The 228,005-nt window shown below is 40.6% G+C and overlaps 5 protein-coding genes, 1 long non-coding RNA gene and 1 pseudogene across 13 annotated transcripts; 4 read left to right on the forward strand and 3 right to left on the reverse strand.

Moving 5' to 3' along the window:
- Positions 1-6,320: 6,320 nt before the first annotated feature.
- On the reverse strand, positions 6,321-25,282 carry HENMT1 (HEN methyltransferase 1). Of its 4 annotated transcripts, none has more exons than XM_063624398.1 (8): positions 24,076-25,282; positions 23,013-23,111; positions 20,365-20,493; positions 18,505-18,617; positions 17,632-17,766; positions 9,046-9,225; positions 8,227-8,404; positions 6,321-7,022 (listed from the first exon to the last, which is right to left on the reverse strand). In XM_063624398.1, exons 2-8 carry the CDS (start codon positions 23,031-23,033, stop codon positions 6,597-6,599), a joined length of 1,182 nt encoding a protein of 393 aa, XP_063480468.1. In that variant the 5' UTR covers positions 23,034-23,111; positions 24,076-25,282; the 3' UTR covers positions 6,321-6,596. The 4 variants fall into 4 exon arrangements, with proteins under 4 accessions (XP_063480468.1, XP_063480467.1, XP_063480470.1 ...); XM_063624397.1 differs by having other exon boundaries at positions 23,900-25,282; XM_063624400.1 differs by lacking the exon at positions 20,365-20,493 and having other exon boundaries at positions 24,076-24,134.
- A 1,394-nt stretch (positions 25,283-26,676) lies between these two features.
- On the forward strand, positions 26,677-30,299 carry LOC134733766 (uncharacterized). Its single transcript, XR_010117367.1, has 3 exons — positions 26,677-26,869; positions 28,355-28,430; positions 29,210-30,299. It is a non-coding gene; the product is annotated as an uncharacterized lncRNA (long non-coding RNA).
- Positions 30,300-48,658: 18,359 nt separating this feature from the next.
- Positions 48,659-60,133, forward strand: PRPF38B (pre-mRNA processing factor 38B). Its single transcript, XM_063624402.1, has 6 exons — positions 48,659-51,214; positions 54,038-54,106; positions 54,383-54,534; positions 54,617-54,677; positions 56,932-57,155; positions 57,488-60,133. Exons 1-6 carry the CDS (start codon positions 50,936-50,938, stop codon positions 58,344-58,346), a joined length of 1,644 nt encoding a protein of 547 aa, XP_063480472.1. The 5' UTR covers positions 48,659-50,935; the 3' UTR covers positions 58,347-60,133.
- Positions 60,134-71,563: 11,430 nt separating this feature from the next.
- Positions 71,564-101,143, forward strand: FNDC7 (fibronectin type III domain containing 7). The gene is made up of 13 exons (XM_063624412.1): positions 71,564-71,652; positions 72,165-72,183; positions 76,372-76,626; positions 77,380-77,640; positions 80,908-81,165; positions 84,306-84,560; positions 86,332-86,589; positions 87,155-87,409; positions 89,237-89,491; positions 91,666-91,926; positions 95,896-95,925; positions 100,166-100,234; positions 100,318-101,143. Exons 1-12 carry the CDS (start codon positions 71,578-71,580, stop codon positions 100,195-100,197), a joined length of 2,214 nt encoding a protein of 737 aa, XP_063480482.1. The 5' UTR covers positions 71,564-71,577; the 3' UTR covers positions 100,198-100,234; positions 100,318-101,143.
- Positions 101,144-104,989: 3,846 nt separating this feature from the next.
- STXBP3 (syntaxin binding protein 3) lies at positions 104,990-172,761 on the forward strand. Its single transcript, XM_063624431.1, has 19 exons — positions 104,990-105,186; positions 114,145-114,194; positions 114,951-115,032; positions 118,585-118,661; positions 120,398-120,476; positions 121,874-121,974; positions 133,748-133,902; positions 137,611-137,701; positions 140,555-140,679; positions 143,840-143,935; positions 144,067-144,124; positions 155,516-155,581; positions 156,751-156,831; positions 158,174-158,312; positions 158,559-158,665; positions 160,404-160,496; positions 162,489-162,574; positions 169,640-169,788; positions 171,036-172,761. Exons 1-19 carry the CDS (start codon positions 105,138-105,140, stop codon positions 171,128-171,130), a joined length of 1,779 nt encoding a protein of 592 aa, XP_063480501.1. The 5' UTR covers positions 104,990-105,137; the 3' UTR covers positions 171,131-172,761.
- Positions 128,745-129,522, reverse strand: LOC134734029 (N-acylneuraminate-9-phosphatase-like; annotated as a pseudogene).
- Positions 172,762-177,987: 5,226 nt separating the features above from the next.
- Positions 177,988-220,431, reverse strand: AKNAD1 (AKNA domain containing 1). Of its 5 annotated transcripts, XM_063624407.1 has the most exons (18): positions 220,268-220,431; positions 219,140-219,271; positions 216,048-216,165; positions 213,893-214,988; positions 211,705-211,744; positions 211,073-211,221; positions 210,913-210,975; positions 205,285-205,418; positions 199,688-199,844; positions 197,103-197,230; positions 196,621-196,702; positions 192,741-192,832; positions 189,428-189,525; positions 185,786-185,908; positions 185,590-185,697; positions 182,790-182,871; positions 179,275-179,404; positions 177,988-178,530 (listed from the first exon to the last, which is right to left on the reverse strand). In XM_063624407.1, exons 4-18 carry the CDS (start codon positions 214,883-214,885, stop codon positions 178,399-178,401), a joined length of 2,511 nt encoding a protein of 836 aa, XP_063480477.1. In that variant the 5' UTR covers positions 214,886-214,988; positions 216,048-216,165; positions 219,140-219,271; positions 220,268-220,431; the 3' UTR covers positions 177,988-178,398. The 5 variants fall into 5 exon arrangements, with proteins under 5 accessions (XP_063480477.1, XP_063480478.1, XP_063480480.1 ...); XM_063624408.1 differs by lacking the exons at positions 196,621-196,702; positions 197,103-197,230; positions 216,048-216,165 and having other exon boundaries at positions 177,990-178,530; positions 220,268-220,424; XM_063624409.1 differs by lacking the exons at positions 196,621-196,702; positions 197,103-197,230; positions 216,048-216,165 and having other exon boundaries at positions 177,992-178,530; positions 185,641-185,697; positions 220,268-220,363.
- Positions 220,432-228,005: the final 7,574 nt, after the last annotated feature.

Below are 228,005 nucleotides of genomic sequence, written 5' to 3' on the forward strand. Positions count from 1 at the left end.
ATTACATGCCTATATCAGCCTATATCAAAATACCTCATATACCCCCCATAAATATATACACCTACTATGTACCCACAAAAATTTTTTCACCATTACAGTTTAAGATCGTGACTTAACAAATGGTATTTAGTGTCACCTATATCTTCATACAGACTGTTCTATTCCCTTAGACCAGAATGTCCTCAGAGAGCAAAAACAATGCCAAGTGTCCCTCTGCTGATATTCAAATTATAATGGCAATTTAATATTAATAAAGAACTATGGTTTAATGTCAGTTTGAACCCAGATTCTTCTCTGCAGATTGTCAGGGCCTCCCTGGACAGTGCAGATTTAAAAAGGTTATGTGACTAAAGAGAAAGCACCCTGTCTCTTGTCAGGACAGAGTAGGGTATGGACACTCTTAGGGGAAACCCTCCACCCTCCTCCCCAGTACAGAGGGTCACCCAGAATAATTTTGTACCAGATCACAGCAGAACCTGGCAGGACTCTGATCTGCTCCCTCAGACGCTGTCCACATCTCCAACATGGAATTCTCAGACCCAGCCTTCTTGTTTCAACTTGGCCCACCTTTCTTCAACACCTGGTGGTTTTCTTCCTCTTTCTCTGTCCTTCTCTTTCTCTTTCACCTGTTTTCACTTCTTTGCTTCCTGTACCTATGCATCACTTACCTGGTAGCAGCACATAATGAAATCTTTCCTTCCATTTGTATGATAGGTAGGAAATCACTGGTGGAATTAATCCATTCCACGTTATACAAAGTGTAACAAAAAATTAAGAAACCTAGGCCGGGCGCAGTGGCTCAGCCTGTAATCCCAGCACTTTGGGAAGCCGAGGTGGGTGGATCATCTGAGCTCAGGAGTTTGTGGCCAGTCTGACCAACATGGTGAAACCCTGTCTCTACTAAAAATACAAAAAAATTAGCTGTGGCCGGGCGCGGTGGCTCACGCTTGTAATCCCAGCACTTTGGGAGGCCAAGGCGGGCGGATCACGAGTTCAGGAGATCCAGACCACGGTGAAACCCCGTCTCTACTAAAAATACAAAAAATTAGCCAGGCGTGGTGGCGGGCACCTGTAGTCCCAGCTACTCGGAGAGGCTGAGGCAGGAGAATGGCGTGAACCCGGGAGGCGGAGCTGCAGTGAGCCGAGATTGCGCCACTGCACTCCAGCCTGGGCGACAGAGCGAGACTCCGTCTCAAAAAAAAAAAAAAATTAGCTGGGTGTGGTGGTGGGTGCCTGTAATCCCAGCTACTTGGGAGGCTGAGGCAGGAGAATCACTTGAACCTGGGAGGCAGAAGTTGCAGTGAGCTGAGATCGTGCCATTGCACTCCGGCCTGGGCGACAGAGTGAGACTCTTGTCTAAAAAAAAAAAAAACAGATTAAGAAACCTAAACAGGCATAAATTTAGACATTCCCTGGGTCACTGATCTCTATTCCATGTGAACCTATTTAATAGGAAATGTCAGAAAATTTCCCAAATGAATGTTTAGACCTCCTTCCCATGCATTTATAACCCAGCTAGGTTGAGGTATCACCTCAACTATTTCTTAAGAAATTGACTTCACTGCAGATCTTCAAACCACTTCAACACTGTTTTTCCTTAGTTTATACATTGCAGAAAACCTCAAACCTCTGCAGAAAGTTGGCATGCCTGAGATTTTTTGGCATCTTGTTTTTTGAATCTTTATTGGGGAATCCTGAAAGCGAGTATGTGCAGCTACTTAAAATAGGAAAAGTGTGCCACCTTCTGGCCTTGAACGTCTGTTGATTCAGTTCAAGTCTACCTGTCTCAAGTGATGCTATCTGCTATTTCACATATAGTTCATGAAATTTAGACCGAAGGAAAAACACATTTTGTATCTTGTCAGTAATTTTTAAAATTTGAAATAATTTCAACAGACTTTGAAGTATTGTACATTTTGCTTAAAGTAAAATTGTTTCCTTTGGTGTGGGATTAATGAAAAATTCTGTAGGTACAGTTCCATGAAGATTTCTACCCAAAAGCACTGCTTGGGCAGCATGGTAAAGAACATATGTACAAGGCCAGGTGGGAAACAGCAGTGAGAACACACAGAGCCTGTTCAGTGAAAGCAGAGGCTCTGATGGGTCAAGGGTGATGTGTGGGAGCAGGGAGTCATGTTGCTGGGTAAGACAATAAAATCAGATCACAGATTAATCTAATTCTAGCTTGAGTCTAGCATGCAGGATGAAGTGGAGCAGGTAGAAAGAAATGAGATTGTTGCAGCAATGGAGGCAAAAGTGTGCAGGCAGAGTACACACAATTCAGCAGGAACATTAAGAACCCAACAGAGAAATAGGGGACATGAATTGTTAACTTTCAAGATAAAAGGTATTAACACATGCTACTGGCTTCAAAAGCTTGTATTTAACATTTACTATACACATTTCCGACTTCCAGCTCCTAGCAGCTTGTTTACTAGACCTCAGCAATATTCCCAGCTGTCCCCTTTTTCTAGATACCTCCAAAGATGTGCATCATATATGTGAAAGGAAAATATCTGGGACCCCTAAAATCACTAAGCTGAAAGGAAAATTCAAACTGGAAACTGCTCAGGGCAAACCTACCTCCCATTCTATTCAAAGTCATCCCTCTGCTCACTGAGACAGATGCATATCTGACTGCCTCCTTTGGAAAAGCTTATCAGAAACTCAAAAAAATGCAACCATTTATCTCTCCTCTATCAGTGCCCTGGAAGCCCCCTCCTTGCTTTGAGTTGTCCCCGCCTTTCTGGATGGAACCAATGTACTTCTTACATATATTGATTAACATCTCGTGTCTCCCTAAAATGTATAAAACCAAGCTGTGCCCCGACCACCTTGGGCACATGTCATCAGGACCTCCTGAGACTGTGTCATGGGAGAGTGTCCTCAACCTTGGCAAAATAAACTTTCTAAATTAGCTGAGACCTGTCTCAAATTTTCGAGGTTCACAAATATAATGACAAGCCATGTTTGCTGTAGTTAGCACCTAGCATCCTCCATGAAGGCAGAAACCCATGGTTCTCAGTCTTCAAAAGACCACATTGCCACTGCTGACGCTGCTCAGTCCCTGACTTCCTGTCAACTGCTCGACACACAGCCTCCAAGAGACCAGGCATAACGAGATAAAGACTTAATGTTCTTGGCACCCAAACTCTAGTTGAGGAGATTGCCTTTATTTGGAGTTCTCCCTTGATAACCACTGGCAGAACTGAGGGCTGAGAACACTTGAAGGGAGCTGAACTGCTGGGCGTGCCGTGGGGCGGCAGGTTGGCAGTCACAGGAGAGGGGAGAGACAGTGGGCCAAGCAAGGGCAGCTGGGGATGGTGAGCTGGGAGCTGCTGCTGGGTGAGGAGGAGGGTAAGGTGGGATGTGTCTGAGGAGCCTTGGAGCAGCATAGAAGGGGCTGAGATTCACATCTCAGTTGTATGGAACTGAACTTGAAGGCAGGCAGTGCTGTGATAACTTAAACTTTTAGGAAATCATAGAAGTCTCAGAGTTTTGGAGTTACCCAGACTATGGAAATAGGAGTTGGAGGTAAATTATATTCAGATCTCAAGGGCCAGGGAGGTTTCAATACCTGGTAGTGCAGATTTCATATCTAGTCTGGGAGGTGGGCAGTGGCAGTGAGAACCTTCTCTCAAAGAAGACTGCAGATTAAACTCTGTCTCCTGCTTTGCCCACTTGTTTCCATATTGTCTGTGGTGGCTTTGACTCAAGCAGAGTTGAATAGTTGTGATAGAGACTGGATCACCTGCAAAGATTTACTATCTAACCCCAAAAGCACCTCTGGCAACCCCTGACCTCGAGTATTAATGAGCCTTTCAGTGTGCAAAGAAAGGCCTGTATCCAGGTTGGGGGAAAGACAAACTTCTCAAGAAGAACATAGGTACAGAAGTCGCAGAAAGAGCGGGAAGGCCATGGGAAAGAGCGGCTCCAGCCCCCATGGCAGTCATGAGCACTTAAAATGTTTCCATGCGGGGCATCCAGTGATTAGGCTCGAACAAAGTTAACTGATTAACTTTTAAGAAAGATCAGAGAAAGGGCTGGTCTTGGCTAGAAACCTTGGCTCTACCACAGAGGAGCAATGATGGGAAGGAACTCTAGAGTGAAAACTGCAGAGGCCTAGAAAGGTGAGGACAGACAGAGGGCCTTTGAGAGCAGGAATAGGGTGGGGCTACAAATCTCTTGTTCATGTGCACCTTTGAGCATTCATGGGGGAAGTCTGATAGCAGTATTAGACATTCAAGAAAAAAACAGCTGGTTTACCAATGTAATGTGGTTAAAAGACGGTTCTCATCAGAATCCCTTCATTCTCTCCCCCCTCACCAAATCCCCTTGCCATCTGCTTAATTATTAACCCTTGGAAACTCAGCTTGAGAATTACTCCCCCCAGGCCTCTCCCAGGCACCAACTCTGCATCAGCATAGCCCCCATTCCAGACCGGTCAGGATGTCCTAGCTGTGGCACAGATGGTTATTTGCCACAGTGTTCCTTCTCCCCTTGTTCCTTGGCAGACCAAGTGGACACATGACCTCCCAGAATAAAAACTACATTTCCCAGCTGATACGGTTTGGATCTGTGTCCCCATTCAAATCTCATGTCAAACTACAATCCCTGATGTTGAAGGTAGGGCCTGGTGGGAAGTGATCATGGGAGTGGATCCTTTGTGAATGGTTTAGCACCATCCCCTTGGTGCTGTTCTCGTGATAGAGTCCTCCCAAGACCTGTTTAAAAGTGTTTAGCACCACCCCTTGCTCTATCTTGCTCCCGCTCCCACCATGTGAGATGCCTCGCCCCGCCCCAACCCTTTGCCTTCTGCCATTACTGGAAGTTTCCTGAGGCCTCCCCAGAAGCAGAAGCTGCTATGCTTCCTGTACAGTCTGTGGAACCATGAGCCAATAAACCTCTATTACCCAGTCTCTGCTATTTCTTTACAGCAATGCAAGAACAGACTAATACATCAGCTTCCCTTTGTGTGGCCTGAAGACTTCATTCTGATCAACAGGAAGTAAGCAGTCGTGTTGCGTAACAACCCACAGCAAGCCTTACCAGACAGCTTGTGTGTGCCCTTTGTCCCTTCTCTTCTTCTGCTGTTTCAGAATATGAAAGTAGTAGCCAGAGCTCAAATCTCTATCTCTGTCCCTGGGTGGCATGCCAAGTAGCCACAACATGCAAGATGGATGTCTGGGTCCCTAAAGTGGCAGAGCTCCCATGCCTGGGGCTTACCTCTGGACTCCTGTGCCTAAGAAATGCCTCTCATTTAAACTACTGTTTTCCCCCATGAGGTGAAGCTATGTTTCTTTCTCTCGTTAGTACTACCACCCCAATTCCAACCAGAGAAGTACTACCACCCCAATTCCATCCTGAGAAGAGGGTGCTCAAAAAACAATCCCAGCACTTTGGGAAGCTGAGGCAGGAGGATCACTTGAGCCCAGAAGTTCAAGACCAGTCTGGGCAATATAGTGAGACCCTATCTCTACAAATTTTTAATTAGCTGGGCATGGTGGTACATGCCGGTAATTCAAGCTACTGGTGGGGAGGAGGTGAGGTGGGAGGATTATTTTAGCCCAGAGGCTGAGGCTACAGTGAGCCATGATTGTGCCACTGCACTCCAGCCTGGGTAACAGAACAAGACCCTGTCTCAAAAAAAGAACAACAACAACAACAACAAAAAAAAAAAAAAAAAAAAAACATGGACAGCAATTAAATCATGAAGCGGCTTCTATGCCCTCCAGCCACCTGCATTCCTGTTTTATTGATGTTCTAGGCTAAATATTACACAGGTTAGAATTTGGCATTAAGGAGATAGAGAATCCCAGAAAAACTTTAAAGCTACTCTTACCCCAAGGAAAAGGTTTTGAACACTGTATTTGATAACTTTCTCTTAAATTTTTAACATCACAATTGATATGGTTTGTATTTCTGTCCTTGCCCAAATCTCATGTCAAATTGTAATCCCCAATGTTGGAGGAGGGGGCTGGTGGGAGGTGATTGGGTCATGAGGGCGGATTTCCCCCTTGCTATTCTTGTTATAAACCTGGTTGTTTAAAAGTGTGTAGACCTCCCCAAGCTCTCTTCCTCCGGCTCTAGCTATATAAGACATGCCTGCTTCCCCATCGCCTTCCACCAAGACTGTAAGTTTCCTGAGGCCTCCCCAGCTTCCTGCATGCTTCCTGTGCAGCCTGCAGAACTGTTAAGTCAATTAAACCTCTTTTCTTTATAAATTACCCAGTCTCAGGTAGTTCTTCACAGCAATGTGAGAACAGACTAACAACAATCAACTCATGGCTCTAACACAAAAAATATAGGTAAGTTCAAAATTAACATATTACCACATCCAACTTCTTTATTCTCGAGAAAACAAGAAAGTCCAAGATCAAAGGAAAGCACCCGTTTTTAGTCAAACCCTAATATCTTTCTCAGGGCTCACTGCAGTTTGGCCATATCTCAAGCAGTTCTGTCCAATGGCTTGGAACATAGACTTTTGCAGTGAAACTTTAAAAACATTACTTGAATTAAGATTACACAAAAAAACCTAAATTCTAAGTGAGCACAACTATCGCTGAGACCCTGAAATTTCAGGAAATAAACATGGTTCAAAACTCAAACTGTTCATCAAAATAATTACGCAGGTCAGCCACCACTGCAGAACCATCTCTGCTCAGAGGAATTGAGTCAGCAATGACCGATCTCATCATCTCTTCATTAGCACATAAGCGGTTCAACTTGGGATACGCAAGGAGTCTCTGCAGAGGTACAAAAAATTTATCTCCAACCCAGAAGGGTGTGGGAGAGTTCTCTATCTTGGCCTTCTCAACCTCTGTGAAGACTGGTCCAAAGCATGGGACAGGGGCCTTTGAGCCACCAATGTCTTTGGGCTTATCACCCTGTTCCCCAGCCTGTTCTTTCCGCCTTGGCAGGTGGCTCACTCTTAAGCTTTCCACTTGTTGGGACACCTCATTAACCAACACAAGTTTAAAGAACCTTTCCTGCTGTAAGCTCGGGTATGAGGTGGTAAAAACCTGAAGGGAAAAAACAAAACACTTATAAGTGTATAATAATATATATAAATTTTCAAAGCCATCAATAACTTTTTTGCCATGTAAGAATAAATATACATATTGAATATATGCCAGATCCTACTAATCGTAAACGCCTCAATTATAATGGGAATCAAATCATTGACACATAGAAATTAACTATCTGATTTGCTTTCTAATGCTAATGCCCAATGTCTCCCAGCCAGGTTTCTACCAAGTCACTTGTACCCAGTATTTCTACTTGATATTATAGGGGCAAGGGCAAAAAAAATGAAACATGGTTCGGTTAAAAGGGAAAATGTGGGTAAGTGCAGTGGCTCACACCTGTAATCTCAGCATTTTAAGAAGGTGGGGCAGGAGGATTGCTTGAGGATGGAAGTTCAAGACCAGCCTGGGCAACATAGCGAGACCCTGCCTCTATGGAAAAAAAAAAAAAAAAAGCTGAGCATGGTGATGCATGCCTGTAGTCCTAGCTACTTAGGAGGCTCAAGTGGGAGGATCGTTTATGCCCAGGAATTCAAGGTTACAGTGAGCCATGATTGTGCCAGTGCACTACAGCTTGGGTGACAGAACAAGACCCTGTCCCTAATTAAATAAGTTTTTTAAAGAGGGGGAGGATGTGTTTCTTCTTCTTCTCTCTTTAAACCAAAAGGGTCTGAGAAGTTTATAGGCTCAAAGAGTAATGTCCTAAGCCAAGCTGGGGAGAAACTGCTGCTGGCTTTCCTTTTTACAACTGATAATCCTGACAGATTACAAAAAGAGGTTGCTCAACTACTGCTTTGAAGTATTCTGGGTGTTTTTTTGTAGAGATGGAGATCTCACCATGTTGTCCAGGCTGCACTAGAACTCCTGGGTTCAAGCAATCTTTCTACCTTGGCCTCCCAATGTGCTAGGTAGGATCACAGGTGTGAGCCACTGTACCCAGCTACTTTGAAGTATTCTAAGACTACCCCAGCAGATCATTCCCTTTAATATGCCTTGAAACACACCAAAAGGCCAGGCAGTCTCAAAGGACACCGTAGGCTAACTTGGACCGTAGTCGTGGGGCCTGAAGAATTCTCCTAGAGTGAACCACAAAGCAAGGTCATTTACACTCATCTCTACTTTGGGGAGTCTTACTCCCCAAAAAAGTTCACCATCCTAATGTACCTCTAGCCCTGATAGATATCTCACAAAGAATACTCACAGCTTTATAAACATGCTGATCATGCTGCTCTGAAAGACATGATTCTGTTGCCTTTCCTCCATTTTTCCGGAAGATTCCTATCTGGGTACAGTATCCAACATTCTCAGCTCCAGCTGGTGGTTCCCCAACACCAGTAAACTCCACAGAGTAATCATAGCGATTTGCCACATATAAAGCCCTGAAACCAAAACGAGGACAGCAATCATTTTTCTAAATGTAGAGCTACTGTTAAATAAGGAACCATTTCTGGTCAGCAGTAAAATAGAATGTGAAAAATACAATGAACATAAATACTTCTAAGTTACAAATTCCTAACCACCAGTGTATTTATTTCTAAGAGAAGTCAAGGCAAGGATATAGTGTCAGTTTCCAATTTACCCTAAGAATATGGAAGAGGAAAGGAACATTATGGGCAGAGTGTAGGGGTAGACAAGGAGGCCACAGGGGCTCAACCCAACTACCCATTTGGGTTTGCCATTACACCAGAAAACATGACTAAGCCTCAGGAGATACCCCAGGGAGGGGCATGAGGCTCATTCTCACTGTCCCAAACCTTCCCTCTGTTTTGTTCTTCATCTCCATGCCAGTACTACAGATGCCTTCACATAAAAGGTGCCCAGTGACCACACCCCCTTTCCACACTTGCCCAAATGCAATGGTTCCTTTGTGATCTTATTACATACTAAGTCACACATTGGAATCAATTTTATTGGAAGAAAGTACAAAACAATTTAGGTAATGTATGTATATCAGTATTTATTTCCTAAGATTTTAAACTCCAACAGGATCCCAAATAAACAAAAACCCTTCTGAACTTACCAAGTCTGAAACTCCATTCTGGTCCACTCAAATTTATGATCTGAATCTCTTAAGGTCACTGATGGAAACAGGGGATTGAATTCAGAGTTTGGTGTGCTGATGACAATCATGGATGGAGACAGGTACCCAAATACCACTTCAGGAAATCTGGCCAGATCACCTGAATCCAAATGTTCTATTCTAAAATGGTTAACGACAAAGACATAATAAAATCTAGCTTCACTTGCACCTATTTTTCCAACTGATTTATCAAAAACAATTTCCATCTGTATATCGATTTCTCCCTTCTTTGAATATGTAATAATGCTTATATGACCTAAGAACAATTATTCGGGCCAGGCACAGTGGCTCACGCCTGTAATCCCAACACTTTGGGAGGCCAAGGTGGATGGATCACCCAAGGTCAAGAGTTAAAGACTAGCCCAGCCAACATGATGAAACCTTGTCTCTACTAAAAATACAATTTTGCTGGGTGTGGTGGTGCATGCCTGTAATCCCAGCTATTCAGGAGGCTGAGGCGGGAGAATCACTTGAACCCAGCGGGCAGAGGTTGCAGCAAGCCAAGATTGCACCATTGCTCTCCAGCCTGGTGACAAGCAAAATTCAGTCAAGAAAGATAGAAAAAGAAAGAAAGAAGAAAGGAAGGAAAGAAAGAAAGAAAAGAAAAGAAAGAAAGAAAAGAAAGGAAAGAAAAAGAGAGAAAGAGAGACAGACAGAAACAAAGAGAGAGAGAGAGAAGAGAAGGGAAGGGAGGGGAGGGGGGAAAAGAACAATTATTCATATATTCTCATCCTTTCCTACCCCCCAACTCCATCTATGATGCTCCCTTATCCAACTAAGGTCCTCTGTTGTGCTCTATGGCCTCATTATCAATACCTCTAAAAAAAAAAAAGTCTCTGAGGTTATACCTCCCTGATATAATGCATCAAGGAGGACAAAATCACTTCTATGATATTCTTGTCAAAAATGCATGCCCTGAATCTGATAATGAGGAGACACTCAGATAGAGGGACATTCTAGAAAATAGCACATATTCTTCAGAAATATCAAGGGCAAATAGGACCAGGCAGAAAGGCTGCACAGACCTGCTTCAGACTAAAGGAGCCCAGGCAAACATGACAAATGCCTTGTGTGATCTTGGGCCATTTTAAATTATAGCTAAATTTTAAAATAGCTATAGAAAGACATTACTGAAACAAATGATGAATGCTGAATGTGGACTTAGATTAGGTAATCGTACTGTATCAATGTTCAATTTCCTGACAGAGTTACATGGTTATGGTAACAAGTCTTTGTTCTTAGAATATATATACCAAGGTATCTAGGGGTAACAGGACACAGTGTATCCAACCTACTCTGAGATGGTTCAGATAAAAAATACACGTAGAAAATTATATTTAGGGAAAAAGACAAAGTAAATAGGATCAAATATAAACAAGCGGTAAATCTAGGTAAAGAACAGAGGCGAATTCCTTCGACCATTCCTACAACTTCTGTAAATTTGCAATTATATAACAATTAAATGTTACCAAAACAGGGTCTGACAAAGTCTTGCTGCCATCCCATCTAAGTCAGTGTGTCCTAAGGAAACTAGACGTTGACAAAAATGCTTCACACAGGCCTGAACTTCTATGCAATTCACAAGAAAATTGTGAGCCAGCCAGGCACAGTGGCTCACGCCTGTAATCCCAGCACTTTGGGAGGCCGAGGTGGGCAGATCACGAGGTCAGGGGTTCAAGACCAGCCTGGCCAACAGGGTGAAACCCTATCTCTACTAAAAATACAAAAAAATTAGCCAGGTGTGGTGGCAGGTGCTTGTAATCCCAGCTGCTCGGGAGGCTGAGGCAAAAGAATCGCTTGAACCCAGGAGGCAGAGGTTGCAGTGAGCCGAGATCACGCCATTGCACTCCAGCCCAGGCGACAGTGCAAGAATCCGTCTCAAAAAAAAAAAAAAAAGAAAATTAGGAGCCATATTGAGTAAGCTGTAGAGAGACAATCTCCTTCCCCAGGCTGCAAGGACATCCCCGTATCACCACTGGGCCTCTACTTCTCAGCAGGATGGTGATAGGCAGAAGCATCATGACCTTCCATCCAGTTACAGGGAGAAGCACTGAAGGTGAACTGATGACCTGTTTCACTAGTCAGTAACGGTCTCCAAGCTGTCAAATCTAGCCATTTCTTGAGTCTTCTTATTCTACTTGGCTTCTTTGCATCACCAGTGCAAATACTACCTATCATAACCACAACTTGTGGTTACAAGATAATTAGAGGGAAAGTTATTGCTTTACCACACGCTAGAAAATAAGAAAAGCTGAAAATAAATGAGCTAAGTATTTATTTCAAGAAGTTAGGAAAACACAGCAAATGAAACTCAAAATGAGCAGATGCAAGGAAATACAGAGGACATTTTTTTTTTCTTTTTTGAGATAGAGTCTTGCTCTTGTCGCCCAGGCTGGAGTGCAATAGCATGATTTCGGCTCACTGCAACCTCCACCTCCTGGGTTCAAGTGATTCTCCTGCCTCAGCCTCCTGAGTCCCTGGGATTACAGGCACTCACCACCACCCCTAGCTAATTTTTGTATTTTTAGTAGAGACGGGGTTTCGTCATGTTGGCCAGGCTAGTCTTCAACTCCTGACCTCAGGTGATCTGCCCACCTCAGCCTCCCAAAGTTCTGGGATTAGAGGCGTGAGCCACCATGCCCAGCTCAGAGGGAAATTTGTAAAAGCAAAACATACACACACTCTTAAACCTATGACCTACTCAGTAATCCCACTCACAAATGAAGTGAAATTTATCTTTGCACAAAACCTGTATGTGAATTTTTATAATCATTCTATTCATAATCACCCCAAGCTGGAAACAATCCAAATATCTTTAAATGGATAAAGAATGAAAGGTGGCACTTCCATACAATGGACTACTACTCAGAAATTATGAGGGACCAACTACTGACACACAGAAGAACTTAAATAACTCTCAAAGCCATCACAAAGTGAATGAAGATTGTCTCAAAGGTTACAAACTGTGGCCAGGCGCGGTGGCTCACGCCTATAATCCCAGCACTTTGGGAAGCCGAGGTGGGTGGATCATGAGGTCAGGAGTTCAAGATCAGCCTGGCCAACATGGTGAAACCCTGTCTCTACTCAAAATACAAAAGTTAGCCAGGTGTGGTGGCACACTTCTGTAATCCCAGCTACTCAGGAGGCTGAGGTTGGAGAATGGCTTGAACCTGGGAGGCGGAGGTTGTAGTGAGCCGAGGTTGCGCCACTGCACTCCATGCACTCCAGCCTGGGCGATAGAAAGAGACTGCATCTCAAAAAAAAAAAAAAAAAAAAAAAAAAAGTTACAAACTGTATGATTCTATTGTCATATATTCTCAAAAGGACAAAACTATAGTGATGGAAAATAGAGGAAGATGACCGCAAAGGAGTAGTACAAAATAGGTGTTTGGGGTGATGGGCTGTTCTGTACCCTGACCATAGTAATGGGTACATTAAACTATGTGTGTTCAAATTTACACAACTATACCCCCTAAAAATCATCAACTTTACATGTTATTTTTTTAAGTCATTAAAAATAAAGTCAAAAAACAAAGTGGGGGTAAGTATCTGCTATGTGTATCATAGTTACCGGGCTAATTCCCCTAACGTAAAAAGAAAGCATATGAATTACTAAGAAAAATACTAACAATCCAATAAGAAAAATTAATAAAAAACACATAGTTCAGAGAAGTGCTCTGAACTCTGGAACAGGTGAAAATGTAATACAGGAAAAATATAAGTTGAAACTACACTGAGATTACTTTACTCCTGTCAGACTGTCAAAGATCAAGTAGGATAAGACAATACTGGAAAAGTCACATGGTGAAGGGGTAGGAAAATAAACCCTCCTACATGAGCAACAGGCATGTGAATCAGTACAACTCCTAAGGAGGGCAGTTTGGCAAGGACTTCTGTGGTGGATGCTGCTAACTGTCCACCAAACTCTACTCTATTCTTCCTCCATAGTAAGAGTTGTCACAAGCATATGGCTGCCCAGTTACAGGATCCATTTCCAGCCTCCTTTGCAGCCAGGTGTGACCACAAGCCTAAGTTCTCACAGAGGGTGAATGGAAGAGATGTTTTCCCCTTCTGGGTCTTAAAATATTTAGCATACATGCCTCTGTGATTTTCCCCTCTCCTGTTAACTGGGAGAATATGTCTGTGACCCAGCTATGACCACAGATAGGTTTAACACTCCAGGGGACCGTAGAACAAGACACAGGAATTTGGTTCCTAGTGACTTCAAGGAGCCAAGCCACTGCCATTCATGGACCAGTCAGTGGTTGGTCCATAATGTGAATGTGAAATGGTGCAGCTGTTACAGAAATATAAAACAGTATGGTAGTTCCTCAAAAAATTAAAAATAGAATTACCATATGATCCAGCATCTCCATTTCTGGATATACACCCAAAATAATTTAAATTATTTTATATATATATATATATATATACCCAAATGGGTATTTGTATACCATGTTCAGAACAGCATTTTTTACAACAGCCAAAAAGTGGAAGCAACCCAAGTGTCTATCAACAGATAAATGCATAAACAGCCTACAGTATATACATATACCATGGATGATTCAGCCTTAAAAAGAAGGAATTTCTGACACATGCTACAGCATATGGGTGAACCTTGAAGATATTATGAGGTGGCATAAGCCAGTCACAAAAGGACAAATAATGCCTGATTCCACTGATAGAGACAGAAAATAGAATGGTGGCTACTGGGAGGCAGGAACTGGGAGTTGTTAGGTTGGTAATTGTTTTGGTTTTGCAAGACAAAAAGTTCTGTGGATGGATGGTAGTGTGGCAGCACGACAATGTTAATCTATTTAATGCCACTGAACTGTACACTTAAAATGGCTGACATGGAAAATTCTGTTATGTGTATTTTACCACAATAAAAATAAAAATAATAGAAGAGGTACACGGGAAACCGAAACACTAACTTTAAGGAGGACAAACTGGATATATTTAAGTATGAATGATGAGACCAAAATACCTACGAATAGATTTTCTCATTGCCAGTTGCTGTTCTAAACTTGATATATGGCTCTTTTGTTCTTCATTCAATTTTGTTTCTTGTAACTAATATGTTCCAGGCAATAGAAAATACAAAAAAAATACAAAGTAAACTCTGCTTTGGAAGAGCAGTACATATTACTAAAAATTAGAAATCAGGCCAGGCACAGTGGCTCACGCCTGTAATCCCGGCACTTGGGGAGGCCGAGGCAGGCAGATCACGAGGCCAGGAGTTCGAGACCAGTCTGGCCAACATAGCGAAACCTCATCTCTACTAAAAATACAAAAATTAGCTGGGCATGGTGGCATGTGCCTGTAATCCCAGCTACTCAGGTGACTGAGGCAAGAGAATCACTTGAACCTGGGAGGTGGAGGGTGCAGTGAGCCAAGATCGTGCCACTACACTCCAGCCTGGGTGACAGAGCGAGACCCTGTCTCAAAATACATAAATGCATACATACGAGCATAAATATATACATAAATAAAAACGAGAAATCAACCTGAACACACAACCAGGCAAACTGACCACAGAGCAAGCCCCTTAACTATTAAAAGTCATTAAGAAGCACCTATCTTGAGTTCCTAAATATCAATCCCCATTTAAAGGAAACAGAGCTCCTTTGAGAAGTAAGGTATTCCAGGACCAGAGAAGGAAAATTAGGAGAGAGGCCTGGCACATCTGGGATGTCAGAGAGTACTCACAAAAATAAGAACTATCTCAAGACTCAGGAGCCAGCTCAATGGGGCCCCCGGTAGCCAACCCTGGGACAATTTGAAGAAGAAAATAAGTGCAGTAATAAATCACAAACTGTCAAAAAGTAAGAATTCATTAGTTCACTTACTGATAAATAAATAAGTGGGGAGAGGGAGGGCTCTTACTCCTGGTAAAATGCCAAGGGGTGACTGGTAAATGTCCAGAGGTAGTACTGGAATCACAGTAAACATCATTTGCCACCACTGTCATAAAGACTGAGTCAGACAAGAATCACTGATGACGCTAAATCTAGGGGGAAATACGAATGTGTGACAAAGTATCTGCATGGTCTCAGTATGTATCCCTATTAGTCCTGAGAGAAAAAGGCAAAATCAAAACAGTAATTACACAGTGGAGCAAACACCTTGACCGGGGGGGCAGGAGAGGGGGAATCAAAATTAATATTATCAAGGAGGGACAGATGGACATTATGTGCTTCCAGATGGGAGGCCATGAGAAGGACCCAAATAACTTCTGTGGCATTCTGCAGTATTCCAAAGATGCAGAAGCTGAATCTAATCAATGGGAGCCCAAAATGAAAAAATATTCTTATTAAAAAACGGGGGACAGGGAACTGGTTACATAATACCCCTTGCCTTGGAAATAAGCTGAACTGTACATATTTATAGGATGCAGAGTGATAGTTTGATACATGTAGACAATGTGTAATGATCAAGTCACAGTAATGAGGATCTCCATCACCTCAAACATTTATCATTTCTTCATTGTTACGAACATTCAAAATCCTCTTCTAGCTCTTTGAAAATACACAACTGTTAACTATATTCACCCTACAGTGCTATAGAACAATAAAACGGTATCTAGCTGTAATTTTGTATCCATTAACCAATCACTCCCTATCCTCTCCTCCTTGCTACCCTTCCCAGCCAATAATAATTCTACTCTCTACTTAAATTTAAGCTAATTTTTTAGGCTCCCAGATATGAGAACATGTGGTATTTATCTTTCTATGCCTGACTTATTTCACTTAATGCCCTCCAGGTTCATCCATGACAATTTCATTCCTTTTTAGGGCTGAACAGTATTCCATTGTACATATGTATGACTTTTTTTTTTTTTTTTTTTGAGACGGAGTTTTGCTCGTTGCCCAGGCTGGAGTGCAATGGTGCGATCTTGGCTCACTGCAACCTCCGCCTCCCAGGTTCAAGTCATTCTCCTGCCTCAGCCTCCCAAGTAGCTGGGATTACAGGGGCCCACCATGACGCCCATCTAATTTTTTTGTATTTTTACTAGAGATGGGGTTTCACCATGTTGGCCAGGCTGGTCTTGAACTCCTGACCTCAGGCAATCCACCTGCCTCGGCCTCCCAAAGTGCTAGGATTACAGGCGTGAGCCACCATGCCCTGCCTAAATACCACATTTTCTTTATCCATTCATCTACTGATGGACATTTAGGTAGATTCCATATCCTGGCTACTATGCTGTAATAAACATTGGGGTGCAGATCTCTCTTCAATATAATTGATTTCTTTCCTTTGGATAAATACCCAGTAGTGGGATTGCTAGATCACATGGCAGTTCTATTTTCAGTTTTTTGAAAAACCTCCACACTGTTTTCCATAGCGGCTGTACTAATTTACATTCACACCAATTTATATGAGTTCCCTTTCTCTGCATCCTTGCCAGCATGTATTTTCTTTTTAATAACAGCCATTCTAAATGGGGTGAGATATCTCACTGCGCTTGAGTCGCACTTCCCTGATGACTAGTGATGTTGAGCATTTTTTCACCTACTTGTTAACCATCTGCATGTCTTTTGAGAAATATCTATCCAGGTCCTCTACCCACTTTTTAATTATTTGGGGTTTTTTTGCTGTTGACATTCTTATATATTCTAGATATTAATCCCTTGATGAATACTTTGCAAATATTTTCTCCCATTCTATAGGTTCTGTTCACTCTATTCTTTGCTGCGCAGAAACCTTTCAGTTTCATATATTCCCATTTGTGTATTTGTTTGTAGCCTGTGCTTTTGTAGTCTGACTCAAAATCTTTGCCTAGACCAATGTCCTGAAGCATTTCCTGTTTTCTTCCAGTACTTTCATAGTTTTAGGTCTGCAATTAACTCTTTAATCCATCTTGAGTTGATGCTTGTATACAGTGAGAGATAGGAGTCTAATTTCATTCTGCATATGGATATGCAGTTTTCCCAGTACCATTTATTGAAGAGGTTGTCCTTTTGCCAGTGTATGTTCTTGGTGTCTTTGTTGAAATCAGTTGGATGTAAATGCATGAATTTATTTCTGGGTTCTCTCTATTCTGTTCCATTGGTCTATGTCTCTGTTTTTATACCAGAACCACGATGTTTTTATTACTACTGCTTTGTAGTACATTTTCAAGTAGTGTGAGGCCTCCAACTTTTAAACTGAATTTTTTAGTAGAGGCAACGGGCCATGTGTATACCCTTAATTGATTCAGAAAAAAAAAATAACTCTAAAGGGAGATGGAAGAGGGGTGAACAGGAGAGCGAGGGTGCAATGTACAAATGATTTAAAAAGTGAGATATTAACATCTGGATAAAGGGGGGTATAGGTATTCTTGGTACTATGTATTTATGGCAATTTATCTGTATACTTGAAATTTCTAAGTAAAATGTTGGAAAAGCAGAGTAAAAAGATATTCCCAACCAATGAGCAGTTTTCCTTACAATAATCAAGACCTAAATATTTAGGACACTAAGATCACTGAGACTTACTCAGGTTTTTCAAATGAACAGTTATACAGTGTATCAGTTTAAAACTTACAATTCAATACACGTTATCAAGTCAAATCCAAGCAAACGAGAGTCTCTCTCCACAACGGAGCCATGATACAATGTGATGGTCAAATTCAGATCCCGAGGTTTCAGAAAATCCCCCAAGAAAGGAGCTAACGAATCCCTGCAAAATAATTATTGAAGAAACTTTCTGAACACGATCTATTTGAAAATTCTCACCAGCTACAGAACTCAGATCCTCTGATAATTATCTTCTACCTCTATTGATATAAGTCTGACATGGTCTGTTTTCCTTGTCTTGATATATTAAACACCAGGTCATGGGGAAACTTCCTCTCACAGTGGGAAGTTACTGGCCAATGAAAAAAAGACTTTGAATATTTAATATTGTTATATTGTTTTCATTTGTAATACTTTTGGTTTTCCAGCTTACTTTGATTCAGTGATTTTGAGATTTTTGTTCTTTAGAAAAAGAATATTCTTGAAGCAATCTGTGGAAATCTAATGTATACATACTTATACACAAGAGATAGGAGAAATGCTATGGTTCAAAATGCAGGCGGTGACCTGGAGCCTGGGCCTCAGTGTTCTGGGGCATTTTAAATCATCTGCTATAAATTATCATAGTGTCCCCAGCATTAAAGTGATGAGATTTTGCTATCTGAATTTTAATTTGCAATGCTTTGACTATTATAATCATTTAATTGAGGCTATTCTTTAAGTTGGTAGCAATAAAATGCAGGTATTTTTAGTGTTATGGCAAAGCCTGATTATTCAGTGAGTTGAAGATCCCTAATAGCCCCAATCTTTTAAAACAAAAATAAAATCAACACTTTCTCTAAACTCAATAATGCCATTAGTTTTAGATTAATGCATAATTCTTTCAGAAACTAAGTATTACCCTCTCCATCGTAGTTTATCCTCATTAATATCTACTCCAACAAGCAATTCAATGCATGGATTGACTTTTAGCAGCCTTAAGAGTGAAGTATCACCACATCCCAGGTCTGCAACCTGTAGATGAAACAGAATGTTATTTCAAAGACATTTATAGCCAGAGAAGTATGATCAAAAACTTTTTTTTTGAGGAGGAGAGAGTAGAGTATATATCAGTAATAAAATAATAAAAGTCTTATATGGAAGGATCTTTTTGGTAGAAGATTCTACACACACACACACACAAATTAACCTAAGACTTTATAAGCCCATAGGCAAATTTCTATTTGATCATAGTAAAATGGAAAGGTCCATTCCTATTCCAGAACAACTGTTATTGTCTATATTGAACTAATGAGAAACAATTACATACACACAGTTTTCCCATTCAGGATCAGAATCTGGAGTCAAATATTCTCAGCATATTTCAGCAAATAAAGCTTTCTAAAACTTAGCTTTCACCCCTCACACATTTATTTGATTAAACAATTACCTCAAACCATCTGAAATTCCATACTGAACTCTGAGCTGCCAAAAAGCCAATTTTAGATGCTTTACCTGAATACACATGCCTAGATGGCTACAAAGATATAAACTGATACCTGCACCTTTGTGTGCAAGTGTAGAAACAGGAGTGGTGCAGTTAAGGGAAACCTGCACACACAGGAATCTTCACTGTCTTCAACATCAAGCAGAAAAGAAAGCTTTCATCTAGAAATTCACCTTACCCACATCTAATCCACATCCAATCCATTAGTATAGTAACCAGGTATGGATGGATAGATGTAGATTATTTGCAATTATGACTTTACTCTGAAGTTAACCGAGTAGGCTCATTATGATCTAATTTTCTTTTTGAGATGCAATCTTGCTCTGTTGCCCAGGCTGGAGTGCAGGTGATAAAAGCTCACTGCAGCCTCAACCTCCTGGGCTCAAGGGATCCTCCCACCTCAGCCTCCTGAGTAGCTGAGACTATAGGCACGCACCACCATGCCCAGCTAATTTTATTTTTTGTAGACACAGGGTCTCACTCTGGTGCCAGGCTGGTCTCAAGCTATCCACCTGCCTCAGCCTTCCAAAGTGCCGGAATTAGAGGTGTAAACCATCGCACCCGGCCCATTATCATTTAATTTTAAAAGAACCACAATACCTGTGGCTACAATACCAGTTTGCCCAATATTCTAACTAAATGCTCTAGAAATATGGTACCTACAAGATCACATCCAACTACAAAATCTTAAGATTTTCTTCAAATTTGAACCTGACAATGCTGAATTCTATCTGAGCCCTGTGTTTCTGGCATCTGCTAAAGGAATCCACCTGTGCTTTGTATTCCAGGAAAGGGCTCACTGCAAAAAACCACCCTCCTCCATAAAACTTAGATAAGATTCCTTGTGTTTCCATTTTTTGCCTCAAATGATTATCATGAATACTTGTCCCCACTGATCAATGGGAAGAAAATTCCTTTTTTAACCACACTTTATTCAAACTTTCCTTCTTCCCCCAGGGCCCTGAACTTCTTCCCCCAGGCCCTGAACAGGGGCCTGAGGAAACAGACCCTTCCTTAAGGCTCCCCATTCTACTGTCCTTTCAAATCACCCTTTCATCCCACCTCCCTAGTTTCTAGCTTTGTTCACTTCTCCAGTAAAAGAAAAACCCCTTTTGCTTAACTCTTGAGACACTTGCAGATCTTGTGGTTACGGCATTCTCCCTATTGCAATAACCCCTGTGAAAAGTCTCTCCATACTAATCCATTTGACAAAACACCTCATAAGACTAGTCTATTAGTCTTAATAATTAAATGTTTGGAAAGAGAAATACCTACCTTCTTAGGCTCATGTTGATCCACTAAATTTTTAACGAACTGGTACCGCTGTCTGTATAGTGGAGGTTTAAACTGAATTGCCGTCTCCCTAGGAACTTCTTCAAAATTACCGTCAACCACACTACTGCACTGAAGTTCACAAACAAAAAAAGGTTCTAAATCATGCATGACTTCAGAAATTAAATAAGGGGCAAAAAAAAAAAAACTTTATTTCCCCCAATCACTTTGAAAAACACACTGGCCTTCACAAACCCTTTGTCCTAAAATCATTAGGTAGCACTGCATTTCCTCCACAGTTCATTTAAGCATCCTCTCATGCCTTTTAACAAGTGAGAATCTAGCTGTATGCTCCCTATAGCTTAGTTTCAGCTGAAGGGAACATTACTAATGAATGTATTCAATGAAAACAATTAGAAGACTCCTAACCATAAGGGACCTTTTGTGGAGTGAGTCGCCAAAGCCTGTGGTCCAAGTAGGCAGGAGGCTGGAAAATATTTATAATGACTGACGAGATATATATATATATATATATTTTTTTTTTTTCCCCAAGACGGAGTCTTGCTCTGTCACCCAGGCTGGAGTGCAGTGGCGCAATCTCAGCTCACTGCAACCTCCGCCTCCCTCAATTCAAGCAATTCTCCTGTCTCAGCCTCCCGAGTAGCTGGGATTACATTACAGGCATGCACCACCATGCCTGGCTAATTTTTGTATTTAGTAGTGACGGGTTTTACCATGTTGGCCAGGCTCTTCTTGAACTCCTGACCTCGTGATCCACCCGCCTCGGCCTCCCAAAGTGCTGGGATTACAGGCATGAGCCACCACACCCGGCCAACACTCTCTTTTTTTTTTTTTTTTTTTTTTTTTTTGAGACGGAGTCTCGCTCTGTCGCCCAGGCTGGAGTGCAGTGGCGCAATCTCGGCTCACTGCAAGCTCCGCCTCCCGGGTTCACGCCATTCTCCTGCCTCAGCCTCTCCGAGTAGCTGGGACTACAGGCGCCCGCCACCACGCCCGGCTAATTTTTTGTATTTTTAGTAGAGACGGGGTTTCACCGTGGTCTCGATCTCCTGACCTCGTGATCCGCCCGCCTCGGCCTCCCAAAGTGCTGGGATTACAAGCGTGAGCCACCGCGCCCGGCCCAACACTCTCTTTTTAAGAGATAGGATCTCACTAGTTGCCCAGGCTGGTTTAAAATTTCTAGGCTCAAGCAATCCTCCTGCCTCTGCCTCCTGAGTAGCCGGGCATCTGTAGGAACATTCCACCATGCCAGAAAAGACTCTCTCCCTGACCAAACTGTAGTCAGGTTCCTCTGAGTCATCTTCTTGAATACACCTCAACTCTGGCCCCAATCCTATCTTTGGGCTGCCTAGCTCAGTTTTAATAAGAATACTTCTAAGTCAGTTTAGACAGAATCTTCTACCCCAATCCTATCTTTGGGCTGCCTAGCTCAGTTTTAATAAGAATACTTCTAAGTCAGTTTAGACAGAATCTTCTACCCCTGATATCTGATCACCCTATCTGGTCAAATTCTTCATCTATGCAATGTTCTTATTGCAACAGTCCTCAATAAAGTCAAACTAATTTTTTCTTTAACATGACCCCAAGAAAAAACAGAATTTATATGATTAATCTGTAATAGCTGTTACTATTCCTATACAGCAGTATTATAAAAGTAGTCCAAAGGGTATTTGACATCTGGTGTAGCACTGTCCAATAGATAAAATACAAGTAGGCAACTTTCTTGTAGCCCAAGAATTGGAATTATAATTGGAATTAGAATATTTAACCCAATATATCGAAAATTAATTTCTACATAAAATCAATATAAGAGATTTTAGATTCTTGTTTTTCACATTAAGTCTTCAAAATCCAGTGTGCTACATATTTTGTACTTCTGCATCTCAGTTCCAAAACTTTCATCAGAAATACTTGTCTGTATTGGATTTAAAAACTTTACATTTAAAATATACACTCACATACCCAAGTTATTCCAAACATACTTTTTTCCAATAATGTAGTCAAATATCCATTTTTAAACTTAAAATTAAAAATGAAGTTATGATCCCAGGTGGTCAGCACTGCAGTTAGCCGTGACTGGGCCAGTGCATTCCAGCCTGAGCAACAGAGCAAGACCCTGTCTTAAAAAAAAAAAAAAAAAAAAAAAGTTAAATTTCAGTTCCTCAGTTCCACTAGCCACATTTCAAGTGCCCACTTGCCATGTGTAGCTACTGGACAGTAGGGAGCTACACCTTAGATACTCCCAATGTGGTTTCCAAACCAGTGGCATCTTCACCTAGAAACTTTAGAAACACAAAAGCTTGGGCCTCACCCTAGACTTCCTTAAACAGAATCTGCAGCTTAACAAAATCCCCAGGTGATCCATATGCACGACCACATTGGGGAACACTACTTAGAGTGTTTTTAAAATAGATTTTGCTACTTTAACATCTAGTGATAAAAGCAAAAACATTTACTTTACTTACATACACAAAATGTGACTCTTTCATCTATGTATACCCTTGTTTACCTCAACCAACACCCCAGGAAATGCTAGGACCTAAATGTGATCAATTTTGCTTGCAATTATCTCACAATACATCCAGGTGATAATTCTTAAGAGTCAAATACGCAGCTAAGAAGGGTGGCATTACCTGTAGATTATTTTCTTCCATTTTGTTTCGAAGTTTTGTTGAAACAAAAATGAAGATTTATCCTTCGGGTTCTATTTGAGAGAATCAGCACTAACTCAGCTGTAATAAATACAAAACCGTTTTTGTAAAGCGATGCCTGAAGGAAATAGCTGCCTAGCTCAGTAGGGAAGAACGAAAGCCTTTTTTTTTTTTTTTTTTTTTTTTGAGACGGAGTCTCGCTCTGTCGCCCAGGCTGGAGTGCCTCTTCTTACTCCTTACTACAGTATATAATTTAAATAGAACGCTTAAAAGTAAATAATGAATTCACCTCTGGATACTCAAAAAAAAAAAAAAAAAAAAACACGAAAGCAGGACTCGAATAGATATTCACACACTGAAGTTCATAGCATTATTCACAGTAGCCCATCTGCGGATTAAATGTGGACTACCATTTAATCCACAGAATGTATCCAGTATTTTTTCAGACATTCGCAAACAGGCTCAGAAAGTGTAACTTTTCACTACGTCAAACCCTACTAAGAGTGAAAACAGCCATCCTTTCCCTTTACTATCATGAATAGTTCAATTAGATACAAACGGAGCAATCTTAGGAGTTCTGCCCATTTCATTGCTAAGACCCTCAACTTCAAATATTTTCAAAAATTTTTCCACACATCGTCAAAATGAAATTTCGAGGGGGAAAAAAGTGTCCTTGATAAACTAGAGATGCTCCAACATCTATCCAATTCACTCACGAACTTGAATTTAAATTTTGGTTCTCTATTGCACATGTGTCTCCAACAACTAGACTTTAGTCTGGAACCTAGGCAACATGTTAGTCACCAACTTGTATTACGAAACCCTGCTCACAACGCTTCTGTCTTTGCACGGGCCGTCGCTTCCATCACCTTGCGGTAAGACGCATGCCCAACCGAAAAAGCAAAGCTCGGCGCGGAGCCGCCGGCGTCCTCAACTCAGCACCGCCCTGACGCCCGCGCACGCACGGCCTCGCTGCGTGACGCTACCGCCGCGGCTACGCTGGCGCCCGCACCCGCTCTTGGGCCTCCCCGCGGGGCTCGCCAACCTCGTGCGCTCTCACAGTCGGCCCTGGGCCCCGGGAGCCTCATGGTGCGCCGAGCTCCGTCCCTCTAGGCTCTCGGCTACAAGGCGTCGGTTTTGCGTCTCGTAACGGCTGCTGTGGCGCATGCCCGGAAGCCATTTTCAAGGTCCTCGTCCAAACCTTGGCGAGGACCCCTGCGCCCGCCGCGCCGTTCACCCCGCTAGCGTGCGGCTGCGACCCGACACGGTACGGCAGTTGTTGGCGGAGGCCCCCAACTCCGAGCGCGTCCGCAGACCGCGAGCCGGAAGGCGGCTGTTGGGTTCGTGGCGCTCCCGAGGCGTGGCAAAGGCCTAAAAACGGTCCCGGCCAGCGGAAGGCGGCAAGAGGAGCAGCAAGGCTCCACGCGAGGAGGCCGGCGGCTGGAGTCCCAGTCAGCCTCCGCTTTCATCCCAGAGCAGTCCACGGGGACCTTAAAGGAATGTAGGCTGGGTGAAGTTGGCCCAGTGACACCTGCGCTCAGAAAAACGTTCTTTCCGCTCCCAACGCCCCCCTCCCCCGCCACCCGACCCCCGAAATAGTTTTCCCCGAGTGTTGTGGATAGAACTGTCAGATCTCTTGGAAAAGTTATTGTATCCTGCCATCCTTCCCTCTGGAGACCCTACTTAATATATATAAGTATTTTCTTTCTTGTGTGTGATGGAAGAGTATTGGGGGGTGAGGGGAGGGACGAAGCTGCCTTCTTTAGGGAAAAAAGATTGACTTATATTTTAAAAGATGCAAAAGCTGGTGTTTTTGCTACTGAATTAATAGCCTATTAATATTCCATAAACGATGTATCGGAACTGTATTTTCGAACATTTAACACCTACTATATGCAAAGCACTATGCTAACAGCTTGAGGGTAACACAATGATAAATGACACCAATCTTGTTTTTGGTATTTTGGGGAGTCTAGTGTCATAGGTAAAGAAGTACATAACTAACAATAAGGTTCGAAAATTCAATTATAAGGCCCAGCGCCGTGGCTCCCGCCCGTAATCCCAGCACTTTGGGGAATCACTTGAGCCCAGGAGTGTGAGACCCCATCTCTACCAAAAAAAAAGAAATTAGCTGGGCATGGTGGCGCCTGCCTGTGGTCCCAACTGTTTGGGAGGCTGAGGCCAGAGGATCACTTGAGCCCAGGAGTCTGAGCCTGCAGTGAGCTATGATTGCACCACTGCACTCCAGTCTGGGCGACAAAACCAGACCATGTCTCAAAAAAAACTTGATAATTTCACATTACAGTTTGAGAGGTTCCTGTTGACTTGGCGAAACTAGTTTTAGCAGACTTCATTAAAGGAGTGTACACCTTACTACAGGATGTAATTTAAAATAGAATGTTTAAGAGTAAATAATAAATTCACTTCTGGGTATATACTCAAAGCAGAAATTCAAACAGGTATTTGTACACCAAAGTTCGTAACAGCATTATTCACAGTAGCCAAAATGTGGAAACAACCTGAATGTCCATTAAAGGATGAATAAACAAAATGTGATATACATACAATGGAATATTCAGCCTTTATTTTTCCAATCAGAGTTTCAGGAAAATCAACCTTTAAAAGGAGTGAAACTCTAACATTTGCTGCCACATGGATGAATCTTGATGACATTATGCTGAGTGATATATAATCAGTCACAGAAGGACAAATACTGCATGATTCAATTTATATCAGGTACCTAGAGTAGCCAAATTCATAGAGACAAAGTAGAATGGTGGTTGCTATGGGCTGAGAGGAGGAGGGAATTGAGAGTTGTTTAATGGGTGATGGAGAAGTTTTGTAGATAGGATGGTTGCACTGAATGCCACTGAACTTAAAAATTGTTAAAGTGGTTTTATGTATATTTAGCACAGTTTAAAAATTTTTAAGGAAAATGTAAAAGCTATTATCTATACAGCATTCCTGGATCTAGGGTTTTTGCCTCCCCTGCTGGTTAGCCCATTTATCAACTTGAACTCCTCATGTCCAGTTCCCTGTCCAGATTTGCCTATTTCATCATTCTCCTGGCCTCCTACTCTTATTTTTTTTATTTTATTTTATTTTTTTTAAATTATACTTTAGGGTACATGTGCACAATGTGCAGGTTTGTTACATATGTATCCATGTGCCATGTTGATTTCCTGCACCCATCAACTCGTCATTTAGCATTAGGTGTATCTCCTAATGCTGTCCCTCCCCCCTCCCCCCACCCCACAACAGTCCCCGGAGTGTGATGTTCCCCTTCCTGTGTCCATGAGTTCTCATTGTTCAATTCCCACCTATGAGTGAGAACATGTGGTGTTTGGTTTTTTGCCCTTGCGATAGTTTACTGAGAATGATGTTTTCCAGTTTCATCCATGTCCCTACAAAGGACACGAACTCATCATTTTTTATGGCTGCATAGTATTCCATGGTGTATATGTGCCACATTTTCTTAATCCAGTCTATTGTTGTTGGACATTTGGGTTGGTTCCAACTCTTTGCTATTGTGAATAGTGCCGCAATAAACATACGTGTGCATGTGTTGTGCATGTGTCTTTATAGCAGCATGATTTATAGTCCTTTGGGTATATACCCAGTAATGGGATGGCTGGCTCATCCTGGCCTCCTACTCTTATTAGAGTCTGAAAAATCATCCTTGGCTCTGTCCACTTCTGTCCTTCCCACACTTGGACAATCACCAAATTTTGACCTCTTCAAGCTGTCATCTACCATCTGTTCCTTCCCACAGCTAATAGCTTAGCCTCTGTCATCTCATTTTGTCATTATAACTCATCTTTCCTTCGTACACAAGGTAAGTCCTACTGAGTTATAGACCATGTAACGTCTTTTAAGAGTGGATTTTAAGTCAAATAGGCCTTAAATCCTGATTTTACTATTACTGCATAACCTTTGGAAGTTGACATCCTCTCTGAGTGTTAGGGGTTTTTTTTAAGTTAAAAAATGAGAAATGATTACTTATTTGGTAAATGTGTATAGAGTATTTATTATGGATCAAGTACTGGTTTGAATTAAAAAGACAGATAAAGATCCTTTCATAGCTTTTACAGTCCAGCAGGTGTAGGTGTCTGGCACACAATAGGTAATCAAGAGTTATCCTGGGCTGAGTGAGGTGGCTCATGACTGTAATCCCAGCAGTTTGGGAGGCTGAGGCAGGAGGATGGCTTGAGGCTAGGAGTTCAAAACCAGCCTGGGCAACATAGCGAGACCTGTCTCTACAAAGAAAAAAAACATTGTCTGGCCATGCTGGCAGGCGCCTGTACTCCTAGGTACTCAGGAGGCTGAGGCAGGAGGATCGCTTGAGCCTGGGAGTTTGAGGCTGCAGTGAGCTGTGATCACGTCACTGCACTCCCTGCGCAACAGAGTGAGACCCTGCCTTAAAAAAAAATTAATTTCAAAATTTAAAATTTTTTTTATATTTTAAAATGGAGTCTGGTTCTGTCACCCAGGCTGGAGTGCAGTGGTGTGATCTCGGCTCACTGCAACCTCCACTTCCCAGGTTCAAGCGATTCTCCTGCCTCAGCCTCATGAGCAGCTGGGATTACAGTCACGCACCACCATGCCCAGCTAATTTTTGTATTTTTAGTAGAGACAGGGTTTCACTATGTTGGCCAGGCTGGTCTCGAACTCCTGACCTTAAGTGATCTGCCCGCCTTGGCCTCCCAAAGTGGTGGGATTGCAGGCGTGAGCCATCGCGCCTGACTAAAAATTTTTTAAGTTATTCTGGATGCCAGCTTGAGCCTGATGCTTAACAGGATGGAATATTTGGAGGTCTTGAGAAGAGGGTGATTGTATATTCCATGTAAGAGGAATGTAAATAGTTTGTGTCTGGAAGGAAGATTGTTAACAGATTAAGATGCACGAATTCCTTCTCACCTATTGAGAGAAACGGGGTCTATTTCTTTTCCTTTTGAATCTGTGTGGGTTTTGTGATTTCACCAATGAATAGAATACCTCTGCCAGTTTCTGGGCCTAGGACTTAAGAAACTGGCAGCTTCTACTTCCTATTTTTTAACGCATCCACTCTTGGAACCCAAATGACAATCTGTGAAGAAGACTAAGGGGCCCCACAGAGAGGCCCACATGGAGAAAACTCAATCCCCCCTCACCCCCTATCCCAGGCTGTCAGCCAGCACCACCTTGTCTTGCCAGCCATGTGAGTGAGCCATGTTGGAAGTGAATCCTCCAGGCCTGGTGAGCCATTTAAACTGACTGAAGACAGCAGCTCTGTCAATGTGCACAGAGAGTGGGAAGTGCCTGAAAATTTACGTTTTCCTTGGTAGTGCTTTGCTAATGACTGACCGGTGTGGATGTGTAAAAGTCCAGTTCCGTGATCTCAGACTTCTGGCCTCCAGAACTGTAAGAAAATAATTTTTTGTTGTTTAAGCCATGTAGGCTGTGGCATTTTGTTACGGCCACCCAAGCTGACTGATAACACTGAATTATGTACATAACTGAATAACCACCTATGGAGCAATAAGAGCATATTTGGAGCATCTTCTCTACCAAGCAAGAAACAAAAACGTTCTCACCTTATCAATATTCTACAAGTTAACCTCTAACTTCTCAGGGTTGTTAACTGTTTGGACTCTCTTGTTTGTAGGGAGTGACTCAGAGAAGTTACAATCCCCAAGAGAGCCATATGCCTGTGAGACAGGCTTGATTCTCTGGCATGTTACTAAAATGTCAGCCATGTGCAGTGGCTCATGCCTGTAATCCCAGCTCTTTGGGAAGCTGAGGCGGGAGGATCGCTTGAGGCCAGGATTTTGAGACTAGCCTGGGCATGACCCTTGTTTCCAAAATTAAAAATAAATTTTTTTTAGAAAATGTTAAATACTGTGAAATAATCTATTTCCAAGTGTTAGATATTTTTTCTGCACAGTAGTGAAATTATTGCTGGCTGTCTTGGTGTAAGAATGGCCATTGAGCTGCCTCACATCCTGATGGGAAAGTGCAGGGCCAGAAGTTGAATCACACTATGAGTGTGTTTTATGGGCCAGCTCTGAACCTATGAGGGTAGCAAAGAAGAAATAAGATTTGAAATGCATGATTCCAAAAGAGTCTGGAAAATTCTTCCAGTTGTCAGACATGCAAAGTTGTAATTTCATATCCATAATTCTTTATGCTTTATCTTATAGCAAGCCCTGACATTGTATAAGCTTCAGGCCCCACAAAACCTGGATCTGCCCTGCCAAGATCAGCATCTAGAGGAAAACTACTTCCACAATAGCACAACCAATCTGATCATCCCTGCATCAGTCAACATTCTCCAGAGAAACAGAGCCAACAGGATATGTGTATATATGTTAAGAAAGACTTATTTTAAGGAGTTGGCTCATGCAATTATGGAGGTGCAAGTCCAAAATCTGTAGGGCAGGCAGATGGGCAGACTGGAGACCCAGAGAAGAGTTGCAGTTCAAGTCCAAAGTCGGTTGGAAGAATTCCCTCTTGCTGGGTGGTGGTGAGACTGGGGAAGCAGGAGTAGATGGAAAGGGGAGGTGTCAGGCTTTGCTCTACCAAGGACTTCAACTGATTGGATGAGGCCCATTAACATTATGGAGGGAAACCTGCTTTGCTCAAAGTTTACTGATTTAAATATTAATCTCATCCACAAAAAAATAACCTTCACAGAAACATTTAGAATATTTGACCAAATATCTAAGTCCCATGGCTCAGACAACTTAACACATAAAATTATCCATCACAATTCCTTTCTCCCAATATAGGTCGTCAGGGCCTTGGGCAGGCGGTAACCTCAGTCCTGGAGTCTACAGCAATACTCTCACACTTACCAGATGTAGTTTTGTGGGTCCAGGTCCCACTTCTCAAGACAGAATCTGATGGGCTAATTTCAACCAAGTCTCCTTTCGTAGTTCAGTCACATGTAAGGGTTAGAGAAAGGGTTGGGCTCACAAGGGACTTAGGGCTGCCTCTCTGGACTTGGGAGAGCAGGACTTCTCGGAGATAAATGGTTAGAGAGTAATATAATTTGGATATTTTTCCCCTATAAATCTCATGTTGAAATTTGATATTCAATGTTGAGGGCAGGTCTGAGACCTCCCTCCCTGCTTTTGCTCCCCCTCTCGCCATATGGCACAACTGCTCCCTTCACCTTCTGCTATGAATGGAAGCTTCCTGAGGCCTTCACCAAAAGCAGAGGCTGGTACCATGCTTCACGCATAGCCCGCAGAATCATGAGCCAAATAAACTACTTTTCTTTATAAATCATCCAGTTTCAGGTATTCGTTTATAGCAACACAAAATGGACTAATACAGAGAGGAAATATGTTGAGCACATTGAAGGCCCCAAAATATTGAGCTTTCTTTTTTAACCTATATAGTACTTTTCTTGCATCTCAGTTTTTTTTATCTATAGAATGAGGATTAATAAGACCTACCAACTTCAGGGGGTCATTCTGGTGAGATAAATGAAAAAATTTGTAAAGAAGTGTATAAATTTAACATTTTTTTTAAAACTAAAATGATCTCTAACACTAAATTGATAATCTGATCACAAAGAGGGGGTAGATGAAATGAAGAGAAAAGGTTTCTGACATTTGTATACTTAGAAATGTATCCAGGCTGGGCATGGTGGCCCATACCTGTAATCCCAGCACTTTGAGAGGCCAACGCAGGAGGGTCACTTGAGGCCAGGAGTTTGAAACCAGCCTGGCCACATGACGAGACCCCATCTCTACAAAACATTTAAAAATTCACCAGTGTGGTCGTCCATGCCTATGGTCCCAGCTACATGGGAGGCTGAGGTGAGAGAATCAATCACTTGAGCTCAGGATTTCAAGGCTGCAGTGAACTATGATCACACCACTGCACTCCAGCCTGGATAACTTGTGTCAGAAAAAAATAAAAATGAGAGAGAGGGAGGAAAAGAGACAGAGAAAAAGAAGGGAGGGAAGAAGGAAGGAAGAAAGGAAGGGAAAGGAGGGAGGGAAGAAGGAAGAAAAAGGAGGGGAAGGGAAGAAGGAAGAAAGGGAGGGAGGGGAGAAGAAATATGTATTCAGTCAGGGTTCTTAATTGCAAACAATGGAATTCACTCAGGCTGGTTTAAGAGTTTCACTCTTGTTGCCCAGGCTGGAGTGCAATGGTGAAATCTTGGCTCACTGAAGCCTCTGCCTCCCAGGTTCAAGCAGTTCTTCTCCCTCAGCCTCCCAATAGCTGGGATTACAGGCGCTTGCCACCACACCCAGCTAATTGTTGTATTTTTAGTAGAGATGGGGTTTAGCCATGTTGACCAGGCTGTTCTCGAACTCCTGACCTCAGGTGATCCACCCGCCTCAGCCTTCCAAAGTGCTGGGATTACAGGCATGAGCCACCGTGCCCAGCCGAAAAGTAATTTATTATTGAACTCTCACCCAATCTCTTAGACAACTAAAGAACCCTACTCATTATTTTATTTTTTAAATTGAGATAATGTTTTGCTATGTTGCCCAGCCTGGTCTCAAACTCCTGAGATCAAGCAATCCTCCTGCCTCAGCCTCTCAAGTAGCTGGGATTACATTACAGATGCATACCACCATGACTGGCTTCTGAATCTAATTCTCAAATCCACGTATCTAATGGATTGAGCCTAGGTTATTTCCAGCTTCAAGAGTCTTGGATTGTAAAATGTTTTAGGTGGTGGGGATGGGGCTTCCATTTGGGTAAGATGAGTATCATTATGTGGGAAACTACTGAAATGTAGGGAGAGTGTTCAAGTCTACAAATAACAAATTTCTACCTCAGAAAAGTACACATTGAGCATCCCTAATTTGAAAAATACAAAATCTGAAACTTCTGAGCACCTGAAATGATGCCACAAGTGGAAAATTCCACACCTGACCTCATGTGATGGGTCACAGCCAAAATGCAGTTAAAACTTTGTTTCAAGGACAACATTATTTAAAATGTTGTATAAGAAAGGGGAGTAAGATGGTGGAACAGAAGCTTACACTGTTTGCCCCCTGTCCGTTGGCAGGAACACCAAATTTTAACAACTATCTATACACAGAAAAGCACCATCACAAGAACCAAAACTCAGATGAGCTATCACAGTACCTGATTTTAACTTCCTATCACTGAAAAAGGCATTGAAGAGGGTCAGAGAGACAGTCCTGAACCGCCAACACCATGCCTCCCTCATCCCCTGACGCAGAGTCTATGCACTTGGGGGAGGGAGAGCACAGTGACTGGGGGACTTTACATTGAACTCAGTGCTGCCCTGTCACAGTGGAGAGGACAGCAAGGCTGTGCTGGAATCAGGCAGTGCCTGCGCATGGAAGGAACATTTGGACCACACCTAGCCAGCGGGGAATCACCCATCCCAGTGGTCAGAACTTGAGTTCTTTTGGCAAGCCTCCCCGCTGTAAGTCAAAGTGCTCTGGGGTCCTAGTAAAGTCGAAAGGCAGTCTAGGACAGAAAGACTGCAATTCCTAGGCAATTCCTAATTGCTGGGCTGGGCTCTGAGCCAGTGGACTAGGATGGTATGTGACCTAGAGAGACACCAGGCAGGGTGGCTGAAGGAGTGCTTCCACAACCCCAGGCAGTGCAGTTCAGTTCACAGTGGCAAAAGTGACTCTTTCCTTCTGCTTAAGGAGAAGAGAGTGAAGAGTAAGGAGGACTTTGTCTTGCATACCAGGTCGGCTGCAATAGGATAGGGCACTGAACAGAGTCACAAGGCCCCCATTAAAGGCCCTTGCTCAAGGATAACATTTCTAGACATACCTTGGGCCAAAAGGGAACCCACTGCCTTGAAGGGAAGGGCCCAGTCCTGGCAGGGTTCATCACCTGCTCACTAAAGAGCCCTTGGGCCCTGTATAACCAGCAATGATACCCAGGCAGTATGCCATGGGCCTTGGGCTCTGAGATGTGCTGACTTCAGGTGAGACACAGCACATTCCCAGCTGTGGTGGCTATGGTGACAGACTCCATCTGATTAAGAAAAGCAGAGGGAAAGGTAAAGGGGACTTTGTCTTGCCCCTTAGATACAAGCTTGGCCACAGTTGGGTAGAGCAACAAATAGGCTCTTGCAGTTCCCAAGTCTAGACCTAGGCTCTTGGACAGCATTTCTGGACCTGCATTGGGCCAGAGGGGAGCCCACTGCCCTGAAAGGTGAGTCCCAGGCCTTTCAGCATTCACTACAGGCTGACTGAAGAGCCCTTGGGCTTTAAGTGAAAATCAAGAGTGGCCGGGCAGAACCCCGCTCTGGGCTGGTGGTGGCCACAGGCAGAGGCTCTTCTGCCTAAGTAAAGCGGACAGGGGAACAGGAAGGACTTTTTATTGTGGTTTCAGTGCCAGCTTAGCCATAGTAGACTAGAATATCAGATAAACGTATCAGATTTTTGACTCCAATCCCTGGCTCATCTCTGGACCTGCCTAGGGGAACTTGCTGCTCTGAAGGGAAGGATACAAACCTGCCTGGCTTTGCCACCTGCTGATTGTACAGCCCTAGGGCCTTAAGTGAACATAGGTAGTAGCCAGGTAGTGGTTACAGTAGGCCTTGGGCAAGACCCAGAGCTGTGCTGGCTTCAGGTCTGACCCAGTGCAGTCCCAGTGGTGGTGACCACAGGAGTGCTTGCATCACTACACCCCCAGTTTCAGGTGGCTCAGGACAGGGAGAGACTCTGGGAGAAAGTAAGGGAAGAGAACAAAAGTCTCTGCCTGGTAATCCAGAAAATTCTTCCAGATCTTATCAAAGACCACCAAGGCAGTACCTCTGTAAGTATGCAAGAAATACGGCTTTACTGGGCTTGGGGCCCAAGTCCCTTCAAATACCTGGAAAGTCTTCTCAAGAAGGATGAGCACAAACAAGCCCAGACTGCAAATATTGCAATAGATACCTAACTCTTTAATGCCAGACACTGACAAACATCTACAAGCATCAAGATCATTCAGGAAAACATGACTTCACCAAACAAACTAAGGCACTAGGGACCAATTCTAGAGAGACAGGGATGTGTTAACCTTCAGACAGAAAATTCAAAATAGCTGTTCTGAGGAAACTCAAAGAAATTCAAGATGACACCAAGAAGGAATTATGAATTCTATCAAATAAACATAAGAGATTAAAATAATTTTTAAAAATCAAGGAGAAATTCTAGAGTTGAAAAGTGCAATTCACATACTGAAGAGTGCATCAGTCTTTTAATAGCAGAATTGATCAAGTAGAAGAAAAAATTAGTGAGCTTGAAGACGGGATATTTGAAAATACACAAAGAAGACAAAATTTAAAAAATGAAGCATGTCTACAAGATCTAGAAAATAGCCTCAAAAGGGGAAATCTAAGGGTTAATGGCCTTAAAGAAGAGGTAGAGAAAGAGATAGGGATAGAAAGTTTATTCAAAGCAATAGTATCAGAGAGCATCCCAAACCTAGAGAAAGTTATCAACATTCAAGTACAAGATTATAGAATACCAAGCAGATTTAACCCAAAGAAGCCTACCTCAAGGCCTTTAATAATCAAATCCCAAAATTAAGGATAAAGAAAGGATTCTAAAAGCAGCAAGAGAAAAAAACCAACAAACATTGGAGCTCCAATACATCTGGCAGCAAGCAGACTTTTCAGTGGGAACCTCACAGGCCAAAAGAGAGTGGCATGACATATTTAAAATGCTGAAGGAAAAAACCTTTTACCCTAGAATAATATATTCAGCAAAAATATTCTTCAAGCATGAAGGAGAAAAAAAGACCTTGCCAGACAAACAAAAGCTGAGAGATTTCATCAATACCAGACCTGTCCTATGAGAAATGCTAAAGTGAATTCTTCAGTCTGAAAGAAAAGGATGTTAATGAGCAAGAGGAAACCACCTGAAGATACAAAACTCACTGGCAAGGGTAAGAACACAGAATAGTATAACACTAATTGTGTGTGTAAACTTCTCTTGACTTAAGTAGAAAGACTAAATAATGAACAAATAAAAAATAATAACTACAACAACTTTTCAAGACGTAGACAATACAATAAGACATAAAAAGGACCAAAGCTAAAAAGCAGGGGGATGAAGTAAAGTGTAGAGTTTTTGTTAGTTTTTTGTGTGTGTTTGTTATGCAATCAGTGTTAACTTGTCATCAGTTTAAAATAATGGGTTATAAGAGTGTTTGCAAGCCTCACGGTAACCTCAAATCAAAAATCACACAACACATACACAAGAAATTAAATCATACCACCAGAGAAAATCACCTTCACTAAAAGAAAGACAGGAATAAAGGAAAAAAAAGAGAAGACTGCAAAACAACCAGAAAACAAACAACAAAATAGCAGGAGTGAGTCCCTCCTCACCAATAATAACATTGAATGTAACTGGACTAAACTCTCCAATAAAAAGGCTGAATGGATGAAAAAAACAAGACCCACTGATCTGCTGCCTACGAGAAAGACACTTCATCTATAAAGATACACACAGACTGAAAATAAAAGGATCGAAAAGGATATTCCATGCCAATGGAAACCAAAACACAGCAGGAGTTGCTGTACTTATATCAGACAAAATATATTTCAAGATAAAAACTGTAAAGTGAGACAAAGAAGGTCAATATATAATGATAAAAGGGTCAATTCAGCAAGAGGATATAACCATTGTAAGCATACATGCACCCAACACTGGAGCACCCAGATATATAAAGCAAATATTATTAGAACTAAAGAGAAAGATAGACCTCAATAGGATAACAGCTGGAGACTCTAACACCCCACTTTCAGCATTGGACAAGTCTCCCTTACAGAAATTCAACAAAGAAACATTGGACTTAATCTGCCCTATAGAATGAATAGACATAATAGATATTTACAGAACATTTCATCCACTAGCTGCAGAATACACATTCTTCTCTTTAGCATATGGACCATTCTCAAGGATAGACCATATGTTAGGTCACAAAACAAATATTAAAACATTCAAAAAAATTGAAATAATTTCAAGCATTTTCTCTGACCACAAAGAAACGAAACTAGAAATCAATAACAAGAGGAATTTTGGAAACAATACAAACACATAGAAATTTAAACAATATGCTCCTGAATGACTAGTGGGTCAATGAAGAAATTAAGAAGGAAACTGAAAAACTTCTTGAAACATAATAGAAACACAATGGGCCGAGCATAGTGGCTCATGCCTATAATCCCAGCACTTTGGGAGGCCGAGGAGGGCAGATCACAAGATTAGGTGATTGAGACCATCCTGGCTAACACGGTGAAACCCCGTCTCTACTAAAAATATAAAAAACAAATTAGCCGGGCTTGGTGGTGGGTGCCTATAGTCCCAGCTACTCAGGAGGCTGAGGCAGGAGAGTGGCATGAACCTGGGAGGCAGAGCTTGCAGTGAGCCAAGATCGTGCCACTGCACTCCAGCCTGGGCAACAAAGCGAGACTCCGTCTCAAAAAAAGAAATAAATAAATAAAAATAGAAACACAACATACCCAAACCTATGGGATACAGTGAAAGCAGTACTAAGAAAAATGTATAGGTATAAAAGCCTACATCAAAAAAAAGGAAAAACTTCAAATAATAACCTAACAGTACATGCATCTAAAAGAACTAGGAAAGCAAGAGCAAACCAAATTGACAATTAGTAGAAGGAAAGAAATAGCAAAGATCAGAGCAGAAATAAGTGAATCTGAAATGAAGAAAACAAAAGATAAACTAAACCGAAAGTTGGGTTTTTTTTTTTTTTTTTGAAAAGATAAACAAAATTGGCAAACCTTTAGCCAGACTAACAGGAAAAAAGGGAGAAGACCCAAATAAATAAAATCGCAGACAAAAAAGGAGACATTACCACTGAAACCACAGAAATTCAAAGGATCATTAGTGGCTACTATTAGCAACTATATGCCAATAAATTAGAGAGTCTAGAGGTATGGATAATTCCTAGACACAACTCACCAAGATTGAACCATGAAGAAATCCAAATCCTGAATAGATCAATAACAAGTAATGAGATCGAAGATGTAATAAAAAGTTTCCCAATAAAAGCCCAGGACCTGCTGGCTTCACTGCTGAATTCCACCAAATATTTGAAGAACTAATACTATGTACATTTTAAAATAACTAAGAGTATAAATGGATGGCTGGGCATGGTGGCTCATGCCTGTAATCCTAGCACTTTGAGAGGCCAAGGCGGGCAGATCACTTGAGTTCAGGAGTTCGAGATCAGCCTGGCCAATATGGCAACGCCCCATCTCTACTAAAAATACAAAAATTAGCCAGATGTGGTGGCGCACACCTGTAATTCCCGCTACTCGGGAGGCTGAGGCACAAGAATCACTTGAGCCCAGGAGGCAGAGGTTGCAATGAGCTGAGATCATGTCACTGCACTCCAGCCTGGGTGACGGAGTGAGACTCTGTCTCAATGAATAGATAAATAAATAAATAGTTTGTAATATAAAGGATAAATGCTTGAAGGGATAGATACCCTATTTTCCATAATGTGATTATTATGCATTACATGCCTGTGTCAAAATATCTCATGTACTCCATAAATATATATACCTTCTAGGTACTAATAAAAATTAAAAATTAAAAAATTTTTAAATAAAATATTGTATAAAATTGCCTTCAGGTTATGTGCACAAGGTGTATATGAAATACAAATGAATTTCATGTTTAGGTTTGGGTCCTAGCCCCAAGATATCTCATTATGTATATGCAAATATTTCAAAATCTGAAATCTAAAACACTTCTGGCACCAAAAATTTTAGATAAGGGATGCTTAACCTGTGTGCCTTCATGTCTCAAGCCACAAAATCCACAGGAAGAGTCCAGAAGAGCTGGATTACAGTCAATAATGACATAATTTTTAAAAATTAGTACTTTATTGTAACTTTTTAAATTTTAGAGATGGGGTCTGTATGTTGCTCAGGCTGGATTTGAACTCTTGGGCTAAATAATCCTCCTGCCTCAGCCTCCTGCGTAGCTGGGACTACAGGTGCATACTACCACACCCAGCTTTACGATAACTGACCTTTTGTAACCAACTACTCTGTGTACATTGTGGTACTAGATATTTTACGTACATTAATCATTTAATCTTCATAAAAACTTGCAAGCTGAGTATCATTAATTCCTTTTTTCATTTAGAAATGGGATCTCACTATGTTGTCCAGGCTGGGGTGCAGTGGCTATTTGCAGTGTTTGTTTGCTTGTTTGTTTGTTGAGACAAGGTCTCACTCTGTCACCCAGGCTGGAGTGCAGTGGCACAATCTCGGCTTGCTGCAGCCTCAACCTCCCAGGCTCAAGCAATCCTCCCACCTCACCCTCCCAAGTAGCTGGAACTATAGGCGCACACCACTGTGCCCAGATAATTTTGTTTATTTTTTGTAGAGATGAAGTCTCACTAGGTTGCCCAGGTTGGTCTCAAACTCCTGGACTCAATCAATCTTACCACCTTGGCCTCCCAAAGTGTTGGGACTATAGGCGTTAGCTACCATGCCTGGCCCTATTCACAGTCTTGATCATATCTGTTGACCTTAAGAAAGAAACAGAGTCAAAATTAATATGGAGAGTTTATTTGGGCCAAGGTTCAGGACAACTACCAAGGAAATACCTCCAAAAGGCTCAAGTTTTTTTTAAAGAAAAAAGGACAAATCAGGAGAGGGACAATTACAAAAGTTGTTTGCCAGGAATTTTCATTGGTATACAGAAATAACATTGACTGGTGATTGGCTATGCATTTTTTAACCATAGGGTATGAGTTATGGTGTCCAGAGTATGACTTCATTAGATTAATTTATGGCTATTGGTGTTGACACTCAGTCTGAGGTCCATATAGCAGGCAGATTACTTAGCTCAAAGTGGGGTGTGGGACATGACTTTCGATGGCTTTCTGGGTCTTATAATTTAAAGGGGTTTGCATTCCTCAGGTAAGTTTATTTTCTTTTTCCTAGAGTTTTTTCTACAGCTCAAACTCCTGGGCTCAAGTGATCCTCCCACTTCAGCCTCCCTAGTAGCTGGGACTACAGGCACGTGCCACTGCAGCCGGCTCCACTGATTCCATCTTACAAATGAGGAACTGAGATTTATAGTTACTCAAGATTATAAACTCCACAAGCACCAGAGCTAGACTGAGAGGTCAGGTCAGTTTGACTCTCACCATGCTCTGGTTGGAGCTGGGAACTGATATTTTCTCCCTTGGTAAGGAAATACCCTCCAAGTGCTATGCACAATTTATATACAGGAGTGCAAAAAGGCTGGGGTTTTCAGGTTAGCTGATCTGACCCTCCCAACCTACACCTCTGCTACTTTTTACCTCTACTTTCTCTTTCATAAAACTTTTTTAGAATAAGGAAGAGTGAAGAACAATTACCTACAGTTGGTCCTCCATATCTGCAGGTTCTGCATCCACAGATTCAAATAACAGTGAATTGAAAATATTTGGGAAAGAAACAAGAAATAAGATACAACAGTCAAAATAATATATTTAAAAATACAGTATAATTATTTACAAAGTATTTATATTGCATTAAGTATTATAAGTAATCTAGAGATAAGGCTGGGATGGTGGCTCATGCCTGTAATCCCACACTTTGGGAGGCTGAGCTGGCAGATTGCTTGAGCCTAGGAGTTTAAGACCAGCCTGGGCAAGATGGTGAAACCCCACCTTTACAAAAAATAAATAAGTAATCTAGAGATGATTTAAAGTATATGGGAGGTTATATGCAAATACTACATCATTTTATACAAGGGACTTGAGCATCTGAGGATTTTGGTATCCCTGGGTGGGGGGGGGAACCTGGAACCAGTCCCCCAAGGATATCAAGGGATGACTGTACATAAGTGTTCCTTGCCTCTCAAAAACCTGCTCTTTCCTTTTTGTATTGCTGTAATAGGTTTTAACAATGATGCTTCAGGTCTGATATTGCCAGACATTGCCAGCAGGCTTTGGCTGTTGTTGCCATGGGTCACATGTCTTTCTGACCTAAGGAAAGGAAGTGCCCCCTTCCCAAAACAACAGATCCTTTAATCCTATTTTGGGTATATTAGATGTTAGGTGTTTGACGGGGCTTGAATTCAGAATCAACAAGACAGCTAACTCAGACAAATGGAGATTAAAATGTCATCTTTGTTACTGACAAAAGCTGGACTGGACGTGTTAACCCATTTCCTGTTTAGGAAAAAAAAAAGTGCAACTCTGCTGCCAGTGCTCATTTCTCAGGGCAAACAGGAAATGGGTTAGGAAAAATTATCAGGCTGGGTACCGTGGCTCACACCTGTAATCCCAGCATTTTGGGAGGACAAGGTAGGAGGATTGCTTGAGTGCAGGAGTTTGAGACCAGTTTGGGCGACATAATGATACCCTGTCTTTACAAAAAATAAAAATAAAAAATTAGCCACGTATGGTGGTGCCAGCCTGTAGTCCCAGCTTCTTGGGAGGCTGAGGTGGGAGGATTGCTTGATCTTGGGAGGTCATGGCTACAGCAAGCTGTGATCACGCCACTGCACTTCAGCCTGGGCAACAGAGTGAGACCCTGTCTCAAAAAAAGAAAGAAAAAAATAATATCAAGCCTTAAAGATAAAGTAGGGGCCGGGCATGGTGGCTCACGCCTGTAATCCCAGCACTTTGGGAGGCCGAGGCGGGCGGATCACGAGGTCAGGAGATCGAGACCATCCTGGCTAACACGGTGAAACCCCGTCTCTACTAAAAATACAAAAAATTAGCTGGGCGTGGTGGTGTGTGCCTGTAGTCCCAGCTACTCTGGAGGCTGAGGCAGGAGAATGGTGTGAACCCGGGAGGCAGACCTTGCAGTGAGCTGAGATGGTGCCACTGCACTCCAGCCTGGGCAACAGAGCGAGACTCTGTCTCAAAAATAAATAAATAAATAAATAAATAAATAAATAAAATAAAGTAGGATGACTGCATGTCCTTTCATTGTCAAACAATTTGAAAACCAATAGATAAATGTTTTTATCAGTCAATTCCTTTATCTCCACCTGAATAAGGTGCTTCAACTTTGTCAATGGTTAAGAAAAAAATTGTAAAATTATATGCCAGTTCTTCTCCAAGATTTCTTCAACAAGCTTATTTCAAGTTTCATTGCCTTTCTTGCTATGTTGACCTGCTTATATAAAGGCTCGGCAGCTAAATCACCAGCAAATTGCTTTCCCTTAGCCTCCCCAGTAGCTGGGACTACAGGCATGTGCCATCATGCCCAGCTTTTGAATATCTTTTCATATGCCTATTTGCCACCTGTGTATCTTCTTTGGTGAGGTGTTGTTTAGGTCTTTTCCCCAATTTTTAATTGAGTTCTTTTCTTATTGTTGAGTGTTAAGAGTTCTTTGTGGCCAGGCGCGGTGGCTCACGCCTGTCATCCCAGCACTCTGGGAGGCCGAGGTGGGTGTATCACAAGGTCAAGAGATCGAGACCATCCTGGGAAGGTGAAACCCCATCTCTCCTAAAAATACAAAAATTAGCGGGGCGTGGTGGCGGGCATCTGTAGTCCCAGCTACTTGGGTGGCTGAGGCAGGAGAATCACTTGAACCTGGGAGGCAGAGGTTGCAGTGAGCCAAGATTGCACCACTGCACTCCAGCCTGGAGACAGAGCAAGACTCCATCTCAAAAAAAAAAAAAAAAAGAGTTATTTGTATATTTTGAATAAAAGTCCTTTATTACATGTCTTTATGAAATATCTCTCAGCCATCTTTAAATTAATATCTGAATTTTTTCATCAAAAGTTTAAGTAGAAGACACAGAGATTGTTGAGGGAGTTCATTCCACCTTTGAGTCTTTACCCAGAGGAGCCCCGGTCCACGCACGTGTGTGATATGATGAGGTTTCTCTTCAAATAATCTGATCAATCCTTTATTCATAATATACCCCCCACTTTTTCCTTTTTCTCCTCTTTTCCTTTTTGCCTTTGTTAAATGCCCAGGCACGCCACAGTACTAGGCGTTATCAGTACCAGCTCACATTCCTTTCCTTATTTGGAAAGAGGACTAACTTCACAGCTCATTACAGACACCCCTTCCCTTCCTCTCTACTTTCTTTTACAGGCCCATCTTATCTTAAAAAATCCAATGTTTAGCCAACTGGCATTAGTTTAGATTGTACGACCCGACCCTGGCCAATGGGGAAAGGGTACAGGGGCAGGACTTGCATCAGGAATAAAGGCTCTCATGCCCCTTTGTTCAGGTGTGCTCTCATGGCGACTGGCCAAGGAGGCACCCCTCTGCACAGAAGTAAAATTGTTTTGCCAAGAATCCTTTGTTCGAGTGTTCAATTTCCTTAGGATTTTAAGCGTTATTCCTAACACGTGGTTTAGATCCTGATCCCCCAGATTATGCTGTGTTTTAGGGAGGAATAATAACTGACTCTTGAGGGCCATGTGTGGAGGGTGCTTGGGGAGGTGTAGGAAGCTCTGAGAGATCCCTCAACATGGGGCACTGAGGTTCCATACTGGGATTAATGAGACGTTTAGAAGGTGGTGACCTGCTTTGTGTTCGCCTAGGGACTTTTCTCAAGAAAAGAGATCTATTTGATCCTAGACTTGGAAATGTTAAGTGTTACTAGTCCAGGCTCCTTTTTTTAGATGGTAGGAATAGCTGGTCCAGAGAGGGGATTTCCTGAAAGTTACATGCTAGTTTGGACAGATTTGGGGATGAGGACTCAGTGTTCTTTTCCCTGTATCCCTTAGTTGTAACCTGGAATAGCTAGGTCCAGACACAGGAACCTTCAAGTTTCAGATGGGAAATGGCCCTTACATGGCCACTCCACTGCTCTATTCCCCTCAAATAAATAAGAGAAAGCCCGCAGTTAGACTCACTACCTGTGAGTTTACTAACCCAGAGTCAGGCTGGCTGAGGCAAAAGGAAAGACCCCCATCTTTACAAAAAAACAAAAATAATTAGCTGGGCATAATAGCACATGCCTGTAGTCCCAGCTACTTGGGAGGCTGAGGTGGGAGGATAGTTCGAGCCCAGAAAGCGGAATCTGCTGCACTCCAGCCTGGGCAAGACCCTGTCTCAAAAAATATATATATGTTTAATGATCTCTCAGTGGACAATTTGGTTAGGTCCTTCACCTATTTTATTGAAAGCAGCACATTGGAAACCACCAGACTTGCAAAAGGAAATTTTACCTGGTCTTTCCAACACCATTTTTTTAAAATGGCACTTTGGTACCTTGGGGTTTTTATACCTCAGGACAATGCACTAGATTTGGAAGAGTGAGATGTGTACCTTTCTTTTGCAGCATGGAAGAGGAGGAGGCAGGAAAAGAGAACCCATATTACATCATCACTTTTAGATACAAATATAGCATAGAAGTTGAGGACCTGGAAAGTGAAAAAGTGAATCCCTTAAAACAATCCGAATGTACATGTATACAGGAGAACCTCACAAAACTATGTTATTGTACTACTTGTAAGTTATTTAAGAAATTTCTAAAGGGTAATATTGATTATGCTACATTTTCTTAGTATACTGACTTGAGAAGTTAATCTTTTCTCCACTTCATAGCGCCTGCTTATTTTGCTTGCTCAGAACCTGGGTATGAACCTGAATGTTTCCTTCCCTATCTCATTCCATTCTTTCTGTTTTAGTGCCTACTGCTAACTGCTTGATTCTGTTCCCCATTCAAATTCCTACAAGGATCTGGAAACCCTAGAGGAATTCACAAAGGAGCTATATAACAGGTGACTGGCTAGCATATAGATTAGTGTCACAGGTGGTCCAACTGGCTGTGGTGAGAGAGCCAGGGTCGCTTGGTATAAATCATGGCCACATAAGTTTGCCCTGTCAATAGCACTGTGAATGAGACAATTTCACTTACAAGGAGCAATGGGCTTACAAAGGCCAAATAAAGAAGGCACCAGTCAGAACTCTTCAATCCTGACTTCATTTTGCAGCAAAAGCAATTAACAAAAGGATAAACAAAGGTTTGGAATTCATTACCTAATCTCATCTGGGCCCGGGTGTGACAATCACCCATTCAGCCCAGTACTCTTTCTCTGATTAGACATACAAAGAATTGTCTTGTAAAAGATAGGCTGGGCCAGGTGCAGTGGCTCACACCTGTAATCCCAGCACTTTGGGAGGCCGAGGTGGATAGATCACCTGAGGTCAGGAGTTCGAGACCAGCCTGGCCAACATGGTGAAATCCCATCTCTACTAAAAATACAAAAAAATTAGCCAGGCTTGGTGGTGGGCGCCTGTAATCCCAGCTACTCGGGGGGCTGAGGCAAAAGAATCGCTTGAACCTGGGAGGCAGAGGTTGCAGTGAGCTGAGATCGCACCACTGCACTCCAGCCTGGGTGACGACAGCGAGACTCCGTCTCAAAAAAAAAGGGCGGGGGGCTAGGTGCGGTAGCTCACACCTCTAATCCCAGCACTTTGGGAGGCTGAGGCAGGAGGGTCACTTGAGGCCAGAAGTTCGAGACCAGCATGGCCAACATACCAAAACCCCATCTCTACTATAAATACAAAAACTAGCTGGGCCTGGTGACAGGGACCTGTAGTCCCAGCTACTCGGGAGGCTGAGGCAGGAGAATCACTTGAACCCAGGAAGTGGAGGTTGCGGTGAGCCAAGATCCCACCACTGCTCTCCAGCCTGGGTAACAGAGAGTAAGACTCCATCTCAAAAAAAAGATAGTGACAGTTATTCCCCCTTGTGTAATTTTTCCAAAGGTTTGAGATATAACCTCTGAATATTTCTTATTTCTTATCAGCAGCTTAAAATGAATCCAGTATCAACAAATTTATGACCCATCTGCTGAGCAGATCACTTCCATCTGTAACCCTGGCCATGCTACACAGTTGGCAGCCACACAAAAATGTCCCTGGCAAACACTGTATCAGAATTTAGATTCCTCATGGGAATTAAAGTTAACTGTTAGATTTTTAAAAATAAGACTACTATAACATTTTCAAGGTGAATTTAAATAACTTCAATAATTTTCATGTAAAGTTTTCTAAAATATATAACCCCATTCCATAATCAAATGACCATAATTTAAATAATTCAGGTTCATTCTTATCTTACATTGTAATATTCCTCCCTTGAATAAAACTGCTGCACCTTTGAGACATATATCTTCTTTCCCCTGACATGGCTTTAACTGACTTCCTGGACTGTTCTCACATTCATTAAAGGCTTTGGATCAGTCTTACTTTCCAGCCACGTAGAACCAATAATTCTTTCATTTATTTGTTATCTCAATAAATAAATATTTACTTAGTACCTACTATATGTCAATCACTGTGTGCCTGGGGCCTGGAATGATTAGATGAAAGGCATAGACCCTTCCTCTGGTGGCCAGAGATGACAAGCAGATATTCAGCCCCATTCTTCAGCAAGTATGCATTTGTATGAACCACTAGTTTTTATTTTTATTTTTTTTTTGAGACAGAGTCTCACTCTGTTGCCCAGGCTGGAGTGTAGTGGCACGACTTCAGCTCACTGCGACCTATGCCTTCCAGGTTCAAGAAATTCTCATGACTCAGCCTCCCAAGAAGCTGGGATTACAGGCATGAGCCACCACACCCGGCTAATTTTGGGGTTTTTTTTTGTTTTTTTTGTTTTTTTGTTTTTTGTAGAAGAGGGGTTTCGCCATGTTGGCCAGGCTGGTCTCGAACTCCTGACCTCAAGTGATCCACCAGCCTTGGCCTCCCAAAGTGCTGGGATTACAGGCATGAGCCACCATGCCAGGCCACCACTGGTTTTTAATTTGTCCCTGAAAAAATAGCCAAGTGCCTTAATAGTGACAACCCATTCCAAACACATCATCTGTTCTTTCGTGCCTCAGAGCCTTTGCACAGGTTTGCCCTACCTAGAATATCTGTTCCCCTTTATTCACCTAGTTAACTCCAAGTAATTCTTAACTCTCAATTCATAACTCATCTGATTCAGTGTTTTGAAGTAATAACCAAGGAGATGGGTAGTTTTGTCCAACACCCTTGATTCTTCAACACAAACCACCAATTGCTTCAGATTTTTAATTCTTGCGTAGTCAATGGCTTCTTATGTTACTCTAGATTTGTGGTTGTTCTGAACAATCAAATGTTCAGTTTCTGTTATTTTAGTTACACATGGTCATCATTTTAATCATTTATTCAAGAATGATACATGTTCACTGAGCACCAATACATATCAATATGCCAGGCTTTTTTTTTTTAATTGATGGAAATAGAAAGGACCTAGAGTAACCAAAGAGACTTTTAAAAGGAAGAATCAAGTTGGAATACTTACTCTACCTGATTCCAGAACTTACTGTAAGCGATAGTAGTTAAGATGGTTTTGTATCAGTGAAAAGATAAACACAAAGATCGATGGAACACAGCCAGAAGTAGACCCACACATGGTAGGGTTGATTGATATTTGAGAAAGCGTTAAAGCAATTCCAAAGGGAAAGGAAAGTCTTTTCAACAAATTGTGCTGGATCAACTCAGGACCTGTGGGAGGAAAAAATGAACATCAACCCTACCTCACACCATAGGCAAAAATTAATTCAAACTGGATCTGAGACCTAGATGTAAAAATCCAAACTATGCCTTTTTAGAAAACATAGGAGAATATTACACTCTCCTGTGTGGTTGAGATTGATAGTTCTCAGAACACAAAAAGCAGGAATCACATAAACAAAACAAAAAATGGATAAATTGAACTTGATTTAAAAAAAAAACTGCTCTTTGAAAGACATCATCAAGAAAATGAAAACGCAACCCAGCACAGGGGCTCACACTTGTAATCCCAGCATTTGGGGAAGCTGAGAAGGGAGGATTGCTTGAGACCAGGAGTTTGGGACCAGCCTGGGCAACATAGTGAGATCCTGTCTCTACCAAAAAATATATAATTAGATGCATATGGTGGCACATGCCTGTACTCCTAGTTACTCGGGAGGCTGAGGCAAGAGGACTGTGTGAGCCCAGGAGTTTGAGGTTACAGTGAGTTATGATCACACCACTGCTCTCCAGCCAGGGTGACAGAAAGAGACTCTGTCTCCAAAGAAAGAAAAAGAAGATAATTCAATAGCAAGACAAAGACTGTGCAAAAATACTTGAAACACATATATACACAAAAGACTTACATACAGATCACGTAACCAGCCCTTGCCACTCAACAATAAGACAAACAAAATAACAAAATGGGCAAATTATTTGAAGTTACTTCACAGCAGAAAATATATAAATGACAATAAGCACTTGAAAAAATGTTCAACATTAGTGGTAAGGGAAGTGTAAATTAAAGTCACAATGAGATACCACCTTATGCCCATTACAATGGCTAAAAAAAAAGTTCTGTTTTCCTTTTTAGAGACAAGATTTCTCTGTCACCCAGACTGGAGTGCAGTGTTGGGATCACGGCTAATGCAGTCTCAAACTCCTGGGCCCTAGTGATCCTCCCTCCTGTGCCCCTGAGTAGCTGGATCTACAGGCAAGCACCACTACACCTGGCTAGTTTTTTAATTTTTTTGTAGAGATGGGTATTACTACGCTGGTCCGGGTGGTCTCAAATTCCTGGCTTCAAGGGATCCTCCCTCCTCAGCCTCCCAAAGCACTGGGATTACAGGTGTGAGCCACTGCTCCCAGCCAGAATAGCTAAAATTAAAAAAAAAAAATATATATATATATATATATGTATATAATGTGAAGTGTTGGTGAGGTTATGGAGCAACTGGAACTGTCATACACTGCTGGTGGGAATGAAAAATGTACAACCATCTCAGCAAACAGTTTGGCTATTTCGTAAGTGCTGGGTGAGGTGTCAGAGCCACAGCATTAGAAAGTAGTCAACTCACGAGTTGGTAAGAATTTAGAGACAACAGTATAGGTTTAAAAAGGAAACTTCTATTAAATAGAATGCTGCAGAAGAGTGCAGTGGGGCGCCTCAGCAAGAGAGGACTGAGCGTGCAGGTGAATTTTTCCTTAGGGATATTTATGGACCTTTAAGAGGGAGCTTACGGGCAATTTGGACCATATTAGCCATGTAGGTCATGATGAGTGATTACATTTGTAGACATTCTGGTGCCTTAATGTCAGCAAGGGTCACACAATGAGTTTTGATATGCATGCATTCGAGAGATGAATAGAAATTCTAGTTACTTATAAATTTTGGGGAAAAAAAACTGGAACCAGATGCCTGTGTTAGATAACAGGGAAGTCTAATTACTTCTGAATTCCTCAGATAAGAAGTTTTTGTCTCCAGGGCCTGCTGGATGGTCATCAGGTAATTTTGCTCTGGTCATTTTTCCCTGACAAATATCTTGGTCAAATCTTGGACCCATTATATTCCCCCATGCTCAAGTCAGCCTGCTGCATATCACGGTCTCAAGAAAGAGAAAATAGCATAGTGAAGAGGGGTGTCAAGTCTATCTGGCTACTTCCTACTGAAAGAGGGCACTCCAGCCTGGGCGGTAGAGTGGGACTCTGTCTCAAAAAAAAAAAAAAAAAAAAAGTCCAGACAGTCTAGTCACAAATGTTCACAGCATTTTCAACAATTTGTGTTGTTTCTAATTTGGGGCTATTACAAATAAAAATGCTGTTCCCATCAATGATTAGATAAACAAAATAGTGATAAATCCATACTAATCAGTAATTAAAAACAAACACAACCTGCTGATACATGCAATCAGGAGGCAAAAAAAAAAAAAAAGAACACTGTGTGGGGATAATGATTTCATTTATTTAAGATTCAAGAAAATGCAAACTAGTCTCTACTGACAGAAAGTGGTTGCTTCGGTATGAAGTTGGAAAGAGAGATGGATTACAAAGGCACAAGAAAACTTTTGGGAATGACAGAAGATTATGTTTATTGTAGTAGTGGTTTAATGGGTACACATATATGTCAAAACTGATCAAACCAAACTTACGGCTTTATACATGTGCAGTGTAGAGGTCTTCAACTTTAACTGAATAAAGTTTTTTTAAAAAATGGGTATAAAAATAACATCTTCAGCCTGTTGTAGGGATTCATTGAATATGTTAAACCACTTTCTCATAATACCTGGCTCTGAGTTTGATGCCACTGACACTTAGATATCAAACTCAACCTCTCTAACAAGCTCTTCATCCAAAGAGACTAGGGGTAAAGACTGTCTAAGACTATACAGAAAGATCATGTATCTGAGGAATTAAAAATAGGGCATAAGATTTGGCAATGTGTCACTTGGTAAACTCAACAAACTAGTATTATCAAGGCAAAAAATATATATACGAAAAGTAAGAACTGGGTTAAAAATTTTTTTTCTATGGACTTTTAACGTAATAACTCATGACACAGGGGTTAGGATCTTCAGTTTTCCTTTGGAAGTTAATAAAAACCACTATAGAGAAAAACAAGATTTGCTAGTAAGAAGGTGAAAACTGCTTCTCCTCTCAGGGTTCTAGTTCTCTTGCAACCTAAAACAAAGGAACCAGGCCGGGCGCAGTGGCTCACGCCTGTAATCCCAGCACTTTGGGAGGCCGAGGCGGGTGGATCACGAGGTCAGGAGATCGAGACCATCCTGGCTAACACAGTGAAACCCCGTCTCTACTAAAAATACAAAAAATTAGCCGGGCGAGGTGGCGGGCACCTGTAGTCCCAGCTACTCGGGAGGCTGAGGCAGGAGAATGGCGTGAATCCCCGGGGGGCGGAGCCTGCAGTGAGCCGAGATCGCGCCACTGCACTCCAGCCTGGGCGACAGCGAGACTCTGTCTCAAAAAAAAAAAAACAAACAAACAAAAAAAAAAACAAAGGAACCAGACAGGATAACCACTTTTGTACCGTACAGTTCCAAACATTAATCACTCCATTCACTTATCTTTTCTATTTCCTTGTATTGTCATACAACTGTCTCTTGGTTTAAATACTTTTCTGCTTGTCTTCTCTCTCTCTCTCCTCCTGGTTTATTTTCATCCAGATGTGGATTTTCCCCAAAGTTTCCATCTTATTCTTTTCTCCTCCTCTGTGTATGCGCCACTGAAGTTAAGATTGCCACATTCAAACTCCCCACATATTCACACCCCCATTCCCAATATACAGTATCTCACCCAATGTTTATCACTCCGAATACATTCCTAGAATCCAAAGATCTGGAGCAGGGAGAAAAAGAAAAGGCGCCTACCAGATGCCTGTAACAGTCTACTAGGCGCTACAAGTACATTAGCTCTTTCGATGCTCACAACAGCCCAGTCAGATGTTATCTCAATCTTACGGTTGAATAAATTTAAGACCTCTGGCTGGACACTAGAGGCTGGCGAAGTACGTGACCTTTGATCAGAATCTCCTGGAGGAGTGGGGTCCCTGACCATTGTCTCTTCCAGAGAACCTTAAAACTGAGATCCCAGGAGACCCCTCTCGGATACTCTGAAGTCAGAGTCACGATATTAGCAAGCACACCGCAGCCATGCGAACCCTTCCTGGCTCAGCTCTCGACAAAAGAAATCAAGCCCCCGGTCAAAATACAATAACACCGGATTAGGCCTACCACCCTCTCCCCCGGCCCCCAAATTCTCAGGGGAAATCTCCTAAGAGTCAGGTAGGGAGGTCACTGCAGCGACTTCAGGGTGCAGAGAACGCGGGGAACTAGGAAAAGGACGCTCCAGCCCACCTGGGCGTCTCTGATTGGCCGCCAGCTCAGCTTGGAACGCTGGGGTGCGTGGCGTCATATCCGCCGGGCCCGCCATCTTGTTCCCAGGGGCAGTTGGCGGAAGAGATCGAGCTCCCTGGCCGCCGGCTCGCCTTCTGCGTGGAGTTCTCGCGGTCTGGGTTTCGCTGTCTGCTCTCGGCCCGGGGTCCTTTTGTCGGCGTCCTGGGTGCCCTCCCTTGCTCAGCCGGGGGACAGCGAGGCGGCCCCTTTTCCCGACGACGTTCCATGGAGTAGGGTCCCAGACCGTTGTCCCGAAGAGCGAGATCGAGCTTGGCCCCCTCCCCCCCCTCCTTCCCTCCCTCCTTCCTTCCGCCGCAACATGGCTAACAACAGCCCCGCGCTGACAGGCAACTCGCAGCCGCAGCACCAGACGGCCGCTGCTGCGGCTCAGCAACAGCAGCAGTGCGGCGGCGGCGGCGGCGCTACCAAGCCGGCGGTCTCCGGCAAGCAGGGCAATGTGCTCCCTCTCTGGGGCAACGAGAAGACCATGAACCTCAACCCCATGATCCTGACCAACATCCTGTCGTCGCCTTACTTCAAAGTACAGCTCTACGAGCTCAAGACCTACCACGAGGTGGTGGACGAGATCTACTTTAAGGTACGAAGCGTGTAGGCCTTGGCTTTGGGGGTAAGTTCGGAAGAGGGGGTATGGAGGAAACGGGCGAAGGCGGCCCCCGAAATGTGAAGATTTGTGGGTGGGGGAACGTGGTTCGGCGGAGGGGGAGCTGCGGCCTATAGTCTTGTCTGGGAGGGGTCGGACTGGGGCCGCCCTCTCGTTTCCATTTTAGATTTTTAGGGCCCGGAGAGCCCGCCACTATTGATCTCTCTCCTCCCCCAACCTCCTGCCCACCCCTGGGGGGAGTTGGGCAAGAGGGGTGGGGGAGAGGAGGAAAGAGTAACAGAAGCCTTTCCAGTTTACAGCTTTAAAATTATTCCTTTTGACGTGGATCTACTGAGCGCCAACTTGTTGGTGCTTCTCCCGCTCACCCCTGGCCAGGGCGTGTAATGACTTCAGTATTGGCCTCGTGTTGTTGGTACTCACTATCCGATCCAGACAGGGAAATGGTCAGTGCGTGTGTGTCGGGTGGGGTGGGGGGATGAGGGTGGAGAGGTGCCATTTCAAGAGGTGTACAGAAGGCCTGGAAATTTTCCCAGCAGGAAGTCAGGAGTAAGAGGTCTCAGCCACCTGTGCGTTGGGCTAATTTAGAATTATCTGGGCCCTGGGCTTCTGCGGCAGGGTCGGTGCTGGCTTGGCTGTGCTGGGGAGCTCACCTGGCGCCTCCTCACTGCACTCTTGTCTCAGTTCTTGTTTCGTTAGCAGGATTGACTCAGTCTTGCAGCGAGGCTCGGAGCAGCCCAGGGTCGCAGGTAGAGGTATGCACTATTAATCATGCTCAATCGCCATAAATGCATTTCCCTGGTTAAATGAACGACTAATTAGATTTTTTTTTTTTTTTGGCCATTGCTTTTGGTCCTTCACCAATTAGGTAGGCTTTTTCCACTTCCCTGCAAATTATGTAGTATAAAAAATACCTTCCAGGCCTCCGAAGGTTAATTTCTATTTTAAAGAATATTAATAATAGCCTTAGTGGTCTTTAAAAATTTTATCCGGAGCATCTAATACAGAATCCATTTTTGTCTATGTTGACTCTTAAAAAGTTGACAGGCCACACAAAGTGTTTTCTGTCGTTTGAACGTATGTATAGAGATGGTAACAAAAGGACATTCTCTTTTGTTTTGCCCACCTTTTCCCCCAGTTGAGTAATTAGGTTATCGAAGGATTTTGAGAGATTAGTTGCTTTTTATAGAAAACATATCTTGAGGAATACAGTTCAACTTTGGGTTGATAAAGTACACAAATAAATTTGGAATCCTCTTACGAGAGTAGGTCTGATTGTAATTCTATGAATTAGTTTTTTTAGCTTTTAAAAGGTAAGACCTTTTTAGCATGGATACAGTATGGTCAATAGCATTTAATCCTTAGCTTTATTTATGCAGTAAACTTTAACAGTTGAAAATTGGGTTCCTGCTCTTTTTGCGGCAGGTTCTGTTTTCTAACATAGGCAAAATGTTAATGTAATAGAGGAAAGTCTCGTTTTTAAGTTTCAAATGTTTTTGAAACAAGATTCTACCAGGAATTGTTTTTAAATTCCGTTAAAAAGCTAAAGACCCAGCTTTTTACTAATATTATGAAGACTTAAGATATTCAGATCAAATACTCACTGAAATATGTAAGTTTCCAACTTTGTAATTTTATTTTGTATGCATCCAGCCCTGACTTTGGCTAGCTTTTAAGGAATTGAAACATCTTTTACTTAGCAATCTGTGGGGAGGAAAGGAAACGTTAAAGCACTGCAAAATAGTGTAGTGCTTAAACTTACATGCATGCTTTTCTATCTAAAGCCATTGTTCAGGACTACAAAATTTACCATGTGTGGGTGGAAGTAGAATTTTAGAAATACGCAGTGAAAAAACGGGATTTTTTTGTATGTTTTTAAAAAAAAGATGGGTCTTCTCAAAAGACCTTTTTGGATTCTATTTTAGAGCTAATATTCTTTTGTTGTTGTTGTTGCTATTTTTAAATAAGGAATAGTTTCTGTAAGATGTTCCTCTTAGCAAATATGATACTGTATCATCTTTGATGATACTTAGTATATGCCAGTGACTATTCGCACTCAGTTTTTGACACAATTTATATTCTGGGGAATAATTGGATTGGTTCACACATAATTAGGCTGAAGCTTAATTACAGCAATGATCTCTGTAAGTGTGGCCTTTGTAATTTTGTCTTTAATCAGGAATAAACCTGACCCTGGTGGAAAAAATATACAAATAAAAAGTTCCATAATTTTGCATCCCAAGTAACTTTTTACTGTTTTAGAAAATTTTCTTCAAGTAATTTTCCTTAATTTTATAATGTAGATTTTAAATTACAATAAACTATTGAAGGTATTTTGAAGTTTTTAAATTAATGCTTAAACTTCATTAATACTTTTTGCTTTAAATTGGAGACTTAAATCCATTTTTAAAGGAAAATGTTTTAAAAGCAACTCATAAGTTAAATTATCAAATATTATCAAAGTTAAAATATTACCAAATAGTTTTTGCAACCAAGTGAGACTATAGAAATTTTCTGACTCCCAGATACAGATATCAGCTCTTTATAAAGCTAGTTTAGTGGGATTTCTCCTCTGCAAAGCGATTAAGGTTTTGTTAAACCCTAGTAGCTTTATGGGTGCTGTTTAAATATCTAAGCAGTTTTTCCAAAAACGATTTACACACTTAATATCAGTAAACATATACTTAATGCCAAAATAATTTTGGAAGAGCTGCTCTATTATGGACTTGGGTTTACTTTTATTAGGCTTTTAAACAAATTCGAAGTATGAATGTTTGTTGTGTTCCTCTTTTCTATTTTCAGGTCACGCACGTTGAACCATGGGAGAAAGGAAGCAGGAAAACAGCCGGCCAGACAGGGATGTGCGGAGGGGTAAGTAGAAGTACGTGCATTTTTCAGTTTTTCTGTGTCTAATAACTAAATTTATATTTAGAGAACTAGAGGCCTGTCAATTATCCACTTGAGTGACAATTTTTTTAATCCAGATTCAAGTGTTCAGTGAAATAGGGTTAGAAAAGTGTTACTTTTTAATGCTCCTTTCTTAGTTCTGAATTATGGCTTGTTACTGATACCTAACAGGATTAGTCAGTTGGTGTTAAGAGTCCATTAATTATTTTACTACTTTTTCTTAACTTGTTTCCCCTAAAGGTTCGAGGTGTTGGAACAGGAGGAATTGTTTCTACAGCGTTTTGCCTGTTATACAAATTATTTACCCTAAAGTTAACTCGAAAGCAAGTGATGGGTCTTATAACACACACAGACTCTCCATATATTAGAGCGCTTGGATTTATGTATATAAGGTGAGTGTGCATTTATGTATATTTCCAGTAAATATCTCATTTTAATTCACATATGTTTAATAATAGTCTTTTGTAATTCTAGATATACACAGCCCCCTACAGATCTATGGGACTGGTTTGAATCCTTCCTTGATGATGAAGAGGTATGTCAACAAGGGTAATAATTTGTTTTCTTCTGATTACTCTCATATTTTTATTATCTTTTATTTATTGGTGGTTTAATGTCTTCAAGAACTTCCTGTAGTTAAATTTATTTCAGTCAGATAATTTTGGAATTAATGTCCTTTTACTGAGACCTGATGGCTTTTATATATTTTAGGGTAAATTTCTAAAGTTTATTTTCTTGTTTTAAAATTGTTTAAATGTGTTTGGTAACTATTGGAAATTTTCTCTTCTTAATTATGTTCTGTGTTATTGTATTGATCCTGAATTGTATACTTAATAGTGACTTTTCAAGATGGGGCATGCTCAAGATCGAGGTGATAATAAAAGACATGCACATAGAATACTAATTGTAGCTTTTTTTTCTCCTGGCACATTTCAGTTCTTCACCCTCTAACTTCTTCCAAGTATCAGTATTCCCACTTGCATAGAAGTGCAGAATTGAAGAGCTGGGTGTTACATAAATAAGCTAAGTGTTTGGATGACTTGTTCAAGGTGACAAAATTTTAATTCCAGCTTTCTGACTCCTAGTACACCACACATACCTTTAAAAAAGAATTTTTTTTTAATTGTAATTTGAGTCTCCCTAATTTGAAATCTGAAATACTAAGTTAGATTTAAATCGTGTATGCATTGGCTGGGCATGGTGGCTCACACTTGTAATCCCAACACTTCGAGAGTTCAAGACCAGCCTGAGCAATATAGTGAGACCTCATCTCTGCAAAAAAAAAAGTTTAAAAATTAGCTGAGCATAGAGGTATGCATCTTAGTCCCACCTACTTGGGAGGCTAGGGTGGGAGGATCACTTGAGCCCAGGAGATAGAATTTGCTGTGAGCCAAGATCATTGCCACTGCATTCCAGCCTGAGTAACAGAGTAAGACCCTTTCTCAAAACAAAACAAAATATCATATATGCATTAATTTACTTACATGGTGAAGTCCAACTTCTCAAAAATGAAATGATGAGCTGTATTGTCCATTTGTCTACCCACTCTGCTACTTTGTGTTTTAAGGTTCATAAAGAAGACTTTGAGTGCTATGTGTCAGTAGTCTATTTACAGAGTTCATCCAAAGAATTTATTGAATTAAAGGATGGTTCTAATGGAAATCTATTTTGTTACTACATGCACACCTAAAAAAAAATCTCATTTAGACATGGAGAATTTTTATTTTTCTCTACTTTTTTTTTTGGCCTGTTAACTGAGTTACTTAACTCAGAAGAAGCAAAACGTGTTTTAAATCACAATCTTTAAGGTCTTTTTATCTTTAGATGAGTTTTTCAGACTGAAGCGCTTCTTCCTTCTGTCTTTAAAAAAGCATGTTCCTCTTGATAATTGGTGTTGTATTGGTTTTGTTTCTGGATGCCTCTATTTTATGTTTTTTATTGTGTTTACAAATCTGAGGTCCTCTATTTAAGCTAACTTATTGTTTTCTTCCTTAGATATCTGCAGCGATTATATTTGGAAATACTGTATATCTGAACACTTAAATGTGTGTGAGTGCAAGCAGTTTTACCTTTAGCTCTTGTTTTCCTGTTTAGATAACAAATCTCACTTTCCTTGTGTGCTTGCACTATAGGTTTGGGACTGACAATAGCTGACTAACATGTCCTGAGCTGTGAGAGGGCATAGCAAGAAGGCCTTCATGCGGTAATGACCCTTTTCAGAGACAATGGTCATCATGGATTATGCGTTTCCAATTATTTGTTCATTTATTTATTTTCTACATAACTAAATTAGAAACCTCACTGCTTCATGGCAGTTGGTTTGCTATTGCTTCCAGTTTTATTAGGGCTTCATTTTATATTAGAGCTGTTAAAAGATAACCTTTAGACAGGAATTATCTAAAGTAGATCATATGTAGCTAGGTTATGGTGCAAGGTATATGATGTGTGCAAATATGTCCACAGAACTAAATACATAGTAGGTATGTGGAATGTAAATTTAAGTCAGTCGTTCCGCATAGTTTAGAAATGTAAGGGGCTTTTTCATATTGTTAACTGAGTGAGATCAGTTCCCTTTATGCCTGTGAGGCTGCAGGGTTTGTTCTCACCTGCATGCACACACTAAGCCCAAATATTTCTGTTCATTCATTGTCAGATTAGGATATAAAAATAAAATTTTTCTGTTAGTTTTTTTTGTATTGAGATTCCAAAGATGGTAATATTTTTATAGTATTCATGTATATATGGAAATACTTTTTTTGACGGCTAGGGTATCTTTTGTGTTTCTGTAGGACCTAGATGTGAAGGCTGGTGGAGGCTGTGTAATGACCATTGGAGAAATGCTACGATCTTTTCTCACAAAACTGGAGTGGTTTTCTACCTTGTTTCCAAGAATTCCAGTTCCAGTTCAAAAGAATATTGATCAACAGATTAAAACCCGACCTAGAAAAATCAAGAAAGATGGGAAGGAAGGTGCTGAGGAAATAGACAGACATGTTGAACGCAGACGTTCAAGGTAATGTCACTCTTGAATTATGCTTATTTTTTATATATGCTTTATACAAAGTTAATGGTTCTGGGAAATAGCAAGTTCTTAGAAATTTGTTTTTACTGTTCATTTTATTAGTTTATCACTTTTACCCCCCAAAGATTATTTACTTCCTTTCAGGGCTTTTTCTATAAAATTATGCATCTGTAAATGAGAACAATAAAATTTTTTGCTTTAATGATTCTTGACATGGACTTAAGCTTGAGGACATGAATAAATAATGCTGTTGAAAGTTTTACTGTGAAAAGAATTTCATGTTTTATTCATTGAAATTTTCTTTCTCCCTCCACCTTCCTTAGGTCTCCAAGGAGATCTCTGAGTCCACGGAGGTCCCCAAGAAGATCAAGAAGTAGAAGTCATCATCGGGAGGGCCATGGGTCTTCTAGTTTTGACAGAGAATTAGAAAGAGAGAAAGAACGCCAGCGACTAGAGCGTGAAGCCAAAGAAAGGGAGAAAGAACGGCGAAGATCCCGAAGTATTGACCGGGGGTTAGAACGCAGGCGCAGCAGAAGTAGGGAAAGGCATAGAAGTCGCAGTCGAAGTCGTGATAGGAAAGGGGATAGAAGGGACAGGGATCGAGAAAGAGAGAAGGAAAATGAGAGAGGTAGAAGACGAGATCGTGACTATGATAAGGAAAGAGGAAATGAACGAGAAAAAGAGAGAGAGCGATCAAGAGAAAGGTCCAAGGAACAGAGAAGTAGGGGAGAGGTAGAAGAGAAGAAACATAAAGAAGACAAAGATGATAGGCGGCACAGAGATGACAAAAGAGATTCCAAGAAAGAGAAAAAACACAGTAGAAGCAGAAGCAGAGAAAGGAAACACAGAAGTAGGAGTCGAAGTAGAAATGCAGGGAAACGAAGTAGAAGTAGAAGCAAAGAGAAATCAAGTAAACATAAAAATGAAAGTAAAGAAAAATCAAATAAACGAAGTCGAAGTGGCAGTCAAGGAAGAACTGACGGTGTTGAAAAATCAAAAAAACGGGAACATAGTCCCAGCAAAGAAAAATCTAGAAAGCGTAGTGGAAGCAAAGAACGTTCTCACAAACGAGATCACAGTGATAGTAAGGACCAGTCAGACAGACATGATCATCGAAGGAGCCAAAGTATAGAACAAGAGAGCCAAGAAAAACAGCATAAAAACAAAGATGAGACTGTGTGAAAATATTTTGTAAAAGTGGATCACATTGAATCCTATAAATGATTAAATCTGCTTTTTTTCCCCCAAGTTGAGATTGTGCAGTAGTTCGCACTCCTCAAGCTCTCCCTGTAGGCTGCATTTTCATTTCCTCCTTTGTGTAGGGAAGTGCCTTTGTAATTCCATTTATTGCATTGGTGTTTTCACCCAATTGTTAAGTTTGATACATGATGCACAGATTGTTCTTGCATTTTTATTGTTTGTTTTTGAAATGTACAGTCTGTACATATGTCCTGAAAATGTTTTAATTCCTTTGGCATGGTTGCCATGTTGGTTAAATTTGTATAAGGCAATAAACTGCCACTAATCTATTTTTGTTTTGTAGGTGTGGGATTATGGTTTGTGTACTGAAGTTAGCATGGCTGTGCTTTTCGTAATAGAATGCTAAAGACTTTGAGAATGGATCTTGGGTGTCTATTATAGGAGAAATACGTGCTGCCAATGTACATGAAGGCAGCATTGTAGGATTAACATTCTTGTCCACTGTATATTATCTTGGAAGGCTCTTGTTAATATGTTACACTTAATATTCTCCACAGTTACCTTTAGAGAGAATTTATGAGAAGTTAGTTTCTGATGCAGAGGTTTTTAGGCTGTGATTTCATCAAGTCCTTTTAGCATTCTACCTCAAAGGGACACTTAGTATGCCTAAAATTTATTCACTTAGTTTTCCTTTTTTATTTGAAAAAATACATGACATGTAATCTTTTTTCTTGAATTCTTTCTCAGATTTTAAAGTACTATATTAAAGAAAAAAATTAATGTCTAAAGCCTAGCATTCTTGCAGAACCCTATACTAACATGTAATTGGGAGAGGGTGGGGCAGATGAGTAGAAAAACAGATTCAAGCCTCAAGCTTCCAAAGCATTTTTATAAATGGAAAATCCTTAAATTATGAAACAGCTTGATATAGTGTCCTTTTTTAAAATTCAGAACTTTTTTTATTGATAATGGAGATTGCTGTTTGAGTTTTTAAACTTGATCTAGAACAGAGGAGTATTAAAAGTAATGCTGTGCTGCATTATTTAAGACTATCAGCAAATTATTTGATAGATTGTTCTTATGACTTGTATTCTGATTACAGAGAACCATCATGAGTGTGGAATAAATACTGGATTAAATCCTTTATCCTGGGTCTTGGCTTTTCCCCCATTTGTTAACTTTTTTAAACATACTTATATTGTGGAAATTGATGAAACGTCAGTAGAGTCACACTTTGTGTACAGGGATGTCTTAGTGCCCAGATGACAAGTGAATTTTAAAGAAACGCATAGACTGGGATTGGGCATGTGGTAATCAATAATCTTTATTAGAATTCTTGATAATGGCAGTTCCCTTTGTCAGTGGTTGTTACATGTGTCACTTGATTAATTTGTTCCATGTCAAAGATGTTTATTGGGATACCTTTTACTTGGACAATGTGTTAGCATTTTTTAAAATTTTTGGACTTGAAGGAAATTCTTTAAGATAATTCACCCAATTCTTTTTAGAAAAGAAAATAGAGGCCCAAAGTAATGATGTCAGTGCTAGGGCTAAAACTGAGTATTCTGACAGCGAGTGAACCTGGCACGCACATTGATGTTTGTTTTATCTCACTGGTTATACTGGCCAACTAATGCGCATTCAGAAGCCACCTTGCAAAAGTGTTAAATGGAGCAAACGAGTACACTTGCAAGAGTCCTCCATATGTGAGCTTAACATTTGTACCACTCCATTTTAGAAAAATCTCATTAAATGAATTCTAAAAATGATACGCTTTTTTCTTTTTTAAGAAAATTCCTTTGTCTTTTAAATTGAACATCAAGTGAATTAGTACTATCGACACCCAGAAGTTAGCAAAATCTGTTGTATAATATGAAAGCCACTAAATTTGTCTTGTGTTGAAAATCTATTTTTAGCATACCTAAATTATGGAGCTACTACTTTAGATATGGTTCCATGTGAAATGTTTATCTGACTGCATTTTAGGTAAAGTGTGGAAAGAAATTATTTCAAATGGAGGTGAAAGAACTATCACCTTAATTGATAGATTGATGATAGTTAATACATTTGATTTTTTGTTTGTTTTTGTTTTGAGACGGGCCTGGCTCTGTCACCCAGACTGGAGTACAGTGGTGCAATCTCTGCTCACTGCAACCTCCACTTCCCTGGCTCAAGTGATCCTCCAAACTTGGCCTCCTAAGTAGCTGGGACCACAGGTGCATGCCACCACACCCAGCTAATTTGTATTTTTGGTAGGGCTGGGGTTTCACAATGTTGCCAGGCTGGTCTTGAACTCCTGGCCTCAAGTGATCCACCCACCTCAGCCTCCCAAAGCGCTGCGATTACAGGTGTGAGCCACCACGCCCATCCCTTCCTATGATTTTTAAATATGTTTGCTTTTGAGGAAAATTATGGTAGGTGTGAGAACATGTAAATTGTGCTAGTTATTGCTATATATATGCATGATTTATTTGGAGAGTGGCTTCCTAAGAAACTGAAAACAAGTGGCTATCAAAGACATCTCACATTTCTTGAAACGAGAACATTTGGACACGAGGAACATCACACACCGGGGCCTGTCATGGAGTGGGGGCTAGGGGAGGGATAATATTAGGAGAACTACCTAATGTAGGTGACGGGTTTATGGGTGCAGCTCACCACCAAGGTACGTGTGTATCTAGGTAACAAGCCGGCACATTCTGCACATATATCTGAACTTAAAGTATAATTTAAAAAAAATTTTAATACAGCTTAATATAATTAGCATCCTCCATCCAGTTTTTGTACTCACTGAAATGATTTCACCTTTCCATGTATTAATATCTTTTGCCTGCTTTTAATGTTCAATTTGCAATTCTATACATGGGCTAGTATATCATCAATCTTAATATAAAGTGTTCATTTTAATGTTGCCCTGTTTTTATCTCTTACTCTGATTTAGTTCCTCAGTTCCTCTAAGGCAATGGTTCTTTTGAGTTCTGGGCCCACTTTTTAGTAATCTAATGAAAGGTACCATCCTGTCTAAAAAAAAGTACCCCGCTAGGTGCAGTGGCTCACACCTGTAATCCCAGCACTTTGGGAGTCCGAGGCCAGTAGGTCACCTGAGGTCAGGAGTTTGAGACCAGCCTGGCCAACATGCTGAAACCCCATGTCTACTAAAAAATGGAAAATACAGGCCGGGTGTGGTGGCTCATGCCTGTAATCCCAGCACTTCGGGAGGCCAAGGCAGGCAGATCACAAGGTCAGGAGTTCGAGACCAGCCTGGCTAACACAGTGAAACCCCGTTTCTACTAAAAATACAAAAATTAGCCGGGTGTGGTGGCGTATGCCTGTAGTCTCAGCTACTTGGGAAGCTGAGGTAGGAGAATCCCTTGAACCCAGGAGGCAGAGGTTGCAGTGAGCTGAGATCACGCCACACTGCACTCCAGCCTGGGTGACAGAGCAAGACTCCGTCTCAAAAAGTCAAAATACAAAATACGCCAGGTGTGGTCGTGCGCGCCTGTAATCCTAGCTACTCCGGAGGCTGAGGCAGCAGAATCACTTAGAACCTGGGAGGCGGAAGTTGCGGTGAGCCGAGATCTCACCACTGCACTCCAGCCTGGGCGAGAGAAGGAGACTGTGTCTCAAAAATAAAAAGTACCCTAAAATTTGTGTGTAATTTCAAAGGAACTCACAAACTGCCCTAGGACTTTGGTTTTGTTCACTGATTTTTTTTAAGCTATGCTTAGATGTACAGTGCTTGGGAATTAACCAGAAACTTAAGTTCCTAAGAGTAGTTAGTTCCAAAGGCAGTATCTATTTTATTTTACTTAAAGGTGCAGAGGAAGAAAAAATGACAATGGTATTCACTGAATTCTCTTCCCTAAAAGTTGTCCTTTATGAATATAAAGTTTTTGGTTAGTGGAGATGAGGTCCCACCATTGGCAGTTTATACATCTTTCAACTGATGCCAACGTGCAACCTCAAACACTGACTAGTTGACCAATTCTTAGGTGATATTGGCCAGCTGATGGGCGTTAGTTTGATTCTATTCTGGCCCTAGTTTGATTCTATTACGTAAATGCTATTCTGGCCCTAGTTTGATTCTATTACGTAAATGCTGAAATCAGCCTTGAATGACTAAATTGTAGGACCTCTAAGTAGAGATGACTTTATGTGGCAGGAAACGCTTGTTGGTAGTGTCACTCTGAAATTCCGCCTTCGTCATTCCATCCTATAAAGGCCAAGCACTTTGCGAGTACCTCTGAAATGGCATTTATTGGGACCATTGTCACAACTGGAAAATGTTAGCATCATGGCTGACTTAAAATCCATTATTTGATTTCTCAGAGTATTGATATTCAAAGCATTTCTATTTACATAATCATGATCCACAATGTGTAGCACAGATATGTATCCAGAAGTGTGTGTTAGGGGGTGGGGGGTGCCTTTTCAGCCTATTGTATAAACAGAGAACTGACCTTACAGCATTTCATGTAAGCCCTCAGGTTTTGCCACAAGGATTGGAAAAAGAACTACTTATTGTAAAGAAATCCTCACATAAGCTTCCCTGATCTGCAGGTACTTAAAGTCCACCAATCTTCAGTTGGTTTTCCTTGGCTGATTCTTGTTCTGACCATTCTGAAGCTGAATTATTTCTCTGTTTCTTGAGTCAGTGCAATTAGTCACACACATCCCTGCCCCCGCCCTCCAACAAATTCCATCAGCTGTGAACCCCTGACATCCAAAATAAACATATAATCTAAGTGAAAACAAGCAGCGCTTGCTGAGCAAATGCAAGGGAAGACCTCTTGTCTTCTCCTTCCCTCTTATTTAGAAATTTTGAAGTCAGCGTCCTGGATATTTGACTATACCAATAGAGGGAAAGTCTTAAATGAAACACTCATCCAGCCAATCCAGGTACTGGTTCAGTGAACATTTCCTGAATGAAGTGTTCCATGGGTTATGCGGAAACTTGTGCAGGGACAGCCAGTGATTTGTGGATGTGCCAGTTATCTATACATTTTCTAGCTCCACATCCACCTTTTATTTCCCTGCTTCGTGATTCTGGAACTGGGCCTTGTAAACATTTTCCCATTGCCGGCTGGCATAATGTTAAGCTTGTCAGTGGAGCATGCTGGAGGGAGCTGCAGCAGAGAGGTGTGTTTTCTTTTTTCTTTTTGCTTCTCCATTGTGTAGGGGCCAGTGGCATGTAGAGCACCCAGCAATATATATCCCCCAGCAAATTTCAGTACCATCTCATTGAGAGAAGTGGGAGTTCCCAGCAAGTCCACGAGCCCCCCTGCCAGCTTCCCAGCAAGTTTGCTAGTGCTCCAGCAGGCAGCTGCCCAGGAGTTTCAGCAGTACCTCACAGGTTTCCCAGTAAGTCTCAGTGGCACCCCAGTGGGTGGCCTCCTAGCTACTTTTGTTGACACCTCTGCTCTCCAGCTCCAACCTTCAGCTTCTCAGCATTTGCTGAGAAGCCACAACTGCACCCTTACCAACAAGGTCTGAATCTCAGTCTTGCAAGGGAACGTCTCCTAATGTTTTCTTTTTTTGTTTTGTTTTGTTTGTTTGTTTGTTTGTTTTGTTTTGTTTTGGTTGTTATTGTTGTTTTAGACAGAGCCTTGCTCTGTCACCCAGGCTGGAGTGCAGTGGCACAATCATAGCTCACTGCAGACTCAACCAGGGCTCAAGCAATCCTCCAGCCTCAGCCTCCTGAGTGGTTAGGAAGGATTATGGGCAGGTGCCCCTACAACTGGCTGATTTTTATTTTTCTTCATAGGGACTGGGTCTTACTGTGTTTCCCAAGCTGGTCTCAAACTCCTGGCCTCAAGCAATCCTCCCTCCTTGGCCTCCCAAAGTGCTGAGATTACAGGTGTGAGCTACTGTGCCCGGCCATTTCCCCCACATTTGTTCTTTTCTTGGGTCCTCTGCCTCAGCACTAGAGGTAATGGCTGCTCCCTACATCCACTATTACTGTATTTTTTTAGAGTTCTCTTTACCTTCAGTAGTTAACCCCATTACTAGTTAATAATTCTTTGTATCAGACTTTCCCTCTTGGAATTACTGTGTGTTTTCTGTCTCTGGACTGGACCCTGAATGGTACAATGTATTAAAATGATGCCAGTCATGTGGATGCTTCCTTCTTTGGCTGGCCGATGAAGTAGTCTAGTATAAAGGGCTCAGCCCAAGAAGTTTGTTGAGAATTATGTAAGTGAATCAAACAGGCTTCTTTCAGAATTTTGACAGAAAACTAAGAATTGGCCAGTCCTTAGAAGAGTGGTCAAGATGCATAGTTGTCTTACAACAGTGACTGTGTAAAAGAGTCACCGAACCCTGAAGCTGCCTCACTTCCTGCTGGCTTTCTAGTTTTTTCCCAGTCTGGTCAGTGGATATCCTTGCGATTTCTCTGTTTTCCTTAAGGTGGCCTGAGTTTCTCTTCCCTGGAATCCAGGAGCCTAACTCTGGTTTCTTTTACTGTAATAATAAGGAATCCCTGATCAGAAAGGGTCTTCCTGATATTTCCTAACATTGGGTTTTTAATCTGTTTATCCTTGGTTAGTACCAGCAAGAAAATATCATCTACTTAATTTGAGCAAAGAAGAAAAAAAAGCGCGCTTTGTTTGTGATGAAAAGTGGGGTTTGTTTGTTTGTTTGAGACATGATCTTGCTCTGTTGCCCAAGCTGGAGTACAGCAGCGCAATCACAGCTCACTGTAGTCTCAACCTCCCAAGCTCAAATGATCCTCCTACCTCAGCCTCCCAAATAGCTGAGACTATAGGCACACACCACCATGCCTGGCTAATTTTTTGTAGAGATGGGGTCTCACTGCATTGCCCAGGCTGGTCTGGAACTCTTGGGCTCAAGTAACCCTACCACCTTGGCCTCCCAACATGCTGGGATTACACACATGAGATACCATGCCTGGCCCAAAAAGGAAGTTTTATGCAATTCTGGTTTTTTTTGGTGGAAATCGTCCATCCTTCACAGAACTGGGGGGGTGTAAGGGCATGGTGGAAGACTACATTATGGATTAGGGCCACTAAAAATCTTGCAGTTTCCAATGTTTTCCTGGAGTTAATCCTACTCTATATTCCTTCTATATCCCTAAATATTTCTTTTTTATATCCCCTACAATGGCCACTTCAAATCTTTACTAGTTTCTGAAGTTCCTACTCAATCTCCATATTCATTTCATATCCATATTTACTGCAGCCTTGACCTCCCTGGGCTCAAGCACTCCTCCCACCTCAGCCTCCCAAGTAGCTGGGGCTACAGGCACATGCCACCACACCTGGATACTTTTTTATATTTTTGGTAGAGATGGGGTCTCTCCATGTTGCCCAGGCTGCTCTCAAACTCCTAGGCTCAAGTGATCCACCCGCCTTGGCCTCCCAAAGTGTTGGGATTATGGGCGTGAACCAACGCACCTGGCCACCTCTCTCTGTATCTTTCTGTTACATGTCTTAAATTCTGCCCTTGGCTAATCTACCTATGCACCAGATCACATTTATTTATTCATTCATTTGTGTGGTAGACTGCCAATTGTTTCCCCAATAGAAATTGCTGGAATGTATCGTTAGTCTCTTCTATCTCCTCTCACTGAATTCTCCTGCTTAGAACTTTAATGTGATAGCTGGAACTTTATCTTGGACCAAGAAGGAGGGCCTCATCCTAGGGATGGCAGACTAAAGAGGAAAAAGGTGCCTGGGTCTCTCAAGACTCCATGGAATAGAATTGCCATGCCACTCCTGGAGGCTTTGCCTCTACTATTTTATATCAGGAAGAAACTTCTGGTTAAGCCACTGTTATAGGTTTTCTGTCCACTCTCAGCAAAACCTAATCCTGACTAATCACAGTTTTGATATCTGGAATTGCACACCAAATAACAGAAGCTAAAATAGTGGGCATGAGCTTAGTGAAGGAGGTTGGGTGTCAAGAAGCATCGACACAGGCATGTGTGGGCTGGAAAGTGGATGATTCTTGTGTGGAACATCCTTACATTTTCTCCCTCTTCCATTCCAGACTGTTGTCTTTATCTTTTATTTTCAGTCCCTTTCCTGGCCTTTGCATTATTTACTAATCTTAAATTTCCTGGTATTACCTTATTAATACACTAATAATGTTTAAATAGACTTACTCTTGTAGCTGTTTCCCCTCTTGGTTGTCTTAGCTCCATTCCCTTCAGTATCAAAATTCATGCATTCACTGCTTTGCAGAATCTCATTCCTGAAGGGAGAATTTCAGACAGCTGGTAAATTTAGTCATTCAAAGCTTTAAAGTAAATTCATATTACAAAAGCAACCGCTTTATTTGCATTGTTTCCCAATGGAACAGTTCAGTGATAACACTCATTACCTATTTTGACAACCAAGAAGTTGACATTAGCCAGAGATGGTTGCTAACACAATAATTATCCTTCCTAACTCATTTCTTTAAAATCATTGTACTTCCAGACCATTGTTTCTCTCTCTTTCCTGAATCTCCTAGGACCTATAAAAGACATCATCAGATTACACTATCTACTGTCCCTCAGTTGTCTATATCATCCATACCCAAAAGATACTCCCCTAATATTTTGATACTTATAGAGTTTAATAGATGGCTCAATGCCTCTTTCACCACTCTTGCCATAATTCTTAGTGATTCCAATATCCATTGAACAATCTTTCCAATACTCAGACCTCTCAATTTTTTGACCTCGTGACCTCCAATGATTTTTTTCCTCCATCTGACCTCAGCTGCAAGTTCCCATGGTTACATCAGAGACCTGGCCATCATCAATAACTGGCACTTCTCCACAGTTTCCATTTCAAGCATCCCATTCTCTAATCACCAACTCCTGTATTTCCTGCTTACTTTCTCTAAGATACTCTCCAACAATTCTTTAACTCCCTTGGGTCCTCCATTCTATTGCTCCTGCCAACTTTTCATTCCATTGCAGCCCCTTTAGCCTCAATTGCAGTGAGGTATTACAAGCCACAGTTCCTTGCTTACCCAGCTTAGTTTCCACTGTACAATATTATAAATCACATCCTTGAAAACACTCTTAACGCCCTTGATGCGGTCTCCATCACACTTGTCCAGTAATACCCCAATCCAAGTTAGATACAACTCTCTGTCTGTTCTGTGCCTGCACACAAGTGACTGAACATGACTGGCCCTGTTTGCCATCACTCCCAATGACCCACTTGAGGGGTTTGTGCTGCCCACCTCTGGAACTCTGGGCTTCAGCGAACTGGAGAGTGGATGTTCTTTAAATGTTGCACCCTAGGTGCCTCCGTTGCCCTGGTGGACACCATGGTGTACCATCCAGATCCTCCCTCCAGAGTTGTCCTGAATCCAGGCCAGGAGCACTAACATTCCTTTATCCACCAATCATTGGATGTAGGTGGCCCAGGGAGCAGGTATGACTTTGAGCCAGGCAGCTCTCGTGAGCCAAGGGCAAGTCTGCGAGAGGCTGAGTGGGAGCTGTCAACCACCAACACTCCCTGCTGCTGGGGGCATAAGTGCACGGGCTGTTCTAACCAAGCTGCTCCCTCCTCAGGGCCTTTGCACTTCCTCTTCCTTCTGCCTGGATGTTCTTTTCCTAAGTTTCCAAAGGATGTGCTCCTTCACTTCCCTTAGGCCTGTGCTCAAGCATCTGGCTGCCAGAGAGGTCTTCCCTAACAGCTGTATTCTCTTGTATTACTCCGCTTTTTCTTCATAAAATTTAGCAGCACCAGACGTATTTTATTACTTAAGCTGCTTGGTTTGGCGTTCCTTTGCTAGAGTGCATGCTCCAAGAGGACAGGGTTCTGGTTTGTTTGTATCTCCCATGTCCTGAATAGTTTCTGGTCTTCATTAGGTCCTCAATATGTCAACATATATTTGATGGGTGCACAAATTGAAATGCCTTAAATTCATAGTCGTCAGCTCATAAGGCAGAGTGGTTTAGTGGAAGGAGTTTAGGGTTTTGGAGTTAGACTGATTTTTGAAAACACCTTTATTTAGATATAAGCAGCATGTAATAAGTTGCACATATTTAAGACATAAACTCAATACATTTTGACATATGTATACACTCATAAAGTCACCACCACAGTTCACATAATGAACATGTTCTTCATCCCCAAGAGTTTCCTCTTGCATTTTTGTAATCCCTGCTTCCTGCCATTCTCCATCCCCAGGCAGCCACTGATTTGCTTTCTGTTTTTAAGAGTAGTTTGCATTTTCTAGAAATTTATATGATTGGATGAAACCATCTGTATCCTTTTTTTGTATCTGACTTTTTTTGAGATTCATCCATGTTTTTGTGTGTTCCTTTTTTGCTGGGAAATATTTCATTTGTTTATTACTTACTTTGGCTGACAGACATTTGGGTTTTTTTTGTTTTGTTTTGTTTTTGAGACGGAGTGTCGCTCTGTCACCCAGGCTGGAGTGCAGTGGCGCGATCTCGGCTCACCGCTAGCTCCGCCTCCTGGGTTCACGCCATTCTCCTGCCTCAGCCTCTCTGGGACTACAGGCACCCATCACCATGCCCGGCTAATTTTTTATGTTTTTAGTAGAGACAGGGTTTCACCGTGGTCTCCATCTCCTGACCTCGTGATCCGCCCGCCTCGGCCTCCCAAAGTGCTGGGATTACAAGCGTGAGCCACTGCGCCCGGCCCAGACATTTGGTTTGCTTATAGTTTGGGGATTATTAAATATAATGCTACTGTGAATATTCCTATATGTTTTTGTATGGACATATGCTTTCATTTTTTTTTTTGAGTCAATACCTAGGAGCGAAATGGTGAGGTACGTGTTTAACTTTTTAAAAAACAGCCAAATTATTTTCCAAAATGATTGTACCATTTTTCATTCTTACCAGGTATGAGATTTCTGATTGTTCCACATCCTTGCTGACATTTAGCATACGCAATCTTTCTAATTTTATTATTTATTTATTTATTTATTTATTTATTTATTTATTTATTTATTATTTGAGACAGGGTCTCATTCTATTGCCAGGCTGGGGTGCAGTGGTGCGATCACGGCTCACTGCAGGCTTGACCTCCTGAGTTCAAGTGATCCTCCCACCTCAGCCTCCCAAGTAGCTGGCACTACAGGTGGGTGTCACCACATCCAGCTAATTTTTAAAAATTTTTTGTACAGACAGGGTCCCACGATGTTGCCTAGGCTGTTCTCAAAACACCTGACCTCAAGTGATCCTCTTGCTTTTGTCTCTCAAAGTGCTGGGATTACAGGCATAGCCACAATGACCAGCTTCTAATTTTAGACATCCAATAAGTATGTAGTGGTATCTCACTGTGGTTTTAATTTGCATTCTGTGGGCCCAGCGCAATGGCTCATGCTTATAATCCCAGCACTTTGGGAAGCCAAGGTGGGCAGATGGCTTGAGCCCAAGAGTTTGAGACCAGCCTGGGCAACATGGTGAAACCCCATCTCTACAAATAATACAAAAATTAGCCAGGTGTGGTGGTGCACACCTGTGGTCCCAGCTACTCAGGAGGCTGAAGTGGGAGGATCATTAGAGTCTGGGAGGTCAAGACTGCAGTGAGCTGTGATTGCACCACTACATTCCAGGTTGGGTGACAGAATGAGACCCTGTCTCCAAAAAAAATACCTGTTTTGCATTCTGCTAATGACTAGTGATGTTGAGGATTTTTTCCATGCCCTTATTTTCCATGAGTATGTCTTCTTTTGTGAAGTGTTTGTTCATATCTTTTGCCCATTTTATATTGAGTTGTTTTCCTATTACTGGGTTTTGAGAATACAAGTCCTTTATAAGATATATATTTTCCCCCAGTCTGTGGCTTATCTTTTCATTCCCTTAATAGTGCAGAAATTCTTCATTTTAATGAAGTCCAATTTATCAAATTTTAAAAATGGATTATGCTTTTAATGTTGTATATAAGAAATCTTTGCCTAGCCCAACGTCACAAAGATTTTCTTTTGTGTTTTTTTTCTGGACATTTTATAGTTTCAGGTGCTACATTTAGATTTATGATCCATTTTGAGTTCATTTTTTAATATGGTGTGAGGTATGAAACAAAGTTTATGTTTTCTGCATATGGTTATCCAGTTGTTCCAGCACCATCTGTTGAAAAGTCTATTGTTTCTCCTTTGGATTGCCTTGTATCTTTGTTGAAAACCAATTATCTATATATGTGTGGGTTTATTTTTGGACTCTCTGTCCCATTGATCTATTTATCTATCTTCATGCCAATACCACCTGGTCTCTATTTTGTTTTAGCTTTATGGTAAATCTTAAAGTCAGGGACGGTAAATGCAGTTCTTGTCCCTTTTTTGTAATCCTATTTTGGTTGAAAGTAGAAATCAGACTGATGCGTTTTAATTCCAGTTCGATCATTTAATTCTTCTGTGATTTCAGATAAGCCAATTAATTATGTTTATTATTCATTTATGTATCTGTTCATTGTTAAAATTATACACTGTAATTATTAAATTAAATGCTAATTATTATTAAGAGTGTGAACTAGGAAGACAGCTCTGGAAATAAAAGGAACTAGCCAGGCACAGTGGTGCATGCCTGTAGTCTCAGCTACGCAGGAGGCAGAGGTGGGAGGACTGCTTGAGCCCAGGAGTTGGAGGCTGCTTGGCAAAATAGCAAGACCCTGTCTCTAAAAAAAAAGAAGAAAAAAAGAGGTACTGGAACTGCGGGGTGGTATAGAGGATGGGTAAATTTAATGTGCTCACCAGGGACCTCTCACTATCTTTTTCAGTACAGGGACATGCTCCTGCCCTTTCATATTCCATGTTGAAGTTTTGCAACAAATTCTTCCTGACAGTAGGACCGATCACTTACTTTGAACTAAAAGAACAACAACAAATAAAGGTGAAAAAGAAAAATAAAACTGGTCAGCATCCCCAAGTTTAAAATAATTATTCTACCACATCAACAACTTTCTGTGCAGCTTTCTAAAATTTTTATTTAGACAGAAATTGTTTTAAAAAGAAGGTTACTTTGAAACCAAGGTTACAGTAGCTTTTTGGCCCACTTACCGTGGCTTTCACCAACTCTCTTCTTCTTTTCAGTCTTTGCAATACCTGTCCCTGCCAGTCTCCAAGTGCCCCTGGTTACAGGTCAGCTCCACACTGAAGGGAAGGAGCTACTTCCTAGGGTCCCTTCCCAGCATCACAGCCCCACATCCCAGCGACCAACGGTGTTATACTTCTGGGAGCCAAAGAGGACCCCGATTGCTTTGTTTTGTGCCATGTGAGTACTATGTCCAACAGGATGGCTGGTGGACTAGAGACATGTTTGACTTTGATTGGATTCATTCTTATCTGTCTTAAAATGGTGAGTTCATCATTCCAACTACCCACAACTATTTAGGGGAAAAAAGAAAGACACATTATTTTTCTCTCTTTTTTTTGAGGAGTTGGGGAACAGGGAGATAGAAATCAGAATATTTTTGGTTTGTACCCAGGTTGTATGTGTTTGCGTGTTTGAAATTTAATGCCATATACTAGAGAAAGAAAACAAGATTATCATTATATTTTAAGAACAAAGATTTCTGAAAAATCTGTCAGCAGCTACTGACTTAGTTCAATAGGCAGATTCAAAGGGAAAAAAAATCAAATAGTAATGGGATCTGCCTCCAGCCTCTAAATTCTATTTAGAGTTGCTTTGTGGTAGATTTGGGTGCTGGGAAATGATTTGTGTGGAGAAATACTTGTATGGATTGAAAGACTGCTCACATTAGGTATAAAAATGTTGTGATTAATTTATTACCGCTTTTATTCATGTTTTACGTTTGTTCAAGTTGTGTTTTTCTGTATGGTTCTAATTTTCTAAACTTTCCTTTTCAGGTTGCTCCAGCAAAATCAGGTACAATTTTCTGACCTGCAAGTGTTTCCTCCTCGTATTTGATTTTAATTTCCATTGTTAATTCACAGGCTACCCTGAAATATAAACGCTATATGAGAAAAAAAATTCAATATTTTCTGAGCACTCACACTGGGTGCTAAGCACTATATTGGGTTCTGGGGAGATGATAACTGGTAAGACAAATAAATAGATTGAACTTGAAAGACAAATCTTCATAAAGTGTTCTTGCTGAGGACTATAATGTACAGAGTCATGTAGGCATGCATTTTCTCATTACAGTTAGCCATGTGTGAAATATTGCAAAGATCATCATTCTAGTTAAGATATTTTACAGAGTCTAATTTATACAAACGTTCTTGTTTATCTTCTGGGGAATTAGAGGGAAAATGAGAAATGTTATATTTGATTAAATTGTCCATATTCCCTACTTTAAAAAGGACTTTGTACTTCTAATATTGCATATTTGAAACATAGACAATAGTCACTCAGGGCTGAAAGGGGGCCCTCCTTTAAAAATAGTTGATCTCCATCTTTCTTGATTAGATAACTGAAGGCAAAAATAATTTATCTAGCGGCCCCTCCTAGCTCATTTGTGCTAGAAATCTAAGTACCTGGAATGGACATTTATTTTTAGGAGGGTTTAGCTTACCTGTAGGAACGACATAATATCAACCATATCACCGATAAATTCTCATAGTGATTCGACATAAATTAGAAAAATTTTTATTTATTATTTTGTCTAGACCATAGAAAAGGAAGTGAAATTAAGACAGTTAAAAAATTTGATATAGATATATGTCTGAGCCATGAAATTTCATAAAATTCATGCATATACAGTAAGTTTTTAAAAATTTCTATTTCCTGGCCAGGTACTATGGCTCACGCCTATAATCTCAGCACTTTGGGAAGCCAAGATGGGAGGATTGCTTGAGCCCAGGATTTCAAGATCAGCCTGGACAACATAGCAACACCCCATCTCTTGCTTTATTCTTATTTACTTGTCTTATTCTTGAGAGATCTTTAGGATTAGCCAGGAAACTATAGGAAGGACTGCTTGGCCATATACAAAGTGGCTTTTTTGTTTTTTTTTTTTTTGAGACAGGGTCTCTGTCGCCCAGGCTGGAGTGCGGTGGCGCGATCTTGGCTCACTGCAAGCTCCGCCTCCAGAGTTCACGCCATTCTCCTGCCTCAGCCTCTCCGAGTAGCTGGGACTACAGGCGCCCATCACCACGCCCGGCTAATTCTTTATATTTTTAGTAGAGACAGGGTTTCACCGTGGTCTCGATCTCCTGACCTCGTGATCCGCCCGCCTCGGCCTCCCAAAGTGCTGGGATTACAAGCGTGAGCCACTGCGCCCAGCCAGCTTTTTAAATACGTGGCCTTTGGGTGGGCAGAATCTAACTCTGCCGTCTCATACAAGGTCCTAGCACACCCAGGACAGACCGAGCCCTCAGAACAGGCCCCTTTTTGGTGTTTATAGCATCTGCAGTATTCTAGAGAAATGGTAGGTCGGGCTAAGCTACTGATGCTGCTGCTAATTGACTCAATTGCTAATTGAGTCCTGGCTTTTCAATAGATGGAATGTGTATTAGCTACACTGTATAGAAGGTTTCATTTTGGTTGTGTGTATTTTGATTCTTTTTGGGCTCTGGTATTGCTGTGTATCTGTATCTGGTCACTGGGGCCTCGTGGGCTAATTTAGATCTCTTTGAGCTGGTGGAATGCACAGTTGCTGAGAATCAAAGGGTTCATTTTTGACTGATCAGAGTAGTTGGTTGCACATCTAGGGAATAAAGTTTTCTCTTTCATCAGTCCGGTCAGTGGGCTAAACATAGAAGTACGAAAGAGTAAGGAACTGCTGCTACTTTATGGACTTTACACTCAAGTTTCTCATCTATTACAGGGCAACATACTACATAGGTGTTGATCTCCTTTCATTGTTGATGCTTGTCAGAGCCTGCCCTAAAATCAGGTGTAAAACAGACAATCCGTCTCTCCAGCCTGTGTTTGCCGCAGACTCCTCAGAATCCCACTTTCACAGGACCCCTCCATGACAGCGCCATATGGTCTGGCTTTTCCGAACCCATCAAAATTTACTTGTCTTGGCTCATACACAAATGTGCGTGCACACACACACATGCACACACACACTTTCCAAGAGCCCTAACATACATTATTTCACTTATTCTTTACAACAATCCTAAAATGCAGGTATTTTAAATTTCAAAGTAAATCCTAATATGTAGTTATTAATAATCCATATTTGTCAAGGAAGGTAACAAGTCTAGAAGAGGTACAATGACTTGCATGCCTTCACACACAAAAGTAAATAGCAGGGCCAGGGCTCAAACCCAGAGCTCCTGAATCCAAACCCTTTGCTATTTTCCCACCACACAACCCCGAGTTTCATTCTGCGACACTGGCTTCCTCCATTATGACTTCCAAGCAAATGTGCCTCTCCTAGATCAATTCCATGAGGCCAGTTTTGTGGAGCCCTCGGGCCCCGTGACAGGCCTGTGGGGAGAGGGTCTGTGTCATGCTAGCCTTTTAGATGCCTTTCAAACCGCTCCGTGAATGCATGATCCGGCCTTCTGTGTCTGTGGCTAGTTTGGTTGTCATTTTCCCAGGAAGTTAGTTCATTCCAATGAACAGAACTGGTAACAGGAGATAAGATTAACTCTGGGGACAGAGGAAACAGAAGGAGTTGAGAGACACCAGAAAATTAGAGGAAAGAAGGCATATAGCACAGGATCATTAGCTGGGGGAGCAGAAGAGGGGTGTGTGTGTGTGTGTGTGTGTGTGTTGGAAGAGGGAGCCCCTGCTGGGGCTTTCTCTTCTGTAGGGGAGAGAGGGAGCGAAGCCCTTTCCTACAGAATCGGCTTCCACTGGCAAGTGGCTATGACGAGCAAGCCTGAGACTTTCCCCCAGCATATATAACTGTCATAATTTTCTTTCAGTGGCAAAAGAGACTATCCTGGGTGATGTTCAAGGAATGTCTGGCCAGGGCACAGAGGAGACTTTGTTCATTTTTGCAGCATGGTTATTTCTGAGATGCTGCCAAAGCTAACTCTCTGGGCTATTGGTACAGAAAGAGAAAGTTGTCTGTATTGTGCACATAGGGACTTGGCTCTGGGAGAAGGGGAGCTGATACTGGAGAATCACCTGTCTGTCTTTACTCCTTCTCCCTCTTTGCCCTATAGTTCTGCTTGTTTGTCTTCCCTTTAGTTTTGAATTTGACATATAGTGATTTTACCCAGCAAGTAGAGTACATTAAATCTGAAAGGCCAAGTGCCAGTTTAAAATAAAACCCAGCTTTTCTTCCACTTAGATCTCCTATATCCAAGACATTTTTGCATCTATGGAATTTTGTAAAGCAGTCAAGCTGATTACTATGCTATATCTCCTACTCCACACTCTCGAGTGTAGGAATGCCTTGTGTAAGCCCACGACATAAGCATTCATATCTCCCTGGCAAACCATAGCCTGGCCCGTCTCATGCTTATGCTGAGGCAGATATTGTGATAGAGAAAGGGAGAATAAAGTTTACTTTTATTTTGTATGGAAGAATTTGAGAATTATTCCACTCTGATAATATGAAAGAAAGTGCTATGGAGTAATTATAACAAAGAACTCAATCCTCCCTCCTTCCTCTATTAGATTAAATGTTACCTGGAAAACATGTAAAGTGCATGAGAGAGTGACCACAGCCACGGGGCGGAGGCAGGAGGAATGCAGATGGGTCCAGCTGGAGGCAGTGGAATGGCTGTGGGACCAGGAGGGCAGATCAATGGCAAAGCAGCCTGCAAAATTCACAGAATGCCCAACTGGAGTGGAATCCTCTGGAAGAAAGCCTCTCAATTATTCTCTCTCTCTTCCCAGAGTTCTTTCCCGTAATTACTTCTCATTCTTATTTAGCTCTTTTAAAGGTACAAAAAGTGCAAATTACCCCACAGGCAACTGGGGAAAACTTTGAAATCCCATCCCTGAATGAGAGGTTTGAGCTTTCTGGATCTCTTCTGGAGAGTAGCTTTGTCTTTCTTTTTCTCTGTTTTTCCTTGATCTGAATAATAAGGGCAAAACTTATGTCTGAAGGAAGGCATGAGAATGATTTAGCTTGAAGGTAAAATGATGAAAGAAGTCATCCTTGTAGGTATCTTGGCTAATGTACAACTCTAAAACCTCTTTCAGCTCCTGAAATACCCACTATTGATCAGGCATATTCAAAACTCAGCAACAGTATCACTGTAGAATGGGCTACAGTGCCAGGTGCCACCAGTTACCTCCTCACGGCTGAAGATGGGGACACAGTCATTGAAACCATGGTGGCCAATTCCCCAGGCACTGTGACAGGACTAAAGGCTGCAACCTTGTACGAAATCACCATCAGATCCGTCAGCGCTGCTGGGAGAAGCCAAGCATCACCTCCAAAGCAGGCAAAGACAGGTGGCTGGATGGATGCTCTTCCTCCGTTGAGTGTTTGCTTGTGACTTGGATCAGTTATTCTGGTGCTGCAAATGCAGAATGTGATTTGGTGTCACATGAGTGCCTACAATTCAAGGCCCAGAAGTGAAAGCTACCAAATGATGCTGTCTGAGAATTCAGCTATCTGTGGAGGAGGTGGCATTTAAATGCCAGATGCTTTGCTTTGGAAAATAAAGCCCATTTCTGGGCATCTTTAAAAGCATCCCAGCTTTTAAATCTCTGAAATAGGGATTTCTGGTTTTAACATGCCAAATGAAGAACACAGAGAAGGGATTTTGCTGCACTCTGACCAGATGGCATATATGTTAACAAAACAAATAAAAGCATTTGGAGTTTGTCATCAGCATTACTGAAATTGATTTGATACAGTTGTACCTAGGCATATTTCTGAAAAGTTATGTGCACATTAAAATAGTGTAACCCCTCATTTTCCCATTGATTTATATTATGATTATAGGAATGTTTTATTTAATTTCTAACTTCAGTTAAAAGTAGTGCCTGATATTTAGCATTTCTCTGTTTCCCATTCCTCTGCCAAGTCATTTATGATTAGTATACACTTAAATAGCAATTATTTAATGAAACTTTGTTGTGAATGCTCTTATAAAGCAAATAATTATTGTATATTATGGATATCAGTTTACTTGCTTCTAAATTTGAATCATCCTCTATTGGACTTTGGTAACACAAATGCATGTGTTTTTATTTTTTTAGTGTTGGCTGCACCAATTCTAGAAGTAAGCTCTCCAAGTTCAGACTCCATTCTTGTGCAGTGGGAAGCTGTATATATGGCAATTGGATTCTCTGTGTCCATTATGCGAGCCAATGGCTTGGGGAGTATATGGAAAGAGAATACTACAAACACCTCCTTGACATTCACCAGTTTAGAAGCCGGGACTCTCTACACCATAAAGGCCTATGCATGGAATGCCAACGGAATCCCTGGGGATGACTCCACCTGCAATCAGAGAACAAGTAAGAACTTCTCAGCTCAGCCTCGAACAATTCTACTTTTGGTTAATGAGGGGGGCTGTGTGTTGCAGCCATTAAGGGCAGTGTTACATGACAAGTACAGAGCAGCTGGCAGCAACTATTTAAATTTATTATGAAGTTATTTATAGTGCCTTGTCTATTCCTCCTCGGTAGTTTAAACGCTTCCTGCATGGATAAAGAAATGCTACTCAGAATGCACACAGCATGGCTCCGCCCTCTAATATCCAACTCAATTTCAGCATTCAACATTCGACATCACACAGAAGAAGATGATTCTTGTTAGGTTTACCCATCACTCCTTGTCCCTTTCTGGGTTCAGGCCAATTAGCATAAGAATTGGGCCAAATAGGAATTCATTTGTTCAGCAGATACTGAGTGAGTGTGTGCCAACTTTGAGCTGGCATTGTTCTAGAGATACAGCAGCAAGCAAAGCAAGGTTTCTGCAGGCACAGTGCTTGATGCTGCAGTGGAATTAGTGTTTCAGATCTGTTTCCCAAAGGCCTCAGCTTGGGTCTGAAGTCAGCATGGGGCTTCCCACTATTGCTCCTCCAGCTGTGGGGAGAAGCTGAAGCTTGGTGTGCGTTTTCTCACCATCCCACCTGGAGGTCCCCCGAGCAGAGGACTCTGCAGCATTACAACTGGAGGTCCAAATTGAGCTGCTGGAGTGAGCCAAGCGAATGAGAGAGAGAGAGGGAGAGAGAGAACGAGAGGGGGTGTTTTTTCTTTCCTTGAGGCAGAATAAGCCATCCACTGGCAATGTAACCTAAATAGATACGAGAATCTCACCAACTAGATTAGCTGTTTCTCCACTTGGGGAGGACACAGGAAAGGATGGAAAGAAACCAGAAATGTTCTCTCCAACTTTCCCTAAGTTTGGAGGGAATGGAAGCCCCATAGTGTATGGGCCAAGGCAGAATGTAGGGAGAAGAGAGAGGTTTGCCTTTTATACTATTTTCCTAGGGAGGTAGTATAATCATAGCCCTGAGGTGATTCGTGACAGGCTTGGTGAGTCAGGATGTCTGTGACAAGTCAGTCTCCCTGGGCCTTTTCCTAGGCTGGCTGGCTTGCTTTCTTCCCTCCTTCCCTTATCTTCCCCTCCCGTCCTTCCCTTTCCTTTCCCTTTCACACTGCTTTTTCTTTCCACATTTGTTGAGGGCCCACTGTGTGCTGGGCATAGCTTAGCTGATGGAAATACGAAAGCAAATAAAGCATGATCCCTCCATTCAAAGGATTATGTCAAAGGAGAGATCAATGGGGAGTCAGCGTTTCCAGTTTCACCTGACCAGTGCTTTGGCAGAAGGCTGCAGACACAGCGAGGCACAGGAGGGAGCATCTTCATCAGGCTGGGGCACTGAGACAGCATCTCCTAGAATAACTTGTTTCTTAAAGACTTCCCCTTCATAGGTTTCCCCATGCTTTACAAAGCTTTACAGAGTTTAGATTTCGCCTCTGGATTAGTTTCCTAGGGCTGCTGGAACCACAAACTGGGTGACTTGAACAATAGAAATGTGTGGTTTCATGGTTCTGGAGGCTACGAAGTCTGAAATTAAGGTGTTGGCTAGGTTTGTTCCTTCTGAGGGATGTGAGGAACAATCTGTTCCAGGCCTCTCTCCTTGGCTTGTAGATGGTTATCTTCACATTCACATGGAATTTTCCCTATATATGTTTATCTGTGTCCAAATTTATTCTTTTTATAAGGAAATCAGCCATATTGGATGAAGGCCCACCCTAATGACCTCATCTTACCTGATTACATCTGCTATGACCTTATTTCCAAATAAGGCTACATTCTGAGTGTACCAGGGGTAAGAACTTCAACATATGAACTTGGATGGAACCCAAGTCAACCCATAAAAGGCTCTCACTACGCTACCTATTTTTCCTAGTTCTCCCATGCTCCCTGTGGGAAAAGCAAGTTGCCCTAAAACACTGCAGGCTGCCCCTACCAGCCCTGGGCCCAGCAATTCCCTAAAGCAGAACTGCCTCTGCAGACAAGCTGACCATGCAGTGGGAAGGAGCCTGTCGAGATGGCCCACGGGAAAAACATGGCAGATGCCTACCTCACAGAGAATGAGTTAGGTCCTCATGTCCTCAAAGAGGCCTTCCCGGCCGGGCGCGGTGGCTCACGCCTGTAATCCCAGCACTTTGGGAGGCCAAGGCAGGTGAATCACGAGGTCAGGAGATCAAGACCACCCTGGCTAACATGGTAAAACCCCCTCTCTACTAAAAATACAAAAAATTAGCAGGGCATGGTGCCGGGCGCCTGTAGTCCCAGCTACTCAGGAGGCTGAGGCAGGAGAATGGCATGGACCCTGGAGGTGGAGTTTGCAGTGAGCCAAGATTGTGCCACTGCACTCCAGCCTGGGTGACAGAGCAAGGCTCCATCTCAAAAAAAAAAAAAAAAGAGGCCTTCCCTGTTTGCCCCAGACATGTCCAGAGGATGCTGGTCTCTGCTCACAGACTGTTTAAGCAGTTTCCTAAGGCCTGCTGCGTGGGCGTTATTACAGTACAGATTCCAAAGAACTGAGGCCAATTTCTCCCCTCCCCAGGCCAGCACACCTTCTTATGCTTTTTTAATGTGGTAACTCTTAAGAAAGGAAGGTATATTTACAAGAATGTAGGGTTAAGTGTTTTGGAGACACTAAAAGACTGCCTTAATATGTATGCATCACACTTGATACCTTCCTTCCTTTTGATAATGAATGGAAAGAAAATCTGCTCCTCTAGAAACAATTATGGCTGAAAAGCTATTGCAGTAAAAGTTGTAGCAGATGTCAAAAGTAACAAAGGGATATGTTTAGTTTCATTGATCAATAACAGAAAATATTTGACCTATCACTTAATAATAACATACCCACATGGCCCTTTTGGTTCTCTCCATTTATAATTTCATTTAACTATTTTAACTACTTATTAAATAATGCGTTAATTCATTCAAAATATGTCTTTTGGCACCTATAGGTGTTAGGCATGGATCTTATTAGATCTATTTACATATGAGAAAAAATTAAATAACAAAAAGGGTAAATAATATGGGGTCAAGGTCACACAGTTTATTATGAATTTGCACAGTAGCAGATGAATTACCAGTTCCCAGGCATCATCCTAAATCCCAATTTTATGCTTTAAACACTTGTAATTATCCAACTATTGGGTACCTTATCCTCCAGGCTCTGCAACATTGTTATGCCAACTCTTAATTAGTTTGTAAGGCTACTACAAAATCTTAATTGTTTCTCAAAAATATAGGTCCTCGGGCCCCTGCCAACATTCAAGTCTCTTTTGATAGTGGAGATCTGAAGGCATCTTTTTCATGGGCACTGGCAGAAGGAGCTTTCAATTATACTGTGATGGCTTTGAGTGACTCTTCAGAGCTGACCTGCAGTACAACTTTCAGTTCCTGCACCATCTCTTCCCTCCAGTGTGGAACTGAATACTTGATTTCAGTTTTAGCAAGTAATGATGCTGGATCTAGCAAATCATCGTCAGCAGTGACCCTGAAAACTGGTATGTAAACAAGAGTGAGACTGCTGTAGGGCTTGCAGCAGTGACTGCTGTAAGGGAGACATTCACTGACAATGTTTCTGAATACTCTGGAAAAAATGAAAATGAAAGCCTGGTCTAAATGAAAGCATTGAGTTGGACATTCTCATGAGTTTGAATAATATTGATAGTGAAGCGAGATATTGTGTATTGCAAAAAGCACTTTTTGGAAAATTAGGAGGCCTGGTTTCTATTCCAGATCTTTCATTAATTAGTTTTTTCTTTTTCCTTTGTAAAGCTGTGAAAATTCTAAGATGTGGTTTGAGTTGTACACAGCTCTAACTGTGCATACAGATAACTGCGTCTTCTTTACGTCATGTCTCATGTCCTAGGCGTGGTGGGAGCTGCCATTTTTTAAGAAAAAGATAGGATATTTCTAGTTCTGAACATGTGTTTAGATATTTTTCCATTTGCATTCTTATCAGAGAGATAACCATATGTACATGTGGAAGTTGACTCCTCTATTTAGAAATATCTATGTGTCTTGGGGATGGAAACTAACACTTAATGAAACTAACACTTAATGAAGACCTACTATGTCTCTGGCACTATAAGTATATTATTTCATTTAAATCTCATGACAACTCAGTGAGGTGGGTTCCATTATCTCTTTTTTTAGATAAGAAAATTGAAGCTCAGAGAAGTTAAATAATTTTCCCAAGGGCACACTGATAACAAGCAGTAGAGCTGAGATTCAAGCTGCTCAAGTTTGCCTAATTCCAATACTTAAAGCCAAAGAAAATGTTGACAATTACAATAATATCTACTTTATCTAACAGTCAGTTATGTCATTCTAAGTTTAAAAAGCTTCTGAACAGAAAGAAAAGGAGCTGTCACCAAGTTGATGCACTCCATTCCACAGGAAAACAATTAAAGCTATTCTTTCAGGCCCGCACTCTCTTACAGTTATGTCAAATTAAGGTCAGTGATAACAAACTTGATGATTTGGCTTCTCTTTTGACAACTGTGATTTAATGTGAATGGTACATTAGAAGTGATTATGAGGACAAGATAGCTGAGAGTGGGAGAAGAGAGAAAAAACACTTTCAAAAGCATAGCAGTTCTGAGTTAGGCAGTTAGGCATTTAATGCAGGGGAGAACCATGCAGAGTTTTTAAATCTTGGACACACATTAAGAGCATCTGGGGAGCTTTTACAAAATCCCAATACACAGGTCCCACTTAAGACCAATTGGAGTTGCTGGGAATAGAATTTGGATATGAATAGTTTGTAAAAGCTCGCCAGTTGATTCTACTATTCAGTCAGGGTTAAGTGCCATTGAAATAGTCCTTCACACTTACAGGTCCAGGATGTTCTAAGGCAGTTCGTGTATAACACAGTCATGATCATGGGGATGACCTTGATTTATTAATAAAAGAACTATGTTTACAAAGTACTATGTGTCTCCTGGCGCCCAGAAGTGTGTAATATATTTTGGGAAGATTTCCACTAGAGAAAACTAAAATTTTTAAAGCTTAGCACTTGAATGAACAAACTTTACTTGAATTCATTCTTTCAGAAGACTTTGTTCCATCAATAAATGAGGCATTATGTGGATAAATGAGGTATTGCCTTAACACAGGGAAACAGTCAATATTAACCAAATCAATACATGCCTGCTTTTGACATAGTCTAGCATTTATCTTGTGAGATAAATTTTAGAACATCTGAGAATGTCTCCTGGGTTTGTACTGAGTTATACATACTATTTGATTTGTTCCTTATTCGTAGCATCTAGTATCTTAACTCTGTGCTCAAGATGCTCCCTGGATGACACAATGGGCATGAGAATGTATTCTGTCATTCAGTGCATGAGAGACTGCAGTTAGAAGAACTTTCCAGGTTGCACACGGAGGCTTATGCCTGTAATCTCAACACTTTAGGAGGCCAAGATAGGTGGATTGCTTGAGTCCAGGAGTTCAAGACCAGCCTGGGCAACATGGCTAGACCCGGTCTCTACAAAAAATACAAAATTAGCTGCTCATGGTGGCATGCACCTGTAGTTCCAGCCACTCACGAGGCTGAGGTGAGAGGATCACCTTAGCCTGGGAGGCAGAGGTTGCAGTGAGCTGAGATCACACCACTGCACTCCAGCCTGGGTGACAGGGCGAGACCTTGTCTCCAAAAACAATTAATTAATTAATTAATTAAAAAATAAATTTAGGCTGGGCGCATTGGCTCATGCCTGTAATCCCAGCACTTTGGGAGGCTGAGGGGGGAGGATCACTTGAAGTCAGGAGTTCAAGACCAGCCTGGCCAACATGGTGAAACTTCGTCTCTACTAAAAGTAGAAAAATTAGTTGGGCATGGTGGTGCACACCTGTAGTCCCAGATACTCGGGAAGCTGAGGCAGGAGAATCACTTCAGCCCAGGAGGTGGAGGTTGCGGTGAGCCGAGATCACATCACTGCGTTCCAGCCTGGGCAACCGAGTGAGACTCTGTCTCAAAAAAATAAATAAATAAAATAAAAAATAAATTTAAAAAAATAGTTTTTTTTAAAACAGAACTTTCCATGCTATAGAGGCTTTACAGATAAACCCCCAGAAAGACCCAGCTCCATTCCTTCCTACTTATGTGATCTTAAACAACTTACCAACCTCTATAAGCCTCAGTTTCCTCAATTGTAAAATGATGGTAGTTGCTGGAAGAATTAGAGAATATATTAATATAAAACACAATGAATGATGTCTGTATTTTAATCTCTAAAACAGGTAACTTCTGGGATATTCATTATTCCACTCAGGCTAGACTAGCTTCATCTCTGGATGAAGTCAAATATTTCAACAAATAATCTAACAATGAAAATTTTTATGTCTTAAGATGACTAGGAATCTCTGATGGCTCATTATTTCAAACAACATTTCATAAACAAGAGAATGTGAGAGGTCATTAAAATTTGTTGTAGTGGTTTGGGGCCTATAACATAGCCTTTGGTCCTATAAAGAAAATCTTCTAATGCTTCCAGTGCACAGTTTTGCATTTTGCGCACCAAATTCACAAAGCTCAGAGTTGCTGATTTGGGTTGTATTGAAAACTTGGATAATTGCAAAGATGTGAAGAAAATCTCCTGCAGTAGTCTCATGTTTATTATTGATCATTTCCTAGTTGCTTGTGCACCTGGAAGAGTGACGATCCAAGAAGATCCCCCTGGCCACCTGTCTGTGGCTTGGTCCAATGTAGATCTGGGTGACTACTATGTGGTCTTTGTGAAGAGTGATGACGGCTTGGAAGTACACTGCAACACATCTCTCACTCAGTGCAATTTCTTATCTGAGTGTGGCTTCACTTATTTTATTAGTGTTTTTGCCTATAACAAGGCAGGGCAAAGTCCTTTGGGTGACATATTCAATTATACCACAGGTAAGTCCCATTTGATGCTCGTCAAGGGAGTTCTGAGATTGCTAACCTCAGCAGCAGAATGGATCACCTATTCCACTTATTGACTTACCACCTGAGAGTCATTCTAGAGCCAATAACAGAAAGTAATCTCTTATCTCACATTCTTTCCAGACTAGGGAATTTTGACTTTGTGGACCTAAGCATAACTAGACTGCAAGGTTTGGGAGTGAAAAGAGGAGAAAGAATGTAGTTGTTCAACCTTGCTCTGAAAGATTGAACTCTCCACAAAGATGTACTCAGTGAGTGTTCTAGTATGTGCTGCTGCCAAAGAGAAGGCAGTGCCTCCGTTTCAGGAGGTCACTCTTTCCCTGAGACCAAGACAGACATACAATGGCCAAGATGCTACATGGTGTGGAGGGCTTTGGAGTAGGACACTTGGGTTTACACCCTAACTTGACCACTAATTCATTCCTTCAGTGAGGATAATGATGCCCACCTTGCTAGTTCCTTAGTATCCTCTACTGCAAAATGGGACAAATCATGAGAACATGAATGTAGAAAGGTCTTGTGCGTGACAAAGCATGATTCAAATATTTTTATTATTAGCATCACCATTGCTGTTGCTATTATTCTCCTCCACTAGGCTTGCATCTTGTACAAGGTAGGAATTATGTCTTATTTATCTCTTCATCCTCAGTGCTTATAATAGTGTGATCAGCATATGGGAGATGCTCAAGTTTTGAAGAATGAGCGGAGTGATTTGAAATTAAATAACTACATTACAAATAAGAATACTCAAACATAATTAAGTAAAAGTCTAGCTGAATTACAGTAAATTTTGACAGGATGAGGGATCTAAATCATTGGTGCCTTTGGAATGTGGAATAAGAGGCTATCGATAAGGTCCTAACACGAGAGGGCCCTCCAGAGTGGCCTTGAACTGGATCTTGAAGGATGAATGGGAATGTAGGTGGGGCAAGAGCATCCCAGGGAAACTCCAAGCTGAGTCAGACATTTGCCAGTGGGGTTCTTTAGGGTCTCTTAGGACCTACCTATATACGGCCGGGCACAGTGGTTCACGCCTGTAATCCCAACACTTTGGGAAGCTGAGGCAGGCGGATCACTTGAGGTCAGGAGTTGAGACCAGCCTGGGCAACATGGAGAAACTCTGTCTCTGCTAAAAATACAAAAATTAGCTGGACGTGGTGGCATATGCCTGTAATTCCAGCTACTCCAGAGGCTAAGGCCTGAAAATCACTTGAACCCAGGAAGCAGAGGTTGCTGTGAGCTGAGATCACACCACTGCACTCCAGCCTGGGTGGCAGAGCAAGACCCTGTCTCTTTAAAAAAAAAAAAAATCTACTTATATAACTATGACCCCTATCCCCCAGTTTTATTTGGTTTAGTGTCTGGAAAGGCTGACAGGATCTGAGAAGTCAGACTGCATATTATTTTACCAGGCTTTCCAGTGGAGGGGTCAGCAATCTTCTCTGCATAGAGAACAAGGGCGCACATGGCGTGGGGGAATTGAGGAGTCTGGTGTGGCAGGGAGTGGGGGGAGTACAGCTGAACCTTATAGCTTGTAATGACCTTCAATGTCATGCTGAGGATTTACCCTCTATGCAGTGGCAATTAGGCCAAGATTGGACCTTGACAGACCCATAGGGAGTCACTGTAGTCATTAGGGAGGGCAGTGGCAGAGGCTCTGGGCATGGGAGGTCAGGACTCAGTGTCCCCCCTGGCTGCATTGCTCTTGATGGGACCGCCATTTTCCCTCTGCTTCTGCTTTCAGCTCCCTGTTGCCCTAGTGACATTAACCCCCTGTTGGTGTCCAGTGACACAGTTGAGATTGTCTGGTCTCCTGTCCGTGGTGCCGAACTGTATGAAACCAAAGCTGTAGATGGGTACAACATGGTTGAGTGCAATGACACTGCTCCTGCATGCACCCTTTCGGCTCTAGAGTGTGACACCAAGTACAACATCACGGTGTATTCATTCAGTGAAGTCCGAGGCAGCAATATGTCATGTACTCCCCAGTTCATAACCACAGGTAAGGCACAGCTATCATTCCACTCACTGGTGTCCGAATGATTCACCCCAGCTGTGAGCCTCAGGATGGGCATTCAGTGAGACCAATAAAAGGGTTAAATCCCATTAATCAATCTTTGTGAAGACCAAGAGAGCCCCTGTTGTACAAAGGAGAGGCAGAGGAGAAGGCAGAAGAGGAAAGTGGAAAAAATGAAAACAAAAGGGGAGACCGTGGGGAGAGTAGAAGGTATTGCCCATGATTACTTCAGCCATTCAGTTCCTCCTATCTTTGAGGGGCCTGCCTGTACTCACACCATGAAGGTGTATAAATATGTTTCTTACTTACTTTTGCTTTTGGAGTTCACAATGCTCTTAAACATTTTCCAGCTAGTCCAGTACTCTATGAACCCAATGCCCTGTGTTAATGTCAACAGTTTTCCACGTATAGGCACTATGAATTTGGCCTGCATGCATGACGTGGTTGAAAACTATGATGATCTCACTGGGGGCAAATCAATTTTAGTCCAAATGGCACAAGTGATATTTTTGACTCATGCTGTTTCAATTAATAGTCTAAAATCTCTTAGCTCCTTGCAGTCCTGAAATAAAAAATGTTTCAAGGGATGCATTCTCCATGATTAACGTGCACTGGCGATCCACTAATGATGACGCTACTTACACGGTGACTGCCCAGGGGGAGAAAGGACTGTATCAGTGCAGCAGCATGGGAGAGTCCTGTACCATGCGGGGCTTGCCCTGTGGCTCAGTGTTCTCTATCACTGCTGTGGCCGAAACACAGGCAGGACGGAGCCTGCCCAGCTACAGTGTGCCCCTGGAAACAGGTATGTAGCAACCACCAGCCTAAGCTGACTTCAGTGGGGTCCTTAGGAAGTGTTTCAAGGCATGAACTTCCTTATTTAATCTACCCTCAGTGCAACAGAAATACATTAAACTCAGAGCAGAGACATTTCAAAGAGTCCCGGTCATAGAAAATAAAATTTTCAATATTTTACAAGTTCTGTAAAAATATCCTCAAGACTAGTATATCCACTCACTAGCATCAGAGAAGGAATACTTACTCATTCTGCAAAACATTTTTTTGAATTCATATTCCCCTATGATATAATCTATTGAAACAGCTAACAAATGAGTAGCCAAATGAGCTGGGTTGTTACTTATTTCTTTGGCTCAGCCCTTTCAAATTTTTCTCTTTAAAAAATGCTTTCTGGCCAGCACGGTGGCTCACGCCTGTAATCCCAGCACTTTGGGAGGCCGAGGTGGGCAGATCACGAGGTCAGGAGGTCGAGACCATCCTGGCTAACACGGTGAAACCCCATCTCTACTAAAAACACAAAAAATTAGCCAGGCAGGGTGATAGGCACCTGTAGTCCTGGCTACTCAGGAGGCTGAGGCAGGAGAATGGCGTGAACCCAGGAAGCGGAGCTTGCAGTGAGCCGAGATCATGCCACTGCACTCCAGCCTGGGCAATAGAGCGAGATTCCGTCACAAAAAAAAAAAAAAAAAGGAAGAAAAAAAAATGCTTTCTGACTTTCAGTTTCCTGATAGGTAAAAGGGAGATAATGGCCTCATAGGGTGGCTGTGAGTATTAAGTTGACTAATGCTGCAAAGCACTTAGCATAGTGCCTGATGCACAGCAAGAGCTCCATAAAAGAAAACTATTATTACAGCGTAGCATCGTGTATGAATGAAACGTGGCAAATCACTGTGGACATTAGTTTGTCTTATATACAGTGATAGATGGCACTTTGGACTATAAAAGTTGAAATACCTAAAAAAAGAAGCCAGCAGTAAGATAGAGACCATACAAAATACTGCATACATGAAGATGTTAGGTATTCTATATTTGGGTAATGGGTCCCTGAAAAATCAAGATGGCCGTGGTATTTTAGACAGCTAAGAAATCAAGCTTTTATATCAGTGATGTACTATGAAATTTTCAAGAAAGGCAAATTATACTTAATTGCTAATGCTATGAAATGTTCTATTGGGAGAAGTGAATGCAACCGTTACTTTGAAATTTGCAGTTAGAATTGTTGAAGATGGGCCGGGCGTGGTGGCTCATGCCTGTAATCCCAGCACTTTGGGAGGCCGAGGCAGGCGGATCACGAGGTCAAGATATTGAGACCATCCTGGCCAACATGGTGAAACCCCGTCTCTACTGAAAATACAAAAATTAGCTGGGCATGGTGGCATACACCTGTAGTCTCAGCTACTTGGGAGGCTGAGGCAGGAGAATCGCTTGAACCCGGGAGGCGGAGGTTGCAGTGAGCTGAGATTGCATCACTGCACTCCAGCCTGGCAACAGAGTGAGACTCCATCTCCGTCTCAAAAAAAAAAAAAAAAAAAAAAAATTGTTGAAGATGGGGGCAACAAAGGATTTCTTTCTTATTCTGAAAAAAAAAAATGGTGGAAACCTTCAACAGCCAGTTGGTGCAGTGCATTCTTGGGGAAAACACCCACTGTATACAGTGAATGTTACATGACGTATCAGAGGGAATGAACAAAAGGAAATTTTTTATTAACAATGGAAAGTTGGGGAATGCAGGATATTGAATGAAACACAGGCAAAATACCATTCTTTATCATTTTTCACAAATAATCTTCAGTGGAAATAAATCTCCAATTATTTTTCTTTTATCCCATTTAAGTGCCATGCTGTCCAACTGGTCTGACAGTAACTCAAATCACCCAGTCAGTAATCAACGTGAGCTGGACTATTGGGAGAGTGGCTCAAACCCATGTTGCAGTTCTGGAGTCCCACACTGGACAGTCTAAGTGTCACACTCATCAAAACCACTGCCTCCTGGGATGCATCACATGTGGCATCAATTACACAGTGACATTAAAAGCAATTAGTGCCACCGGGTTGACTGCGGATTGCTCCTACCAAAGTTATTTCTCTGGTAAGTGAACTGTAGCTCTAGAGTAGCAGTAAGGACTTGACTATTGTAAATCCAGGCACAAGCCTTTCCTCCTCATTTAAAAAGATGCTGCATCTCCATCTAGTTTGCATTATAAACTCAGATTACTTTCTAAAATGGTTATAGTTTCCCTTTGACTTAGAACCTCAAAGCTTCAGAGGCTTCTGTTGGTAGTTGGTGAATTAACTCCCCTAGTAACAATGTTCGTCTATGCTTTTTCTGAAAGGACCATGTATCTTTATGTGACACAGCTACTTGCAACACAGAGTAACGCAGCCTGGCAGAGTTTTCTGAAAGCTAGATCACACATTCTGTTTGGTTTGCATTTTTTTCTTCTCATTGTTATTGTGCTACTACCTCTCTTTTCTAAGCTTCTTCAGCTGCTTCAATGGTTTCTTATTTCAACAGGCTAAGAGAGCAAAGGCATCTGTCTACTGACAGTATTGTACCTTGTTCTTCACAAAGACCAAACCATTAGGGAATAGCAGGGGAAGGTAAAAGCAGTGCAAGGTTACCAAATCTCTTGCATGATTCTAATCCACTGAAGTGGCTGCTTGTAGCATGGTTTTGATAAAACTCATGAGGATGCTTCCTAGGCTTAAGGAGAAAGAGTACAATGATAAGTTACCTCTGCCTGGCGCATGGAATGGAAGAGTTGGAATATAATTTTGGCATCCTAGAGGTAGTAGAAAGAGTCTTAACTGGGAGTCAAAATTAGACATGGCTTCTCATAAGCTGTGTTGCCTAATCTTCCCTGATTCTGTCTCCTCATTGAAAAAGACAGGAATAGTAATATTTTCCTTCAAAGTTGTTTTGAGAATCAAAATAAATCATAATGTGAGAACATTCAGAACATGCTGCACGTATGTCAGCTGGTATGTACTTTCTTTTGACCCATTGTCTTGTATTAGATTTACTGCCTAAGTTCTCACCTTGATATCCAGTTCTCAGAATATGACCCATTGCTTATTCTTTTAAGAATAAATCAAGTAAGCCTGACTATAATAACTTTTAAAAATTATACAGTAGGATCTTTAACTTAGTTACTAAGGAATCCATTTGATGCCCTTATTGGCACCTAATGTGTGGCTTGCTAAAGGTACTTAGAAAAGGAAAAAAATGCTAATCAGCTACCATGGATGAAGCGTGGACCAGCAAACTTGGTCACTGGCATGTTGTATAAATGGCTGCACCTAAAGTGTCATGCTACTCATCTCGGCAAAACTGGTTATTCAATTAAGGCTGAATGCAGTTAATTATACTTAAGTTTAATGCCACCAAAATCAAATAAAGCCAGGGCATTATGAGGGATCTTGACAAGGATTCTGTGCCTTTGACTCACAGTTTGAATCACGTACAATATGTATCTGCCAATTTTTGGACCTTTCTGACTCACCATTGTTCTATATTAAAAATTCATACTGCACGCCACCTTCACACATGGATTTCTCTCTCTCTCTCTTTCTTTCCCTCCCTCCCTCCCTCTCTTTTTCTCTTTCTTTCTTTCTCTCTCTCTCTTTCTTTCCCTCCCTCCCTCTTTTCTCTTTCTTTCTTTCTTTTTCTTTCTTTTTTTCTTTCTTTCTTTTTCTTTCCCTCCCTCCCTCCCTCTCTTTTCTCTCTTTCTTTCTTTCTTTCTTTCTTTCTTTCTTTCTTTCTTCTTTCTTTCTTTTTCTTTTGACAGGATCTCGCTCTGTCACCTAGGCTGGAGTGAGTGCTGCGGCACAATCATAGCTCACTGCAGCCTTGAACTCCTGGCCTTAAGCCATCCTCCCGCCTCATCCTCCCAAGGGGACCACAGGTGTGCACCACCACAACTGGCTAATTTTTTCTCTTTCTTTGTAGAGTCAGGGTCTCCCTGTGTTGCCTAGGCTGGTGTCAAACTCCTGGGCTTAAGCAATCCTCCTGCCTTGGCCTCCCAAATTGCTCGGATTATAGGCATGAGCCATCATGCCCAGCCACCCATGGATTTCTGATTATGTGGCCCACCATGAAAATAACTTGAGTACCCCTTCAAATCTTGCTCTGATCTAACCAGCAATTAATCCTGTTACTTAGACTAGATTGCTTATATTTTTTCCCTGCAGTAATCAAGGCCATTTTTGGATGGTGATGGAATAAAACAAGTGATTTTGTGTTTCTTTATTTTTATTGCCTAGGTGCCTGCTGCCCTTTGGGGGTGAAATTATATAGGCTGGGCCCTAATGGCATCCGGATCTACTGGCAAGCCTCCAGGGGCTCTGCCAATTACAGCACTGACCTCTATGGCTCCAAAGGCATTTTCACATGCACCCCGAGTGCTGGCCTCAGTTTCTGTGATGTCACTAACATACCCTGTGGGGATGTATACACTGTGATGGTCTCACCAGTTGCTGAAACAGGATTGAAGCTTACTTTCTGTCCAAAAAAAATATATTCAGGTAAAGCAAGTTATGATAGTTTATCTAAAACTAACCCTGAACTCAGATCTGTGAATTAAGATGCAATCAAACTTATTTGCTATGTATGAAGGGCACAGAGGGCATAAAATTTCTTTTTTTTTTTTTTTTTTTGAGACATGGTCTCACTCTATCACCCAGGCTGGAGTGCAATGGCACGATCTTGGCTCACTGCAACCTCCACCTCCCAGGGTCAAGCGATTCTCCTGCCTCAACCTCCCGAGTAGCTGCAATTACAGGCACCTGCCAACATGCCTGAGTAATTTTTGTATTTCTGTAGAGATGGGGCTTCAGCATATTGGCCAGGCTGGTCTTGAACCCCTGACCTCAGGTGATCCACCTGCCTCAGCCTCCCAAAGTGCTGGGATTACAGGCATGAACCACTGCACCCAGTCGAGGGTATAAAATTTCTACACAGCGCAGGCAGATTCTGGCTGTGGAAGACCCCAACATTCTTTGGAATTGTGATGCTTTATTTTTATTTAATTTAGAGATTATCTTCTCTGTCCCACTCTTCCCCTTCCTAAAAAGGACTAGATGCTTGCTGCTTAACTAGCAAATTTAAGATAATTTTCTGCTTTGAGATTTAGGGATAGATTTTTTAACATATTCTTATTAATAATGATAGACATCCTGGGATTTTGGAAACTAGGAAACTTGAACTTTTATTTGCACAGACTGAGAATTATGACTGAGGAAAAGTTAGAGGATCAGAAAAAATGAATTTATAAATCACAAGCTAGGCTTGGCAATATGAGTGGGCAGACAGTCTGTGATCACAAAACATGGCTGTCAGCAACTACCATCTCACCAGAGCTGGCAGGAAAACATTAGCAATTCTCTGCTCTCTGTTCCAGCACCTTCTGCTACCTTGCCCAGGGCACAGTCATATATTTTTCATATATTCCTAGAAGAAAAAAGATGATGGAGCCCTAGAATTTTGCAGGTGAACACAGAAAAAAGAATAAATATTGGCTCACAAGCCCTTACTGATAGCCAGAATCTAAAATTTCGAATGATATGTAGGTGACAGGAGGTTCAGGATGGCCCTTGGTGATGGAAGGAGGACAGTTCCTCCCAAGGGGCTGTTCTCATTGTCCCTGACTGTCATGCTCTGATTCCTTGTTTTTCCATTATTCGGTCCACAGGACAAGCTGGCCCAAAGCATAGTCCTATGGGAAGAGACAGGAATAGGTTCCTGGAGTAAGGCTGAGCTCTTAGGAAGATGAGTCTATAGCTCAATAACAATACTGCATCATAACTGCATAATATTTGATAATTTATCCAGTGGTTTCATATTACAAATCTCATCGAATGCTCAAAATATGCTATGCTGTAGGCTCAACATATTTCATTATCTCCACTTTATAAATGAGAAAACTGAAGCTCAGAGGCTCCCAAATCTCTATCTACAACTCTTCTCTTCTCCTGACCCCTAAATCCATATTCAAATTTGATACCTCCACCTGGAGGTGCCCAGGCATTTCAAACCCCTCAGGGGCAAAAGGAACTCCTGATCCTCTGCTGTTTCTGATCTTCCTCCCATCGTCCTTGTTTCAGGCACATTAGCTAAAAACCCTGGAGTCAGCTTCTGTCTCCCTCACCCTCCATATCTAAGTAATCTTGAATTCTTGTCCTGGTCACCTGCATGATGGTTCCTGAATCCAGAGTCTTCTCTTCATTCCCACAGCTACTGCTATGCCTCAGGGCCCTCACCACCTCTCCCCTAGACTACTGCACCAGTCCCATCTCCCTGTCCTCACTCCAGCCTCTGTACAGTTACCAGAGTTATCATTCCAGGACACTGGTCCAATTGTGTTACTTTTATGCTGCCACATCTTCAAAACTTTTCCATTTCCCCATAAGATAACATTCAATCCTCTGGGCATGGCACTCACAGTCCCTTAGAATCTGTCCCCTGTCTACTTATACCTGCACTGTTCAATGGAAATTTAATATGCGCCATGTATGAAAAGTTAAATTTTCTAGTAGTCATATTAAAAAAGTAAAAAGAAAGAGGTGAAATTAATTTCATAATATATTTTAGTTAACCCAATATATCCAAAATATTATCATTTTAACATCTAATCAATGTAAAAATTATTAATAGATATTTTGTGTATTTTTCATACTGTCTTTGAATCTGGTGTGTCTTTTGTACTTATAGTACATTTAGTTCAAACTAGCCACATGTTCAGTAGCTACCTGAGTGTCCACTGTACTGGACAGAGAAATTGTTTTTTTTGTGGGGTTTTTTTGTTTGTTTTTTATTGAGAAAGGGTCTTGCTTTGTCGTCCAGGCTAGAGTTCAGTGGTGCAATCACAGCTCACTGCAGCCTTGACCTCCTGGGCTCAAGCAATCCTCCTGCCTCAGCCTCACAAGTAGCTGGGACTATAGGCATGCCCCACCATGCTTGGCTAATTTTTAAAATTTGTTTGTAGAGACAAGGTCTTGCTTTGTTGCCCAGGCTGGTCTCGAACTCCTGGGCTCAAGCAATCCTCTCGCCGCAGCCTCCCAAAGAGCTGAGATTACAGGCATAAGCCATTGTGCCTGGCCTGAACAGAGAAACTCTAGGCTCATTCCACAACATCTGTCCTGAGAGGACTCTATTCTCTAGTCTAGGCATCTGGATCATTCACGTGTGCCTGCTCCTGCCACACACACCTCCTATTCTATGTCATGTTCTGGAGCTACTGCAGTGCTCTTCTCTTTGCCCGGAATTCCACCCCACTTCCACCAAGAGAAATCTACAGACCCCAATTTTTCTTGTCTGTGAAGCCTTCTCCAATTATCATAAGCGGAGTTAGCCCTCTCTCTCCCTCCTTTATGACCCCATAGCACCCTTATCTGTACTGCAACATATTACTGTGAATTGAATGTGTGTTATTTCTCCTAATAAATGATTATCTGTTTGACTCCCAGTACGTAGCACGTAACTGTTGCCTGATATATTTTAAATTTAAAAAAGAATGAATCAATGAATTTATGCACCTATGATCATACAGCTAAGTGAGTGATGGAAGTCTTTTGTTCTTTCTCCTGCTCCATGCCCACAATTTCACCCTTAGAGAGTCATTCCTCTGAAGGCTGGTTAGCCACCAGAAGTCCTTGTGAGTTAGAACTCAAGTTCTTTGATGGGATGCCATCTCAAGCCTGTAGCCATTTCAGCTTAGTAACATTAGGTATCTAGACTCAAGTTAGGAAATCCTCCTTTGCTCAGTGTCCCTGGTAAAAGCCATACATTTGGGAGATGTTTTTTGGTTTTGTTTGTTTGCAGTATCAGTGATGTCTTATTCTGATAATCAGGACAATATTGTAAATGACAATAACAACTAATATTTATTGAATGCCATGTGCCAGGCACTGTTCTAAGGGGTTTACATGTATTAACTCAGTCCTATAACAAACCTATCAGCTTGGCATTCTTTTTTTTTTTTTTTTTTTGAGATGGAGCCTCGCTCTATCACCCAGGCTGGAGTGCAATGGCGCGATCTCGGCTCACTGCAACCTCCGCCTCCCGGGTTCAAGCGATTCTCCTGCCTCAGCCTCCTGAGTAGCTGGGATTACAGGTGTGCACAACCATGCCCGGCTAATTTTTGTATTTTTTGGTAGAGATGGGGTTTCACCATGTTGGCCAGGCTGGTCTCGAACTCCTGACCTCAGGTGATCTGCCCGCCTGGGCCTCCCAAAGTGCTGGGGTTACAGGTGTGAGCCACTGCGCCCAGCTGAGCTTGGTATGCTTATTCTTACTGCTTTTCAGATAAATTGAGGCACAGTGAAGTGACTTGCCCAGGTCATACTGCTAGTAGTATCTCCTTCTCTTATCACCCAAGTTCGTTCTTGTTCATTTTTTGGTTTACTTTCCTTTTATTCTTTCTTAAGTTAAATCTTCACTATCTTAAATACATAAATGAATATATTTTATTTTAAATGCTTGTGTTTCTATTACAGTAACTTGCTCTGGAAGTACACTTGGAATGGGTAAGTCATTTTTCTCATGAATAAAATAGAACAGGATTTGTGTTGCTCCATTTTGGGGTTACTTAATGAAGTCAGCTGACTTTGCAATGAGAAAGCAAATGCTTTCTTTCTTTGATACAAGGGGCTCCTGCTCTCTTATCCCATAACTTTTTCTCCCCATTGTAGTGCCTCCTCTCAGATTCCACCAGTTGAGATGAATTTCTTTGAATTCTGAAGTCTTTTTAGTATTCTAGGATCCTACAGGAAAATGTAAATAGTTTTGGGAGGGGCAGTGGCTTCATCCCTCACACTTCAGAAAGTGATTCCCAGCTCAGCTGTAAACTGGAGTCACCTGGAGAGCTTAAAATTAACTGATGTCTGGTTCTGTCCCCAGAAAGTTTGATTTAATGGGTCTGGAATGAGAGCTGGGCATCAGGAGTTGTAAAAGCTCTTCAGGTGATTCTGAAGTGTAGCCAAGGCTAAGAACTGCTACTTTAGAGCCGTGCTTCTCAAACTTTATTGTGCACACACATCACCTGGATCCTCGTTAAAGCCAGATTCTGATTTGGTCGGTGCAGGAAGCGTCTGAGACTCCGTATTTCCATAAGGTCCAGATGATACTGGCAATGCCGAAGCTGCTGGTCTGACCACACATGGAGTAGCCAGGAGTTAGAGAGACTCTGTTAATGGCCTGCAGAGAGCTACAATGTTTGCTCCTGGTTTGCATGGGTGGGTATACCCCGTGGAGAGAGAGGGTGCTGAAAGGGCAGCTGGAATAGAGAGAACCCTCACTGCCTCCTCGGTTTTGCTCAGGGATGGTCTTGTCTAGGCTATTTTGGTTGCCCCCACAGAGATGACTCTTGGCAGGGCAGTGGAGATGAGCAAATGGAGCCATGAGTGCTGACCCAGTGAGCAGTGTATGCTGCCTCATGAGGAGTCCTTGCAACAGCCTTTTAGAGGACAGCTTGGTCTGGCGCCTTAGGAAAAAATCCCCTGGGAATATTATCAACCCCAAACTACAGAACTTCTCTCCTGCCCACCCCCACCCCACCCCTCCCCATTCCATTCAAACATGGCTGATTTCGAATGGTGTGAGTGTAAATGAAGCCTTCCTGCCCATAAACCCCACTGGACAGCCTTCCAGTTGGGGCCGGCTCCCCACCCACACCCCCTTCCACTGGCAGGAACTGGGTCTAGAGTCTCCACTCCCTGTCCTCTGCCTGGGCTCCCTTCCTCTCCCAGTTTATTGCTTCTCTGAGCACAGCAGGATACACACTTTTCAATTCCTGTCCCACCTGCAGGTCTGAAATAAGCACAATCCTTATTAATTTTTCAAGAGTTTTTGTTTTCTATGACTACAAAAAGGAACAGACTTGGCTTACTGAAAACAAACTGTGAGGACACTTCTAATTATAAAAAAGTCTCCCAAAGTACTAGAGACCATAAGCCCTGGTCTTCAGTGAAAGGTACATGGACCTAGGTCTGCATTCTTTAATCAGTATCCCCCTGAGACATAGAGGTGTGGTAGAAGTGTCCTAGGTCCCCAGGGGAGAGGAGTGGTGTATGATATATTGGCCTTGCCTATGATTTTGTTAAAGGAAGAGTTTCAAATAAAAACAAAAAAATAAAAATTTAAAAATGTAAAAAAAAAATTTTTTTAAATGTTTGAAAACAAAGAATGTCTATGTTTTAACAAAAAACACAAAAGGTGGGGTGGCAAGGAGAGCAGGCATGGTGGCTCACGCCTGTAATCTCACCACTTTGGGAGGCCAAAGCGGGATTGCTTGAGCCCAGGAGTTGGAGACCAGCCTGGCCAACAAAATGAGACCTTGTCTCTACAAAGTGTAAATAAAGTAGCCAGGCATGGTGGCATGTGCCTGTAGTTCCCCTGTAGTCCCAGCTACTTGGGAGGGTAGGGTGAGGGGATTGCTTGAGCCTGGGAGTTCAAGGCTGCAGTGAGCTATGATAGCACCACTGCACTCCAGCCCGGGTGACAGAGTGAGACACCAGCATCACCAGAAAGCTTTTTAGAAATGTACAGTCTTGGGCCCCATCCTGACCTACCAAATCCCCAGGTGATTCGCGAGTGTATTCAAGTTTGAGTAGCACTGCTTAGGTACTGCTCTCAAACTCTGCTGTGTATTAGAATCTCCTGGACAGTCAATAATGAATGCAGAGGCCCAGGCCCTGGCCCAGTGACGTGCCTCTATATTTCCATCAGGTTCCCAGGTGATTTTGATACATGTGAAGTTTGAGGAGCACTGCTTTAGGTCACCAATGTCCTCTTTTCTGTCCTTCTAGGCTTCAGCTTATCCTCACTGTTCCCTTCCTTAGGCAGGGCTCAGTCTTTAGCCTGAAATCTGCCACTCTCTTGAAGTAGATACTTGTAGAAATCCTGTAGGAGCCAGGCACAGTGTCACACACCTGTAGTCCCAGCTATTCAGGAGGCTGAGGTAGAGAATCACTTGAGCCCAGGGGTTTGAGGCCAACCTTGGCAACAAAGTGAGAGCCCCCCTGCTCTCAACGCCATCTCTCTAAAAAAAAAAAAAAAATCCTGCAAGGCCCTCAAAAAACAAGAGTAAGCCAGATTATTTGAGGGTTTCTAAGGTCATATGGAAGTCATTATATCTAGGAGGAAATTCTAAATTGCTGTCTTCAATTTCAGCATTTCCCCTCCCCAAACACAGGGCAAGTCCAATCAGGTCCCTGGGCTGACATTGGAGCCTCTGGATATGCTAAGGGGAGCCATGGGAATCTTGCTGGTCTAAGACTTTGGGTTTTCTTTGACTCTTGGAGTATCCTAAAGCTTTTCGAACTTTTTTTTTTTTTTTTTGAGATGGAGTTTTGCTCTGTCATCCAGGCTGGAGTGCAGTGGTGCAATCTCAGCTCACTGCAACCTCCACCTCTGGGATTCAAGTGATTCTCACGCCTCAGCCACTTTGGTAGCTGGGACTACAGATGTGCGCCACCACATCTGGCTAATTTTTGTATTTTTAGCAGAGATGGGGGTTTCACCATGTTGGCCAGGCTGGTCTCGAACTCCTAGACTGATGTGATCCACCTGCCTTGGCCTTCCAAAGTGCTAGGATTACAGGGGTGAGCCACCGAACCGGCCATAAACAGACTTTTTAAGAGAGATCTGGATTCAAATCCTGCCACCATCACTTGCTCTTAGTCAAGTTGTGTAAATTCTCTCTAAGCCTAGGTTTCCTCATCTGAAAACTGAAGTAAATAATAATCCCTCATAAAAGAAAATAAGAATTAAATGAGAATGTAAATTATTGGACACAATAATAGGCTCATAACAACTACTTAATAAATGGTAGTTGTTAATTCATATTCAGTCTAAGCTCGTATCACATTCTATTATGTAACAATTATTAACATTTTAATGTGCTACTTCTAACTAAGACATTTGAATTTTAACCTTGGTCCTCATAATACACTCCCTCATTGATTCTCTAAGTGTGGTCCTGGGGCCAAAAGCATCAGCATCAGCTGGGAACCTCTTAGAAATGCAATTTTTCAGACTCTTCCACAGACCTATTGAATCAGAAATTCTGGGGCTAGGGCCCAGCCTTCTTTGTTTTAACAAGACCTCAAAGTGCTTCTGATGCATGCTAAAGTACAAAAAGCATGGCTTTAATTCAAGAAATCTATTTCAATGCTCGAAATTTGATGCAAGTTGGAAGGGAAAGGAAAAAAACAACCTATTTGAGGTGATAGGGGCTCTAAGAAGAGGTAGATAGATGGGAGGGGTTTGTGCCTGACATCACACCATGAGCAGGGGCTGGGGGTGTTCCTTCATCTTTAGGACCCAACATGTTTCAGTGTCACCTGCACATCCTGGGCAACTTTGAGGAAGTTTCCTCTCTGTGACATACTTAGCAGCTAAACAGGTTTATGTTCTCCGTATAAAACTCCCTGAGTCATTAAAATTTTGGAGTTCCCTGAGGAGCACAGCAAGTTGGCCTGGGGGTGGAAAGGAAAGTTCTTTTGTTTTGAACCAGCAGTCTGGGATTAAAGAGACTCTGGGAGGATTCATTTGGTGAAGCAGGAGAGAGATTTCTCTGGTTAGAAACTGCTTATCAGTTTGAACACTTTGTCAGTTGTCATAGTATCATGTTTACTTGCCGTGAAGTGCTGCAAAAATAGCATTTCAAATCAACATACACATAAAATCTCAGACACTGGTGCTTTTTAAGAAAATGTCTGCATATTGAATGCATCTTTTACTGCTTCCCTTCCTTACCCTTTTCAGTGATTTATAGAGGGAAGAGAAACGAAGAATGACAAAGTGAGCCCCAGATAAAAACAAAAACTTGACCAAGTGAGTAATGTAAATTGATTTTGTGTGATTTTATGGCAAAGTTTTAGGTCTTTGTTTAAAATGTTTTCCCATTTGTCTTGCAGAGTTGTCTCATTTGTTAGTGATTAGAGATGGAAAAGATCTACTAGAATGTAGAATAAAAATGCCTCTAAGATAGGAAAAGCTCCTTTGGCCTTTAGAAGAACAACTCTGACTCTGCTTCCTGAGGGCAAGGTCAGGTGTGTCCTCACCTGCATAGCAGTTGGAGATCTGCTATGTGAGGACTCTGGAGAGAAATGAATCCAGAAAGTCCCCTGGATGGCTGCTAGCCTGATTCGGCACACTGTGAGAACCCTGGAAACAAGAAAGGTCTGCTTAGCAGAAATTCTGAGATTTCACATCCAGACACACCACAGACTTCAACACATCCACTTCATGAGTGTTTTATTGACAACAGCACTCGCCTGCAGCCCCCTCAGGGACTGGAAATGTTCACTCCCAGAAAGTCAAGCCACCCACATGCAGACAGCACTTATCCCAAGACAAACCTCCAGCAGGACTTCAGTATAGGTTGGAAAGCAGTAGCTGCCAGGGCAACCTGAGATAACAAACGCCCTCACTGCAAGTTAGGAGCAAAGCTGAGCTGCTTGCAGGCTTCGCTGAGCCAAAGCATCAGGTGGCGTGACATCTATGGGAGCATCTGGGAAAGCAGAGCTGCCAGCCTGTTGCTAGAAGGATTGCAGTTATGCTTTCTGCATGAGAGATGTCAAATGGAGAGCCTCAAATTGTGGCCAACTGATATACATGCATCTTTTGGGAGGGGGACCATCAGTCTTATTGGCCATATCCCCCACTCATACTGTAATTACTTTTTTCATCTTTGGAGGGGGAAGGCAATGAAATATAATATAAATCTCTCATACCTAAAAAAAGTTTGTCCTTCAAATATCAGTAACCTAATTTAAAAAATGTGAGTAGACTTGTATAACACACACACTCACATGCACACACACAGTTACAGTGCTTGCTCCCCAAACACATGGCTACGGAGCCAAGAATGTCTGTAGTTAGGAACAACCATCAAACTCTGCCCAGGGGGAATTGGACCATGGAATTAGGCTTGAACTAAGCATGGAAGAAAGAACAAACTTCCCTTTCTGTTCTCTCAACTTCCTATCAATGCGCGCTGCAAGAGAGAAGTGATATGCTTTCTCTATGAGACTGATCAGAGATACGTAATGGGTCACTAATAAGAGATCTTCCCCAGAACATCTGTACGTGAACGGAGACAAGCCAAAAGTATATATCTCTAAAACTGGAGTTGAAAGCATCAGAGAGCACACCTAATACCCTACAAATACCAAGGCACAGAAAGTGAAATAGCCATCTGCCTAGCTAGGCACCTAAGGCTGAATTGTTTTGGTCAGAATGCCATAGAAGAAAATGTGATCCACAGTGGGTAAAGATAAAATCAGGTTATTTAACGTGTATATAGCACAAACTACTGGCTTGTAAGTGCTCTCCATATGCTCGTTTTATTCTCATAACAACCCTACAAGCTAAGTAATAACACTATCTCCTTTATACAGGTAGGGAAAAACAGGCCCAGAAAGGTCAAGTAGCCCACCCATGTTCACATGGCTAATCAGTTCAAACACAAAGTTTCAGGGAGAGAAGTAAGTAGCATTGATTAGACCTGCTAATTAATGCTATCTTTTAGTTAAAATTTTAATTTTAATTCTTATGGGTACATAATAGTTGTATATATTTATGGGGTACATGTGACATTTTGATACAGGTATACAATGTGTAATGATCAAATCAGGGTAATTGGGGCATCCATTACCTCAAGCATTTATCATATCTTTATGTTAGGTACCCATGATATCTTTTGTGTGTGTTTTTTTTTTTGTTTGTTTGTTTTTTTTTTTTGAGAAGGCGTCTTGCTCTGTCACCCAGGCTGGAGTGCAATGGCGTGATCTCAGCTCACTGCAACCTCCGCCTCCCAGGTTCAAGCGATTCTCCAGCCTCAGCCTCCCGAGTAGCTGGAACTACAGGCACCCGCCACCACGCCCAGCTAATTTTTATACTTTTAATAGAGACGGGGTTTCACCATGTTGGCCAGGATGGTCTCGATCTCTTGACCTTGTGATCCACCCACCTTGGCCTCCCAAAGTGCTGGGATTACAGGCGTGAGACACCGTGCCCGGCCTCCCATGATATCTTTATGGAAAATATTTCTCTAGATTATTATGAATAAGTGATCGCTTATTAGAGGAGATCTGGGAATAGGATAGTGAGTGAGTGATCTGCCCTAACTCAAGTGCGTGTACATTCAACCCTCAGTTATTTTGGCCATTTTCCTGCTCTGAATTATACAAAGCAGCTTTTCATCCCTGGCCAGTGTTAGCAGATTTTACCTTCTACTTTGCTGTGTCACGTTTAGGGAATCCAAGTTCATTTTTCAATTTGTTTAGGCAAGCAAACTAGAGGAGACGTAGAGAAACAGCTTAGGGAGCTTATGCAAAACTAGGGGAGCCTGGGAGGATACGCAATTTGGTACACTAGAAAGAGCAGTGGCCTTGGAGCCAGATGGATCCAGATCCTAGCTCATTTTGAGATTTTTCATGATTTATTTAATCTCCCTGAGATTCAGTTTTCTCATGTGTAAAATGGCAATAGTCATCTTGCTGGGCTGTTGCGAGGTTTGAGATAATATATTCATATTCAGCACACAGGTGCAATGAAACTGAGGTGTTTGAGGTCACACTGCTAGTAAGAGGCAGAGGCAGATTTTGTGGGATGTAAACCTAGGCCTACGTGCAGTTAAAGACCATGCTTGCTCCACTATTCCGCAGTGCCACCAAGGACTGTGGCTTTCAGGAGCATGAGCCAGAACTGCACCCCATGTGACCAGAGTCAAACTTCCAACCCAGAGGGACCTTGTGTTATTCCCTGGCACCTGGTCATTCTCCTGAAGGGTAAGAGATGGAGGCACCTCACCCATCTCACTCTTCCCTCTTGTTCTGGCTCTTCAGAGCAAGGGGCTTCACCTCAGAAGGGTGAATCTTCCCTGGCACATATTTTTCTTATGGATTGGGGCTTCACCCTGCTAAACTAAGCAGAACCTAACTTAAAATGAAAAGGGAGAGGGAAATCATTATGTGCACTTGTTTAAAATATTGAGCAACTGAATCAATTTACAGTAGGTTTAAAGGAGGTCAGGGCTCCAGCTTCTATTCTCATATAAGCCTTGAACAGAAAAACCACTCATGCCATAGGTTGTGCCAGAACCCATTTTATGGCCGTTTTTATTGTTAGAGACAGGGTCTCATTCTGTTGCCCAAACTGGAGTACAGTTGCATGATCATAGCTCACTTGAGCCTGGAACTCCCGGGCTTAAGCAGTCGTCCTACCTCAGCCTCGCAAGTAGCTATAACTCCTCAGCTTGCAGGTAGCATGTGCCATCATGCCCAGCTAAGTTTTTTATTAATTTTTTTTTTTTTTTTGGTGGAGACAGCAGTCTTGCTATGTTGCCCAGGCTGGTCTTAAAACTCCTGGCCTCTATCAGTCCTCCTGCCTAGGTCTCCCAAAATGCTGGGATTACAGGTGTGAGCCACCATGCCCAGCCTGTTCTTAATTCTTAATTCTCCTTTTCTCCCCTAAAAATTGCAGGTTACCCCACAGACTACTCTATTGCTTTCCATGTAGCCCAAGCCTGATCTTTGTTCCCACTCCACCACTAAGTGCATCCTTGGCAAGTTACCTAACTTCATTAAGAGTCAGTTTCCTTGTTGTGAGTGTTGCTTTGAGGATCAGTGAGGTAATCTACTTAGCATGGTGCCTGGCATATGGTAAGCAAGCACTCAGTAAATATTAGACATTAGTAGTAGTAGTGGTAGTATCTAACTACTTCTACTTCCCTGTGTGACCAGTTTGAATCGTTACAGCCACTGGTTCTTTGCAACTCCTTCTAGGAAAGCCTACTTTCTGCTAATGTCATATGGTTATCTCACAGTTAGGGCTCTTAGCAACTAAACTGATCTAACTTACGTTTGATGACTTTGATTCAAAGTCCCAAAAGAACCATCTCAGTAAACAGATCTCTGCCTAAACTTTCTGAGCTCAGATCTCCTCCTCTGTGAATCAACTTTCAACGATAATTTTAGATTCTGAAGCATTAACAGGCCCTCCCTACATTTGTTGCATAAATTTGTTAATAAATGCTTATTGTTTTGTTGGTTCATTTATGTATATCTTATCATTAAGGCATTCAATTTTTAAACTAAGTTTTAACTACCTGCAGCATTCCAGGAATTGTGCTCTTTAATTAATTACAAATTCTTCAGGGGAAAGAGTCGATCTCTCATTTCTCTGAGCTTCCTAAAAGTCCAGCACAGTTCTTGGCACACTGGAGGGTACCTCAGTTCTACGCAATTACTGTGTCCTTGAAAAAACTAATGAAATAAACATTCGGGGACAGTACATTTTCCACTGGGTAGTTGGGCTGGCTACTGAGTGAAGTCTATTATGAATCGCCTTGCGAAGTGAAGGGTTCTGAAAAGGGGAGGATCCTCCAGTCTTCGTGTCTGTGTGAACTCGGAATTTCATAGACGGCCTTGGCTCACCATCGGTTTGGCACTTCGCGTTCCTAGGCCACAGGACGTCGAACCTCGGCGACAGCAGCCTCCCGCGAGGGGGCGCCCGACTTCCCACGGAGGTTCCACCTGTACTGCGCAGCCTCCATCCGGGAGTGGGCGGAAATTCCCTTGCGGACGCGCGTGACGTCGCCGGAGGGCGAGGTCTGCTAGAGGGGGTGAGGCATGCCCCTGCAGCAAGGGGCGGGGCCACCCCAACGCCACTTCTGCGGCCAAAGTAGGTTGGGAGTGGAAGGTGGTGGCTGCTGCTCCGCAGTGTCGGGAAGATGGCGCCGCCGGTGGCAGAGAGGGGGCTAAAGAGCGTCGTGTGGCAGAGTGAGTGCGGTGGGGTAGGGGTTGAGAGAGGGAAGGCCGGGAGGCTGCCGTGCCGGGCCTCGTTTTGCAGCCTCAACCCAGCGGTCTGTTGAGGAGCCGCCGCGAGCACTTGTTGCTTTGGGACCTGTATGAGGACTTCTTCCTGCTTTCCTGCCCTGCCTTGTTCCTTGCCAGCACCAGGGATGGGCGGGGTGCGACGGGACGCGGCCTTCTCGTTGGCGTCGGGCACCCCCTCGCCTTGGCCGCGCTCTGGCCGCGAAGCTCCGCCCCGGGTGAGCCGCCCGGCCCGGCTTTCCCTCCCGCGGAGCCCGTGCGTGTCCTCGGCCGCGCTCCCCACTCTTCTCCGCTCCCGGCTGCTCTGCACCAGTTGGGGATGTCTCTCCATCCGAGACAATCCGGGCGCTGTTTATTCTGCCCCCATCTCCACCCCACACTGGAGTTTGCAAGGACTGTTTATTCTGCTTATTCGTGTTAGTATCAACCGTGCTTTTCAAAAAACCTCACTGTTTACAGACTCCTCTTCCCCTATTCCGAGAGGAGCCTACTTTCTGAAAAGTTCTTGAGAAGGAACCGTTGGAATGACCGGTGTCCAGCCGTGACATCTTCCTGCATAGCCTGGGCAAGAGCCGCTCCTTCCCTTTTCCCTACACTCTCGGGGGCCCCTCCCTGCTGTTAGGACCGGACTTCTTATTGGTTATTGATGTTCTGCGGTATCATCCACAACTTTCGTAAACATGGCTCCAAACCTAGGTCTGGCAGGTTAGAGAAAGAATGAAACCACCCAACAGGAATAACCATCATTGTTTGGCACCTCTGAGTTCAAAATAATTATGGCCTAGTAGTGGAAAGGGAGTAGCATCTAATTAGTATTTCGTAGTCCAACTTGTTGAACAAAAAAACAAATGATTTAGTCAGCAGAATTCTGGGAGTTAGAGTTCCTTGTCTAAAATTAAAAATCCAAGTCAGTAACTGAGATAGTGCTTAACATATAGCAGGCACTAAGCAAATGTATAAGTAGGTGAAAAATATGAAATTATCTTTTAAAAAATTAGATAATTTTAAGGTTGGCATTTGCTTTTTCAGGATTTACATGGCTGACTTAAGATTTGAGGATGTTTTAAAACAATGGTATTTAAATACATTTATGTGAAAATGGGTAACAAATTGTGTTGTATAAATAATTTCCAAGATATATATGTGATTAACATCCGCATGCATGTGTTTAAGCCAGTTTTTTACATATTGAATCATAAGCTTTTTCCCTTTTTCACATTTTCCTTCTGATCCTCATACAGCTAAAGACATTGTTTTTATTATCTGTCATTCTGTGACTTCCTTTTTTTTAAACAACTGACATTGACTCAACATTTTTCATGTTGCTTCACAATCTCGTAATTAACATTTTAAATTGCTTTTTAAATACCTTGGGGTGGCAAAAAATTTTGATAGCAGAAAAGAAAAGAAAAAATTATGGCCAGGTGCAGTGGTTCACGCCTGTAATCCCAGCACTTCGGGAGGCCGGGGAAAGATGATCACCTGAGCCTAGGAGTTCAAGACCAGCCTGGGCAACATAGTGAGATCCTGTCTTAAAAAAAAAATGTAAAATTAGATTTAAAAAATTTTAAATAAAAATAAAATTAATCTTCCTCCCAACCTTCCTCTCCAGAGACAGTCACTCAGGTTTCTTATAAATCCTTCCACAAGTTTTTTTATGCAAATACAAGCATGCATAGAATCATATGTTTTTGTTTTATTCCATTATCTTTGTTTTATGTATTTTTTCATTCTAGTTGCTTTCTCTTTTATTTTGTTGGGCAAAATTTTCTTTTTTTAATTTTTGGATATTTACACAGTCATTTATTTAAATCAGTGTTTATTGAGTATGTACTCTGTTCTTTGATTTCCTAGAATTGACAATTGAGTGGGAGAAGACAGGTGCACAAGTACTTAATGACTGCTGTATTAGCAGTATGAAATTTTGGAAGAAGAGAGGAAAAAGGAATTATTTCCTCTATGGGAGGAGGTCAGGGAAGGCTCAAGAGGAAGTGGCATATAAGATGTTTCTTGAAAGGTAGTAGGATTTTGATAGGCAGAGGGAAATCTATGTCAAACCCTAAAGGTGACAAAGTAAGTGGTTGATTATGGAAGAGGGAACAATTCCTTTTGATCAAGTACAGGGTATTCATTGCAAGGGATAGGCGGACATAGACCAAAAAGTAGTTTGGAGCCAGATTATGAAGGACCTGGTTGCTGTATTATTTAGACATTCTGTAGGCAGTGGGGAACCATTAAAAATGATTTTTTCTCCTCCTTTTTCAAAGAGCAGTCACTAGCATTTTTGGCATTCATTAAACAGTGCTGAGAGGAAGCAATTTTCTTGTTCCTATTTTGAAGAGAAATTACTCTTAAGATTTAGTTAACTGTGCTGGGCACGGTGGCTCACACCTGTAATTCCAGCACTTTGGGAGGCCGAGGTGGGCGGATCACGAGGTCATGAGATCGAGACCATCCTGGCCAACATGGTGAAACCCCATCTCTACTAAAAATACAAAAATTAGCTGGGCATGGTGGCGTGTGCCTGTAGTCCCATCTATTCGGGAGGCCGAGGCAGGAGAATCGCTTGAACCTGGGAGGCGGAGGTTGCAGTAAGCCAAGATCGTGCCACTGCACTCCAGCCTGGGCAACAGAGTGAGACTCCGTCTCAAAAAAAAAAAAAAAAAAAAAAAAGATTTAATTAAATGTAATGTTAGTGTGAAGTGTACTAGTGATAAGTGCACAGCTGGATGAGTTTTTTACGCATGTAACTACCATCCAGATCAAGATAAAAGAATGTTTCCAAGCACCCTATGACTGACCTTTCCCAGTTCAAGCTCTACCCTCTCTCCTAGAGTAACCAGTATTCTGACTTTTATCACCACCAAATAATTTTATAATGGTGCCTTTTTACCCTTACACTGTTATGTTTACAAGAAATCCTCCATGCCTTTTATTGTAGTGTTTTCTTTAATAATGAATTGTGTGTGCCTATAGTCCCAACTCCTTGGGAGGCCGAGGTAGGAGGATCGCTTGAACCCGGGAGGTGGAGGTTGCAGTGAGCCGAGATTGCGCCACTGCACGCCAGCCTGGGCAACAGAGCGAGATCCTGTCTCAAAAAAAAAAAAAGAAGAAATCTTCAATTTACTATATTTCTACCTAGAAATAATTGCTTTAGTATTTACTTTTGTTTATATTTAGTTGGTCATACAGTAGTCTTTGGTTTTGTGTGTGTGTGTGTGTTTTGTTTTGTTTTGTTTTGTTTTGTTTTGTTTTTGAGTAGCTGGGATTACAGGCATGCGCCACCACGCCCAGCAAATTTTTGTATTTTTAGTAGAGATGAGGTTTCACCATGTTGGCCAGGATGGTCTCAATCTCTTGACCTCACCCACTTCAGCCTCCCAAAGTGCTGGGATTACAGGCGTGAATCACCGCGCCTGGCCAGTCCTTAGTTTGTATATATTCTGCTTTCATACAATTTTTGATCATTATATCTTGAAAGCCCCTGAGTGGCCATTCCCATTCACAGTTAGTCTGTTTTTGTTCAGCTGACTCGTGATGATTATTGCTTTGGTTTCCTGCCCCAGGCCCCTGGGTTTGCTTTTATAAAGATTCTTACCTGTTCACTGAATCATCTGGGCCAGAGGCAGAATCTGTTGGAATCATAATTAGGAATTTAATAACATGTTTTACTTTTCTTTTTTTTTTTTTTTTTTTTTTTTTTTTTTTTTTTTTTTGAGACAGAGTCTCGCTCTGTTGCCAGGCTGGAGTGCAGTGGCGTGATCTAGGCTCACTGCAACTTCTGCTTCCCTGGTTCAAGCAATTCTCCTGCCTCAGCCTCCCAAGTAGCTGGGATTACAGGCATGCGCCACCACGCCCAGCTAATTTTTGTATTTTTGGTAGAGACAGGGTTTTACCATGTTGGCCAGGATGGTCTCGATCTCCTGACCTCATGATCTGCCCGTCTCGGCCTCCCAAAGTGCTGGGATTACAGGCGTGAGCCACCGCACCCGGCCTTTTTCTTTTTTTTTTTTTTTTTTTTGAGATGGAGTCTCACTCTGTTGCCCAGGCTGGAGTGCAATGGCATGATCTCTGCTCACTACAACCTCTGCCTCCTGGGTTCAAATGATTCTCCTGCCTCAGCTTCCTGAGTAGCTGGGACTACAGACGAGTGCCCCCATGCCCAGCTAATTTTTGTATTATTAGTAGAGACGGGGTTTCACCATGTTGGCCAGGCTGGTCTCGAACTCCCGACCTCATGATCTGCCCACCTCTGCCTCCCAAAGTGCTGGGATTACAGGTGTGAGCCACCACGCCCGGCCATGTTTTAGTTTTCTGAGTATATAAATTCCCTTATGGCCTACAAGTCTGATTTTTTTACTTTTGCTATTTGATTTTCAAAAACATTGTCATTATGCACTATTTATAAAAGCTTGGTTTATTATTTCTCCATACTGAACTAGTCATCGCAAGACTTGGTTTCTAGTCCAGGTTACACTTCTGTTTCCTAACTTAAACCATGTGGGATTTGGACTACATTTTCCTCAACATGTTTTCTTCAGCTTGAATTCTCCATGATTCCATTTTTTAGATCTTCACTTTGTTATATTTTCTTTATTTCTGCTTGCATTCCTGATAGTTTTCTCTTATGTCATAGTTTTATGTTGTTTTGTTTGGGACATAAATATTTACTATTAGGTTTTCGTTTAAGGCTTTTTGCCTGACATCTTTTTTTTTTTTAATTGTGCTTTCTTGCTCCTCTTTTATATACTTAGGCATGATCTTAGTCCATCTCCAGCAAATTTTAAAAATTCATATATATCAAAGATCTAAAATATAAAAAGTAAGGCAATAAAATGTGGAGCAAATATAAGATAGTATGCGTTAGACTTTAAAAAAATTCACTGGTAACTCAGATGCCATAAAAACGATTATATAAAAATTGTAAGCCAGATACCATGGCTCATGCCTGTAATCCTAGTACTTTGAGAGTCTGAGGTGGGATGATCCCTTGAGACCAGGAGCTCGAGACCAACCTGGGCAACAAAGTGAGACCCCATCTCTACAAAAAAATTTTAAAATTAACCTGTGTTCCCAGCTACATGGGAGGCTAAGGCAGGAGGATCCCTTCAGCCCAGGAGGCTGAGGCTGCAGTGGACATTGTGTCACCGCACTCCAGCCTGGGTGACAGAGCAAGACCCTGAGTCTAAATAAATAAATAGCTAGCATAAGCCCGGGCACAGTGCTCACGCCTGTAATTGCAGCACTTTGGGAGGCCAAAGCAGGTGGATCACTTGAGCTCAGGAGTTCGAGACCAGCCTGAGCAACATGGTGAAACTCTATCTCTATCAAAAATACAAAAATTAGCCAGGTGTGGTAACGCACACCTGTGGTCCCAGCCACTCGGGAGGCTGAAGTAGGAGGATTGCTGGAGCCTGGGAAGTTGAGGCTACAGTGAGCAGTGATCATGCCACTCAATTCAGCCTGGGTGACAGAGCATAACTCAGTCTCAAAAAACAAAAACAAAAATTATTTGGGTAACTTTTGGACTAGTGGAAGATTAATTTAGAGATTAGGTAGAAGCCAGTCAGTGGAGGATGTTAAATAGTAGAGTTTAGATTTTATTCTGTAAGCAAGAGTGAGCATTTGAGGGAATTTGGAGGTGTGTATTAATATAAACAAAGGGTTGTATTTCAGGAAGGTGACTCTGACAGCAGTGTGAAAAATGGATTGAAATAGCAAAGGTGTTGGAGGTGGAAAGCAGGAAATCCAGATAGGATTCTATTTCAGTACTTCAGTGAGAGAGAAGAATCAAGTCGATGTTGGGTGACAGTGGCAATGAAAAATAATAGCTACCAGGGAGAACAATCAATATGCCTAACAGGTGGGTGTGGGGAAAGGAGGAAATAGACAAAGCCAATGACTAAGAAAATGACAATAATACTTAGAGAAATAAGTCTAGAGTAGTTTTCAGGGTGCTGTAATCTCAACTTGAGACATGTAGCTGCTTGTATCTGTATTGCATAATCGAATGAAGTTCAAAGAGAGAAGGGCTGTAAGATTGTTGAAAATCAAAAGATTAATATGATAGATGAAACTTTGATGATGAATATGGTCTCTGAGGATACCAGCCACAGGAGCAAATTCTCTTACCTTTACTCTGAGAACAAGCAGAGCAAAAGTAAGAGAATTGAGTCTTGAGGTATATCCATATTTAGGATGCTAGAGAAACGGATATAAGGTCAAATGATTTTCATTAGTATTTAGAGGAAATGCCTCCTTAGTTCTATAGTATTTGTTGATATGATTTCCTTTGACTCCTCTCTAAACATACCTACCTGTGACTGTGTCACTTTTCATGGGTGCCCTTACTATCTCCATAAAACTAGTTCTTTCTTTTAGACAGTAACACTGACTCTCTAGATATCTTCAGATTCTTTTTTTCTTCCCTCTCTGGCAGACACAGATCCAAGTTCTTCAGATTCCCAGACAGTTCTATCATTAGAAATTTAAAGCAGGCTACATATGTAATTTTAAATTTTCTAGTAGTCACATAAAAAGGTAAAAAGAAAAAGGTAAAATTAATATATTTGACCTAATAAGTTTTTTACATTCCTTTTTTTGTACTAAGGTTTTTGAAGTCTCATGTGTATTCTATACTTACAGGATATCTCAGTTCAGACTAGCCACATTTCAGGTGCTCAGTAGCCAAATGTGGCTGGTTTCCACCATCTAGGACAATGCAGTTCTAAGGTTTCAAAGACTGTAATGAGATGACTTCTGCTTGAGGAGCTTTTCTCCAATCTGCTCCATCATAAATTCCATGAGCATTCATTTCTTAAGAGAAAGACACAAATAAATCTGATAAAAACAAGCAAATGTCTTCAATTTTCAGCTTGTTTGAGGTATAAGGAATGAAGCTAGCTTTGAAAGGAAAAGCAGCATAATATTTCTGTATCTGAGCTCTACCTGAGAAAATCCTTAATTTTTACCTGTAGGGTTCTAGAAGCCAGTGCTTTTGGCTTAAATTATGGTTAAATATTTCAGACTTTCACCATAATTCTCATATAACACTATAATCCTCCTAGCAAACAATATATAATTATCTCAATTGATATTTCATAACACTTCCAAATCTTCTCAATCACAATACAACCTTCCAGATCACAATTCTGAAAATGACTATAAATAACTGAATTGCTTTTACTAACAACATTTCTGACACCAAATATGTGTTTTATTCCCCCCTCACACCAACCAGTTCTCCAACTCTGGACACCAACTGTATTAGTGTCAGAATTGAAATGAATTGTAGGATATCCAGTTAGGAACTAGTTAGCTAGGAACACTAGTTAGTGTCAGACTCCACAGGTTTAAGGGCTCAGTCTCAAAATACTGCCTTCACTTCAAATGCCAGTACCAACTCCCTAGGTTACCCACACTTCTGTCTGTCTTGGCTACAAAGTCAGGAATTCCCACAACCCCCCTTCCCTTTCAGGTTCATGAATTTGCTGGAATGGCTCACAGAACTTCAGAAAACACTTAACTTACTATTACCAGTTTATTACAAAAGATATAAATGAACAGCCAGTTGGAGAGGTAAAAAGGGTAAGGTCAAAAAAGGTCCTAAGCATAGGTGCTTCTATCCACATGGAGTTGGGTGTCTCACCCTCCTGGCACATGGTTTGTTCACCACCTTGGAAGCTCTCCAAACTCTCTTAAGGGGTTTTTATGGAGGCTTCATTATATAAGCATGAATGATTACATCACTGGTGATTGCACTCAATCTCTAGTCCCTCTTCTTTCCCAGAGGTCCTGGGGTGGGGCTGAAAGTTCCAACCCTCTAAACATGGCTTGGTCTGGTGACCAACCCTCAATCTAAAGCTATATAGGGGCCCCTTACCCAAGAGTCATTTCATTTGCAGACGGAAGAGACGCTATCACTCAGGAGATTCCAAGGGCTTTAGGGGCTCTGTGCCAGGAACAGGGGGTAAAAACCAAATATTTTTTATTGTACCACAGTAACTGTTATTATGTATACCCTCTGATAGAAGAGCCATCATTTTTTAACATGACTTGTTATCAAAAACTTGTTGATAAATTTCCCAGAAGCATTAACTTAAATATAAATTAGGAAATGGAAAAGTTTAAGTTAATGAAATAACCATCTCATTAACAAGAATTAATGAAAAACAGGTTACTATAATTTATATCTTAATTATATTTTATGTATTACTATGTATTACTACCGATTTTAAAATCAATTGAACATTAATAAAACTGTGGGAAATTGTTTTATTAAGTAGAACAGATATTTGTATAAATTGTCCACATGAATTATTTAATACATAATGGAAAATGTTTTTAAATCAGTGAACTAATTTTTAAAACATATTTAGATAATTTTGAAAATCATTGTAAGGAACATATTTATTGATTATAAATCAAGACTGAATATTGGTATCCAAATGCTGTGATATGTATTGTTGAAAAGCATAATGTAGTAAATCAGAATGAAAAATGTTTATGCAGATTTGATCATCAGATTATAATTTAGCAATGGACAACTTAAGGATGTTCCCGTGGGTTTTTTGTTTTCGTCTTGCTTTACTTGGGATTTAAGTAGAATAGGAGAAACCAAATCAGGTAATAATTTTAGAAATATTTTCTTGGTATGTTCATGTACTTAAATATATTAACCCTTTTTATAGTACTTTTTAAAGTTAAAAAATTGATTACAGTTTAAATGTACTGTATAGGCTAGGTATTAGAATTGGATTTTTCCGTAAAGTTTAACAAATATGTATGCTTTTTATGTAGTTTAACAAATTTCAAATTGGATTTTTCCTTAGCCATTTTGGACCCTTTGAATTACTATGCTTCTGTTTATTTAATTCCTAAGTAATTCCTTTCTTCTTTAAACAGAGATAAAAGCAACAGTGTTTGATGACTGCAAGAAAGAAGGCGAATGGAAGGTAGAGTTTGCATACCTTGCTCTTATAAAAAATAATACAAACTTTAAAAACAATACAGTATAAAAGCTACATAGTATTTACATGGTATTAGGTATTCTAGTATAAGTAATCTAAAGATGATTTGACATATGTGGGAGGGTGTGTGTAGGTTATATGCAAATACTACACTATTTTATATAAGAGATTTGAGCATCCATGGATTTTTGGTATACACAGGGGTCCTCAAACCCCCATGGATACCGAGGGATGACTATATAGGGTCTGGAATCACACTGCTTGGCTCGAAATACTAACTTCACCACTTAATAGCTGTGGCTCCTGGCACAAGTTACTTGACCTCTCTCTGCCCCGTTTCCTTGTTTATAAAAATGGTAATGGTAATAACTCATATGGTAATTGTAAATATGAGGTGAATTAATCCATGGAAATTACTTAAAACAGTGCTTCGTGCAATAATTGTTCTACAAGTGGCAATTGTAATTTTAAGAAAATTTGATGTTAAACATAATGTCATTTAAAATGAATAAGCTCTATGCTTCAAATTAGAAATATTTGTTTGCTTACTTATGTACAATACTATATGCATGTATACTGAGAAAATCTCTAGCTCATGCAAGATAAAAGATGAGATCATTTTGCCTACTGTCCTGATATTTTATGTTATAAAAGGCTTATAAAGTTTAATGGATAAAATTGTTTTTTTCATTCTTGGTAATAGGATGCTTACAGTATTTTTAAATTTGTGTTTGTTTTAAGATAATGCTTTTAGATGAATTTACCACTAAGCTTTTGGCATCGTGTTGCAAAATGACAGATCTTCTAGAAGAAGGTATTACTGGTAAGTGTTATTCTTGGCATGAACACTTTTTAATTGTAATTGGGGGAGATCTGAGGTATTAAATTTTAGTTAGTAATTGTGTTTCTAAGGAGCTTATTTTTTAAAATTACTGTAGCCATAACAATTAGATTTAACATTCTTTTCTCTGAATCTTGTCAGTTTTCTTTTTCCCTCAGCTGAGACATACAATTAAGACCTCTAACCAAGCCTAACTCAATTGCTTTGTTGAGGTTGTTCTTTAAATGTTTTACTCATATCTATATATAAACAATTTTGTATATTGATACACAAGCTTTACTTCAGTATTTTGATTTAGTTTATGGTTTCACATATTGCTTTAAAATGGATATCAAGATTTATGTCATAAAATCAGCTGTTATACATGTTTACAAATGCATAATGCTGACTTTGTAAATTTATCTTTATTACCAGAAATGAGACAAATAAGTTTAAATCAGTTTTAGTATGAAAATTTGAAATACTTAAACAGATTCTGAAAAAAAATCATAATGTCATAATAAGTTATCTTCCTCTAGGCAGGATTATGTTATTGAGATACTAATCTGTATTACCTATTGAGGAAAATACCAATATCTTGTAACATTCATAATCATGTTATCCTTAATTCATCATCCTTTAACTCACTTATTAAAATTTGAGCTTCATAATAACCCTATGAAGACAGATAAATACTCTCATTTGTAATGAGGAATCTGAGGCTCCAAGTGAAATATAATTCATTTATATTTTGGATCCTAATGTAGTTTATGTACCGTCTGTTACTCCTAACTTAATGAAGTTCAAAAGTATACCCAGTATTCTCAAGAATGTCTGACCATATAATATTTATGTTTTAATGTTTATACATAAAATAATCTTTTTTTTTTTTTTTTTTGAGATAGGATCTCACTCTGTCACCCAGGCTGGAGTGCAGTGGTGCAATTTTGGCTCACTGCAGCCTCCTCCTCCTGGGTTCAAACAATCTTCCCATCTCAGTCTCCCAAGTAGCTGGGACTACAGGCACACACTACCACACCCAGCTAATTTGTATATTTTCTTGGATAGAAACAGGGTTTCACCATGTTGCCCAGGATGGTCTCAAACTCCTGGGTTCAAGTAATCCACTTGCCTCGGCCTCCCAAAGTGCTGGGATTACAGGTGTAGGCCACCATGCCCAGCCATAAAGTAACCTTTATTGTTGATTACATGTTCAATTGTGGTCTTTCTGACCCTCAATGTAAAAAGCTCTAAACTAGAAATTAGAAAATTGAAGCCTTGATTTTTCTACTACTGGATAGATAAAATATTGATTAAGCCACTTAAGTTTTTTAAGTTCCGAGAGGTCATTCTGATGTGAAACTAGGGTGAGAACCATTTGATAATATATAAAAGTTCTGTGGAACTGCAGAGCCATTATGCACTGTAGGGAGGTTTTATTGCATTTTGTAGACCATTGTTTCTTACTGTATGCTCATTATTAATAGATATTCTTTAAGGAAGGGATTCCGTGGCCAGTACATTTCAGAAACAGTATTAAACAGAGCTCAACAGCTTTCTTTAGGACTTCAGAGTCTTTATATGCCAAGGTATAAGTGGATCCCCTGGGTAAAATGATAGTATTCAGTTTTCTAAACTTATTTGGCCACAGAAAGCTATTTTTGAGAAGCATTCCATAGGACTGTATATCATAGAGCTCGCTGCTGTGGGATACCTTTGATATCCTCCAGAACCACCTAAGTTTGCTATGGTTTAATTGTAGTCATATCTTCTAACTTAAACTCAAAACAGTCCTTTTGAGTTCCACATTAGCTGTCCTGAAAATCCCTTTATGAAACTGGTCATTGGCAGGTTCAGCAGTCAAACTTTCTGTTGTCATTCAGGTCATTCATGAAAATATTTAGTAGTGTCTTGGGATTAAAACAAAATCGGGAAAAAAAATGCTCTGTCAGGATTTGCTACTTGAGTGGAGAATAAAGTCAAGTGTAAAACCTTAAAAAAAATAAACTGAAGCTGGGTACAATGACTCATGCCCTGTAATCCCAGCACTTCGGGAGGCTGAGGCAGGAAGATCACTTGAGCTCAGGAGTTCAAGACCAGCCTGGGCAATATAGTAAGACTTTCTCTCTACTAAAATCCAAAAAAATTAACCAAGCATGGTGGCACATACCTGTTATCCCAGCTACTTGGAGAACTGAGGCAGGAGGATTGCTTGAGCCAGGGAAGTCAAGGCTGCAGTAAGCCCTGATTGTGCCCCTACACTCCAGCCTGGGTGAGATAATGAGACCTTATTTCAAAAAAATAAATAAAAAGTAAAAAAAAAAAAAAAAAAAGTAAAAAACAGACTGGGAATTAGATTATTCTTTTTCACTATTAAAGACCTTTCTCTTTGTTTTTTTAGTTGTTTGATAGATGTGTATTTTTTGGTGAATGAAGAAGTGACACTTTCTGTTATTAATAAAGAGATTTCAGAATATTTTCAGAGCCTGAGCCCTAAATCATATCTATCACAGTATTTTCAGTGTTTTAACATGTGCATTATTCACCAAACAAAATAATATGTATAGCATGACTGTAAGACACTCCATTTTGAGCATTAAACAATTGAAATAAATGAAAACAGATTAAACCTTAATTTTTTTCAAGTGAAACTATAATAGTTGAGAATGAAGATAAAAAGATTAAATTTTTCCTTGGAAATATTATTTGATTGTCTAGTAGTAGTTATGATAAACCTATACATTACTAATATACATTTAAGAATGAGAAAAGGAAATCACCATATTTAAAAGAGAAGTCCAGCGGTAACCTCTCTTGCCAGTCACATTAATGTTAATTCTTTCTAGGCCCTTTGTCAACATGAATCTTGAAAGATGGTTCTCTGGATTTGTTGAAGGATACTTTAAATTAGTTTTAAGAAATATATATGTAGCTTTAAATAGTTAATTTGACAAAGTTTATTAACTTTATATTCACTTTGCTTTAGCTAATCTTATAAACTGCATAATTTCCATAATAAAAAATATAATTGACTAAATTCTAGTGACGTTCTGTTGTTGGAAAAATACTTTATAAATATGTGTGGTTTTGAAAGAATAGGAGTTAATCGGCAATTTATTTAAACAGCATTGTGGCAGGTAAAAACTTGGGCTCCAGAGTCACATCTGGGTTAGAAGCCTGCCTGTTCCACTTCCTAACTGTGTGATTGGATAAGTTACTTCTTTAAGCCTCAGTTTCCTCATTTGTAAAATACTTGCAAGGTTATTATGAATTTTAATGAATAATTCATGTAAGAAAATGAATTATTCATTTAAGAAATGAATAATTTCTTACATTATTCGTGTAAGAAAATGAAGAATTTTCATTTTTCATTTTTCAGGATTTTAAAATGTATCCAGTGAAGACAAAGAAAATGTTAAACCCAGTAAATGTTTTTGTTTTCATATTATTTGTAAATGTATTTTCATATTTTATAAATGGAAAGTACAGTAAAATTTATTTAAAAATTAAGTATATAAATATTTGGTTATATAAAATGACCTTTTTTCTTGTTAGTTGTAGAGAATATTTATAAGAATCGTGAACCTGTCAGACAAATGAAAGCTCTTTATTTCATCACTCCAACATCAAAGGTGAGTATTTTGAGGCCTTAAAAAGTAGGTTCATCAATATTTCACCATTGTTATGGTTTACTAACAGAAAGTTCAAAGTAATAAAGTGCCCTTTAGTAGAAAAATACTGCCATAAACTAGTTTGCTTAGGAAGGTTTTTTTCTGTGTTAGAAGATTATTTGCATCTTTCCCAATGAGAATGTATAAGTAAAAGGATTCCTTTTTTCCCCATATATGAGAGCAGAATTAAATTGTATAAAATAACATTTCTTTGCATGTTTTTTCATGCAGTTCCTATTGAACTATACCTTTTGGGGGGGTGGTAATGTAGGTAAAAGAAATAATCTATAGTCTTGGATTACTTCATCTCAGTGACTTTCCTGTAGCTTATTTGTATGTCTATATGAAGATGGGTATATATGTGTGTATATATATATTTTATTTGAAAGGAAATTCTTTAGTTTATAATCTGACTCTATGACCTAACTCATACTTGATGCCAACCTTTTAGAGCCAAATTATCAGATTTCTTTATTCTGTACAATATCTGAGAATGCATTTTTGAAAACCTGATCTCTCACTTATTCCCATGTAGAACGTTAATTTGGCAATCTCTGTTTCATTTCACTTCTAAAAAACTAGCAGACATTTTTAAAAAAAACAAAAAGATACACACTTTTTAGTCTCTACATGTTGGCTGCTAGTGGGTTTTAATGACATTTTATATCTTATCTGTAATATAATTCCATAAGAGAAAAATTCATGATTGGAAAAAAAAATGCAACTTAAAAGCACCATTTTTCACCTAGCAAATTGGCAGAGGGATTTAAAATATATATATGGGTGTGTATGTGTGTGTGCATTCTGGCTATTCTGGTTGTCAGTGGATAATGGAGCAGAAACTACCATATACTGCTAGTGGGAGTATAGATTGATACAGCCTTTTTGGAAAATAGTTTGTAATTTTTTATCAAGAACCTTAAAAAATGTTTTATATTTTAGAGTTTATTGTTAAGAAATAAATAAATGGTCTAGCTAAGTTTCTAGTAGTAAACAAATCTAATTAAATTTTAGCATTAATAAATAGTAGACCATATGATGATATCTGAATGAAATATATGAATAAAATGATAAATAAATGAAAACGCATGTGGCAATTAAAAATAATTTTTCTAGGGTTTGTCAGTGACCTAGATAAATGTACATTTTGAATGTTAAGTGACAAAAGCAAGATACAAAACTGTATATTCCTCATTCTTGCAGTCACCTACCAAGCTTTGGGTCTTTCTAATCACTTGATAGTTTAAGCTTCTCACTCACTGTGTCTCACTTCAGCACTTCTCCAGTAATAAGTCTTGGTGGTTCGTTATCCATGTAGATGATACTTACAGTATGTTGGTTTCTAGTTCCTCAATCTGTTATCTTCCAATAGTCTTGTCTTCTATGTTGTTTCAGTTTTCCTAGACCTCTTCATTGCCAATAAGAGCATCCTGTTCATACATATTACCTTACTCTTTTTTTTTTTTTTTTCAAAACCAAAACTGGTTAATATTACCTTACTCTTTTTACCTTACTACCTTATTAGCTATCACTGGCTGGAGAACATAGCATCTTAAAAAAATCAGTTTATAAATTAAACTTTTAGCCAGTAAGGTTTTATTTTATCACTGAAATAAAATCATCTTAGTCGTTTCAAAAGGTAACATATTTAAATTAATATTTAATAAAATGTGTATTAACATCTAACCTTTTTTAAGTCTGTAGATTGTTTCTTACATGATTTTGCAAGTAAATCGGAGAACAAGTATAAAGCAGCATATATTTACTTCACTGACTGTAAGTCTTTTAAAAAATTATTGCTTCATTGTTCAAAATCCCATTGGTTTTAAACTGTCAACTTTTTAAAAATCAGCCCAAAATGTCATTAAAGTATCTACTTTTTATAATATTATTTCAGTCGTGGTGATTTTCTCTTTATCATTTATTCTAATTAGGCTAGAAAGAATCTAAAAATGTAAGATTATATCTATCCTAATTCATATTAAGGTGATAGAAAATTAAAAGAAACTATTCCCAACTGCTTTCAAAAGACAATGATTTTGCTGGGATGCTGGGATGTGAGGGATGGGTGGAGAGGGCTAGCCCTCAAATCCTGTGCTAGTGACAGGAAGAAATATTTTTAATCAGCGTTTCAGTTAGGGATTTGATTCTCTTGTGAAAAACAAAGACCTTTTGAGAGGGCACTGAAGAAAACAGCCATCTGTTTGGCAAATACAAAGGGAGAAAATCTGTCACATTTATCTTACTCTGCCATATGATCACTTAGAAAACTGGTAACTAAAGAATCACAGAGAAGTCCAAAGACACAATTCTGTCTTATGTTACATGTTATATAATATACTTCAAAATAAAAATATCATTTATCTAAGTTAAGTCTTGGTCTCTGCTATTAGAGGTTCCTCACTTTAAGTAAGTAGTATATCATTTTCCTGTAAATTTTTATCTCATGCCTAATAGTTTGCATTTTTAAAAATGTCACACCATAAGTATTTGTAATGTAACCTTATTATACAGAGCATCATGTTTATGGAATTGATGAAATTTAATGAATGTGAACCCTCTTTTAACTTAAGGAATCTTAAGGCTAAAGAATATCACGTTAAAAGATACTAGGAGCCAATGGTTGATATTCCAACCTAGATCTAATGGAATGATAAGCTCTTTGATGAAAGGGGAAGAACACTGGCTCTGAGTTCCAGAACTTAGTATTATAGAGTCTTAGAATTTTCTAATGTTAGAAAGCTGCCTTTAATTGAAGGAAAAATTAACCATTTGTGTTGTATGATTGTAGTATGGATCACTTAGTGGCAATTTGGAAAAGCAGTATAAATTTCTAAGATATCCTAAAAGTGCTGCTGTTTGTTATGTCATAAGTTTGGACGTGATTTTTCTTCCTAACAATTTCAGTTTGCTCTGTTAGCAGATCTTTAAGGAAATACATCTGAGGTTATGGTGGATGTGAATGGGAAAGATGGAATTTCTGTTACAGTCCTTTTCACTAGAATATATCTTTTGTAAAGCAAATAACAATATTTATATATTATTTATGTCCTCATAATAACTCTGTGAAAGCCAGTAATTATGTATAACTATTCTTGGATGTTGGAATGATTTATTTAAAAGGAATAAAGATCTAGATGTAACTATATGCTTTGTTTTTTTTTTCCCCTCAGTTTGCCCTGATAATCTCTTTAACAAAATTAAGGCTTCTTGCTCCAAGTCAATAAGAAGATGTAAAGAAATAAATATTTCCTTCATTCCACATGAATCTCAGGTACTTTCTATTTTTATTTTTTAGTTCATGACAGGTTTCAAATTTGGTTTTATGGCTTATTGTTAATAAAGTATATTCTGAAGATATTTTTTATATGTATTTGGTGAATTTTGAACCTAATCCACAAATAGACATTTCCCATGATGAAGTCAGAAGCATGAGCAATAAATTGGAATTAAAAATGAATAGCAGGGCTTAAATTTCGTATCTGCCACCAAGTCCTGGGTTTGTCAAATGACAGAACTACCAGATTATGAAATCAAGAGAGTTCTGAGCACAGTCTTTGTTAGATGACTCCAAAAAAAATGTTTCATTTAGCTTGTGTAACCTTTCGTGATATTAAAACAAATGCTCTTTAATAAACTTTTTATATAATATTATGTAAATTATTTTAATTTATAAAATGAAGGGATTTTTTGACTTGTTTTGCCTTTGGAACATTGAGCCTTCAATTAATAATAGCAATGATTATAATGATACAAGCAAACACTCATATAATACTCCCTATGTGTCATATACTTTCCTGAGTGCTTTACATAAATTTATTCACTTAATCCTCACAATAGCCATAGGAATAGATTGTACTTCTCCATTTTGAAGATCAAGAAATCAAAGAGGTTAAGTAGCTTGCCTCAAATCACACAGCTAATGAATTGTTAAGGTTTGTTTTGCTCTGCTCTCTGTGTTTGGATTCTAGCATTTTATAGAATTGAAATAGTTGACTCTTGTTTGGAACTATGATCAATATTTTAAGGGATAGACAAGTCCTAGATAAGGGATTTCTATGATATTGCTTTTAAGATACTGCTGGGTTTTTTGTTTTTGTTTTTGTTTTTTTCTTTTTTTGAGACCGAGTTTCGCTTTTGTCACCCAGGCTGGAGTGCAATGGTGCAATCTCGGCTCACTGCAACCTCCACCTCCCAAGTTCAAGCGATTCTCCTGCCTCAGACTCCCAAGTAGTTGAGATTACAGGCATGCATCACCACACCTGGTTAATTTTTAGAAGAGATGGGGTTTCGCCATGTTGGTCAGGCTGGTCTCGAACTCCTGAACTCAGGTGATCCACTAGCCTCGGCCTTCCCAAGTGCTGGGATTACAGGTGTGAGCCACCACGCCCAGCTGATACTGCTGTTTTTGACAAAGAAAGATAATAATCCAAATTATAAGATTTTAACATATCTGCTTAACATTAAACTTTTTTCCAAAAGTTTCCTTTAAACTTATTATTTTAATATGTAAATTTAGTATAGGGTGAAAATGAGCTTCTGAAAATGATGTAGGATTTAAGTGGTAGTATGACAAATATTACAAACATTTCTAGAACATCTCGCTTCACAGAAGATAAATATCATTTTAGCCCCAGAATTTATTAAAATTCTGCAGTTGCTGTATTTGAAGGAATGATTTGTGTAGATATCTGAATAATTTGATGGTGAATAGAAATAACCTGTCTTTGCATGTCTAGAGAATGCTCTTGAGAATTTTCTACTTACCAGTCTTTACAAAATATTGTGATTATGTAAGGTCCCAGCTGTGAATGGTTTTCCTATAAGAATTTTTTTCTTTTAATTTACTTACTTGAGTCTTAGGAGGGTATACTTGACTGGGCACAGTGGCTTATGCCTATAATCCCAACACTTTGGGAGGCCGAGTTGGGCGGATTTTGAGGTCAGGAGTTCAAGACTAGCCTGGCCAACATAGTAAAACCCCGTCTCTACTAAAAATACAAAAAAAATTCGCTGGGCATGGTGGTTAGCACCTGTAGTCCCAGCTACTTGGGAGCCTGAGGCAAGAGAATCATTTGAAGTGGGGAAGCGAATGTTGCAGTGAGCCGAGATGGCACCACTGCACTCCAGCCCGGGCAACAGAGTGAGACTCCATCTCCAAAAAAAAAGAGGGTCTACTTAATAAATCTAACTGTTTTGGAGAAATTGCATTGAAAATATTTTGGATTTTTGATTGTTTGCAAGTGAAAATAGAAATGAAATCTACTAGGTGCTTTGAGCTATGAGCAAAGGCCTACTGAGCATTTATCAAGATTATGTTCAGCGGACGTTGTTTGTTAAATGCAAAGCAGTCTGCTGTAAAAAGATGAGCAAAATATATGTCCTACCCTCATTTGAATACTATAAAGAGATTAAAACGTATTAAACATCTTCAAAAACTATTTCAATCATGGTTAAATCAAGTAGGACTAGGCTCAACTAATTAAAAGAAAACTCTGGACTTTTCAATGGATTGAACGACATGGAAATTTATTTCTTCCTAATATACAAGAAGTCAGGAATAGGCTATATAAGGGTGATAATGCTGGCTCTATGAAATTGTCAGGGGTGTAGTCTCCTAGGCATGGCCCTTATGATCTAAGATGATTGTAAATTTTTTTTTTTTTTTACTGTTATATCTTTTTTTTAATTTTAAGGAATATTATTTTAAAACAACATCATAAAAAGCATAGGCTTATTTCAATATTTTAAAGTATCTTCTGTAACATTCCACTCAGAAGGTAGATAACAAAATTCTTCCCATAGGAAGGGTGCCAATGGAATGTGATATTATATTATTCAGTTATTCCATTTTTTCTTCCTACCTCACTTTTGCTGAAGAACTGCTCACTTAACATCCTGGGAGCGATCTTGTTGAAATTTGCCACCATCATGTTGGAGCGATGAACCTTCACCCATAGTATAATGAATGTGACACTGCTTATATCTATCCTGTGGGACAGCTAAAAGGACAAGACCTCAGCATCACATGCCAACCAGTCTATTAGAGCAATCACACACATAACTACTTTTGCCAAAATCCTCCAACTTAATTTTTAAATAGCTGAAATATAGTCAAGGCCATATGGGTACTGTACCTGGAACTACAAACATACCCTTTTCACACACATTCAGTGTTACAGCAACAGCATCCTGGGACAGGTTAGGACACAGTCACATTTTTAAAAATCAAGAGTAAGAAGTAAACATAAAAGAATATTTGCACAAGGCACAGAATCCTGTTTCTTGGCAATAGACAGAAAACAACTGGCTAAAGAAATAGGTTTATAGATAGATACAATTTAGAATTTGATTCTTTGAGTATTAAACTTGGAGACATAGCTATATACATTCCAACATACAGTCTATTATTTTACATTAGTAGTTTCTTTCTTTCTTTCTATTCAATATTTAAAAGAAAAATCTATCAAAAACCAACCCAAATTATATTTATTAACCATTGGATAACCCCTTTTATCCTTTATCAACCACTTTACTCCAGGTTTGATTAGTGTAATCATGAGATTGTCTAGCCTAATGGTCTAGGGAAAATTCTGTGGTTGTAAGATGATGCCTTGCTGTGGAACCATTAATTATTAAGCTCCAAGTGAACTGAAGCAGATATTTATAAAATGATGATATATTTCCAAAAATACGAAAAACAGATAAGGCAGATGGTAACTCTAATAAGAGTCACTGAAGTATTATAATGACACTCTGGAAATGGCTCATAGCAAAACCCAACTTTGTTTTTCTTGAGACAGAGTTTCACTCTTGTTACCCAGGCTGGAGTGCAATGGCGCGATCTCAGCTCACTGCAACCTCCACTTCCCGAGTTCAAGAGATTCTCCTGCCTCAGCCTCCCAAGTAGCTGGGATTACAGGCATGTGCCACCATGCCTGGCTAATTTCTGTATTTTTTTTTTTTTTTTTTTAGTAGTGACGGGGTTTCTCCATGTTGTTCAGGGTGATCTTGAACTCCCGACCTCAAGTGATCCACCCACCTCAGCCTCCCAAAGTGCTGGGATCACAGGCATGAGCCACTGCATCTGGCCCTAACTTTTTTTTGTTAACTTTTAGGTTTGGAGTACATGTGCCGGTTTGTTATAGGTAAACTCATGTCGAGGGGGTTTGTTAAACAGATTATTTCATCACCCAGGTACTAAGCCTAGTACCCAATAGTTATTTTTTCTATGCCTTTCCCTCCTCCCGCCCTCTACCCTCAAGTAGGCCTAGTGCCTATTATTCCTCTCTTTGTGTCCATGTATTCTCATCATTTAGCTCCTACTTGTAAGTGAAAATATGCAGTATTTGGTTTTCTGTTCCTGCATTAGTTTGCTAAGGATAATGACCTCTAGCTCCATCCATGTTCTGCCAAAGACATAATCTCATTCTTTTTTATGGCTGCTTAGTATTCTATGGTACATACATATATAGAGAGAGATACCACATTTTTTTTTATCCAGTCTCCCTCTGATGGGCATTTAGGTTGATTCCATGTCTTTGCTATTGTGAATAGTGCTGCAGTGAACATACATGTGCATGTGTCCTTATGATAGACTTATATTCTTTTGGGTATATACCTAGTAATGGGATTGCTGGGTCAAATGGTAGTTCTGTTTCTTAGGTCTTTGAAGAATCACCACACTGTCTTCCACAATGGTTCAACTAATATACATTCCAACCAACGGAATGTTAGCGTTCCCTTTTCCCTGCGGCCTCACGAGCATATGTTATTTTTTGACTTTTTAAAAATAGCCATCCTGACTGGTGTGAGATAGTATCTCATTGTGGTTTCGATTTGCATTTATTTAATGATGAGTGATTTTGAGCCATTTTTCATATGCTTGTGGGTCACCTGTATGTCTTTTGAAAAGTGTTTATATCCTTTGCCCACTTTTTAATGGGTTTTTTTCTTGTAAATTTAAGTTCCTTATAGATGCTGAATATTAGACCTTTGTCAGATGCATAGTTTGCAGATACTTTCTCCCATTGTATAGGTTGTCTGTTTACTCCATTGATAGTTCCTTTTGTTGCACAGAAGCTCTTCAGTTTAATTAGATTTCATTTGTCAGTTGTTGCTTTTGTTGCAATTGCTTTTGGCATCTTTGTCTTGAAATCTTTGCCAGTTCCTACATCCAGAATGGTATGTCTAGGCTGTCTTCCAGGGTTTTTATAGTTTTGGGTTTTACCTTTAAGTCTTTAATCCATCTCGAGTTGATTTTTGTATATGGTGTATGGAAGGGGTCCAGTTTCAGTCTTCTGCATGTAGCTGGCCCATTATCCCAGCACCATTTATTGATTAGGGAGTCCTTTCCACATTGTTTTTGTCAGCTTTGTCAAAGATCAGATGGTTGTAGGTATGCGGCCTTATATATGGGCTCTCTATTCTGTTTCATTGATCTACGTGTCTGTTTTTGTACCAGTGTCATGCTGCAAAACCTTCTTTTCTGTTAGGTTCATCACATGGGTGAAACCATTGTCAGTAGAAAACAAACAGGAGGCTCCATGGGTAGGCTCACACCAAGGGAATTTTCCTCTTATGGATCCACAGAAGAAAAATAATTTTTGGTGCCATGTGGCTTGTACTTATCTCCAGCAAGACAGTCTAGTTCCCTCAACCCCATTGTGTGTCTGGGAAAAGATAGTGAAAATATTTCCACAAGAGGCAAAGACTATAAGAAAGCTATAAGCTCACTGTGCAAAGGCGTGAAAATGTCATGGTAAAAAGCACCACATGCTAATTTTTTTTTTTTTTTTTTGAGACAGAGTCTCATTCCATCGTCCAGGCTGGAGTGCAGTGGTGCAATCTCGTCTCACTGCAACCTCCACCTCCCAGGTTCAAGCATTTTTCTTGCCTCAGCCTCCAGAGTAGCTGGGATTACAGACACGTACCCCCACACGGGGCTAATTTTTGTACTTTCAGTAGAGATGAGATTTTACCATGTTGACCAGGCTGGTCTCAAACTCCTGACCTCAAATGATCCAACCCTCTCACCCTCCCAAAGTGCTGGGATTACAGGTGTGAGCCACTGCTCCCAGCATTTTTTTTTTTTTTTTTTTTTTTTGGAGACAGAGTCTCACTCTGTCACCAGGCTGGAGTGCAGTGGTGTGATCTTGGCTCACTTCAGCCTCTGTCTACTGGGCTCAAGTGATTTTCCTGATTCAGCCTCCCAAGTAGCTGGGATTACAGGCATGTGCCACCAAGCCCAGCTAATTTTTTGTATTTTTAGTAGAGACTGGGCTTCACTATGTTGGCCAGGTTAGTCTCAAACTCCTGACCTCAAATGATCTGTCCGCCTTGGCCTCCCAAAGTGCTGGGATTACAGTCATAAGCCACCATGCCCAGCTGATTTTAACAGCTTTTTTTTTAACTGGAGAAATCTATTTGTTATGTACACACCACAGAAAAATCGCCCCCGCCCCTGAAAAAAAAAAGGTCATGCAAGAAAATCAGATTCATAATATAAAAAATGTATGTATCTAAAGTAGGCAAAAATATGGTTTATGTTTTAAGAAGAAAATATATAAAATTTCACTATGAAATGCTTTGATTTGCATGTGACTTAGTACTTATTTCATATTAACCATATCCAGTTGCAATGATAAGTCTCTATGTTTTAGAATAGCTTTTCTTTAAAAATATCTATTTTTAAGCCAGAACATATACGTTACATTTGTGCATCCATGTGTAAGCTATCCTGCTTGGTATGGAACCAAGATACCAAAATATTAATAAAATAAGTTTTAAAATCTTCAGTCACAGACTAGCAAAGAATATATTTCCTCAAGTTTTCTGGGCCACACTGCTGACTTGTATTAATGCAATCTGAATTTTCAGATGTAAATACCAGTCAGAGGTTGGTTGTCAAAACTTAAAAGCAGTTGAGTTGGGAGGACCTTCACAATATCGGCTCTTAAATCATAAGTAAAATTATTCTTAGAACTGGACCATAGTAAGCAGAAAGCCTTAAGTTTTCTTAGCTCAAACCCTCCAAATTGACTCTTAACATTCATAATCATGCCCTTTTAGGTGCTTTAAGAGGGCATAACTTACTTTGCGGTCTATACTTTGTAAGAGAGCAGGTAACTCTAGCACAAAAGAAACTGTAATGTGGAACTGGGGAGGACTTCAGTGGCACTATTCCAATTTTATTGATCCATACTGTTGCTTTCAACCCTCCTTTGAGACCTCCTTGTGTGTCGCTTTCTAACATGTCACCAACCATCACACAGTCCACAGGTTGTACTCCAAGGAGATTGCAGCAGTAATAAAATATGGAAGGTGCTGGCTTCTCCTCTCTCTGCTGTTCACCTACAACAGCTTGGACATAGGACTGACAGACACAAGCCTCATCTTCTCCCTCTGGGTCTGTCTGACCCCATTCATTACTAAAAGTAGGCAGACCTCCTGTCTAATTTCAATGAGCATAGCTTTGACATCTCACTGACCTTAGTGTCATGTGCTGTAAATGTGTGGTTTTCCAAAGGAGGTAACGTTCTTCAGCCAATTTCCTATTGGCTGCACCATGTTTTGTTTCCTGGATTGCTTCCTCCCAATGTGAAGTCCTTAGATCAGTAATGCATGTACTGTAATTGTGAAAACATTCCTTGTTGAGTTCAACTTGAGCTTTATCACAGGTGAATTCAGCCTCCTGTTTATAATGGTATTTTGATTGTAAGAGCTTTATCACCTCCAACATGCCTCTCCTGCTTGCCACACCTGTGTCGATGAGTGTGTTGTCCAGGTCAAAGAAAATGGCCTGCACATGGCTCAGCCCCATAGCACCTGTGCCCTGCTGCAATCTGCCATGTGTCTGCCTGCACATGCGCAAGGTGGGCGGCCCAATTTTGTTTTTTTCTTTGAGAGAGGGTCTCGCCCAAACAGTCCTCCCGCCTCAGCCTCCCAAGTAGCTGGGACCACAGATGCATGCCACCACGCCCAGCTAATTTTTTCTTCATTTATAGTAGAGACGAGGTCTTGCTATGTTGCCCAGGATGATCTAGAACTCCTGAGCTCAAGCAATCCTCCTACCTCAGCCTCCCAAAGTGCTGGTATAGGCATGAGCCACCGTTCCCAGCCATACTGTAGAATTATTACATCATCATATGAGGATATACGACAGAATGAGAGAATAATTTTCGTTTTTATCTCATTAGCTAAAATTGAGTCACATGGCTACACATAAGTGCCTGGGAAACAGAAAATTTTTCAGCTGGGCATATATGGCTGTTCTTCACAAAGAACTGAAGTGCAGTTACTGAAAAGGGGAGGATGTTTGTTGGGGAGCATCTGGTAGTCGGCCACAAAAGGAGGGAGACTCTCTTTTTAAATATTTATTTATTTGACACATTGTAATGGTACCTATTTATGGGATACAATTTGATGTTTTGATACATATCTATGTCGTATAATGATACAAGGAATGTATCCATCATCTCATGCATTTAGGAGCGAGGTTTTGTTTGTATTTTTAGTAGAGATGGGGTTTCACCATGTTGCCCAGGCAGGTCTCGAACTCCTGGGTTCAAGCAATCCACCTGCCTCGGCTTCCCAAAGTGCTGGGATTACAGGAATGAGCCACTGCACCAGCATTGAGAGAGGCTAATTCTTACTGGGAGATTGGGAAAATATTTGAAGAATGGATATATTTTTATAAGGTAGTAATGAAGAGGGAAAGAACCTAGGAGGTAAAAATAATCTAGATGTAAAGATACAGAATCAGAAGAGTGCAAGAGAGCAGCAGGAATGTGGCTTATAAGAGGTGAAGGAGTGAAAGATAGGCTCTCTGTAGGTAGGTTGGGACTATATTGTACATAGGAGGCTCCTGGTTCCACCAAAAATAATGACAGAAAATTAGCTGGTGCAGAAAACTGTGGAACTGGCCGTAAAGTCCTTAATGAAAAATAGAGTCGAGAAGTCAGGAGATCATTGCAGAGAGATTGGTAAAGTGAGATGTGATAGTGCTTCAAAGAAATAAAGTTGGACATCAACACATTTAGAAATTACATGGAGAGGAAGAAGATTAACTCACTCATGGGATTCCATGAGTCAAAGGGATTAAAGAAAGATCTTTCTTTCCCTTTCAGAGGATTTAAGGTAAGTGATGCTGTCACATATATAATAAGGCAAGTAGAGTTGATCCTTGAATAACATAGGGGTTAGGGGCACCAACCCCCTGTGCAGTTGAAAAATTTGTGTATAACTTTAAACTCGCCAAAAACTTAACTACCAATAGCCTGCTGTTGAGTGGAAGCCTTCCTGATAACATAAACAATAGAATAACACATATTTTGTATATTGTATTTACTATATTCTAACAAAGTAAGCTAGAGAAAAGAAAATGTTATTAAGAAAATCAAAAGGAAGAGAAAATATACTTACTATTAAATAGAAGTGGATTATTATGAAGGTCTTCATTCTTGTCATTTTCAAGTTGAGTAGGTAGAGATGGAGGAAGAGGAGGGATTGATCTTGCTATCTCATGGGGTGGCAGAGGCAGAGGAGGTGGCAGGGGAGGCAGGCACACTCTTTGTAACTTTTATTGAAAAAAATCTGCATATAAGTGGACCTATGTAGTTCAAGCCCTTGTTCTTCAAGGGTCAGACAAACATAGAAAGCGTTCAAGAATATGAGGGAGTTTGTTTACAGTGAACCTTAGTGAGTACAGAGTCTGGTACAGTTAGTAGAGAGGATGCTAGAAGGGATCTGATAGAGATAGAAACAAGCTAGCTATAGATTAGCATGAAGAGTAGATGGAAGACAAGATCTGTATTTAAGGAGCTGATTATGGGTTTATAAAGATGAAAAAAGCATGTGGCAGTAGTCTTAAAAAACTTTTAATGATGGTGATGGAAAGTGGGGAGGAGGTAGAGGAAGAGGGAAATGGAGGAAATGTGAATATAGAATGAGAACCAGCCTCCAGATTATCTTTGGTACATTGGGGTATTAGATAGCTTAGATTAATTTGTGGTAGGAACCCCCCAGATCTCAGTGCATTACTACAACAAAGGTTTATTTCTCATTTGTGTTGTCCATTGTTGTTTGGCTGGGTCTTTGCTCTACATCCTCTACATTGTAGTACTGAGGCCAAAGGGCTAATCTGGGACATAGCCGAGGGAAAAGAGAAAATAGTGGAGCCACACAATGACTTTTAAAGCTTCTGCTGGGAAGTGGCACGTGTATCTTCTACATACATTCCAGGCCGAGCACAGTGGCTCACATCTGTAATCCCAGCACTTTAGGAGGCCGAGGCGGAAGGATTGCTTGAGCCCAGGAGTACTAGACCAGCCTGGGCAACAAAGTGAGACCTTGTCTCCACAAAGAAACTTAAAAAAGGAATTAGCCAGGTGTGGTGACACATACCTGTGGTCCTAGCTACGTGGGAGGCTGAAATGGGAGGATCACTTGAGCCTAGGACCTCAAGGCTTCAGTGAGCCATACCCATGCCACTGCACTCCAGCCTGGGTGACAGAGTGAGTCCCCATCTTAAAAAACAAAGACAAAAACAAACCTACACATGACCATGGCTAAACCTGGTATCAGTGAGTGGGAGGGAGAAGCCTTGGGTGGTTGTGCAGTAAATGTTTTTGAACAAATGTTATCTCCTGCTGTGGGATATTATACTATGAGGAAGCCACAGTTCAAGTGTAGGGCGCTTGTTGACAATTAAAACAGCATCCTAGCCTTTGGGCAGGAAAGAGATAAGTGGATGAGCCACAGCTAAATTTTCATCTATATTCAGGCTGCTGTTGTTGGTGCTGGGTTATGTCCAGAGAAATGAATGACTGTGTGTAAAAGGAAATGCAAAAGCCGGGCACGGTGGCTCATGCTTGTAATCCCAGCACTTTGGGAGGCCGAGGCGGGTGGATCACGAGGTCAGGAGATCGAGACCACGGTGAAACCACGTCTCTACTAAAAATACAAAAAATTAGCCGGGCGTGGTGGCGGGCGCCTGTAGTCCCAGCTACTTGGAGAGGCTGAGGCAGGAGAATGGCGTGAACCCGGGAGGCGGAGCTTGCAGTGAGCCAAGACTGCGCCACTGCACTCCAGCCTGGGCGACAGAGCAAGACTCCGTCTCAAAAAAAAAAAAAAAAGGAAATGCAAGAAGTTTATTCTTAATTCATTACTTAACCTATAATGTTTATTACTTGCCTACTTTCAATTACAATAAATTTTCGTAGTTTAAGAGAAATTATCATTGTTTAAAAAACAACAAAATTTAGTTTAATGGGGAACTCTCAATACCATTTAGGGAGCTCCTGCTTTTGTATCCTCCAAATCCTGTAATCCAGTTCTTTGTAAATAAGTAAATTATTTTGTTAATTGAATGAATGAATGTATCTGTGAGGTTTTGCTGTACATACGTATAGTAAGATTTATGTTATGTCTAGCACAATGCCATGTCTTTTGGGGAAGTATGTCTCTTATTTTAAGGACATGAAGAGTATAAGCTAAAGAACTGAAGACATGTATCAACTATGGGAGATGTTTGGGTTACTCTCTAATGGGTTAAGGTTTTTAATTTATATCTGAGATATAGGCTGATTTTGGTACTGTTGTGTTTCTGTGTGCTAGGAGTTAGATTTTTATTTTAGTCTGACTATCTCAGATTCCTTCATCTGTTGCACTGGTAGTAAAAAGATAATACAATCTGTATATGAAACAAGAATTGAAAGAGAGAGGTAGACTAAGCAGGAGAGTGAGAAAAGAAATAAAGGATGAAATCAAGATGACAGAGAAAATGAGATTTGATTAAGGTAAAGACACCATTGTTTCAGGAAACAGCATGGTTAGTGCAAGTATTTTTTTAACTGCCCCAAATAGTTGCTGCATTTTCTTGATATATACATATATATATAAAATATATGATATATAAAATATTACATACATCTATATATGATATAAATCATATCATATGTACATTTTATATATAACATAAATATAAATATATATATATTTTTAAATCAGGTCTCCAGATTAACAGTGAGATTTTTTTCTTAACTTAGGTGTATACTCTTGATGTACCAGATGCATTCTATTACTGTTATAGTCCAGACCCTGGTAATGCAAAGGGAAAAGATGCCATTATGGAAGCAATGGCTGACCAGATAGTTACAGTGTGTGCCACCTTGGATGAAAATCCCGGAGTAAGATATAAAAGGTGAGACACTGAGCGTCTGCACATGTTATGCTTCCTATTTACCATTCATTATAGAGGTAAGTAATGTCTCTGTGCCTTTGCATATTGGTTTGCAAAATTTATTTTCTTTGTATAATTACCATGCTCTACATATAGGAGATTTAAAGCTTGTGGTTTAAATTTCAGAATAGCAAATAGCTTCTGTTACTGAATTTCAGAGCCTAAATTTGGTACAATTTACAGACAGTTTTTCATCAGTTTAAAGAATGCTTAGAGGAAATGTCTTTATAGTCACATGGGGAATACAGTGTTACAGTTAATGTTTTTCATTAAATCACCAGCAAATTTAAATGACCATATTCTCTGGATACCTGTTACAATGTCTAAGTATCTATAGTATCTAATATCTGTGCCTATTCTAAAGAAATTTTGGGGTTTTCTTAAGGGGTAAAATCTAACTTTAGTACTATATACCTTGACTTATATACTTCTTTTTAAAAATGAAGTTTACTATAAAGTGCCTAAATTGTCTATACAGTAAGTCCTCACTTAATGTCATTGATGGTTTCTTGTAAACTGACAAAACCAGTTTTACCATAGGCTAATTGATATAAACAAGAATTAAGTTCCTTAGTTATGTAATGTCACCAAACTTCTACATAAAGACCTGAAACACTTCTAATATTAAACATTGAAAGATATCTGACTATATGTACATTTAAGAAAGATTAATAAAAGCAGGATCATTTTTTGCCCAGTTATTCTAGTTCAGGCTCATTAGAAGGATGGCCAGAGCTCATCCCAGCAGCTCATGGCACAAGGCAGGAACCCACCCAGATTAGGATACCATCCCATTGCAGGGCACACTACACACACATCCACACTCACTCAGACTGGGACAGTTTAGACATGCCAGTTAACCAAACATGCTGCACATCTTTGGGATGTGGGAGGAAACCGGAGTACCAGGAGAAAACCCATGTAGACGTGGAGGGATCATGCAAACGCCACACAGACAGTGGCCTCAGCCAGGAATCTTTTTTTTTTCCTCAGCATTATATTGAGATGACGAACAAAATGACATTATTTGAGGATGTGCTAGATATGGCGTAATAATTCATTCCAAAATGAACATATCCCTCTAACCCTACCAAGGTCAAAAAAATAGAACATTAACAGCATCTCAGAGGTCTCTCTCGTGATCCCTCCCAGCTCTCCCGTCCCTTTTCTTCCCTAGAGATGACTACCATCTGACTTTTAACACATAGTTTAATTTTGCCTGATTTTGAACTGGTATAAATGGAACCACATGATATTTTTTGTTTTTGACTTCTTTGCTCAACATTATTTTCTGAGAGTCATCCATGTTGTTTGTTGTGTGTGCCAGGCAGTTTTAGTTTTAATTTTGGTCTGCTAGTTCATGTGTGACCCTCTCGCCTCAGTTTCCTTATCTATGAAATAAGAATGATAATAATACCTACTATATACAGTTGTTTTTAGAATTAAATGAATTAATATCTGTAAAGCATTCAGCACTAATAAATATGGTAGTAAATATATTGCACTACTCATAATTATTACTCATTTGTCTTTCAAAAAATCCTTTAATTTGAACATTGGCATTTGTCAAGTTAGCTGGCTGAACTGTTTAATTTTAAATTCATGTAGTACTTTAAGTCACATTACTCTTCACTTACCATTTAAAAATTCCACTATTAGTACTTAGAAAAAGTATAGTGATCTCCTTGGAGATTAAGTTATCTCCTTAATTCAGGTATTAGCAGACAAGCTCTTTATTCATACCTTGGGTATTAGAAACATTCTTTTTCATTCTTTTTTTTTTTTTTTTTTTTGAGACGGAGTCTTGCTCTGTCTCCCAGGCGGGAGTGCAATGGCGCGATCTCGGCTCACTGCAAGCTCCGCCTCCCGGGTTCATGCCATTCTCCTGCCTCAGCCTCCCGAGTAGCTGGGACTACAGGCGCCCGCCAACCCGTCCGGCTAATTTTTTGTATTTTTAGTAGAGATGGGGTTGCGGCTCAAGCCTGTAATCCCAGCACTTTGGGAGGCCGAGGCGGGCGGATCACGAGGTCAGGAGATCAAGACCATCCTGGCTAACACAGAGAAACATTCTTTTTCTTTCTTTCCTTTTTTTTTTTGAGATTGGGGTCTCTCTATGTTGCCCAGGCTGGTCTCAAACTCCTGGGCTCAAGCAAGCTGGGATTACCTTTTTCTTGTAAGAGATGTGCTAATTACATTCTGGACTCAGTGGAGCTGAGCTAAGTGGTTTGGCTCCTGTTAACAGTTTAGTAACTGTTGAAGCTTCTACTGTTGGTGATTGGTTACGTTCGGGGAAATGAGTAAATATAGCCAATTTATAATTTTATCGCTCACATAGGGGCTAGTTTTGAGTTATGCTAATAAATAATCTGTAATCCTGTCTTTTAAAATTCTACCTGTTTTAACAAAATATTCCTTTACGCTTTATAGACTTTAAAGTATAATTTTAAAATGAAGTTTCTTTCTTTTGAAAATATTGTACAAAGAGTTTAATGAATTACCCTTTATAGATGTTACATTATTTATTTTTAAGGTATAAAACCTAAAAATTCTGTAAAACTTTGAAGCCCTCACAATGAGACCTCCCATTTTTGAGGTTGTTGTGCTGGTGAAGAGCCTTTTTCTTTCTCTCTCTCTTTTTTCTTAAATAATTTTTGTGGATACATAGTAGGTGTATATATTTATGGGGTACATGACATATTTTGATACAGACATTTAATGCATAATAGTCACATCAGGGTAAACAGGATATCTATCACCTCAAGCATTTATCCTTTCTTTGTGATAAAAACAATTCTAGTCTTAGTTATTTTTAAATGTACTGTAGTCACCTTGTTGTGCTATCAAATACTAGCTCTTACTCATTCTACCTATATTTTTGTACCCATTACCCATCCCCACTAAACTGTCACCCACCACTCCTGCCCCTTTCCAGCCTCTGGTAACCATCTTTCTACTTTCTCCATGAGTTCAATTGTTTTCATTTTTAGCTCCCGGAAGCAAGTGAGCACATGCGAAATGTTCTTTCAGTGCCTGGCTTATTCGCTTAACATAGTGACCGCCAGTTCCATCCATGTTGTTGTAAATGTCAAGATCCATTCTTTTTTATGGCTAAAACATTTGTTTCAGTGTTTGTAATAGTGTAATAAGAATGACTCATAAGTCCATCTTTAAAGGAATCGATACATAGAATCCAATATAATCATGATGGAATACTATATAGGAGATAAAATGAATAATCTGATGTGTGTCAATGTCAATGTAGATAAATCTCACACACACACGCACACACACACATATGAAACAGAAATGACTGGAGGGAGAATACACATGAAATTAATTATAATGGTTGCCTTGGTTTGAGGCAGGGGTATGGGAGAGGACCAGGACTTAGGAGCAGAATAAAAGGAACTGCAACTTTACATGTAATATTTTATTTCCTTTATATTAAAAAATCTGAAGCAGATATGATAAGGTTTTTCCTTGTAAATTCCAAATATATCGATATAACATTATTTGATATATTATCTGAACTTTTACATGTTTATAAAATAATTTTTCATTTTGTAAACATTTTTAAAATTCCAGTTTAATTTTAGAATTAAACTTCATGATATTATAAAGTATATACTGAAAGGAAGATAATTGTTTGATCCTTTTTTCCATTTCTAGTAAACCTCTAGATAATGCCAGTAAGCTTGCACAGCTTGTTGAAAAAAAGCTTGAAGACTACTACAAGATTGATGAAAAGAGCCTAATAAAGGTAATGTATGCAAGGCAAGTAATGACTGTGCATAAAGTCTGTCTTATTTCTTTATAAGCCAAAGAAACTTGCTCATTCATTTTCTAGTATTGATTTGGGAGTCATTAACATAGATCTCCAATACTGATTTGAGAATCATTAACATACACAATTGTGCAAACCTTAATAGATGGTATGGTTTAGAGGGGAATCTATTAACTAACAGATTTTGAAGTCAGCACTGTGTCCAAATCTAGTTCTGCCGTTTAATTCATAGTTAATGTCTATTTGGGCAAATTATGTAACTTCTATGTAATTACATTTTCTTTTCTGTAAAATGGGGATAATAAAAGAATACCTATTTTAAAAGTTATGATTAAATGAGTTAATACATGCAAAGTCCTTAGAATAATGCTTGCCAATGAGTAAACATTTAATAAATATAGGAATTCCTATTATCACTAGTTCTGTGACCTTGAGTTTATTTTTCCATCTATGAAATAGATGAAATAATATATACCTTGCTAGGTGGTGTGAGGATTAAGTTAGCATGTAAGTATTTGGCACCAATGGGAATTTAATAAATGGCAGCCGTTGTTATCCTATGGAAATAATATAATCAAAGACTAAGGTTGAAATCTGGGAAATAGCAGCGTTTACATGTGGGTGAGAGAATGAAGAGCTTGAGGAGACTGACAGAGGTGGTGCCAGAGGCCTAGGAAGCCATATTACAGTAGCTGGAGAATGAAGAAAAGGAACTGTTGCTAGTTTAGAAGAGGAGTTGTGCCAGGAAACCATCAATTACAATACTGTGTAAAAAGTGGAATGAGAGAAGGATACACAGAGTATAATGGGAATATAGTCCCGGGCTTATCTTCTAAACTGGAGTGTTGGAAGGCAACCCAGGAAGAAGAGGCCCTTTAGCTTGAAGAATGAGGTAACATGATAAACAGGGAGTTCATTGCATGAAAACAGGATTCTTCAGGTAGAGGCAATAGAGAAAAAGGCAAAATCCACAATTAAACAATGTGGCTGGAATGGAAGGTATAAACTTAGATGTTAGGTTAGTTACCTGTTTTTGGTTTAGAGGCCTAGTGAAGGCTGTTATTCTGGTTGTAGTTTCGAAGACAATGGCTTAGTACACATCGTAGATAGTGAATAAATGTTTGTTGAATGAAGAGATACACAATCAAATATGCTTTTAGTCCTTCATGTTTTCAGTGGAAAAAGAGCAAAATCCACAAAAATTAAACTTGTCCTTTCCACTCTTTCTGCCTGGAAAAGTAATCATCCTTCAAATACTTGATACCTTTCCTTTATTCAGGGACACCTGATAAAGTGATAAAGTGTCACCTCATTTTTGAAGCCTTTCCTGACTCTTCAGGCCAAGTGTTGTTTCCTCCCACATGCTATCATAAGCCCTAAGCCTGCTATAGAACTTACATTGCACTTTTTCCTGTTTATATTTCTGAAGATTCATAGCTCACATTTTTGAGGGCTTACTGTGCTGTGTTTCATGGTATGATTATATTTAACCTTTTCAGTAATCTTATAAGGCAAAGATTCCATAATTGTGTTTCATTTTACAAAGAGATTACTGCCATGTAAGCAGGATAAGCATTTTGTCCAAACTTGTACTGCAAGATTGTGGTCAAGACTGGACTCAAATTCAGACCTAGCTGATTTCCAAGGCTGTGCTCTGAACCACCATATCATACTGTCTCAAAGTTTAATTAAATTAATGTGCTTAATTTTAAAATATTTTAAAAATTTAGCCTATAAAATTTACCTGTTATGTGTAAATAAATAGAAAATGTTTGTATAATGATCTGTAGTTATCTGTTATTGCTTTGAATACTAATCCAAAGAATTTATTACTTTTTAAAATGAAATATGAAAGATACTAACATTAACAATAAACGTTTCCAGCACTGTTATTCACTGTTTAGTGATTAGTGATGTTTGCGAATTAATGATAACAAGGCTTTCATTGTGATTTATCATTTTAGTTGGTATCAGTACAGTCTTTTAAAATAGCATAACAGTTAAGAGCACAGACGTTGGAGCAAACCTGCATTTGAATCTCCATTCTGCCTCTTACTACCTGTGTGATTTGGGCAAGTTAGTTCATTTCAGGCCGCAATGCCCTCATGGTCAACTGGAGATAATAATCCCTGTCTCACAGGATTACTAAAAGAATTAAATGAAATAATCCATGTATTTTTGTTTAGTAAAATGTCTAATACTTAGAGCTCAAATAGTAGCTACTATTCATGATTTATATCAGTTTTGGTGCTTTTGGAACACAATTCATAAGAAAATAGATATAGGGCAAACAAAATGTTACTTTTTTAAAAGGAATTTTCAGGCTATTAGACAGTTGTCCCTTGGTAAACACAGAGGAGGGTTGGTTCCAGGACCTCCTGTGTATACCAAAACCCATGCATACTCAAGTCCTGCATCAGCGCAACAGAACCTACATATCTGGGAAGTCAGCCCTTCATACATGCAGGTTTCACATCCTGCAAATACTGTATTTTCTATCATTTAGTTGAAAAAACTCTGAGTATAAGTGTATCCATGCAGTTCAAACCCATGTTATTAAAGGTACCCTCTTACTCTAATTACAAAAGTAATTAGATTTTAGTGATGTAGTCTTCATTTTTTCTCTCTTGGGCTACTCAGATTTTTCTTTGTTTTATTATAACTTCACATTCTTAAGACAATTAGCCATTTGTTTTGTTTTGTTGTATGTTTTTGGTGGGGAAAAGGGACAGAACTTAGGAAAAGGGTGCTTTGTATTGTAAGATATTAAAACTATGTTCACACTAAGCAATTGAAGCTGCTTAAGATGATTTTATCTTGTTATTCTAGGGTAAAACACATTCACAGCTCTTAATAATTGATCGTGGCTTTGATCCTGTGTCCACTGTCCTGCATGAACTGACCTTTCAGGCAATGGCATATGATCTACTACCAATTGAGAATGATACATACAAGCAAGTATAACTTGAAGGGCATATAAAGGGCATATACAAACAGGATAGAATATGAGCATTTAATGATTTATATAGGCACCAGAAATCTGAAAGCCCCTGTAACCTTTTCTATTCAGAGACTTTATCCTTCCCTTATTCCTACAGTTATAGTCTTTGACAGATATGTTGACCTTGTAAATTAAAGCGTAATTTGATTGTTTTGGAGCATTTTTGGTGTGTTTGCTTCCTTAACTGTGTGTACAGCAGAGCTACATTTAAACACATGGAATTTGGCCCTTTTGCTTTTAAAAGTAAATACCAGGCTCACTATCATATTTATTGAAGGAGAAACCATATTCAGAATTGTTAGGCTATAATTATTCTGAATCATACATTCAAAAGTGTATGTGTCTTATCAATATGACGTATTTTAAAAGATTGGAACACTAGAAAACTAAATAGGATGGCTATTGAGAACAACAGGCATAGTTTTACCATTTTGGTACCTTCTACTGAGTTAATCTTGGTATAAACATATTTACTTTAAAAGTAATGTCAAATAAAAACCTAATTGAAAAATGAAATAGTTTTTCTATCAAGGAATCATCTTACCGTATCTCTCTATCATTTATGGTGTGTGTACGTGTTACATACATTACAAATGCTATTTGATATCATGATTTCTGAATCCAAACTGGTATTTGTCAGCTAAGATTTACTGCTTAAGTACAGTAATAAAAATGAAAATTAGTTTTCTGAAATTTTATGTTTAAACTAATTTGTTAGTTTTAAGATATGACACTTGTGATAGTTATGATACTGTTTTTTCTTAAATATTGTTAAAATTTGTATTTTCTATTGTATTTTTATTGCATTCTGGTCAAATCTTGGTTTCTGAGTTTTTCTCTATTATCTGTATTAATGTTAGATGACATAGCTATTTTTCTAATATAAAAGTTATTTTTAAGCAGTTTATTCAGAGGGGGTGTTATTTACCTCTGTTACCCTGTAGGTCTCTAAACCTGCATTACTCAAGAGGTTTAGAAGAGAATTAATAAACCAATGGATAGTAAAGGATTTAGTTCCAGACCAAAGATATAGATTTTAGACGTTTCTAACCTAATATTTAAAATACGTATCTCTTTAGGTGTGCTGGCAAGCAAAGCAAGGTTTAATTTTTTTTAAGTAGAGACTTATTTTTTAAAAAGCTACTATACTCCCTTCTTTCTGAGTCAAAAACATTCAGAGATAAGAATTAGATGGGAGTAAAGCTCCCTGTGGTTTGCGCTCCATCACAATTTTTTTTTTTTTTTTTAAGTAGAGGTGGGGTTTCCCATGTTGGCCAGGCCAGTCTTGAACTCCTGACCTCAGGTGATCCGCCTGCCTCAGCCTCTCAAAGTGCTGGGATTACAGGGGTGAGCCATCACACCCAGCCTTCATCACAATTTTTTATGGAAACAGAATACAAAGCAGCAGGAAGCTGTAAGTGTCCAGATTCAAGTTTTCATGTTGGTGACTTCTTTAAATTTTACTTTTTTTTTTTTTCTTTTTTTGAGACAGAGTCTTACTCTGTCTCCCAGGCTGGAGTGCAGTGGCGCAATCTCGGCTCATTGCAGCCTTTGTCTCCTGAGTTCAAATGATTCCCGGCCTCAGCCTCCCAAGTAGCTGGGACTCCAAGTGTGCACCACTGCGCTTGGCTCATTTTTGTGTTTTTAGTAGAAATGGGATTTTGCTGTGTTGGCCAGGCTGGTCTCGAACTCCTGGCCTCAAATGATCCACCCACCTCGGCCTCCCAACTAAATTTACTTTTAAAATGAGATATTGATCACCTGAGTATTGTCAGGCTTGTTACTCTTATCTTTGTTTACAAATCACTTATAAGTCAAAGGTATTGTATAAGAACAAAGTGGTATTTTAAATGACAAAAGGGCTTTCATCCATAGTGCAGCCTTATATAATAGAGCACAGTGATTCTGTCTTTGGACATCTGTAATCCACACAGGTGGATGGTTTTATAGATTGATGTGTAACTTGTGGGGGTTATAAAAATGATTATATTCATATAGCGAAGTCTATATGTATTATTTGTAGTTCAGAGCTAGGAAAACTCAATGCAGTCCTTCCTGATCTTGACTCAGGAAATCAGTAGTTCCAAGGATGATTCAGTCTTGTCTAGTTCCACAAATGGAAGGAGAGTATCTGCATAAAAAGATAAGGGGAATCAGTCAGGTAGCCCATTTTGAATAGCTTCATGAATCCCTTAAATTGTTGCCCACTTCAGCAGAACTCATCAAAGCTATCACAATTTTTATGGCTTACATTAATTTTTTTTCTCTCATTTTCTTTCTCATTCTGTAAAGGAGATGTGGTTATAGGGTTGGGGGAGAATAAAGAAACAGATGATAAATGTTTGTGAATTTTGTACCCATTCTGAAACACCTTCAATATTTAATAGGTTATATTGGGGAGGATATTCCTGTTTTGTTTGAGTCAGTGTCTTGTGCTGTCACTCAGGCTGGAGTGCAGTGGTGCGATCTCTGCTCACTGCAAACTCCGCCTCCCAGGTTCAAGTGATTCTTCTGCCTCAGCCTCCAGAGTAACTGGGATTACAGGTGTGTGCCACTACACCCTGCTAAGTTTTTGTATTTTTTTTTTTTAGAGACAGGGTTTCACCCTGTTAGCCAGGCTGGTTTTGAACTCCTGACCTCAAGTGATCCACCCACCTCAGCCTCCGAAAGTGGCTTACAGGCGTGAGCCACTGCACCTGGCCGATATTCCTGTTCTTAATGGAGATTTGATAATTGTACTGTGGGTTATTAGCACACCATAACAGTGTTGTAGGCAATTAGAACCCAAAGCGTTAGTATATTCAGTCTTGTTCTTAAAGTTAATTGTAGGACGTTGAATTTTTTTTATAAGGTACAATTTTGCTGAACTACAACTCTAATAATGACACCTAAACTGAATATTTGAAAATGTCTTGGTAGGCTTAGGACTTATTTTTAATGTAAGGATAACAACATGCCTTAGTTTTGAGTAGGTATTCATTACCCCCCTAAAATAGTGGATTTTACTTTTCAGTTTCTTGAGTTGTGTCTTGAAATTACTGTTTGTAAAAATGTTTCTTTTGACTTTGGAGGGAAAAAAATCAAAAAGTTTTAGTGCTTCTGTCTACTTGTAGATATAAAACAGATGGAAAAGAAAAGGAGGCCGTCCTTGAAGAAGAAGATGACCTCTGGGTTAGAATTCGACATCGACATATCGCGGTTGTGTTAGAGTATGTGAACTCATTTTAATTTTTGTTCCATAATTTTGAGACACTATGTGATAGTACATTTTGTAACCTTAAAATAGTTCTGTGAAGAATTACATCTTAGAAATTTAAAGAATTCTCTCACAATTTGACAGGGAAATTCCCAAGCTTATGAAAGAAATTTCATCAACAAAGAAAGCAACAGAAGGAAAGGTAAGAGTCTTACTTAACTTTCAAAGTAATAGTGAAGGTGAATTTTAAAATTTAAAATCTTTATTTTATTTCTTTAACTTTTTATTTTTGGAAAGTTCTAATACAGAGGTAGAGAATGAACTCCTACATACCCATTGCCTAGTTTCAACAGTTAACAACATTTTTGGCTGTCCTGCTTCATTAAAATTTTTTTATTTTATTTTATTTTTTGAGACAGAGTCTCACTCTGCCACGCAGGCTGGAGTGCAGTTGCGCCATCTCAGCTCACTGCAGTCTCCACCTCCCAGGCTCAAGTGATTCTTTTGCCTCAGGCACTCAAGTAGCTGGGATTACTGGTGCGCACCACCACACCTGGCTAATTTTTATATTTTTAGTAGTGACAAGGTTTTGCCATGTTGGCCAGGCTGGTATCAAACTCCTGGCCTCAAGTGATCTGCCCACTTTGGTGCTGGGTTTACAGGTGTGAGCCACTGTGCCTGGCCATAAAGTTTATTTTAAGGCCATTTAGTCAGTTTTATCAATGCATTATTGGGATTTTATATTTAGATATAATTTATAAGTAAAGCACACAAATCTTAAATTTATACTGGATAACTTTTACTTATATATATGCTTGAAACCACCACTTTAAATCAAGATACAGAACATTTTCATCATTCCAGAATATTCCCTCTTGTCCTTTCCCTGTCAGTACCCATCCTGCCAGAGGTAAACTCTGTTCTAATTTTCATCACCATAGATTGTGTTCTTGAACTTCACATAATGAGATTCACCTGTTACGTATTTTAGTAATTCATTTTTTTATTAGTGTATAGTAGTAATACCATTATGTAAATATACAACAATTTGTTCATCTTGTCTCCTTTTGATGGACATTTAGTTTGTTTCCAGTTTGGGATTATTATGAACAAAGCTGCTATGGATTTTTTTGTACATGTCATTTGGTGGACATACACACTCTTTCTCTTGGGTATATTAAGAGTAAAATTATTGGGTTATAGAGTAGGATTGTGTTTAGCTTTAATAGGTAATGCCAAAAGTTTTGCAAAGTGTTTGAACTGATTTACATCCCCATCAGCATTAATTGAGTGTTCTAGTTGCTCCATATTGCCACCAACACTTGCTAGATTCTTGTCTTTATTTTCAATTAAAATTTCATTGCATGAGGTGGTATCTTATTGTGGTTTTCATTTCAATTTCTCTAATGTTCTTGTGCATATTGGCTATTAGGATATTCTGTTTTGTGAAGTGCCGATTGAAGGTCTTTTGCCCATTTTTAATTGAGTTGTCTGTTTTTCTTACTGATTTCTAGAAGTTATTTTCTGGATATGAGTTCTATACATGTATTTATGTACGTATTTATCTTTTGATGAACAGAAGATCTCAATTTTAATGAAATCTAATTTATCAATTTATTTCTTTTATACTTTCTCTGTGTCCTTAGGAGTCTTGGCTTACCCTGAGGTCATTAATATATTCTTCTGTTTTCTTCAAGAAGGCTGATCATTTTAGCTTTTACATTTAAGTCTATAATTCACTATATTAGTCCACTCTCATGCTGCCATGAATAGATAGCTGAGACTGGGTGATTTATAAAGAAAAGGGGTTTAATTGACTCACAGTTCCGCATGGCTGGAGAGGCCTCTAGAAACTTAACAATCATGGCAGAAGTCACCATGTCACAGGGCAGCAGGAGGGAGAATGAGTGCCAAGCAAAGGGGTAAGCCCCTTATAAAACCATCAGATTTTGTGTGAATGCACTATCACAAGAACAGTATGGGGCAAACCGCCCCCATGATTCAGTTATCTCTACCTGGTCCTGCCCTTGACATGTGGAGATTATTACAGTTCAAGGTGAGATTTGGGTAGGGAAACAGAGCCAAACCATATCATTCTGCCCCTGGTACCTCCCATATCTCATGTCCTCACATTTCAAAACACAGTCATGCCCTTCCAATAGTCCCCTAGAGTCTTAACTCATTCCAGCATTAACCCAAAAGTCCAAGTCCAAAGTTTCATCTGAGATAAGGCAAGTCCCTTCTGCCTATGAGCCTATAAAATCAAAAACAAGTTAGTTACTTCCTAGATACAACGGAGGTACAGGCATTGGGTAAATACACCTATTCCAAATGGGAGAAATTGGCCATAACAGAGGGGCTTACAGGCCCCATGCAGGTCCAAAATCCAGTAGGGCAGTCATTAAATCTTAAAGTTCCAAAAGGATCTCCTTTGACTCCATGTCTCACATCTGGGTCATATTGATGCAAAATGTGGGTTCCCATAGCCCTAGGCAGCTCTGCCCCTCTGGCTTTGCAGGATATAGCCCCTCTCCCAGCTGCTTTCATGGGCTGGTGTTGAGTGTATGCAGCCTTTCTGGGCACATGTTGCAAGCTGTTAGTGGATCTACTATTCTGGGATCTGGAGGATGGTGACCCACTTCTCACAGTTCACTAGGCAGTGCCCCAGTGGCAACTGTGTGTGGGGGTTCCAACCCCACATTTCCCTTCTGCACTACCCTAGCAGAGGTTCTCCATGAGTGCTCCACCCCTGCAGCAAACTCCTGCCTGAACATCCAGACATTTCCATACATCCTCTGAAATCTAAGCAGAGGTTCCCAAACCTCGATTCTTGACTTCTACGCACCCTGTAAGCTCAACACCACGTGTAAGCCACCGGCTTGTGCCATCTGAAGCAATGACCTGAGTTCTACTTTGGCCCCTTTTAGCCACAGCTGGGATGCAGAATACCAAATCCCAAGACCGCACAAAGCAGCAAGGCTCTGAGCCTGACCCACGAAACCATTTTTTCCTCCTAGGCCTCTGGACCTGTGATGGGAGGGGCTACCACGAAGGTCTCTGACATGCCCTGGAGACATTTTCCCCATTGTTTTGGTGATTAACATTTGGCTCCTTGTTTCTTATGCAGATTTCAGCAGCCAGCTTGAATTTCTCCCCCGAAAATGGGTTTTTCTTTTCTATCACATCGTCAGGCAGCAGATTTTTCAAACTTTTATGCTCTGTCACCTCTTGAATAAATGACTGCTAAGAAATTCCTTCTTCCAGATAACCGTAAATCATCTCTCTCAAGATCAAAGTTCCCCAGATCTCTAGGGCAAGGGCAAAATGCCACTAATCTCTTTGCTAAAGCATAGCAAGAGTCACCTTTGCTCTAGTTCCCAAGAAGTTTCTCATCTCCATCCGATACCACCTCAGCCTGGACTTGATTATCCATATCACTGATGGCATTTTGGCCAAAATCACTCAAGTTTCTAGGAAGTTCCAAACTTTCCCACATTTTCCTGTCTTCTTCTGAGCCCTCCAAACTGTTCCAACCTCTGCCTGTTACCCAGTTCCAAAGTTGCTTCCCCACACTGCAGCACCCCACTTCTGGTACCAAAACTGTATTAGTCCATTCTCGTGCTTTTATGAAGAAATACCTGAGACTGGGTAATTTATAAAGAGATTCAGTTGACTCACAGTTCCACATGGCTGCAGAGGCCTCAGGAAACTTACAGTCATGGTGGAAGGCACCTCTTCACAGGGTGGCAGGGGAGAGAAAGAATGCTGAGTGAAGGAGGAAGCCCTTTATAAGACCATCGGGGCCGGGCGCGGTGGCTCAAGCCTGTAATCCCAGCACTTTGGGAGGCCGAGGCGGGCGGATCACGAGGTCAGGAGATCGAGACCACGGTGAAACCCCGTCTCTACTAAAAATACAAAAAATTAGCCGGGCGCAGTGGTGGGCGCCTGTAGTCCCAGCTACTCAGGAGGCTGAGGCAGGAGAATGGCGTGAACCTGGGAGGCGGAGCTTGCAGTGAGCCGAGATCGCGCCACTGCACTCCAGCCTGGGCGACAGAGCAAGACTCTGTCTCAAAAAAAAAAAAAAGACCATCGGATCTCATGAGAACTCACTATCACAAAAACAGCATGGGGGAAACTGCCCCCATTATTCAATTATCTCCACCTGGTCCTGCCCTTGACACATGGGGATTATTACAATTCAAGGTGAGATTTGGGTGGAGACACAGAGCCAAACCATGCCATTCACTCAAATTAATTTTGATTTATGGTGTGAGTTAAGGGTCTAGCTTCATTTTATTTCAATATGCATATCTGATTACTCAAGCACTGTTTATTGTAAAGACCATCCTTTCACCATTGAGTTGCAGTAATGCATTTGTTGTAAATCAAGTGACCATAAATGTGTGGGTCTGTGGACTCCATGTCCTTTTCCGCGGTCAATTTGTCTATCTTTGTAACAAGACCGCACTGTCTTAACTAGTGTACCTTTGTAATAGTTTTGAAATTTGGTAGTATAAGTCTTCCAACTTTGTTCTTCAAGATTGTCTCAGCTGTTCACAACCTTTGTCTTTTAATACACATTTTAGATTCTGCTTGACAATTTCAACAGAAACATTTAATTTTGATTGGGATTACATGAATCTGTACACTAATTTGGGAAGAACTAACAAAAATATTGCATCTTCTGATCCAAGAACATAGAATATAGCTCCATTTGTGTAGACAGTTTATCTCAGCCACATTTTATAATTTTCATTTTAGTGGTATTGCACATTTTTTCTTTGATTATTTCTAGGTATTTCATTTTTTGGTGTTATAAATGGTATTTTTTAAATTCCATTTTACTTTATTAGTATATAAAATGTGAATGATTTTTGTATATTCACCTTGGATCTGGTGACCTTGCTAAATTTATTTTTTAATTCTAGTACTTTGTTTATAGATTGGCTTTTTTGTTTTTAAGAGATCGGAACTCTGTTGGCCAGGCTAGTCTCAAAGTTCTGAGTTCAAGCAATCCTCCCACCCTTGCCTCCCTAGTAGCTGGGACTACAGGCAAGTACCAGTGCACCTAGCTGGATTTTTATATACACAGTAATATCATCTGTGAATAAAGAAAGTTTAGTCTCTTCCTTTCTAAATTAATCTTCCAGAGGTGTCCAAAGGAGAGAATACAGTCATGGGTTCTTAGTTTCTGTTTCGGCTAGTAAAGTCCCTTCTTTATCCCTCTTTTCCACTTATCACTAGAGACAGAAACTAAAAACCATGGCTTCAGGCTGCAAAAAGCCTAAAACAAAACAGAACAACAACAACAACAAAATAAGGCGGATTAGAGAAGCTTGTCATACGTTTAAAATTTTTTTTTTTAGTAGTTAATACCTCCTGGTTCTGGCTGATACCTCCAGTATAACATGAAATCTAACTGGTGATAATGAGCGTCCTTGTCACATTCCCAGCTTTATGGGAAATGAGTTCAATATTTCATCATTAAGTATTATGTTAGTTTTAGGTAGTTTTCTTTTATCAAATTAAGGATGTTCCTTTCTATCTTAGTTTGCCAACAGGTTTTTTGGTGTTTCTGGTTTTTTTTTTTTTTTTCTTTTTTTTTTTCTTTTTCTTTTATCTTTTTTTTTCTTTTTCTTTTTTTTTCTTTTTTCTTTTTCTTTTTTTTTCTTTTTCTTTCTTTTTTTTCTTTCTTTTTCTTGTTCTGTCACCAGGCTGGAGTGCAGTGGTGCAATCTCAACTCACTACAGCCTTAACCTCCTGGGCTCAAACGATCCTCCTACCTCAGGCCCCCAAGCAGCTGGGATTACAGGTGTGCACCACCACGCCCAGCTAATTTTTGTGTGTTTTTAGTAGAGACAGAATTTCACCATATTGCTCAGGCTGGTCTCGAACTCCTGAGCTCAGGCAATCCTCCTGCCTCAGCCTCTCGAAATGCTGAGATTACAGGCGTGAGCCACCACACCCAGCCTGTTTCTGTTTTCTTTTAATCAGGAAATTTCTATGTTGGATTTCATCAAAGGCATTTTGATATTGTCTTTTTTTCTCCTTTATTCTGTTAATGTGATGAATTACATTTATTGACTTACTAACATAAAAGTAACCATTTCTAGAATAAACTCCACTTGATCATGATGCATTATCCTTTTCCTCTGTCACTGGATTTTGTTTGCTAATATTTTGTTGTAGGATATTTGCTTCTATATTTATGAGAAATACTTTTCTGTAATAGTCCTTTTTTTGTAATGTTCTTGTCAGGTTTTAGCAGCAAGATTATTTTGGTCTTATGAAATGAATTGTGATGCACACTTTGTCATTCCATTCTCTGAAAGAGTTTGTGTAAGATTGTTACTGCTTGTTCTATTGCTGCTTGAAAGAATTCACCATTGAAGCAGTTCAGGCATGGAGACTTCTTTATGGGGAGGTCTTTCGTTATAATTAATGATAAGTTATTTAATAGATATAGAACTATTTAGTTTTTTTTTCTTGCATTAGTTTTGGGATATCGCATTTTTCAGGGAATTTGTCTATTATATCTAAGTTTTGAAATGTCCTCTCATCCTTTCAATATGTGTAGAATCTATAGTTAGATTTTATTTACTAATCTTGATATTGTTAATTTGTTTATTCCCCTATATATTATTAATATCCCCTGCAGTCCGGGTGCCGTGGCTCACGTCTGTAATCCCAGCACTTGGGGAGGCCAAGGCAGACGGATCACCTGAGGTCAGGAGTTTGAGACCAGTCTGGCCAACATGGTGAAACCCTGTCTCTACTAAAAAAAAAATACAAAAATTAGCCGGGCTTGGTGGTGCATACCTGTATCCCAGCTACTCAGGAGGCTGAGGTAGGAGAATTGGTTGAACCTGGGAGACGGAGGTTGCAGTGAGCCGAGATAGCGCCACTGCACTTCAGCCTGGAGAAAAGAGTGAGACTCCGTGTAAAAAAAATAAAATAAAATCCACTGCATATGTTACTAATATTTCAAAGAACCAACATTTGTCTTTGTTGATTTTCACTCTTGTATGTTTTATATTTAATTAGCTGATTTTTACTCAGTTTTATTTCCTTCCTTCAGCTTACTTTGTTTTAAATCAAGCTTGTCCAACCTGTGGCCCACGGGCCACATACAGCACAGGACGGCTTTGAATGTGGCCCAACACAAATTTGTAAACTTTCTTAAAACATTATGAGATGTTTTTGTGATTTTTTTTTAACCTCATCAGTTATCGTTAGTGTATTTTATATGTGCCCAAGACAGTTCTTCTTCCAGTGTGGCCCAGGGAAGCCAAAATATTGGACACCCCTGCTTTAAATTTTTTCTTCTAGCTTCTTGAGTTGGAGTTTTAGAACATTGATTTCCAACCTTTCTTCTGTCCTATTGTATATATTTTATAGTTATTTCCATCCCAAACTTAGCTGCATCCCAGGAGTTTTGGAATAACTTATTTTCATTTAGTTCAAAACATTTTCTAACCGTGATTTCTTCTTTGACCCATGTGTTATATAGGGAATATGTTTTTAAATTTCAAAGCATTTGGGAATTTTGTAGTTATCTTTCTGTTACTGAGTTGTAATTTAATTATACAGTGGTCAGAGAATGTGCACTATATGCCATCAGTCTTTTAAAATATATTAAGACTTGATTTATGGGGCTGGGCATGGTGGCTCATGCCTGTAATCCCGGCACTTTGAGTGGCCAAGGCAGGCGAATCACATGGCTAGGAGTTCAAGACCAGCCTGGCCAACATGGCGAAACCCCATCTCTACTAAAAATACAAAAATTAGCCATGTGTGATGGCACACACCTGTGGCTCCAGCTACTCAGGAGGCTGAGCAACAGAGTGAGACTCTGTCTCAAAAAAAAAAAAATTGATTTCTGACCTAGCATATATTATCATAAATGCCCTATGTGTACTTGAAAGGAATATAAATTCTGTATGTGTCAGTTAAACAAGATGGTTAATCATGTTCAAATCTTCTATTTCTTTTCTGATTTTTTTTGACCTGCTCTGTCAGTTACTAGAAGTGGTATATTAAAAACTCTGATCATGACTGTGAATTAGTTTTTCTTTAGTCCTTTCAACTTTTGAAGTTATATTAACTGATAAAGCTATGTTAAGTTCATTATACATTTAAGGTAGCTATCTTTCTGTTGAATTTAGCCTTTTATCATCATAAAATGTCCCTTTTATTACTTGCAGTATTTCTTGTCTTAAGGTCTACTTTGATGTTAATACCACTATGTCTTCTTTCTTTTGTTAGTGTTTGCATAGTATATCTTTTCCCATCCTTTACTTTCAACTACCTGTCTTGATATTTAAAATGTGCTTCTTAAAAAGAGCTTGTAGTTGAATTTTGTTTTTTTATCCAGCCCAAAAATCTTTTAATTAGAATGCTTGTTTAGTTCATATATATTTCATGTAATTATTGATATAGTTAAATTTATATCTAGTATCTTGTTTTCTCTTCATTTTTTATATTCTATTCTTTTCCTTATCAAGTCTTTTTTTTTAAATAAATTCCATTTCATCTCCAATATAAACATTTGTGTTTTGCCTTTAGTCCTTCCTTTAGTTATTATACTGGAAATTTAAAAATGTATTCTTACCCTTGTTTAATAGTATGTCCTGAATATGTCATGTCCTGAATAATTCAGGAATCTTATAATAGTTTAACTTCATTTATCCCCTTTCTCTTTTGTGCGGTCGTTTCATGTATTTTACTTCAACGTATGTTATAAACTCAAGATGTTTTTTGTTTTTTTTTTTTTTTTCAGAAAGAAAAACCCAAAAAAAAAAAGTAAGATGTTATTTTGTTATAAACACTCAGTAGACTTTTATTATTACCCACATATTTATACAGTCTGGTACTGTTTATTTCTTACTGCTCTTCAGTTTTTCCAACTGGGTTAGATTGAATTCTCCCAGCTTTCTTTTCGTCTGAGGACATCTTTGTTTTGCAATTTTTTCTAAGACACTTTTGCTGGATTTGAAATTCAAAGTTGGCAATTTTTTTCCTTTCAGCATTTTAAAGCTTTCAATACATCACCTTCTGGCTACCGTAATTTCTGCTGAAAAAAGGCAGCTATTAAGTATTATAGTTTTCCTAAAGATAAACTGTTTATTAATATTTTCTCTGTATCTTTGATTTTTAGCAATTTGACCATGATATGCCTTACTATAATGTGGTTTGCTTGCTATTTATCCTCCATGGGGTTTGCTGAGCTTCTTGAGTCACTGGGTTGATAACTTTCATTATGTTTGTAAAATTCTTGGTCATTATCTCCTCACATCTTTATTTTGTCCCATTCTCTCTCTTCTCTCTTTCTGGGACCCCAGTCAACATGTTTTTTAGATCTCTTGACTGTATTCTATATCTCTTACATTCTGTTACCTTTTTTGTTTAACCTCTCTGCATTGCAATTGAATGTTCTCTATTAACCTGACTTTGAGTCTCCTACTTCTGTCTTCTGTTTTATTCAGTCTGCTATTAAACCCATTCTTTGTATCCTTTTGAAAACTGAGGTATAAAGTAAAATTTCCCCTTTATAGTATACAGTTCTGTGAGTTTTGACAAATGCACACTGTCATATAACCACTACCACAATCAAGATAGAGAATAATGTCATCACCCCCCAAAATGTCCTCATGCCCCTTTGCGGATAACCCCTTAACTCAGTCCTCATCCCCTGACAACTACTAATCTGTTTTCTGACCCTGTAGTTTTGCCTTTTCCAGAATGTCCAATGAATGGAATAATACACTATGGCTCTTTTCATTTAGCATAATACATTCGAGATTCATTCATGCTGCATGCAAGAGTAGTTTCATTACTTTTTATTGCTGAGTAGTATTCCATCATATGGATGTACCACAATTTGTTTATCAATTTACCAGTTTCAGAACATTTTAGTTTTTCCAGTTGTTGGCAATTATGAATAAAGCTACTATAAATATTCACCTTCTTCATATCAGACATTCATGTCTGTAAACAGATGTTATCATTTGCTTGGGAGGATACTTAAGAGTGGGATTGCAGAATCAATAATAAATGTATGTTTAAGTTTATAAGAAACTTTCAAACTATTTTTCCAAAGTGGCTGTACTATTTTACAGTCCCACTACCAATATATGAAAGTCATTCATTGTACTTTTAACTTAAAGTCTTATATTTAACTCTAGGACATTCGTTGGATTTTTAGAAAATAAATTCTAGTTCTCTGTTAAAATACTCCATCTTTTGATCCATGTAGTCAACCTTTTCCTCTGTTTCCACTTTAACATAAATGTGTTACTTTGAAGTCTTTTTCTGCCAACTCCATCTTAGGTCTACTTTTTGGGAGTTTCTTTGTTTTTTACATTTTGAGGTGTTCTTTTCTTAGCTTTTTTATTGATGCATAGTAACTGTACATATTTATGAGGCATGTAAATGTTTACATGCATACAGTGTGTAATGATCATATCATTGTATTTAGAATACCCATCACCTTGAACATTTATTATTTCTTTGTGTTGGTGACATTTCCCATCTTCTCCTCTAGCTGTTTTGAAATACAAAATATATGTTAACTATAGTCACTGTTGTGATATCAAACACTAGAACTTATTCCTTGTCTTGGGTCCACTTTTATTGACTGTTTTATCACTTGAGTATCAATCACTTTCCTGTTTCACCTATTAATGTTTTATTGTGCCAGACATGGTGGATGATACATTGCAGAGGTTCTAGATGATGCTGTCTCTACACAGAATGTTGAGTTTTGTTCTGGCAGGCAGTTAAGTTGCTGAGGAATAATCGTGATTTTGTTGTAACTTAATGTTAGACAATGTTATGGTAAGTTTATTTCACTTTTGCACTGAGTCCTAAGGCATAGTCCCAGGACTGAATGTGTAGGATGTTCACTTAGGTCTCTTTACTTTGTCTAGATCAGGAGATGCTAGTGTATTCTTAGCACTAAGACCCCTCTGAAATCTCTGTCCAACGTTTAGCCACCCAGAAGTTGTTCTTTATTACACCTTTGAGGGTTATGCCCTGTACATGTGCAGCTTAGGGGTTCAAGGACAATCTCTTTACACATTTTTGGGTTATGTTCTGTCTAGTTCCTTTATCTTTAGCACCCTGCTTCCCAAAATCTACCTCACAGCCCCAAGCTCTTATCTGCAATTTTTTTTTCTTTTTTTTTTTTTTTTTTGCACCCAGGGAGAAAATTACTCTCTACTTGAACTGTATTTCCTTTCAGTGGTGTTTGGAAAACATCTTTAGGGAAAGGAAGGGTGCATGCAGGGATCACCTTTGGTGCTTTCCTTCACTCAGCTGTCTCAGCTGTGAGCTATTTTTATCCATTACTTGAAAGCTATTGTTTTATTTATTTGTCCAATCTTATTTATTTATGGAGGGAGAGTGATGTTGATATCAGCTACGTTATTGTGAGCGAAACCAGAAGCCTCCTAAATTCTTCTTTAAAAAAAATTTTCAAATATTCAGTAAATTAACTAGATTTGATAATTTGTAAAACTCTAGAATTTCAAAGTTGTAATATGGAATAACTGAATCATAGGTTTGCCTAAAAAAAAAGTTTGATTTTTCCTAGATATCACTTAGTGCTCTTACCCAGCTGATGAAAAAGATGCCCCATTTCCGAAAACAGATTACCAAGGTAAGCAGTATTGTATATGAGATACCTAATTAGTTTGTTTATATTCGGTTTATATTCCATTCTGTAGTTCGATTTAGCAGTGGGTTTCATGGAATACTTGGTGTTAGTTGTCCTCTAAAACCTTACTATAGGTCTGAGAAATATCCCATATATCTAAGCTTCTTCATAACTTCTATATGTATAACCTAGATTTATCTGAATCCAGCTTAAAGTTTTCTATATCTTTGTCTTGAATAGCCTAACAGAGTAATATTTATCAACCTTATAAGAAATTCAGCACTAGATTGACTAGTGGCTGTTATTCTACATGTTTCTTTAAAGTAATAGTTACATATTAGTAGATTTAAGAGCATTTAAGCTGCTTAGTCAGGTAAACTATTTTTTTGCTCCTTACAATACTATCAGAATAATCTTAACATTTTTGTCATGTTGCACCCTAGTCAACCTGTGATTTTTGTGTGTGTTAAAATACTTGAAACATTTAGAAAGATAAAGAGAATATGAACTTGAAGAACTTCTGGGTATTTTTCTCACTTTATTTTTCATTACTGTCAAACCCAAATTCAACAATTCAACACTTCCATCCCATTTATGCTGTCTGTTGATTGCCCCCTGTTGTATTAGTCTGTTCTCACATTGCTATAAGGAAATACCCAAGACTGGGTAGTTTATAAAGGAAAGAGTCTAATTGACTCACAGTTCTACATGGCTGGAAAGGCCTCAGGAAACTTACAATCATGGCAGAAAGCAAAGGGGAAGCCAGGCACCTTCTTCACAAAGCCACAGGAGGGAGAAGTACAAGCAGGGCACCTGCCAGACACTTGTAAAACCATCAGATCTCGTGAGAACTCACTCACTATTACGAGAACAGCATGGGGGAAATCACTCCCATCATCTCATGTTCCAAACACTTCCCATCAGGTCCCTCCCACAACACGTGGGGATTATGGGAACTACAAGTTGAGATTTGGGTGGGGACATAGCCAAACCATTTCACCTGTAAATCACCTCCTCATTTACTCCCTTTCTTGAGCTATTCCCTTGCTTACATGTTACCTTCTTTCACCTCAGCCCATACTTTCTTTCAGGCCTTTCTCAAAAGTTTAATATTACCAGTTGCACAGAAGTCATTAAAATCCTTTAAATGATTGATTTCTTCTGTTTTTCAGCAAGTTGTCCATCTTAACTTAGCAGAAGATTGCATGAATAAGTTCAAGCTTAATATAGAAAAGCTCTGCAAAACTGAACAGGTATGTGCAGAATCAGAAATGCCTCTGTTCATAACAAATTTCCAGGATAAACTTTGTAAGTTAAAACCTAACTTTTTGCTTGATACAGTGGTTGGTTTTTACAGAATCACAGACTCTCTCTTATCAGGGGAGCCACCTAGGCAGTGTTTAATGTCATTCCCCACTAATATTAACAAGTAGCTATAGAGTATCTTAGTAAACTGTCCCTCCTAATATATTATATATTTTTTGTTTAATGGAATGATTTAAATTTTGGGAGCATGATTTCAGGGTGGCATTGTTGGTAGGACCTTCTCAGTACAGCATTTAGTATGGCATCCAGCAGAGCTCATTTTACAAGGGGCCTTTGATATCATGCCTCAACTGTTTAGACCATTGCCCCTCATAGAATATAAGCTGCATGTAATTTTAATCATTCTAATAGCCATATTAACGAAGGTAAAAATTAAAAAGTGCAATTAATTTTACGAATAAGTTGGGTGCAGTGGTGTGTGCTTATAGTCCCAGCTATTCAGGAGGCTGAGGTGGGAGGATTGCTTGAGCCCAGGAGTTTGAGGGCAGCCTGGGCAAGACCCTGTCTCTTTAAAAAAAAAAAAAAAAAAAAAAAAAAAAAAAAAAAAACTTTGACAACCTGATGTATTCAAAATATTATTTCAACATATAATCAGTATAAAAAGTTATTAATTAGATAATTTTGCATTATATTACTTCAAGTCTCCTGGTGTTTTTTACCTACAGCATATCTTAATTCAGACTGATCCCATTTCAAGTGCTCAGTAGTCATATGTGGCTAGTGGCCACAGTACTGGATAGCATAGGTTTAGATTAATGATTTTTATCTTCTCTGATTTATTTTTTGACCTTTTGTATTTTGTATAAACAATAGTTTACAAGTGATGTTTATATTTTCTTGTGTAATGTCATCAGTGTTCCATTAAAATTTGACAAGATTTAATAATAGATTTTGTTTGTTTTTTGTTTTTTGTTTTTTTGAGACAGTTTCGCTCTTGTTGCCCAGGCTAGAGTGCAATGGCCCGATCATGGCTCACTGCAACCTCTGCCCCACCGGGTTCAAGTGAGTCTCCTGCCTCAGCCTCCCGAGTAGCTGGGATTATAGGCACCCGCCACCCCGCCCGGCAAATTTTTTGTATTTTTAGTACAGATGGGGTTTTACCTTGTTGGCCAGGCTGGTCTCCAACTCCTGACCTCAGGTGATCTGCCTGGGCCTCCCAAAGTGCTGGGATTACAGGCATGAGCCACTGTACCCGGCCAATAATAGGTGTTTTTAACTAAAAAATGAATTTTGGTTATAGATCACTGACAATATTTTATTTTCATTAAGGACCTGGCACTTGGAACTGATGCAGAAGGACAGAAGGTGAAAGATTCCATGCGAGTACTCCTTCCAGTTCTACTCAACAAAAGTCATGATAATTGTGATAAAATAAGAGCAATTCTACTTTATATCTTCAGTATTAATGGTAATGGAGATAATCACTTTTTAATAAGTATTTTACTATTGATCATAAAAGAATCTTTGAAAACTGAAAGATAGTTGCTGAACTTGGTTAAGTAAAAGGGAAAATATGAAATTGAGAGAAGACTGAAGGAGATACAATTTGACTGTTTTTTATTTTAAAAGCTTCATTCATGGGTACTACCTAAAGCCTTGAAATTATTTTGGTAGCAATTATGTGATTGTGCACTCATATTTTTACCTATTTAAGGAACTACGGAAGAAAATTTGGACAGGTTGATCCAGAATGTAAAGATAGAAAATGAGAGTGACATGATTCGTAACTGGAGTTACCTTGGTGTTCCCATTGTTCCCCAAGTAAGAAGTCTCATGTTGTGTATATACTTTATATATATGTGTATGTATGGTTGTTTGTATTAACTGGTTTTTTTTTTATGTGGACAGTCTTCTTAAGTTCACTCTGTAGATTTTGAATAAGTAAGAATTAAAGATTTTGTTCTCTTTTCCATATGTAATTTGGGCAGATGCAGTTTTCTAGCGAATTTGTATTTTATGGCTTCTGTCATAATACACTACTTATACTTTTGTCTTTATGATTCATTTATAACAATTGTCATATTTTAGTTAAACGTGTAACCTTTAACTATAATATGACAGAGAAAATAAGTATATATTTTCTTGATTACAAAAATTTAGGTTCGCTGGGTATGGTGGCTCACACCTATAATCCCAACACTTTGGGAGACGCTGAGGCAGGAGGATTTCTTGAGCCCAGGAGTTCGAGACCAGCCTGGGCATCATAGTAAGACCTCGCCTCTACAAAAAACAAAAAATAGCCAGGTGTGTTGGTGTGTACCTGTAGTCCCAGCTACTCAGGAGGCTGAGGATCTCATAAGCCCAGGAGGTCAAGGCTGCGGTGGGCCAAAATCACACCACTGTACTCCAGCACAAAGTGAGACTGTCTCAAAAAAAAAAAAAAACAAAAAAAAAGGCTCAAAGTCAAATTTTGAAGAGCTCTATTTAGAATCTCACTTTCCCATCTTTTTTTTTTTTTTCGAAACAGAGGCTCTCTCTGTAGCACAGGCTGGAGTGCAGTGGCATGACCTCGGCTCACGGCAACCTCTGCCTCCCAGGTTCAAGCAACTTTCTTGCCTCAGCCTCCTGCCTGGGATTACAGGCGGCTGCCATCTGCCCAGCTAATTTTTGTATTTTTAGTAGAGACAGGGTTTCACTCTGTCAGCCAGGCTGGTCTCGAGCTCCTGACCTCAGGTGATCTGCCTGCCTCAGCCTCCCAAAGTTCTGGGATTACAGGTGTGAGTCACTGCATCCAGCCCCGTCAAGTTTGTGTGTGTGTGTGTGTGTTTTGTTTTTTTTTTTTTTTTTTTTTTTGAGACGTAGTCTCACTCTGTCACCCAGGCTGGAGTGCAGTGGCTCGATCTCGGCTCACTGCAAGCTCTGCCTCCTGAGTTCATGCCATTCTCCTGCCTCAGCCTCCCTAGTAGCTGGGACTACAGCCGTCAAGTTTTATAATACTTTTATTTTAATAGACATATGTTCTGATATGATTATAAATAAATTTTAGCATTAAAGCACAAAATACTGTTCAGTGGAGTTATGTGACCACACTCAGATTTTTTTTTTTTTTTTTTTTTTTTTTTTTTTTTTGAGACGGAGTCTTTGCTCTTTCACCCAGGCTGGAGTGCAGTGGCGCAATCTCGGCTCACTGCAAGCTCCGCCTCCCGGGTTCACGCCATTCTCCTGCCTCAGCCTCTCCGAGTAGCTGGGACTACAGGCGCCCGCCACCACGCCCGGCTAATTTTTTGTATTTTTTAGTAGAGACGGGGTTTCACCGTGGTCTCGATCTCCTGACCTTGTGATCCGCCCGCCTCGGCCTCCCAAAGTGCTGGGATTACAAGCGTGAGCCACCGCGCCCGGCCCACACTCAGATTTTTTAAAGTAGGCATCTCCACTCTTAGTTTTAAGTCAAATACAATATAGTATTTACTGGTAAATTAAATATCTTTGTTAGGAAACATAAGAGTATTACATTTGAATAGAATTACTGGTTTTTAATTTTTTCCTCTAATTGTATTAGTCTCAACAAGGCAAACCGTTAAGAAAGGATCGGTCTGCAGAAGAAACTTTTCAGCTCTCTCGATGGACACCTTTTATCAAAGATGTTATGGAGGTAAAAATCATTACAATTTTTTTTTCTACCTGAGTGCCCTCTTTAGAGTATTCTTTACTTTTTGTAGTTTATGTCAGTCTGAGTATATATATTGGGCAGGAAGTTTCTGCAGTGGTTGGAGGCTTCACAAAAAAGCCTGTATCTGGGGTCAAGGGAGGAGAGGAAACTCTTGAAGATTCTTCTTTTTTTTTTTTTTCTTTTTAAGACAGAGTCTCACTCTGTCACCCAGGCTGGAGTGCAGTGGCACAGTCTTGGCTCACTGCAACCTCTGCCTCCCAGGTTCCAGTAATGCTCTTGCCTCAGCCTCCCAAGTAGCTGGGACTACAGGCACACGCCACCACGCCTGGCTAATTTTTGTATTTTTAGTGGAGACAGGGTTTCACTGTGTTGGCCAGGCTGGTCTTGAACTCCTGACCTCATGATCCACCCACCTTGGCCTCCCAAAGTGCTGGGATTACAGGTGTGAGCCACTGCACCCGGCTGAAGATTCTTTTCTTAAAGACCTCAGACAAACTCACTACTGACTGTTTCAAAATAAAAAAAATAAACACATATATGCTTTATGAAAAATACTGCTTTGTTTTAATAACTGTATGTGGCAAAATATAATTTATTTGAATGAAAGTTCAACAAAAATAACATTTGTATGTGGACCACTATTAGAAAGTGTTAGATGCCAATATTCTTGGAAATGTTTTTGGATTAAAATGTAAACTTCATTATAGTTTGCTGTCAGATGAATCATGCCTTTAATACTGTTTACACTTAGAGAACATTATTCAATTATAGGAAATTATAAAATGAGCGAATTTTAAAATTACTTTATGAGCTTAATAAAATCATGACACTGATTCTTCGGTCATGATCATATAGTTTTTATTCCCCTTTTCCTTTGACTTAAACCCCAGTTTATAGTTTCTTTTGGGAGCTAATTTGGTACAGTGCATAACTATGATTTCTCTGTTTTGCTTGGCTAGTTTTATGTTATTCACACATGCTTAAACATATATGAAAAATCTAAAGAATTTAGACTTTGTTTTCTCTAACATAAGAATTTTTTTTCCTTTCTCACAAGGATGATGTAGAACTAAGTAGTTTCTTATGGCTAGTTTTTTGTTTTTTGTTTTTTTAAACATATTCCTAATCAGTTTACCATGGCTAGTATTTGTAAAATAAGAAATGACTTTCTTGAACCCCTTAACAAAGGTTTGCATGTTAAATTCAGAAAATACACATTTGGATCCACGACAGTCTTAGGCCTTTAGAATTTCTTCTGAAACTTGATTTCCTCCCTTCTTGCAGTCTTACTGAAATATTCTTGGACTACTGAGTACTTTGTGCCCAATCCATGTGCGTACTTGTTAATACTACTTGTACTACCATGCTGTAAAGCAGTGGTCTCCATACTTTTCAGTTCATGCACACCTAACCATAAAAAAAATGTGAGCATGAACCTATTTACTTATAAGTTAAGCGTTACTGTAATAAAAAAACATAATCTGTGTATACAGTATATTTATATACATATATATATCATAAAATCTAACACTGAAAAAAGGGAAAATTTTAAAGAATAAAATGATAAGGAAAACTTCCCATATCCCATTGGATTGTCTTGAGTACCCCTAGGCCATAGCAGTAGTAGCTATGAGGGGCAAAGCTTTAGAAGTATGTCATGACTGGAATAATGATTAGAGACCCCCAGCACCATAGAACTAAAGGCTCTGATAAGGTGCCTGGAATCCTTATAACAGCATGGGGACCCTCCAAATGAAGAAAGGGAGTCATGCAGCAAATATTGGTTTAATAAGTAAATGATTTCACTAATTTTTGAAGGAAATAAGGTTTGTGAGTTTCAAAGAAAAGGCTAATCTTATACTAAATATTTATGTCTAAGGTTCCTCAATTGCAAACACAAGTTTTGACCTTTATGCCAAACAAAGTCCTGCAATTTACAATTTTATTGATGGAATTAACTCTTTCCTTCCTTAGGATGCTATTGATAATAGATTAGATTCAAAAGAATGGCCATATTGTTCCCAGTGTCCAGCAGTCTGGAATGGTTCAGGAGCTGTAAGGTAAATTCTATAAGTGAAGATCAATGAAATTTTCATTCTATGGACTAATAATTTAAAATGATACACAGATACTCATATTTGGCAACTTTCTTTCAAGTATATAATCCTGTATTTTTTCTTTAACTGTAACTTGTTTTAAATGAATCCAGATAAGCAATATGAAAATGTACTTTATTATAAAAAATATTTTCATGAAACAAGAAGTATTTCCTTTCCCACCTCCTCTTCCTTCACATAGCAGAGACCTTAATCCTTTTTGATAATTATTTTTGTGTTGAGGTACTTTAAACATAGAAAGATATAGAGAATGTTACAATGCATACCGTTATGCCCAGTGCCCAGCTTATTAACTAACTCATTGTAAGTATAATTCAAGCTTCCTGTATATCACACTCTGATTTTATTATTTTCCCTTTATTTTCTGTCCTGAATTTGGTGTTTATTGTGCGTATGTCTTTATACTTTTTCTATATATGTTTGTATCCTAAACAGTGTCTTGAGTTATATCTTGCAGGATTTCCTCTTGATCTTTGGCTTTCAGCCATTTAACTGTGTTGTGTCTAGGTATAGTTCTCTTTGTGTTTATTCTACCTGAGGATTGTTGAGTTTCTTAAATCTGCAAGTTAATAATTTTCATCAAATTCGGGAAGTTTTCAGGCATTATTTTTTTCAAATATTTTTCTGCCCCTTTCTCTCTCCATCCTCTCTTTCTGAAACTCCTGTTACACATAAGTTGGAGGGTTTGACATTGTCCTGTGAGTTACTGAGGCTCTTTTCTTTCATCCTTTTTAAATTTGTTATTGTACTTTCACATGTAGAATTTCCATTTGCTTTTTTTTATTTCCATTTCTGACTGTTGAGATTCCCTGTTGTTAATTTGTTAGCATATTTTTCTTTTTAATTCTTTCGATCATATTTATAACTGCTTGGAAGTCCCTAACATCTGAGTCTACTCAGGGTTAATTCCTATTGAATGTATTTTTCCCCCCAAGTATGAGTCACACATTCCTGTTTCTTTGTATATCTACTAATTTTTGGTTGAAAATTGGACCTTTTAGATAATGTATTATAGCAACTCCAAATTGTTTTAGTAATTTGTGTGGACTTCAACTATGGAATCTTTCTCTCTTGCTCTCTTGTAGCCACTGATGTCCTTGTTGAGTTTTTAAAATTTTTAAATTTTTTATCTTAGCTTCTAGTGGTTGCCCTTATGTCTGTGTAGTTTAGAGGTCAGTCAGTTATCTGTTCAGACACTTCAAGCCTGTATGGCTTCCATCCTCTACTGATCAAGCTGAGTGTAGATTAGGGGTTGCATTCCAAAATAGGCGTTCTTAAGTCTCCCTCCTTTTTTTAATTTTTTTTTTTTTTTAAATAGAGGCAGGGCCTCTCTGTTGCCCACACTGGAGTGGAGGAGTGCAGTGGCATGATCGTAGCTTATTATAAACTGAAACTCATGGGCTCAGGTGAGCCTCCCACCTCAGCCTCCCAGGTAGCTAGGGTTCTAGGTATGTGCCACCATACCCAGCTAATTTTTAAATGTCTTGTAGAGACAGGGTCTCACTGTGTTGCCCAGGCTGGTCTTGAACTCCTGGGCTCAAGCGATCTTCCTGCCTCAGCTTCCCAAAGCACTGGGATTATAGATGTGAGACACTACACCCAGCCCTTTTTTCCCTCATTTCTTTTCCTGGACTTTCTCAGGTTTTCCCCACACATGCCTAGTTTGTCAACTAACCATGTGTAGAGAGCTTATCTTTTCTTTCTTTGGCTTCTTTACTTCTGGGATTTTCTTATTAAATTTCTACCTGGCTGGGTGTGGTGGCTCATGTCTGTAATCCCAGCACTTTGGGAGGCCAAGGCGGGCAGATCACTTGAGGTCAGGAGTTCGAGACCAGCCTGACCAACATAGTGAAACCCCATCTCTACTAAAAATACAAAAATTAGCTAGGCATGGTGGCATACTCCTGTAATGCCAGCTATTCAGGAGGCTGAGGCAGGAGAATCGCTTGAACCTGGGAGGCGGAGGTTGCAGTGAGCCAAGATCATGCCACTGCACTCCAGCCTAGGTGACAGAGTGAGACTTCACCTCAAATTAATTAATTAATTAAATTTATTTATTTATTTATTTGTACCTGATTGACTGCCCATCCTAAGTTGAGACCACACCTAGCAAAGCTGCAGGATTTTGTATTCGCCTCACTGCCCCACCTTGAATCAAGTCTTCCACCAATGCAGTAAAGCTATAATTTTTATCTGACTGAACTGAGAGAGCAGTGAGGGTTAGATGCAGCCCAGGCTAGAAGGTTACATATTCACCACCACCATTCTTACCAGATATGTTAGCAGATATTCACGATTAAATGCTTCTCAATTTGTTGTCTGCCTATGGTTTCCAGTTAACCTGAAATGTTTTGTTTTCCCTACAATTTCATCCAGGTATATACTTGTTTTCTTAGAGGGGAATCTCCTGACCACCTTATTCTGCCGTGACAAGTGCTCTCTATCTTATGTTTTTAAACTTAATACGGTGTCATATTATGTGTCCTCCTGCAGCCTGCTTTTTTGTTTCTGTCACATTATGTTTGTGAAATTTATCCCAGACTGATACATGCATAAATTTTCACTGCTAGTTGGTATATAGTTATATGAGTATAGCAATTTATTCATCTGTTTTCCACATGATAGAAATTTAGGCTGTCTCAAAACTGGCATTATTACAAACAGTATGCAGTGAGCATTCTTGTACTTTTGTGTATATCTGGATAGGATGCTTCCCTTGGACTGAGGACTTTACTTTTGCTTTATTTTTTCCTTTTCTACAAAAGATTTGGAAGTTATGTTATCTATTTTTATTCTTGTAGCAGTTTATTACTAAGGGTATTTGACTCAACAAAGTCTAAGATTAATTAGTATCTCTGCTCTCCTCTTGAACAATACAAGAACCTTAGACCAACTGGATGTAAACCATGCACCCCTTAAATGTTATAATACTTCATTTGTGTTCACTTTATATCTTTTTTACCCCCCATATTACTAAGCAGCATTATTGGTTTTTTAAAATTCAGTTGTATGTGCATGTGAACCTGTTAAATCACCCACCACCCCTTTTGTGTGGGCTCAGTTTCTTTTTTCTGAAGTGTATCCTTTGATGTAGGTCTCTTGGTGGTAGTCTTTTTTATTTTTTTCCAAGACAGAGTCTTGCTCTGTCACCCAGGCCGCAGTGCGGTGGCACGATCTCAGCTCACTACAACCTCTGCCTCCCGGGCTCAAGCAGTTCTCGTGTCTCAGCCTCCTGACTAGCTGGGATTACAGATGTGCACCACTACACCCTGCTGATTTTTGTATTTTTAGCAGAGACGGGGTTTCACCATGTTGTCCAGGCTGGTCTCAAACTCCTGACCTTTGATCCACCCACCTCGGCCTCCCAAAGTGCTGGGATTACAGGTGTGCACCACTGCGCCTGGCCAGTGGTGGTAGTCTTTACAGTTTTATTCGTTTCTTCATGTGGTCGTTGTTCTTAGCCAGCTATGAATTTCTAAGAGCTGAGGTATGTTCAGTCAACACTTGTTCTACTTTAGCTCTTGGGAAGGTGGAGGGGATTGTGTTTTCTGTCAGTCTTGTTGTACGTTTGTGAATAATTAACCTTTTTTCTCTGGTTGTTTTTTGTCCTTGGTTCTGTATATTCCCTGTGCTATGTGTATCTGAGGATTTATTTTTGTTTCTTTCTTTGAGATTCATTTATATTTCCTGAATCTGAGGATTTACATCTTTCATAAATTCTTCAAATATTGCCACTTCTGTAGTCTTGGTTTTGTTAGAACATCTTATTCTGTCATAATGTCTCTTAATTTCTTACACTTTTTAATTTCTTCTGCTGGTGTTTCATTCTAGAAATTTTTCTTCAGATTTAGTTTTCAGTTCTTTAGGTCTCTTACACTGTGTCTCATCTGCTGTATAAGCTGTTTTTTCTTTTTCTATTTTCAGTGACTTTATTTTTCCGTTTTAGAAGTTCTCATGTTTCTTTTTTAAATATGCTTGGACTTTTTGTTGTTTCTTATTTTGTCATACTCTCTATCCTCCTTTATTGTCTATTGTCATTTTAAACATACCTAATTTGTAGTCTATATCTAATAAATTCACTAATTTACACGCTTTGGATTCAATTCTGTTGCCTTTTATTTCTGCAGACTCATAGTTACTTACTTCAATATGTGTTTGTAATTTTGAATGCTGAGTTTATTTCAGTAGCCAGCATTGAGAGCGGGTCCCTTCAGGCAGGTTTTGCATGTGCTTTTGCCAGATTAGAGGTTTTTTCTTTTTTGTGTTAATTTCTCAGTTCTCATCAGACCATGAAGGTGGTGTGATAAATACCTAAGACTCTATGAGACAGGCCTGTGGCTAAATTATCAGAGGAGAAGCTTCCTTGCATCTCCCCTTGCCTTTGAGGTTGTCCTGACCTTATGCAGGGTGTCAGCTCCCAATCTGTACCTTGCACAGTACCCAGGGCTCGGCCCCTTGTTTGCTAAGATCAGAAAATACCCCACAAGGCAGACCAAGCCTCAACTCAGTTTACCATTCTAGTATTTAGCTTCCTTTTTACCAATAGCCCTGGAGATTTCTCTGACTTGTTTACTCTCAGCTATGCTTTAAAAACATGTTTGCTCTTAATCAGTGCTCCTTGGTGCTATTTAGAGGGAAGTTTTCAGGGTCTAGGGATTTAATTATCTTTATATCTCTCAATCTTCACATGTATGTGAAACAAATTAAATATAATCCTGTTGCTCTAAAATTGCTATTCAGAAGCTTAGAAATTGTTAGAATTGTTTTGAGCAGTGTTGTCTCCTTTTCTTTTGCCTTCTTACTCCATTTCTCTCTGTTGAAACAGTTCTTAAGCCAAAGTTATGTTTTTAATACGTCCTTGACTTTGTATGGGAACAAGAGTGGGTCTTGTTCCTGTTTCATCTTTCAAAAGGAAAGGAAATTTTTAATTTTAATTTTTAAAATTTGTTTCCTGTTGTTCACTGCCTCATTCTTTAAGGTAATGAATGGAAGCGATCATCTGAAAGGCTAGATTCAGATTTTTTTTTTTTTTTTCTTTTTTTTGAGACGGAGTCTCGCTCTGTCACCCAGGCTGGAGTCCAGTGGTGTGATCTTGGCTCACTGTAACCTCCACCTCCCAGATTCAAGCGATTCTTCTGCCTCAGTCTCCTGAGTAACTGGGACTACAGGCATGTGCCACCATGCCCAGCTAATTTTTGTATTTTTAGTAGAGATGGGGTTTCACCATGTTGGCCAGAATGGTCTCGATCTCTTGACCTCATGATCCGCCCACCTCGGCCTCCCAAAGTGCTGGGATTACAGACATGAGCCACCACGCCCAGCCAAGAACATTATTAAAAGTTTGCTATGGGGCTGGGTGCAGTGGTGCACCCCTGTAAGTCCACCTACTTGAGGCTGAAGTGAGAGGATTGCTTGAGCCTAAGAGTTCGAGGCTGTAGTGCCCTGTGATGGTGCTGGTCCGCAGCTACTGCACTGTAGCCTGGGCAGCATAGCAAGACCCCATCTCTAACAAAACAAAAATTTGCTATGAGATCCTATACTGCAAGGCATTCTAGGTCATCCAGAACAGTGGCTCTCAAAGTAGGTAACAAAATGAACAATTGGGTACTTATTTTTACCTAAGAAAGAAGAAATTAAGTTTTACTAATATATACTAGTACACATATGTCATTTACACATTAATATATTTGTTTATAAATGAATGTTTATTTTGAAATATTTACTTTTCAAATAGAAGCTAAAAATTTTTACCAGTGGAGCTTGTGAACAAAAAAAGTAATTCCTATGCTCTAGAGCAGTGCTAGCCAATAGAACTTTCTGCAGTGATAGAAAGGTTCTATATTGGCCCTGTCCTGTATGACAGCCACTAGCTACTAGCTACATGTGGCTCTTGGGTACTGGATATGTGGCTAAGTATGGATGAAGAACTGAATTTCTTATTTCATTTAATTTTAACTAATTTAAATTTAAATAGCCTCATGTGGCTAGTGGCTACTATATGGGACTCTGGGGATCTAGAGCAATCTGGAGGAGGAATGGTAAAAGTAATGACTACTATTTATTGAGTACTTACGCAACACCAGATTCTGTACTTAGTGTGATCTGTACATTGTTTCATTTCATCTTTGTAACAGCCTTTGAGGTTTAGAGAGAAGTTAAGTAATTTGCTGAAAGTCCTACTGAATCAAAAACAAGCAGAATAAAAATCGAAACACAGGTCTTAATTCTTAACAGCCAACCTCCTACCATCATAGGTTCCTGAATTCCATTCCAGCAAGTAACAACCTAATACCACATCAGCTCCAAAGTATTACTTGCCCCTTTCCCCTTCACATCTTCAAAACCTTTTTCAGTGCCACTCTCTAATTTTTTTTTCAATTTCAAGAAGCTGCAGACTTCTCAGGTATATTATTTCTTCTTATGAAATAATAAGGGAGGATGTTAGCTCTATTCTATAGGTTAAAATGCCAAGCCAGATTATGCATGATTTGTTAGAATTGTTTTTGAAATGTGGCTGTCCTGCTTAACTCTTCGTTAGTCATACTATGGTTAAGTCATTTCCTTAAAAATCAGTGTAATTGGGCTGGGCGCAGTGGCTCACGCCTGTTATCCCAGCATTTTGGGAGGCCATGGTAGGCCGATCACGAGGTCAGGAGTTCAAGACCAGCCTGGCCAACATGGTGAAACCCTGTCTCTACTAAAAATACAAAAATTAGCTGAGCATGGTGGTGCATGCCTGTAATCCTAGCTACTCGGGAGGCTGGGACAGGAGAATTGCTTGAACCGTGACGCAGGAGGCGGAGGTTGCAGTGAACCAAGATTGCTCCACTGCACTCCAGCCTGGGCTACAAAGTGAGACTCCATCTTAAAAAAAAAAAAAAAAAAAAATCAATGTAATTGGTAGCAAATTTGAATTTGGTTGAGTTAGGCTTTTTAAGTCTACAAGCATTATGGCTTTGGAAATGTTTATAACATGTTTACTTTTTTTTTTTTTTAATTACTTTTTAGTGCTCGCCAGAAACCCAGAGCTAATTATTTAGAAGACCGAAAAAATGGGTCAAAGCTGATTGTTTTTGTAATTGGAGGAATTACATACTCTGAAATGCGTTGTGCTTATGAAGTTTCTCAGGCACATAAATCCTGTGAAGTTATTATTGGTAAGACTTTCGTTTTCTTCTTTTCTGTTTTTTTGTTTGTTTGTTTGTTTTTTCTTCTTTTTGAGACTAAGTCTCACTCTTGACCCCCAGGCTGGAGTGCAATGGCGCAATCTTGGCTCACCACAACCTCCGCCTCCCAGGTTCAAGCGATTCTTCTGCCTCAGCCTCCTGAGTAGCTAGGATTACAGGCATCTGCCACCACGCCTGGCTAATTTTTGTATTTTTAATAGAGACAGGGTTTCACCATGTTGGCCAGGCTGGTCTCAAACTCCTGACCTCAGGTGATCTGCCCGCCTCGGCCTCCCAAAGTGCTGGGATTACAGGCGTGAGCCACTGCACCCGGCCTTCTTTTCTGTTTTTAAACAAACTCTAAATGCAAGAGTATACATGTAAAATGTTATCTTGTGTTACACATTTGAGACAAAATTTAATGCAAAAAAATTGTTAACCATGGAATGTGTTTTGTCTGATGTGCTGGAGTTTTTTCCTAGTTGACTTTTTGATAGTTTTATTTTAAAATGTGCTTATTTGAGGAAAAGGAGCTTGCTCCTTTAAAATAGTATGTTCTGTACGTTTGTTTAATCATTAAATAGTTTTTGATGCACAAATACATTTCTACTTCAAAAATATTTTGAATTTTTTGTGGATATGGACACGACATTGGCAAGGCCTGTGTGGAATTAAGTTTTAAGAATTTCAGGCTGTGGCTCAGGCCTGTAATTCCAGCACTTTGGGAAGCCAAGGCAGAAGGGTCACTTGAGGCCATGAGTTTGAAACTAGCCTGGGCAATAAAACAAAACTCCGTCTCTACAAAAAATTAAAAAATAAGAATTTCAGTCAAAGCCAATGATAGGTAAACTCTCCTGACCCATGGAGGCGCTGGATCTGTGTGTTAAGCCTTGACCTGCAGCACTGCTTAGTGGATCTCTATTATTGAACATTAACTGTTGTAGTGCTGAAGATAGGATAATCCCCAGTTTTGCCCTTCATTGTACCAATGTATAGCACAAAGTAGGCAAAGCACTAGGAATGGCCACTGTTTCTGAAAAGTTACCGAACATGCTCAGTGGTGAAGAAGGATTGAAATATTGCAGTATAGGCAGATTTCAGGAAGATGTCTTACAGAAATTTTGTTACATTACCCCAGGCTACTGCACTTTACATACTTGAAGGACAACACATTATATCAAGCGAAGGAAAATTGATTTAACTGCTGGCCTCTGAAAAATTCTCTTTTCTCCTACCAGGTTCTACACATATTTTAACACCCAAAAAGCTGTTGGATGATATAAAGATGCTGAATAAACCCAAGGATAAAGTCTCCTTTATTAAAGATGAATAGCGTTTATTTTTGGAGGGTTTAAAGATTCTTACTAATATGTTGAACTAAAATAGAAAGAAAATGTTGCTGTCATGTAATTTAAACAATGTAAATATTTTATGGAATAATGGCTTTTCAAATACGTTTCTTAAGGAACTGTTTATGGTTATGTATTACTGGATTTGTCATTTTTGATAATTTAAATATTGCTGCTGCTTTGTAGATGATGAGAAGAAATGTTAAAATGCTTTCTAAAAGGAAATTTTTTCACCTTTGGAGGAGAATATATTAGAGTTGTGGGTAATTTTTCACAGCCACCTATGTACATACCAACTACCCATTGGATACTTATATCTAAAAGTCTCATGCTGAAGTATAGTTTTTGGGAAAGAATGATTTTAAGTAAAGAGATTGTAAAAGTAAAAAACTATAAATTATATGTATGATAGAATTGTTTCCTCTAAGTGTAGTTTTTCTTTCAACTAAAATTCAGTTTGTTTTATGTGTAAAATAATTCAATCATTAATAGAAATGGAGTGATTTCACAGTGTATACTATTTTGCCACATACTTGTAAAGAACACGATTTTATATAATTTTGAAATCATGTATGTTTAAATTAGAAAACCAAAAATCATGAACATTCTAAGAGAAAATGAATATAGAATTTAAAAAATTATTCTGGTTTGTGTTGTCTGTAGGGGAGGGGGAAGTTAGAAATTTTAAAAGTTCTAATTTAGAGTAACTAAGAAGAAAAGGAATCTACCATAATATTCCCACAAAGATAACTCCTAATGACTTTTTCAAAAATAATGTAATCTCTATATAGGGTTAGATAATATATGTCTGCAGATGTGTTTTGTTAAACAAAGGAAACATCTTTGTTTCAAATCTCTTCTTTTACTTGACCTCATGGTGTTCTGTCATACAGCAGACCATAGTTTTATTGATTCAGAGTTTTGCTCTTATAAATAATGCTGCATTGTTTGGGTACATACCTTTGCAGACTTACACAAACATTTCCATAATGTAAATTCCTAGCAGTGGTCAAGGGATTTGTGCATTTAAATATTGATGGATATCCATTTTTAATTTTTATGTAAGTAAATCCATTGCTTTTCCATTTTGGCTTCTGAATTTCACATGCTACTTAGAAATACCTTCCACACTCCAGGATTATAAATTTTTGATAGATTCATTCTATTTTTTTACAGGTAACTCACCATCTGGAATTGATTTTAGTGTAAGACTGTGTGCTAGATGTTGTCTCTTAGCACTTGGCATGGCGTCCCATGTCTCCTTACCCCATACCACAGGGGATGAAAGGCTAAACATGAAATTTTTCAGATTCTAAGATAAGTAAGGTCTGAACAGTTTATATTCTACCAGTGATGTGCACTTGGCCAAGATTTAGAGGCAGAGGCCATCTACTATGCCAGTAAACAGTCTCCTGCAGACAGGAATTGTTTGTAGCAACCAGACTCCACATTTTAGTGTCTTGTCACCTGCTTCGTGGGTGACAAGCACTAGCTTCCTGTCCTTTGGGTCACAGATGGTAAAATGATCGTGGGTCTCCAGTTTCTGCTCTTACTGCTTTTTCAATAATTTTTGTAATGACCTAATTCTCTGTATTAAATGCCTTTCTGCTTGAAATATCTAGAGAAGTTTGTTTCCTGCACAGAACCCTGACTTGATAGAGTATTTCATAGTGGTCCAGCTTCACTCCTTTCTAAACAGCCAGATGTTATACCAGATCCTATTGGGTAATCTCTCTTTCCCCAACTAATCTGAAATACCACCATTATCATAGACTAAATTTCCATTTGTATTGTGGTCTATTTCTGGATTCTCTTTTAATGACCTGCAGTTTGTTTTGTATTTCTTTTTCCCTATTTCAATTCATGGTATGTTTCAGTACGTAGTGGAAGAAGTTCCTATTCCATCCACCCAAATTACTATTATTTTTCAGAAATTTTCTATCAGATTTTTCTAGATGAATTTTAGTATCATTTTGTTGAGTTCCCAAAAAAGCCATTTTGGTATTTTCATAGGATTTGCATTGTTTCTAGGTTAATTTAGGAAAAATCGACATCTTTTATAATATTGAAACTTTGATATTCAGGAATGTGAAATGTCTTTTCATTTAAATCTTTATAACCTTCAGAATCTTCATTTTCTTCATATAGTTACTGCACATTGTCAAAATATTTTTGTAGTTCCATTGTGGGTTGAATCTTCTATTATTTTCAAATGGGTTTTATACATATAGAAATTTATTTTTTTTTTTATTTTTTTAATAGAGACAGGGTCTTGCTGTCACCCAGGCTGGAGTGCAGTCATGTGATCATAGCTCACTGGAATTTTGAACTCCTGGGCCATAGTGATCTTCCTGCCTCAGCCTCCCAAGTAGCCAGGACTACAGGTTATGGGCCACCACATCTGGCTAATTTGGGGGTTTTTTGTTTTTGTTTTTGTTTTTTCGTATAGACAGTCTCGCTGTGTTGCCCTGGCTGGTCTCAAACTCCTGGCCTTAAGCAATCCTCCTGTCTCAGCCTCCCAAAGTGTGGGGATTACAGGTGTGAGCCACTGTGCCTGGCCAACTTTTGATATGTTAATCTTACAACTTTACTAAGTATTGATAATAAAGTAATAATATACAAATGCTTACTTAGTGCTTTCTATTATTAATTCATTCCATCTTCTCATGTATTCCCGTGAGCATAGGTACTGTGATTGTCATCTTTATTTTAAAGCTGAGGAAACCGAGACACAAAGAGATGTATGTAACTTGGTGTGGATGAGTGCATGGAAAGGAAGGGCTTGGCACAATAAACAGCTCTGTTTGCAAACTACGCATGAAAACAGTATGTCTCCAGTAAGAGGATTAGTTTTTGGTGTCTGCATTTTATCTGAGATCTTTGTATGCCTCAGTAACTCCCTCTGCAGGGTTAGGACGTGTGGAATAGGTATTTAGATTAATCCAATGGCCTGGAACAAATGGAACTAAGAGTGTGATGACAGCAAACACTGAACTGTTTATTCATTTGATCACTTGACATCTCAGTGACCACTTTACCCTGATCACACTGACATCGGATGTTTTGGGTCCTATATTTCACATACATGTTAAGCTTTGAATTGCAGACACCCTTTGTTTACTAAATCTCTTATGAATTTGAAGCCATAAGACGTCATCTCACATAAATTCCTTGTATAAGCTGATTTTTTCCCCCATAGAATTAGCAATTACAGGCCAAAGCAGGAGGATCACGAGCCCAGGAGTTTGAGATGAGCCTGCGCAACATAGTGAGACCACATCTTTTTTTTTTTCTTTTTTCGTTCTATGAAGATTCCAAAAGTAGTGAGACTACATCTCTACAAAAAAAGGAAAAAAAAAAAAAAAGCTGGGTGTGGTGATACGTACCTGTGATCCCAGCTACTACTCAAGAGGCTGAGGCAGGAGGATTGCTTGAACCAAGGAGGTGGAGGCTGCAGTGAACTGTGATCACACCACTGCACTTCAGCCTGGGAGAGAGTGAGTCCCTGTCTGGAAAAAAAAAAAATTACAGGTTTTGATTTCAAGACCCAGAAAAAGACTTTTTTGTTGTTGCAACCAACGGAAACCATTTATTCACTATCTCTGAAACACAGCTTTGCTTCCTGTTGAAATGTGCTTTATTTATAAAGTACCATGGATTCACATTCTTCAATCATATTAGTAAGTAAATAAGGATATCTTTATTAATCCTGTTATCCTGGTTCCTAGACCCTTAGCCTTTACTGCTCCAGGATCACAACAGGAGTTCACAAGGTCTCAAAATTCTTGGATTTGAGCCCCAAAGGGCCTGACCCCACAGTTTATTGTGTAAGATATGACACCTCCATAACTCAGTTCTTTACTAGGTATTTTGTACCCATTGTAAGTCCTATTGGGATGCAAGCAGATTTCTTCTAAAATCAAGGGAGCAAGAAATGTCTTCCTCCTATAGGAAAATTTTTACCACCAAAACAATGTTTTGTCTATTAAATATAAACACATATTCGTATTTAGTACAAATTGGGCCTATTTTATATTATTCATTAACAGCAAGATTATAATAGGATAAAAAGATAAGATTTCTTTTGCAAACTGTAATAGTTAACTAAAGGGGATGGCTAGAACTTTCTCTTAAAGATGATAGGCCGGGCGCAGTGGCTCACACCTGTAATCCCAGCACTTTGGAATGCCGAGGCAGGCGGATCACCTGAGGTCAGGGGTTGGAGACCAGCCTGACCAACATGGCGAAATCCCATCTCTACTAAAAATACAAAAATTAGCTGGGTGTGGTGATGGGCGCCTGTAATCCCTCAGGAGGCTGAGGCAGGAGAATCACTTGAACCTGGGAGGCGGAGGTTGCAGTGAGCCAAGATCCCGCAATTGCACTCCAGCCTGGGCGACAGAGTGAGACTCCATCTCAGAAAAAATAAAAATAAACAAAAAGATGATAAAAAGCCCTCTACAGACAGTCCCATTGCATCCTGCTGGCAGCTTCAAGCAGCCAGAGCACAGCTAGACCTTGGAGTAAATACTAAGAGGCCTGTGCACCCTGGAGACTGCCAGGTGTTTCCTTACAGCCCTCAGGCAATTTTGAGTCCCTTGACCCCAGCATTAGGGGTACCATTACTTTTACTTCACAAGCTTGTTTTTCTGGTTTATTAATTGAACAGAATTAGAAGAGAGTTCATTAGAATTGACACAAGAATTGCATGAGGGAGGAGATGGCCAAGACTACAGAATCAGTAAGTATAAAATTATGCTTGTAAATCAGAGCCTAGTGTCTTTCTAGAACTCCTTAAGGGCATTGCCTGCCCTTTTTTGCTATTTCTTAGATTAGTCGTGTTGCAGTGATTGCTCGTAATGACCCTAATCTTCAAGGAAATGGAAAATTAGAATATGGTTTGATAAAGCAGAAATGGGCCATATTTTTAAATCAAAAATGATTATAATTACCAATTTCTATAAATGTTAATTTGACGGATTTAGAAATATTCGTTAATGGTAGACGTTTCTAACCAAGGTTCCATGGATTTGTTTCATGGTGTCCATGAACTTTTAAAAATGTGTTCTTTTCCACGAGAAGGCAGAGCATGGGGGAAGGGAGACTCCATAGCTTTCACCAGATTCTCAAAAAGTGAGCCCAAAAAAGGTTAAGAACTAATGAATCATATAAGAACACTTCAAGCCAGAGAAGTATATGATTTTAAACTTGGGGATGAGATAGTGGTACTAACATACAAAACAGATTAGCAAGTTGTGATTAAATTTAGATATGTGATGATGCTGGAAGTCTCTTGGAACTTCCAAAAACCAAAATGTCAACAAATTGAGTCTAATGACCTAACTGGCTTTTATTAGCAATTTATGAATCAGGCAGCATCCCATCTATGAAATAGAAAGGCTGAGCACAGAGTGGGCTTTATAGGCAGAAAAAGCAGAAGAAAATGGAAACAAGGAACAAAAGGTGTCTTTATATGGGTTAAAGCAGAGGGGACTTACTTATGCCAGCTCAGATTGACGGGGCCACTTCTAATGGGATACTGTGAATGTTCTGGGTCTCTTTTTTTTTTTTTTTAACTGACCTATTTTAAAGTTCACTTTGATTACGTGGCACCTAGCATAAGTGACTCCATTCTAGTTTGGTCTGGTCTGTTGGGGTCTCCTGTAGGAGCTTAGTCCAAAAAAATGACCTCCCATAAGTTTTATTTAATAGAACATACACAGTTTAAGCTCTGTTTTTTCTAATACCAGCCGTAGTTCCTTGCTATCTTCCTTACAGTGCCACAGCCTGAAGTAAATTTGGCCATAAAGTCAGAGGTATTTTCAGACTGACCTCTGCTTTATCTCTTCCAGCGCACCCTAAACCAATTTACAAACCCCGAAGTTAAAAACAGTCCATTCTCCAGCCAGCTAGACAAATACCAGCTGCCCACATTGGCATGAAAATCTAAAGTGGGAATAGATTCAACTACCCCCTGACCACTGAGCCAAACTCTGGGAGTTGGGAAACCATTTGTTGAATGTCTGGGGTGAATGAAAATCAGAAGTTTCAGGAAAGGGGGAAAGAGCCAATACCCTGCTGTGCTGTCACTAAGGAGGTAATAAATCACTCTTAAAGAAGGAAAGCAAAAGCTTGCTCTGGAAAAAAAAAAAAAAAGCCTGCTCTGGTCTGCATGAAAATGTACTTAATCCCTGGTACACAGTTTTAATGAATTGTCTTTTCCAAAATTTCATTAAGGCTATTATTTTCACATATTTCTGACTTCAAGCAATCTTTAAACAAATAATTTTGACTTACAAGTATATTGTAAGAATTTCATATAGTACAGAAAAGAAGGTAAAAACCCCTTTCTCCCCCAAAATTCCCAGTTTCCTTTACTAGAGGTTCACTTCAGATTTTTAGGTATCTTTCCTGAAAATATGTATGCCATTTAAAAAAAAATACACAAATGAAGAGCCAGGCACAGTGGTGTGTGCCTGTAGTCCCAGCCACTCAGTAGGCTAAGGTGGGAGGATTGTTTGAAGTTCAAGTCCAGCCTGGGCAACATAGCAAGACCCCAGAGGTTACAACTCTCTCTATATATGCTTAGGCATCTTGCTTCTTTCACTGACTTTTGCCGATAATCCAACCTCATTCTTTTCGGTGGCTACAAAGTATTGTCATTTATGAATCATCAGAGGGGGTAGTTAGATTAACAACCCCCTTGGGGTTGTTACCATCAGTGCTCCAGTGCCCTTCCCTGTACATATATCATGCCACATTGTGTGGCTTATATATAAAAGAAATTCCTAGTAATGGAATTGCTGCTCTGAAGGTACATGATTTGGAATTTGTGGAACTTGGTAGATATTACCAAATAGTCTTCCAAAAAGGTTACATTTCCGCCAACAGCATATGAGAGTACCAGTTTCCCTCCATCCTCACTGACACAGGGTTTCTTCAAACTTTAATCTTTTTTCAGATTAATAGATAAAAGGAAATTCATTGTTTTGATTTGTTTTATTATGAGTTAAGAAGAACATAGATTTATTTTAAAATAAATACTTGTTGGTTGCTTTTGATTTTAAGAATCAGAAGTCCTTTCTTTTTTCTTTTTCCTTTAAGTACTTTGTGTTACCCATTTCTTATGGTTTCTGTGTTTTCTCTAGAAAGTCATCTTCCTAAATTGTGTAGTAAGTAAAATACATTTTGGGGGAAGATCAAGTTTTCTTTGCACTTTTTTCTTTTGAATCCTTGGTTGCCTAGCGTTGAACTAGTATTTCAGTCGACTCCTCCACCTCTGTGCTTTAGCAAGGTCTTCTGCAATCGTTTTAATCATTTGATCTGTAGTTTCTTTCAAAATGGTTGCTGTCCTTAGGGCATGATCCAAAGCCGAGTTTAAAATCTACAGAGGAAAAGTCCACACATTTTAATTAGATAAACTAACTGCTGTTTCTGTTCTTTGGGTTCTCTCATTATTAAACATTACAAGGTGGAATTTTCGGAGTATTCCTGTTTTCCTCTTGGTCTATTTCTGTTTTTGAGGGTTGGTTTCCTAGGAGACCAGTCTGAGATGGAATATATTTGTTAGGGAAAGGGATTGAAAAAAAGACCAGCACGTGACTGATGAGCATGAATCAGAGGGTGAGGTCAGCCGCCAGCTGGGCTGTTTCCCTGCCGCAGAGAAAGAGAAAAAAAGAACAGCTCTTAGGGGCCATTGATGGGGATATGGGGGCCATAACCACTGAGAGGGTATTCAGGGATACAGCGCATGCGTATGGAAACATTTGAAAGTGGCCTGGGGATTCGAGTTAGTGATCTGAAATAGGAAACTGTTGGCAACCCTGATCACAGTGTCACTGGAACAGACCCAGTGCCTTCAACCCCCGGCCAGGGAAATCCTGTAGCTGAGGCACCACCCACAAATCACTTTCTCCAGGAAATTTCCCGTGGAACCAATTTAGAATAATACAAACCATGCGACTGCTGAGGCTGTGTGTCTTTAGCTTAGTGCTGAGCACAAAAGTATCTTAGGAGAACATTTTCTGAAGCTCTGATACTGTAATAACTTAAGAGCTGCCAGTTCTGTGGGCATCAAGATCAAACTTACGAGCTGCAAGGATTCTCGAATGATTTTCTAAGTCCTCACCTCAGATTTTGTTTCTTCAGTGCTATCAAAGTCACATAAGGATTTGCTTCCAGAAATCCTGCAGGAGTAGAAATGGGGTGAAGGTGTTGCAGGGTCTGAGCTGTAGGTCATGAAAGCCTGAAGTTTTTTTCTGGAAGACAAAAGCACATTGATACTTGTGTCAAGCGCCACCCTCAAGCACACTCCTGTTCACGTCAGCTCTGTGGTCGGTAATGGCTCTATGTGTGTGGTTTGGGTGTGGGTGGATTCGTGCACCCGCTGCCCTCGTAGCTGTCATACTCCCATGTGGCTGACCACAGCTGGGCTTCAGAAAAAGGTTGTTGCCATGACCATGCGGGTATTTTCTCCCGGAATTGATCTCCTTTTCCTCTAGTACAGAAAGAGGCAAGACTCTAAAGACATTTTTTATTCCGCTTTCATTATTTTGGGGCCAACTTTCTTTTTATTATTATTATTATTTTTTTTTTTTTTTTTTTGAGACGGAGTCTTGCTCAGTCACCCAGGCTGGAGTGCAGTGGCGCGATCTCTGCTCACTGCAAGAGATCGCCTCCCAGGTTCAGCCATTCTCCTGCCTCAGCCTCCCGAGTAGCTGAGACTACAGGCGCCCGCCACCACGCCCGGCTAATTTTTTGTGTTTTTTTTAGTAGAGATGGGGTTTCACCATGTTAGCCAGGATGGTCTCGATCTCCTGACCTCGTGATCCGCCCGCCTCCGCCTCCCAAAGTGCTGGGATTATAGGCGTGAGCCACTGCGTCCAGCCTTTTGGGGCCAACTTTCTACCTTGCATTTTTATAAAACAAATACACAAAACTGCCAATTGCAGGCACCTTGGGTTGAGTTCATTCTGGCACCAGTGACCTTTCACCCCAAGGAGGCAGAAGCAGTCAAAAAATAAAAGCAGCTCCTTTTGAAGTAAACAGGCTCCCCTTGCCTGCTACACTGTGACTGGCTCTCTCTCAGGGGTGGGCCAGAAGTCTGCACTAGGTGAGTGAGGGGTGCAGGGCCACTGGGCTGTTCAGGTTGTGCAGAGCATGGCTCTAGGGGGTTATTTGCACAGTCTGTGAAGGGCACTGCCTGGAGTTAGGCTTTTCTCAAGCACGAGCAGTGGCCCTGAGGGATGCCATGAGAACTTGCCTGTTGACAGAGCAGTCATAGAGCCACCCTCACAGCTTCCTCTGGCTTCAGGTTTCCTCTGTTAAGCATTACTTTGGTACGTAAAACACTTGTGAGCAATATCATCTCTAGAAAATATCCTTTCATCCCTCTCCCCTACCATATGAGCATCAGTTGGTTCTGCAAGTTGACACATTGGATTGATCCTCCAGGCAAGAGATGGTCCAGCATCTGGGGCCCCTAACTAATGAAATACTCTGGGCAGGGGATGGCAGAGTTGTGCAGAGTCCTCTCTCTCCCCATAGCCCATCAGTCTCCACTGTCAACAGTATAACAGCCATCGCTTGCTGAGTACTTATTATGAGCTGGGTACCATTCTAAGTGCTTTATACATATGGACTCAGTCCTCAATGAGTTTGGCACTATTACGATTCCCACCTTACATGTGGGGAAATGGAGGCACACATAGGTCAAGGAACCTGCCCAAGGACACAGAACCAAGACAAACCCAAGAAGTCGGCCAGGCATGGTGGCTCACACCTGTAATCTTAGCACTTTGGGAGGCCGAGGTGGGTGAATCACCTGAGGTCAAGAGTTGGAGACCAGCCTGGTCAACATAGCGAAACCCCCTCTCTACTAAAAATACAAAAATTAGCCCAGCATGGTGGTGGGTGCCTATAATCCCAGCTACTCAGGAGGCTGAGGCAGGAGACTCACTTGAACCTGGTGGGGCAGAGGTTGCGGTGAGCCATGATCGGACCACTTCACTCCAGCCTGGGCAAAAGAGTGAAACTCCATCTCAAAAAAAAAAAAAAAAAAAAAAAAAAAACCCAAGAAGTCTCCAAAGGCCACATTCTTAAACACTGTGCTAGACTGTGGTAGAGGGTAGTAGGTTCAGACTGAGTGGCTCTGAGTGCAGAGCCTGAATTGTTAGCCACTCTGCCGCATTATTGGTTCTGTCTCTTAAATAGCTCTTGAATGAATACACAGATTTTTCTCTTTCCATCTCCACCACCCTTGGTCAAGCTGCATCATCTCACCTGAATTATTGCACTGGCCTCTTATTTGGCCTTTGTTCTCCAATCTTAACTCCTCTAATTCATTTCCACTCCTTCAGTAGCTAGACTTATCCTTTAAAACACTAAGAAACTTTTTAAATTCCCCGATTAAAAAACTTAATTGGGTGGGCCTGCCACAGTGGCTCATGCCTGTAATCCCAGTGCTTTGGGTGACTGAAGTAGGAGGACTGCTGAGGCTAGGAATTCAAGATCAGCCTGGGAGACATAGTAAGACCCCATCTCTACCAAAAAAAAAAAAAAAAAAGTAGCTAGCTGTGGTATCACATGCCTGTACTCCCAGCTACCTAGGAAGCTGTGCCAGGAGGATCACTTGAGCCGAGGAGCTCAAGGCTGCAGTGAGCCAAGATTGCACTCCAGCCTGGGCAACAGAGCAAGACCCTGCCTCAAAAAAAAATTTTTTTTAACTTCACTGGGGGGCCAGACACTTGTAATCCCAGTGCTTTGGGTGAGCAAGGTGGGAAGATCACTTGAGGTCAGGAGTTCGAGACTAGCCTGGGCAACATAACAAGACTCTGTCTCTACAAATTTTTTTTTTTTAAAATACGCACCTATAGTCCTAGCTACTCAGGAGGCTGAGGCGGGAGGATGACTTGAGCCCAGCAGTTCAAGGCTGCAGTGAGATATGATCACCACTGCACTCCATCCTGGGTGACAGAGGGAGACCCTATCTCTAAAAATAAAAATGAATTAACAGCAAAAAAAAAAAAAAAAAAAAAAAAACCCTAATTGGCTTCCTCTTGCTCCTAAGATTCTGAAATACTTCCTGGAGCTGACAAGTCTCTGTACAGTCTGGCCCTGACAATTCCACCAACCTTCCCTCATCAGCCTCATCTTGCTCCACTGCCGCTCCCTCTTTTGGGTTCCAGCCACACCATTCCTGAACTTGCCAAGTGCCTTCTCACAACAGGAAGCTTTCCTAGACTGGAATGTTCTTCACTGCCCCCAGATCCCCTTGCTAGTTCGTTCATACTTATCCTTCGAAGCTCAGCTTCCCTGAACCCCCAAATTAGATCAATAGGACTTTGTACATCCCCTTCTTGGCACTTACAAAGACTGTGCGGCTTCTCTGCCAAAAAAGTAAGCTCTGTGAGGGCAGGGACAGTGGCTGACTTTGTCCTGTGTTCTCAGTACCTAGCACAATGACTTGGTTTATTGAATAAACAAATGAATGATTGAAGGATTAGATAGGTTTAGGTTTGAATCCTGGCTCTACTCCTAATGATCTAGGTTATCTTGGAGTAGGTAGTTAATACACTATCAAGTACACTGTATACACCCCACCAATGAGAAATGTTTTGTTAGTAATAATGAAATAATACTTACTTTCCTGGTGTGGGCTCATGTTCACCTTTAAAGGATTTTGAATTCACTCTCTGAGAACAGGTCCGTTTGGGTTTTAAAAAAGCTGAAAAATGTTAGCTATGATTAAATTCAGAGTTTCAAAAATGAGCCCCAAATGTATCATTCCTTGAACTTTTTGTATGAATGAAATATTTCATAAAATTTTAATAAATCAAAACTGGGAAACATAGACAACAAAGAACTTTTGCTGGGCACAGTGGCTCATGCCTGTAATCCCAGCACTTTGGGAGGCTGAGGTGGGAGGATTGTTTGAGGCCAGGAGTTTGCGACCAGTCTTCCCTGTCTCTACAAAAAAAAAAAAAAATTCATAAACCCCTTCCATACTAACTATAAATTTTTTGTTAAGTTAGCTGGGCATGGTGGCATGTGCCTACAGTTTTGTAGCTACTTAGGAGGCTAAGGCAGGAGGCTCGCTAGAGCCCAGAAGTTCAAGGAAGCATTGAGCTATGATCACATCACTGCCCTCCAGCCTGGGCAACAGAGCTAGACCCTGTCTCTAAAAATAAAATTTTTAATAAAGAGCTTTCTATGAAGTATTCTGAACTTAGGAAAAGAAATTCAATTTTAAAAGGATTTTTAGGCCAGGCGCAGTGGTGTTTTTAATCCCAGCACTTTGGGAGGTCAAGGTGGGCAGATCACCTGAGGTCAGGAGTTCAAGACCAGCCTGGTCAACATCATGAAACCCTGTCTGTACTAAAAATACAAAAATTAGCCGGGTGTGGTGGTGGGTGCCTGTAATCCCAGCTACTTGGGAGACTGAGGCAGGAGAGTCACTTGAACCTGGGAGGTGGAGGTTGCAGTGAGCCAAGATAGTGCCACTGCACTCCAGCCTGGGTGACAGAGCGAGACTCTGTCTCAAAAAAAAGAGAGAATTTTATTAGCAGATAGAAACCAGGAGTTTAGGTTCCCTGGGTTCTTGCTGTGTGACCTGTGCATGACATCTGACTTCTCTGGGTTTAATAACCACATCTGATAAATGGAGGAATAATATCTTCCAAGAGGTTGGACCAAATGGATTTCTGAAATCCTCTTCAATTTTAGGAGTTAAGATTCTAGGAGTAGAAATTAATGATTATGTTACAAAGACAATTCCAGAAAATAGAGTCTAAGCAGAGAAGGAAAATGTGGAAAAGTCACCATGGAAGACAAGAAGAAAGACAGATAAAGGAAAAGAGATGAGTCAGTGGCCAAGAAATCTGCCTTCTCTGTCACCAAGGCTCCCTTCTCCCCTTCCCTTTCCCTCTTCTTCTTCTCTCTGTCTTCCCCTCGTTCTCCCTCCAGGTCTCCTGTCTTATTCATTGGTGTCAAGTAGCCAGGCTTCACTCACCCTCAGGAGGGTCCCGTTGGATAAAGGACACTGGGAGAGATTGTCCCTCAGACATGTAAGGCAGGGCAGAAGCCAGAAACCAAGACTTAGTCATGCTGACCACCTAGACTTGGGCATGATGAAGAGGCACTAATGAGCTCAATCTTGATTCTTTGGTAGTCTCCAAATGTAATTTTGGATTTTACTGGAAACTCACAGTTAGAAAGCACCACAGTGTCACCTGGTGCAGTTCTAGTCCAGTGTACAGATCTACAGCTTCCAGACAAAGTCCATTGCCTTCCAGTCCACAGATGAGCTCACAACCTTCTGCCACAGCCCCCTCCATTTTCTGTCCGCTCCAACTGCTATAAGGGTCTTTGTAACCTGGAGGAAAAGCTGCCTCCTTATAACTTCTACCCCCTTAGTTAGCTAATGGAGTTCAAGATCACATTGTGGATGAATCCATTGCAGCCCTCATTCGTATACTGGCATGACAAGTGTCACAGGCTGTAGACCTCAAAACCAAGGAGATAGTGAAGAAATCTGCCCTGTGGCTTCTCTGGTCTTAGTGACTGTCACTTCAAAAGAATACATGCAATTGGAGGATGTGGCAGCTGGAGGAGGGGAAGGGAGACACAGCTGAGGTCAGTCAGGTAAATGACATTCTTAAGTCTTGGGCACTGGCCATCATGAAAGATAAGAAACATTCTCCCTGGTGCCCTCTCCCAGAGAAGGAGAGGAAGAGACCTGAAGGTATGAGGGCAAGGATGTAGCGCCTGTCAGAGAACCAGGTATAGCTGTCATTCAGGGGTAAAACTAGGAGTATTTCCTTCCCTCCTTCCTGTTCCCTTGGCACACTTTGCCCTGCTTTTAGAACTTACCCCATTTTGCTTTGAGCTTTCCTTATTTGGGTATGAGTTCCTTTCTTTCAAGAGCTTGGGAAAGAGCAGTCATGTCATTCATCTTTTTAAATATGTGTTTGTGGGGTTTTAATTTTTTTTCAAAGACAGCAAATTTTTGCCTTGGAAGTTAGCAACATGATGTCTATGGAATGTAAAAATAGTCTATTTCTCTACATGCTGACTCTTAGTAGGGACAGATGTAAAGCATTAGCCACCTCTGAATAGTAACAATAATAGTACTGATTATCCAGTAAGTCATTTATTTGTTCAGCAAACATTTATGGGTTGCTAACAACTTGCACTGGTGTAGCTCTTAATAATTTTCAAAGTCCTTGGTCACAGCGATTTCATATTTTCCAGCCCCAGCTCAGCCTCTTGCCATCCAGGTGTAGGGCTGGAGTTGGAAGTGTCAGGTGAGTGCACAAGACCTGGGCAGCAGAATGGAGAGGCCAGGGCTTCCCAGATGGAAGCAGTGGCCAGTGTCATGTGAATGTCCCATACCTGGGACATTAGGCTGTTGACATGGATGGGGTCATGCAGGAGATGTACTTACAGGGTGAAGAGTTTTTACTTTCATCTAAAGAATAGGGCTGGACAAAGGCACCTCTTTTGCTATGATTTGAGTAATTCTGTCCTGGAGTGTTGTATCTATAATGAAATTCTGGAAAGAAAAGATTAAAAATACAGTTCATTGCCTGGGAACAGTGGCTGTCCCCACTTGCCTTTCTGAGGCCCCAGGTGAATGTTACCTTTAGGTGGTTCTTTCCTGTAGGCTCTTTGGGAGGTAGGAATCTTAGTGTCACAGTCCTGACATTTGTTACTCTGCATTTCAGTGCCAGAATCAGAACAGAAGCTGTGTCCTGTATCAGAATCTGAAAAAGCCCAAGTTGCATGAATGAAGGGTAAGTGTCTTGATTATAGTCATAAAATACGGCGTGGAGAGCAGAACTATAACCGTGCAGGGTATGTGTTTGGCACCAAAGTGCTTAACGTCCCGGCACTGTCACCAAGGGGAGTTGCCAGCCTGGGGTAGCATTTGGGATTCCCTTTTGACAACTGAGAAATGTTTTGATAATTAACATTTCTTGTATGAAAATCTCAAGATGTAGCATACATATTTAGGCTTAGTAAAGGTCTGCTGAATGAATGGATCTGCGGCAATTTGGCCCACTGAAATATCAGACAACCTTGGATTTGTATTTGTTTTTCCATAGTTGGCCTGATACATCCACATTCTTTCTCTCAGACCCTGCTGTGGCCAAGAGCTTGTATTTTGTCATCCAGGCAATTGGAAAGATGGGTTTCTTCTATGTGACATTCATAAGCCTATAAGGGAACCTGAATCATGACTTTGCTCTCTTAGCCTCAGAGAAGCTAGTAGCAGACAGCACATGTATTTGGTGCAGGTATAGAACCTGTCTGGCAGGCTGTGGACAGAGCAGCACTCCAGGTAAGGCCAGAGTATGAAAGCCTGGGGCCAGGCGGGTGAGCATGTCAGGACTGGATGTCCAAGCAACACCTCGCTGCAGGACAGATGCTGCAGTGACAAAGCCTCTTCCAATGCTTCTTGCCTTACTGAACTCATGGTTAGACTCATTTTTAACATTATCTTTCAAAGTATGTTAAAGTGAAGTCATCCCTGGCTGACATCTTGACTTTAACATGTTATACAATATATAGTAACTTCACTGTATAATAACAAATCCATTTCATATTAGCAAATGGAATGAGTTTGAAGGCCCAGGGTTGCAGCCTGGCTCTGCTACTTATTAGCTATGATGGTTGAAAATATGTTCACAAATTCTTTAACGTGCTATTTTTATTTTTTTGAGCCAAGGTTTCATTCTGTTGCTCCCAGGCTGAAATGCAGTGGCTCAATCATAAGCCTCAACCTTCTGTGTTTTTTTGTTTTGTTTTGTTTTTATGTTTAAATCTTGGGTCCCTATGTTGTCCAGCCTGGTCTTGAACTCCTGGGCTCAAGCAATCCTGGTTCAGCCTCCCAAAGTGCTGGGATTATAGACATAAGCCACCACACCCAACTGACACTCTTTAAAAGGTAGAGCCTAATTCCTCTCTCCTTGAGCATAGGCTGGGTTTAGTGACTCACTTCTAACAAATAAAATAAAGTGGTAGTGATGGCATATAACTTCCAAAACTAGGCCATGAAAGACACTGAAGCTTCCATCTCGGTATTTCTCTCTTGGATCACTTGCTCTGGGGGAAGCTGGCTGCCATGTCATAATGACACTCAAGCAGCCTATTGGAGAGGCGCACATGTTGGGGAACTGAGACCTCCTGCCAGTGCTCATGTGAGTGAGCCATCTTGGAAGCAGATCTTCCAGCCCCAGTCAAGCCCTCAGATGACGGCGTCCTTGGCTGACATCTTGACCAAACCTCATGAGAGACCCTGAGCCTGAACCACCCAGCTAAAGTGCTCCCAAATTCCTGACCCACAGAAACTCTAAGATGATAAATGTTTGTTGTTTTGAGCCTTAAGTTCTGGGATACTTTGTTACACAGCTATAGATAACTAATACACTCACACTCACTCTTTGGTCCTGTCAAGTCACTTAATTTCTCTGAGCCTCTAGTTCCGTATCTATAAAATAAAGATAATCATTCCTGCATTACAGGGATGTTGTGAGAGTTATGTGATATACACTGGCAACAGTTTTCAAACTTTTGATTCCAGAACCCTTTTACACTCTTAAAATTGAGGACCCTAAACAGCCTTTGTTTCTGTGGTTTTAATCTACCATAAAATGATAATATATACCATTTTATATACCTGAGGTGAAAATCCTCCCTCACTGGAGAACAGCTATCATTCAACATTCAGTCCACTGCAGATGGATTGGTAGAGAAGTACTAATGTATAGATTACTAGTCATTTTTTGCTGTGTGAATCATTTAGATTTCCCAAAACTGAGCAGTTCCAAGGTGCTTTTTTTTAGAATTTTAAACTGAGATGTTTAAAAGACAATTTTATTTATTATGGCATTTAAAAAGTAATAAATCCATTTCATATTAACAAAATAGCAGTTTTTAATGAAAATAACTATTTTCAAAAAATTTAGTGAGAAGAGTGGCATCATTTTATGTTTTGGCAAATATCTTGAATATCCGGCTTAATAAAAGGCAACTGGATTCCATAGCTGCATCTCCGTCAGTTGCCTGCAATACTAGCATTGCACAGCTATATGGCTGGTAAAGGGAGGACCTGGTGGCCCCCCGAAAGGGTTTCAGGAAACCCCAGGGACCCTCCGATTACACCTGGAAAATCCCTACTTTGTTATACCATCTGGCATAATACGTCTTCAGTCAATGAACCCTATTATTATTTGGAAATGTGTCATCTACAGAGAAGCCAGTGCAGAACTGAGTGTGACATAACAGAAGGCAGAGTTGGAGGCACAGCTCTGGGCCACAGGCAGTGCGGATGTAAGAAAGCCTGGGTAGCTCTCTAGTGCAGCTTCCTGTTACTTAAGCTGGGGAGACAAGCTGGGTAGGTAGGTTAGGCTCAGAGGTGATTTTTAAGCTGAGAAGCTGCGTGAGCAGAGGCCTCCAGCCCCACCTCTTCTCCCAGGGCAGTTCTGCTAGATGTTTCTCTCCTTAAACTATCTTTGAAGAAAGGATCTTATGACTAAAAGCCATTGAATTGCGTGTACTGGGGCACCTCCCAGCTCCAACTGTCTTTGCTTCAATGAAATGCATATATCCAAGGCAGCAGCAACTCTCACACAGTCAGTAGCCTTACCAGGTACAGTTATGGGTCATGTGGGAAGGATGAGGATGGACAGACTGAAAGACATCTTGTGACTGAGTCCATGGAGTACTTCATTTTCAGCTAGAAACAGGTGTTCGTGCTTTACTCTACCTAACCACGTCTTATTGAAAGTGATTCTTTTTTTCTTTTCTTTTTTTTTTTTTTTTTTTTTTTTTTTTGAAACAGGGTCCTACTCTGTCACCCAGGCTGGAGTACAGTAGCATGATCATGGCTCACTGCAGCCTCAACCTCCCGGACTCAAGTAATCTTCCCACCTTAGTCTCCCAAATAGCTGGGACTACAGGCATGAGCCACCACACCTGGCTAATTTTTGTATTTTTTTGTACCGATGGAATTTCACCATGTTGGCCAGGCTGGTCTTGAACTCCTGAGCTCAAGTGATCCACCAGCCTCAGCCTCCCAAAGTGCTGGAATTACCGGCATGAGCCCCCATGCCCAGCCTATTAATTCTTTACATTTTACAAAGAAATAAATACAACATGCAACATCCTAGTGTAGGGAAATGCTCTTGGAGTGGCAGATGGCAAGCTGGTGCCCACCATGAGCAGAACCCATGGGGAAGGACGCTGGAGACTGAGCACCCAGCCCAAGCCCATCAACTTACTGGGAGTTGAATCTGAGTGTGGTGCCTTTTCATGAAGGACAATTGAAAATCTTCCACAGTTGATCCTTCTGTGGCCCTTTTTCTCCACTTTTTGCTTCCTAAAAAAAAGATGCATAAGATCCTGTAAACTCTTAGTGCATTTCCAATAGAGATAGGGAAAGTTTTGGTAAAGGTGAAATGTTAAATTTTGTTATATCAGAGCCTGGAACAGTGTAGGAGGGGCTTGTCATCCTCCACACAGAGCTCTCCTCTGCCTGCCTGTTTGAGAGCTTTTCTACAAGAAATTGCACCCTGGCACAATTTGGCCTGATAAGAAAATGTATACAAGACATGAAAAATAAATGTTTTGTTCTGCGGAGGTTAATATCTAATCATCACATACACATTTACAAAACACATTTGAAGTATGGAATTATAAAATTTGGAGTTTTCCTCATGCATCAAAATCCGTGGTGGCTCATGCCTGTAATCCCAGCACTTTGGGAGGCCAAGGAGGACGGATGGCTTGAGACTAGGAGTTCAAGACCAGCCAGGGCAACATGGCAAAACCTCATCTCAAAAACAAACAAACAGTTCCTACCAGGGGAAGAAACTATGCTATACGTCAGTAATGGGTCACGTAGCTTTGGCCCTGGAAGTACAAGCTGATTACATCCAACAACTCCAGCAAAGTGGGCTTTGTCAGGTGTCTGTGGGACTAAAGGCTCTGGGAGCATGTGGAGGTGATTTTAGTTGCACATGGCCACCAGGTGGCGTCAGAAAGAAGCAACTGCAATGGACATTCTTCAGGAGCCTTCCTGTGGCCCACCTGCAGCTTCCTCCCTCCTCCTCAGAAATCCCAACTCCTCCAAAGGAATTCGAATTAATAACAGTTCTGAACAAAGCTCTTGCTCAGCTCCTGGGATACAGACGTAGCCCCCAGGGAAAGTTGTTCATTCTTAGTATGGAAGGCACCATGCCCGAGACATCCTGGCATGAATGAGGCAGATTGCCTAGGGCTAGGGTTTGAGCCCAAGGCATTGCTGGGCAAACACATGCTTGCTGCACTGTGCCCTGGCCTGCTGTTGGCGGAGAAGGGATGGGGCTGCGGGTTCGTGGGGCTGGAGCTGAGAAGCCAGGCCCTTTCCCTCCTCTTGGAAAAACATGCTGTCCTCCTGAGTCACATATTTTCTCACACCTCATTTTCTGTCTCCACCCTTCTCCTGTGGGGCATTTGAACATCTGCTCTCCAAAGTGGGAAACTTGGATCTCACTCAAGTGTGTGCAGTCCAACACAGGACTTTTTCTGCTTTTAAACTCCTTTGTGTACTCAAATCTTCTGGCCAAACATAATTCCACTGGAGAAGACAGTTTTTCAACAGGACAAAGCAGCTAAAGTACACACTTAAATCCAAAGTTTTGCATCAGAAATTACATAAAGGGATAAGCATATTTTACATTTTATACATATATAATTTATCCACTTATATATAAACAATTTACAAATATGCTGAAAACAATATGTACCTCAGCAAGCTTCATAAAGGACGAGTCCCATCAGAGAGAGATTTAATCTTCTAACAGAAAGAGTATATAGCCCTCCCTTCAATAATTCCTCAGGGATTATGTAGGTTACCAAGATTTTAATTCATAAGTCATGTGTATCTCCTCATCACTCCCCAGCAGTGGATTCACTGTGAGATTTGATTTTACACTTGGTTGTGCTTGTTTTTCCAGTTTGTCGATCATAAAAAAGTATTATTTAGTCTGTAACATTGGTCCCTGTCTTGGTACTTAATGTACTTCTGTACGGTCTAGACTAGGAATTTAGAAGAGAGAAATTTAGTACCTTGAATGCTTAATAAAAATGTTTTTTAAATGTCAAAATACTTTCATTATACTTAGTAAAACCTTTAAAAATCCAAAATTAGACTTTAATTCAATAAATAAAAATGGTAGGCCTGGGATGACTCAGTGAGTAAGCTTCATGAGTGCCCCTTGGATTAAAGGGCAGCTCAAAGCTGATGACTGACATGGTGGTTCAATGACCCACACACGATGACACATGACCATTTTTAGCACAAGCTTCATGCAGTTTCTTTTTTCAGGGGTGGACACTCATTAGAACTCTTAAGGCAGGTGCGCATTCCTGCAATGGAATGCTTTCTAACAGGAAGCCTCAGTCTTTCAGACCCTGTCATCTGCTTCTATTAGAGTCCATTACGTACATATAATAGTGGTTGCTAAACACCTGCTGCCTCCCTGACTCTTGACCTTCCAAGGTCAATGAGCCAAACTTTGGCCGGAGTCCACAGTGATCTTAGAGGTAACATCTCTCACTACCTGAAAGAAGCTTCAAATAAATGATACTGAGTCGACATGGATTAATAGTTGCACCAATGGGTGTTTCAAAAACAAAGGATTTCTCCTGAGGATTTTACATGATTTACAGCTTGTTAGCTCTGGAAGATTTCGTCCTTAGGAATGGGAAGAAGTCAGCTCTGAGAAGAGGGATGAGGCTTGTTCCTGGGACTGGGGGGCTCAGATGAAACTCAACAGAGAAGACTTTTGCTAATCATAAGGAGAGAGTAGGGATGGTGGGAGCTGTTTGTTATACAGGATAAGAATCCCCCATGTGGGCAATGTCCAAAAGCCTACAGGACCACCCTCCGTGGGCTGTAACCATGATTCTTAACCAAGGGGGCTTATCGGAATCACCTGGGGAGATTTAAAAGCAATATTCCGGCCGGGCGCGGTGGCTCACGCCTGTAATCCCAGCACTTTGGGAGGCAGAGGCAGGCGGATCACGAGGTCAGGAGATCGAGACCATCCTGGCTAACACAGTGAAACCCCGTCTCTACTAAAAATACAAAAAATTAGCCGGGCGTGGTGGCGGGCACCTGTAGTCCCAGCTACTCGGGAGGCTGAGGCAGGAGAATGGCGTGAACCCGGGAGGCGGAGCTTGCAGTGAGCCAAGATTGCGCCACTGCACTCCAGCCTGGGCCACAGAGTGAGACTCCGTTAAAAAAAAAAAAAAAAAAGCAATATTCCTACCAGAGCCCCACCGCTGGCGATGCTGAGACAGTAGGTGGGGTGGAGGCATGTGCATGATAGTAAAATCTCCCATGGTGATTTTGATGTTCTCCCCAGTTGAGGACCACTGCTAGAGGATCTGTAGGGTGCGAGGGAGGCTGGGCTCTGTGCCCAGGCCTGAGATCTGTGACTCTATAACTCAGCCAGTGGCCTCAGTTAGTTGCCGCCCACTCTCGCTGGAGTTACTATGCCAGGACTGACTCCAACCCACCCTGGGAATGTAGCCGCAAGAAGCCCTCACCATTCAAGGATCCTGCGACAGAAGGCACAGCTCGAACTGGGTGCCGTCGTCTCTGCACAATCCTGCCTTCCTGGAGTGCCCTTGGGGTCCTCCTGCGCCACAAAGCACATAGATGGAGATATGATAGAGGATGTGACTCACGCCGCGGCTGCACGCGCACAGCCCAGCAAGCAGCTGAGGTCCGGCTGAACTTGACATGTCAGGCGGAGACAGAGACTCACCAAACCTCTCCTCCATATGGGGAAACGGAGGTGCAGGGGGACAGGAGGAAAAGAAGTAAAAGCCCATCCTTAGTTCTGATGTGTCACTCAGTCGGGGCTGCGCCTCTAATGGCCTGGGCTGAAGAATGGAAGTTTCCACCCTGGTTTGCTTCTTTCCTCCTCTAAACAGATTTTAAAATCTGGTGTACAGATGACAGAATACTTTCCCCTCTGTATCTTTCCCTTAGTTTCAAATTACTCCAAGCTTCACCAGAGAATGAACAGATTTAGAAACATAATTTTTAGATCTATTAATCTGACCGCTGGCTTCTAAAAGCCTTTCCAAATAAGCATATTCAACTATGAATTAAAACAGGGTTTAGGGACTGTCTGGTGGCCTAAATGATTGGTTATATGTCCCTCTTTAACACAAAACAATTACTCCACTGACCTGTGAGGGCTGATACCACCCACTGTGTATTTTTGACTATGGTCTTACCCTTTATGTAAATAAAAAATAAATGTACTTTTCCCATCATTATAAACAATGGCAGAAGCATCATTGCACACCTAGCTTTTTCCACATCTTGGATTACTTCCTGAGGAAAATGTCTGGGCCAAAGGTTGCGAACATGTTTGTGTGATGACCTATATTGCCAAATTACTTTCCACAAAAGTCGTACACGTTTCACAGCCACCAACAATGTGGACGGCTCAGTTTCACCACACCTTCCTCTGCATCACGAATTATCACTTGAAAATGTTTCTGTTAATTGAAGGGGGGGTGTCACCTTTTGTGTTAATTTGCATTTCCTCTGTGACTAAAGGAAATAAGTCTGTTCCTATATGCTGATTTATTGGTTGTATTTCTTACCTGTGACTTTTTTTTTTTTTTTTTTGAGACAGAGTCTCACTCTGTTGCCCAGGCTGGAGTGCAGTGGCCCAATTCAGCTCACTGCAACCTCCGCCTCCCAGGTTCAAGCAATTCTCCTGGCTCAGCCTCCCGAGTAGCTGGGATTACAGGCGCCCACCACTACTCCCAGCTAATTTTTTGTATTTTTAGTAGAGACAGTTTCACCATGTTGGCCAGGCTAGTCTCAAGCTCCTGACCTCATCATTTGCCCGCCTCGGCCTCCCAAAGTACTGGGATTACAGGCATAAGCCACTGCACCCGGCCTTACTTGTGACTTTAGCTCATGTCCTTTGTCCATTAATTTTCTTGGAGGGTTTCAGCGTTTTCCTGTTACCATTTGTTAGTTGTTCATGATGTACCAGGTGCTTCCCTTATAGTCTCTTTAATACTTCCAACCATCCTGGCACATTGTCTCCATTTTACTGGTGAGTAATCTGAGGCTCGGAGGATTTAAGCAACTTGGCAAGGTTGCATCATGAGTAAGTGGGAGAGCTGGGATTTGAACTTTTACCTATCTAACTGGTATGCTGTGTTGTTTTTTGTTTTTTGTTTTTGTTTTTTTTTTTTTTTGAGATGGAGTTTCTCTGTGTTGCCCAGGCTGGAGTGCAGTGGTGCAATCTTGGCTCACTGCAACCTCCGCCTCCCTCCCAGTTTCAAGCAATTCTCCCACTTCAGCCTCCCTTCCAAGTAGCTGGGACTACAGGCACACACCACCACACCCAGCTAATTTTTGTATGTCTTAGTAGAGACAGGGTTTCACCATGTTGGTCAGGCTGGTCTCGAACTCCTGACCTCAAGTGATCCACCCGCCTTGGCCTACCAAAGTGCTGGGATTACAGGGGTGAGCCACCGCACCCGGCCAGTATGCTTGTGTTCTTAACCACAGTTCTGCTCCTTGGGGAATTTGTCACAGCATTTGATATAATGAAGTTCTCAACAATGAACATTATCTGCTCTTAATATTTTCTCAGTTGTCTATCTGTTTTTTTTAATTGACGGTGGTTTCAGTTTTGTAAACAACTTAAAATATCAATATTGTCAAGGAGAAACATATGAAAATAGGTTGAATTTCAAAAATAGCAAGATTATAATAATGAGATATCGGTTTTCACTTACGCATTTAGCAAAAGTTGGAAAAAGAAAAAAATGTCTGGAGTAGGCTCAAAGTGGGGACACCAACATTCCCATGCACTGCCCTCAGCCTATAAACCCCCACGGCCTTCCTAAAGGCCAGATTATCAGAATTTTCAGCATGTACCATTTTAACCATTAACTGCAATCCTAGGGTTTTATTCTAAGGAAATGATCAACTACAAAAGTTTGCATGTCAAATGATGTTACCCGAAGCAGTGTTTATAATATCAAAGAACTGGAAAAAACTAAATCTCCATCAATAAGAGATTGTCTAAATGTGTCAGAGTATATTAGTATAATGAAATATAGTGCAGTCATCAAAAATGAAGTGATAGGTTTATTCTAAGTGATATGGAGAGCTGCCCAAAATATAACATTAAATGAAAAGCATAAAAATGTATATATATATAGTAAAATCCTATTTTGGCCAAAATGTATATATAGGAGAAAAAAAGACTGGAAGGATATACACTAAAATATTAGCAATGGGCCAGGTGCAGTGGCTCATGCTTGTAATCCCAGCACTTTGGGAGGCTGAGGTGGGTGGATCACCTGAGGTCGGGAGTTCTAGACCAGTGTGGGCAACATGGTGAAACCCCCTCTCTACTAAAAATACAAAATTTAGCTGCACGTGGTGGCACATGCCTGTAATCCCAGCTACTCAGGAGGCTGAGGCAGGAGAATCATTTGAACCCAGGAGGCAGAGGTTGCAGTGAGCCGGGATCGCACCATTGCACTCCAGCCTGGACAACAGAGCGAGACTGTCTCAAAAAAAAAAAAATTAGATTGATTTTCCTCTCAGTGGAAGTTTCTTCTTTATACTTTTCTTTATTTTCTCATTTCTCTTGTAATAAGCACGTATCAGTTTTATAATTTAAAAAAATAAGGTTTTTTTCATCCATTTTTCCCGTGTTTTTTTTTTAATTTTTATATTTTATCACTGCTAAGCTTACAGGGTTACTCCTCCACTGACATTTAAGGCAGATTTACATTAGCAGAATGCAGGGAGCTGCCCCTCCACCTGAGTTGGAGACCTGGGCTTTAATATCGCCTATCATTTACCCTGAACAAATCTCATCTTTCTAAACTACTCTTCCTCTGCAAAAAGTCTTTGCAAACTGTAAAGCTCTGAGCCAACATAATTATTATATCATTGTTTACTGCTTATTATAATATTGCTATCATTTAAGACTCCGGGGTTGTTAATCCCAGCATTTCCAATTCATTCAAAATGAAATAATCTCTAGACCCTCGGAATTTAAAGTGTGGTCCCCAGACCGGAACCAGCCGCTTTGGCATCACCTGGGGCTTGTTAGCAATGCAGAATTGCAGGCTCGCCCCAAACTTACTGATTCAGAGCCTGCATTTTAACAAGCTCTGCAGCTGATTCATAGGCTCGGAGAAGTTGGAGAAGCTCCGGTCTAGGTACGCCTGCCAAGATTCTCAGGAGTGCTGAAAGTGGGAAACCGTCAGCAGTACCAGCCGTCACCAGCACTGACACCCAGGATGCCATTAGGAAGAGGTAGGTGATCTTAATTATGCCAATTTCACAGTCACATTCAGCAACACTGGTTTTAGTTAAAGAGCCAACAATGAGATAGAACCCAGCCAGGCCCCGGCTGCAGGACATTACCCCAGAGTTAGAAGACAGCCTCATGGCCACTTGGTCTGGCTTGTTCTGGGCAGCTGTATCTCCATAATGACCACTTAGGTAACTAATTTTAAAAAAAGTTTGAATTTTAGAGCTACCTGGGAATTCTTGAGCTACCTGGGAGCTCCACTATTTGGAATCATTTGGCAGCACCCCTGGGACGGTGGGAGCGAGCAACCTAAGGCAGAGAGTGCTGTGGGCCTCGTGCGGCCACTTGACCTTCACCTCTCCCCGCGTCCCCCAGCCCCAGCCATCCCGTCCCTCAGATCTCCGCCCAGAGGGTTGCAGAGGCTGGCCGGGCCCTGCTGGTGGGGCAGGTGAGGAGCCAGGCTACCAGGCTTTGTAACTTGTGGTCCAAGACTGCTTTTCCTGTGGGAGCCCCGTGGGCCCCCCTGGAGGCTGCATGAGGAAGGGGCCTCTTTCTGTGTCCTGTGTCTGCTGGGGCTCCAGGGCGAGGACTCAACGTCTGCGGGGCCAGCTCACAGAGCTCCTCGTTGGGGGCCTCCTGCAGCCCTCCTTGGAGTGTCCCTGTCGCCTCACTCTCACCTGAGCCTCGAGGCCCAGAAGGGTGGCCAGGGTGCTCCTTGGGAATCTGGGGGAGCCACACAAAAGGACTTGAATTAGAGCCACAGTCCCACTGGAGGTGACTCAAAATCAGTTCAGCATCCCTACAGCACCCCTAAGGCACCATAACATCCTGCCTGGCATCCCCACCCCTGTCTCCCCCAGCTCCTTACCTAGCTGCCTTCTCATCCTCCAAGACCAGTCCAAATCTCACCTTCTCTGAAAAATCTTCTCCCTCAGTAATTCCAACCTCCTGCATTTAGTTATTTTTGGTCATATGCCATTACTTAATAGTCATGATAGCTAACACCCAGGAATAATGTACTTACTGTGAGCCAGGCCCTATTTTCAGTACATTACTTATATTAACTCATTTAAACATCATAATAGCCCTGTGAGGCAAGTATTATTATCCCCATTTTACAGAAGAGAGAACTGAGGCACAGAGAGGTTGCATAACTTTCCTAAGATCACAAAGCTAATAATAAGTGACAGAGCCAGTATGTGAACCCAGGTAGTCTGGCTTCAGAATCACACGGAATGTATTATTATTTTCTGCACCATGCTTTTAACATTTCATAATTATATGTTAATTTAATTTTTTTTTTTTTTGAGATAGAGTCTTGCCCTGTCGCCCAGACTGGAGTGCAATGGCGCAATCTCGGCTCACTGCAACCTCTGCCTCCCAGGTTCAAGAAATTCTCCTGCCTCAGCCTCCCGAGTAGCTGGGATTACAGGCGCCCGCCACCACGCCCAGCTAATTTTTTGTATCTTTAGTAGAGACAGGGTTTCACCATGTTGGCCAGGCTGGTCTCGAACTCCTGACCTCGTGATCCACCTACCTCAGCCTCCCAAAGTGCTAGAATTACAGGTGTGAGCCACCACACCTGGCTTAATTTGTTAAGTATATATATCTCTCTCACAGAAATGTAAGCATCTTGAGGGCAGGTGATTTGTCTGTTGTTCATGTTTTATCCCCAATACCTAGAAAAGTGCTAGCATATAGCAATACATACTGCTGAGTGAATGAAGGATGCCAGCACTAGACTCTTTCCAGAACCGCTTACCACAAAGTTATTTAGAGAGTTCTCATCATTTCACAACAGTAGCTGTAAACTTGGGACCAAGTAAAGAAGAGCAGATCCAGACCCCAGGGAGCCGCCAGGTAGAGGGCAGGGCCAACCCTGAGGTGGCCTCACAAAGACTCGTGACTCCTGCAGGTCTAAGACTAGCAGGGCAGCCGCTGTGAGCCTAGAGACTGCTTGGGTGCCTTGAGATGCGCTGTTACATCCGCAGTGGCTCAGGGCTTCCTCTGTGAAGCATCGACTCTCCTGGGCTTTCAGCTGGACATTCAGTATTCAAAGATGAGTGCAGAGTCACAGAGACAAACGAGACCCAGTGCTGCGGGGACACGGAGGAGGGGGCCAAGAATTCCTCCAGGTGCAGGGGATCGAGGGGCTTGGGGGTGAAGAGGGTGGCTGACTAGGGGTGCATAAATGACCTGACGCTAGAGCTGGGCCTTGAATGAGTGAGATTGTGCCTGGCAGGGAAGTGCTTTGAGGAGGCAAACACTTCTTCAGAAGGGCTAACGTTGACATAATCTTTGTCACTTTGTCCTTCGCTCTGACAAAATCCTCATTCAAATTTGATGTTTCAATTCAAGTTTGAAGATGATGATCAAGCCTCATCAGCCCCAGGCTGTGGCTTCAAATACTGTATGAAACTCAAGAGAGTTGAGGCTACAAAGGCAAAAAGTATAGAAAGACAGTGGTGGTTAATTTGAATTCCCAATCTTGCATATGTAGAAATCCAAAAGAATTTAACTTGAGAGAAGGAAAATGCAGAAGTGGATTCATGGGAAATATTATTTCACTGAGTGTGCTATTCTTTATTTTCAGGTGGCTCATGCCTGTAATCCCAACACTTTGGGAGGCCAAGCGGGCGGATCACTTGAGGTCAGGAGTTTGAGACCAGCCTGGCCAACATAGTGAAACCCCATCTCTGCCAAAAATATAAAAAATTAGCCAGGCAGTGGTGGCATGCACCTGTAATCTCAGCTGCTTGGGAGGCTGAGGCAGGAGAATCACTTGAGCCCGGGAGGCAGAGGTTGCAGTCAGCTGAGATCGTGCCACCACACTCCAGCCTGGGTGAGTACAAAACTATGAAGAAAAAAAATTATTTCTTCCAGGCGTGATCTACAAAAATTTTATTAATTTGGAAGAAATAGCCCTTCAGTGGTTTAATGGATTTAAACAGCATTGTTACATCCTAAACTATAAAGGTGTTTCAAAAATTAACACTTGAAACAGCTTCTAATCTTTAAAAGCTGGTTCCATTTAAAATAATATAATTCATGGGACTTTGGAAAGTTAAATTTTCATGAGATATTAAAAATGGAATTCAGTGAATCCATGAATTGGGAGTCTATAAATGCAAAAACACCATTTTTCCTGGCACAAAATTAGACTGTACATTGCTGTATTACCTCATTTGAGAGTGAAGAGGAGGTGGAGGCCAAGTCATCCAGGATAACTGGAGAACTCACAGGAAGGGAAGGAGCTGAAGTATATTTGCTTTCATCCATTTTCTCTTTAACATCTTCAAGTAGCATCTCCAACTTGAAGATTTCACCTTCCACTTTTCTAAGTAAACATAAATACACAGGCATCTTCTGGGCTATGTGGTTGGCATTCTAATTAATAACGACAGTTCTTGAATACAGCATTGATTTATATTATTAATGTGGCCTGTCTTCTGTCACAAAGGATAATGGGAGCCCGCATGACTGTTCATAGTTTCTCTGACAGCCTGGGCTCTGATCTTCACCTGCTGTCCATTAGCTGCGTATCCTTGTATAAATCACTTAGTATTTCTGGGCCTCCAATGTCTCACTTATAACCTGGAATAACAATACTGTACCTTACTTATCTGGATTTGATGATTTTGAGATCCCTTACAAGGGATTCTAAGAACTGTGATTCTATGGAAATACTTTTTAGGCTAATTTAAACAGAGGAAGAATATTAGATATCTGAATAATTTAATTAACAAGTTCTAATCCATATGAATATATGTGTATGTGTATATAAATATATATTTTACCCAACAAAGAGAATCCATTTCCTTCAAATCCATTACATTTATAAAAATTTACCTCGTAGCAGTCCACAAAGAAAAATTTCAAGAAAATCCAAAATATTAAAAATTATACTACCTACATTCTCTTATCACTAGACATTAACAACAAAAAGATAGCCCCCCCCAAAAAAACCCTATTTAATTAGAAATTTTAATACCTAAATAGCTTTGGATTAAGTAGGAAATAAAAATGAATGTTAGGCATAACTTACAAGTCAATGACAAATGAGAGAATAACATAGGAAAACCAATGTAATGCAGTTAAAGCAGTACTCTGAGGAAAACTTCTAGTCTTAAATGCATTATTGGGGGAAAAAATCAAAAATCAATAAACTATTTAAAATAAGAAGATAGAAAAGGGAATATAAAATAAACCACAGAAAAGGATTCATAAAATTACTAGAAATAAATGAGACTTAAAATAATTTGATCAATAAGATAAAACATGTTTTCTTCCAAAATATCTATGAAACAAACCACTGGAAGTCTGAAAAACAGTAACATTAAGAATGAGAAAAGAAAAATAGGAAAAATTTTAAATCAAAAGGCATTGAAAAATCCATATCAACACCATTTAAAAGTTAGGTGAACTGGGCAAGTTTCTAGAATAATATAAATTATTAAAATTCACTTTAAAAAAAGTAGAAAATATGAAAAGACTAATAACTAGAGAAAAATGGAAAGTGTTAAAAATCTACTCCACAAAAGGCATGAAGAGTGGGATAATGGGTGAGTTCTACCAAGCCTTTTAAAAAAAATTTCAATGTCTCTAATATGTTAATTTTTATGTATTACATAGTTTAAAATGTAATTTATTACAGTTTGAAAGTATATATTTCAACATGTATTTTTAAAGGAGAAATTTAAATCAAGTATATGCGGACCCCGAAGCACATGTATAGAACCTTAGAGTTCACTAAACATAATTCTACCAAGACTTTTAAGCAACAGTAAGCCCTATATTATTAAACTCTTCCAGAACATGAAAAGAAAAGAGGCCAGGCGCGGTGGCTCACGCCTGTAATCCCAGCAGTTTGGGAGGCCGAGGTGGGTGAATCACGAGGTCAGGAGAGCGAGACCATACTGGCTAACATGGTGAAACGCCGTCTCTATTAAAAATACAAAAAACTTGGTGGATGCCTGTAGTCCCAGCTACTCCAGAGGCTGAGGCAGGAGAATGGTGTGAACCCGGGAGGCGGAGCTTGCAGTGAGCCAAGATCGCGCCACTGCACTCCAGCCTGGAGGACAGAGCGAGACTCCGTCTCGGTAAAAAAAAAAAAAAAAAAGAAAGAAAGAAAAGGGAAAATTGCCCAACTCATTCTGTGGTTCAACATTCGTATATTTATTAATATATTCCACTAAATTAATAGATTAAAGGAGAAAAACTAGATTTATAAATCCCATTTGATTAAACATTTTCTTAAATTAAATAACAACAAAAGCCCTAATTCTAGAAAGCTAGTAATAGAAGAAAACTCTCTTGATGAAGCTTATCTATTTGAATCATACTTAGGAGAATTCTCATTATTATCAGTAACATGACAAGAATGCTGTCTTTTATGGCTCACGCTGGTAATCCTAACCCTTTGGGAGGCCACAGCGTGGGAGTATCACTTGAGCCCAGGAGTTCGAGACTAGCCTGGAAAACATAGGGAGACCAAGTCTCTACAAAAAAAAAAAAAAGATTTAATTAGCTGGGAGTGGTGGCATGCACCTGTAGTCCCTGCTACTCAGGAGGCTGAGGTGGGAGGATCCCAGAGTCCAGGAGTTTGAGGTTGCAATGAGCTATAATTGTGCCACTGCATTCCAGCCTGGACAAGAGTGAGACTTTGAAAAAAAAAATGCTGTCTTTCACTAATATTAATTATCCAATATTGTTCTGGAAAACCTAGCAAATGAAATAAAGAAAAAGAACTGAGATAGATAAGAATTGGAGAGAAAAGAAGGTACAATACAAATATTCAAGAATAAAAAGCTTGTTAATATTTTCAGATGCTATGGATTGTCATACTTAAAAATTAAGACAATCAACTAAAAAATCAACAAAACACTAAGAACAGAATTGCATAAGGTAGCCCAGTACAAGTTAAATATGCAATATAGAAATACTTCCTATAACATCAATTAGAGAAAACATCTGTCAACAATACTCAGAAAACTATAAAATAGCTAGTAATAAACTTAACAAAAAAATGTGTAAAATCTGCATAAAGAAAACATGATGGGAATACTCACTACAAAGATTTCAGTTCTTCCCAATCTAACCTATAAATTCAATACATTCCTAAGCAAAATCCTCAAGAAATTTTATTAAGAAACTTGGTGAGCTGATTATAAAGTTTATTAGTAACAGGAGTGTATAAGAACAGCTAAAAGAAAATTTTAAAAAGAAGAAACATTTCTAAATATACACTAACCTATAGTAGTTTAAAACTATGTGGATAATGTAGAAATAGAAACATAAGATCCATGGGATGGAATAGCAGCAGTTCTGTATACACGTGGAGGTTTTGTATCTGATATAAGGGGCTTTTTCAACCAGTGGGGAAAGGCTGCCCTATTCAATAAGTGGTGGGACAAAGATCTAAGCATGAAAAAAACAAAGTGATAATTGAATAAAATATAGGAAAATATGTTGTGATCTTGCAAGCAGAAGAGAATGAAACAGGGGACAAGGAGACACTGAAAGTTTAAAAGAAATGAGCCCGGGTACGGTGGCTCATGCCTGTAATCCCAGCTCTTTGGGAGGCCAAGGCGGGCAGATCACTTTAGGTCAGGAGTTCAAGACCAGCCTGGCCAACCCGGTGAAACCCCATCTTTATTAAAAATATGAAAAAATTAGTCAGGCATGGTGGCACGCACCTTTAATCCCAGCTACTCTGGAAGCTAAGGCAGGAGGATCGCTCGAACCTGGGAGGTGGAGGTTCCAGTGAGCTGAGATCGCGCCACTGCACTCCAGCCTGGACAACAGAGCAAGACTCCATCTCAAATAATAATAATAGTAATAGTAGTAATAATAATAATAATAAAAGAAATGAAATGATGGAGCAAGGCCTCAAGGAATTAGAAAGGGATGGGTTCAAGGACTGTGGCTAGAGAGGTTGGAGAGCAAATTAAGGAAGGGAGAGGAGGTGAAAACATGGGGATTTGGAGATGGAAGAGACATTTTTGAGGGAAGTTGTGATCTTTAAAGCAGAAGATAAGATTTTATGCTGAGACTGTCAGGGAGAAGTGGCTGATGAAGGTAGAACCCCATTTCTTGAATTCTTGGCTTCTGATGTTAATATGTGAAAGAATCAAATTACTGTTGGACTACATTCTAACAAGCAAGATGCATGAAATCCAAGCAAATATTTTTGCATATTACCTTGTAAAGGTAATAGTGAGAAGGCTTTAATAAGAGCACAGCAGGTGATGTAAACAAAGGACTAGTCAATGAATTTGCAGAATTCTTGCCCCTCCAGAAAGCCCTTTGCATTAGCCTTTGGACTCAACACTTACAAGGTTCTCGACATATCAAGACCCCAAGGGTTGTATGGGATTCTGTTGCTTGTCACATTATGCCCATTTGAGAACAAGGGGACGATTCTGGAGCTGATCAGTCTTTGCCTGTCCTGAGGTGACTTTAGCTGAGATTTGGGAAAGGCTGGGTCCCTCCCTTGCCCCAGTGTCGAAAGCTTCTCCCATATATGGAATGTAATTGCAGTTGAAGCTCTTTTTATTTATGCTCATGCCAGGCACAGTGTGGTTGTAACTAGGATATAAATAAGACATTGAATAACTTTGGTCTTAATGTGCACAGAAACCTGTCTTTAAAATGACTGCCCAAACAGAAGATTCCTTGGAAAATAAATATCCTTACTCTATTAATTTTAAATAGCAGAAGCCTGCAGAGTTCTTTCTTCCCCTACCCCCAAAAAAAGCCTTTGGGAAAAAATCAATATTAAAACCTCATTCTTACTGTCTAATTACTCAGTGTTGAAATAAAGGTAGACAGAGGTTCCATTAATTTTGGAAAAGTAAAACCATACCTTGGGGAAAAAAATACCACAGAACACTAGGACTGAAATGTAAACCATTAAAAAGTTTGGCAACAACAATTCCACATTAAAATGCTATGAATAGAAAGGGCTGAACTTACAAATATTAAGCCTATTAAATAGTTTCTTTTAATTTATACCAGGAAATTATAGGGAAAGAATCCTCTCCTTGAGTCCTGGAATACAGCTTAAAATTATTTGGAATGCAGAAAGGAGAATACAGTGCCATAGAAACCACCAGTTAGAAACTTCAGTTTGGAGTGTGTGTTCAAAGTTCTAATGTGAATTAACTCAGAAATCATCTAACTTTAAGCTTTAACACTTTTCCTTTACCAGGATTTGTAGGTCCCTCACCCTGACATCAATTAACTTTACAAGGACCCCCTCCTGCCCAGTGCGCCTTGGAATTATCAGTGAATGGGAAAGAAAAGGGGAAAGAGAGGGACAGAAGAGAGAACCAGGCAAGGACAATAAAGGCAGGTGTGGGGAGAGATAGATAAGACAGGAAAAAGCCGAGAGGGAGAGGAGAGGAGGAACTTGAGAAGAGGCCCTCTGTGGTTATCATGTGAGCCTTTCTAGGGTTTTCTTAGGCTCCTCTGGGTCTCCAAACCAATTATAATGATATTCAACAAATTGCAAAATTTTGGTACAATGCCTCTGCCCCAGGAAGCATTTGTTCATTTTGGGTGTTCCATCTGAGTCAATGTCCAGCACAGCACCTTACACTCAACAGGTCCTCCATGCTGTCTGTGGCATGAGGTGACACTTTGTTCATTGGTGACACAGTTCCTGCTGACCCTAGACCAGTGGCTCTCCAAGCACTAAGCCAGCAGCCACATCAGAATCCCGCCTGAAGGAGATCACCTTTGACCCTTCCACCTTACACAGTTGGTTTAAACCTGACCTTTCTGGATCAAAGTCACCAACGATTGTTGATTCGTGCCTGTGGACTTGCTGCAGCAAAGTCAGATGCTTGTCCTTGGTGGCCAGAAAGTTCTGCTGCAGCAGTTCAAGGTGTCCCTGCAGTTTCTCCAGGACCTGCAGTGGTGAAGTCACTGGAATCATTCACATGCAAGCCTGTGTGTGTAATTGTTTTCCCAAAAACACAAAGCAGGCGTACCCTACAGTAGTGTCAAAACAAAGCTGCCATCCTTCTCCCAGCAGCATGAATTGTTTTGTCTCAGAGGCTGACATCTAAACTACAGACAACCCAAGGGTCATCTCAACATTCACAAACCCTCACAGCACATAGCTCAAAAGTACAATTACTTCTGATTTCTCTCTCAGAACCCACTCAGAGGCCTATGGCCTTCCTTAGTGGGACATTCATAATCCTGTATATTTGCAGAATAGTTTTTAGCTTACAAAGCATTTTTCCATTCCTCATCTTATTTAATCAACACATCAATGTTGTAAATGTGGTAAAGTATATTTTATTATCCCAGTTTTACAGAGGAGGAAATTGGAGCTCTAGCAATATGTCTGAAGGCACACAGATCTTAAAAAGGAACTGTAGTTACATGGCCTGGGTGTCAGTCTGTGGGGAGTTGGAGGATGAGATGGGGAAGGAACAGCAGGAAGATTTAGCCAAAGCTGTGAATGGGTCTTCCACACATCACTACGTGCAGCCTCAGGCAGATGAATGTTTAAACTGTGCGGGTTAGGGGCATGTTGAAGATGCATGGAGGCTTCAGTCCCACACCCCCAGTCACTAAACATTCCCTGAGCACTGCCTATTTCTGGCCCTGGGCCAGAAGTGTGAGATTTAAAAATTGCACCAGGCACAGTTCCTGGTCTTAGAGATGTTATTCCATTGAGAAAAGAGACTGTGGCTTAGAGTACTTAGCCAAGCCAAAGGCTGGGCACAGTGGCTCATGCCTATAATCCCAGCACTTTGGGAGGCCAAGGTGGGCAGATCATTTTAGGTCATTAGTTCAAGACCGGCCTGACCAACATGGTGAAACCCCATCTCTATTAAAAATACAAAAATTATCCGGGCATGGTGGTGCATGCCTGTAATCCCAGCTACCCGGGAGGTTGAGGCAGGAAAATCACTTGAGCCCGGGAGGCAGAGGTTGCAGTGAGCAGAGATTGCGCCACTGCACTCCAGCCTGGGCAACAGAGCGAGACCCCATCTCTCTCTCCCTCTCTCCCTCTCTCTCCATACACGCACACACACACACACACACCAAACCCAGAGCTCTGGAGTGCATATCTGTATATGTATATATAGATAGATGTATATATATATAGAGAGAGAGAGACCTTTGCCAAGGCCCAGTGGAAGGAGTGCAACTTAAATCAGGCATAAAGGATGCTCTGGAGGGCCTGGACCAGGCAGTATCCACGAAAATGGAGAGGAAGGGATGAATTGGAGAGAGGTTGCCCAGGACAGAAACATAGCTCGGTGAGGTTATAGGATCAGACACAGCTGGGTGCAAGTTCAGACTCTGTCACTTACTCATTGTATGATTTTAGTAAACTTCAACTCTCTAAGCTTCAGTTTCTACATCTGTAAAATTAAGGTAATACTCCTTGCCTCATATTATAAAAACTAAATGAGATAATGCATTGTGCCAGGACTATAGTATATACTTGACAGATTATTAATTCTTTTTTTTTTTTTATTTAAGACAGAGTCTGTCGTTCTGCCACCCAGGCTGGAGTGCAGTGGTGCGATTTCAGCTTACTGTAACTTCTACCTCCCACGTTCAAGCAATTCTCCTGCCTCAGCCTCCCAAATAGCTGAGATTACAGGCACGCACCACCATGCCTGGCTAATTTTTGTATTTTTAGTAGAGACGGGGTTTCACCATGTTGGCCAGGCTGGTCTCAAACTTCTGACCTCAGGTGATCCACCCACCTTGGCCTCCCAAAGTACTGGGATTACAGGCATGAGCCACCACTCCCAGCCAATTCTTATTAATATTAAAAATGAATAAACAAGAGTTTGGAAACATATTGGCTAAAGGGTATATAAAAAGCGGCAGGTGTGGCAGATGTTTTACATTTCTCCCCAGGTTCATCCTCTGTCTTTCTCTGTGCTGACCTTTAATGGACTGCACCACAGGCTCCCCTGGGCCCTGGCTTTGGTTGGTTTTAGTCAATGGAAGGCAACAGCAGGAGAGAGGAGTTGGAGGATGAGATGGGAGTCTTTTCTTCCTCCCTGTGCCGTCATGGAGTTGACTCTGTCCCTCCACCAAAAGCCACAGGGCTTGTCAGCTAGTCCCACAGTGACAGCTGCTCTCTTTAGGCTCCAGGACCTGCTTTTCCTCTGCTCCTTCAGGCCAAAGGGGAGCTCCCCACAGGTCCTTCCAGGCGATGCTTTTCCATCCCTTATTGGTTTCCCTTAGCCTTGCCGACACTGTTGTAAAATAATGCCTTTGTTAAACTCTCCTCCATTGCCCCATTTGAGTAACCATCTGGTCTCTGCCAGAACCCTGACTGACACTGTAAATCTCACAGACAATGCTTTAGTTTCTCAGCTTGGGAAGGGAGAAGAATGTGATAGAGCTGACTAAACTGAGGAATTTGGAAAGGCTACCAGGCTCGAAGATATCGATGTTGGACAAGGTAGAGTTTGCAGTGAGGGTGGGATGTCTGAAGTGAAGAGAGACACAAACGTTTGGAGCTGTAGATGAGAAGTCAGGACGAGTAATTCAGAACTGGAAGCCTGAAGATGGCAGCTGAGGCCATGAGGAAGGATCATGTGTTCAAGGGAAAGAGGGCAATGAGAAAAGAGATAAAAGCTAATCACGAATTATAATTCAGGATCTTGGAATTTAAATTGCGTTATGTTGCAGAAGATAGGGCACAATTTTCTAGGCAGAAATGTGCCTCACTGAATTCTCATAACAACTCTGAAAGGGAAGACATGCTGTAACATGTCTACAGTTGTGTAACCAATAAGTAGAGGCACGACGTCCGCTCCAAAATCCAAATGCTTGCTGCTGTGTGCTGCTGCTCAGGCTGAGGCGGTTGCTTGTAGCCCTGTCTGGCTTCTTTCAAGACTGAACCACCCGGGCCCAGAAGTCCCAGACCACAGGCTGATACTGTCAGGAGCCACCTTTACTCTCCTCTCGGTCAGCAGGGATCCTCACATACCCGATAACATCAGGAAGAAACCTCCCGCATCCAGGCTTCCGAAGGCTCCTGACGGAACCAGTTTTCTCTGCTCTGCTCGGCCCTTTAAAATTCTGTGTTCTTCCAATTCCTGAAATCCTAGCTTTCTGGAGATCTTGTTTATCTGTTGTTTCCTCCATAATCCCTGCAATCTGGCTTCCAGATCCACCACTTCAATCAAAACCAAGCTTGCCAAATACCCTTATAACCTCTTGATTGCCAAATCCAATGCACTTCTTATTTGGGCCCACTCCCCTCTCCTTCAAACCCTCTTTTCTCTTGGCTTCTCCACCTCTGCTCCTCCCCAGCTGCCATTTCCCTCGAGTCTCTCCTAGGCCCTCTTCACTTCTCACTCTGTATTTTGCCTGGCCCGTCTCATCCACTCCAGCGTCAACCCACAACTATGCCCAAATCTACATTTCTCACCCAAACAGCTCTGCAGGCCAGATCCACTGGTCTAACTGCCTACTGGAGCCCTCTACTTAGATATCCCAAAGGTAGCTCAAACTCAAAATGCCCCAAACTCAGCTTGACGTCTTGCCTCCTGCTTGCCTTCCACACCCATTCTAAACGGGATCCTCTACTTTTATTCCTGACCTTGGTTACCCAAGCCAGAAATCTGGAGCTCATCCAAGCCTCTTCCCTTCCTCTATTCAGCCCTTTCCATCTGCCACCATTTCCCTAAAGCCCCAGATTTGTCCCCATCTCCATCTTCATTGCCAGCCTTGGTTCAGGCCCTCCTGACTTGTTACCTGGATTCTGGCTTCCTAACCAATCTCTCTGCCTTCAGCCTTGCCCCCATGGTGCTTCCCATTTGTCAGCCTGAAAACCTTCAATGCGGCCAGGCGCAGCGGCTCACGCCTGTAATCCCAGCACTTTGGGAGACCGAGGCAGGTGGATCACCCTGAAGTCAGGAGTTCAAGACCAGCTCAGCCAACATGGTGAAACCCCATCTCTACTAAAAATACAAAAATTGGCCAGGTGCGGTGGTACACACCTGTAACTCCAGCTGCTTGGGAGGATGAGGCAGGAGAATCTCTTGAACTTGGGGAGTGGAGGTTGCAATGAGCTGAGATCATGCCGCTGCACTCTAGCATGAGTGACAGAATGAGACCATGTCTCAAAAAACAAAAAAACCTTCAATGCTGACCAATCACTCAGCCTCAGGCATGGCTTGAAGGCCTTCATGATGTACCCCTGTCCATCTCTCCCATCTCCTCCCCCACCCCCATGTCACCAAATGCTCCCAAGTGCCACATGGTAAATCACAGTGCTCACAGCTCCTCACACTGGCAGCACTTCCTCACCCCTGTGCCACTGCACCTGCTGTTTCCTTTTTCTAGAATACCCCTTGGTCTCCTGCCAAGCTCATCCCTATTCCTTCTACAACACCCAGCTCAGAAGTGACTTCCAGGAAGCCTTCCAAATGTCCCCTCACTGGCAAAGGTGAGCCTCTTCTAGGCTGCCATTAGCATTCTCTGTAACATTTTTCCAGCTGCATTTTAGCTGCTTGTTTACCAGTCCACTGTTCCTAAGAGACTATAAACCACTTGAAAAAGGAATTGTTTATTCATCTTGAATTCCTAGTGCCGGGTACAGGGTCTGGGACATAGAAAGTGCCTGACAAATGTTTGTTGAATGAATGATTTAATTAACAGGATGAATGAGAGAATAATCAACTGTGTCTTTTAGCATTTGGGTCCCCTGGTTTTTGTCCATGCTGCTAGGTTTCTGAAGCACAGCCCTCCCTAAACCTTGCTTGTGCCTACGTCAGAACTTCTGATCTTATCCCTTGTTGATGAGCCAATGGGCTCAACTACATCTTCAACGTCAGCATACTTCTGGTTCTCCCAGCCTTACCCTTCACCCCATTGCTCCACCCCACTTCCCATGATCCTGGCACTGACAACATGACTGCTGTGGTGATGACATAAATTAATGGTTTGATTAAATGCAGCAACTAGCAAGGATGTGAAAGGAAAAGATTTTGACCTGAAAAACATTGCTTCAAGGTTGATTTTATGAGTATTCAAAGTCATATTTAATTTCCAGGTAATGGCAATTTTTATAATCTGAATCCACCAGTACCCATCAACTGTGGACAGGCCCACCCTTTATAACTGATTGCAGGTTCTTCTCTTGAACCTCCCGTGGTGTCAGATTAATTATGAATAACTGGCAAGGAGTAATAGCCATAAGTAATAGATCCCCTGAGAAGGAAAGGGGGCTAAATAGCTAGAGAAACAGAATTCTAAGCTCTTTTAGCCCCCATAAACAAAGATGGTTTAACCTTTAGCAAAACATTTCCACTCCCACCACAGTAGAGAAAACATGGCACTATAAAGTTATTTGCCTTTATCCAAGCCAAATTCTCTAATCAAGATTTTAAAAACGGGATAAAATTCATTACCAGCTTCTTGTCTTGCAAATGATAAGGAGAGTCCTGTTTTATTCTTTTGGAAAATTCTTGCACCTGCAGTGAAAAAATTACAATCTCTCATTAATGGCATGGTTTCTCATGTATGAATTTGGTTACTTATATTGTTTATAACAAGCTTTAAAAGTATTACTTTAGTCTTCAGTTGATCAGTCTGTTCTTTTAACTTCTGACACATCTGTTTCCCTTGGGATATCTTTTGAAATATGTAAGAAGAACTTGAGGAAGTGCCTTTCTGAGAGGTTGGTGACAACTTAGAGAGACTTGCCTCAGATTCTATTCCTATACAAGAAAGAACACATTTGGGCTACCATTCATCTCAACTTATCACAGTTTTATGAAGTACTGAAAACAGAAAGCTGTTGCAGTCACCACCACTTACTATTTTAAAAAAATTATTTTTTTCAAAATCTATGTCTAGGCCAGGCACAGTGGCTCACATCTGTAATCCCAGCACTTTGGGAGTCCAAAGCAGGCGGATCACTTGAAGCCAGGAGTTCAAGACCATCCTCAGCAACAAAGTGAGACCCCCACCTCTACAAAAAAAAAAAAAATTATCCAGGTGTGGTGGCATGCACCTGTAATCCCAGCTACTCAGGAGGATGAGGTAGGAGGATCATTTGAGCCCCAGAGGTCAAGGCTGCAATGAACCAAGATTGTGCTGCTGTCCTCCAGCCTGGGCGACAGAGTGAGACCCTGTCTCAAAAAGACAAAAATAAAACATATATATATATATATCTCAAAGAAGTTTTAAAACATTAGTACCTGTGAGAAGTTCTTGGTGGATATGTACTGTGGGCTCCATCTGCACAATTAAAGGGTAAGAAAACATTACTGTCGATATTGATCAATGACACCACCGTTCAGAATGACCCAACATGTTCTGTCATCATAGAGGCAGCCCAGGTTTGCAATCAAGAGCCGGGGCCATGATGCCAAGGTTGAATTCCACTCTGACACTTACTTGCTGGGCAACCCAAGTAATTGTCTCAACACTTACAAGCCTGCAATTCTTTGGCAGGAAAATGGGGATAGTAAGTGAACCTACCTCAGGGGGTTGTTATGAGGGTGAAATGTTAAATATCTACCATAGTATCAGGCAGGAGGTAAGCACTTAACAATACATGTTATCTGTTATCACCATTGTGTTTGATACTGGTATGTGAAATGCTGAAACATTTCTCCTAAAACTAGACTATAAGTTTCACAACGGTAGGGACCATGGCTGGTCTTGTCACCAGCTCTGTTGCTGGTGCTGTCACTAACACAAAACACATGGTAGCCACACTCTAGAGAATAACAGAGGATGCATTAAGTTCCAAACTGTGTGTCAAGATAGTGATGGTTTTCTACTCACCACAGGCTAATTGAACAGTTTAAATTCCAGAGTGATTCACCTTGTGAGGGGTCTTTCCTTTGTTCCCAACACATAAAGCTCAGAAACATGCTAGTGCCAGAGAGCTGGTCAAAATAGACTATGGTCTTTCTAGACATCTCAACCATATGATGGATATGAAACCTGCAGGGTCCAATTCTCCAATCTGAATTGACAGGACTGGAAAAAATCAGATACCTGACCTCGAACCCCCATACCAGAGGGAGATGAGCCTGATATCCATCTGCTCCTGCTAACCACAGGGCACTGAGAACTGGACACAACGAGGATGTTCTCCTGCAAGCAGAACAAGGAACCCCGACACTTCCCAATACCACGGGGGTGTAGGTTTCTCTCAGACTTAGAGAGCATCCCAGTCATGGCCAGGTGGGCTGTTGGCTCAGGTTTGGATGTAGGGGGTTCTGCTCAAACTCCCCAGGCATTCAGTTGAAAGAGAGGGGGGCTGAAGCGTGAAAATGGAAATGGAAATTAAAAAAAAAGAGAGAGAGAAAAATCACTTCCAAGGTTAGGTTATAGAAAAAAAGAGAGAGAGAAAAATCACTTCCAAGGTTAGGTTATAGAAAAAAAGAGAGAGAGAATGGAAATGGAAACAGGAGGTGTGGTTCAGTCCAGAACACCTTCATATAAGGCTCGAAAGAAAGGTCATGCACTCCAGGCAAAGTGCCCAAGAACTAAAATGGTTATTTCGATTCTTAATATGGATTCACCTTACTATTGGGCCTCAAAAATCAATGAGCTCCTGAGCCTCAGCATGTTGGGAAGTTGGTGGGGGAGTGTAAGAAGATGGGGTAAGGGAAAGGGGGAAATAGCATAAATTAAGCATTAACAAAGTTTTGTACCAAATGATTACCAAGATAACAAGCTTGAAATCCATTACTAATGATCTTAATTCCATTCAATTTAGCATTAATAACTAAGGGCATAATGTACATAAGACACGAGGCCAGGCCTCTGGGGGAAGTTAGGCAATGGAAAGGCGAAGATAAGGTTGCTGCCCTCCAGAGCCTTAGAATCTAGTGGAGGAAGCAGATGCTTCTGCTATTATGATCCAAAGCAGGCTGAGATACACACTCTGATGGAAGGACTAAACAAACAAGTGTGGAAAAGATTGTGACTTGGGAGACCTGAAAAGTTATGTGGCCCAAGGGGGAATTGAAGGAGACCATGAAAACAAGCAGGTCTTTGGCAAGTCAAGATGGGATGTGCCACCCAAGGTAAGAACTCAGAGAGCTCAGGGCCTGGGAAGAGGTTCTGGACCAGCCAGGTAACTGCAGAAGACTCCTGAAGGAGGGCAGCTAAGTTTAAGTGAGGAGAGCCAAATTCCAGCTTGAGGAATTTGGATTTTATTCTCTTATATGTTTTTGTTAGCGTAGCCCCTGATGCTTCTCATGAGGACACTGAGAGTCTGAGTGGCCACGTCTCTCATCCAGGGTGACCCAGGGTGCTGAATGAAACTTTGGAACTAGAACCAAGCTCTATTCACCCTCCAAAAACCCACACTGAAAGAGATAAGCAGTGGTCCCAATTAATGTGTTTACAGGAGACCGTTTCATTTACCTGGATTTGTTGTGAAGGTTCAGTGATTTTCCCTTTCTGCTCTTGATGTTGTTTTTCAACAGAGTTTGACTCAGGCATGGTTTCTAAAATATCTTGCACAAGAGTGGGTTTATCTCTCAACTTGGAAGAAAAGCTGGCTTGTTTAGCTATTGCAAGTGGTTTATTAATTATGTTGTTTTTAGGAATTTTCACTTTGGGAGCAATCTTAGAGAAATCAGGGAGCTGGTAATGAACTTGACCTTGGCCATATTTGAACCTGTTGCCCGAACTTGCTTTTTCAGTCTGCTGTTTCTGGGGTGCCTGCCCTTGATAACTTTTTTGTTTATCACCTGGACCCTTGGTTTTAGCTGGAACATTTACATTTTCTTGGTGGCTGCTATCTCCAGCAGCCACTGGCTCTTCTAAATCAGAGGTATTTTCCGCTGTCGTGGTGAGAGAACCAGGCTTATTGCTGTTTTCACCATCCCTTTTGGGGTTGAGTTGGTCAGTGAGTTCTGGGGTTTGTTCTTTTGGCCAAGAATTCTTATTATAACATGAAATAATACTTTTAATAATAGCTTCCTCTTCAAAACTGTTGGCATTTGAGATCTCTGGGAGGGTTTCACAATCAATGCCTTGACCTCTTAAGAATGGCTCTTTAGAAAGATGATGAAGTAAAATATCAGAAATGCTTGACTTAGAAGCGCCTCCTTCATTTGCTGGAATATGAAGAGCTGCAGTGCATTGTTTCTCTTTCTCAACTTTTTTGTTGGCAGCATTTTCAGTAATTTTACCCAGGGGTATGGTCATAGCTGTATTTCCACAAGTCTCATTATGTGTAGCCTTCTCTTGAGGGTCATCTGCTATGAAAATAATTTGATTTGAGACTTCAAGGCCATCCTTTTTTGAGGTAAAACTGTAATCACTGCATATCTTAATCTGAGAGAGGTCCCCATCATAAGGCAAATCCTCCTGCTTAGAAGTCGTGTCTTCTGAAAAATCAGCCTCATCCATGTGTGTGCAGCCCGATCACTCTCGTCCTCTGCCTCCTCAGCTGGCTGCTGTCAGTTGTAACAATAGCTCTGATTCTCACTGACTGTCTTCACTGTGTGCTATTCTGTGTGAAATGAGAACAGCCTCATTGTTAAATATATTGGAATAACGTATACAACTATGCCAGAACAAAGTGGATGTTTCTTAATTCGAAAAATTCAGTTACAAACAGGAAGGCAGGAAGCTCAGCCACAAGCTGACCCAACCTCAATCCACACTATGTTAACACAATCAGCAGTATAACAGCAAGGAATGGGAGAAAAAAAAAAAAAAAAAAGGAGAGTGTTATATTTTTCATTTATTAAATTTTGAGGATGACATTAGTCTACAGTTAATGGCCAAGTATTTATCAACCTCCCTTAGGAGATACTATTTGGAGTTTATTCTCCCAAAGTAGGAACTTGGGATGCAAGTAAAGGATTGACTTTTTTACTTTTTTCTTTTTTCTTTTTTTTTTTTTTGAGATAGAGTCCCGCTCTGTCACCCAGGCTGGAGTGCAGTGGCACAATCTCGGCTCACTGCAAGCTCTGCATCCCAGGTTCACCCCATTCTCCTGCCTCAGCCTCCTGAGCAGCTGGGACTACAGGTGCCCGCCACTACACCTGGCTAATTTTTTGTATTTTTAGTAGAGATGGGGTTTCACCATGTTAGCCAGGATGGTCTCGATCTCCTGACCTCATGATCCACCTGCCTCGGCCTCCCAAAGTGCTGGGATTACAGGCGTGAACCACCGCGCCCGGCCTGATTTTTTTTTTTTAACTACCAGAGCCACGCCTTGTCCACGTGTCACTGACAGTCCTCTAAGCCATGTGGCAATGGAAGCCAGCCTAGCTCACATGTAACACCCACCTTCTCCATTCTGGGGTTTTTTACCTGTCCCTCCAGACCTTCTGGTCCCCTTCTCCTGACGTTCCCTTGCATGTCTGAGAAGGGCAGAGAAGGACTTACAGAAATATGACATAGGGGCCGGGCGCGGTGCCTCACACCTGTAATCCCAGCACTTTGGGAGGCTGAGGCAAGCAGATCACCTGAGGTCAGGAGTTCGAGACCAGCCTGGCCAACATGGCGAAACCCCCGTCTGTACTAAAAATACAAAAAGTTAGTCAAGTGTAGTGGCACGCACCTGTAGTCCCAGCTACTTGGGAGGCTGAGGCAGGAGAATCGCTTGAACCTGGGAGGCAGAGGTTGCAGTGAGCCGAGATCACGCCACTGCACTCCAGCCTGGATGACAGAAAGAGACTCTGTCTCAAAAAAAGAAAAAAGAAAAAAAGAAATGTGACCAAGGGACAAATAGGCTTTCAAACACCTGGAGGCCAGTCTGCAGCCAAATGTCCCTTTTCTAATTTGGACTCAGGCAGGAACCTAGTCAGAGAGGCTGCCTTCCCTGAACAACCCCTGCCAGCCACCACAGCCCAGGCGGCGGTCTGGTGGTACCAGAGTCTTTGGGGATATTCCTGAAAATGGCTGGAGTAAAACCAGCTGCCATTTGGTATGAGTCCTATTTTCTCTTTTTTAAACAAAATGTAAAGCACCCATTCAGATATCTCTTCCTGATTTGTGAATTTTGGGGATGATTCCTCAGAAGTAGTAAAATTATCTCAAGTTTTAGGTGGAGTGACTGAGATTCCCTCTCCCCTGGAGCACCAGCCCAGGGTGACCAAAGCTGCTGGCAGCCTCCCTTGCCCATACAATGATTAGGTTGGGTGAGCAGATCTCTGAGGTTCTCTCTCCAACCAAATTTATTAGGTAACCTCAAAAGCTAAAATCATATGTTTGACCAAAATAAAGTTTTTTTGAACTAAGTCATCCAAGAAAAAAAGGAGTACAAACTAAATGTGGTAAAAGCATCGGTGAGACATTGTACAAAAATCTTAATTTATAGACACACGCCAATGTTAGAGAACCCAAATGAAACAGATGCTCTGTTCAGAGAGGTGGAGAGAAAGGAGAATATCACTGCAGGATTATTTTAAATCATTTAAAGAGAGTAACATTTAGTATAAAGTGAGGCACATCTTCATGAGAAGAATTACAGGCTACTCTAACCCAAGTTGAAGAACAAGGGAAAAGGCTTCCCAAGAAAGTGAAAGACACAGTGGGAAAGGAGAAGCGGAGAGGCATGGATCTGAATTCTCTGGCTTCCCTGCTTTCTAGCTGTGTGTCATCTGGCAAGCTATTTAATTCTTATGAGTCTCGGTTGCCTCTTCTGAGAAATAGGACTAGCAATATCTGAGATAAGGCACTAAAGTACTCGGCATAGGGCTTGGCACAGAGTGTGAATTCCATACATTGTTGTTGAAAAATGAAAAAACAAAACCAGTCTCAGTATTGGAATACTGAAGAATGCCCAGGTTCAGAGGTGAGGCACTCCTTATCCGTGGGGATATTTAAAGGATAAAGGAAGGAATTGCATATGTAAAACATAATCTCAGCCAAGCAAGGTGGCTTATGCCTGTAATCCCAGCACTTTGGGCGGCCGAGGCAGGTGGATCACGAGGTCAAAAGATGGAGACCATCCTGGCCAACATGGTGAAACCCTGTCTCTACTAAAAATACAAAAAATTAGCTGGGCGTGATGGCACACGCCTGTAGTCCCAGCTACTCGGGAGGCTGAGGCAGGAGAATCATTTGAACCCGGGAGGCGGAGGTTGCAGTGAGCCAAGATCACACCACTGCACTCCAGCCTGGCGACAGAGTGAGACTCCCTCTCAAAAAAATAAAGACATAATCTCTACAAGAACTTTAAGACAATTTTAAAACTCAACCTGTAAATAAATATATTTGAAGGTAAAAAAAAAAATCAGGCCAGGTGAGGTGGCTCACACCTGTAATCCCAGCACTTTGGGAGGCCGAGGCAGGTGGACCACTTGAGCTCAGTAGTTCGAGACCAGCCTGGCCAACGTGATGAAACCCATTTCTAAAAAAAATACAAAAATCAGTTGGGCATGGTGGTGCACCCCTACAGTCCCAGCTACTCAGTAGGCTGAGGCAGGAGAATCACTTGAACCTGGGAGGCAGAGGTTGCAGTGAGCCAAGATCGTGCTGCTGCACTCCAGCCTGAGCAACAGTAAGACTGTGTCTCAAAAAAATAAAAATAAATAAATAAATAATTAAATAAATCGCTAAGCAAGTTTAAACAAAATATTGTCTAATTTTTTAGAACAAAAAAAAACAGAGAGAGTAACTTTTTTTTTTTTTTTTAGACAAGGTCTCACCCTATCACCCAGGGTGGAGTGCAGTGACACCACCATGGCTCAATTGACCTTCCTCCCTTAGCCTCCTGAGTAACTGGGACTACAGGCGCACGCCACCACACCTGACTAACTTTTAATTTTATTTGTACAGATGGAGTTTCACCATGTTGTTCAGGATGGTCTTGAACTCCTGGGCTCAAGTAATCCACCTGCCTCAGCCTCCCAAAGTGCTGGGATTACAGGCATGAGCCACTGTGCCTGGCCTGAGAGTATGTTTAAATGCCTACAGAGAGAATGGAAGAAGAAGAAAACAAATTCTAGTTTTGCAAGACTTTTAAGGACCCAAGCATCAGTCCCAAAGTTATCCTCATGCTTTCTTTACATTTTCAGGAGCTCATTGCCAAACTCCATACCCTTCTTGTATAGAAAGGAAAGATACTTTGTTGGCCAAATTCCCACTTTTAAAATATAATTCCACTAAAACTGATAAAATTTGAATTTTGCTCTGGCTCTTAAGAAAAAGAAAAAAAGTCTAGGGGCAGTGTCTCATACCTGTAATCTCAGCACTTTGGGAGGCCAAAATAGAAGGATTGCTTGAGGACAGGAGTTTGAGAACAGTGCAGGCAACAAAGCAAGACTCTGTCTCTGAAAAAAAATAAAAATAAAAATTAGCCAGGAGTGGTGGTGCGTGCCTGTAGTCCCAGCAACTTGGGAGGCTGAAATGGAGGATCAATTGAGCCCAGGAGGTCAAGGCTGCCGTGAGCAGAGATCATGCCACTGCACTCCAGCCTGAGTGACAGAGCAAGACCCTGTCTCTCTCTCTCACACACATACATACACACACACACACACACACACACAGAAAGAAAGGAAAAGAAAAAGAGTGAGATACCATTAAGATAAACCAGAAGCCTGAGGAACACTCTCATTACATACAGGAAAACAGCTTCTATTGTTATTAGTATTTGTGTGTGCATGCAAAATATCAAGAGGATTTTTTCTGGAAAAGGACAGTCCATACCCTTAGCATTGTAAAGAGCTTCTTTCAGGTAACTGGAGGAACTGGAGCATCTTCCCACATCAACACTTGGCTCAATCTTGAAATCCAAAGGCACATCCAAAGAGGTTCCGGTCAGAATCCAACAGAATCTTTCTGTAGAATCCAATTTGATTTTCTGAAGTCAGGTGACTACATTTGGGGCCACGCCTGCGTATGCAGCTATCCTGACCATTATGTGCTCAGCAATACCTCACAAGTCATTCTGAGATTAACTCTTTGAGCAAACAGGGCCAGGACATCACAGTGACCCAGGCTGTGAAAACACTTCAGGCCAGTTCCTGAGCAGGAATGAACAACAAGGTGGTCACCATGCTGACAGCTATTCCCTGTATGATTTACTTTATCATGAAGTCTAAATTTGATGCTGAAGTGCTAGCCTGAGCTCACTAACCTGCCAACTTAGAGAAGAAGGTAACCATGGCTAGGATGACTGGGAATCTGATGGACTCAATTAAGAATTTCTACAGATGGGAAAACCAAAACTCCTCAGTGGCAAGAGGCCAAAGATGGTCAGCGAATTGTTGTTTCTGGCTGGTAGGTGACATTTCTTCTGTTCACTAAGCCCATTTTGTGATAACAGTTTTCCATATTGATGGGATTGTTTTCATCACCAAAGGAAAACTGTGGGGCCGTGTTCCTGTGACAATCTCTTTATCTCATTCCCAACACCCTCTGTTCGGTGTTTAAACCTCTACAAACCAGCCAAACTGGGGACGATGTGTAGGACCCAGACGTGGAGGAGAAAGCAGGCATTGTTTTTACTCACGTTCTCTGCCCCTCCACTAAAGTACCAGTTAGCACAACCATGTAACACAAGTCCTACACTTCTAAGATCAGCCCTACTGACTTTTTCACGGTGAGAGTTGGCTGTTGGAGGCAATTGATTCAACGACCCAAATTCTGATTATTCCTTTTTGTATCTGTCATTTAGAATGTGAATAGTGTACACCTAAAAGCTTTAAGTACATTATCCATCAATAATTTGTACTGCACAAAGCAATATGCTGCTCTGTCTTCAAACAACACAATGCTACAGTCAACACAAAGAGGCAAAACCATGGCAATATGGCAATTGCAATAGAAACTCACCAACACCTTGGAGTCTCTGGATATCACAGTGTGAACAAGTTGAAGGGCCTTGCGACACAGACAAGCAATCCTTTAATTCTAAATCATCTTTTTTTCAACAGTTGGAAGTTGACTGCAGTTGAATAATGGAACAAAAATGGAGCTTCAAAATCATGGCGTGCCTGCTTCTTCTGGGTTCTTTTAACTGCAAGAAACCAGCTTTGAAGACCACATAGGGAACTTCTGATGTGATACAAACTTTTGTCTTTTTTTTTTTTTTTTTGTCTTTTAAGAGCATTCAAAAACACTTGGTCTGGCTGTTTCAATTTTCTCTTTCTCTCCTTCTATTCCTAGCTCAAGAATTCTATTTACATATGAAAGCAAATAGGAGATGGCTCAGAATAATATGTCCAAGGCCACGCCCAGGAGTCAGGGATTCATGAATTTTGTATCCAGTGTATGGTGTTTCTAGATTCAAATATTTTCAAAGGTAACATGATATAGGCTCCCTCTATAATGACTGCATTTGATTATGCTCTGGTAATTCTATCAGCTAACTTTATCTCAGAAATGTGGGGTACCCACAATGAAGTGCCTCAACTGTAACCATATACCATTCAGTGAGGTTTCACTAGCTTCACCCTGTCATTGTGGGGTGGCAGAAGGGAGACACCGTGATGGGCAACAAGTCAATCCAATACTCCTACAAGAGCCAGATGGATGTATTATTTATAGTCAGTCTTGGGGCTGTCGTCCTTTTGGGAGTGCGCATGAATTTGATGACCAGCTGTTACAAATTTGTTATCCTGAAACTATTTTAGAAGTTGGGGGGGAAGGGTGGAAAGCCTTTTAAAACTGTGAGTAAAGCAGTATTTGGAGAAACTTCCTGCCTGTGTTTTACCAGAAAACTTTGCTGGTTTTCCTTGCTCTTTGGTGAGGTTAGCCCTGTCTTTTTATCCAATTTTCCCATTGACATAGCCTAGTGTGTGCTGTAAACCACGGACCTTTGCTGTGCTTTGGGGACATTTAGAAAACTCTTACCAATTGATTTCCTGAAAATAATTCCAGTGATAAACTTTAAAACACATTGATTTAAAGAAGTATAATCTCATTTTTTTTTTTTTTTTTTTTTTTGAGACAGAGTCTCACTCTGTCGCTAGGCTGGAGTACAGTGGCGCAATCTCAGCTCACTGCAACCTCCGCCTCCCGGGTTCAAGTGATTCTCCTGCCTCAGCCTCCCGAGTAGCTGGGACTACAGGCACGTGCTACCAAGCCCAGCTAATTTTTGTATTTTTAGTAGAGACGGGGTTTCACCATGTTGGCCAGGATGGTCTTGATCTCTTGACCTCGTAACCCGCTTGTCTGGGCCTCCCAAAGTGCTGGGATTACAGTCATGAGCCACCACGCCCAACCAAAGAAGTATAATTTTTAAATTTTATTTATTTATTTATTTTGTAAAGATAGAGTCTTGTTGTGTCACCCAGGCTGGAGTGCAGTGGCATGATTATGGCTCACTGCAGCCTCTACCTCCTGGGCTCAAGCAATCCTCCTGTCTCAGCTTCCCAAGTAGCTGGGACCACAGGCACATACCACCACACCTAACTAACTTTTTTTTTTTTTTTGTAGAGGCAGGGTCATGCTATGTTGCCCAGGCTCATCTCGAACTCCTGGGTTCAAGCGATCCTCCTCCTCGGCCTCCCAAAGTGATGTGATTACGGGCATGAGCCACCATACCCAGCCTCGAATAAGTATAATTTGTTTTTAATCTTGTCCCTGAAACTTCTCTGCCCTTCCCTAAACTTTCAAACGTAAGTTTTGCAACCTCTGCCTGGAGATAAGAAGGGCCAGAATATTTTAGGAAAACCCTTCCTCCCTTAACCAAAGACTTATGCTTCTCTCCTCTGCCCTCCTCCCCCTGCCTAAAGGAAGAACATTGACTTGTAATTATAATTTTTTTACAATAATGAATACAAGGTTAAATATATTGCACATTGATACCTAATCTATGCTCCTCAAAATAATTTCAAAAAGTTATGATTTTGATTAAAAGTCTATTTTTATATTAGAAGAAATATCTATAGAATGAATCTCAAGACATGTGGTAGGATTACAGGTAACTTTTATTTTCCCATTAGAACTGTTCCTTCATTTATTAAACAAATATTTATTGAGTGTACCTATTAGGCACACAGTACCATGTAGGTCCTGGAATCAAAAGGAAATATAGAGAACAGTTAGGTTATGGACTTCAGTGCCAGACTGAGTTTGTAGTTAGGCTCTGCTGCTCACTACTGTGCTATCTTAGGGAAGCTGCTTAACTTCTCTGTTCCTTAGTTTGTTCATCTGTAAAATGGGGGTATTAATAGCACTACCACATAAGGTTGTTGTGAAGAGTATGTGAGTTGCTGTTTAAATCAACACTTATGTAGCACAATGCACCTGATGCTATTCTAGTCACTTTCCAAATATTCATTAACTGAGTGCAAAGGATTTAACACATTGTATATTATTATAAATGGTGATAAGTGCTATGAATGATAGGAAGACACTGCTGGAACAAAGAATATAAGGAAGGAAAACCTTTCTCGAGATTGGATAGGCAGGAAAGGGTTCTCCAAGGCCATGCATTTCAACTGGAGCCTGAAGGACACAAACCAATGACGCAGAGAGTCGGGGCAGAGCATTCTGGGCTGAGGGGACATGTGTGCAAAGACCTGAGGATGGAAAATAACATTGTTTATTGGGAAAGCTGAAAGGAACTAGCATGGTGGTGCAGAGATTAAACAAGTTGATGTGTTCAAGACATAAGACATTTTTGAGTAACAATCAACAAAACGTGGCAATGTGCTTGTGAAGGCAGGGGAGAATTTAATCAGTACCCCTTGTCATGCTTTCTTGTATTTTTCCAAGTATTTTAGAATAAAGATCACTCAAATCAATTAAAAAAAAATGACCCCAAAGAACAATGGACATGAATTAAGAGAAAAAAGATATACAAACATACATGACACTTAAACGTATGAAAAGATGATTACCTTTGTTAGGTCATGTTCTATGTTTTAAACATATTTGTAGGCCAGGCGCAGTAGCTCATGCCTATAATCCCAGCACTTTGGGAGGCTGAGGTGGGCGGATCCTTTGAGGCCAGGAGTTCAAGACCAGCCTGGCCAACATCATGAGACCCCGTCTCTACTAAAAATGCAGAAACTAGCCGGGCATGGTGACACGTGCCTGTAATCCCAACTACTTGGGAGGCTGATGCACGAGAATCACTTGAACTTTATTTATTTATTTTTGAGACAGGGTCTTCCTTTGTCGCCCAGGCTGGAGTGCAGTGCCATGATTGTAGCTCACTGCAGCTTCAAACTCCAGTGCTCAAGTGATCCTCCTGCCTTAACCTCCCAAGTAGCTGGGACTACAGGTTCCTGCCACTGCGCCCAGCTAATTTTTATGTGTGTGTGTGTGGAGGCGGGGTCTCACTTTGTTTGCCAGGCTGGCCTTGAACTCCTGCACTCCAGCAATCCTCCTGCCTCAGCCTCCCAAAGTGCTGGAATTACAGATGTGAGCCACTGCACCCAGCCTATGCCTACTTTAGCTTTAATGCATGCATAAGGTTTAGAACAGTGCCTGACACATAATGTCTTCATACATACTAGCTTTAAAAACTTATTAACCATTATGTAAAATACCTCTCTCAGTATTTAACAATTTTGGCTTTTTTAGTCAGTTTGTATGGTTTTATATGAGATGAGAATTTGAAATGTAAATCTGTTATAAGTTGTGCCATGGTAGGAAAACAACAGCTATCAATACTTCCCTAACCCCTTTCTCGTAAAAAGCACAAAGCTCTTTGCATAGTCATCAGTTAGAGCCCCCAACACGACTATGAAGTAAATATTACCTGATCCAATGCTGCAATGCCAATTTTTACTAGACAGTATTGAGATACCGGAAGTGACAACCATATGAAAGGTAAATAATCAACGTTTAGTCTTTTATGATAGGCTTGTGTAGGCTTCAAAAGCGTTAATTAACTAGAACTCACAACGCCTAGGTGAGGTACTTCTTTACCCTCTCAAGCAATGTCATTATCTCAGAGAAGGAAACTCTGTACAAGGTTAAACAACTTAGGACAGGAAACAATTATCTGCTCAAAAATAACAGCACTTTGCCTCTAAATAACACTTTTCAACCAACAGTATCCAGTCACGTTGCAAACCCTAATTAAACATTCTTGGGGACTTAAGTATCTCCCTTTAAACTTGTGGAACAGATTGAAGAACAGGAGGCAGTTTAGCTAAAATTACACAGCAGGCCACTAGCAGCCAGGATTTAATCCCTTGGAATCAGGTGTAAGGTGGGATTAAAAGCCTACTGTGTGGTAGGTGCTTTGTGTATATCTCTTCAGTCCTTTCCACAGCCCCCGAAGTAAATATCATTGCTTCTTTAATATGAGAACTGAGGACTCTGTGGCTCATGCCTGTAATTCCAGCTCTTTGGGAGGACAAGGCAGGCAGATCACTTGAGGACAAAAGTTTCAGACGAGCCTGGCCAATATGGTGAAACCCTGTCTCTACTAAAAATACAAAAAAAAAAAAAAATTAGCCAGGCATGGGGCATGGTGGCATGCACCTGTGGTCCCAGCTGCTCGGGAGGCTGAGGCACAAGACTCACTTGAGCCTGCGAGGCAGAGGTTGCAGTGAGCTGAGAGCATGCCACTGCACTCCAGCCTGGATGACAGAGTGAGACCCTGTCTCAAAAAAAAAAAAAAAAAAAAAAAAAAAGATAACCAAGCTCAGAGGAACAGAGCTAGGATAGGTCATCCAAAGCCAACATGCTTCTACTCCTGTAAGACCACATGTCACAAACAGGAAGAAGAAATAGAAGCAGTCAGACTTATCAGTGTTGTTGTTGTTTTTAATAAGATTGGTTATTTTAGTTTCCTATTGCTTCTATAACAAATTGTTAAGGAACAAAATTTCAACAAATTGATTTCAAAGACCTAATGGGCTTTTATCGGCACTTCATGAATCAGGCAGCATCCCATCTATGAAATAGAAAGGCTCTTCAATGAGCTGAGCAGAGAGGCTGGGCTTTACAGGCAGAAAAGGCTGAAGTAAGCAGAAATAAGGAACAAGGAACAATAAGCAGATTGGTTGTTTCAAAGTGACTTTAAGCAGAGGGGATTTCCTCATCATGCCTAATCAAGTTGACTGGGCCCCATTAGGTTGGTTGCTATGAATTTCCTGTTTTTTGGAAAACTGACCCATTTCTAAGTTCAGTTTGGTTATATGGCCCCTAGCACAAGTGACTCCATTCAATTTGGTCTGGTCTGTTGGGGCCTAGTGCAGGAGCTCAGTCAACCAATGACCTCTCATAAATTTTATTTCACAAAGTTACCACAAATGTAGTGTAAAACTACACAAATTGATTAAGTTCTGGAGGTCAGCGTCTGAACATAATTTCACTGGACTGAAATAAAGGTGTAGGCAGGGCTGCACTCCTTCTGGAGGCTTGACAGGAGAATCAAGTTTCTTGCCTTTTCCAGCTTCTAGAAACCATTTGCATTCCTTGGCCCATGGCTCCTTCCTTCATCTTCAAAAGCAACATCACAACATCTTCAAATCTCCTCTGACTGTGACACTCCTGCCTCAGTCTTTCACTTACAAGGACCCTTGTGATTACACTGGGCTCACCCGGGTAATCTAGGATAATCATCTCCAGACCCTTAATTTAATTGCATCTGCAAAATCCCTTTGACATGTAAGGTAACACATTTGCAGATTCCAGGGATTAGTACTTAGACATCTTTCGGGGCCATTGTTTTGCTTACCATAGTACTCTTTTGGAGGATTCTCAGAAAACCAGGATCTATGCCTCATCATTTCATCCCCAAGCAGCATTTATTGTACCTCCAGGAGGTACTACTACCCCAAAGTCCCTCTTGATGTGAAGCTTTTTTATCCCGTGGAACAATTGTAATTTATTGAGATACAGCAGGAGGGCATACCTTCAAAATTGGAAAGTTTAAAAAAAATTAAAAATGATAACTATTGATACATTCAACTGTAATACATGGATGAATCTCAAAATACAGTTATGTGTCACTTAACACCAGATATACATTCTGAGAAACGCATCATAGGGTGTACTTACACAAACTGATGGTATGGCCTACTACACACCTAGGCTATATCGTATAGCCTATTGCTTTTAGGCTACAAACCCATACAGCATGTTACCATACTAAATTATGTAGGCAATTGTAACATAATAGTAAATATTTGTGTACCTAAACATAGAAAAGTTTCAGTAAAAATATGGTAATATAATCTTATGGGACCACTGTCATAGATGTAATCTGTCATTGACCAAAATGCTATTATGTGGTGCTTGACTGAAATTTAGCTATTTAAAGGAAGCCAGGTTACACACACACACGCACACACACACACACACACACAGAGGGTATATATTGTATAATTCCATTTATATAAAATCGCGAAAAATGCAAAGTGATATATAATAATAGAAAGTAGATCAGTGGTTGCCTGAATTGGGTGGAGGTTGAGAAGGGAGATGGGGTGATCAAGAAACATGAGGAAATTTTTAGAAGTGATAGATATGTTGATCGTGGTGATTTTTTTTCAGAACTTCACAAATCGTGCCTTTTAAATATGTCCTGTTGATTGTATGTCAGCCATACCTCAAGAAAGCTGTTAAAAATAATACAGCTGAGGGAAGCTTGGGAAGCTGAGGCAGATGGATAACTTGAGGTCAGGAGTTTGAGACCAGCCTGGCCAACATGGTGAAACCCCGTCCCTACTAAAAATACAAATATTAGCTGGGTGTGGTGGTGCACACCTGTAGTCCCAGCTACTTGGGAGGCTGAGGTGGGAGGATCACTTGAATCCAGGAGGCAGACGTTGCAGTGAGCCAAGATCATGCCACTGAACTCCACCCTGGGTGACAGAGCCAGACCCTGTCTCAAAATAATAATAATCATAATACATGAGCAGGCCTTGGTAGCTCACACCTGTAATCCCAGCACTTTGGGAGTCTGAGGGTGGAGGATCACTTGAGGCCAGGAGTTTAAAACCAGCTGGGCAACATCGCAAGACCCTGTCTCTAAAACACACACACACACGCACACACACACACCAGCTGGGCATGGTGACAGAAGCTCACAAGCTTGTAGTCCTAGCTACTCAGGAGGCTGAGGCAGAAGGGATTGCTTGAACCCAGGGGTTGGAGGCTGCAGTGAGCTATGATCACACCACTGCTCTCTAGCCTGGGTAACAGAGGGAGACCCTGTCTCAAAAATATAATAATAATACATGAAAAGAGACTTTAAAATCCTCCGAGGCACACAGGAACTTCATAAAATGAGATTATAGAGCCAGGGAGAAACTTGTATCAAACAGCAGTAACCTTATCTATAAAGCTCTTCAGAAAATTTTTAATGACCTCATTCAGATGTTATCATTTTAGGATGATTGCAGGTTTGCAAGTGTAACATATTTGGCAGTTTGTTTTGCATACTGTCTAAGCTCCACATGGCCTCTGAAGCCCTTTGTGAACTGTGGCAGCCTACCTCTCCAACCTGTCTTCCTACCACACCTTGCCTTGAAATTCATGCTTCAACAATCCCAAGCTATTTATAGCTCCCCAAGCTCACCTGGTGTTTTATGTCCCCAAGTCTTTGAAGAAGACACACCTGGAATGCCCTTCCTCTCCGGCCTCCTTGGCCAGGAGAGGT

Source organism: Symphalangus syndactylus, chromosome 12 (genome assembly GCF_028878055.3).
Source record: "Symphalangus syndactylus isolate Jambi chromosome 12, NHGRI_mSymSyn1-v2.1_pri, whole genome shotgun sequence".
Lineage (NCBI taxonomy): Eukaryota > Metazoa > Chordata > Mammalia > Primates > Hylobatidae > Symphalangus > Symphalangus syndactylus.

Excerpts from the sequence above, each read along its gene's own strand:
- PRPF38B (XM_063624402.1), top strand. The coding sequence starts at position 50,936 with ATGGCTAACAACAGCCCCGCGCTGACAGGCAACTCGCAGCCGCAGCAC. Across the intron at positions 54,107-54,382 it reads AGACAGGGATGTGCGGAGGG|GTTCGAGGTGTTGGAACAGG; the intron begins GTAAGTAGAAGT and ends TTTCCCCTAAAG. Across the intron at positions 54,678-56,931 it reads CCTTCCTTGATGATGAAGAG|GACCTAGATGTGAAGGCTGG; the intron begins GTATGTCAACAA and ends GTGTTTCTGTAG.
- AKNAD1 (XM_063624407.1), bottom strand. The coding sequence starts at position 214,885 with ATGGATGAGGCTGATTTTTCAGAAGACACGACTTCTAAGCAGGAGGAT. Across the intron at positions 189,526-192,740 it reads TGTCGCAGGATCCTTGAATG|GAAGCAAAAAGTGGAGAAAA; the intron begins GTGAGGGCTTCT and ends TCTTTTTTTTAG. Across the intron at positions 182,872-185,589 it reads AAGTAAAAACTCTTCACCCT|CTTTTTTAAAACCCAAACGG; the intron begins GTAAGTACATCT and ends AACATTTTTCAG.
- HENMT1 (XM_063624398.1), bottom strand. The coding sequence starts at position 23,033 with ATGGAAGAAAATAATCTACAG. Across the intron at positions 17,767-18,504 it reads GATAAACTACGATGGAGAGG|GGATTCGTTAGCTCCTTTCT; the intron begins GTAATACTTAGT and ends ATTATTTTGCAG. Across the intron at positions 7,023-8,226 it reads ATCAGCATGTTTATAAAGCT|GTTTTTACCACCTCATACCC; the intron begins GTGAGTATTCTT and ends TTTTCCCTTCAG.
- STXBP3 (XM_063624431.1), top strand. The coding sequence starts at position 105,138 with ATGGCGCCGCCGGTGGCAGAGAGGGGGCTAAAGAGCGTCGTGTGGCAG. Across the intron at positions 137,702-140,554 it reads ATGAAAAGAGCCTAATAAAG|GGTAAAACACATTCACAGCT; the intron begins GTAATGTATGCA and ends TTGTTATTCTAG. Across the intron at positions 144,125-155,515 it reads AGAAAGCAACAGAAGGAAAG|ATATCACTTAGTGCTCTTAC; the intron begins GTAAGAGTCTTA and ends GATTTTTCCTAG.
- FNDC7 (XM_063624412.1), top strand. The coding sequence starts at position 71,578 with ATGTCCAACAGGATGGCTGGTGGACTAGAGACATGTTTGACTTTGATT. Across the intron at positions 76,627-77,379 it reads TCCAAAGCAGGCAAAGACAG|TGTTGGCTGCACCAATTCTA; the intron begins GTGGCTGGATGG and ends TTATTTTTTTAG. Across the intron at positions 77,641-80,907 it reads CACCTGCAATCAGAGAACAA|GTCCTCGGGCCCCTGCCAAC; the intron begins GTAAGAACTTCT and ends TCAAAAATATAG.